Source organism: Lynx rufus, unplaced genomic scaffold (genome assembly GCF_022079265.1).
Source record: "Lynx rufus isolate CCGP_SWC_20201006 ecotype Redwood Valley unplaced genomic scaffold, mLynRuf1.p SCAF_1, whole genome shotgun sequence".
Lineage (NCBI taxonomy): Eukaryota > Metazoa > Chordata > Mammalia > Carnivora > Felidae > Lynx > Lynx rufus.
Window position 1 is genome coordinate 3,706,364 of NW_025814823.1, and position 288,358 is coordinate 3,994,721.

General features: G+C 43.3%; 2 protein-coding genes, 1 non-coding gene and 1 pseudogene across 3 annotated transcripts; 2 read left to right on the top strand and 2 right to left on the bottom strand.

The window, feature by feature from the left end:
* The first annotated feature begins 3,613 nt into the window (after positions 1 to 3,613).
* On the top strand, positions 3,614 to 11,362 carry LOC124506222 (host cell factor 1-like; annotated as a pseudogene).
* Positions 11,363 to 76,792: 65,430 nt separating this feature from the next.
* On the top strand, positions 76,793 to 203,930 carry SGCG (sarcoglycan gamma). Its single transcript, XM_047074162.1, has 8 exons — positions 76,793 to 76,965; positions 128,612 to 128,806; positions 158,106 to 158,207; positions 163,355 to 163,442; positions 173,883 to 174,002; positions 185,875 to 185,947; positions 200,953 to 201,076; positions 203,757 to 203,930. Exons 1-8 carry the CDS (start codon positions 76,912 to 76,914, stop codon positions 203,928 to 203,930), a joined length of 930 nt encoding a protein of 309 aa, XP_046930118.1. The 5' UTR covers positions 76,793 to 76,911.
* Positions 203,931 to 209,013: 5,083 nt separating this feature from the next.
* SACS (sacsin molecular chaperone) lies at positions 209,014 to 250,910 on the bottom strand. The gene is made up of 9 exons (XM_047077748.1): positions 250,882 to 250,910; positions 250,605 to 250,755; positions 245,936 to 246,023; positions 244,961 to 245,046; positions 241,078 to 241,189; positions 236,438 to 236,584; positions 232,322 to 233,804; positions 231,609 to 231,700; positions 209,014 to 221,916 (listed from the first exon to the last, which is right to left on the bottom strand). The coding sequence occupies exons 1-9, from the start codon at positions 250,890 to 250,892 to the stop codon at positions 210,359 to 210,361; spliced, it is 13,728 nt and encodes a 4,575-aa protein (XP_046933704.1). The 5' UTR covers positions 250,893 to 250,910; the 3' UTR covers positions 209,014 to 210,358.
* An 18,229-nt stretch (positions 250,911 to 269,139) lies between these two features.
* Positions 269,140 to 269,212, bottom strand: TRNAK-CUU (transfer RNA lysine (anticodon CUU)). Its single transcript has one exon. It is a non-coding gene; the product is annotated as a tRNA-Lys (tRNA).
* Between the last annotated feature and the right edge of the window lie 19,146 nt (positions 269,213 to 288,358).

Consider the following 288,358-nt stretch of genomic DNA (forward strand, 5'->3'; position numbering starts at 1 on the left):
AAAAATGCACTTCAACATGTAATACATCTCTGTGAGACACCAGTTAGTTCATAGAGAGTAAATAAGTAATACTAACATCGCCATCAAAACTTTATTCCTGGTGTTAATTATTGGGATGCCTTTGGGGTGCCTGGGTGACTCCGTCGGTTAAATGCTCAACTTCAGCTCAGATCATGATCTCACAATTCGTGAGTTCGGGCCCCACATCAGGCTCTGCGCTGACAGCTCGGAGCCTGGAGCCTGCTTCGGATTCTGTGTCTCCCTCTCTCTCTGCCCTTCACCCACTCACGCTCTGTCTCTCTGTCTTAAAAATAAATAAACATAAGAAATGTTTTTAACTGAAAAAAAATATTGGGAGGCCTTTGAGATGTATCAAGCAGAGAGGTCCTGGGACAAGCCACAGACTGCACACTAAAGTTCAGTGTCACTGAGTGTTGTAAGAAGTGCTGTATCACTAAACTGTATCCCTGAAACAAATACTACCCTCTATGTTAACTCACTGGAATTTAAATAACAACTAAAAAAAAAAAATCAGTGTCATACAGCTATCTCCCATCAGTGACATTTAAGACCACGGGAAGAATTATTTCAAGATCTTCTGGTGTGTTTGAAAGCATGAGGTTAAGAGGTTTCAGTCCATATCCCGACTCATCATAAATTCATTGCCCAACCTTGAGCAAGGCACTCAACCTGCACAAACAATTCACCTTCCTCAGTCTTACTGTAAAGAATGAATCAGACCTATAAATGACAGACAACAGACCCATGGCTGCCAGAGGGGAGGGGGTGGGGGGGATGGGCAAAACGGGCAAAGGGGAGCAGGAGGTACAGTTACGAAACGAGTACGTCGCCGGGCTGAAAGGCACCACACAGAGAACATGGTCAGCGGTGTTTTCACAGTGTGGTATGGTGACAAACGGTCACGATATTTGTGGTGAGCGTGGCCTGATACATACACTGTGGACTCACCATATTGTGCTGTGTGCCTGAAACTCTCTTTCGCTGGTGCTAAGAACTGTATAAAGGGTGGTGAAGGGGTTTATTAGATACTGCCAACAGATAGATAATAATAGCAAGGTAATAATAGATAATAACAGGCAGTAATAGACAATAATAGTACGTAGGTCATAGTTAACAACAAAGATATTGCCTATGAGTCTTTTATTTATTTATTTACTTTGACAAACACACCTTGATCACCATCCTTTCTAACCTTGGTACTAAGTTCCGGGAAAACAATTCACAACTGAGATGGGGAGCCTACTGCATTCATAAACACAATTACAATCGACAAGTAAATGACAAGTGGGGCATCTGTAATGACAAATACCAAACACGTCCCTGGGAGAAGCTACAAAAGGTAACAGTAGCCAAACGCACAAATAGTAACTAAGAAATGAGGCAAGTATCTTTTTGAAGTGTAAGATTTTTAAGAGCTAGGACTCTTGGGGCGCCTGGGTGGCTCTGTCGGTTAAATGCTCAACTTCAGCTCAGGTCATGATCTCCCGGTCCGTGAGTTCGGGCCCCGCATCGGGCTCTGTGTCGACAGCTCGGAGCCTGGAGCCTGCTTCGGATTCTGGGTCTCCCTCTCTCTGCTCCTCCCCCACTCACACTCTGCCTCTCTCTCTGTGTTTGAACCAGCCTTGACCTTCCCGCGTGGCTCCGGCTACTTCCTGCAGCACCTGCGAGCAGTAAACCTCTCCATCTCAATTTCTCCTGTGGTCTGTGTCGAACCACATCTCACCCTTTCCCCAAGGGCCAGGCGGAACTCTGCTGCACTGGTATTAATCTGATACATTCGTACCATGCATGCTGACTAATTAAAACTCTTTGCAACAGTCAACTTTGGAGATTAATTACAGACTTTTAGTAGAATATGTACAAGAAAAATACTTTGGTTTATACCGACTTCAGGAAAACAAGAAAGATGTGGCTTTATCACGGTTTCGTATATACGGTCACCTCCCTTGAAGGATCCAATTATCACTCAGGGATGGACATCGATTCACGGTCATCCTTTCAAAGGCACTCTGAGAGATTTGTGCCTTCCCTTCATTTTCCTCACCATCTCTGGAATTCTTCCCGTTAGCTCCAGACCCCGAAAACGTTTTCACAACCTGAATCCCTGGGTTTTTGCATTTTTTCTCAAGCCTGTTAAGCATGATGGAATTCAGCTCTTCTCGAGGCCGCCAGCCTACGGATTGCAAGAGAGAAACCCCAGGGTAGAACAGATTCTGAGCTGCAGTTACTTACGATGCAATTCCAGCTCCTCCCTTGGCCAAACCGTTTTCTGACTCTCCGTCCTCAAGGTGAAATGGAGACAATATTACCGTGTAACTTTCAGGGTTGCTGCCGTATTACCAACTCCACCGAGTTAATAAGAACACCCTTAGTCCCCTCCTTAATAGTTAATCAAATCATTATTAATTAATACTCTTAATTAAGCGCACCCTTGTGGTACCCGGGTATCCTGTAAATTCTCAACAAATGTGAGATACAGGACGAGATTTAAGATCGACTTCCTCTCTATTACTTCACTGATCATTTAATTCCAGTGTTCTTATCGATTACTAGTCCATTAGAAAATTCAGCCTATGTGTCAAAATACTATCCGACAGACTCAAAATATCATAGATATTTAAAATATTAACAGATGCTCACGTGTGTAAGGGTAGAAGACAAAACTACAGAATTTTTCAAACAGAATGAGACCATTTTTCTTGTCTTCCCATGATTCCACGCTGGCTCTAAGCTTTAACCTAGTCCAATTAAGCGTTTCTTGAGGATGCCCGCTGCGTATCCTTTAATTCACTGCCTTAATTATACTGGGAATCATCAGGGGTTGATGTTGGGGTTGCAAGTCGAGGGGGGGAAAGATCGTCTGGGGACCCCTGCATGCATGTCACCAAAGTCCTGGCCTGTGAAATAGCAGACTTACATGTGAACGAAAGGCAAGCAAAACTTTTCACGTGCTTTACTGCCCACGGCAACGTGAATGCGAGAAGTGGACATGGGGCAGACTCCATATTCGAGGTCGGTCTTGCTCCCCTGACACCTTTTTGCCACGAAACCCGAGACCGCACGCTTCGCAGCATCCTTCTCTCGGGTCTGTGTTTCAAGCCCACGGTCCTCGCTTGTCCACCGACGACCAAGCCCGTGGCTCCTGGGGAGTGCGGGTAGGGGCACGTGGCTGCCAGCCTGCCCTGCCATGGCCACAAACCCGAACGCTCCCCAGCGGTATTGACACCCAGCGACCAGTGTCCCAGCTCCTTCCTGACATGGGTATGGCTACGATCGCAGTGCGCGTGACTATGGCCAAGATAGCAGTAGCCACCAAAACCAAGCAAATACTTGTATTGATTCATTCAAAAATTACATCTACCATTCACTAAGCCCTTGGGATGCAGCAGTGAAAAACCAGATGGGTGTCTTTTTTGTCGTGCAGCTCACATTCCAGGAGGAGGAAATAAACAACCATGTACCGAGTCGGGGGGTGCCACAGAGTGTAAGGAAATCAACGCGGTCAGAGAGACACGGGTGCACCGTGTTGGGATAGGATTCTCAGGAAAGGTGACATTCCAGCAGCGGTTAGGACCGGGCGAGAGAGCCAGCCATGTGGCTCTCGGGCCGGAAGAGTACGAGCCGGGCAGAGGGCGAGCAAATGCAGAATCGTGTTGGTTGCAGTCTGCTCGGGTTGCTTAAGGCAAATCAGGGAGGCCAGCATAGCCGGGGCGGGCTGTGGAAGGAGCGGAGGGAGATGAGAACACGTTGTGTTGGGCACCATGGGACGAGGTCAAAATACCATCCTATAGCGTCAAAAGGTCAGAGGTATTTAAAATATTAACAGACGCTCAAGTGTGTGAGTGTAGATGACAAAATTACAGAATTTGTGAAACGGAATCAGACCATTGTTACTGCCTTCCCATGATTCCACGCTGGTTCTAAGCTTTAATTTAGTTCAGTTAAGCATTCCTTAGGGATGCACTAGCTTTCGCCTGGAGTGAGATAGGGAGTCCCTGAAACCAGATGTTGGACAGAGAGGTGATAAGATCAGACTTAAGTTTTAGAAGAATCTTTCTGGTCGTTATGTGAATGAAGAACAGGTTTGAGAGGCTGAGGGCAGGAGCAAGGACGCCTGGTTCATTATATTTACATCTCATGCAGCCTTCTATGTTGGGTGCTTACGAACGCATTCGTCTATCTACATGTGCCTCACCTGTCCCATTTATTGAGTGCCTGTGTGCCGGGCATCACGCTACTCGTAAAGGACCAGAAAGGTGGTTCGGCCCGGTTCCCGAGACTAAGGACTTCTAATTTAATTGATGACACTGTTAAAAAATAATGCACAGATTATGGGCGCTAGAATAGAGGGTTGTATGAAACATTAATGGAGGAATAATCATTTCTATTATTATCCCTTTCTAGTCAAATAATTCCCATTATTACTCCTTTGAGGTAAGAGAAGAAAACCGGGGCTGTGCACCAGGAGGTGCCAACAAGAAACAGAAGGAAAGAGAAGGTTCCGGCAAGCCGCCCAAGGGCCTATGGAATGTAGCCGTGCAGGCTTCGCCTGAACAGACCTGTCCACATTTGGAAGTTAATACCTAGCAAAACATAATATAGGCAGGGTGGAAAAAACAAAGAGAAAAAAAGGGAAAGAAAACACAACGTTGGTGGTCTTGAGGGATTGCAGATCTATGCTCCTGCTTTCTCCGCAGGAGCCTGAGAAAGGTTTTAGAAAAGGATTTATGTCCTAACAGGTTCTGGAAGACCTCTGGGAGATAAAGCCCCACTGAAAATCCAGGCTGAGAGGAGCAGTCAACAGGCAGGCTTTCCTAAAAATGAATATTTGACAAAACTGAAGAAAGGTCACATATTGAGCGTGAAGAGGACAAGTGTTTTATATTGATAAAAGGCACACTTCATCAAGACGTCAAAAAAACATGAAGGACTAAACATAGCATTGAAATATAGACAGCAAGTATTTTTAAACATACAAAGAGAGGCTGGCAAAGCCTTTCCAAAGAAGGAAAAATCCCTCTCAGAAAATGGCAAATAACCTGGGGGAAAAAATGACAGTGTTAAGAATTCGAATATCACGAATATTCAGCTTGCTGCGATAGATATGTAGAGAGAATCGTGCAACAAACAAATAGAAAACACATTCTTTTCAAACACCACAGGACACTTGCAATAATTAGCCAGATGTTAGGTTACTAAAAAATTCTAAAGGAAAAAGTGCTCAGGGCAGAAATTACACAGCCAAGTTCTGATTACAATGTTACAAAACCAGACAGCACACAACCAAAGGCTAGCCCCAAAGAGACTTTCCATGGAAAAAAAATGTCAAACCATTCTTCTAAATAACTCAAGATAGAGGAAAACTCAAAATTAAAATTAACAACTATTCAGCAGTGAGTGGACATAAAATACCATACATTGAAACACAGAATTTGGGCAAAGCATTAATCAAGGCAAATTTGACTGTGAAGGCATGTATTAGATACAGTATTTAGAAAAATGGGAAATAAGTGAGCGGAGGAGTCAATTCAATAGAGAAGAAAAAAAGCAACAGTCTAAGCCCAAGCAAGGCGCATGGCGCCTACATGAGGGGTGTAGGCTCTGATTCCGGGAAACCTGCCTCCACCACTCCCCAGCTCTGCCCTGCGTGGAGTTTTCTGGCCTCTCTGTGCCTCCGCCTCCTCATCAGCAAAACAGAGGCTCTTTTAGTTTTCTTAAGGGATTAAGTGAGATAGTAGAGGCAAAATTCTTAGAGGGCCTGACTTCAAGTAAGCATCCGATAAATTTACGCTTCTTTTAAGAGGAAGACAACAATGTAATTCAATTAGTCAAGGATCCGTTTTCTAGTGGCACAGGTGCATCAGGAGTGGGTTCCATATCCTGTAAATAAGGCCCCTTTATTGAAATCTTAGATCTTCCAAGTATGCCGGGGTAGAGTGCCCATCGATGTCAGAGCAGTCCAGAACGCTTCAGCAATGATGTACATTTAGGGAGACATTAGGGCCAGTTCTGTACAGATCCTTTCAGAGGATAGGCAGGGAGCATACACATTCTAGCTCGTTTTTTGAAAGCTGCAAAACCTTGGCTGCAAAAGTGGAACAGGACACTATAATATTAAAAACTCGGCTGATCTCCTATATGAACACACATGCCAAACTCTTAAAGTATCTGCAAACCGAACCCATTTACACATAAAGGGTAATATGAGTGACCAAGCTGAACTTACTTTAGAAACACAAAGTTGGCTTCTCCTTGGGGGGAAAAAAAATCAAACAATGCAATTTATAAAGAAGAAAATTAAATGGAATAAAATAGAATAAGATAAAGGATAAAATTCATAGGCTCTCAATCTAGGCAGAAAAACATTCGAAAAAAAATCAACATTGATTGTTAAAACCTCTTAGCAACTAGAGATAGAAGGAGGTTTCTTTCGTCTGAAACAACATAACTATGAAAACGTTATACGCAATGGTGGAATGCTTTATACTTCTATTTGAGGTTGGGAAACAAACTGGGATGCCCATTTTCTCCCCTTCCATTCACCATTGTATTGGAGATCTTAGCCAATGCAGTAAAGCAAGAAAAAGAAATCAGACACAGTGACTGGAAATGCAGGAGTGTGCCTGGGTGGCTCAGTCAGTTAAGCATCTGACTTTTGATTTCAGTTCAGGTCATGATCTTGCAGTTCATGGGATCCTGCCCCATGTCAGGCTCTACACTGATAGCTCAGAGCCTGCTTGGGATCCTCTCCCTCTCTCTCTGCACCATCCCCCTTTCTCTCTCAAAATAAATAAAAAGACTTAAAAAAAAAGAAATGCACGAATATAATCATCTTATGTAGGTAATATGATTATGCACACAAAAATCCAAAACTATCCATGAATAGTTATTAAAAGGAATATTTGAGTTCAGTAAGTTTATTTTATGTAAGACCAATGTTAAAAACTAATTTTTTTCTGAATATCCAAAACAAAAGAATTTTTTAAAACTTTTAAAAATAATTTGAAATAGGAGCGCCAAGGTGGCTCGGTGGGTTAAGCATCTGATTTTGCCTCAGGTCATTATCTCACAGTTCGTGGGTTCAAGCCCCACGTCAGGCTCTGTGCTGACGGCTCAGAGCCTGGAGCCTGCTTCCGATTCTGTGTCTCCCTCTCTCTGTGCCCCTTCCCTGCTCATGCTCTGTCTCTCTCTGTCTCTCAAAAATAAATAAATGTTAGAAAATATTTTAAATAATGTGAAATAAATCTAATTAAACGTGGAAAGTTTCTACACAGAAAATTATAAAACATCAAGAGAAAAAACTGATGTAGAAGAATAAAAGATATATCATGGTCATAAATTGGAAGAGACAATATTGTAAAGATGTGAATTCTCTCCATATTGATTTATAGATTCAATGAACTATCGTTCGAAATCCCTTTAGGTTCTTTTATGAAATTGGCAGCTGGTTCGAAAACTTATATGGGAATGTGAAGGACCGAGAGTAGCCAAAAGAGAAGAAAATGGGCGTGCCCTAACGGACATCAAGATTTATTTTTAAACTATGGTAAATGAGGAGTCTGGGACTGGGTGCAGAGATAGGCAGACCAATGAGACAGAAGTGAGAGACCCCAGATAAACCTACACACAGACACTTGATTTATGACAAAGATGGTTCTGTAAAGCACTGCATGTGGCCTTCTTGATAAACAGAACTGGGAAAGTGTATGTGTATCTATTGGGAGACAGGAAATAATCTCTAATCACATCTAATCACTCAATCTAACAATGTAGAAGTTGCTCATCCCTTTATTAAAAGCAGTTTTCACTTAGCATAACACTCTCCAGTTCCATCCACATTGCTACAAAAGGCCATATTTCATTCTTTCTCACTGCCCAATAGTATTCCACTGTATATATAAGCCATATCTTCTTTATCCATTTGTCAGTTGATGGACATTTAGGCTCTTTCCATAATTTGGCTATTGTTGAAAGTGCTGCTATAAACATTGGGGTACAAGTGCCCCTATGCATCAGCACTCCTGTATCCCCTGGGTCAATTCCTAGCAGTGCTATTGGTGGGTCATAGGGTAGTTGTATTTTCAACTTTTTGAAGAACCTCCACATTGTTTTCCAGAGCAGCTGCACCAGTTTGCATTCCCACCAACAGTGCATGAGGGTTCCCATTTCTCCACATCCTTGCCAACATCTATAGTCTCCTGAGTTGTTCATTTTAGCCACTCTGACCAGCGTGAGGTGGTATCTCAGTGTGGTTTTGATTTGTGTTTCCCGATGATGAGTGATGTTGAGCATCGTTTCATGTGCCTGTTGGCCATCTGGATGTCTTCTTTAGAGAAGTGTCTATTCATGTTTTCTGCCCATTTCTTCACTGGATTATTTGTCTTTTGGGTGTGGAGTTTGGTGAGTTCTTGATAGATTTTGGGTACTAGCCCTTTGCCCGATACGTCATTTGCAAATATCTTTTCCCATTCCGTCGGTTGCCTTTTAGTTTTGTTGATTGTTTCCTTTGCAGTGCAGAAGCTTTTTATCTTCATGAGTTCCCGATAGTTCATTTTTTCTTTTAATTACCTTGCCTTTGGAGATGTGTCCAGTAAGAAATTGCTGTGGCTGAGGTCAGAGAGGTTTTTTCCTGCTTTCTCCTCTAGGGTTTTGATGGTTTCCTGTCTCACATCCAGGTCCTTTATCCATTTTGAGTTTGTTTTTGTGAATGGTGTGAGAAAGTGGTCTAGTTTCAACCTTCTGCATGTTGCTGTCCAGTTCTCTCAGCACCATTTGTTAAAGAGACTGTCTTTTTTCTGTTGGGGATATTCTTTCCTGCTTTGTCAAAGATTAGTTGGCCATACTTTTGTGGGTCCAGTTCTGGAGTCTCTATTCTATTCCATTGGTCTATGTGTCTGTTTTTATGCCAATACCATGCTGTCTTGATGATTACAGCTTTGTAGTAGAAGCTAAAGTCTGGGATTGTGATGCTTCCTGCTTTGGTTTTCTTCTTCAATATTACTTTGGCTATTTGGGGTCTTTTGTGGTACCATTCAAATTTTAGGATTGCTTGTTCTAGCTTTAAGAAAAATGCTGGTGCAATTTTGATTGGGATTGCATTGAATGTGTAGACTGCTTTGGGTAGTATTGACATTTTAACAATATTTATTCTTCCAACCCATGAGCACGGAATGTTTTTCCATTTCTTTGTGACTTCTTCAGTTTCCTTCATAAGCTTTCTATAGTTTTCAGCATAGAGATCTTTTACATCTTTGGTTAGGTTTATTCCTAGGTATTATATGCTTCTGGTGCAATTGTGAATGGGATCAGTTTCTTTATTTGTCTTTCTGTTGCTTCATTATTAGCGTATAAGAATGCAACTGATTTCTGTACATTGATTTTGTATCCTGCGACTTTGCTGAATTCATGTATCAGTTCTAGCAGACTCTTGGTGGGGTCTATCGGGTTTTCCATGTATAATATCATGTCATCTGAAAAAAGTGAAAGCTTGACTTCATCTTTGCCAATTTTGATGCCTTTGATTTCCTTTTGTTGTCTGATTGCTGATACTAGAACTTCCAACACTATGTTAAACAACAGCAGTGAGAGTGGACATCCCTGTCGTGCTCCTGATCTCAGGGAGAAAGCTCTCACTTTTTCCCCATTGAGGATGATATTAGCTGTGGGCTTTTCATAAATGGCTTTTATGATGTTTAAGTATGTTCCTTCTATCCCGACTTTCTCAAGGGTTTTCATTAAGAAAGGATGCTGAAATACGTCATACAGAGAAAGACAGATACCATATGTTTTCAGTCTTATGCGCATCCTGAGAAACTTAACAGAAGACCAGGGGGGAGGGGAAGGAAAAAAAATTTAGAGAGGGAGAGAGCCAAACCATAAGAGACTCTTAAAAACAGAATAAACTGAGGGTTGATGGGGGGTGGGAGGGAGGGGAAAGTGGGTGATGGATATGGAGGAGGGCACCTGTTGGGATGAGCACTGGGTGTTGTATGGGAACCAATTTGACAATCAATTTCATATTTTAGAAAAAAAGGCAGTTTTCACTACAGAGTGTCCAGAGAACGGTGATCAGCAGCAGCCCCCAAATGAGAGAGATGGTGGCACTAATGGCCAGCGACCACAGCTGCCACCAGCAAGCCTTCCTTCCTTGGCACTCACAGTGCCAAGTGTCCCCACAAGCACCACCATCATCAAAACCATGGCTCTGACACCTGGCACCTGGCCCCGCCACTCTCTGGGCTACTGAAGTGGCCTCTTCACCAGTCGTGGTGAGCAACCCAGCCACTCAAACACCTGCAGCTGCCCAGGTGAGGATGTCCATCTCTTCTGCTGTCCACACGTCCACCCATCCTGTCATTTAGGTGCGCACATCAGGGACTATGATAAGGGCCCGGCAAAGCCAGGTAGCGACCACGCTGGTGGGTGGGGTCATCAAGGCCACCGCCCTGGTGAAAAGCCCCATCTCTATCCCGGGAGGCGGCGCTCTGACTTGCAATCTGGGCAAAGTGACGTTGGTAGCCCGGATCAAAGGGTCCCTGTCAGCTGGGACCGTCCTAAAGCTGGGGACCTCGGCAGATGGCAAGCCCACCACTGTCATCCGTGCCATGCAAGCCGGTGGGACTGGGACTAAGCCCATCATCCTGGCCATTCCGGCAGGCCACGCCCAACACGGCACCATCATCGAGACCATCCCCATACCAGCCACAGGCAGGACCAGCAGTCTTGACATCAAGTCCCTTTTCACCACCATCATCACCAAGGTGATGACTTCAGGAATGGGAGCACCCACCGAAATCACTGCTGCTGTTCAAAATGCCACTGGCCATGAGAAGCACGTAGTGACCCAGGTGGTGCTAAAGAGGGTCCCTGGACAGCCAGGCAGGCACTATCTTCTGCTCCGTGCCCATTGAGGGGTGTTCACCTGGTCACGACTGTCACCATCTCCACCATCAAGCCAGCCGTCACCGTGTTGATCATGAAAAGCATCCCAGATGTCACAACCCTCAGCAGAGGGACAGGCAGCATTCCCACCAGCCTTGCAGAGCTGCGGGCCACCGCACCGGAGCCTCCCTGGCCCATCACTACCTTGGGCACCATTGCCATCCCTTCAAGCCAGATGATCAGCCCCCACTGCTGTCACCTTGCTGGTTGCACAGACCACGGTGATGAGGCTTGGTGGGCGCACCATTGCCACCATCACCATGCAGCCTATCTCCCAGCCTACCCAGGTGCCTCCAATCACAGTGCCCAGGGAGGTCAAGTCCAGCCTGCGCATGACCTTCCTGTGTCCGCTCTAGCCTCGCCTACGACACAACAGCCCATGGCCGGTCACCACGGCTGACTTGGCGCAGGGTAACATGTAGCCCGGGACGGTGTCACGTAGCCTGGCACTGAGATGCCGGTGGGCTACAACCCACCCTGTGAGACCCATGAGACAGGCACCACCTACACCCCCCCCCCACCACTGGGGGTTGTGGGCAAGCCTGAGGGTAGGTAGCAGCTAGCTTCCTGCCCACCACCCCTGTGAGATGCACCAGACCACTTCCATCAGTACCACCATACCAGTCGGCCCTGGTGCCCTGCTCCCTGATACTCTCCTCTCCCACAGGACCCTCAAGTCCAGCTTGAAGGTGGCGGCACGACTTATTGTCACCCCCAGGCCAGTGCTTCACTGCCAGCTCCTTTCTGGACACAGAGGGTATGTCTCAACCATCCTGTGAGACACACAAGACAAGCAGCATGCCCATGGCCATGATTGTCACCTCCAACATAAGCTCAAAAAAAGATCCCCCACCATCTGTGACCAAGGACGGGTGGACAGCATCCAGGGCAACGGTGTGAACATCACCAGCTCCAGCGCCATCACATCAACTGTGTCCTTTACACGGACGTGGGCCATGACCCTCGTGATAATTTCCAGAAGGTACCCACTTCCGTTCATGTTCGATTAATACTAGCTGCCATAATGAACTCCCAAATCTGAGCGAGTTAGACCTATGACATGGCTTCTCGCTTAGGTAACGATACTGAGTCTTTCTGGTTGACGTGCACTGCAGGGAAATCCATACATGCAGACTCCTTTCAGGGAGGGGCTCTGGCATCTATGATTTGAGGGCTCACGAGGTCATGCTTAGGGTTGTCGCCACTTCCTTCCATTCCAGCAAGGAACGCAATTTATCCAATTAGAACAAGAGTTCCAACAGAACATTCTTTGCTCGAGGAGAAAAATTCTAAAATGCCACTGTAGAATTCTACAATTATATTTTTTGTCGCTTTTAAAGACGCTTCATTTGATTTATTCATTTTCCTCCTTTCTTTTTTTGTGTATAAAATGCAACGTGTGAGCTTTGGTTTTAGTAAGTACAACGGGCTTACACATGCACGGTGGTTCAGTATTATGAATAAATATTCGCAGTTGATTTTGAATAAAATGCAACTAGCGTCTTGACATCACACTTTCCCAGGTTGCTCTTAAGGCTTGCCCAGACAAGAAACAAACATTCTTCCCATAGGCGAATCTACTCCTCTTTGCACTCCGCCCAGGGGTCCCTTGACCATCCTTCCCACTCACGGCAGTGTGTGGAAAGCAGGGGTGTTACCAACCACAAAGAGATCACATTCCAGAAATGGAGTGATAATTGCCTAAAGTGTTCAAAAGGAGACATAGTTGGAAGATGTGTTGTTCCACGTGCAGACTCTAAAACTCCCAATAGTAAATTTAAGTGACAAGAAAATGCATTATCAATTACAGTTTCCTTCATACTCTGAGACAGGTTTGTGTTAGCACGCTGAAGCACAGAACACCTTTGAGAGGCTGGCTGGAGGTCAAAGTTCATGGAGGCAGCACCACGGATGGTGCAGATCATGATAAAGATGAGACCAGCATTAAATGAACGGAGTTAGGGAACTGTAGTATTGTCTCACCAGAGACAGGTTCCAAAGGGTTTGGAAGGGAAGTCTTTTTCAGTTAGAGCCTTTAAATGAGACTGCAGTCACAGCCGCCATCTTTTGTTTGTTTGTTTGTTTGTTTGTTTAACTGTTGAGAGAGTGCAAGCAGGGGAGAGACAGAGAGGGGAGACAGAGGATCCCAAGCGGGCTCTGTGCTGACAACTGTAAGCTCGACATGGGGCTCCAACTCAAGAACTGCAAGATCATGACCCGAACAGAAGTCTGACGCTCAACCGACGGAGCCACCCAGGTGCCCCCCAACTGCCAACTTGATCTCAGCCTTGGGAGACTCTGAGCAGAGGACCCAGCTAAGCTCTGACGACTCCTGATTCAGAAACCGTGAGATAATACATAGATGTTATTTCAAGTTGCCATTTATGTTAATTTCTCATGCAATCATAGGAAACTAGAAGACTGGGAGATATCCCGCACTGCTCTCTCTCTTTACCCCTAAACTCACCTATATTGCACTAACATCTAATATTTCAGATTTCATTAATCCACTTCTCTATCCCTGTTGTTATTACCTTGGCCCACACCATCACCACCTCTGAGCTGGATCGCTCTGAGGTTATTCTACTTGATCTCGCCACTTTTAATCTGTTCTCTAGAGATCCATTTCTATCCTGAAGAATGACTGATTTTGAAACTCTGATCATGTCATTCTTCACTTAAAAGCTTTCAATTTCTTCACATCAAAGCTACTCTTTAGTGAAACCGTACGTGCCAGGCCCTGGGATGAAAACCTTTCCGAATAGAATCCCAATTAATCCCGACAGTTTCAGGATATAGGCACTATTAGTACCTTAAATTTTCTTAAGGTGTCTTTTGTTTTTAAAAGTAGGCTCCATGCTCTTCGTGGGGCTCAAATTCACAAACTGAGCTCAGCGATCAGGAGTCACTTGCTTTAAGGACTGAGCCAGCCCGGCACTGCTATCATTATGCTAATTTGTACATGGAAGGCCCTGAGGCTTCCTGAAGCTAAATAATTTCCCCAGGGCTACACAGTTGCGGAGGATTAGCTGACCCTGACGTCTTTCAGTTTCTCGAACAAACGCGCCTTCTCTCGCACCTGCCAGGATATTCACCTTGCCCGGGAAACCTCAGCCATCTGCTCTCACCCCTGCTCCTCTCTTATCCTGCAGGACTCAGGTTACAGTTTATTTCTCCAAAATGCCTTCCCTGAACTTCTGGAGGATATTAGGTCCCCCTGCTGTGTACTTGTAATTTCCTTTCTAAACTATCTCTGTGTAGGCTTATGATCAAGTGATCTCAATGTCCCTGCAAACTCTAAAAATGACTATGATTTCCCCAAGTTTAGAGCAGTTTCTCATAAGAAGTTGGAAATAGATTGCTTTGTATCTTTAAAAACTTTTTTTTCCCATAAACTCTGATAATTCACTGGAGCTTATCATTTTATTTATTCTTGAGGATGCTGCCTATGTAATTGTATTCTAAAATAGTCCATCATTATGATGATATGATTAGACATCTGGAAATACAAATAAAAGCATCTTTTGGGTGTTCTGCTCAGAGAAGAATAATAAACTGCCTGTCTGGCAACAACAACATGTCACTTCCTCCAGCTGAAATGTTGTCTCATTTTTCCGGACCCAAATAGACTCGACTAATGTTCTCATAAGAAAGTGACACAGCCAAAGAGCCCTTGCCTCAGCACTATTAGGGCCACCATTATTCCACCATAATAGATGTGTTGTCTCACAAATTCTAGAACCATTTGGGAACCATCAAAGAGACAAAATGATAAAGATTAAAAGTTATTATGGTTACTTTCGGAGCCGTAGTTAGACTAATGCATCCTCAGTAAGGACAGCTTACCCATCAAGAGCAGTTTTAGAATGATCTGTTAACTTTTTCATAGAGAAAATTACTAAGGAGGAAAAGAAAGGATTGTAGGCACGATCCTTGTAAACATTGATACTTATCTGGCAAAAATACAGGTTGAGAGGAAGACAGAAGAACATGAAGGGTGTGAAATTATAGACACAACGCCATAGACTGTTCCTTTGCTGTGTATGTACAATCCTATCAAATAGCTATTTTAACAACACAACCCCAGGCAACCTCTTGATGGCATGTTATAGAATGGTTAGAATGGTTTAATGTTTACAGTGGATTAGAGTAGACACAAACAAACAAATAAAAGCATTAAATGTTTTATTTGACTGTACTTCTTTTAAGAGAAGAAAATAAACAATGTGGATGAAGACCACATAGCAATGCAATATAATAGTTAAAAACATGAGGTTCAAGTTGCTATTGGGGTATGGGATATTTTTTAAGTTCAATGAAAATTGCATTAGTTAAGCCTCTTTGGGATGCAAGTAAAAGCCCAGATTTAACTAATTTGACTATGAAACTTTTCTTGAACACCAGGAATAAAAATGCATATGGGGCACAGATAAATAGCTCAAGGGGCACCAAGCACCATTAAGACTGGGTTTGGAGGTACCTGGGTGACTCAGTCGGTTAAACACTGGACTTCAGCTCAGGTCACGATGTCACAGTTCATGAGTTCAAGCCCCACATCAGGCTCTCCGCTGTCAGTGCGGAGCCTACTTTGGATCCTCTGTCCCCTTCTCTCTCTGCACCCCCCTACTGGCACTCTCTCTCTCTCAAAAACAAACAAACAAACAAACAAACTAACTAACTGTGTTTGTGTCCCTCATGTCTGCTTCCCTCAGTGGGTTGACTTCATTGTTTTCTTCCTTGAGGATGGTTTTTTACACATGATGAAAACACAAACTCTAATAACTACAAAGTTTTGTCTTAGTGCCTCAGTCACCTGAGAGACATTTCCTTCACACCGTCTCTGGTCTCAAGTAGGAAAGTTGGCCAGAAAATTGGCTCAGTGATGCATTTTAGAGTGAGAGCCACATCTGGCTCAACCAATTGTGATCGTGTTAAAAAATGGAAGCTCCTGAGAACAAAAGATGGGTAGAGACAGGTCATATTCATAGAAGCCTGATTTGGGTCGGTTCGACTCACAGATAGCTACTCTACTAACACAGGTTAGAGGTATAACAGTTTATGACACTAATAGAAGAATTTCCTAGCAATGAAATAACTTAACAATAGACATTGGGGTCATCACGATGGAATAGGAAGTCCCAGCCCTAGTTTCCCCACAAAAACAATGATTTAACTAGATATGTGGACCCAACTGTTGGCATTTAGATAATTCCCAAATCCAGGTAAGCGGTTGCAGTAAACCAAGGGAGCCCAAAGCTGAGAAGAGCTGCACTGAAATGCATCGGAAGATCAATTTCCCTTTTCCTGTTTCAGCTCCTCTCCCAAGCTAGCGGAGGACAGCACTGGGAGAGGACAACCCTACTAGCTACTTCTCCTTCGGGGAGCAGGAGAAGAGTAGAGCATTCATGCACCCAACATTCTGGTTCTCCAGAGGGTTACCCGAGGGTCTAATTTGTCTTATTTCATTCGGAGCCCCGATGGAACTAGCTCAGTTTGTATGCCTACGAGGGGCCGCTGTAAACAAAGAAGGATGCGGAATGGCTGGCTGTAGCTGGCACAGCTTGGCGTGAGTGGGAAAAGAGGCACGACTCAAATCTTCTCCCCCAGGAAGGGGGACGAGAAGTGGGACGTGTGTTCAGTGTTCCAGTTTTTCTGATGGCTGCCTGAAGGACTGGCACCTGTTTGCCTGTCTTAGGGCACTGATGGGAAGTCAGCACACGTTCAATGCCTGGCAGCTGGTGAGAACAAGAGAGAATTAGGCTGTACCGCTGTAGAACCAGAAACTTCCAGGGTCACCCAGAGACACCAGGTAGAGCTAGAGATCATAGGCTCCTGAGGAAGAAGCTGGCTCTGCCTCTCTACTTGATAAGTTCCTCGTACAGGCCTAGAGAAGTCACATCTTCCCCCAAAAGTTTTTAGGCGCCCCTAAAATCTCTAGTGGGGCTGTTTAATGAGCATCTTCCCCTCTATGCAATCAATCCCTAAGGACTGGGAGAGCTGGATGGTTTTACAAATGGGCATATTCCAACACCGAGTTATAAAACAATAAAGAAACAAAGAAAGGAGCCCCCATAAAAAGAACAAAATAAAACTCCAGAAATTAATCCTAAAGAATGCGAGATATATAAATCACCTAAAGAACTCAAAAGAATTGTCCGAAAGGCACTCTGTGAGCTCAAGAAAATAACACATGAATAAAACAAAAAGATCAACAAAGAGATAGAAAATATAAAAAAAGAAACAAACAGAGATTCTGGAGCTGAGCAATACTACAATGTCCTTCAACATGAAGGATAATTAAAGGTTTTCCCAGATTGGGAAAAAGAAAGAAAGAAAGAAAGAAAGAAAGAAAGAAAGAAAGAAAGAAAGAAAGAAAGAAAGACTAAGAAAGCTCATCACCAGTAGACCTGCCTTACAAGAAATGACAAAAGGAGTTAAAGGTAAATACATAGACAAATATGGAGCACCAAAATACTGTAACAGTGGTGCATGCATCCTTTTTTTTTATTCTGGTATATAAGTTAAAAGATAAAAGTATAAAAAATAACTTTAACTATAAAAATATTCCAATGGATATGCAAAACAAAAAGATGTAATTTGTGACATCAGTTACAAAGTGTGGAGAGAAGGAGAAGCGACGTGTGGACTATTTGTACGTGGTTGAAGTTAAGTTGTCATCAGCTTCGACTAGATTGTTATACGTGCAAGATACCTAAGGCCCCAGGTAACCACAAAGAAAATATCTGTAGAAGATACAAATAAAGGAAATAATAAGTAATCAAAGCATGTCACTACGAAAAAAATCAAAGAATCACACGGGAAGACAGGGGGAGGGGAAAGGATGGACAAAAAAGCTATAAGATCGAAAAATAGCAATGAAGAAAATGGTAAGAGTAAGTCCTATCAGTTATTACTCTAAATGTAAATAGATTAAACTCCCAAATCAGAAGAGTAGATGAATGGATTAAAAAAATGATCCAACTATAAGCTAGCTGTAAAAGACAGATTTTAGATTCAAGGACACACCCAGCTTAACAGTGAAAGGATAGAAAATTATATTCCATGGGGCACCCGGTGGCTCAGTCGATTGAGCGTCTGACTTTGGCTCAGGTCATGATCTCACGGTCTGTGAGTTCAAGCCCTGCGTTGGGCTTGGACTCTGTACTCTGTGCTGACAGCTCGGGGCCTGGAGCCTGCTTCGGATTCTGTGTCTCCCTCTCTCTCTGCCCCTCCCCTGCTCACACTCTGCCTCTCTCTCGAAAATAAATAAAGATTAAAAAAAAATTTTTTTTAAAGAAAATTATATTCCATGCAAATGTTGATCAAAAGAAAATAGGGGTGTCCATACTTATCCCAGACAAAATAGAATTTAAGTTAAAAACTGTCACAGGACACAAAGAAGGAGAATATAAAATGGCCAAAAGGTCAGTACATTAAGAAGATAAAACAATTATATACTGACCTCACATCAGAGCACACATACATGAAGCAGACTTTGACAGAACTGAAGGAAGAGACAGCAACACCATAATAGTGGGAAATTTGAATACCCCATTTTCAATAATAGATACAAGATCCAGACAGAATATCAATAAGAAAACAGAAGACTAAACACTATAGACCAAAGGAATCTACACCTGGTAGAAATACCAGGACATTCTACCCAACTATACTAAAATGTACACTCCTCTCAAATGCACACAGTGCATTCTCCAAAATCAACCAAATAGGCCTCAAATCAAGCCTAACAAATTTAAGAAAGTTAAAATCATACTGAATATCCTTTCTGACTACAATGAAACTAGAAATCACTGGCTGAAAGAAAGCTGGAAAATTCACAGACATGTGGAAATTAAATAATGCCTTCTTGAACAATGAATCAGTCAAAGAATAAACCAAAAGAGAAATTAGAAAACATTTTGAGACACATGAAAATAAAAACAAAGTGCACTAAAACTACAGGATGCATCAAAAATTATAGGAAGTTTACAACAATAAAGTACACATTCAAAAAATAAGATCTCAACTGAATAGCCCAACTATATATCCCAAAGAAGTAAGAACAGCAACAAAAGAAGGCCAAAGTTGGCAAAAAAGGACATAACTTAGAGCAGAAATAAATGAAATAAAAAATAGAAAAACAATAGAAAAAAACAATAATAAATGAAGAGTTGGCTTTCTGCAAAGATCAACAAATTTGACAGACCTTAGAAAAAAAGAGGGTAGACTAAAAAAATCAGAAATTAAAGAGAAGACATTACAACTCATACCACAGATATAATAGACTAATAGACTACTTCAAGCAATTACATGCCAATGAACTGGATAACCTAGAAGAAATGGACAAGTTTCTGGAAAGCTACAATCTACCAAGACTGAATCATTAGAAATAAAAATGTAAATAGACCTGTAACTAATAAAGAAATTTAATTAATAATAAAAAAAATCTCTCAATGAGGGAAAGCTCAGGACCAGATCGCTTCATTGATGAATGCAGTCAAACATTTGAGGAAGAATTAACACTAGTCCTTGTCAAACTCTTCCAAAAAAATTGAAGGGAAGGGAATACTTCCAAATTCATTTTATGAGGCAAGCATTAATTTGATAGCAGAGATAGCAAAGGAAAACAAGAAAAGAAAACTACAGGCAAATATCCCTCAATGTAAATGCAAAAATTCCCGCAAAATATTGGCAAACCAAATTCAACAGCCCATTAAATGAATCATACACCATGACTGATGGGAATTATCTCTGGGATGCAAAGATGGTTCAAGTAAGTAAAAAAAAAAAAAAAAAATCTGTTTGCAGATGACATGATCTTATATGCAGAAAACCCTAAAGATTTCAGCAAGAAAATAAAAGGTTAGAACTAAAAACAAAAACAAAAAAAATTGTAAAGTTACAGAATACAAAATCAACCTGCAGAAATCAACTGTAATAGTATACACAAAATAACTAATAATCTAACAAGGAAATGAAGAGAGCAGTCCCATTGACAAAAGAAAATGAATAAAATGCTCAGGTCTGAGTTCAACAGTGGAGACAAAGGACTTGTGCACTGAAACTACAACATTACTGAAAGAAATTAAATACAATACAAATAAATGAAAGATATCCTATGTTCATGGATTGGAATACTTTATATTTTTTAAATGGCCCAGGGTTCCTGGGTGGCTCAGTCAGTTGAGCGTCCGACTTTGGCTCAGGTCATGATTTCACGGTCTGTGGGTTCGAGCCCCGCGTCGGGCTCTGTGCTGACAGCTCAGGGCCTGGAGCCTGCTTCGGATTCTGTGTCTCCCTCTCTCTCTGCCCCTCCCCTGTTCGTGCTCTGCTGTCTCTCTTCTCTCTCTCTCTCTCTCTCAAGAATAAAAATAAACATTACAAAAACTAATAAAATAAAAATAAAATAAAATGTCCATACCATCTAAAGTAATCTACAGAGTCAATGCAATTTTTATCAAATTCACAATAGAAATTTTTACAGAAATAAAAAAATAATTCTACAAATTATATAGAAGTACAGAGGACTCTGAATATACCAAAACCAATATTGAATAAGAAAAAGCTGGGGGCTTCATACTTCCTGGTTTTAAAATATATTACAAAGCTACAGTACTCAAAAAATTCTGATACTGACATAAAAACAGACATATAAAACAATGAAACAGGATAGAGAATGAAGAAAACTTACGCACGTATGGTCAAATGATCTTTGACAAGGATGCCAAGGCTACCCAATGACGAAAACAAATGATGTTGGGAAAACTGGATACCCACATGCAAAAGAATAAAATTAAACATCTTTCTTATACTGTACACAAAAATGAACTCAAAATGGATTAGAGACCTGAAAATATAAAACTCCCAGAAGAAATCGTAGGGGAAAATCTTCATAATATTGGTCTGGTAGTGATTTCTTGGCTGTGATACCAAAAGCAAGGGCAATAAAAGCAACAATAGACAAATGGGACGACATCAAACTAAAAAGCTTCCGCACGGCAAAGAAAACAATCAACAGTGTGAAATGGCAACCTATGAAATGAGGGGAAATATTCGTAAACCACATATCTGAAAAGGGAATTCATGTCCTAATATGTATTTTTAAAACTCCTACAATTTAATAGCAAATTTTTGATTTGCATGTCCCTGATGATTGGTGATGTTGAGCATCTTTTCATATACTTGTGAGCCATTCATATGTCTTCTTTGGACAAATGTTTAATCAACTCCTTTACCTATTTTATTTTATTTTTAAATTTTTATTTATTTTACAGAGAGAGAGGCAGAGAGAGAGGGAGACAGAGGTTCTCAAGCAAGCTCTGCACTGACAGCTTTCTGCCTGATGCAGGGCTCAGGTGGTTAAGTGCCAGCTCAGGTCATGATCTCACGGTTCGTGAGTTCGAGCCCACCCCATGAGGGACTCCAAATCACAAACCGTGAGATCATGACCTGAGCCAGAGCCAGAGCCAGATGCTTAACCGACTGAGCCACCCGGTCACCCATCACCTCAAACCTTTTAAGATGCCTATTATCAAAAAGACAAGAGATAACAAGTTTTAGTGTGGATATGAAGAAATCGGAACACTTACATGCTGTTAGCGGGAATATGAAATGGTATAGATAGTTTAGAAAACAGCATGGACGTTCCTCAAAAAAATTAAAACAGAACTACCATGTGATCCAGCTATTCCATTTCTGGGTATACACTCCAAAGAATTAAAAGTTTGATCTTGAAGAGCAATTTGCACTCTGGTGTTCACCTCTCTCCGCAGTCAAGAGGTGGAAAAAACCTAAATGTCCATTGATGGGTGAATGGATAAAGAAAATGCGATATATGCTTACGGTGGAATAGTATTGAGCCACAAAAGAAAAGATGAGGAAATCCTGTCATATGCCACAACATGGATGAACCTTGAGGACATTATGTTAAGTGAAATAAGGCAATCACCAAAAGAGAAATGCTGTATGATTTCACCCATGTTTGGCCTCTAAAGTGGTCAAACCCATAGACACAGAAAATAGAATGGCTGTTGCCAGGAGCTGGGAGGAGAGGGAGAAATAGGGAATTCGTGTTCAATGGGTAAAGAGTTTCCATTGCACAAGATGAAAAAATTCTAGAGATCTGTACAACACGGTGCTTACAGTTAACAATGCTGTACATTTGAATTTTTGCTACGAGGGTAGATCTTGTGTGTCTTTTACTACAATAAGAAAAACTTGAAAATATTAGGTGTACTTTACTGCTAAAAATATAAAATAATTAAACTATGTATATCGAATTGCCCTTATCAATACCCTGTGCTGAGAAAGTAAAAATACAGCTGCTACAATTCCTTTCATTTTTATATATTAGTTTTCTACCTTTTACTAAAGGACTTTCCATCTCGCTTAAAAAATACAAGAAACTCTATTGGACATTTAGAAAAGATTTCACTAAGTTATATTTTAATAATTTGGAAACTGAGACTTATATGAGTGACACAAATTTCCCAAGAATGTGCCACCCACTGGGGCGCCTGGGTGGCTCAGTCTGTTAAATGTCCGATTTTGGCTCAGGTCATGATCTCATGGCTTGTGAGTTCGAGCCCCGCATTGGGCTCTGCGCTGACAGCTCGGAGCCTGGAACCTGCTTCGGATTCTGTGTCTCCCTCTCTCTCTCTGCCCCTCCCCCACTCATTCTCTCTCTCTCTCTCTCTCTCTCTCTTTCTCTCTCTCTCTCTCTCTCAATAATAAATAAACGTTAAAAAAAATTAAAAAAAAAAAAAGAATGTGCAACCCATTATGGGCAGAGCACAGACTAAACCACAACCTTCTTGATTCCAAATCCTGAAAACTCATAATCAAAGCACAACATGTTGTGGGTCCAGATCTTTAAAGAAATACACTTGTAAAAGAAGCTACTATGTACGAATCATTCTTTAGCACGATAGAAGTTAGGGACAATTCTCCTCTTCAAGATGGTATCTTCCCTGATTTAGTTTGATTGATGTTCTCTCAGAACAAATTCCTCTCCCCCTTCCATTGTGCTGTGATACATTACTCCAAGCCACCTTTGCGTAAACACATCAAGAGCCATTTTGGCTGGTGTGGGAAATTGTTAGGGCTGATAGGAACAGAAACATTTGCTGCGGTTCTCTCTAATGGGCCCTAAATTAAGACTGTCGGAATCTTGCGTCAGGTGAAATCAGACAGGAGAAGATGTTCCAACGAATCCAATCGGGAAGACTGTCAACTGGTAATAGGTGAAAATTGTACCTTACATCTGGACGAGTCGGACATCTTAATGAAGGTACTTTCCCAAATCTGCCGCGACGGCATCATCGTGCCCCCTCAACATATGGTTGACATCCTATAGCTTCACAGGCCTGTGGTTAATGTAGTGAATAATGTAAATGTTTCTATCAAGAAAGGGTTCGATTTTATTCCAGATTTCGAGTATTGAAAGCTTCTCGAGTGAAATAAGTCAGTGATGCCGTTCTCCTGATTTTAAAAATAATATCAGCATTGCCAATTTAGTAAAGGAGATAACCAGATGGCAAATTATTTTCCTGAGCATTTTATTTCAAGAGGGTTAATACATCAGCGTAACTCTTCCGTGTGTTCCGCCCGTAGATTTGAATCCAAGAAACACACAAAAATTCTTTTTTAATGTATTAATCTAAATAATTGCCCGGTGATTTGATAGTTAGGGTGATCTTAAAAATATTTGTTAATAACCTAAAATTCAAGAAATATGGCTTTACAGGTGCTTAAAAGGTCACACTCTTAGAACCTTTTCGGGAAAGGTTCGTCAACATTCGGATGGACAGCGGACAAGGCGCAAGACCAACACCAAGTGGCTAAGACGGTATGAAAAGAGACAAGAATTAAATGACAGGAGAAATCCGAATCCACATAAGAACATGAAGGTAAATTTAAATTCAGGTAATCTCTTCTTCCCCTGGCACAGTAGTTTTACATAATAATTTTACATAATAATTTTGTTTTCAATGCATGCTATGCTTGGATCCATATATAATGCCTAAGGTATTATAAAATGCAATGAAATCAAATTATTATCTTGCTAAATGTTAGGGACAATTAAACAAAACCTGTTATTCTAAGATTTAAGAGGAAAATTTTCATTTTTGTTGGGACTGTCTGGCAAAATGGGAATGTGGTACTCATTTGCTTTATCTTCCACCTGAACAAACCACTAAACCACTTTTTGATTCAAAAAGGAGTCAAGGGGCACATGGGTGGCTCAGTCGGTTAAGCGTCTGACCTCAGCTCAGGTCATGATCTCATGGCTTGTGAGTTCGAGCCCCGTGTCAGGCTCTGTGCTGACGGCTCGGAGCCCGGAGCCTGCTTCAGATTCTGTGTCCTCCTCTCTCTCTGCCCCTCCCCTGCTCGCACTCTGTGGGTCTCTCTCTCTCTCTCTCTCTCAAAAATAATAAACATAAAAAAAATTACAAAGGAGTCAAAATGGGGAAGAAAACACCATCCATACTGAAAATAGGATACAATCGTAACTCCACGATGCAAAATCAGAGAACATTTGCCAAATTCTGCAGTTTGGATGAAAACAAAAGGGGAAATTTAGGGTCAACCTATATGCGAGCACAGAACAGTGGGCAGAAGACTGGAATGTTCTAAAACACTGTCAAATAGGGGTGCCTGGGTGGCTCTGTCGGTTGGGTGTCCGACTTCGGCTCAGGTCATGATCTCACAGTTCTTGAGTTTGAGCCCTGCATCGGGCTCTGTGCTGAACACTTGCCCAGAGCCTGGGGCCTGCTTCGGGTTCTGTGTCTCCTTCTCTCTCTGCCCCTTCTCTGCTAGTGCTCTGTCTCACTCTGTCTCTCAAAAATAAATAAATGTAAAAAAAAAAAAAATTAAAGCACTGTCAAGTAGAACTAATTGGAAAGGTAAAAGAGAGAGAGATTTGTGGGGTTTTTTTTCTTGTAGCCATTTAGATTTTCTTTTGTTTTAATAAACTTTATTAACTATGATACGTATATATATATACATATATATATAACTGACCCATTTCAAGTGAACAATTTGATGAGATTAGACAAATGTATGCATCTATGTAACCACGAACACACTCAAGATACAGAACATTTCCATCACCCCCAAAAAGCTTCTTCAGACAAATTAGCATTAGTTTCCTCCCCCCCTTATCCTTGGCCCCAGGAACCACTGATCTTTCTAGAATCTCATATGAATGAAATGCTGCGATATGCACCCTATCGTGCCCACTTTCGCTCAGTCTAATGTCGTTGTGATTCCTCCTTCACTCACTTTGCTCCTTTTATCACGGAGTTCTTTTTCTTTGCCCAGTTGAACCACATTTTTCAAAATCCATTTACTATCTGATAGACGGTTTGACTTGTTCCTAGATTTTGACTGTTATGAATAAAGTTTCTACGAATATTCATATGCCAGCCTTTGTATGCCATCCATTTTTATGTAGTAAATACCTAAGAGTGGAATTGTTGGGTCACATGGTAAGTGTATGTTTAACTTTATAAGAAACTTCTAATACATTTTCCAAATCAGTTATACCTTATACGTTTCTCAGCAATTTACAAGTATCCCAGTTGTCCCACGTGCAATTCAAAACGTGTTAGTGCCTGCATTTTAAATTGTACCCATCCTCGTCGATGTGTGGCGGCATTTTAGATATTTCATTGGTGACTAATGATGTTGAACATCTTTCATATGTCTCCTTCGTGTAAGGTCTGCTCAAATCTTTTGGCCATTTTTCAATTAGCTTGTTTTCTTATAAGTGAGCTGCGAAACTACTTTTTATATTCTGAATATAAGTATTTGTCAGATTAAATATAATATTTACAATTGCTGCTGTAACAAATTACCAAAAACCCAGAGGCAACACAAAGTCCCGAAAGTCACAATTCCGAAATTTCTTACAAGGCTGAAACCAAGGTGTCGGCAAGGCTACGTTCCTTTCCGGAGGCTCTAGGAGGGACGCCATCTCCTTGCCTTCTTCCATTATCTAGAGACCACCTGTACCTGCACTCCTGGCCATGGACCCTCCTTCCATCTTCACAGCCAGCAGCGTAGCATCTTTAAATCTCTCCTGGCATCTCATCACCTACCCTCACATAAGGACTTTCGCGTTCACATCAAGTTTACTCAGTCTGAGATAACTTCCCCATTTCAAGGTCTTTAACTCAGTTATGTCACAAAGCCCTCTTAACCACGGAAGGGAACACAGGTTCTGGGGATTAGGACACGGACATCCTTTGGGGCCAAGATTCAGCCTACCATATTATATAACAAATATTTTCTCCCAGCAATGGCTTCCCTTTTCCTTGTAATTTTTAAAAAATTTTTATAGCGCTTGCTTCGGCAGCACATATACTAAAAATTTTTATATCTACTTGTTTTTTGAGAAAGAGAGCATGAGCTCAAGTGGGGGAGGAGCAGAGAGAGAGAGAGAGAGAGAGAATCCCAAGCAGGCCCATCCTAGTCCCAGTGGTGTCAGTGCAGAGCCCAACATGGGGCTCGAACTCACGAACTAGGAGATCATGACATGAGCCGAACCAAGAGTTGGATGCTTAACCTACTGAGCTACCCAGGCGCCCCTTCCCTTTTTATTTTCTTAAGTGTACATTTAGAAGAAGAAACATTTGATTGCTTTTGATAATTTTGATAAAGTCTGATTTATTACTTTTCCTTTATGGTTTGTGCATTAGGGTCATATTGTAAAATATTCGCCTCCAAGTTTAAAGCTGTAAATTGCTTTCTAAGTAAAGCTTTACATGAATCACACAAATTGGAATTTATTGTTTTCCCCAATTATCTTTTCTCATTATCATTCAGTTCAAAATATTTTATCATTTCCCTTTTGAGATCTGCTTTGACCCACATGTTATTTTAAATTGTGCTGTTTAATTTTCAAACATTTGGACATTTTAGATATCCTGTACTTTTCTATTTTTAATATAATTCCATTGTGGTCAGAGATTATACTCTATAATTTCAATTTCTTTTAACTATTGAGACTCGCTTCATGGCCTATTGTCTGTAACCATGTGCATTTATAAAAAATGTATATTATGGTTCTCTTGAATACAGTGATCCATAAATGTCAATTTGATCAACTTGGTTGATAGCTTTGTTCAATTAATTTATGGTTTATTAATTATATGTGTTCTTATTTTATTAATTTCTGAGATAGAAGTATTTATTCCTCTCTATAGTTACATATGTTTGCTCTCCAAGTATTTTTTTACTTTCTATATTAGTTATATACACATTTTAAATAGTTATGTCTTCTTTTTGGATTGACCTTTTTGTCTTTTTCAAATGTTTTTCTTTATGCCTGGCAGTCTTCCTTGCTGTGAATTCTACTTTTTCAAATTTTAATATAGCCACTCCAGTTTTCTTATGATTTGTCTTTGCATGATATATATTAATCAGTGTCTTGGCTTTCACCCATCTGTTTCTTTAGAAAAACAAGGTTTTTAAAAACATAGATATGTTGGAATATTTAAATACACACACGCAAACACTTGGGTTTAAATCTACCTTATTTTTTGTTTTCCATTTGCCTTATCTTTTTTGTTGTTGTTCCTTTTTTCTTGACTTATTTTACTAATTTTTTTAAATGTTTGAGTGAAAGAGAGAGAGAGAGTTGGGGGAGGCGCAGAGAAAGGGGGAGACACAGAATCCGAAACAGGCTCTAGTCTCTGAGTTGTCAGGACAGAGCCCGACGCGGGGTCGAACCCATGACCGGAGAGATTAGACCTGAGCCGAAGTTGGACACTTCAACGACTGGGCCACCCAGGTGCCCCTTTTCTTGCCCTTTTTTTTTTTTTTGGATTGAATATTTTTATAATTTCACTTGATTTCTACTATTGGCTTAGTATACCTCTTATTTTTATTTTCCATTGGTTGCTGTCAAGATAACAGTATGGATCTCTAACTTATCGCCGTCTATCAATAGTATTGTATCACTGCGTAAGGTAAGAACCAGACCGCAGTATGCTTCTTCCCACATCCTGTCCTTTGTGCTGTTCTCACCCTTTTCATTTCCACACGTTATAAACTCCACTACATAGTGTTATCATTTTTATTAACAGTCAGCTACCTTGGGACTTGGGGGTGGCTCCGTCGGTTAAGTGTCAGACTCTCGGTTTCCGCTCAGGTCGTGATCTCACAGTTCGTGTGTTCGAGCCCCACATCAGGCTCTGGGGTGACAGTGCAGAGCCTGTGTAGGGTTCTCTCTCTCCCCCTCTCTCTTTGCTCCTGCTCATGCTCTCTCTCTCTCTCTCTCTCTCAAAACTAATAAATAAACTTAAAAAGAAATCAACTATGTTCTGAAGACATTTTTAATGAGAGAAAAATGTCTTTTACATTTCCCTACATACTTAGTCATTTCCGGTACTCTTCCATTTCTTTGTGTACATCCAGGTTACCGTACTGTATTATTTCCTTTAAAACAAAAGAAGTTTCTTTCACATTTCTTGCAATACAGATCTGCAGCTAATAATTCTGTTTTTGATTGTCTGAGAAAATCCTTATGTTGCCTTCATTTTTTTTGTGTTCAGTTTTTTTTTTTAATTCCAGTTAGTTAACATACAATGTAGTGTTAGTTTCAGGTGTACAATATAGCGATTCAACACTTCCATACATCACCGGGTGCTCAGCAGAGCGAGGGACTCCTTAATCCCCATCACCTGTGTAACCCATCCCCCCACCCACCTCCCCTCTGGAAACCATCAGTTTGTTCCCCATAGTTAATCTGTTTTGTGGTTTGCCTCTTTCTATTTTTACCCCTTGTTCATTTGTTGTGTTTCTTAAATTCCACATATGAGTGAGATCATATGGTATTTGTCTTTCTCTCACTGCCACGTTTTGTTTACCTTAACACCCTCTAGCTCTATCCACGTTGCTACAAGTGGCAAGATTTCCTTCTTTTGTATTGTTGCCTTCGTGCTTAGAAAAATATGTTCACGGGGTATAAAATCAGAATGGGGCTTTCTTCTTCCATTCAGCACGTTACAGACACTGTATTATCTCCTGCCGGGCATGGTGTCTGACTGGAGTTTCCCGTCACTCTTAGTTTCACGCCTCGGTGTGGGGTATGGTCTTTTTTTACTGTAACTCTGAAAATTTTTCCCTTCATGCCTATTTTACAACAACCTACTTGTGCTAATGGCGGTGTGGCCTTCTTTTTGCTTGGTGCGTATTAAGTTTCCTGGATCTACAGACTTCTGGTATTTTACAAATTTGGAAAATAGTTTGGCCATTATTTCTTCCATTTCTTTCTTTGGCCACTCCTCTCTTGAGGTCTCTAAGTAAATGCATGTTAGATTGCTTTGCGTCGTCCCACAGGTCACTGGTCACTGAGGCTCTAGATTTACCTGTTTATTTTGTTTCATTTTCCTGTCTCTTTTCATTGTTTCAGTTTGGACAGTTCCTATCATTTTTGAGTTTATGAATTTTTCTTCCATAGCAATCTAATCTGGCATTTATATCATCCAGTGAATTTTTTTTATTTCAGATTGTTTCTTAGTTCTAGAATTTCCATTTGGTTCTTTTTATATATTTTATTTCTCTGGGTATTATATTCGTATTTTCATTTAATCTAAAGCATATTTTAAGAACTAATTTAAAGACCTTGTAGCCAACATAGTTACGTGTTTTATTTCTGGATTTGTTTCTACTGACTATTTCTTTCCTGTTTATAGGTGACATGTTCCTGTTCTTGCAATGTCTAAATCTTTTTGGAAAGTAGACATTTTATCTATTGCTTAACAAATGCTACATTCTTTATTTCTTTACAGAATGTTGGACTTCATTGTGGCAAGCAATGATATTATTTACACCAGTTAATCGCTTGACATTGATCAAGCTTTTAAAGGCAGGTTTAGAAGGCTCTTGGGTGGCTCCGTTGGTTGAGCGTCTAACTCTTGACTTCAGCTCAGATCATGATCCCAGGGTAATGGAATCAAGCCCTGCATCAGATTCTGTGCTGAGCACAGAGCCTGCTTAAGATTCTGTCTCTCTCCACCCCTCTCCCCCACTCCTGCTTTCTCTCTTTATCTCTAAAATTAAAAAAATAGATGCGGGTGTAGAATATTACTCTAATATCTCCCCTGAGTATCCCAGGTGTTCACTCTGACCTTTTAGAAATTAAAGGTATTCCCACCTTATGTTAACTCTGGTAATTATTCAGCGTACAACTCCCCAGTCGTTCTTGGAACTTCGCCCTACATGTACATGGCTTAGTATTCAGTAACAGGATGCAATATACAGGCTACGTGGTTGAAGACTCCATTTTTGGTTTGTCAAGAAGAGAACTTATTTGTAGATATAAGTGGCCCATGGAGCTATCGAGATGACTGTAGAAAAAGACTCTAGGGTGAGTTTCCAGGAACAAGTCCTTAAAATACCCTTTGGCCGCCCTCCCCGTCAGAAGGACAAATCCTCAAGGCTGACGTGCTCAATCTGAACATGCATTTGTAATGGTGTAACATCATCTTCAAAGAGGCAAAAATTGGTTCTTGTAGGGATGAAGTAAAACAAACCTTCCTTAGACTTTATAATGTTTGTGGTTCTGCAAAGCTCAAACCTGCCCAACAAATCTTATCCCTTAGTATTTAATTTGTCTTAGCTGAATTTTTCTCCATAAAAAGTCATAGAAAGGACCTAGAAAAACTGACTTAGAGTGAATGCTGTAAGTGCCGTGGCGTTATGTAGTGTCTCATTAGATGATGAGTCAGGGGTGGCCACAAGAAGGTGCACAGGACAGGCACAGGGAAACAAAAGTGTCCTATACGTAAAGGTCCCAAGCAATATGATGTAATGTGTAGCTAAAGTAACAAACTGTTTGCAAAACAAGAAGTATGGTTAGAAACATGGTATTCAGCAGATATAAACGGACATGAGTGCAAACTCTAGGATTGGCTTTGGGAGTCACGGAATAATAAATTAAATAGAACGACGCATAAAAATAGGACAAAAGTCTGCCAAATACCTTAGACTTTAGACAGGTTTTCAAAATAATTTTTTTAAGTTTATTTATTTGTTTTGAGAGAGACAGAGACAACCCAGGTGGGGGAGGGGCAGAGAGGGGGGAAGCCAGAGAATCCCAAGCAGCCTCCACACTGTCAGTGAGGAGCCCGACGTGGGGCTCAAACTCACGAAACCAGTGAGACCGTGACCTGAGCCAAAACCAAGAGCGGGACATTTATCCGACTGAGCAATCCAGCGCCCCTGAATCGGTTTTGATAAGCTTTTTTGCTGTGTCTTTATTAGGAATATGCTGCAAAAATGTTTAAGTCCAGCAACGAGCACATTCCCCAAGAGATGTTCTGGCAAGGGGAAGAAGGTCTCAATAACAAGCTTGGGGAGATAAGCAGGGGCCAGATTAGAAAGGATATTGTAGGCCATGCTTAAAATGTTTATCTCTATCAGAAAAGCAACGGGAACATATTGAAGAGCTTTAAGCAGAGGAGTGGCGTATTATATTTGCATATTTTAAAAGTTCCTTCTGACTAATCTTGGAGAGTCGATCAGAGGGTGACAGGAATAAATGGCAGAGAATTCTTCCGAGGTTTTTTAAACAAAAAACGATAAAAACTTGGGTTAAGGTGGTTAACAGTGCAGGTGACAGAAATAAGCATTTAAATATTCAGCGAAAGGACTGTGTTTTGGAACGTAACCGTGAGCACCACTCGCATGTCAGAGGTCACTAAAGCCATAGGAATAGATGAAACCGTTAAGATTGTGTGACGTGTAGAATGGGTTGGAGCTCAGGGCAAGCCTCCACTATTCAGAATGGTAGAGGGGCATGGGAGGCATGGTGGGGACCCAGGCAGATAACCAGGTGAGTGCCGTGTCCTGTTTACTAAGGAAAAGTTGTTTCTAGAACGTTCACTAGTCCGAATGCTACTGATAAGACAGCAGGAGAAAACAAAAGCTAAATTCTTGCGTTTTTTCCTTTTTCCTTTTTCTTACTAAATAGTGAAAACCGTTTAAGCCATACATTTTCATTACGGTTTTTCATTTCTTCATTTTCAATTTTGCTCTATCCTATAAAATTTTATGTGCACTATTCTCCTTTGATCTTATAAATTACCAATGACTATAGTAACTTCCTCTCTACCCAATTGTTATTTTAGAGAATGTTATTTTCATTTTCAAGTGCTTATATTTTGTTGCAGTAGCAATGTAAAGAAGGAGGATTTGTGAAATTCATTTGAGGTCCCGTGATTACTTGGTTAGTTTTCCCTTCCAATAGCATTGTTAATTGGGTTGGCTTTTATTCCACGCTGACCCCACCCAGATCTTAAGTTGAAGAAACTTGATAAAATCCAACGTCCAGTTTCCCCCTCTCTCTAGTTTCCAGCACTACTGTGGGGGTTTCTTTACTCTCCAAACTTCTTTCAACACTTCAGTAGGAATCTGGAAATAATTAGGTGTGTGCCCACACTGTATAACCTGGCCCAGAAGCCAATCACAGACAATAGTTGAGTTGCTACAGCTCTCTTTCCTTCCACTGTAAACCATTGTATGATTTTTGTTCTCTCCAACACAATCAGTGTTTTCGGGACTAGAACAATGTCGATGTCGGGACGCTTTAAATTCCTTTTGAAGTCACTATCTGCTTAGAATTGAAGTTGAAAACCAACAGCAAATCTCCATTTGATTGAGCCATGATTTTTTTTTCTACACAATGTGATTACAGCACCCTCTGGCAACAATAACTCAACAGTAACTTGAGGATATATCTGTGTAATTGCTTTATACTCAAGAGTCGCATAGCCGATAATAACACTGCAAGAGATGTGAGAGATCTTGTAATTAGTATACCCCCTTGCTTTGTAAATGAGGAAAATGAGTCATGGCTAAGACTTCGCACACCATCATTTAGTGCAAAATATGCCTTCACATTTACACAAAGAGCAATGTCTTACCTAATAGAAAACTAACAACTTAGCATAGTTTATGGAAATAGAATTTTTAAAGGGGCTACACATCACCTCAGGTCCTTTCCAAACTAGGTAGACTAGAAATATCTTTTTGTCAGCCTTTAAAAACAGCTATTAATTTACTATTCTAAATGTCAGCAGGTAAGTTACTCAACAGAGGAGAGCATGAATTGCACCCAAAAGATATTAGAAGGTTTAAGGCTGAGATTTTGCCTTTTAAGCTAATTGGAATTTCTTGACTATGAAGACATGTGATATTTGTAAAACATCCACTTATCATTTAAAGGCAGATATATCCTGACTTAGTATGTCTATTAATGCAGCCTCCACATGAATAATTGTCATTTACTGTGGCCTCACCCAGTTTTGCTGTAATTTCTGGTCTCTTCTTTCTTTCTTCATCTTCAAAATGTACACATGGGGTGTCACTGGTGGGCTTAAAGGCAGCCCAGTGACAATTCTAATACAAATTCTCATGCTGTTTTCATCCTCATCCCAATTCTAGTTTTCTTATTTTATTTTATTTTTTAAAAATTTATTTATTTATGGGGCATCTGGGTGGCTCAGTTGGTTGGGCAGCCAACTTCCGCTCAGGTCATGATCTCGCGGTCCGTGGGTTTGAGCCTCGCGTCAGGCTCCGTGTTGACAGCTCAGAGCCTGGAGCCTGCCTCGGATTCTGTGACTACCCCCCCCCCCGCTGCCCCTCCCCCACTCGTGCTCTGTCTCACCTTGTCTCTCAACAATAAATGTTAAAAATTTTTTTTAAACATTCATTTATTTATTTTGAGAGAGAGAGAGAGAGGAGTAGAGAGAGAGGGAGAGAGAAACTCCCAAGCAGACTCCACACTGTCAACACAGACCCTGACGCAGGGCTCGAACTCACAAACCGGGCATTCTTGACCTGAGCTGAAATCGAGAGTCAGAAGCTTAACCGACAGAGCCACCCAGACTCCCCATCCAATTTTAATTCTAATACTAATATCAGCTAAAGCCTGTTGAGTGCTCACGAAATATCAAGCTCCTTCCTAAATGCTTTACATGGATTATCTCTTTTAACACAAATAATAACTATAACGATTTCCATTTTACAGATTAGGAAACCGAGGGACAGAGTGTTAAGTGACGTTTCCAAGGGGCAGGACTGTTCCATCCACCCGGGCAGTCTGGTTCCAGAGCCTGGAGTCTGGCTTTTAAACACTTAAACGCTACTGCTCCATCCAGGGGCTCATGTGGATATTCAGGTCACGTCCAGGTTAAAAGGGGAATCTGGAGACCCTTCCCCAGCTACAAATGGGCAGCGTCCATGGAACTTGTTCTTTCTTGCACAGACTATAGGTAACCTGCCCACACTTGACCATGCTTGGTGCAGCTGCCTGATGACAGTCACACACGTGAGCAGAAGGGAGAAATGGGGTAAGTAAATCATACCCTTGGGAGAAGGAGAAAAGACCCAGAAGGAAAAGCAGGCTGTTGAGATGTTGTGCAAACATTTAACCAGTGCTCATAACCCCAGAGATGACGGACAGGACCAAACCCACATGTGTTTTTTGTAGATGGCCATTTCTCGGAGGAAAATGATGGATCTTAATTGGAAGTACTTTCTTCTCGATCTCATAAGCTTCTCTTACCTTCAAGTCAGCAGTTTTTGACGGGGTTATTCCCATGGGTGTCAGAGAAAGACTGAGAAACTCATTGAATTTAACAGCTAGAAGAAGGTCATGAATGGGGATGGTTGCAGCGAATTAGCGAAGGTTGAAGCGGGTGTCAGTGGACTCGGAAAAAGAACACTCTTAGACTCCCGTTTATAGGAGAGGGAGAAAAATAGCTCTTAGCTACCTTTAAGAGCTAAGTGAGGAATTAGATTAGCAATAGATGTTTTTAAATTTTTGAATATAAGTAGCGTGAGAAAGGCTGTAAAGAGGGAGAAGATGAAATAATAAAGAGGGCCGAAGCTCAAGGAATCAAGGGCACATGGATGGCACAGGGAGAAGCCATTTCCCCCACTGACACTGACGAGAAGGGGTTGGCCAGGGATGACATGGGTAAGAGGCCGAGGTATTGTCCACCCACAGCTTTTATTTTCCCTGCGACGTCTGCAGGGCTCAGGCAGTATTCACTGATTTCAATGGTATTCGTTGGAGGCTGAAGTACTATTTTGAATTTCAAATGAGGTATCCTGAAATAAGTACGGGGGGGGGGGCGGAGACAAAGTTGTCCAAGACGTTGTCCAGGACAGGAAGGGACAGAAAAGACCAGTAAGATGGCGCCATTTAAGATCATTTATGTTCAATACTTTGTTAAGAGAAACACAATTTGAAAATCTCAACGTAAAATCACTAAGTTGCTTCACATTCTGCACATATCTGAATAGCCATGTCAGATCATTGCTACCATCTATAAATTATTTTTGCCATTTAAATTATTCTGCCAAATTCAGATGAAAAAAGAAATATTCCTTCAGTTCCTACGTCCTGCAGTCTGGTGATCTGAGTTGAAAGGCATGCACAGATAAAAGAATATAAACATTTACAAAGAAACAAAAACGAAGGAAATAAGGAAGGAAGGGAGGGAGGGAGGGAGGGAGGGAGAAACTGAAAAGCAGCGTTCCTTAAAAAAATAAACAGACGTTTATAGGATGTTTGTGATATTTGATATCAATATATCAATATCAATATATTTGACATTAATATTTTTGCCTCATTGTGGCATTCAAAACTTTTGACATCCATCTGACAGATGAAAATAACATTTTTAAAGGGCTGACTGTGTTTTTTTCAAACATCAGAAGCAACGGAATTTAATGGTGAAGCGTATACTGATTGAGGCTATAAGACAGTTTTCATTTTCAACTCTCACACTGAGCCTGTATCCAAATCCAGAACAGTTGCTTTGATGAGAGTAACTCCAAAAATCTTAGGTTTCAGGATCATCAAACACAGAAATCTTAATCATGCGAACAAATCAATTGTAACTGCAGCTCTGACACTTTCATTTCAAAATACTCACAACGAAGTCCTTCTAAGTGAGAGGCAATAAATAGATCTCTGTTTGACTTGAATGAAGTCTTGCTCATGACACACGCTCCTTTTCTGCTGAGTAACTTTCCAGATTATAAAAAGTTTTCAAAGATGCCGACTCCACCAAAGCCGACATACATTCATTGCTTAAAATAGATGTTAAATTTTTTACGTCTCTAAGTTAAAGTTTTAATGAATAATAAATACTGTCCCTTTTCAGTTGTTTTTTTGCAGTTTTTATGCACATGCTATTCCAAGAGTCCTTGAAATTATAGCGTCCTAATAACTATTGGCTTTATCAACCCTTTCACCATATATGTTTGAACAGATCCGATTTCTGCCAAACCTCCCCAGTTACTCGCTTCACTACGATCAACACCGATGCTCATGCCCCTTCCTCAGGCCTGGTTTATACTGTGATGTGAAGTTACAGAGCTTCCTCCTCAATGATGGTGAAGATGAGGCTGCCTGTTTATAAGAGACAAAAATTGTCAGCATTTGTTGCATGATTCTGTGCTAAGAACTGAGCTAACTTTTTTACACAGATTAGCAGTCCTGACGACAACCATTAGTAGAATCTCTATTTCACAGATTAGGAAATTGAGACTCGGGTCAGTTACCTGCTTCTTGAGAGACACTCCTACAGAGGCTGTATCCTCTCTCATACCTGATGACCCCACTGAAGAAATGAAATCAACGAACCAACCAAACCCTAAGGTCCGTTCTCATTCCACCCGATATCTGCACACATATGCTCAGTCCTTCTCTGGATACAAAGAGAGAAGTTTCTCTGATCCTTTTGAAACCCAGTCTTTCCACTTAAGCCCCGGATCCTTAGCCCTCTCGCTTTCTCAAGAAATATATGCAGCCATTAAATTCTCTTCTGCGTTATTTTATTTTATTATTTTATTTTATTTTAGAGAGAGAGAACATGCAATGCACATGAGCAGGGGAGAGGGGCAGAGGGAGACTGAGAGAGAGAATCTTAAGCAGGCTCCACACTCAGCACAGATCCCAATGCAGGGCTCGATCCCACGACCCTGGGATCATGACCTGCTCTGAAGGCAAGAGTCAGACACTCAACTGACTGAGCCACCCAGGTGCCCCATCTTTTCTGCACCCGTTTTTACTGGATCATTCCCATCAGCATACAGACCTGCTCTCTTACCTCCCAACTTTGCAGACATCTTTCTTGGCCTCTCATTCCCCTCTGGCGATACCATCCCAAACTTCTGTTCTTTCCTATATCAAATTCTCCAACGAGTTGTGTATATTGAACACCTCAGTTTCCCCTCTTTCATTCACTCTAGTCTGGCTTGTGGCCTTGCAGCTTCTCAGACTCGCTCATCTATAGTCTCCATGTAGCCCAAGTGCAGTGGGTCTCTCGTTACCTCAATCTACTTGGCCTCTGGACCTGCCTTAGAAGTTAGCCAACAGCAAGATTCTGGAGGATTCTATGTCCCCAGGAAAGGCCTCAGCATCACATGTAGTGGCTATGAACATAAACACGAAATCTTTCCATATAGAATATATTTTATAACTCTGTCTAGTCATAGATTCTGATTTCCTTTTATGCCTTTGTGAAGAGCTCAGTCTAAAATCTACTAACCCAAGAACCTATGCACCATAAGAGATTCTTGCTTTAAAACCTCTCTCAAAGACACTCAACATGTTGCATACATTCAATCTGAAAATCATGATCATGCTAAATTCTGCCAACCCTCTTCCCCCACAAAGGCCATTGTGTTTTTACATCTGGAGACAGAGGAGGGTATACATACATTCTGCAATCGAATTGCACTCGGGTAACTACCCAGTAGTAGAATTGTTGGGTCACATGGCATTTCTTCTTTCAATTTTTTCGAGGAACCTCCACACCGTTTTCCACAGTGGCTGCACCAACTTACAGTTCCTAACAACAGTACATGAGAGTTTTTTTTTCTCCTCATTCTCAGCAACAATGGTTATTTCTTGCCTTTTAAAGTTTAGACATTCTGACAGGTGCAAAGTGATATCTCACTGTGGTTTGGATTTGCATTTCTCTGAGGATTAGCGAGGTTGAACATCTTCTCATGTGTCCGTTGGCCATCTGGATGTCCTCTTTGGAAACATGTCTATTCAGGTCTTCTGCCCTGAATTTTAAAATCAGATCGTTTGTGTTTTGGTGTTGAGTGGTACAAGTTCTTTATATATTTTGGATACTAACCTCTTATCAGCATGAAGGAGTTCTGGGAATAAAAGTTACAGCATTAGGGAATATAGCCAATGATATTTTAATAATGTTGTATGGGAACAGATGGCAGCTAAACTTATGGTGAGCGTAACATAATGTGTAGAGAAGTTGAATCACTGTTACATACCTGAAACCAACGTCACACGTGCCAACTACGTTCACATTTAAAAACTGAAAAACAAAACCTCAGCTGGGACAAAAATTATACTACCCACCGGGAGCTTTGAAATACCCTATTTTACTTGTAAAAAGCAAGGCAAAAATATTTACCATTGGGGTCGACATCTCCACGCAATGAACTCTTTTGGATTGTCTTGTATTCTGGTTGTGCCTAGACTGGCTTTTGCTTTTTGGTGCATTCCTCCCTTGCCAGCCACTCCTATTTGTGTAGTTATATGGTAAGGTCTCCAAACAATTCAGCCCAGACACTGAGATTCTCTTGTGCTCACAAATTCTTAAAAGAATACTGTGTGTCCAGCTACTCTGTCCTTACACAATATGTCAATATGAGAATATATGTTGTCTTTAAACATGGCTAATTTTTCCTCCAGTTTCCCCTGTAATTGGCACATGGAACAGAATATTGCCACTAGAAAATAATCTTCATACTTTCTACCAGAAGAATTGGGGGAAACTGTCTTCCTCCTTCCTGGAGTTGTTAATTAGGATAATGTAGATCCTGCCCAGAATAGGAAGACGCCTGTGTTATCTCTTTCCTAACAGATAAAACCTATACAAGGAAACAAACCAAGCAGATGGAGAGACCAGTAAAAATGCTTTCCCTTATGGAACTTCTAGGGAAGCTTCTAGTGAAACATAAAATAAAGATAAGTAAATCTATAAGGGCATATATAGCAATAAGTGGTAAAGAAAAAACACGAGCAAGGAAGAGTTGGGTGAGAGCAGCGTGGATATTTGATAGAATTCCCTGGGAAACTGCATTTGAGAAAGACCTCAGTGAAGTGAGGGATGACTTGCGTGGCTATCCCTCACTTTTCAGGGAGAAGAATTGCAAGTGCAAAGGCCCTGGGAGGGAGGGAGCCTGGTATGATCAAGGAACAGCAAGCCGGCCAGTGTAGCCACGGCACTGTAAGCAAGGAAAGCAAGGCAGGCATGGGGTTGGAGAGGTCATATGACATAAGGTTGATGCAGGGCATCATAGCCCTATTGGAATGACCCGGCTTCACTCTGAACACGGTGGGAAGCCAATGTCCCGATTTAAATACAAAGATGACAGTGATGTGACTTACGATTTTAAAGGATCACCCAGGCTACTGTGTTACGAGCAGACCACAAGGAGACGAGAACAGAACTGACTGGTGAGGAAGCAATTTTAATAATCCTGGCAAAGGAGGGAAAGGAACTTTACAGCAGCAGGAGGGAAGAAGGGAAGGGATGGAATTCTGCGATATATGCTGAGGGTAGAACCAATTCGATTTGCACCTAATAACCATTGGGTTGGGTGTGAACCATGAGCTAAAAATGAAGGCTCGGGATGACTCCAGCATTTTGCTGGTGACACTGGCTTTTTGTCCGTTGACTTGCTTGTTTGTCCTGTTTGAATGGCTGGAGGGATGGCGTTATAATTCATTGAAAATGGCAAAGTATTCAGAAGGAAAAATACATTGCTAAATGTGTTGGTGTAGTCCTATTCCATTTCATCAACCAATAAAAATGTTACCAATTATCCTATGCTCTACAGGGAAAACCAAGAAATACATGCTGTCCTTCTCCTTGAGGAATTCATGATCTAATGGAAGACTGGACATGTAAGAGTGTGTTTCAAATCATTTATCCTCTATCAGCAGGAGGAAATCTGTTACCAAGAAGAGAAGTGAATTTATTACCCCACAGACTATGACTAAACAAAATCATCCCCCTGTCCCCACTTGCTAGGACGAAGTAATGTAACGAGGTTCTGTAATAGTAAGTGAAAAGTCTAAAATATCTTCATCCTGAGCAGGTCCTGAAGCCAAATTCTAAGTTTGGGTCAGTGTGGTCACATCACCTCCACCCCAAAGCGGGTAAGCAGATGAATGTTCGTGAAGAGAGCTGGGTTGGCAGAATAATTCTATCGTTATTTGTTCAAAATTCTCCTTTGTCTTGAAGCATCAACTCACTGCGAGAACCCAGGCAGGCAAAAGATGTAGCAGTAAATCAATTGAGGATAAATGGACACGTTCTCCTGAACACGGCGGTTCGGCAAACTGGAGGAAAAGCGTCGACCATAAAACGCAAATACCTTATCATCACTCTGGATGCGCTGTTGGTTTTGGAATCTTTCCCTAAAATGTTAAGAATTTAGATTCAAGGAGAACATGAGAAGTATGATCACATACTTAACTTCGAATCATCTCTGTGTGGCATCTTTTTAAAGTGGTACATATAATGTCATACAGTGTAGACATTCTAAGCTTTACCCACAGTTTTCAGAAATATAAAACTTTTCTTTCCAGTGTATATAGACTTCAGTTTACTCATCTTCAACCCGAGCTGAGTGGTTTTGTGTGGATTATGCAAATACTTTGCATCTTTAATTTCCTCCTGTTGCTAAATTTGGTCGGTTCTAAAATTTGTGATGTCTCTACATGTACACGAAAGAGAACAGGATCAAGTTCAACTTATAAATGTTCTCAGCAAAATGGCTTCGCAGGTGGAAAGCTGAAAGACTTGCGCAATTACAGATTTTTTAAACTACACGAGTTCCTGATGCGGTCCCCAGGCACACAAATCAAATTGGAATTTACCGAGTCCTGCCTACGTGTGGTAAAGGAAGAAAGCTTGATAGGGAAAAAATGTCGAGGACGCTAGTGAAGTTCCAAGGTGCAAAGGTACCATGCGCGTGGCAGGAAGGATAGACAGATTGCAACGTGATCTGAGTTGTAATCCATTTGCATTATCAGTTAGCAGTGTAAACTTAAGGAACTTCCGTAAACTTTCTGAGCCTTAACCTTACAGATAATGAAATGGATTGCTGTATTGAAGGTAATGGTTATAAAGACCCTAGAAATACAGATACAGCAATCAGTAGTTATGGTCAATATTTTGGTATAAACGTTGGCACAATCATGGCAGCCTCTGGTCAAGAAAACTGTTAAGTGAGGAATGTGGTTTTGGGGGGCTAAGTGATTCTAGAGGAATGAGAGAGATTTCATGTTTGTCAAGGACTCTGCCTTTCTCCTTTCTATTTTCCAGATGCAAGCACTGTTTAAATCCAGACGCTTAAGAGCAGAGTCAGTGGTTCACTAATTACTTCCGCCTACTACGTGATTTTTCTTTCACATACAAATGTGAGTAGAATAATAAATCTACGTTCTAAATGACAGGTGTCCCTGTCTGGAGGCTACCATATTCATACTCACTCCGTTGCCTCACCATAGATCCTGAAATCTCAGTCTCTATCCAGAAGGCACTGCTCTCAGCAGAAATCCAAGTTCACTCAATCCCTGCACTCCGTTTAGTTTTCATCCTAGCATTTGTTATTCTTTGAAATTACAGTCTCGCCCCATTCAGTTGTCTGTCTCCTACCCACTAGCATGTAACTCTAGGAGAACAGGGGCTTTACTGTCTAGAGAACCACCGGATTTCTAGAACCTGATGCGAGATGGGCATCATGCCGCTATCAGGGCCATCACCTGCAGTGTGACACTTACAGACACTCCTCCCTTAGTGGTGATGAGAAACCACAGCAAAGACAGAGACCGATTGACCTGCAGACGCTCGGGATGCACTATTGGTTCATGATGCACGTCAGAATCACAGGCATTGGGTGAGATGATGTCTCAAGTTCAGCTCACAGGATTAACGCAGCCGAACCCTATCTTATTGAAACATCACTCACGGTTCTCTCTCATTTTTCTCTCTCACATCACTATAGTAACCATATCCCATAACAATGGCGGGGGGGGGTTAAACTAGGAGGGAAGGAGAAACGGGCGTTCCTAGATGTCTTGGTGAGGGGTCTCCTCTCTTGATCTCTGGGTTTCTTGCGGTGTGGAGGTGTACAGGGTCAGAAAGTCAGCTCTGAAGGCCCAGATGGCGCATGGAGCACTAGACACATGGGCACAACTCATAGACCCTACACGGAGACATGGCACGGTGAAGAATCCCACGACGTCCCTTCCTTGATTGCTATTTATCTAAGTAGAGGCCAACTCATCCTGGCTTCAGCGCTCGTGCTGGATTTCAGATATTGTCTGACCCCTCGCCCTCCTCCAGAAGTATTTCTGGGAATTACTGGGGATGTTCCACCTTCTCTCAGAACTGGGCGGCCACCAAAACCATCTTCTGCTGTTCTGCCCGGCCGGGCGCCGCACCTGCCGGAGTTGCCGTGACCCGGCGCGGAGGGGGTGGTGGCCCCCGTGGCAGCAGCCTGCCCCCCACACCCACCTGCCTTGGACCCTGACATTCTTTGCCAGAGGCCACCGTGGCTCTGACTGGCTCTGTGGCCACCGTACGTATAGATGACCACTAGATGTACGGGAGTGGGCGCAGACACCTCTTGGCGACCCGCCCTCGAACTTGTCCTTGGGATCCTCCTCCCGCTACTGCTCCGGGTGCTCCCCCGCCTGCACCCTGCCTTGGCTGAAGCCGTGGGATGGCTAGTGTGCGACTGCCAGACCGCGGCTAGTGCCCTGTCCCCTTCTCACTCGCACACCCCAGAGCAGGCATCCTGTGCCTCCGAGCTCCTGAGGTCAGTACTTCAGTCCTTTCCGTTTTTTAACAGCCCTCACCGTCCCCCTAATCCCAGACCCGCATTCAGCTGGCCCGGGGACATGTTCAAGCAACCACCACCACTGTCAGACTTCTTACTCCTCCCACCAGTGAAGCTGGACGGCATCAGTCTCACAAGCCTGGGTCATTCTTGGCTGGCTTCTCTCCTGGAAGGTCCTACAGCCATACCCTCCCGGCCCACAAACAGATTCTTGGCAGGCAGACCCCCCCCCCCCCAAACTCAGTGACCCTCAGCAATGGACATGGCTTGAATTCTTTCTCAGGTGGCTCCGCGGGGCTTCCACAGAGTCTTCTCCCAGAGACGATTGTGCCGCCATTTTGGCAAAAATGTTCAGGAATTCCTGAACTCTAGTAGTGGGAGTCAAGAGGTTGCGTTCCAACCCGGGAAACTCACTAGGGAGACTGGAGGAAATCTGGCTGCACAGAGCGTGTGGGATCAGTGTCCCATACCACCGGACAGCCAGCCTCCCAATAACTCGGACATATTCGAGAGTATGCTTCTGAAAGTCACCCTCTGTCTCTAAACAGCTTGATGGAACATAACTTAGAAGTTGCAGGACATTAAAGGAAGAGAGACTCAGGAGACTAGGAGACAAGAGAGACTTGTATCCTAGTGCATAACACATAGACCTGTACCAAGTGTTTGCAGATGAATAAAGGAACTAACCAAGTCATTATTTTCAGTATGATCATTGAATAATCTATAGCGGAAAGGATTTTCAAACAAGTGAAAGAATGACCACCTGATGTATGAATGAAGCGAGAGAGATCGAAGGCATAGCAGTCTTGGGTAGAGGAAATTCTCAGAACTTCTGAGAAAGTGCTTTGGCCGATAATTCCTCTCATACATACATATCAGAGAATAATGTGGTGAAATCTAAACTTCTCTGACAGTGGAGTAAAATATTTTGAGATGCCGTTTAAGAGATATTCACAAAAGAACCTGTAATTATAAAATGGATAGAACTGTGTTACAGAAAATCAGAGTACCTCATGTCATATGGTGTTTTGAGAGTTGTAAAACCTTAAAATAGTGACTGAGTCCCAGTAGGTGTTTTGGATATGTTGAGTGATAGTAATAGTAAAGAGAATAGTATAAGCACTTAAATTCAGCAAACCTTGAGAACTACCCGTTTGAAACCGTAATGGGTTAAAGAAACATTTATCAATCACCTGCGACGTGCCCACTCTGTATAAAATACTGGAAATCGAGAGATGAATGAAACATGGTTTCTGCCTCCAAATGTAGTGGTGAGGTAATTATAAATAATTAAATGGCAACACGGGAGGAGGCAGAGTGGAGGTGCTTTCAAAGCATGATGGGGACAGAGGAGGATGAACTACTTTACTATTGACTTCTAGACTCTAACTCCCTCTAGAAGAGAACATAAGGTTTTCCTAGAGCTTTGAAGAGCAGGGGAGGAGTGGTTTTCCAAGCAGAGAAAACAGATGTTAAAAAAAAAAAACCCTGGAAGCAGTGTGTATACAGTGGACTCATTGTATAAATTCCAGTTTAGAACACACAGGGCGATGGCCTCAGGTAAGATGAGGAAGACAGCGATGTTAGACTGTGAACGGCCCCGTGAGTTAGAATTTTTCTTGTAGGTGATGTAGAACCTTCAAAATTTTGAAGTATGCCATAGCCTAAAATATAAGATACTTTATTTTATTTATTCGTATTTTTTTAAGTTTCTTTATTTTGAGGGGGGGCGGGCAGAGAGATGGAGAGAGAGAGAGAATTTCAGGCAGGCTCCGTGCCATTAGCGCGGAACCCGACGCAGGGCTCCAACTCACCAAGTGCGAGATCATGACCTGAGCCAAAAACAAGAGTCAGACGCTCAACCGACAGAGTCACCGAGGCACCCTTATCTTATTTTATTTTATTTCTAGAGAGAGGGAGTGCATGCTCACGTGCACGCAAGTGGGGGAAGGACAGAGGGAGAGAGAGAGAGAGAGAGAGAGAGAGAGAGAGAGAATCTTAAGCAGACTCCGCACTCAGCTTGGAGCCCCGTCCCACAACCCTGGGCTCATGACCTGAGCTGAAATCAAGAGTCGGACCAGGTGTCCCTGCAATATGATGTTTTAAAATAGCTTTTTATTAAACACTGTACTTTGGAAACCTTATGAGAACTGAACCGTTGAAAAAAATATAGAAGGTAGAGGTCTGAAATGTTTCAGCAGCCCTGCCTCTGTCACTCCCTGGGAGGCACTTGGAGAAGCTGTAATGTTATCAGTTGCACTCCGGTGAATTTTAAGAACTTAATTTAGTATCAGGGATTAATTAAGGCATTGGAAGGAATCTGGCTCACTGCCCCTGACCAAGGTCATCAAACAATGCTGTTTTTGCATGTGTTCTATACAAAGCTGAGATTAATCCCGATCTTCTTCTATTTTAATGTTTCATCTCATAATTGCACACGCAGAGGCAAGAGGAAAATGGAGCAAACTCCAAGGCAATTAACTAGAAATAGGAAAAATTCTCCTGATTTCTTTCTTTCAGTGCTCTCCGGAAGCTCTACTGACAAAATGTGTGATGGTGTTCATGTGTGAACCCTTTCTCTTTAGAAATGAAAGGATCTATTAAAAGTTTAAAAGTACGGACTATTACGAATATAAATGGGATTTCAAATACTATGGGCTTCAAAATGATTCTATCCTATGTGTCCTATCCTCCGAGTCCAAAAGTTATGTTTCAGAGGCAAGTATTTTATACTTTCTATATCCATTATTATATTTTATTATGGGAAGAAATCTTCTTGGAATAATGCAACTCTATGTCCTACATTTGGGAAAGAGCTGTATCTAGATATTAATAGGGAGTTGTTTCAATAGATCTTTATTATTACAGATTTTCACGACACCTACTCTTGAGTTCATTCCAGATTCTCTCTATGACGTTCAAATTCGGGGACTCGGATGGTCGTGGCATTAAATGTGTCTCCCCTTTTCCGCAAGAAGATTTGCACACGTTTCGATGGACCCTTAGTGTCCTGCTGAAAAATAAATGGTCTTTATTTTTCCTCTCCAGTGTCAACAGTTGGGGATGATTATATCCCTTCTGAAATAGCTGTTGTGCTGTGGTTGTTTTCAAGGTCCACTTAAGTACCTAAACCTACTCACATTTTTACCCCTGGTATTGCAGTTTGGAAACACATAGAACATTACACAGCAAGATGAAGGCCATCTTTAAAGGAAGATGGCAATATTTACCTCCATTTAAAGGACAGTTATGGAGCTTTTATGCAGCCCAGAAGCCTAGAGAAGTTAAATAATTTATCCGAGGTCACATAACTCGTGAGTGGCAGTTCTTCCAGACTCCACATCAGTCTCTGCTGATGTCCCAGGGTCTGTCTTCACGCAAGTGTGAAGCAACTGAGTTTCAACGTGTGTTTCCTGAGCACCGGCACTCAGGCAGATGAGGAATTAAATACTGTCCCTCTTTATGGTTATTCATTCAAAAACCTTTTTCAGGCACCTGGTGCCGGGCCTTCTGTTTGCAAAAATAACTGAAACACTGTTCTCGGACAGAGAAATGCTTAGCCTAATTAGGGAGGAAATCTCATGCGCTGAAGAAAGAACAGGAAAAAACACCAGGAAGTCTCGTGCGTTGAAGAAAGAAAGGAAAAAACAGCACTACTATGTTAATTGCTGTGAAAAAGGAAGTGGGAGCAGGGTACCTGGGTGGCTCTGGTTAAGTGACGACTCTTGATTTCAGTTTAGGTGATCTCAAGGTCATGAGGTTGAGCCCTGAGTAGGGGCTTAGGATGCTCTCTCTCTGTCTCTCCTTCTCTCTCTGCCCCTCCCCCATGCTCTCTCTCTCTCTCTCTCTCTCTCTCTCAAATTAAAAAAAAAAATGAATAAATAAGTAAAATAAAATTTTAAAAAAGGAAGGTGGAAAAGGAGAGTGGAAGGAAGGAAATCTGTGCCATGGTAACAAGGCGTAGGGCAGAGGAGGGGGTCTGGGACCAGGACGGGGAAAGAAGTGCGACAAATGGTCAAGCGTGCGACAAAATTGAAACTTTTCTTTTCACCTCAAATCCTGGAGAGAGCTCAGTCCCCTGATCTTCATTTGACTACTCACATCCAATAAGGTACCCAGTCCTACCCACATTTCTCCAATCGCACCTTCTGTTTCAATTCTCATTTTCACCTTCCTAGCAAAGCCACCAAGACCCTAATAACGCGTTGCAAGGGAAGAAACTTACCTGGTCTCCTGGCTTCCCGTCTTAAACCCTACTCCTAACTACTGGAGCTGTTTTTAGAATACCTACCTGGCCATGATATTCTCAAAACTTTTTGATGGCTTCTTGTGATTGAAATAATTGGTTTCCAAAATGGAACTTAGGTCACCCGACCGAAATCACTCCCCTTTATCGATTTCCCTTGCCATAGCAATCACTCCAGCCCAGAAATATTTTCTAAACATTTATTCATAAATAGCAAGGAATCCGGAGTCCCTGATCCCTGAAAGCTTTCAATCTGGTGGGAAAGAAAAGAAAAAAGCAAATTAGCTGAATAACAGAACATAGAATACTCATTGTATGGGAGTGACACGGAGCTAAGGAGCTACACACGAGCTACGGGGTCTCAAGAGGTGAGATTTTTGCAATCCACCCCATTCTTTTTCAAGTAAAATCTTAACCTTAGAACCCCAGGAACTAAGGCAGATTAAAATGTAATTTATTTGCATAAGAATTACTCCCAACCCCAGGGCGCCTCAGGGATCTGGGAAACCTAGCTTAAGAACACTTAAAAGATCAAGAAGCAGGCATCCTGACTACTGATTAGAAGTTGGAGTCTTGCCATAGACCACAGCTCGCGGGAGCACGGGAGAAATGCTGAATTCCAGACCTACCCTGGAGCCGGAAGCAGTACTCTTGGTAGTAATTCATATGCACATTAAAGTTTGCGAAGCACAGACTTAAAGCACCGTAGCCTTTGGCGGCTTTTGCCTGCTGACCCTTGCAGGATTTCCACCGTCCTCTCCTCATCTTACAGAGGTGAACATCTAACATCTTCATGCCTCCCGTCCCCAGGTGTATCGGACCCCTTGTCACACCACGTTGTGTGTGCCCTTCTCACTCTGTTCCGTCGCCATCTGGGTTTAGCCGCTGGGCCTGTTTCCCACCTTCAACCTCTAATGGTCGGGCCCAAGCCCACCCCCCTGACCCGCTGTGGCCTTTCCCACCCCTCAAACAGGATGTGGTCTACCCTCTTGAGAACCTGTAGCACTCAGTACCGTTTCTATACAGTGAATATTCCACGCTTTGTTTTTCGGCGAACCTGATTGTTGTCTTCTCTAATAGGCTGCAAGCTATCGGGGATGGGGAATTCTGGGTTCCTTCATATTCACGTATACATGCTAACAAAATATGTCTGGGGCGGACTGATTGGTATGGTAAGGGGCATAGATAGAGGGGAGGTGAGTTCAGTCAAATGACCTAAGTTCCATTTTCACCCTGCCGGCAACCAATGTACCCTAGTCCAGTCACTTAGGCTCTGCAATTCAGATTTCCCTTCTGCTATAAGACAACTCGGGTCCAACTCTCGGATTCTATTGTCTGCGGGCGGTTGTGGTGGTCGTGTGTGAAACGTCTGCAGGGACTATAAATTTCAAGTTATAGTCATTGGAATTACAAAACTGAAACCCATTATACACGTAGCCTTCTTTAATTCCTAGCACTCAACAAGTACATCCTATACTTGCAAAACAAACGCGGAAAATAAAAATACAGAAAGTCAGCACTCCCCACAAAATTCCATGGAGTTATTAGATTTCAGAGGACAAAAATTTTTTTAAAGAAAGAAAATTTAATCATGAAGTCGGGACTTCAATTACTTTATTTTATTTATTCTCTTAAAAATCTCATTGCAGATGGGTTATGAGGAGTTTACAATGAAAGGCTTAAAATACCACAAAATGATGAACTAAAGGAAAGAAAAATAAACGTAGGAATGGGAAATGCAACAGAATGAGGCCCAAAGGTGGGGTAAACTTTGAAGACATTTGCTTTGCCTCTTTCCTAATACACAAGCAGACAATGGAGATCCTAAAGTTATACTGGGCTAAGCTTTTAGCAGCCAACACAAAGAGGGACATTTTCCCCGTTAGAGACTCATATCTATCACATAAGATGGGCTGTATCATTTTTGCAATCAAGACTTGTTGACTATTAGAAATACAGTTAGAAAACATTCTTCCAAGGAGCGTCTGGGTGGCTCAGTCTATTGAGCGTCTGACTCTTGATTTCGGCTCAGGTCATGATGGGATCCAGCCCCGTGTCGGGCTCCCCGCCGAGTGTGGAGTCTGCTTGGGATTCTCTCTCTTCCTCTGCCCCTCTCCCCTGCTTGTGTGCTCTCTCCCTCTCTTTCTCTCTCTCTCTCTCTCTCTCAGAAATAAAATTTAAAATATTTTTTAAAAAGAAAACAGTCTTCCAATAAATATTTGGAAGGTGCCTACTTTGTAGTTTTTTTTTTTTCTTAAATTCAGCTTTGAGGTATAATTGACATAGAAAATTATACAATATTTAAAGTATACATAGTGGTGATTTTGATGTATAGCTACATTGTGAAAAGATTCCTTCAATCTATTTAATTAACACATCCATCACCTCACTTTTACGGGTGTGTGAGAGAGAACATTTGAGCTCTACTCTCTTAGCAAATTTCAATCACACAATACCATTTAGTGTTGACAGTTGAACGAAGACACGTATGTCTTAAGAGACAACAGAACTGTGGTTGGGTTGGCCACCTTTTGTGAAAGGCAAAGATTCTATTAGGACACAGTAACTTGCACAAAGATAAAGCCAAAATTGTATGAAGACAATTACTTTGCATCTTTTCTAAGGCACAGACTATAGAGTGAGAACCTCAAAGTTATTATTCCCTGTGTGAGTCCAATAATTTTAACCTTGACAAGTGCAAAGGGAAATAACATACACAAGCACTGAGCACGAAGGGAAAAAGAAATGTCTCAAGACATGTGGGGAATAAAAGGATATTACTGTACCTGGATTTCACTTTAATACATGCTTTTTAACAGTCTCCATAATGACATTGGTCATTTGATTAGATGGAATGCTGAATGGAAAATTTTAATAGAGATAATTTAATTTTTTTTAACATGTATTCACTTTTGAGAGACAGAGAGAGACAGAGTGTGAGTCAGGGAGGGGCAGAGAGAGAGGGAGACACAGAATCGGAAGCAGGCTCCAGGCTCCGAGCTGTCGGCACAGAGCCCGACGCGGGGCCCGAACTCATGAACCACGAGATCACGACCTGAGCTGAAGTCAGATGCTCAACCGACTGAGCCACCCCGGGGGGGCCCCATAAGTACATTAAAACGTTGGTGATGCTGAGGTTGTAGCTGATGTTAAGTTTTCCGTATACTGTGTTTTCCACAATTTTTATAATGTATGTGAATTAGAATGACAGTCGTAAATAATGATAGAAATACAAAGAACAAGGCATGCTCTTCCGAGGCAAGGTGAATGAGGACTGCTTTCAAAAGAGTTTCCAGATGTACAATTCTGCAGTCGGCAGGCAGTCTGAATCTCCCAGCCAAAATATTCTGGCTATTTTCGATGGAAAACATCACAAATTAATAAAGATAAATTGCCTAGAGATAGATTTTAATGAAACTGAACATACAACAGCAGCATATTTATTGCTTTGAATTTGTGATTTAACAGAGGCACATCTGGGATACATAGTGTTTAAACCATCTCAGCACATCTGGGCTTATCCTATTAAACAAGTAATGCAAATCCAGGTATAATCGAGGACCTCCTCCTATTCGTGCGAGTCATGATTTTAAAAAAGCTTTCCAAATAGCAAAACGTATGCAAGGAGACGCAAGAGCACCTACAGAAAAGCGCGTGTTAATACTCGAGTTAAATCAGGTATGGGTCAGACCACGGATACATCTTGAAAATGGCACGCACGATTCAAGGCATACTTTGCCTCAGGAAAACGACCGAACTTTAAAATGAAAGAGAGAAAAATAAATGTCTAAGTACACTCTAAAAAGCAAACTGTAAATTACGGGGCCCGCCGGATCGTACGTTGCATCCCATTCATTAGTTAAAATTCTGTACACACGTTAACGTGCCAGCTTCTGATGGGGCACTGGTGGGTGGTCCAGGCCTGACCCCGACAAGCACAGAGCTTTGCGTCAAATGGGTAGCAGACAGCACACATAAGCGTAAGAGAAGCCCCTAGAGGGAGAGAGAGAGAGAGAGAGAGAGAGAGAGAGCGAGATCGGGCTGTGAGTAATGTCTAATTTTAGACCTCACCTGCAACCTAGCCGCTAATAACCCGGAATGCAGCCCCCGTCAATAAAATCACTCCATTGTGCACTCTCCACTACATCAGCAATTAAGCAGAGGGGTGTTCGCGTAAGGTTTACTAAATGATTGAGTTGACATTGAGGCCTGAACCTTCTCCAGCCTGTTCGTCGCTCTATCTGGCCCACTTCAACATGCAATAAATAATTGCCAAGTGAAGGAATTAGCCGTTCAGTAACTTAATTCACTGTTTCTCTTTAAGAGAGGCACGACAAAATTTCCGTATGTTCGGGGAGCGACAAAAAATGTCTAAAATTTGTCTTGGAAATGACCATGAATTGTGCAGGCAGTTTGGAATCACACAAAAATCATTACAAGATGTCATTGAACAATCTAAGTCATTGAAATTACAACTCCTGTAAACATCACCGGGCGTGCTGACCCAGACCCCACGACTCCAGCCAGCACTCCGTTTTGCCATGTCATCTTTCGTTTGACTCTGTAACCTATTTCCAGAAGAAAAGGATACTCTAATTACTAGGAATGTTGTGCTCACGTTGGTCAGGACAGTTTTTCCTCTCTCAAGTGTAATTTTCTTTTGTAAAGCAACAAAAATTTCCCAGTAAAACACATCTCTAGTTTAATGTTTATCGTTTCTCTTTAAAAGATTGCTTCTGAAAAGTGCTGAAACAAATTATTCCTCAGAGCAAAGAATGATCTGTACAGTTTATTTTAGAGGTGTTTGTCTATTTCACGTAACCAAAATATCCAACCAAAGCTCTGACCATTTCTTGTCTCAATGTTTTTAAGAACAAAAAATAAGGGCATGGTTACTGCTCTCAGTGAATTCACAACATAGCCAGGTAAACACATCAACGTTTATTTATTTTTGGGACAGAGAGAGACAGAGCATGAACGGGGGAGGGGCAGAGAGAGAGGGAGACACAGAATCGGAAACAGGCTCCAGGCTCTGAGCCATCAGCCCAGAGCCCGACGCGGGGCTCGAACTCACGGACCGCGAGATCGTGAGCCAGGTAAACACATCAAAAGAAACAATACACCAAAAGTGACGAACCCTTAGTGAAATATACATTAAGGTATACAATAACAAAATCATATGATGCAAATAATTAATAAATAGCTCAGACAGAAGGCCCTCAGGAAGGGCTAGAGGAATCCAAAATGATGTCATAGAGGCGGTTAGATCTGAGAAGAGCTTGAAGGGGAGGGATTTTGTGTGGACAATCTTCAAAGTCATTGCAGCATGGTGGATGGAAATTTCCCAGGAAACTTTTTATTGCCCCTTCCAGCTCTGTCTAATCAGACTAAACATTGGGAGCTATTCTATGCAAAAATGGAGTTCTAGGGAGACCTATAGATAGATATACATATACATATGCATATATAATGTATATAAGGATATACAAAAATATTAGATGGCTATATATCATATCTGAGGAATATATATTGTAGCATATATAATATAGTGTATCATATCAAGGAGACCCAAGTCCTATCTATGAACAGAGACTGCTCTAAGACCTAAATTCCTGGGTCGCCTGGGTGGCTCAGTCAGTTAAGTGTCCTACTTCGGCACAGGTCATGACCTCACGGTCCGTGAGTTCGGGCCCCACAACAGGCCCTGTGCAGACAGCTCGGAGCCTGGAGCCTGCTTCGGATTCTGTGTCTCCCTCTCTGTCTGTCCCTCCCCCACTCGTGCTCTGTCTCTCTCTCTCAAAAATAAATAAACATTAAGAAAAAAAAAAAAACCCTGACCCTCAAAGTTTGCTTTTCTGCAAAAGCTCTTCAAAGAAACCGGCATCTATCTTTCAGATCCACAGATTTCAATCCCAGTAAATAAAGTCGTCCCACAACCAGCCGATCGGGAAACTCCAGGATACAGCTTCTTCCTTGATGGGTTAATCTGACCCTTTAGGGCTCAAGCCGCTGTCACCTCTCACCTGGACTATTTTCTTTTTTCACCTGGACTTCCTGCCACATTGCCCCTGTTCCTGCGATCTATTCAATGGGTGGAGTGGACAACAGAAATTTATTCTCACGGTTCTGGAGGCTGGAAGTCTAGGAACAAGGGGTCGGCAGGTTTGGTATCTCCTGAGGCCTCCCTTGTTAGCTTGCAGATGGCTGCCAGCTCCGTGGGTCCTCACATGGCTTTTCCTCTTTTCCTCACATGCCTCGTGGCTGTCATATGTCCTAATCTCTTCATTTTAGGAGGACACCCGCTAGATTGGATTGGGGCTCCACCCTTAAGACAATTGCCTCCTTAAAGGCCAAATCTCCAAATATAGTCACCTTGGAGGTTAGGGTTTCAACATGTGAGTGTGGTGGGGGGTGATGGGGGGGGACACAATTCAGTCCATCACAGTATCGCTCAATGGCTTTGTCATCGCACATAGAGAACAAGCCAATGTCTTCTTGGTGGCCAGCAAATGGTACCTGATGTAGCCACCTTCATTTCCACACCCTCCCTAGATTTGCTCAAGTAAATTGGCCTCTTGGATCTTTCTAGAACTAACAGGCACCCTCTTGTTCTTGCTCGTCTTTCTCTTCACAATAATCTTTCCTGCAGGTCTTTACTAAAAGGCCGCTTCTCCAAGAGACCTCCCTACCGAATTTATGGTCTCGACCCTAGGCGCCCATCTGCACATCATAACCCCCTTTCCTGCTTTACATATCAAGGCACTTATCACCGTCTCTCCCAGTATTGGCGTGACATATATTTTATATATTTATGTGTTTATTGTCTGTCACTATGCTTCATGGTGGCCGAGGTCTTTGTTTTATTCAATGCTGTCCTCCATCATCTTGAACAGGAACAAGTATTCCCCGATCAAGGTGACAGAAATTCATGACTGTTTTCAAGGGTATACTACTGATGGGGAGTTATAAACTATTTCTAGACCAGACTTGGTCTCAGCCAACAAATGACCTCCGCTTTCCCCTACTTATTAATAAACTTTTACTGGCTCTTGGACATCTTTCTGGCTGCTGACTTTGCACAGCTACTCAAAATCCATTATTATTTCTTGTGTCTCTGCTTGTATACTTAGAACGTGCTGAAATCAGCACATACAAATTCATAAATTCAGACCTCAAGGGCTTTCCTATGAAAGCCCACGGTTTTATTGAGGTGTTAACATAAACAATAATACTGCGAACAGAGATTTTAGATTAAAGAAGAGAACATTTATTTATTGAGCGCCTCCCCATCATGCACCAGACCCTTAATAAATACACACTTTCACTGAATCCCTGCAACAAGCCTATATATTTCCAGTATACTAGTATCAGGTCTAATGCTTTGATTGTCTCCTTTCCAACGCAATATCCTGTGCTATTCCTTTAACATGAGAACATCTCCATGTTTTCTTCCGAGCGTGCAAAATTTATTTACAAGCCTTGAAAATTTGATACGACAACTCTGTGTTTTCTCTTCTCAAGCAAGCTAACGTTCTCCTGCCTGGACACCCCTCTATTCTCACCCAGGGACACCCGAAGACACCGGGATCTAGAGGCTCACCACCAGCCGGAGCTCACGAAGGGAAGGACAGGCACGTGCCCTCATCCCCCCACCTCTGGGGGCAGATGTCTGCAGGTGGAGAATCCCTTGGGGGTCTTCAACAATTTTCAAAACGCAGCCTAAAGGAGTCGTTAAGAATATGGACTGCCAAGCTCAAATCTCCTCTCTCCCATTCACCAGCTGTACGTCTTGGGAAACGACTCCCCTCCTCTGGAAAACAGGAAGGATGGGGACGATGGGGACCATCGTACTCACGGTGGTGTTAGGACGCCTGAAATGAAACGGTTCGTGGAAACACTTAGCACCGAACCCACGACCTATGAGCGCCTTCCACAAATAAGGAGCTAGTATGCTGCAACTTGCTTTGCTCCTTCACGCAAACTCATCACAAATTTTTCTTTCTCCTGATGGCGAACATTTAGCTGATTTCCAATCTTTTGCTTTAATGAGCTTTTGCCAGGCTACACGTTCTCACACGTTCCCACCGACTTACGTGGAAACTAGGCTAGAGCGTACACGTAGGACAGAGTCAGCTGTCTGGGAGGTGTTCACATGCAACGCGTCCGGGTGCTCCAGCAAGGGGTCTCTAATGTGTCTGCACCAAGCTTTATTGACCCCAACGGTGACACCTGCACCGTCGTCTGCTCTTGTCAGGCTTTCTAAACGTGCCTCTCTGGTGTGTGTGAGATGACATTGCCTTTTCATATCTGTGATTATAATAAGCAAGGTTAAACATGTCTCATTGTCTCGGGCGTTCAGATTTCCTTTTCTCCCACTTGCTTATTCACCATGATTTCTGTTGCATCTTATTGGTCAAGGAAATTCATTGAACCAGGCTGGATTCAGGAAAAACCGAGAAGACATCTCTAAATGGGTAAAGAGCCACACACACACGCAGAGGGAAGGACGGGATGGACGGCAGCCACCCTTGAAAACCATCTGTCACAGTCCGTATGGGCCTTTGTCAGTTGTACTGTTTTGCCTCTTGTAAGTTTTTGAGCCCATTTTATAGGAGTCATCCCGTCTCTTCCAAATAACCATTCTCCGTCGGTTGTGCATCACAGATATCACTTCCCTCTGTGTGGCTGTTCCCGCCACACTTTCCAGCGTCTTTTTGACTCAGAAGTTTTCAGGGTCACTGCCAGCGCACCATCTCTTAACTATCTTTCTTAAAGAGAAAGCGAGCGCGTTCAAGTTCGGTCTCGAAACGCTTGTGCAATTCTCGCAGCGTCTTCTAGAGCAAAAGCTGAGTGACACCAAACCGTTTCAGGACCACGTCCCAGTGAACAACACGCATTTACCTCTAATCCGTGGTCTGCTCCAAACCTGACCCATCCAGTAACGAAACCTAATCATACTCGATATGCTTCTTACTCTACTTTTTCTCAGCGCGTAGAATCCCACCGATATTCTCTTAAAAACTCCTTATAGGAAACCTGACACCGCTTCTCATTTCCTCGTGCTCCAAAGCGAGCTGTTACATTCGGTTTAAGAAGTCCCTTGGGCAGAATGTCTTTCTCTTTGTCTTCTCCCGGCTGGCACATTTCCTGACATAAAGTCGGCACAACTTGACTGTTTGCTTACCTGTACTTAATTAAAGGGACAAAACCAAGGTGAAAATGGTACCGAAAGTTTATGAAAGACTTTTTTCATCACTAAAGTTGAAGCCAATGAAGTGAGAGTTAAGGCTATAAGACATCTATTTTATCCCGTCTAAAAACGTCCCAATTATTGTTACAGATTATTGCAAAGCGTTTCGAATTATTTGAAAAACCGGCAAAGAGCACAAGGGTAAAATTTTTAAATATAGATAAGGGGTTTGAGCCAATTCAGATTTTATTTCTTCACTAAAGTTAATGAACCTTTCAGACTGTAGTTTCAATAGGAACTTATGACACTATTCTTGAAATCTGTTCATGACTATTCATGGTGAAGAAGTTTTAGGTTCACTGAATTTACATGTTGCAGAAAGTCACAGCTTGAAACCCCAGAGCTAAGAAACCTTGTGACTTCTAATTCAAGTTAATTTATGTCATGAATTTCGAGATATGTAAATTTGTAATAGGAGTGACAACTGTTTGTTTTCTACCGTTTGGTGCCGTTTCTGGCTGAGAACATTTAATCACGTTTTTTATACATTCACAAGATAGTTTAGGGCCTCTTGTATGTTTGTCCCGGGGTACCAAGCCACGGCTTCTTAAATTTCTAGCACAGTCCAGAGTCTCCAAAGGCTTTAATATACTTTTTATAAGTGATTATTAGAATGATGTGTCTGAAACATAAGCTGACACCACAGATATGAAGTTACTGTAATCAAGGAAACTTTTTGAGAACCTTATAAAGGTTTAGACACTGTCCAAACGAATGCACACTTACACGAAATTTTCTTTACAAATTTAAGAATTTCAAAGAATACTGAGGTCTAATTCTTAGCATTCAGGTTAGGAACATTAACTTCGTCCAACCCCCTTATTGGGAACCAAAGCCCAGAGAGGGACAGGACCCGACACTTTAGTGGCGGAGCTGGACTGAAATTGAGCTTCGCTGCCCAAAGTCAATACTCTTTTTTCTGCACTGCGCTCAGACTTAAAGAAGGTGACCACAAGCGAGTCACAGGATTAGAATCTAAAGGTATCATTAGATATGAAATGAACTCTGAACAAGATAAGAAGTATAGGGGCACCTGAGAGTGTCTGACTCAATATCAGCTCAGGCCACGATCTCACAGTTTGTGAGATCGAGCCTTGTGGTAGGTAGGCTCTGTGCTGTCAGCAACCTGCTTGGGATTCTCTCTCTCTCTCTCTCTCTCTCTCTCTCTCTCTCACCTCCTCAAAATAAGTATATAAACTTAAAAAAAAAAACTATAGGTATAATAATTATAGCATATATTTAGAAGTGGAAGGTGACCAAAACAATCAAAAGTGATATCCTAACCATGAGTGGCCAAAACAAATCTCATCAACTGAGCAGGGGTCATCAGTATAGGGTGATGACTGATGGGAGGGAGGAAGGAAAAGGGTAGGTTAAGAAAGAGGAGGGAAGAGAAGAGAAAGAGAGGGGAGTGGGTGGGAAGGAAGAGGAGGGGAAAGGGAGGGAGGACAGAAATAGAGAAAAAGAGGAAGAGTACATGGGGTGCCAGGGAGGGGGCATAAGGACTAGGCTTCTGGTAGTTCTTTCTTCCTCAGAACCTCCAAATCCAGAGATGGTTCTAAAGCTCATAGAATGTTTAATGTGGCTGATTGATTTAGGGAAACCATTGAATGGACTAAATACCTTTTTTAGAATGATGTAGTCGTCAAAACAAAGCTGTTAGTTCTAAGGAAACCCTTTCTGACGACAGCACATCGTGTAGTCCCCCCTTATCCATGAGGATACGCTCCAAGACATCCAATGGATGCCTGAAACCATGGAGAGTACCCAACCCTACATATACTATGTTTATTCCAGTACATGCCTACGATGAAGTTTAATTTTTAAACTGAGGATTGTAAAAGATTAATAGCAATAATAATACAATAGAGCAATTATAACAATACACTGTAGTGAAAGTAACATGGACCTGGTCTCTCTCTCTCTCTCCTTCTCAAAATGTCTTGTTGTACCATACTCACTCTTCTTGTGACGATGTGAGATGATAAAATGCCCGTGCGATGAGATGAAGTGAGGTGAATAATGTAGGCATCGTGACACTACTATTGACCTTGTGATGATAAGTCAGAAGGAGGACTGTCTGCTCCCGGACCAAGTTTGACTGGGGGTAACTGAAACCATGGAAAGCAAAACCACAGAGAAAGGGAGACAACTGGATTTCCGAAGAAAGTTACAGAATCGTGTCTGGCAACGTTAAGATTAAATTAGCCATCCAAGAGATTGAAGCGATGTAGGAATACAACCGACCGAAGCCATCAAAATCTGCTAAATATGTTCTTCAATATCTTTTAACCTGTGGCTCATAGGATTTTATTTGTTTTTTCTTCAATAGCCTTCATGTTTTAAAACAATAAACACCATTAGAAACAAGACTTTCAGGTACCGAATTTAAATATATCTGTGAAATTCACTCATGCACAAGGATTTCATTAAGTTCAGTGAAGCAAATAAAATCTGTTGTTATGAAAGGGACCTTTGACAGCTCATAATTACATAAAAATAAATGCATCACTTGAAGAGTAGAACAAAATTAAGATGTCAGCATTGATGGATCTCATAACTAAAATTTTCAAAAAGCACATTCAATCTCGGTAATTTCTTCCTGTTTTGTGTAGTTCTATTAAAATGGTAACAATTTTGCAGCAACTTGACAGTATTTAATTCTTAACACATCATGAAAGTTAATTTTTAGAAATGATAGACTAAAATATATTATATTGAAATCTACTCAGTTAATTAAATCAGGAAAGACTAAGACGGCAATCGCCATAGGAAATCAAGTTAAATCAAAACCTGGGCTGAATATAAATAAATGACTGGCTGTAACACTTATAAGGAGAGATTACAACCTTAAAACTAAAAGCGTCATTATATAAGTTAAAATTTTGTAAAACAAAAAAGGGAAATTGGTACTTTCTAGGGAGCTGTTCAAGTGGGTCAGTCAAGTTTGGGCGGGAAACTTGACAAAGAACTTGAAGGCTTGGTGCAGTCATGTTAGTGCAATGTCTCAACAATTGTAATGCAACAGTTCAACTCCTACCACCAAAGAATATTGTTCCAGAATAGAGGCAGTGCTTGGGGTTGACTTAAAAAATCACTTGTTAGCCTTTTCTCCCGTCTCTCCCCTCCCTGTGCACCTTCCCCGCGCCCACAGCTTTCCTGTTCAGAAGGCCCTCTTCCATTCTTCGGTGTCTAACTTGTCTGCCCTTGTCAATCAGCTGTCAGGAGGATTAACCGGGAGATAAATTAATTTCTAATCTATAAATAACTCTACCAAAACCTAGCACATTCCCCCACAGCTGTATCTCAGAATGTCACAGACACCAAAACAGTCTGATGATGCTGGAACTTAATTGAAACCTCTGTGGAAATAATGATCTGAAAAACAATTCATTTTCACGGAATGAAACTTGCCGAAGTCACATTCTAAAAATGACTCTTCTAATATTTCTAGATTTTTATTCTCAGAAACCAATACTCGATACCTATAAGGTGATGCTAAGCAACTTCACCTTTCTGGTAAGGTTTTGTAAACATCGATTCTTTCCGTAGTTTGTTTAGCGTGATGCTGATTAGGTTAGATTGACTGCGTATAAATTTGGAATATATATTTTACTATTTAATCTTTACGCCATCGTTACTGATATCTTCATTGGAAACATTGATTAGTGGTCTTTGTTGTTTTTGTTACAAGTCTTCTTTCATAATGTGTCTTTTGGGTAGCTTGAAGTAGGATTTTCCCAGATCAAGAAGGTAGTGAAGGCCACTCTCAGTAGTGACCGTAGCAAGAGTCTTTTTGGTAAGTTATCAGTCGTCAGCAATAGTTAGGGCTGGTAAGTATTACAGACTTCATTTAAAACCTCAATCTCGGATCGAAATCTGTCACACATACATTCATTACAAAATAGACACGGAACAGTTCTATGGCCAGTTCTGTAAGTTACCTCAAGTCCACAGCACCTTCCACAAAGTTCCACCCAAAACAAATGTGACAATATTCCCTTTGTAGAACTGTGTTAATCATATAGCTCATGGATTATCTTCCAAATCAGTGACTGAACATGAGACCACTTAGCAGCCCTATCCAAAGCTCCACTTCTAGGCTACTTGACTCTCACCATTCTAGTGTCTTCATGTGCTTATGCAAGTGTGCTCAACATGTTCCTAGCCAATTTATAGATCTTAAACGTTGTGAATTTCACTGGTCAACGCGATTTCCGTAACCATTCTGCTTACCAACAAGCCACACTTTTCATCAAAGAAATCCATTTCTAACACCCATGATGCTCACTTACTGGCTGCATATGGAGACAGTGGAAGCCCTACGGTAGCTACTTCTCAAACGTGGTGCTTCAGGGAGGGAAGGAACACAGTGTAGGGGACCGGGGGAAAAAGCCAGACTTCTCTAATTACCCCTTGATTTATAGGCCTGACACTGAAATTGTGACACTGACTTACATATTCGGTAAAAAACACAAAAAAAGAACCTGCCAAGCAACCTTAACTTGTTCTCGGTAACCATGGTGCTGATAACACAATTGGTGCTAGCACCCTGAAACTGTCATTATCCTGTGTGAGCCAACGATGCCAGTCTTCAGTACACATCCAACAGGAACGTTTGCACAGTGTACCACAAGTCGTGTACCAGACTACTCACGGAGTCGAAAGGGGGAAACAAGACAAAAGTCCATCAGCTGTAAAACAAACTGTGTTCTAACTCTTCAATTGTGACCCAAAGCAACAAAAATGAACTGCTGCTAAATGCAACAACAGAAATGAGGTTCATAAACAATAATGTTCAGGGGAAGCCAAACACAAATCTATGCATCTCTGTATCTATATCTCTAAGCATCTATCTATCTATCCACCTATCTATCTATCATTTGTCCATCACAGGATTTCATTTAAAGTCCCCAAGACAGGCGAACCTAAACTTTTTTTCTTGTTAGAAATCAAGACAGGGGTTGGCACTGAGTAAGAAGGAGGGAGCCATACCGAGAGGGAGCACGAATGAGTTCACTTGAGTGCTGATAAATTTCTGTTTTTTTGGTCTGAATGTTGGGTATGTGGACATTCACAAAGTGACAACTCACTGAGTTTTTTACATTTATGCCCTGTGCTCTTTTCTGTATTTTGTTTTATTTAAAATTCCTTTTAAGGAAATGGCTGCATTCATTTACACTTGAAAATGTTCAAGTTTGATTTAAAATTTTATTTAAAAGAGACGTTTGATTTTAAAACCAAATCATTCGAGATTTTAAGACAGAATCCACAATATTATCAATCCGTGCCCCAGCTTCACAATGCACTGTGCTATACTTCTGGATGTCTACTTAGATAATATGATTATTTAATTTAATAACTTGATAATAACAGTAATGTGCAAAATTTGCCATAGCTTACAGCCAATACAGAATAGAAAAATGAAAGAGATAGTAAACAATAAAATAGGAAGAATGAACTTTTGGCTGAGTTTACTGTTGGAAAAGTAAGCTGTAGGAGTCTGGTTCACATAAAGGATGTTCTACCCTGGGCCTGTAACTCGTAGACATATCTTGGCAATTTTACCCTTTATTCCTAGGAAAATAAACGAATAAAATACTAAGAATGTTAAGAGAAAGGACTTTCCAAATGTCCATGAAACGGAGCAAAGACGCTGCTCAGAGACTCTGAGGCACCGGGTCTCCCATTTTTCCCTTGATGAAAATGCCACCTTTCTGACTTTAGGTTTGGTTCAAGAAGCGGGTAACTTCATTTACCCTAGAAGGTAAATGTCACGTAGGCAGCGGCCATCAGTTCTTCCTGAATAGTGCAGAAAACCCACGTTGAAAGGATCACGGCACAGCTCAGAATGAAGTTTCGCCATTCCGGCAACATCCCACCTCTCCCAGACGTCCGGTCCCTCGCATCTGTGCTGCCACCTCTATTCCAAACATGGCTCCTGGCACCTGGGCAGTGACCGTCAGGAGACGGTGTGCTGAGCCACAGTGCAGATGCCCCCAGTCAGCCATGACCACAACAAACCGAGCCTTGACCAAAACTCACACAGCGGAGAATGTGTATTGACAAGGCCTTATCATCTTGCTGTTGCTCTAAGGGACCCACGGAAACAAAACACGGTATTTGGCCAGTTGTTCATGACCTGGTTGACCACCAATTATTTCGTACACGGGTTCATGTGGTAGCTCTTCTTCCATCATAAATGAACACGGTTCCTACTCACAGTGACAATTAGCCAGGGAATCCCAAGTTGAGGGAGTAAGGTCAAGCTCATTGTCAGCTCAATGATGGACTACGAAACACACACCACCCCATATGCAGACAGTAGTGGGCACTTCAGCAATTGTTTTCTATTTGCATTGTTAAGAAATGCTACTGATGAAATTACCTATCATTATGATCTTGGTAGTTATGGAAATGTCAACGGAAATGAAGGGTGGAATTATTGCCTAAACCCTGCCAACGCATTTCTTTTTTTCCTGGCTGAATTCAAGGCTCTGGTGGAATTGCTTTCTGGGATGAATGGTGGCACAGGATACCAAGGTGAAGGGTACTCACACCTTGACATAATACAGTGTTAATCAGTGTGGGAAAAGGAAAGACATTTCTTTGTTTTAAATTATCTTGAATGGTTGGAAAATTGGTTTCATAATAATAGACATGCACACTAACATTAGTACTCTGGAGAAGTCTATGCGGATGAACTGACTAGAATGAAACTCTGAAAATGCTAACAGTGGTTGTATTAGGTTAGTGGATATTGAAATTTGTTTCTATGTCTGTATTTTCCAAATGCGTTATACGATTAACTTATTTTAATGATTTAAAAAGTAAATATGCTAGTAGGTATTATATATAAAAATATATTCTAAGAATAATGGAATCAAAATCACACGTATATCTATACACCCACATGTGTAAATATAAAAATATATAGTTAGATAATTAGTAGGTTATGATCTTCTCACCTGAATGGTAGAAAAGCAGGCAACCTTTTATACATGAACAAATAGAATTAGTATCTTAATTTTAATGATATCTTTCTGAGAGTCATTTTAGCTTTTGTTTCAATTATTATTCAATTTTGTTCAATTATTTATATGAATATAATTGCTTCACATACCCATCTTCGAGGGATGGATATCTTCTAACATTATATTGATGCTAATGTTATCTGCTAACATTATATTGGTGCTTCATGTTATGTCTGGTGAATTTCATTGAATTTAGTTGCATTTTTAAGTTTTACATTGTTTAAAAATATGTAGTAGAGTGATTCATTTCCCAATAATGTATAGATCGAATTCCAAAAATTCAAATTATATCTCACGCAATGGTTTAATAGTAGGAAGTTGTTAACTAGTAATTTGCTTTTTCAAAAGTACTGGAAACCTATCCCCTTATTTAACATTCAGGAAGCAAAGCAAAGACTAAAAAAGAGAAATGCTTGACTTCACACACCCAAGGTAATATTTAGTCGCATATTCTTCAAACTTCCAACCTTCGCACTCACTGAGAGAGGCATACCTGTTTTTTAGATAAAAGTTATTACTCTACAAGACTGCTTAATATTTGTCTTTTTTTTAAGTTTATTTATTTATTGAGAGAGAGAGGAAGAGAGAAAGAGAAAAGCAGGGGAGGGGCAGAGAGAGAGAGAATCCCAAGCAGATTCTGCACTGGCAGCACAGAGCCCAATGCAAGGCTCAAACTCACGAACCTTGGGATCAAGTCCTGAGCCAAAACCAAGAGTTGGATGCTTAACCAACTGAGCCACCCTGGTACCCCTTTGTCTTTTTTATCAACAGTACATCATGGACACATTTTTAAGTCAACATCAACTGACCTCATAGTTTTAATGACTGACTCATGTTCCACTGAACAGCTATATAATAATTCATTTAACCAATGCCTTATTGATTAGAAATTACAATCCTTTACTAATTTTCACTACAACTCACAACATTATGACAATCTCGAAGTTCATCTGTGCAACACTGTCTAAATGTTATTTTAAGAAAAATTTGTAGTAGCAGAATCATTGTTCCAAATGAGCCTATAGTGCTTAAAAGTTTTTGATGGATAGTTTAATTTGTCTTCCAAAAATCTTGTGCCAAAAGAAAACTCTCATTAGCAGTTTATGAGATTGTCATTTATCAAAAACCTTTATAACGTTGAATGCTATATGTTTTTTTAAATATTTGCCAATCTGAAGAATAGATATCTTGTTTTTATCATCACTTTGTTATTTATTAAATGATGGAATCTTTTCCTTACAGCTGTTGACCATTTATGTTTCTCTGTGTATGTATTGCCTATTTGTGTCCTTTACTGTTATATGAATAGCTTACAATTTAATTTAATTTAATTTAATTTAATTTCCATTATCAGCTTCATTCTTTAAAAATCCCAAGTTCATAGGACAGTATTTCTCAGTGAGGCACCACTGGCACTCAGAAAAAGACAAGCCTTCCTTCAGAAGAATCGTCTACATACTTCAGGATATTAATTGCACAAGGACCCTAAATGCCACCAGTGCTCCAGGCTGCCTAACAACCAAAACGTCCCCACTTATTTCCAGATACTCCCCCAAGAAAGCAACAGTACTGCCGCTTTGGTTGAAAATTATTTAACTGGATATCTCTGCTTTCCTTTTACTCCTAATTTCTAGTATCATCCCAGGTGTATTGACCATTGTCAACAGTATTCTTATCATTACCTTTTAGCTGCCTGTGAACATTTGGGTACATTATCAAATTTCACCTTATGGCTCAGTACAAAAATAAACTCAAATTACATTAAAGACCTAAATGTGAGACCTAAATCCATAAAACTCCTAGGAGACAGCACAGGCAGCAATTACTCTGACATTGGCCATAGTAACTGTTTCCAGATACGTCTCCTGAGGCAAGGGAAACAAAAGCAAAAACTCAACTATCGGAATTGCATCAACATAAGGAGCTTTTGCACAGCAAAGGAAACCATCAACAAGACAAAATAGCAACCTACTGAAGGGGAGAAGATATTGGCAAATGATCTATCCAGTAAGGGGTTAAGATCCAAAATATATAAAGAGCTTTAAAAACACAACACCAAAAAACAAAAAAGAAATCAATCTGCTTAAAAAATGGGCAGTGGAACTGAACATTCTTCCAAAGACCAACAGACACACGAAAAGATGCTCAACATCACTAATCATCAGGGAAACGCAAATCAAAACGGCAATGGGCTATCACTTTACACCTGTTAGGATGGCTGAAATGAACAAGCCAAGAAATAGTAAATGTTGGTGAGGCCTTGGAGAGAGAGAAATCCTGGCGCACTGTTGATGGGAATGTACACTGGTGCAACTACTGTGGAAAACAGTATAGAGTTTCCTCAAAAAATTAAAAATAGAAATGCCATATGATCCAAAGACAAGAAATACCATACGATCCGGTCATTCCAAATTTCCCCAAGAAAAGAAATCCCCCCCCCTTTTTAGGATCCACGAGCATTCAAAAGCATGTGAGTATCATGGAATACCATCACGCATCACTTCACCATTACTCAGATCCCCCGTCATGATCCACGACGACAGAACAAGCAGCCTGAGTCCGGATTCCTTCCTCAAGTGGCTGACTCGGCCCCACACCACGGATTCCATGGATGTCTGCACATATGTGATTAGAGCAACCTACTCACATTGAGACACCAGCTCCAGCTCAGTTTGCAGCTTCCCTGCGTCTCTATGAGAGAAGAGGATGGGAAAAAAATGTGAGTTTGCAAATCCAGGGTCCATCGTATTGTCATTATACTTTGTGTGGTTCTCTTAAATTTTCTATCTCTTCTACAATTCAAAACACGTCTAATGTTTTCTTTGTTCCTTTATTTCCTTCATTTTGTCCTTCAAACAGCCAAGACTAAATTACTTTGGGCAATTTAGGATTTTGAAGTTATACAGCTAACTTTATTCTATGACTCTGTCATTATAAACTATTTAAAACTTACATTCTTCTGTCAACATAAGGACCAAGCTAGTCTTTGTAGGCTCTCCCATAAGAAACAGAACCTTATCATATTTTTATTCCTTTCACTACTCGCTCTCAATGTATAATAGGTTTCTTAAATATTCAATACTATTTCTAGAGATAATACACGGTGGTATAGTTTGGGAGTCTTCACGCATTTGAAAATATCCCTTTTGCTGTTTGGCATAAATGTTGTATTAGCCGAAGTCAAATCCTACTAAGTCATAAACTGAAAATGTGTTCATCATCTTCCAATATTTAATATTAACACAAAAATTCTAAAGTAAAGCTGATTCCATCTCCTTACTAACCATTTATTTTTTCTTTCTAGATATTGTCAGTAATTTTTTTTTTTTTAATGGGGCTCTTGGGTGGCTCGGTCCATTAAGCATTTGAGTCTTGATTTCTGAACAGATCATTATCTCACAGTCATGAGACCGAACCCCGGCGGGTTTCATGCTGACAGCCGGGAGCCTGCTTAGGATTCTCTCTCTCTGCCCCCCGTTGGACTTGATCCCATAAACAGTGAGATCATGAGTCTGACGCCCAACCAACTGAGCCACCCAGGAACCCCAGTAAATTCTCTTTTTTATTGAAGTATAGTTGACATAGAGTATTATATTAGTTTCAGGTGCACAACACATTGATTTGTCATTTATATACATTATGAAATGCTCACCACAATAAACGTAGTTACCATCTGTTGCCATCCGGCATTATTACAATATTATCGACTATATTCTCTATCTTGTACTTTACACCCACGTGGCTTACTTAGTTTATAATCGGAAGCTTGTTTTTGCTATTCAAGTTTTTAAATTACGATCTCTTTCATTCTGCTTGAACATGGTGAAATTTTAAGTAAATATCCATATCTTTCTTCATCTTAAGAGAAATTTTCTCATTTTTTTCCCCCACTGCCGCGTCTCCTCCTGCATTAGGTCCATTTTTCTTCTCTCTCTTAACTCCCATTATGTACTAATTGTATCTTCACAATCTATCACCCAGGTAGTTTGTCTTTTCTCCCCTAATTACCATTTGTTTCTTTTACTTGCATGTTAGGAGAAGAATTTTTCTCTTACTCAGTCTTACATAGATTTTTTTTTCTTTTTTTACTTAAGTGCTGGTAATACTTGGACTCATCACCTTTCAAAGACTTTAGGCTCTCTTTTGGTCTGTTAAATCTTATTTTTATCAGAGAGGCATAATAGAGACCCGTTAATTTTCAAATAATCCCTCATGCTAGGTGACACAACAGAGATTTTAATGAATCGCTTTGTGGTATAATAGTGAATAATTAAGGAACAAGAAAAAAGAGAAGATAATTTTAGAAGTGAAAGCATCAAATAAAGAAAGTCTGAAATGAAATGAGACGAATAAGTGGAAAAGAAACAGACGGTGGACAGAAGAAGAAAAGTTGATGGAAAGAAAAAGGAAGTGAAGAAAATAATAAAGTAACACAAAACAGAAAAGAACAGGACAGGGGGAGAAAAGGAAAGTTGAAATAAAAATGTCTGTTAATCCAAAAAGGGGAAGAAGGAAAGGAGAGAGTTGAGAAGGAGTGGGCACGACATATAGTGTCTAACATTACTGTGCCTTTAGAAATTACTTTGTTACAGTTTGTAAATCATATTAAATTTGATTACATTAAGATTTAGTGAAATTAAACAGTGGTACAAGATGATGTCCATAATTTTAACTATTCTAAATTCGGGGTTTGGTTTTCTCCTGTAAAAATTCAATGAAAATATACAGTAAATAAAGGATAAGAAATGTAGAAAGCTAACAGGAAGAGGACTAAAGGTATATTATTCTATTGGATAAATTTTCAGGAATAACATATTTTGTCAGGCTGCAATGATTACTTTTAGACACTGAGGCACACTTAATATACTGAAAGAATAATACACAAATGATGTTGGGGCATAAAGAGTCCATTCTGTTTCCGAATACGTCTGACTGCTCTCAATATGTTTACACACTGGAAAAAATCTGGGTCATCAACTTTCATTATTAGGTAATCGAAATGATTTCAATAAAGTGAAAGAAAAGAGAAGAGATCTAAAGAAAGGTAAGTTCATTTTACTGAAACTTCAAAGTCTATCGCTATATAGCAAATCATTTAACAGACCATCTCTCATAGACATTATGAGATTAGAATGAAAAATTAGATGTGAGAACTCTAAAATGAAAATCTTCTACAAAACCAAATGTTACTATGGCTGAGGAATGAACTTCAAGGAGAAATTGGAAATGTTCACCATGCAAAATAACTGAATTGAACAAAAGAAAAAAATAAGTGACTGTGTGGTCGTTGCACGGAACACTTGTTTTTTTTTTTAACGTTTATTTATTTTTGAGACAGAGAGAGACAGAGCATGAACGGGGGAGGGGCAGAGAGAGAGGGAGACACAGAATCGGAAACAGGCTCCAGGCTCCGAGCCATCAGCCCAGAGCCTGACGCGGGGCTCGAACTCACGGACCGCGAGATCGTGACCTGGCTGAAGTCGGACGCTTAACCGACTGAGCCACCCAGGAGCACCAGAACACTTGTTGTTAACGATGGCCCTATTGGAACTCAGAAACAAAATTCCCCTGCGTTGTTCATTGATTTCCTTAATGATAATAAAAAGAAATATTCTGAAATAACTCAAGTTTATAAAAATTAAGAGTATGCAAAGATCGTCTGGAACAGCTATCATCTTTGATGGGTACAGGAATAGTTTTTAAAAGTACTCTTATTTATTGTTTAATACATTTTTGCACCAATAAAATACTGCGGAAATAGTATTGGACTTGAAAGAGACTTCTGCCCCTGTGAATCATGATTTATAATATGTAGATTGAACAAGAAAGTCCTGCAAAATACACACATAGAAAGCCATGAAATCAATTAGGGAGTTGTGTTCCTGAGTCAGTACCAAGTGACCCACAGACTTAGGGAAGTATGCCCCAGCCTAAAACCCCAGTGCCCTAGCAAAGGAAAGAAAGTGTAACGGTCATAAATGTAATCGAAGTGTCATTCCACGTGAAATTATTTAATGAAATCACAAACCATACGTCTTTTTAGTTTGAAATTATGTAAAACATGGCTGAGTTTTTAAGACAGAGAATGAAAACCCAAGAATAAAATCTGGCACCATTAAATTTTACTCCATCAATACGACATCTGTGTGGTAGATTGCATTACTGTTCCAAGCTACTTGTTTTCCCTTTCTTTTAGATTCTAAACAAGTTACAGGATTATACACATCTACCTGTGACCAAGTGGCCTCCAGTGTCTTGAGAGGGATACGCATTTGCGATGAGGCTCCGTTGGTATTCGGATCGGGCCGGTGACTTCCTTTGGAATACGAATGTCCTTGGGCTGACACGTGTCAGGTGGAAAGAGAAGCTTTCCGGTACATGGTGTGTTTCCATCAGCTCTCTGGATTTTTCCCTTAGGGACAGCTTGCCTCCGGTAAAGGCCCCTCCTTTAACCTGGATCCTGGGACGAGAAAACCTGTGACACAGAGCAGTAGTAGCATGAGTAGTAGCAATGACTGATACACAACACTAGAGAAAAGTACCTTGTAAGTCACTGCCTTACAAAAAAATAACCACGCCATTAAATCCCACCGCTAATATTTCCGGGTTCCCCTTATGCCACCAACCACCTTTTCAAACCACACCTATACCAAGTATCCGAAGAAATCGCGTGGAAACAAACAAGTCCACTCAAGGGGACCTTCACCTTCTTCTCTTGAGTCTTCGACAAATACACACAAATTTCAATCGGGAACATGAGTGGTGAACACTCGGATCAAAGACGCTACAGCCCAAATATGAATTCGTTACAACAGGCAACGGTGCTTAAGCCCCCTTTCCATCTGCCACGTATCAACAGTTATTTCTTGGACACCTGTAAAGAGAGGTCCCCCTTGGGCCCATAAAGCAGTCTGTCACCGGCAGGCACTGTGATGCGTCCACCCCGTTTTCCCCAGCTCGTAGTTACCCATGTCAAGGGACTTGTCGCTGAGTCTCCTTCAGCCTCTGGCCCTTGGGGCTGCAGAATATCGATGGGGACCCCTTCAAGAAGTGGAGGCTGACTCCCCAACTTTGAATCGCTTAGTTATAAGGCCCTGGAGTGATTCTCCTGGGGCACAAAGGCCCATAAAGTCCCTTTTGAATAGTTTCATTATCTTTTTTTGCCTTGAGAAAATTCTTGACACTGCGTGAATAAGTGAGGAAAAAAAAAACCAAGGGAAAACATTAATTTTTCTAATAAAGTCCAATATTAGGTTAAAGGAATATATTTTATTTTGGAATAATTCATTTAACACGGTTGGATATTAAAATAACCTTCTTAACGAAATATTAGACAGAAATAGAACCGAAAGTGTTTTACTGGTTCTTTTTGGCAAAAGAAAAAAAAATACAACCTCCTATGTATTATATTGTTTAATTGAAATTTATATTGTTTAAATTGAAATTTTTCCATCCAGACTCTGGCCTGACACGAGCAAAGTCCCGCGGCATTATACATGTCTAATCATTTTTTCTCACAAGCCTCTCTGGAATATTTGCAAAGATCCACTACTCTATTAAAAGTACACCACACCACATGTATATTTTAAGCGCCACATTATGTGAGTGTGAACGTGGTATTTAAATATTATGTATATACGAACATATATATGGGAAGCACTTTCTAACAAACGTCAGCTAGTTGGGACATTTAGAAGTATCTTCCTTTTATTAATTTCTTGTTGGAACAGCCAGTGAAAAGCGGCCCATATTAGCCTTGGCGGGGGGCGGGGGGGGGGGAGTCCAACTAAAAAATAACTTATTGGATCCTAGCAATTGGGCTCTGTTAATTTTACAAACCTTAACTCATTTATTTCTTACCACATGCCTGTGAGTTAAGTTCTAATTTTTACCCTATGCTGTAGACTAGGAAGTGGAGATATAAGACTTTAAGTCATTTAACCAAGTTCCTCTAGTGACCAGTAGAAAGAGATCAGAGCGCCTGGATTTCTGGACCCAGACAGGCTCTTGAGATCACGTGAGACTTCAGTTACACACTCCTAGGGTTACTGATGTTCCGAATCATCAGCTTTTAGAACTACCGTGATTTTAGGGAGTACACATTGCCTATGGGTAAGAAACACAGGCACATTCAAAACTCTAGCCTTTCTTGTGACACAGTCACTAATACAGAAAATTGAACATTTAAAATAAAATAGACAATGGCACTTTTAAAGATTAATTTTAAAAATAAATTTTAGGGGACGCCTGGGTGGCTCAGTCAGTTAAGTGGCTGTTGATTTCAGCTCCGGTCATTATCCCAGGGTCATGGGATTGAGCCCCGCATTGGATTCCTCGCTGAGCATGGAACCTGCTTAAGATTCTCCGCCCCCCCTCTAACCCCCTTCCCTCTGCCCCTCTTCCCTGCTCCTGTGCTCTTTCTCTCTCTCCTTCTCAAAATACAATACAATACATTGAAAAGCTTTGGGCCCATAGAGAGAGCTCTCGCCACAGAAAAGATTGCTGGATGTAGGAAATGAATTTAAATTAACTAGGGCCCCTAGCACAAAGTTCAGCGTTCTTTTACCACATCATGGTGTCCCTCTGAATTGTGAAATCACAACTGATAATTCTGACACAGACACTGTACCAATTTAACCTAAACAGTCACAGAAAGAACCCCTTGACTTATCGAGCCTCTTTTGAAAATACAGTCCAAAAAATTAAAAAAGAACCCAGGATGTCATCACAGAAGTAAATATGTCAGAGAAGGGATGGGTTTTATAGAAGCGACCCGAGACCTTATTCCCAGTTAGTTTTAATCACCGAAGAAGAAAACTTCAAAGCAGAAACAACGGCTACTTGGGCCTGTCTCTCTTCCAACTTTGCCCAGCTTCCCTGGAGTTGGGGGTTGGGGGCACGTGACTATTATTATTTATAAGCACTTTGGTTAGTACCTTTATTCAGATATAATTAGCAGACCGTAAACATTTATCCACTTATGGTATATAATTAAGAGATTTTGAGTCTATCCACAGAGGCGTGCGGTGATCACCCCCTCAGTGTCTCTTCCAGACATTTTCCGTAAGTCAAATAACATAATGTGGATGTTTTGTGACCAGTTTTGTGACACCCTGCATGTTTTCAAGGTTCATCCATATGGCAGTATGTAACAGTCCTTCATTACTGTTTACAGCTGAATCCCGTTGTATGGGTGTACATTTTTTTAATTCATCCATTAGTTGATGAACATTTCTGTTGTTTCTAGATTATTCTGAATAATGCTGCCATAAACATGTGCATACAAGTTTTTGTGTGAAAACACATTTTTATGTCTTTTGGCATACTAAAAGAAGTGTTGCCCCACATCCTTGTCAACAATTTGCTATTATTTGTCTTCTTATCTTTTTAGTGTTTATTCATTTTTGAGACAGGGACAGAGCATGAACAAGGGAGAGCAGAGAGAGAGGGAGGGGGGGCACGGGGCTCAAACTCACAAACTGGGAGATCATGACCTGAGCTGAAGTCGGACACTTAACTGAGCCACCCAGGCGCCCCTACCTTTTCCTTTCAGTATAGCCTTTCTAGAGGGTGTGGAGTGGTATCTCATTGTGATTCTGGTTCGTATTTCCTTAGTGGCTAATAGTTTTGAGTATCTTTTCATGCAATTACTGGTTATTTGTGCATTTTCTTTGGAGAAATAAGTATCCAGATCCTTTGCTTGTTTTTAACAGAGTGGTCTTCTTGTTGCGGAGTTGTTAAAGTTCTCTCTACATACTCTGGTTACAAGTCTCTTGTTAGATACGTGATTTGCAAATATTTTCTCCCACTCAGTGTGTTGTTTTTTCACTTTCTTGATGGCAAAACCTTGTTAATCTTGGTGAAGCCACGGTTTTTTCATTTGTTGCTTATGACTGCCCCACCCAAGGTTACAAGGAGGGACTCTGATACTTTCTTCTAGGAGTCTTTTCTTTAAGCTCCTGCACGAGGCCTGTGACCCATTTTAAGTTAACTTCTGTGCGTGGTTGAAGGAAGGGAACTCGTTTCCTTCTTTTGCATTTGTTTGCATATATCATGTAAATTACGTAATTTGTCAGTACAGGGTTGTTCCCAGTATTCCTTGAAAATCCTTTTCTCTAAGGTTGACATTGATGGTCCCTCTCTTTCGCTCCTGGCTTGAAGAATGTGAGTCTTTCCTCTTTTCTTCCTTGGTCAGTTTAGCCTCTGAGACTCCTGTCCCCAAAGTCCCTGTTGAGCTTCTGCATGGCTTGCCTCTGTGCGTATCACCCTCAGTTCTTAGCCTCCACGAATTGCTGGCTGATTTCCCTGTTATTTGCAACAACACCTAGGCATAAACTGTTCCTCAACTGGATCCGATTACAGCCCAGTCCCTTTGCAGGAGTAATCTTGGAGGCCAGTCTCTGAGGTTTCCTCCACCCTGGTGGTGGGGCCGTGGGGGGAGCTCTTTTCTTTCTCCCTGGGTTTCTCTGTTAAATTCCTAGCGGGGCCACCATTTAGCTTTTTGCTATCACGGAGCGTCCAACGTCCTGTTAATTGCTCGTTACCAAGATCTCCGCTATGTCCTTAGGTATGAGCTTCCCCACACCCTCTTCGAAATAAAATCCGGCTTCTCAGGGAGAGCTGTGGGGCCATGTTACAGCCTGTGTTTCCCACTGCCCAGAACCTCTGCCCCGCTGCCCCAGAGCTGGAGGCAGGCAGCAGCCTTTTCCTTCACAGTGACCCTTGTGCTCTATGGGCAGGGCACTGATTGGGGTCTGTAGCCCTTGCTATTTATTTTCAGTTTTCCTCTCCCAAGGAGGAACCTCCACCCTATGAGTAAGCTATGGTGGGGTCATTAGTAGAAGCCCAATATTCTTACCCCGCTATACCTGGCATAGAGCTTCCACACCTCCCACCACCCCCCCCACCCCCAGTGGTGGCTGGATAGGTGGAAAGCCCCACACCCCTCAGCCACGTCTGCACACAGCTTGGGGACTGGGGCTGAGAAGGGTGGAGGCCTGCCCCTCCCAGGGAGAAGCCGATATCCTAGACCAGGAAGTGGGGAGAGAGGCCATCTTCTCCGTCCACATTCCTCCAGAGCAGAGTTTCCATGGCATTGACCAGATGCCCAGATTCTTGCTCTTCTTACCAAGATTTGGTAGATTTTCATGAACAAATGTTCCTTCATTGCCTGTATGCCCTTGGGACAATTTCCAGACACTTTAAATGATTGTGTTTAAAACTTTGCACCACTATGGTTGTTCCATTGGGGAGCCCGTGTGCAGAGATCCTCCTTCATTCCGATACTTTTCTCCTGTGTACCTTTTATCTTTCCTTTTTAAGTTTCTATTTGTTTTCCAATGTAGTATGTTAACTTCAGGCATGTAACATACTGTATCTTCACAAATGCATATAATTTACAAATAAATATACATGTACCGGGTCGCTCAAAATATTTTTTACTGATACGGTGCTCAAACCGGAGGCGTCATGCCCTTGTACACACGACTGGGGTTTTTCCATACACTGCTTTGGCTGTATTTAGCTTTTCTGCCAGGACAATTATGGCAAGTGCTCTGAATCCTCTGTGTTCGCACCCTCCACAGCATCAAACTGTTGCCAGTTATTTCTTTCTAAGGCAACAGAAAAGAAGTCCTGACTCTGAGATCGTATTAGTTTGGGCAGTGAAAATGAATTAATAACTTTTGAATTCTTTGACACAAACGTACACCCTGCAACCTTTGCTGGATAGTAAGGACATTTTTAGAGCAACGGTTCGCAATTCTTTTCACTATGCTGCCTGCAAAACAGAAAATGATTCACATGTCCTTAATAATATAGCGCAACCTATATCAATCTTATCCGTGTGAGAGTGAAGTTTTTGAAAGAAATGGTTGTCACTATCACCTATGAGGTGATAGGAAACCTTTCGTTGGACTTCTCTTATTAGACACTGACTTACCCCCCCCCCCATTTCTACTTTTGAAAAAGTTTGCTTTCATGTAATCTGAGCATTAGAAACATTTCCGCCTTGGGACTATTCATTTTGTTACATGAAAGACATGTTTAAATTCTCCAGGATCTTTATGTTTCCATCTGGTTCCCAATACGGTAGCATAACTCCATTAAAAAAAAATCAGAAACTAGGGGCAACCGGGGTGGCTCAGTTGGTTAAACCTGACTCTCTATTTCGGCTCAGGTCCTGATCTCCCAGTCCTGAGATCCAGCCTGGCTAAGGGCTCCGCGTTGGGCAAGGAGCCTGCTCGGGCTTCTCTTTCCTTCTCCCTCCACCCCTCTCCTGCTCACGCTTTCTCTCTAAATAAATAAACAGTAATAAATCAGAAAACACATCAAAATGATCCTTGCAGGAAGGAGAGAATTTACCTCCCGAGCACATTCACCAAACGTCGTCTTCAGATACCCAAACCATTCTCCAGACACAAAAATGCTAAAACCGAGTTCACCCTCCTGTGTGGACAAAGGGGCGCAACTGTCTGTGTGGACGCAACCAGAAAATCCACGACTGAGGTACATCGGCACTCACAGGATACCTAGAGGCCATGGAAACACAGTGGGGCGCACCTCTCCAGGCCTGACAAAACCAGAGTAAAAGCGGCTTCGTAAAAGTCCTGATCAGCGCTCGCTGCGAAGGAGCCCTACGCAGGGAGCTGGTGGTGCGCGGCGGCATTTCTGCCGGCACCAGGCTTCCGCCCATCCCGCGGGGTGCCTCCTCGCGGCGGGGGCCGGCCCTTGCTCTGCAGGAGTGTCGACGGCGAGAGGGCGCCGCTTCCGGAGCCCCAGGGGTGGCCGGCAAGGCTCTCGAGCCTCCTGCAAGGGACCATGCCCCCGGCGGGGACGCCCTAAATTAGGAAATGCGCCGGCTGTTGCAGCGGGGGCCCCGGAGCCCAGGTGGGAAGAGGGGTGGTTGCGCGAGCCCCAGGCCCGGGATGCCCGAGGCGGGCGCCCGAGGGCCGGAGGGGAGCAGGAGGGCGCCCCCCGCGGGCAGCCTGGAGGAGCCGGCTGGGAGCGGGGGGTCTGCGAGCGCCCTGCTCAGCGACGCGCGCGCGTGCGCGACCGTGGGGGCCGAGCGGAGGGCGGGAGGGGGCGCCGGGGTGCTGTCGGGGCTCTCGGCGGTGGGACGGGCGGCACGCGGGGGGCGCGGTCGTGCGGGGCGCGCGGCGCTGGGGCCGGCAGGGGGCGCGGCGGAGGGGAGCCGGGGGCCGCGTCCCGCCGGCGGCGCCCCCTGCTGGGTCCGGCGCGCGCGCGAGAGCGAGGCCGCCCCGGGGCGGTGCGGGGGGTCGGGCCGAGTCTCCCCCCCCCACCCCCCCCCCCGAGAGGAACGGCCCCCGCCTCCCCTCGCGCCCGGCCGGTGGCGCCGGGAGCCCGGGCGGGGATGGGGGGCCCCCCGCGGCTCGGGGGGAGCGGTGCCCCCGCCCAGGAGCAGAGCTGTCGCTGCGGTCGCCGAGGAAGGAGGACGGAGCCCAGGCCCGCGCGGCCGGGGAGAAGCCGGGGGTCTCATCCCGTCGGGAATGAAGGGAAGTGCGGTGGCCGTTTGCTCGCCCGGACCGCCAGGAGGGCCGCAGGTAGAGAGAACGGTCACGGGCCACCACTCGGCTCCCCGTTGCCCGGATGTCCTTCCTTCCTTCTCTTGCAGCCCCTGAACGAACTCCTCCGAGGTTGGGGCCGCCTGGTTCCCCCGCAGCCCTTCCCCAAGACCCCGGAGCTACCTTCCCACCCCGCCCCCTCTCCCTCGGCACCCCCTGTGTCCCACGCAGCGTGGGACGTCCTCCGCCCGGCTGTGAGGGCTCTGGCACAGGTGGGAAACGTAGCCGGGACAGGTGGCCTTTCTTTGCGGGAGAAAACTTTGCTAACTGATGTGCGTGCGCTCTGCCAGCACTTAAATAACTTTGTCGGGGCCGGGGTGGGGGAGGGGGAGAGTAGGGGGGAGGGAGAGGGAGGCCGGCGTGGGCGGGGGGGGGGGTGCGGGGATGAGACGGAATGGAGATAAGAATGATTTGTTTCCTGCAGATTGATTTTGCCAAAAAACATTGCCCTGGATGGGCGACTAGCCCATCCACGGACACTGAGTAAGCAGAGTAAATGCACCGAGTACAAAGTTGCCCAGGGTTGGTTGGGGCGTTTTCGCGGAGACGCAGAGATGCTTAAAATCACAGGTGGCTCACCCGCTCTTCGGTGGGATTATAACTTGACGATCCAACCCCCTTCTACCCATTATCCCTCGTTAAGTTCCCAGGGTTGGCATTTATGTATTTGCATGTTCTCGTTTGGTTAAACCAGAGTTAGCGAGCTGATAATTTTTAAGTCGTTACTGGGTGGTCTGGTGTTTATACATACTGACACAATCACACGCAGTTTTTTTTTGTGAAACAACTCATCGAGTGCCGCCGAATGTTGTGCAGGTGGATTGTTAGCGACGGCGCTCTGTGTGTTAATGCCGCCGGGTAGGCTTTAACACAGGTAGATCTGTGTTTGTAAAGCAATGGAATCGTGTTTAGTTTTCTTTTAAAGCAAATATTTTCCTATGGCTCTCCTTGTGCTTTTCTTTCTTGAATGCGAGCAGGCTATTAAACCTCCCCTAAAAAATACAGTAGATATCACAATATTTTTCAAAACTTTCCAGGAGCTGACCTCCTGGTTTTGGTGATGGAATGTTTCACTAAAAGGTTCAGTGTCTCTGGTAGGAGAACTTCCTCTCTAGAAAAGAGGTGTCTCCAAAGTGACATCTGTTCCGCGTGTGTAAAAATATGCAGAGTAGACTTTTAAATTTATTGAGTTACCGTGTTTTCAAGTATTTCGTTTTGCTTAAGTCCTATGCTTTTCTGATGTTTAATGTATGTTATTACTGAACCAGACATTAAACACAATTTTTAGTAGATATTACACCTAAATCATTCATGTACAGTGTGGGCTTAAAAGTGTAGAAAACCTGGCCTGTAAAACAATTACATCTATAAGGTAAATATCGGAAAAAATACAGTGATGAAAATCCATTTAGCAAGTGAAAATCATTAGATATGCATAGCAGCCTATAAAAGAAATCAGGAAACTTTGATGTTTAACAAATAATGTATTTGCTTTTTTAAACTATTCTAATACCTCTTTCAGAGAGAATGAGGATCATATGACTCATTTCATTTTTAAAGAATCATTTTAATTGTGTCTAGAGGATATTTTAGATGGATTATATTAAATATATATGTACACTATTATATTTCAATCGGCATCATTGTATTATCTTGGGTATGACTTTTTAAAAGTTATTAGGCCCTCATTTAGATGTTTAGTTCTTTCGATTGTGTCCTAAAAGAGCTTCTAATGCCCTTTGGGCAAAATAGGCAACTATCTGTGGACGTACAGTTAAGCAAAAAGTTAATGTTAATTTTACTTCTTTCTCTAGAATTGCACTGTTAGAAAGTGATTTACAGGGACATGCTTATTGTAATATAATAACCCTTCTAATTTCCTAACGGCTTAGGTGATGTTGCTTTGTGATTTTTCAAAAAGTGCCCATTTCGTTGTATCTTTGGTAGTTAAATTTATGTGAAGTCAGCACAACTAGTTATATGGCGTGAGTGGTACAAATACAGGGTTATCTGTGTGAAGTATTCTTTGAAGTTATATTTGCCTGTAACTTTCCCATCCTGACCCCTTCTAAACTCGGAAACAAAATAGCTACCTATAACGGCCTGTTTAGTGGATCATTTTGTTACACATGAGGGAGATACTTGTGCAGGAAAAGGAGGCATCAGGAAAAGGAAGGATAGAGTCAGTAAATTAATGCTTCCTAACTATTTTAAGGTCATGGATTCCTTTGAAAGCCTGGCGATAGTTAGACATCTGCTCTTTGGACTGGGTTTCAAAAGGTTAACTGTTCTTGTAGCCAGTTCTGGATCCCTGGCTTGAGATCACTCAGATTAAGTTCTCAGCACGTAGGTGGGCTTGGTCGCGGCACCTGCCGACCCTTGAGTCAGTCCGTTATAATGAAGTGTAATTACATGAATACTGACGTTAATCATAAGACAATGAACACTTAATTGGATAAGTAACAGGAACCTGGTATTAATTTATAGAAATGTGCCTGGAATATTTTGTCTCAGTAGACTTTACTCTTTGTTGCTAAACTCCTTTTTCAAAAATAACGTACAGTAAATGACCTGAATGATAAAAGGGGAAGTTGAAAAACTAGGAAATCTTAACTACAGTCATATTGCATTGAAGACAGGGGCCTCAGTAGCAACCAGGTATAAAAAGACCAAGGCTGAGGCGCCTGGGTGGCTCAGGAGGTTCAGCCTCTGAGTCTGGATTTCGGCATCAACGTGAGATGATTGTCACTGTCTCAGGGTTGGTGAGATCGAGCCCTGTGTCGGGCTCTGAGCTGACAGCACAGGGCCTGCTTGGGAGTCTCTCTCTGCCCCTCGCCTGTTCACACTCTGTGTCTTGAAATAAACACACACTGAAAAAAAAGGCTAAGGCTGCATAAAAGTTGTTTTTATAAAAATGTCTTTAGGAGTCACCAGATTATTTACATGAAATTCTGTGGGTTGGATTATAACCGAGGTTGCTTTGCCTTTCAAAGGCTTGGTTCCCACATGCTCCAGACCCCAGCTGCTCTTGGAAGCCACGGTTACTCTTCCGTATCCTTGGTATCCTTCTCCCTTAAGATTCTTGACTCTGTTTGTTTATAATCGCCTATACTCTGAAATGATTTCAAGTAAATACCCAGTAAATCATTCCCCAAAGACTTTGCCTCTAACACGTAGAGCTTGCTGCTGTCCCTCTGACTTCTAGCACTTGCTCTAAAAAGCACTGGGACGCCCGGGTGGCTCGGTCGATTGAGTGTCTGACTTCGGCTCAGGTCACGATCTCGCGGTCCGTGAGTTCAAGCCCCGCGTCGGGCTCTGTGCCGGCAGCTCAGAGCCTGGAGCCTGCTTCCGATTCTGTGTCTCCCACTCTCTCTCTCTGCCCCTCCCTCACTCACGCTCTGTCTCAAAAATAAATAAACATGAAAAAAAATTTTTTTAATTAAAAAAAAAAAAAGAAAAGTGCTGTGTTCCTCACCTTGAGTGAGCTCCTCCTTTAGGCCTGGCCCGGTGGGCATTCATTACATTCATCCGTCTTCACAAGCACCCTGTGAGGAGGGCCCCACTTAACACAGACAGAAACCAGGCCCAGAGAGGCTGTGGTTTGCCAAGGTGATTGCTCAGCAGGGTTGAGGAATAACACAGACCTTACACCCTGCTCGCCCCACACTCCCTCCCCCACTCCCACTGCCCCGGCCCTAGCACAGAGACAAGAGGAAAGAAAACTTTCCTCTGGTCAGTCTGGCGTTCTTCTTGTGAATGCAAGCTAGCTCAAATGTCTGGTCGACAAAACTATTGCTAGTAACACTTTGAATCAAGGAAGAAGACTCATCTTTAAGGTGAACGTTCGCTAGCATAAAGAGTGAGCACCCGTAACCGCGGTGCCCTGACAGCCTTGGATTCTTCCTTAGAAACCCTTCAGAAGTCTTGGAGGGGACTTCAGTGCCTTCATTTTCTAATTAAATAGTTTTCTCTGATTTTTTCAATAAATTGGGAAATAACAGAAGGCCTGTACAGTACATAAAATAGTATCTCATTGACACGGCGTTCCGTTAGCAAGTCTTGAGACGTGTCGAGCACGGTGCGATGGTGTCCAGCCCACTGTACCTTTTTTATGAAAGCTTTTCATGTTAGTCATACTTATCTGAAGCAACAGTTGTGTCACCCTTCGCGTATCATCCTATTTTGCGGCCTGAGTTTTGCGTTCCGGCTTCTTTTCCCCTTTGCTTTCCATAATCCACACTTTGGTGAGAATGACCCAACTGGAATAACCAAAGAACGATATTCCAGTCCCTTCCTTTGACCCGTCTCATGCCCAGGCGGCTGTCCTGCAGTGTATGTTTCTTTGAGAAATACCACACGGTGCTTAGGGTTCCACGTGACTCTTCCAGCTGAGAACCTTTCCACGAGTCTGGAAAGGTGGGCATCACTATCTCTGAAAAATGCTTCTCTCTTGTATTTTTTTTTCCACCTCCTTCTTGAACCCTCACCAGGTGCATTTTGGCCCTTCTGTTTCCATCTTCCGTCTCTGCTCAGGCTGCTGATTCCCTCCTTCCACATCGTGATGGTTTAATTGCTCCAGTGATTTGTGATTATTTTGTGTGAGCTCATCTACACTGAGAGTTATTCTTAGATAGGAATCTCAACTGCAGCAGGTGTGAAAGTCTCCCTAGTGGTGTTTCTCCTCATGGATCTGCTGGGATGCAGAGGTTTTATGGGTCTCAGAGAAGCTCTTATGTCAATTCCATGGCTTAGGGTGATAGCAGCACGTATCTTTTGTAAATTTGAACACATTCACACCTATAAATGGTACCGGCTCGTAGTTGGTGCAAGCTTATGACTTTGCTTTCTACCCAGTGGTTCATCTTTCTATCGCAAGCCTTAGAGAGGGAGGGATCCCTTCTTGTACTTTCTTTGCATGGTGGGAGCTCTGGCCTTGTGCTGGACAGAGGCCAACTCTCCCGTCTTGGTTGAGCGTTAGGATTCAGGCTCAATATCTAGGCCCTAGATCCATAAGTGGATCTAATAACCTGCGTCTCTGCCTCTGATCTCCATTCTTTTTTCTAGCCTTGAGAATGTTCCATTCTTTCCTGTTTGACTATATATTTCTAAAGTATTACATTTTGTGAAGAATTTCCGTGTCCTGGTGGTACAAATGGTGCTCTCTCATGTCTTCTCAGTCCGTTATATTGGAAGAACTCTGTAGGTGTAATAAATTTCACTATTTGGGGGGAATACTTCCTATGCAACCATTTCTGAAGACAATTGTGATATTACGAAAAATAAGCTGTACTAGCTAGATTCTGAGCTAGATTCACAAAAGGACTCCATGACATTCATTATCTAAATTTTACTTTTGGGGTAGCTGGGTGGCTCAGTCGGCTGAGCATCCGACTTCGGCTCAGGTCGTGATCTCGCGGTTCGTGAGTTTGAGCCTCGCGTCGGGCTCTGTCCCGACAGCTCGGAGCCTGGAGCCTGCTTCGGATTCTGTGCCTCGCTCTCTCTCTGCCCCTCCCCTGCTCACGCTCTGTCTCTCTCTGTGTCAAAAATGAATAAAACATTAAAAAAAATTTAAATTTTATTTTTTTCAAAGTGTTTTTTTAAATGTATTTATTCTGAGAGAGAGAGAGAGAACCAGCAGAGGAATGGCAGAGAGAGAGAGGGAGAGAGAGAATCCCAAGCAGGCTCTGGTCTGGCAGCACGGAGCCCAATCTCATGAGTCGTGAGATTGTGATCTGAACCCAAATCAAAAGTCAGATGCTTAACTGATGGAGCCAGCCAGGCGCCCCTAATTAAATCTTAAATAAACCAAATTTCAACCGACCTCTGGGATTTTCAAATTAGCAATAAAGTTAAATGGTATATTAAATGATATTGAATGATTAGATGTATAATAAGAGTAATTCTCATTTATGTTCCTCTGTGGATTAAGTTGGTTATCTAACCTGTTGTTTATTTTTGAGCTGTCTACACCTTTACTGCGAAATTTTGTTTTTATTTATTAGTATTTCTTCCAAATATTCATTGGAAAGTGAGGACAGACATCAGGACAGTTTTGTTACCGATTAGGGTTTGAGCATTCGGTTGCTTGAAACCAGTAAATTGAGGTTTGGGTATTTTATTTACCTTGTGATGTAAAACTGAGACCTGAAGTATGAATTTGTAGTCAGGACAGGTACTCAAGTGAGTACTGGTTGATTTTAGATTTTTACTTTGCAGGGAGAGTGAAGGGGACATAAGAATGTAGTATAATCATCAGATTCACCTGTTGGATTAACCATGATAATGAGACAATAAATTTATCTTTAAAATAGTAAAACCCAACTAAAATATGACTTGCATATCTACAATGAGAAGTATCAGAAGTAGGTAGGCGAGCTTTTTCTGAAAGGGCCCGATAATAAATATTTTGGGCTCTGCGGGCCGTGAGGTTTCTGTCACAAGCACACAACTCTGCAGTCGTAGGGTTGGAAATACGTAAACAAGTCAGCATGGCTGTGTCCTTAGCAGAAACAGGTGGCCGGTCTTCTTTGACACACAGGCCATCGTTGACCAAACCCTGATCTGTACTGATGAAAACAGTCAATTCCAAAGGAATCAAAACTTCCGTCGTGAAACAGTTTTCAACATAGACTGATATTGCCAACCTTAAAAATTAAACAACAAAGGCTGTCGAGCAGCAAATGGGTTTCTTGGGGCACGGCAGAGAAGTCGCGGGTTAGGACGCACAAACTACGGGGAACCCCAGGCAAGTCCAGAGAACAAAAACATCCTTTTGTTCGTTTTTAAGTATAATTAATTGTCAAGTTGGCTAACATACAGTGGAGATACAGTGTGCTCTTGGTTTTGGGGGCAGATTCCCATGATTCGTCACTTACTTACAACACCCAGAGCTCGTCCCAACAGGCGCCCTCCTCCATGCCCATCACCCACTTTCCCCTCTCCCCCACCCCCCATCCACCCTCAGTTTGTTCTCGGTATTTAAGAGTCTCTTATGGTTGGCCTCCCTCCCTCTCTGTTTGTAACTATTTTTCCCCCTTCCCTCCCCCATGGTCTTCTGTTAAGCTTCTCAAGATCCACATATGAGTGAAAACATATGGTATCCGTCTTTCTCTGACTGACTTATTTCACTCGGCATAATACCTTCCAGTTCCATCCACGTTGCTGCAAATGGCAGGATTTCATTCTTTCTCATGGCCAAGCAGTATAAACCACACCTTCTTTACCCATTCGTCAGCTGATGGACATGCAGGCTCTTTCCAGAATTTAGCTATTGTTGAAAGATCTGGAAGAGCAGTCTTTCGTACGGGGAAGAAGGAAGTTGGGAGGGGTCGTTCTGAACAGATGTTCAATGGGGGAGAATAGGCTCCAAGTGGCGACTGCAGGTGGCTGAGGTGGTGACAGCTTGTCTTTGGCCGCAGGCAAGGGCAGCGTGCGGTCGCCAGACTGAAAGGAAATCTTGCCTCTTCCTGCTGGACTGGGTAGGCCGCGAAGAGTGTCTCCTCCGCCATGACTCCCAACTCCGTTTTCAGGGAGGTTTCCTTTATTCCTTTCCACACGAGATTCGTAAACGTGATTTTCTGAGGGGATCACTTCATACAAAATCCTAACACAGTCATACTCAAAAGGCTTGGGAAAGAAAGAATCGCGCCTGTTTATTTTTTCTTCACCTTCTTTTTTCACTTCTTGCTTCAGACAATGAAATAATTCACAAAATTAAAAAAAAAAAAACCATATTGCTTTTCTCTCAGGAGGAAAGTTAGGAGCTGAAACTTCAAACTGTTTGTAAGTTCATGGTTGTAAACTACCTCTAATTTATAAATGATACCTTAACATATGATACCTTATGATATGATATGATATATGATACCTTATGATACCTTAATAATGATACCAAAAAAATGATACCTTAATATATGCATCACTGTGAATTTGCTATACGTGTTACGTAACACTAAGGATCATCCTTGGGCGCCTGGGTGGCTCAGCTGGTTAAGCATCCGACTTCAGCTCAGGTCATGATCTCACAGTTCTTGGATTCGAGCCCCGTGTTGGGCTCTGTGCTGACAGCTCACAGCCTGGAATCCGCTTCGGATTCTGTGTCTCCCTCTCTCTCTGCCCCTCCCCCGCTAGCGTGCTCGCGCGCTCTCTCGCGCTCTCTCTCTCTCTCTCTCTCTGTCTAAAATGAACATTAAAAAACAAAAAAACAAACAAAAAGGATCATCCTTGAATTTCATCACTATATGAAACTGTTGCGACAGGCCAAAATAGAAAAAATTAGAGAAATGTATTTATGTAATCCATATTTAAAAGTGGATATTGTATTGTACCTTTCAGTAAGCCATGATCATCTGCATATTTGGTTTATGACTTTGTTTCTACATATGGTAATCAAATGGAGGCGAGCCAGAAGAGTCATTTTCCTTTAAGAGAGAAGAATTTATGTAAATTGGAAGCAAGGAGGAAAAAAACCCTAAAAATTATTTTATCATGTTTGCCTCTTTTGACATTTAAAAGATTTTACAGTTTCATTAAACTATTTAGTTTCATAAAGTCTTCTTTGGTTCATAGTGGGAAGGGCTCCAGATTTTTCTATGTTGCCCGATTTAAAACTATTAACTACTTACTGACAAGTGATGTTAATCCTTTATTTGCTACACATTAAACATTTGGAAGACGTTTTTCCAACTCGTAGATTTTGGTTATTTGTAGATTGTGTTTTCAAATAAAGTCAGCAAAAGGTGGTAATCATTTTGCAGTACATAAATGTATCAAATCAACACACTGTACACCTTATGCCTTTAAAATGTTGTATGTCAAATATACCTCAATATAGCTGGAAAGAAAATAAATGAATGGAACCCTACTCCCCCATTTCAAAAAAGAAAATACTGTTATATTATATAGTGATGGTTATATATCATTATATATGTGTCCAAACCTGTAGAGCATACACACCAAGACTGAACTCTAGGGTAAAATATGGACTTTCAGTGATTATGAGGTGTCAATATAATTCAGCTTTGGTAAAAAACGTACCATTCCGGTGAGTGGTATTGAAAACGGAGGAGTCTGTGCGTGTGTGGAGGCAGGAGGTATATGGCAAATCTCTGTACCTCCCTCTCAGTTCTGTTGTAAACCTGAAACTGCTCTGAAAAAGTCTCCAAAAATGGGCCGTGCATACATACACCATATTTTCTTTGTCCGTTCATGTGTTGATGGACATTTAGGTTGTTTCCATATCTGGGCTGTTGTGAATGAGGTCACAGTGGACTCAGAAGTGAAGCTACGTCTTCAATATCGTGACTTACTTCCTTTGGCTATATACCCACAAGTGGCATTGCTGGATCATGTGATAGTTCTATTTTTAACCTTTTGAGGAACCTCCACCCTGTTTTCCATAATGGCTGCGCCATTTTACGTTCTCATCAACAGTGTGTAAGAGTTCCGGTTCCTCCACGTCCTCGCCAACACTGGTTATCTCCTGTCGTTTTTGATAATAACCGTTATAACATCTCATACTATACCGTACAGTTGAATTTGGTTAAGGTGATAGCGTTTAAGTGTTCTGACCAGGGAAGAAAGGCAGGAAGGAAGGAGAGAAGGGGAGGGGGAGGGAGGGAGGGCAGGAACCGGTAAGTACTTGAGGTGATAGGTGTGTTAATTAGCTTGATGGCGGGGATCATTTCACATCACGTTGTACACCTACAATTTTGAGGCGCTTGGGTGGCTCAGTCAGTTACGCGTCCAACTTGGCCTGAGGTCCTGATCTCCGGTCCAGTCCATGAGTTCAAGTCCCCTATCAGGCTCTGTGCTCACAGCTCAGAGCCTGGATCCTGCTTCGGATTCTATGTGTGTCTGCCTCTCCCCTGCTCACGTGCTCGCTCACTCTCTCTCTCTCTCTCTCTCTCTCAAAAAAATAGCCATTAAAAAAATTTTTTTAATATATGCAGTTTGTATTTGCCAATTATATCTCAGTCTGGGGGTGGAAATTTTCCACAGGATATGCTTTCGACGTGATTTCTTTATTACATCCAAAGTGTGGCTGACTGTGTCAACTCCTGCCCCAGTCAAACAAACAGATATCTAAAAGTTAATCTGCTGCACTCAGAAAAGGGAGGGGGGAGATTGAAAGGCCAGACTTCCCTTAGCAATGGCTTGTGTTGTAGCGCCTCAGAGCTCCTCTGGCTTGCCTGCCCGAATCTCAGACCGCAGACTGTGTGTCTCCGTCCAGCAATCCGCTCGTCCCGCATCTTTGTCCAAAATGGGATGCCTCATTATTCACTTGAAACCATTCCTGCTCTGCTGGTTAACCTTGCTTTTCGTTCCGCTTACACTCCCACACGGCCAGGTTAAAACCTTTCGCGTGCCCGTCCAGCTGGGTGCTAAGTTCCATTAAAGCCTCGCTCTGCACGGCCTCCCAGTTTCCTGCATTCGGGCCCAGGGGCCTCTGCTTCCATGACGCTTGGCAGCTTGGTACGAGCTACCATCTTGGATTGCTCAGCAAATTGTTGTGGAGTTAGGCTTAATGTTTTCCAGCCTCTCAAGCTGGAGCACGGAAACCTGCCCCGAACGTCCTTTGCACGTAGGAACTGTCATGAAGAGGCCGAGGCCCTGCCCCTGTCACTTTCTTGGACTGCTGTCCCCCGGCCTCCTCGTCCTCCCCCTCGTTGCCATGTCCCTTCCCGCGTAGCCGGGCCCATGTTGGTTCCAGAGCTGCCTTGGCCTGGCCAGCACCGTCCGCTTCCACCTGTCCGCGTGTATCTGCTCCATCCCCTGAGAAAAGTCCTGCCGTAGGTTAGTCCTGTGCGGCGATTTTCCTGTTCTTCTCCCCCAAATGTCTTTAAAATCCCATAAACGTTCAGTGGCCAGTGCTGACCATTCACAGCCTGCAGCCGCAGCTGGCAGGACCCTTTAGCATCACGCTGCTGTCCTTCGCTTGTGCTCGACTTGTTCCCTCTCCATCCCGTCGGGAGTCGTCCCAGACCTCCTCCGTGGTCCTCACCACCCTTCGCTGCTGACCTCCCTCCTCTCAGCTGGGACGATGCCCTGCCTCAACTTCCTGTTCTCCCCAACCGTAACCCTAACCATGCCCGCATCTGTCCTTTCCTCTTCAGAGCTGCTTCCCCGGGTCCTCCCCTCTTGCTTTTCCTTCACCTTCTTTAGGCCATTACACTTCTGTGACCCTCCCCTCCATGGTGCTTTCCCCTATTTACGAATTAGTGCAAGATTAGACATGTATTTGAGGTTTACATAAAAGACTTCAGAGAGAGAGTGGTTGCACATATGACTGGTTTATTAAAGACAGAAAATAAATTATTATCAGCCTAGCTTTGAGCTGTGTAAAGCAATCTTGTCGTGTGCCTATCTTGATCTAGTTTGTATTTGAAAATTTTAATCAACTTACTCCATTAAAAAAATTGGGGCAAAAAAAATGATTTAAGACAGTTTTTGAACAATGAAAGGGATACATCGCATCATCCTCAAATCAGTAATTATGTGACATACTCAGTTCCACAAGTAAATGACCGGTATTTCTTGAACAAAATTTTGACGTACAATTGTTGTATTTAAAAAAGGAGCAAAACAATATTGGGATGAAAGGTAAAAAATTTTAAAGACTTTGGGGAGAGAGGATAGTTGTAAGTCCACAGCAAAATTTAGAAGAAGGTACAACGATTTCCCATATTCCTCCTGCCCCCCCATTCTCCCCAATATCAACATCTCATCCTACATTTGTTACAGTTGATGAGCCTACCGGTGGCAACTATTATCACCCAAAGCTCAGAGTTTGCAATTAGAGTTCACTCTTGGTGTTGTATATTCCACAGGTTTGGACAAGTGTATAATGACATGCATCCACCATTATAGCACCATAGAGAATAGTTTCACTGCCCTAGAAGTTCCCTGTGTTCTGTGTATTTAGCCCTTTCTCCCCACAGTTTTCTGGTGACCAGTGATCTTTTTTTTTTAACTTTAGTGTGTGTGTGTGTGTGTGTGTGTGTGTGTGTGTGTGTGAAAGAGAGAGAGACGGAGGGAGAAGGACAGAGAGAGTGGAGCAGCAGAGTGAGAAGGAGAGAAAGAATCCCAAGCTGACAGTGCAGAGCCCGGCAGGGGGCTCGAACTCGCTAACTGTGAGATCACTACCTGAGCCAAGACCAAGAGGCGGACGCTTAACCAACTGAACCACCCAGGTGCCCCACCACTCATCTTCTTACTGTCTTCGTAGTTTTGCCTTTTGCAGGACGTCATATGCTAGGAACCATACAGTAGGTAGCCTCGTCAGACTAGCTCTTTGTACCTAGTAGCATGCATTTAAGTTCCCGTACATCTTCTCAGGGCGTGAGAGCTCATTTCCTATCATGGCTGAATAATATTTCATCGCCTGTTTGCACCACAGTTTGCTTATCCATTCACCTACTGAAGGACATCAGGTTTGTGTGAAATCTTTTTAAATGCAAAGCTTATTTGACTTTTCTTTCCTGAAAACATTCCTAAAACTATTTCTTTCAATGTGAGTCCATTTAAAAAAAAACAATTGTTTATACTGTGGGAAGAAAAAGGCCTGGGATGATCTTCCTCATAAGGTACACTACCATTTGTGTCCAGATAATTGGCTGCGTTCTAGACGTTTGTTGGTAAATCTAAATATTGTGCTCGCTTCGGCAGCACATATACTAAAATTGGTAAATCTAAATATATTTTCTCAGGGGCACCTGGGTGGCTCAGTCAGTTAGGAGACTTCGGCTCAGGTCTTGATCTTCCAGTTCGGGAGTTCGAGCCCCGAGTCCGGTTGTGTGCTGACAGCTCGGAGCCTGGAGCCTGCTTCGGATTCTGTGTCTCCCTCTCTCTCTGCCCCTTCCCTGCTCATGCCCCCCCCTCAAAAATAAATAAACATTACAAAGAATTTAATATATATACTTTTTTTTCTCAGAAATGTATTGTGTATCTGTTATGTTGGAAGGACATTTTTGCAAATGCTTCTTCAAGTGTTAATGTTGTTAAATAATAATGTTTCCGTTGCACAAAGCCTAAGTATTATTCAGAGTATCACCTCTGTGTTTCAGTTATTAAAACCAAGAATATATCAGAATAGGTGATGCTCACCATTGGCCTAAAGAATAAGGATTCAAATGGGATAAGTTTACAGTGACAGTTTGGTAGAAAGGGACTGAGTGTGGCCCAGGGAGAGAAGGAGGATTCTGCACACACGGTGGGGACACGCTCACAGCTGCTTGGCCATATACAGCCGTGTGAACCTGAGCAGAGGGTTTTACCAGCCATATCGATAAACCGGTAGTGGACTTAATGTCCACATAGTGTAGCCTAGAGGTGAAAAAAAGCTTAACTGCTTCTTTCAAATATACGGAAGGAAGGAAGGAAGGAAGGAAGGAAGGAAGGAAGGAAAGAAGGAAAGAAGGAAAAAGAAAAGAAACAAAGGGAAAGAAAAAAGAAGAAAGAGAAAGAAAGAACAAAAGAAAGAAAAGAAAAAAGGAAAAGAAAAAAAAAATCTCACTTTGGGAGCTAAAGCAATTACTTCATGCTATTGAGTTGAAATGAACTGTCAAAAATGACTGAGCTTTCAGTTATACTCCAAGGCATAAAGGTGAACTGAACAGAATCACGTTCCAAAAGAGAGCACTCACGTTGCCAGGGATTGAAAGTGGGATACGATCTACAGAGGAATCGGGAATCCTGAAAGTCTGGCTGGAACCAAGGCCACAAGCTGTCCTCAATTCTGGGCTCCGTTTAAGCTTTTACTGAACCTGAAGTATGCTATTTTCCTTTTGTCTGGTTATCTAGGGTTTTGTGAGAGACCAGCATTCTTTCAGGAGTCAGATCCGCGGAAGGGAACACCATGGTGGCCGCCAACAGTTGTCACGCGTAGCTAAGGACCCTCGTAGCCCAGTGATAAACACGTCGGTGACCGATTTCCATCTTGAAGATGACCGTGTGAGGTTAATAGTTACACAGTGCCCTCCCGAAAGCATTCAGGAGCAACAAGGAGAGAGAAACCCATGCACACTCTAGTTGAGGCAAAAGTAGGAGACAGCTAACACCCAAACACAAAATTAGTGGAAAGTTGCCCCAAAGAGTGGGAGTCGAACAGGGGTATGTCTGAAAGAATAGCGAGAGAGGCCACTGGAGCTGCAGACTCAGAAACCCGGGTGTGTCCTGCGTGGGGCAAAGTGTGCACGTCTCGCAGGGAGGACGGGAAGTGCACACGCGGACGGCAGGTGGGCAGACAGAGTCGCACAGGTCAGTCACACGTCCAGGAGGCAACCTGAGCATAGCTGAGTATAAAGCTGAGCATAGACGGACCTTGTATTAGGGAAGGGGAGGGGAGGGAGGGAGGAGGAGGGAAGGGGGAGAAGGGGGGAGGGGAGTAAGGAAGGGAGGGAGGGAGGGAGGGAGGCGGGAAGGGAGGGAGGGCTGACTGGGAAGCGAACATCGGACAAGCACAAAAACTCCGGGTCGTGAAGAAAATTGCGGTCGGCCCAGAACATCTCCCATCCCGGCACAGACCTCCTGAAAGCAGCCACTCAGAAGAAGGGAGAGAGGAGAGGGACGGCTGTATGGAGCGGGCTTGTTGGCGGAAGCGAGCAGCATTGCGCTGACCGTGTCCGTCCCCCTCGTGTGTTTCTGAGTCTGGCATCTGGAATAGCGTCTCCTCTCACACTGGGCTGTGGCTACGTTGTTGTGCAGCTGTGGCTCCGTCCTTGGTGACCCGCGAGACTGGCCTAGGCAACCGGACTGATAGTGGGGCCCCTGTTGTGCCGGACACGTCGGAAGTTCTGCAGAGGACCCTGGAGAATGGTAGGTGTTATGTCATACATCCCCTGCTTGGTTCTGCTGTGTTGCCACGGCTGGGGACCACTGTTCTTCATGCCTCAGTCTCTCTGGCTTTGTCTGTGCTTTTCCACGCACCATGTTCCCACCCCGGGGCCTTGCTTGTACCTCTTCAACATAGAAGACCGTTCCCGCCCCAGGGCCATTGCATGTGCCACCCCTTGCCCGTATCACACTTTGCCCTAGTATTTTCACGATTAGTTCTTTCTCATTATTCAGATCATCCCACAAAGGCCTGCCCTAGGTATTTAAAATATTCTCCCCATCACCCTATTTCTTTTCTTTTTTTTTTAATGAAAAAAAATTTAAGTGTTTATTTTTGAGTGAGAGGCAGAGTGCGAGCAGGGAAGGGGCAGAGAGAGATAGAGACAGAATCTGAGCTGTCAGCACAGAGCCCGACGCAGGGCTCGAACTCATGAACCGTGAGATCATGAGTCTCAACCGACTGAGCCACCCAGGTGCCCCTTTATTTATTTTCTTTTTTTTTTTTTTAAGTTTATTTATTATGGAGAGATAGAGGTAGACAGAGCATGAGCAGGGGAGGGGTAGAGAGAGGGGGAGACACAGAATCCGAAGCAGGCTCCAGGCTCTGAACTGTCAGCACAGAGCCCGACATGGGGCTCAAACCCACGAACCGTGAGATCACGACCTGAGCCAAAGTCAGATGCTCAACGGACTGAGCCACCCAGGGGCCCCCTTATTTATTTTCTTAGTAAACTTGCCACTGTAAGAAACCTTCTTGTTCGTTGTTTTCACATTTATTGACTGTTTCAACTAGAATATAAGCTCTAAGAAGGCAAGGCCTCCTTTGTCCTGTGCACTCTGGTGTCCTTAGCATCTAGAACAGTGTTTGGGACCAACGTGGTGCTCATTGGATCAAAAACAGCAGACGTGGCCTCAGAAGGATCCTGGTGGCCTTTAAGTATAACTGGTTTGTATAAGACAAACCAAGTCAGCATCCCAGAAAAATGGTTTTAGAGACTCAGTCATGAATTCCATTTAACAACCACCATATACAATGGGAAGCATTTCCATACAGCTACCTAAAAAGTCTTTACTTTTCTTAGATAATTACTGAGATGAGAACTGAATTTCTCCTTTATTCTAGCAGACAGACATAAAAACAAATCAACAAAAGCAACTCTTGTATGACAGAGACAACCCTTGATGAATATTATTTAAATAAATCCCCAAATGACAGACAACTGCTGTTATCATTCACTCTGTTGTGCTGTTATCATATTTTACCAAATCTAAAATGTCCATTTCTTACATTTTGATAGCTCTTACTTGCGATGCATATTATAATTAGTGTTATAGTTTAATTTGCAGAGGTACTTCCTTAGTGCTGAAAAACATCCGTGGTCTTAAAATCATCAGTCTTTGCTTTGATGAAATAATAGTATGTGGGAAAGTTCAGAGCTTTTGCATGAGGGTTTCTTGAATCGTTACTATGCCTATGGTTTTCTTTTTTTAAATTTAGAACTACCACCTTGGATTTTCCCATTCTTCTTTTGCCAAATCACGTGATGTCTTTTGGTCCTCATCCTTGACCTCCCCAGGGCACGTGGTAGCACAGAATAGTCCCATCGTTTGTGTATGCCACCACAGAGGATATGGAGTTCTGCACCCCCCAAGTTCTGTTTCATGGCTGATGGCAGGGAGTTGTTCACATTTGTGTTCATCACCTCTCTTCATTTTTTTGAAGTTTTACTCTTGCCACCGTCGTCCCCTCCTTCTCCCACACCAGCTTCTTTATTGCACTGATTTCACTAAAACTTAGGTTAGATTTCTACGTTGCAAATTATCAAATGCCAACTCTATAGTTTTCGATGAAAAAAGGCAACGTGCCGACCGACGCAGCCGAAAAAGTACGAGACTGCAGCTGATTTAGGCGTGCCGTGATTCGTGGACTTGAAGTTGCCATGCATTTTTCTCGTCGCCCAGCTCCAGCCCTCGTGCTGTCAGGTGGTCATGGCCGCTCACAAGCCAGGCTCGAATCGCTGTCAGCTTCCAGTCCCGCAGAAACCAGAGTGTGTCTTGTCGGTCACTGAAGCGAAAGTCGTGGGGCTGCTCCGACTGAGGCTGCTTGGCTTCGATGGACTCATCCTGGAAGCATCTCTGTGGCCAAGAGAGCGCCTTGCTCCGCTCAGCCCGGGCTGAGTCACGTGACCTGCCACTCAACCTGGGAATGGCGTTGATGTGACTTGAGCCAACGAATAGGCTAAAAGCAAGGTAGGGGTGGCTGCTCAAAAAGAAAACCCAGCGGTCGTTACCAGTGGTAGAGTTAATGGATGTTGGGAAACGAACAAAAAGCGTGTGTTTCTACGTTTTCTTGGAATGAACGTGTTCATGTTTGCCATTTTCAAGTTTTCAGTTTCTCATTTCTAAATGAGAAAAGTGTTTGTCTCCTTTTTGCATATTAGTGACCGAATGGGATTTTTGTGCCTTGCTGGAGAAACCGGCTTTTGTGCTACTGTGGAGATGCCAGGTTTTCTTGTTGCTGAACTTGTATACAGTCTGAGGTGCCTGGGTGTCTCAGTCAGTTAAGTATCAGACTATTGACTTTGGCTCAGGTCGTGATCTCATGGTTCGCGAGTTCAAGCCCTGTGCTGACAGCGCGGAGCCTGCTTGGGATTCTGTCTCCCTCTTCCTGTCTCTCTGCCCCTCCCCTGCTGCTGCTCTCTCTCTCTCAAAAGAAATCTTAAAAAACAAATAAACTTAAAAAAATTATACTGAATCTGATGCTGGATATCAAACAGCTTTTTTTCTTTCATGGTAAACAACCAGACTGGGTCACGCATGGGATGTGCTTAGGCCAACACAACATCCTTCATTTTTTCCCCTTTCATTGCAGTTTTCCTTCTCCAGTTAAGAATTAGCAAAAGAGCATTTGCTAATTGAGGAACAAATACACACAGTAGTTGAAATAATTTACATTAAGCTATGGATGACTTCCACCGTGACCAACTGGCCAATGGCAATGCCATTAAGCTAAGGAGGAGAACAGAAGAGAATGGTTGCAGAGAAGTGGGAGGGACGATTAAAATACGCTGAGTTTGCAACATGATGACTGAAATGTCCATGCCTATAATAAGTCTTCAAACACAAAGGATCCAGGGCTCCTGGGTGGCTCAGTTGGTTAAGCGCCCAACTTCAGCTCAGGTCATGATCTCATGGTTCGTGGGTTCGAGCCCCGTATCGGGCTCTGTGCCGACCACTCAGAGCCTGGAGCCTGCTTCGGATTCTGTGTCTCCCTCTCTCTCTGCCCCTCCCCTGCTCGCACTCTGTCTCTCTCTCTCTCTCTCTCTCTCTCTCAAGAATAAGTAAACATTAAACACAAGGGATCCGATAGTCAACTTCACCTCTCCATCTCATCTCTCGGTGTCATTCTCTTCACCACTGTCTTTTCTCCCGGGCCCCAGCACCATAATCGTGCTGGCACTCCCATGACCTCACAACACAGCATTTCTGTTGTCAAGATCCCTCTAGTGTCCAGCTACGCATTTTCAGTGGAAAAAGGGTTTTTGAAATAATAGGACCTTGAAGACTTTTCAGTAGATAGGATGAAGGTAGGAGGTCAGGAGCACAGGGCCCCGCAGCATGACCTGAGCAGGACAACGGTCAGGAGCAAGTCAAGTGCAGCTGCGTGGGATTACCAGCATCTTTAGTTTTCAGACTATAAAGTATCCCCGTGTGTCTGCCAAGACTGTTCGACTATACGTATCGTATCAAGGCAAGTTGTTGACAAATGCTGTGGATTTGGATATCAGAAAGCTAAACTGTAAGGAAAAATAATAATTTGGTTTGGTAAACTGTAAGAAAAAATAATAATTTGGTTTGCTGTTGTGTGGACTGCCTGTGAAGGTTCGTTACTAGCTGAGCTAATGAGTAGGCACAACATCAAGTCAAATTAAGTCTAAATGCTTTTTATCATGTTAGGTATACTATTAAGTAAACCAAAATACCTTTGCTATAAAGGCTGAATTTGTCATAATCTGCGATTCACATATTTTATTTCGTTTTGAAAAATTCACTCACGGCATTGAGAAAGAGTTGTAATAATAGCTACCATAGCTACCAATCATATGTGTTTTACTATGTGCCAAGAGCCTTTTGTGCATTGCCTCATTTAATTATTTTAAGTAATTAAGGAGCTAATATTATCCCCAACATTAATGGCAGAAAACAAACCATTAAAGAAGGTAACTGAGTTACCTAACACAAGCTATTACTTGTGAAAAAGCTGAATTTAAAACTCACTTGATCCGAAAGCCTGGAATTTGGGGCCATTGGCTTACATTATTTCTAGGGAAAGAATAAGTAAGGAAGATTTTTACATTAACGCTGTGTAGTGTGAATCATAATCAGACTACAGAATATAGGAGATCAGCCCAGCTGTCAAGCCATAGAGGCTATCAGGTATCTGAACCTGATTTTGGAGGGCTTAGGGGGTTCAACGAAAGTCATCAATACTGTAACAGTAACTTTTTGAAGGCTTTGGTTAGTGCTCTCCAAACCCACTCGTGAATCAATAGAAAACTTAGGTCAGCGACAGGCACATATGTCCATATGTGTTGACTCTCATATTTTTATAAATTATGTTCACATGCTATTATGTCAACTTATCGAATGCGTTTGAAACATGCACAAGCATTAGAAATTTCAGCCGGCCGAGGTAATGATGATTTCTGCTATTGGAGAACGTACTGCCACTAGGTCTCTTCCAGAAAGAATTAACTTTTCCTTTATATGTCTCCGTAGCCTGCGCTACCTACCTAAACTGTTAGGCGAACCACATTATTGAGTGTTTAGCGGTCTGCCCTCTAAGCTGGAAAGAAAGCTATATAAGCGTAGGAATTGTGGTTCACTTACTAGAGGCATTCATTTAGCAGATATTTACTGAGTACGTAGAGGCTCAGGAAATACAGGGGTCAAGACTCAGTCCCTGCCATCAAACTTAGGATCAGATAAAGGAATGACAGGATATAGGGAGGCAAATGAGCAGTGACACATTGGTCTGCCCTGAATTCTGTGAGGACCACAGAGGTATCCAAGAGGGCACCAGCCAGGCAAAAAGAAGTTGAAAGAGAAGAGTTAGATTAGGTGCTAATACAGAATAGCCCCTGCTATAAAAGTAGATCCTTAGCAGAGATGTGTGGTTGTTAGATGCTGATTGTTTGTTGGGTTTTAGTTTGAGAAGATTGAGAAAAATCCCTTCTGTGTTTACTGCCCGACTTCTGAACCAATCGAGATGAGGCAAATGAAGGTCTAAATGTCATTTTTGTTGCAAAGAGAGCTGTCGGAGAACATATTCTAGATGGGCAGCGACCGTGGGCTTGCTAACGTTGCATTCCCAGCAAGGACTCACCCATCTCTCAGCTCTACATGATCACAGGTCCCCCCCACCCCTTGGCCCCGCCCCCGGGAAGGTTACGGTTGAAACTTACAGCCTGAAACTGTACTCCCTGCAGGCATGAAGGTCCCTGACGAGGGAGGGATTGCACCATACAGACCCCCTTTCTTATTGTAACTCATCAGGGAGAAGAATTAAACCACTTACCCTGGGAAGAAATGAGTGCAATTATAGAGAGAATCCAGAAGAACTATTACACTAGGAGAAACGTCCTCACGGAAGGAATAAGTGTTCTTTTTTGTAAGTGGCTATCCTCACAAATTTCAGGGTCTGACATGCTTTCCATGGCCCTGGGAACAGATCTTAACTTTGCCTCCAAATGCAGATTTCCAATATTTTTTCAATTGTTTTTCTTTCCCTCCAGTTTATTTTATATCACGTATCTTCCTTTTCATAAATCCTACCATCATTTACTCTCTAGTTCTTGGTCAGAAATTTCTGATCAGAGCAGATTTTAAGAATATTCATGAAATATAACTTGAGTATCTTACTCAATCGTTACTTTTCAGTAAGAACAAATACACTTATATTTTATAAATGGACGCTACCTTCTCTTGGATGTATTCAGATATGTGAAATACCAGAGGACCATAACAGGAAATAAACTAGGGAGAATATTAATTTTACCAACAAAAGATGTACACAGCTACCTTTAAATAGTAACGTACCTTACTCAAAATAAACTAGAAATGCCAATGACTAGAATTACATTTCTCTGCGGGAACTCTTAAGGACAGATGTCAATGGAGCCAGGACTTCAAAGTTTAGTCTGATGGGGCGCCTGGGTGGCGCAGTCGGTTAAGCGTCCGACTTCAGCCAGGTCACGATCTCGCGGTCCGGGAGTTCGAGACCCGCGTCAGGCTCTGGGCTGACAGCTCAGAGCCTGGAGCCTGCTTCGGATTCTGTGTCTCCCTCTCTCTCTGCCCCTCCCCCGTTCATGCTCTGTCTCTCTCTGTCCCCAAAATAAATAAATGTTGAAAAAAAAAAAAAAGTTTAGTCTGAAATTATTTTAGTCCAGAATTTTATGCTGAATGAAAGTATTAACCAGTTTGGGAGCAGAATTGATACATTTCCCGACATAAAAGGGCTCAGATAATCTACTTCCCCCAAACCCTTTCCGAATGCTCATTTGAGGGGACATCCCACCAAAGCAAGGGGGTAAATGAGGAGAGGACCTGAGAGCTGATTCAGGGAACTGTTCACGCAGCTTAGGAGCATGGTGAGGAACACGACCACTGTGCGGGAGGCCAGCTCAGCCCCTTGGACTGGCACAGGACAAGGGAGAGTCTGGCATACAAGGATGCTGAAGAAAAACGCGATCGTATACAATGGGTTTTATTATCAGAAATTCGCCAGAAGTCTGACGATGGGGCAGAAGTAGAGAATAAAAGAAACACAAAGACCATCAGAAAGGGAGGAGGTGGAGGTGAGTCTTGCAAGAAAACCATGGTACAAGCTACTTAAACTAGAAAGGAACATTTTTTTTCCTTCAAGAAGAAAAATGACATTGATTCCAAATAATAGGTTAAAGGAATAAAAAGTGAGAGACAAGTAGGAGATAGGCTGAGGACGGCAAATTTAGCAAAACTTCTTGTACAACAACAATAAAGATGGAAAGATGGCATTCAGAAGCCCCCAACCACAGAAGCTCTCTGGGAAAGACACATTGTCCGTACAAGGCAATTAAAATATTTGGAGAAATATTTCTAAAGTGGATCATTCAAACTGATAATAGAAGCATTGAGGGGCACAGGTGCTTATCCCTGAAAGGAGCATGGTTGGATAGTCGGGTAGCTAGTTGTAAAATGTGAACACGGTGTATTGCATTAATTTTTTTTTTCCAACGTTTTTATTTATTTTTGGGACAGAGAGAGACAGAGCATGAATGGGGGAGGGGCAGAGAGAGAGGGAGACACAGAATCGGAAACAGGCTCCAGGCTCCGAGCCATCAGCCCAGAGCCTGACGCGGGGCTCGAACTCACGGACCGCGAGATCGTGACCTGGCTGAAGTCGGACGCTTAACCGACTGCGCCACCCAGGCGCCCCTATTGCATTAATTTTTAAATCAACTTGATCAAATCACAGGAGGTGCAGAAGATTAGTTTCTTTTTAAAAATTTTTTTTTCAACGTTTATTTATTTTTGAGAGAGTGAGAGAGACAGAGTGCAAGCAGGGGAAGGGGCAGAGAGAGAGAGGGAGGGAGGGAGGGAGGGAGACACAGAATCCGAAGCAGGCCCCAGGCTCTGAGCTGTCAGCACAGACCCCCACGCGGGACTTGAGCTCAAACCGTGAGATCATGACCTGAGCCGAAGTCAGACGCTCAACCGACTGAACCACCCGGGCGCCCCAGAAGATTAGTTTCAGTGTAGAAGGTGAATATGACCATTGTGAGCATGCACAAAAATAAAGGGAAGGACAGAAGTTTGGAGACAAGAGTGGAGGCACTGTGGGCAAGGGGCTGGGACATTCAGAATGCTAATGCCCTCCATCAGGCAGCAGGACCAATGGATACACGGTCATTATGGAACAGGAAGTGAATGTTTAAGTCGATTGTTTGAAATTGCAGAGGTGACCGCAGAAGAAACGAACTGATGATAAAAGCACACAGGAAAAAGGAGACAAGGGCTCCCGGGTGATAATGTACATGAAGTAATAGACTAGGTCAAAAGTTCATAAACCCAGCTAGAGCCTTGTAAAGGTACTTGAAGGTCAGAGGTAGGTAGGAGAAGGAAGATCTAAGCGGTGACCTCTGACCGATGGAAGTGTGGATGGGGCAGGGGAAGCGGGAGACACTGAGGTTTCCATTACAAGCCCTTCTGATAGATTTCCCCTTCGCGTGTGCAAGTTCGGCTTTGGTCATTACTCCTCGTGCATTTCCTGTGATTCTGCTATGTGCACGCCACATTTCCGTTTGCTGCCCGACCTGAGAGTCACCGCTCGAGTCTGCACCTAACGGAGTTGTGGAACCTGTTCCCTGTCAATTTAGGCAAAGTCCTGTGTCCATGGAATAAGACTTTAAACATACGATGACCCAGTGATTACCAGCGGGTAACTTTTGAAATCTCAGATAGGCCATGTTTCTCTTCTGAAGTGTGAGTTTCCTTTTTTTGTCTTTCTCACCTCTTATTTTTCCAGGATCCCACATTTTTATTTCCCATCATCCCTGACAACACTGAATTAGCTCTTTATACTAAAGAGTGACTCCCCAACTCTCCCAAAGTACCGTAAGAAGCCACAAAACGCCTACATGCGGTAGTCTAGCGATCAATTTAATTTTTTATCGATACAGCAACTCCAAAAGAGCATACGAATTATCTTTTTCAAATGTGCACACGTGGATGATCCCTATTTAAAAATAACCAGAGAATTTGGGTGAGAGGCATCCGGGTGATGATGTTAATTACATTCCAGATTTAGATTCATCGAGAGTTTTCATTTGTGTGCAGAATCATCTCACTCCATTTTGCTAGTGCAAAAAGTCTGTGGCCATCTCTCCTGAGGAAGTGTGGCTTCGATTGGAGGGGCAGAGAACTGATGTGGTATTTTTTAATGCTTGAAAGTTTATCTCTTACAAAATAATTTAATTTGGTTTCACTGTCATTTGCCCTGAAAGCTAATATCTTTATTACTGTTATACTGACCTCTTCTGGAAAAGTCTTAGAATGTCATGCTGATCATATGTTAGCTCTTTTTTTTTTTTTTTAAATTGTGCACTGTGGAATTGGTATCGTAAAAAACACTGAAGTTTGGTGTCACTGTTCAGAGGCCAGTTGACTGAGGGCTCGCTTTATGAAGTGCTGAGCAAGGAGTTCATGGTCTAGTAGGGAGAACACGTATATAAACCAATGATGGCAACGTGAATACAAAGAACTCTAAGTTTATAAACACATCTAGAAAGCTGATAGTGACGTGAACAGACTTTTAAAGGTTAGACAGTCATTCGTTTTCCTGCAGAAAAGGACGGGAGGTGACTCTAGTCAGAGGCTTGGCCAGGTACCCGAGGGCAGGGCGGGAGAGACAGACGCGCGGCCCAATGGTGAAGGTGTGTGTGCCCCGTGGAGTACAGGGTACCGCACCCTCGAGGCTCCCTGAAGGGCGTTAGGCTGGGGAGTGCTGTGGAGAGAATTACCTGTTCGTGGCGTCTCTCAGGCAGTTCCAGGAGAGTAAAGTGGAACGTGGCAGGACCTGGAAGTGGGCAGCAGCACCCGGCGAGTCCTGATGTGACCCCCGCCCCCCATCAGACGGGGATCTGGAGACGAGGGAGCAGGCAGAGTGGGCGATCCTGGGGCTCAGTGACCGGCGGGCTGGTTGGTGAGGGATGTTCCTTTATGGGTCGTCCATGACTTTGGGGAGGGTGGAGTCATACACTGAGAAAGGACGGATGGACGAAAGAACGGGTTTGGGGAGATGAGTTGCGTTGCGGAGGCAAGCGTGAGGTGGTTTGGGGGGATTTAGTCATGGGCGCTCATGTCTACAGCCAGTGTCCATAGTCACAGGAACTGTCAAAAATGGGACCAGTGGGTAGTGATCGAGTCCGGCTGGGCCCTGAACACGATCTAGTATATTTCACGAGTGAATTGACTTCCCTGCTCCTCACGACTGCCCTATTCTTTTCACACTTTGAATGATCCCATACCCCCGCACCCTGTGTCTTGTCCCTCCTCGGGCCAACCTACAGCTCACTTCATATCAAAACCAAAAATGAGTAGTCCAAAATGAACCATATCTCCACCAGAAACTCCTACTTTTCGCTAGATCTAAAAGTGGTCTCCCCAGCCCAGTATCTTAAGCTACACGGCCAGCAGCAGGACTGTCTGCCCCCAGGCAGAAGCAAGGTAGGAGGGCAGGATTGCTAACTGACAACAGGAGGGAGGATGCTGGTGAATCCCAGAGAGATCCTAGACTTATGGAAGACCCTCTTAAGAATCCCAGAGAGATCCTAGACTTATGGAAGACCCTCTTAAGAATCCCAGAGAGATCCTAGACTTATGGAAGACCCTCTTAAGAATCCCAGAGAGATCCTAGACTTATGGAAGACCCTCTTAAGAATCCCAGAGAGATCCTAGACTTATGGAAGACCCTCTTAAGAATCCCAGAGAGATCCTAGACTTATGGAAGACCCTCTTAAGAATCCCAGAGAGGGGCGCCTGGGTGGCTCAGTCGGTTGAGCGTCTGGCTTCCGCTCAGGTCATGATCTCATGGTCCGTGAGTTCGAGCCCCGTGTCGGGCTCTGTGCCTGAAGCCTGCTTCTTGTTCTGTGTCTCCCTCTCTCTGCCCCTCCCGTGCTCATGCTTTGCCTCTCTCTCTCTCTCTCAAAAATAAATAAACATTAAAAAAAAATTAAAAAAAAAAAAAAAGAATCCCAGAGAGATCCTAGAGTTATGTAAGACCCTCTTAACACGAGAGCCTAAGGACTTTCTTTTTTTTTTTTTTTTTTTTAATTGAAGTGTAGTGGACACACAATGCTACGCTACTTTTCGGTGTGTAGTGATTCAACAATTCTGGACATTACACGCTGCCCGCCAAGATGAGCGTAGTCACCGTCTGGCACCAAATGACATCATTGCAATATTACTGACTACATTCCCTATGCTGAACTTTCCATCTCCATGATTTATGTAGGACTGGCACTTTGTACTTCTTAATCCCCTGCACCCACCCCCGACCCTCTCCCCTCTGGCGACCACCGGTTTGTTCTCTCTGTAGGTAAGATTCCATCTCTGTGCCGGGCTATGGCCAAGCCAGCTCCGTAAGCCTGAGCTCCGTAACCTAACATCCAGTGGAATGTTAGACCTGGTTTCCTTTAAGGTCTCTTACAGCTTTAAAGTGTTAGGATTCCACTGAAAACATAGGAGATGTGTATTTGTGAGTTACAGAGTGAAGCCAGACCTGCATTAAAGACTTCGAAGGTGTTTTAATAATTTCAACTATTCTATAAAATGAAAGGTTTTTTTCCTCTAAGCCTTCCTACTGAAGGACTGAAAAGAGAAGTTGGTAGTACTAAATGAATTTTTAAATTTTTTTTTTCAACGTTTATTTATTTTTGGGACAGAGAGAGACAGAGCATGAACGGGGCGGGGCAGAGAGAGAGGGAGACACAGAATCGGAAACAGGTTCCAGGCTCTGAGCCATCAGCCTGACGCGGGGCTCGAACTCCCGGACCGCGAGATCGTGACCTGGCTGAAGTCGGACGCTTAACCGACTGCGCCACCCAGGCGCCCCACTAAATGAATTTTTAGATGTGAATGCAGATCGAGTCCACAGCTTGGCTAACATTTGTACAAAGCAGTCCCCAAAACATTGAAAAGTTCATCGTTATGAAACCAATTTACTGATTGACGAAAAGGCCCTTCGATGCGTAACCTTTCGACGTGTGACATTTCAACCAGAATACTGAGTTAGGAGTTGCCAATTTTGACTTTTTAGACACATACTGGTACAAAAATACATCTTATGTCATCATTGTTAAGTGTTCTATGTTTTTATTAGGAATTGATAGTTGTGCTATAATCTTATGTCCAACTAAATTGCCGTGATAGGGAAAACAGTAATGGGCAGAGAGTTCATGAAAGATTTTTTTAAAGTCTTATAAATAAGTGTGTGATTAGTTGAAGCTGTATCAGCTCTTAATTTAAGGCCTGCAGCTGTTAGTATAAGAAGCATCAAATGTCAAAAGACGTTAGGGTTAGGAATAAATAGAATAAGAGAAGAGGTCTCCTGAGAAGAAAAGAAAATAAATATTAAGCATATGGATTATAATTACACCACTTGTCCTTTTCAAGTTTTAGTGCTAAAATCCAAATTTCAAACATACAATTTCGTCCATGTTAATTCAGGCAGCTCACCAGGCTGTACAAAAATAGGGCAAAATAAAAGATTATTAAAAAGCTCGATATTTATTTCCTTTACCTCTTATAAAAGTTTAATGATCTAACGTTTTCTTTTTCAATAAAGATAAAACGTCAAGACTGCACTGTCACATTCGCATATTTGTTAAACATAAGTTTAGTTTATTAGTAAAGAACGGTCAGAATTTTAACATATGGAATGTATTTGCCTTCTCTTTATTAGGATGGTAATTCCTCAAGGTTTTCTTCTCAAACATTAAAATTTTTCACTTAAAAAGAGACTTAAAGAAACTGATCTTTAAGGAGTGACTATTCTAAGATGCATTTCATTTGAATGAGAATAGTTTACACTTAATACTAATAAAGTCCTAAGTTCTAAATGCTGCCTGTTAATTTGAAATGATTTCTATGAGATTTTGTCAACATTAGCTTCTCCTGGAAACCAGTCTGCTTTTCTGCTATTCATTTAAGGTAAAGTTTATTTTAGAAAGTTATCATTACATAAGGCCATCGTGATTCAAGATTTAAATGTTGGTTTTATAAGAATTTTCTTTTCTTTTTTTTGGCCCACTTAGAGCTGTGTCCCAGAATTGGTGCCCAAACAATTTTAAGTGTGGTATGAGCTGTTTATGTCACTGAGTAAAATTAGACACGCCTGTTGCTAATACGAGGGAATGAAACATGACACAAGGCCAAAACACGTGAGAGCCTTCCCGGCACAGTGGGTGAAACCTCAACTCTTCACTCATTCTGCAGGGAAGGGGAAAGTTCGAAACATTGAGTCCCCGCCTAACTCTGGAGCTGGTACTGCCCCCGCCCCGTGCTTTCTGCGACGTCTAAGGTAAGGCCCAAGTTTTACCTTGGATTTTGTATCCTTCAGCTTGGAGTTTTTTAAAACATTGCTACAATGTACAACTTAAGAACCGAGTAGGTACAAGATTTCTCCACTGTTTTTCTTCATAGGTGACATAATAGTTAATAAGTTCCTTTTAAAGTGTTGAATAGCTTTCTCTGGAAATGATTATATGTAAGTATCAATAACATTTAGTATCGTTTCTCATTTCAACTCTTAAGTTACTCTGACTGCTAACACGCTACGTATTTTTCACACGATTTGTGTTTCTAATGTTCTTAATCTGTAGAACTCCATGGTAGCATTTCTGTATTTATCGGACATTAAATTGTATACCGTAGTTAATCTAGATAAAATATAATTTTTAAGATTGCCTGATTCTAATTCTGCCCTTCAGCTTTTGTGGTAGAACTACGTTTGCTTTACCTTTTGTCCATAGCGCTGTTACAGATGTTAAAAAATAGAGTAAAGTTAATGAGAGCAAAATTTCAAGTCGTGAGATAAATCTGGGGAATAAGCAAAACAAGAGAAGAATACCAACTTCGGCTTCCCAAATATTCTTGGAGCAAAAACAGGAAAGAATAGTTCTCTCCTAAAACCTGGAAAACAACGCGTTGTTCAAAACACTTGTCAAAAAGTAAATAGAAATAAAGTAAAAGGTAACCATGTGCCAACACTCGGGCCTCCTAAACTCGTCAGCTCTTTCTCTGTTTCCTGAGTTGATACAGGACAGACTGGAAAGCAAGTTGAAAGGAAGGCGCAGAGAAAGAGGAGGGAAAATAGGACTCTGCTGGCAGGAAGGCTGGCCAGCAGGATGGAGTAACTCACTAGCACGAAACGTTCTGTGTTTACTTTTTACTTATTTTCTCGGAAACATGTTGCTGAAATAGGTGCAAAGAGGCACACTCCCAGAGTTTCAAGACAAATGGTTCAAGTTGGTGTTAGTTTTATAGGTTCTAGAACTTAGACCTGAGATTTTCTTTCAAAGCCAAATGAAAAGTAAAGTACTTCTGCATATGGAAATGTCCCATTCCTGAGACTGAAAAATCCAGGTTTCCAAAAGAGGCTGTAAGCTCGCGCTGGCAGGTGCCAAGGGCAGGCCACCCCAAAATGTAAAGGCCGGTTAAGAGACAGCCAGCAGAACACCCTGAGCCCCACCTCCCGCACCTGTCTCCAGCCTCCCCTGTGAAAGGCGCCCTCCCTGTAGCAGGAGATAAAGAGACATCCTCATCACCTGAGGTGGAGAAGTTAGAGCCAAGAAGCCTATACAAGCAACTCTTGTTACTTTTTACTGATTTACGCCCCCAGCCAAAACTCTGCTTAGAATTCCTCACGAACGGGGGGTGCCTGGGTGGCTCAGTCCGTTAAGGCGTCCAACTTTGGCTCAGGTCATGGTCCCGTGGCCCGTGAGTTCGAGCCCCGCACGGGGCTCTGTGCTGACAGCCTGGAGCCCGCTTGGGTTCCTGTGTCTCCCCCTTTCTCGTGCTCTCCTCCACTCGTGCTCTCTCCCTCCCTCTGTCTCAAAAATAAATAAATGTAAAAAAAAAAAATTCTTTACAAATGGGAGCTCCCAAAGCCAAGTTTTCTTTGTCAATTCCTCACCGACCTATGGCCACTTTCTTCAAAAGGTATAAAAGCCACCCACCCCCATCTTGTCCTCAAGCCTCAACTTTGTTACTGGGCCTCCACATGCATGTGGTGAGCCTTTGGCTTGGTTTTGTTTGATTTGTTTTTTTCCCCCTTTATTCTTACACCACCTGGAAGACCTTCAAGGGTGGAAGGAAAAATATTTCCTCCCCTGCACAATTAAAATGCTGAAAATAAAATGGTTCCATGTTGTCCTTCAAAATACTCACCTTCTAGTCGTATGGCAGTCGGTTAAGCGTCCGACTTCAGCCAGGTCACGATCTCGCGGTCCGTGAGTTCGAGCCCCGCGTCGGGCTCTGGGCTGATGGCTCGGAGCCTGGAGCCTGTTTCCGATTCTGTGTCTCCCTCTCTCTCTGCCCCTCCCCCGTTCATGCTCTGTCTCTCTCTGTCACAAAAATAAATAAAAACGTTGAAAAAAAAAAAAACAAAAAAACCAAAATACTCACCTTCTAGTCGTATGGCTATCGAGTATGAAAATCCAGTGATAACTGTAAATGATGAGCGGCCCTACTGTTGAACCTGGTGTATTTTGTAGGACCTCTGGTTCCCCCTTTGCTCCCCCTTTTACTTGGCTTCTCGTAGACCCTTGTTTCTTCTCAAATGAGCCCAGCCTGCCTGCTAAGCAACCCCCCCACCCAGGGGTTCCTAGTGGGAGGGGGAAAAACTCCAGTCAGAGCAGGATTCTGCTACTTTCCTACTCCTCAGAACCTGCCTCTACCCCTCCAGCCTTCCCTCCTCCTCTTCTTTTCAGCCTCAACAGCATCTGCCTAGCTCTGTGTGCTTCCGGACCCACTACGAGGCCAGATATTTCCATGACGGCCCCATGAGTGTTGTCGAATTCCTCGCCCACGGGACTTGCCATTTTCAGGGCACAACTTCACTCAATTTTATATGTGATTTTGCCCTAGAGAAACGTATGAAAAACTGGCAACAGGAGTATTCTTAGCAATTTGTAGATCTGCAGAAGTCTCAAGACTTCTCTCAGAACCCCTCGAAATATTGAAGAGTGCTGGGCGTGGGTCTGACTGGTGCGCAGCCTTCCGCCGATGAAAACCGAGCTGGGGTTGCAGGAGGGTTCGCTGGCCCCCAAAGGGGTCCATGCTTCCTCCGGAAGCAGTGGGGCGCCATTTAAGCATTTGCCACAGAAAAGCCACAGAGACCGGATTATTCTTTGGGAAGCTCCCTCTGGTTGCCGTGCAGGATGGGTTGGGGGCAAGGGGGAGGGAGAGGAGAGGAGTTCTAGAAAGTCCAAGGCTGAGGACTGGGGAACGAAGGGAGAGCCAGCAGGAAGAGGTCATTGCTGTTGAGATGGATGCCGTGAAAGCTTGCCTCACCTTCGTGACTATTTCAGTTCTCTTCTGAACGTTCTCAGTTAGTCTTATGTGTAGAACACCCCTGAAAAGCACACTATGCATGAAGAGGCAATCATTACAAGTTCAGGCTGTGAAGTCAGAGGGCCACTCTCCCGCCGTGGGGCCTTGTTTGTGCGGCTTGCTTAATTACCCTCAGCCTCAGTTTCCTCATTTGTAAAAATAGGAATACGATCGCAGTATCTACCTCCTGAGGTTATAATGAGTGCCAAATGCAGTTGATACAAAACATTTAAACAGTGTCTGACTTCCTCGTGAACAGTAGTCGTACTCCTCCCCCCTCCTGACCCCACCCCTCCTTGTCTCCACAGTCACTGTCAATAATGAGGAAACACAGAACCTCTTAGTCTCAGTGACCAGGAGGTCAGGGAGGAGCCTCAGAACGGTGAGTGATCAGGATTTCTAACCTGCTTCTCCTGGATCCCCTAGGAAGGCACCGTGAGCCCCATATAGAAGGTGCTAGACTAAGGAATGCTCTCCACACGCAGTCTGGGCTGCGGAGGAGGAAATGCACATTCCAGAACACAAACAGAAAACCCTCTCTGGTATTCTCACTAACTTACTGGAAATCCCTATTGCCTTCAGGAAAAACAAAAACAAAAACAAAAAACCAAACTTAACTGACTGGGTTTCCTATGAACATTTTCCCTTCATAAAACATTTTAGATCTTAATGAAAATTTTATATGAAACATTCTAGAATGTTAATCTTGGTGAAACATAGAGGTATGCTGTCCCCCTACCGGAATGCATTTGAATGTGTATTCTTTGCAACAGTTGAAAATCGCTTTAAATCCTCACATTTCAATCCTGAAGAAAAGGTGTCTATAAAGATAGAAGTGAATCGTGACCTTGAAGTTCCTGAAACTTGTTAATGAACTGTCAAAGCAATCAGAAAATTGCATATACACTACATTTGATAAGAACCTTAATTATGCCTACCTCAAGAATTTCTTTTTGCCCTAAATCTTTCACATGGAGACTTGTAACCAAAAAGAAGCTCGGCTTGGTTGATACATTTAAATAACTTTTCTTTTCTTAAAATTGGTCCTTAACTTTGGGTATTTCTCAGAGTTAGCATTTAGTTCAGTGCTATTTTTAGGGACTAGGCAAATTGAGGTTTTGAGGGGCAGGGGTTATACAGTTGCTTTGCCTGAAAATTTCAGTTCGGTTAGGAAACTCCAAGGACTTAATGACATAGATGACAGGCTTCTTTATTCCCTGGTTAAATGCAGTCTCCCTGTGTCACTCGAGGAACATTCTGAAGTCTGTATTCCTTTGTAAATAATGTCAAACGTCAGGGTCATGTCTATACGGGATGAGTGGTGCTAGGGCGGGCTCAGGTCCCCCTCACCGGGCAGGTACACGAACTGGCCACTGAACCGCCAGTGACGGTTAGCACAGTTCTCTAGGTACCCAGGTGTCACTAGACACATCTTTGTGTCTGGCTTCTCCTGCCCCGACCAGCTGTTCTCATCGCCTGACATTCATGCCTCTTAGAGAACATTCCCTTCATGAATCATTTGTTCGAGCGTCCTCACCTCAGGTTCCGGAGAATCCGACCTCAGATAGACAAGGTGGAGCCGTGTGCTACTGAGGAATCCATCGATGTGTCTGACTGATCGATCGCTTGTTAAAATCCCGATGTTTCCAACAGCCGTCGTTCAGACCAGTGTCCCCAGGAACCACCCTGAGCTGGAGATTTGCCTGCCGGTTTATTGGAGGGAAAACACCTGCACGCGACCGAAGGCAGCCCAGTTGGGCAGGAGGGTTGAATAGCGATGTAGACGCATCGGAGCCGGGATGGCCCTCCGAGTTGTCCTCAGATTGAGGGAGGGGCCTGGGCTTTTGCCCCCCTGCTGTGATCAAACAGTGGACGTGGGACATACGGTAGGTGGGGCGGCTCAGTGCCATCGAAGCCATTCTCATCCTCAGGTGTCACTCGTGGCAACTGGAAGAGTGAGGTCTGGGTTCTGAAGACTGGCCAGGGTAATACGCCACTGCTGTTCATCCCTCGCGTCGTGCGGATTACTCCACGTACCTAATTTGGAGATCGCCCCCTGCCCCCCACAGGGCTCTAGTCAGTCTGTTTCCCCGAGGAAGCCACTGAAGGAACATCAGCGGGATGAACTACAGGCTCCGTGGCTGCCGTCAGTCTCCAGAAGGCAACCGACACTCATCGTGTCTCCCTCCCACCCACCACCCCCAGCCACCCGTTCATTCCCACCTAATACCTGTGCTGGTCTAGGTAGCCAACCCGGGTGATGACCCTGACGTTCACCTCTGAGGGGTCTGAGCCGTTGGTCACCGTGCCCTTATGGATCAGCCTTTGCGTGAACACGTGTCCGTTTGCCATCCGCACGGTCAGAGGACACCGAGAAATGCCCTTCCAGGCCTTCTGGGTGACAGACATTCTTCCCAGCCGGGAATGGCACATCCTTTCCTTCTAACTGCTGTCTTGGTGCGAGGGGCTCAAGCGAATGGATGGTAGCATGCACATTAATGGCACTCACGCCGCACTCCCTGGTGGAAGCATTTCCCACCGGGGAACAGACTTCTAGATCCACAGAGCCCATAGTCGTGGGGATGGGAGGCCCGGATTTCCCATCCAGGTCATTGAAAGTGATGGTAAGAATGACCACTCCTACTCTCACCCTTGGTTCCCAGGCCGTGCGTTCTACCCATTGAGGGCGGGATACGGTGCCACGTGGTGGTTCAAATGGCCGGTACGGACTGCATCCTGAGGCATCACCCACCCTCACAAGGAATCTCCACACTGGGGCCTCAACAGCAACCTCAAAAGGCTGTCCCATCCCGTTCTCAAGCCGGCAGCTCTGGGACATGCCATGGGTGTTGAGAACAGTAGTAGGCCCATAGTCAAGTGCCACGGTGCCCTTTGTTATGAAGTGGATCATTCGATTCACTGCGGTGTCACAGGGCGTCCCACACCAGTGGATCCAACATCTGTAGGTCCTCAGAGAGTCATGGTGGCCAAGGCCATGCAGGCGAAAGAGAAAAGCCCATACCCGTCCCGTGTGTCCCAGTCAGAGTGATACAATTGTCTTGGCATCGAGTGGCTGCTTGGACGTGTTGGGCTGTGTCCAGCCTCAGCGTGGGTGTCTGTTGTTGGCAGTTTAGACATTCAGTAGTGGCAGTAGCTAGATCAGCCTTGACGAGAGGGCACCCTCGTTGGGCCCACACGTGGCCTCCATCACAGCTACTGTGGCCACTGTGTTAATGAACCCGCTGTGGGAGCACGGGGTGGGTGACGATGAGCTGGCTGCTGTCAACTGGCTGAGTCATTCTGGCCGTTTGGTGCCTCCTCCACAGCGGACACTCGGGAGGATGTTAGTGTGTGAAGCGAAGGTCTTTGCCCTTGTGCCCCCACAGGTCCACCCTCAGGCTCTTTCCCTCATCTCGTTGTCGTCCCCCTTCCAGGTCCTGATGAAACAGCCAAGCCACTCACCCCTGTCAGTGAGACTGTCTGTATTCCAACCTCAGCTTGTCTCTGCTTCTGCCAAAGGTGGATGTGCAGATGAACTGCCTGAAGCTTTGTGCTTTGGGAAGATTTCCTCTCAGCACCTTGACGGGGCCATGGTCCACAGCAAGACGTTTGTGGCTTGCACCAACATACTGAGCCAACCCACCCTGAAGCCAGGTTTGGCCATTTTCTTCCTCTACAGGCTGGTCGTAAGGGGCACCCCTCTGTGGCCAGACGACTGAGATGAGGCAGAGGTGGTGGGTGACGGAACCATGAGTCACCTGTGCACGCAGCCTCTTGTGCCCTCTGCCTGTCCCGGTGCCTGGTATGCCACTTCTAACGTCCAGGAGATTACTGCTGGCCTCTGACCTCATGCCTCGGTGGAGGGCTAACGAAACTCAAGTTGTGATGGGAGATTCTGGCCACGTGGCCAGATAGATGTCTCACGGTCGGGTGCCCTGTGTCCACAAAAGCCCGGGAGCGCTTAGGGAAATGTTTTACAAATGGCATGGAATTCCCTACCGCAGACGGCACCACCTTACTCCAGAATGCTAGAGGACTATACTGTGATTCTTCCACAGGGCTGCCCTTTCCTCATGGTACCACAGCCCAGTCACGCGGCCTCTGGTTCTGCTGGAGCAGGGCTGGATGAGTCCTCGCACTGTGTGCTTGCTCCAGTGTCACAGGTGTTTCCTTCTGGGGACCTGGCCTCTCTTCAGTCGAGGGTTTCCGCGTCTGGAAACCGAGCAAAGAGTTGTGATCTTTGTGGGGGCCAGGGGCCCTCAGCCCCATGACCATCCATCCTTGATGCGTCTTCTTGCACAAATGGAGAGAACTCCCTTGCTGGCTGCCCGTCTGTGTCTGTCCTCATCGACAATAGCATGGAAGTTCCGGCCCTTGCCTTTCACTAGGTGTCATCCATTGCTTTCTCCAGGCCACCCGTTTCCCCAGGAAACAAACAAACGACAGGAGACTGAGATTTGCATGGAGGACGTTCATTAGGAAGGGTTGCTAGGAGGAACAGCTCTGTGGGAGTGGAGGAAGCAGGAATGGGCGGAGGAAGAAGCTGGAGACAGAGGGCTCCGTGATCCCACCGGACTGGCTGGGCAGAGAGGAGAGGTGGGGGGTGCTCTCTGGAGCCAGACTGACCCTTCAGAGAAGACATGAATGAAGACAACAAGGGCCAGGCCCTTGTGCCACCAGAGCGACCTGTCATTAGCTGCCCTGGGAGGAGCGTCGCTTTGGATGGGGTGGGGGTGGGGGTGGGGGTGGGGGAGTGGGTAGCCCTCTTTGGCCAACGACAGTTCCAGGACCTCAGGTGCACACTGTGAGCAGGGAGTATTCCTGGCGGCCGAGAGAATGAGCTCCTCGGTGACTCGGTGACGAGGGAAGAAGGTCTACCCGACACCACAGTATCTATGCAGTAGTTCTCAGGTTTGCTGCCTTTATGATTATTTGACCTTTGTGTGGATTTTAGAAAATGATTTCTTTCGTGACTGTTTTACTTCTGTAAGTAGGACTCTTTGGTCATATAATCCAGTAGAACAGCAGTTTATAAAGAGCATTTAATGGAGAATTGATCTCTGCATTATTTTCATCCGTTTGTTCATCAAATATTGGCAGTGTTCTAGGGAGCGAGACTGGCCAAGAGCGTAACAGAAGAAAAAAAATCCTGCCCTTGTGGGTATGGGGCAAACGATATGGGAACGTGGATGCAATATTTTTTGGATGTTGCGTAAGATAGGAAACTGGAGGCAGGAGAGAGAAATTAACGTTGCTTGGGTTCATAAGCAGGGGAATAAGTTAAAGCTATCAACAGAAAGGCCAGCATAACTCCACCTTAAGTAGTGGCTAACTTCAACTAACTAATTATCCCTTTGCTCTCAGTATAGACAAATAGAGGTCATTATTATTTTGGTGATTACTTTGATTAAATCATATTCTGTTATCAAAGCGTTTTATTTTTTAAACTGTTTAAAGTTTATCTTAAGAGAGAGCACGTGCACATGCACACACGACTGAGGAAGGGGCAGAAAAAGAGAGAGAGAGAGAGAGAGAGAGAGAGAGAGAGAGAGAGAATCCCAAGCAGGCTCTGTGGTGTCAGCACAGAGCCTGACACAGGGCCCGAAGCCATGAACCGTGAGATCACGGTCTGAGCTGAAATCAGGAGTCAGATGCTCAATGGACTGAGCCACTCAGGTGCCCCTGTTATCAAAACATTTTAAAGGGACAAAAACAAAAATAAATATTTAATTTTTTGATATGCTGAGAGGAATTGATCATGAACATTTTTAACGCAATCAGTCCATTTAAAATATGGAAAATATGTAAATATGTGAATCATTTATATAATTTAGTATATTGGCATTTGGGTTTTGATTGATTATATCAATGATATTGTAGAGCTTTTCTGATCTGGTGTGAGTTGTATCTGTAATAATAGTTTCCAGAACTTTGTCAAGATGTAGCACCATCATATTCTATAAATACGTATTCTTTGAAATTCTAGTATGATCTAGCTTCAAAGTCAAAAGACCACGAACGTTGTACTTAGTATGCAATAATAGCAAGTCTAACACTCTGTGCTAAACATTGTTTTAGGAACAGTGCCCTTTCCCTTTGGAGCTAGGGTGGCAAATTTCGGGGAAATACTGGCCTCCAAATATGTAAGACTTACGAATATACTTGGGCATATATCAGAGCATATGTTATAAGGTTAACTGGGTTGGTCGTGAATGTTTGGTGCCCGATGGTAATAAAAGGGCTTTGTTTGGAGTAATGAGGGTGATCAGAAGCATAATAACCTTTATGAAACTTACAATTCTCATGATGTGAAATACATGTAAGGCACCCATGAGTCTTCTATTCCACCTGGTGGGAGAAAGACACCAGCAGGTCAGGAGTTAGATGCACCCTCAGAACTCTGGGAATCCCAACTGTAAGCATTTGGGCACTTCGAAGAAAACAATTACATTACTCCTGATAGTAGGAAAGCATTTATAAGTTATAATGCCAGTAAACAGCCCAGTGAAGGCTTCGTGTGTTAAAAGAAATTCTTGAAAGACTGCATAATTAAACTCTATGTTTGGTGATCCTTTTTTTGTTGATAAAGCATTCAGGAAACACTATGCAATGAAATATTCCACATATTTGCAGATAGTTTCTGAGTAATTTGACAAAGCACAAAACCAACAACAAACACATGGGGGAAAATGGTAACCATATACAGTTTCCTAAAAGACTACATATTAAATCAGGAAATAAATAGCCTTGGTCATTTTGGACCATCGAAATCAGAGAAATGGATATTTTAAAGACAAGGCGATAAGCCAAGACCGAATAACATCATATGCCTTCCGCCTCCACTTTCGGCTTCACTGTAAGAAACTGTGAGTCTCCAAGTAAAGCTTGCGGACCATTTGCCCAGAGCTTGAGTAGGATCACAGGTTGGAGTAGAATTTGAGAAAGGAATGACAGTCTGAAGAAGGAAAAGAAGATAAAACAGCAAGGGGGACCACATTCTCAAGGAAGCAGGTGCAGGGATCAGAAAGAAATGTGGCTCCGTGGGCCTTGTCTCATGGACAGGGCCAGGTGGCAAAGCCACAAAGCCCTGCCGAAAAGCTCTTCAAACATATTCCACCAAAATTCAGGACGTGTCTTCGGACGAAGCAGTCTGTGGGGCCTTTTGACTTGATCGGTTGACAGAATCCATCACGGCATCACGAAGTTTTCATCATAGAGCTAAGTAAGTAAGGGTGTCTTTAGAAATCAGGCTGGTTTTATGTGAAAGCAACAGGGAAATACCTAAGATAAGACGGTTGGAAAGCGAAAGTAGGAACAGTGCTTTTCTGCTGCTAATCTTCCTCCAAAATCCGACTCCTTTATCTTATCAGGGTAGAACTTTATATGATCTTGACCCTTAAAATGTGCTGTTCGGACACAAAGAGAGCTTACGATTCCCATTCATGCTAGAAAATGGAGTTGTGCGCAGGATCGCCGAGATGTGGAATGAGGGAAGTGTCAGCCTATGAATTATGACATACGCATCAATCATATCATTATGCCAATAAAAGGGTCTGGCAAACAATAAACAATGATGTGTAAATCAATCATTTTCCCCTTTTGTTTGGTGTGTTCCCATTCTTTTCCGAGCTATTCATGGAGTTTCTATTGAAGTTGGTAGGCTCTCAGTTAAAGAATGGGTAGGAGAGCTAATATGATCCTTGGGTAGAGATGGAATGACTTGCATTTTCACTCGTAATGCCGTTTCGTAGACATGGAAATCTGTTCCACAAGTACATTTAATTTTTTCACGTTTGTTTTTGAGAGAGAGCCCACACGTGCGAGCAAGCAGGAGAGGGCCGAGGGAGAGGGAGACCCAGAATCCGAAGCAGGCTCCCCGCTCTGAGCGGTCAGCACAGAGCCCGACACGGGGCTCGAACCCACAAACTGTGAGATCATGACCTGACGCGAAGTCGGACGCTTAACCGACTGAGCCACCCAGGCGCCCTGTCCACAAGCACATTTGGATACGAATGTGTCTTCTTTGGCCTGCCTGCCTGTAACCAGTACATATAATTGAGCCCCTACTCTGTTGGCAGGTCCTACTCTCGGTACTGTGTATGTGACAGTGAACAAGACATTCTTCCTGCCCTCGTGGAGATAAGAGTCTAAAGAGGAACAGGCCAGAAAAAGTAAACAAATGAAGGCAGCATTATCCGTCCTGGAAAATGAGGGAAATAAGCAGGCCTCGGTTGTAAATGACGACGGGGCGGAAGGTACACGGAAGGGGTGCTGGTGGAAGTCCATCTAAGTCCCGGCCGAGGTGGCAGCCACGTGGCACAGACCACGTGATTCGGGCAGAAGGACCAACACGTGAAGGCTACAAGATAGGAAAAGCTGGTTCTGTTTGAGGGATCGGAAGAAGTCAGCGCTGAGAAGGGCACAGTGGGATGGGATGGGACTGGATGGGGCTGGAGAGGCGGGACACAGCCCCAGAGTGGAGCTTCGTCCCAGGGGCAAGGGAGGCCACTGACCGACCTTCCCCAGGGCGACGCGGAGTTGCCTTAGGGCTTCTCGCAGCGCCTCAGCATACATTTTGTTAACTAACTTGGCTCTCACCGCAGCCAACCACTACTGGCCCTCTGCATTCGCTGTGCGCGCACAAAGTCACAGGTTAACGGTAGGTATGAGCCCCGTGAAGAAGCGGACCCTAGTTGGTACCAAGTAACACCTGGTTCTGGTTAAGAAGCTAGTTCTCCAGGGGCGCCCGGGGGGCTCAGTCGGTCGAGCGTCTGACTTCGGCTCAGGGAATGATCTTAACATCCGTGAGTTTGAGCCCCGCGTCGGGCTCTGTGCTGACAGCTCGGAGCCTGGAGCCTGCTTCCGATTCTGTGTCTCTGCCGCTCCCTTGCTCACACTCTGCCTCTCTCTCCCTCTCTAAAAAATAAATAAGAATTTTTAAAAAATTAAACAAAAAAAAGCGAGGCGTCCAAATGTGGCAGCCTTTGTTATGACACTTTCACGGGCGCACTTGTAACTGACGCGAGTGCTGTTCTTAATTACTCTGCCAGCTTCAGTTTCTGGATGTTACTGTTACTCCTTAGATACTGTATAATGACACCTAAAAGCCTCAGATTTCGGAGTTCATTTAATCAAAACAAGGACAAAATGCTAAGAAAAGTACATTTGAATTGCCCACCTTTATAAACCTAACGCTTTGAAAATAAGCCTCTATCTGAACCATGAAACAAAACATGACATTTAAAGCCACAGTTTCTTGGGGTGCCTCGGTGGCTCAGTGGGTTAAGCATCCAATTTTGGCTCAGGTCATGATGTTGTGGTGAGTTTGAGACCCGTGTGGGGCTCCGTGCTGATGGCTCGGCGCCTGGAGACCACTTGGGATTCTGTGTCTCTTCGCCCTCTCTGCCCCTCCCCTGCTCATGCCCTGTCTCCCTCCCTCCCTCCCTCCCTCTCTCTCTGTCTCTCTCACAAACATAAATAAACATTTAAAAAAACAGGGTTTTTTAGCTAACATTTGTATGACAGTGGGTTTGATGTTTTCTCTTTCCTTGTAGTCACTCGTTCACTTAAATAAAGGTTTCTTCCCATTTAGCTTTCTTAGCTACTTACAGGGCACTTAATCCTCTTGGTTTGGTGTATTTTGTAAAGAGCTTTTTTTAAATGGCAACGTTTGCCATTTTATTTTAAGAGTCAATCGTGGTGTAAGGACGAGAGGATAATTTGATGACCTTTTAATCTGTCTGAGTGTGGACTTGTGTATGTATTTAGAATATTGGGCATGTGATTGTAACTTTGGGTGAAATTGATAATTACGATCCGTGTACTTTGCTCTATTTAGGTTTACGATGCTGAGCAATTTGATGAAAAGGTAAAGCAGATCTATTCTTGAAATTGGTCATCCTAACTAGTGATAAAGTTGGGATGAGTATGGTAAATTAATTACTAACTTCAGTATTATCAAAGGAATATATATGTATACACACACACACATATCTCAAAAGATAGATTTGTATAAATTCTATAAATCTGACAACATTTGGGGGAGGCATTTAAAAATTTTATTTACATGTTTATTTTTGAGAGCGACAGATACAGAGCTCTAGCAGGGGAGCAGCAGAGAGGGAGGGGGACACAGAATCCCAAGCAGGCTCCAAGCTGTCAGCACAGAGCCCGATGTGGGACTCAAACTCACCAACTGTGAGACCATGACCTGAGCCAAAGTGGATTGCTTAACCAACTGAGCCATCCAGGTGCCCCTAGGGAATGCAATTTTAAATGAAAAAAAAGAGTCTGAGGAAATCATCTTAACAATTTTTCAATTTCATCATCTTTTTTTTCTGTGGGTATACATTTTAATATGTATTTCAAAATTCTATCTTTTTCACTTAACACACGGTCATTAGCATTTTCCTGGGATTTTTTTTTTTTTCATTTCAAGTCGTTAATTCTGTCATAGTGTGAGAATCCAGTGACTTCGTTAGTCTTCATTATTTATTTAGTGCCCAGTTTTTCACCATCCTAGATAACGCTACCATAGATATCCTGAAACACAAATCTTCATTTTCATCCCTAATTGTTCCTTTGGACTAAGTTCCTAGAACTGAAATGCCTGTGCGTGTTTGAGGCTCTTGGTACTTAGTGCCAAGTATCTTTCTAGAAGGATTATGTTCCCCCTCCCGCTCACCAGCAGAGGAGTACCGTGGTTATTTTTCAGACACTTTGCCGATGCTGGCTATCGTCAGTTTGTCAATCTCTCTCAGTCTTTGCAGACGGCTCCAGTGCTCGTGGTTATTTGAACTCCTTGGAGTCACAGTGAAGCTGAACTTTTTTACCGCGTGTATTGCTGGTCAGTTAAGTTTCTCTGATGTGCGTGCGTGGCCTTGCGCAAGTGTTGCTGGGTTACTTGTGGTTTTTAAGGGCATCAGCCTTGCCTTTAAGGCACATGTTCCCCCAGTTTACTACCAGCTCGTGAGTGTGCCTTGTTCTGACGTGCTTTCTGTCCCACATCGGTGAGGGTGGGCTCGTCCCCGTGCTCCTTGTTCTCCTAAACCGTGGCTCCCGTTCCGAGTGATGAGTTATAATGCAAGCAGGGAGGCAGGAAGTTAGCTAATTACTGCGGGAAGGAGCTGTCTTTGAGAAGTCTGAAAGCAAATGGAGGTGCAGCTGGGCCTGCGGTTCTCAGTGCTGTCACGACCTAGTCCGCTTCAACCGATAAGCACACTATCTTCCTCCTTCCCCGGAAGAGTGGCCCACGCGTCCTGGATGCCTCTTGTTTCTCGCCTTCCATTTACTTATCGCTTCCATTTACTTATCACTAAAGCGGGCTTGCTTTAGACGCTTCTAATCGTCTTTCCTCTCTCTGTCTGCCCTTTGTCATGATCTCATGTTTCATACTGAAGCACAAAACTATGCTTTGCCGCCTGTAAGTCCTACTGTCTATGCATTCATTTGTCCACCGCATACTCACCGATTGCCTGTCACGGGCGCATCACTCCTACTGGCCTCGGTGACACAGTCGCACAGTTGACCCCTCCCCCTGGCCACGGTTACATAATCGTGCGACTGACCACTCACCTCAGTCCATGCCTTATCGTTTTAATAGATGATGTAACATGATAGCACTACATGTGTAGTAAGAAATTACAAGGTGAGGGTGGCTCAGTCGGTTAGGTGTTCGACTCTTGGTTTCGGCTCAGGTCGCGATCTCACCACTCATGGGTTCGAGCCCCATGTCAGGCTCCAAGCTGATGGTGCGGAGTCTGCTTGGGATTCTCTCTCTCTCCCCCTCTCCCTCCGCCCCCTCCTCTCCTTGCTGTCTCACTCTGTCAGACAAATAAATTTAAAAAGTTACGCCACCTGGATGTTAGAGCTGTGTTACGTGGTATGAAAGGCAGTTTTTGAGAGTGTCAAAAATGATCTTCCTACAGTTTTTGGGTTGACGTGACGGGTGCTATTAGACGTGTGGTCCGCCCCCAGTCAGCCTGCCCTGTGGCCTGGCAGGACCTTACTCAAAGCAGTCAGAATTCCAACCCTAACACGTGGGTGACTCTCCCTTGGAGAAATGAGGTGGCTGAGGAGCTGGTGCCCACTGGACATCCTCCCCCCGCCTTGCCTTGTGGTTATGGCAGGAAAACACAGTGTGAATCATGTGTGTGTGTCTGAGTAAGCATGATCTCAAGCCTCAACCCCGTCCTCTTATCATATTTCAAAGACTTTGGTTTCTGTTTTATCCGTTAGTGTGCAATGCGGTTCTGATTGTACTGTATTATCACCAGAGCAAAGAATTTGTCTGAAGCCGATCCATTGGCCCTTCTTCATACTTTCTTGTTGAACTAGCATGTTACCGGATTTTGCAAATGTTACCCGTATGCTTGAGAAAAATAAGCATTTCCCAGTTTCGGGGATAGGGCTCTATACATGTCCATTTGAACACATTTCAGTTGTATCGTTTAGGTTTCATGTAGCGCCACTCATTTTAGAGGGCTTGATCTATCCGTAGAGGTATGCTAAAATCACTGTGATGATGGCTTCCTTCACTGTTTCCTGAAGTTCTCCCATTTTTATTACATGTATACAGATGAATAGATGTTTGTTAGATGCATACAAGTCTAGCATTTCTACAGCTGCCCGATATGTATTTTATATCTATAGTATTACAGCAATACCCCACCCTGATGTACCCTGTCATTATGGGCGTTCATATATAACATAAATGAGAGATGGCTCCTGTCCTCTGCTCCGGCCCCGGTGTCAAAGGAGGGGGGCTGAAGTTTTCCTCTCCTTTTGGGGGCAAAGGATGTGTGGTGATGTGTGTCGGCTGGAAATAAGCAGCACCAGTAAAGGGCGCCCCATTCACCAATAATCTAGATTACTCGTCCCAGAACAGGTTAGCTGGGGGATTCTTGGAGTCACTGCTGCTTCCTCCTTCCCTTCCTTCTGGGGATTGCTGTGCAGGCCCAGAGTCTCAGCCTCGCTCCCGGCAGTTGCCCTACCGAGAAGTGCTAGCTGGAAGGGTGGATTTGAATTCTCTGCCACACTCTGGACTCTTAGCCCACAGCCTATAGACAGGCCCTCGCTGGGGTGAGTTCATTAATTCTGCAGCAAGGCTACGTTTACAAAGTCGAACGCTGTCGTGTTTTCTGAGATTTATCTTCTATAGCGATTTTCTTTTCGGCTGGATGTGATCTGTTAGATACAGAGAAGACATATATTTTGTATGTCTTATAGCTTTAAGCTATATAACTCCTTTTTGAATTTTAAAATATAACTGAGTTTCTCGTTTCTAAAGGGTCTGTTTAGTTCTTTTCAAACCCATCTTTTTAAAAATCACATCATAGTAGCTTCTTTTCAACATCTTCCAGGGGTTTATGATCTCTGTGTCTCAAACTCCTGGCAACAGCCTGTCCAAATTAGGCGTGTCAATAAATGATGTTTGAAATTAAGAATGCCACTTAACAACATTTATTTAGTAGACCCAATGCTCAGTTCACTACGTTATGTCCCATGACAAGAATCAAAGAATACAGAAGACAGAATTCCCTGTCCATGATGTGGTTTTATTTTCAATAATAAATAGGGAACCATTAATTCAAAGCAGATAAAAACTGATACTTGTGCAAAAATGTATTCTAATGCTTCATATTTGATTCCCTATCTATTAAAATGTTGATAACTGGGGCGCCTGGGTGGCTCAGTAGGTTAAGCATCTGACTTCAGCCCAGGTCATGATCTTGCAGTTCCTGAGTTCGAGCCCCGTGTGGCGCTCTGTGCTGACACCTCAGAGCCTGCCTACTTCAGATTCTGTCTCCCTCTCTCTCTGCCCCTCCCCCACTTTCTCTCCTTTAAAAATAAATAAACATTAAAAAAAATTTTAATAAAAAACTAAAATGTTGATAACCACATTTGAGAGAAGCACTTAAAACCCATCAAAATTAAGTATACCACCATCAACATACTTTGAGGATTAGGTTAACAGGAACAGAGGTGTAATTAAAAAAAAGTTTTTTTAATGTTTATTTACTTTTTTGAGAGAGAGACAGAGACAGAGTGCGAATGGGGGAGGGGCAGAGAGAGAGAGGGAGACACAGAATCCACAGCAGTCCCTGGGCTCTGAGCTTTCAGCACAGAGCCAGATGCGGGGCTCGAACCCACGGACCGCGAGATCGTGACCTGAGCTGGAGTCAGACGCTTAACAGACTGAGCCACCCAGGCACCCCCGGGAATTCATTTTTGGATGATAACATAAGTTATTTAAAAAAGTGGTCTATGAAGGTAATTTTTATTCAAGATGTAGTAAAACTCAAAATTCCTTATCTTGCTTGGATTATAAATTTTAAGTTCTAAGATAAAGTATCATTTCATTAATGTTTTTGTACAAGGCTTATAAATAAATCACAACGTGCTCTGCCTCGTTGCGGTGCACTTTCCTGCCAGCATGAATGCTACCTTGCTGTTGTCTGACTTCAGAGTCCTGAAGAATTGGTATCCTTCCCAATGCTGATTATAATAATATCTGAAGGAAGCTAGCCCAAGCAGATAGTCTCTGAGAGTCTCTTCTGGCAAAAATTTAATACACGGTGTCAAATAAAAAATTAAAACCACTATGAGCCATGAGGACTGTAAGCTAATAATTTATTAAATAACAAAATCGACTCTTTAGAAGAAAATTTAAGTTGAGTGTTCCGCCTGGCCACTTACATCATGCCTGTCTAGAATAAAGTCCTCGTTTTCTGCGTAATAGTCAGCACTGAGAAATAGCGATACCCGCTTGGCCAAAATACGTAAAGTGGGCGACGGTAAAACGCGATAGAGTAAGAACTACAACCGGGAAAACAAACAGATACGAAAGGAGAAGTCGTGGCTTTGGTAAATACAGCTCGAGTCTGGAAGGACCAGAAAGCAGGTCACTGGCTTCTGAGAGTCAGCCTGGAGTCGGTATGGTCTGCTGAGGAAACGGGGTCCGGCCTCTTCCTTGGGCCGTCAGCAAAGCAGGGGTGCACACATGTGGGGTGACTCCTAGCCTAAACAGAGCACTTTCCCCGGTTTCCTCTCTCCTGGGAGACGCTCCAGAGATTGTAGGGTAGAGCCTGCCTTCTCTCGCAGCAAACAGCTGGTCACACTAACCTAGTCCGTTGTGAGTGGGTTTTCACTTACTAAATATAAACAGTTGAGGGAACTCTGAAGTAACTCTCAACGTATTGTTGTTGTTGTATATTTAAATTTTCTGGGTACCTGTGCATTCAACGTTTATACTCAATTTGTTGAGCAAATGTTTATCGAGGGCGTACTACGTGCCAGGCACTGCTCTAGGCACCCGGGGATACAAGAAAATAACCCAACAATTGAGAGCCCTACCCTCTGGGGACTTCTATGCGCTGAGGCGAGCCTTTACGGTAAAGTAAGTCAGCAAGGTATATAGTATGTCATGTAGAGTCAAGTGCTATGGTAAAAAAAATAAAAATAAAGCAAGAAGGAGCGGAGAGAAATATGCAGTGGTCAGAGCGGAGGGTTATTCAAATCAGATGACCAGGGAAGGCTGGGTGATAAATGCTCTTTGAGCAGGGAGTTGAGCGATGCGACGGAGACGCCAGCCATTATCTGGGAGAAGACCTTCCCGGCTTCCAGGTAGAGGGCATCGCAACTCCAGAGTTCACGCTTGGAAGGTAGGCGGGTGAGTAAGACCGGTGTGAGTGAGCCAGGAGTAAGGAGGAGAGCGATAGAGGACGAGGTCAGGATGGGCTGTGCCAGTCAGGCTGAGGATGTCGGGGTTTACTCTGAGTGGAATGGAAAGCCGCGGGAGGATCTTATGGAGAGGTGCTCGGTGACCCAGTCGATGCTTTCACGGGACCTCTCTAGCCCCCGTGTTGGAAATGGCCTGTGGGAGGTTTGGGATAGAAGCAGAGAACTGTGAGGTGGCAGCTGCAGTCGGCCAGGTGACCGATGGTGAGACGCAGTCAGATCCGGATTATTGGTAGCACTTTGATTCACTGAGTTGTTGATGGGTTGCATGCGGTACGGAGAAAGAAAGGGATTAAGAACAACTTAAAGATTTTTGACTTGAGCATCTTTTTTCTTAATTTGTTAAAGTTTATTTCTTTGTTTTGAGAGAGCGAGAAAGAGCACAAGCAGGGGAGGGGCGGGAGAGAGGATCCCAAGGAGGCTCTGCACCGTCAGTGTAGAGCCCCATGTGAGGCTAGATCCCACGGCTGGGAGATCATGACCTGAGTCAAAATCAAGAGTCAGATGCTTAACCGACTGAGCCACCCAGGTGCCCCTTGACTTGAGCACCTTGAAGAATGAGCGAAGTTGCCACTCAGCGATTTGGGGACAGTTTTACAAGGAGCAGGTTGGGGAGATGAGGTCAGCTTTGGTCAGGACATGTGCAACTCGAGATTCCCAGTTGGGGAATCTTGAGTTCAAGGTGAGCCATAGCTAGGAACTAGGAGTCCTCGGCTTAAAGACGCATCCACAACTGGGAGTAAATTCAAATGAAGAGGGGAAGTAATCTCGGGGCTGAGCCTGTGGCTCAGAGATGATGAGGACACGGCAAATGGGAATGAGCGGCCATCGCCATTGCAAGTGGGGCTTCCGGAACCCTAGCGGAAGAGGAGGCAATGACTATTTGGCATGTGCTAACCCTGGGTCGTGTGAGCCCGCTTTGCTTAGCAACACGGAGACCCTTGATGAGCTTACCAGAGCAAGTTCAACGGGTGGCCGGTGTGAAAGCCTGTCTGGAAGCGAGTTCTGGGGAGAAGGCAGGCACAGAATTAGAAAAACAGTGGGTATGGTCAACCCACTCAAGGAGTTTTGCTGGAGGGAGGAGTGGAGAAATGGAGCTGGGGCTGTGGATATCTGTGAAGCACCTGCTGTTGGCCAGAGCGTACGGTGGTAAGACATAATCACTGTCCTCAGGAGCCCCAGGCTGGTGGCTCGCCCCTTCTGACAAGACCGTTTTTCCAGTCTTTATGTAGTTTATCCTTGTTAGTATTCTTTCAGTAATAAGATCCTAGAGACCTCATATTAGAAGTCCTCTTTCCAACAGGTCTTTTCTGAAAATGCTGTAGCAGAGACCGCATGTTTTATTTTTACCTACTTAGCCTGGGTCCCCTTTGGAATTAGCTCCTCATCTACAATCGTTATTTTAGAAGCGTGTTAGACCGCAAGTGCCAACTCTTTTCTTAATGGATTCAGTGCGTTCATAAATCATAGAATGCTTTGTTTAGGATGTAATTCGGAGAAAACACGCCATCCATCTAGCCCCATTTACCAGCCTCGTCTCTGGCAGCCCAATTAGTAGCCCAATTAGTAGCCCAATTAGTGTTTGTGAGATTCAGTAGTTCTATTTTTTTTTAAATGTTTTAACGTTTATGTATTTTTGAGAGAGAGACAGACAGAGCGTGAGCAGGGAGGGACAGAGAGAGAGGGAGACTCAGAATCCAAAGCAGGCTCCAGGCTCTGAGCTGTCAGCACAGAAAGCCCGACTGAGGGCTCGAACCCACAAACCGTGATATCGTGACCTGAGCCGAAGTCGGACGTTTAACCGACGGAGCCACCCGGGCGCCGTCTTTCTTTCTATTTTTTCATCCATTCACTCGTTCCCTTAAGGCTTCTATTGTGTCACTATTATTTGTCAGTTACCCTGTTTTAGGGGCACAGCAACGAAAAGGCTCACATAGAGTTTACGTTCTGAGGAGGGGGGAGTCAGTAAACAAGTGAATAATCAAATAAAACAGATTCCCAGGACGAGTAAGAGGGATTTGAGGGCTACCCTCATCACAGAATTGCTATTGTCTGTCCTGTAAGCCACAGCAAAATTGTCTTAAATGGATATTAAAGTCTTCCCCATCTTATGTAAGTGGGAACAAAAGCTTCCTATGAGAGGCAGAATAATGACCCTCACATATGGCCATGTCCTAATCCCTGGAACCTTGCATGATAAAAGGAATGGTTCAGTTGTGATTATGTTGAGGCCTTTGAGATGGGGAGATTATCTTGGATTACCGAGGTGGGCCCGCTGTAATCCCAAAGGTCCTTATGACGGAGAAGCAGGAGGGTCAGAGTCAGAAAGGAGCCGCGGCAACATAAATAGAGGTTGTAGCCAAGGAGTGTGGGCAGCCCTGGAAGCTGGAAAGAGGAGGGAGCAGATTTTGCCTGGCTCCTCCGGAAGGATTACAGACCTCCCCACACTTGGATTTTTAGCCCCCACAGACCCACTTTCAGACTTCTGACCTCCCAAACTGTAAGATACTGAAGTTGTGTTGGGTTAAGCCTCTAGGTTTGTGATAATGTGTTGCAGCAGCAATAGGAGACTATATATAGGAATAGAAATGTGTAGCAGTTGGAAACTCTGTGTGTGTACACACGTTCTTGGAAAGCTGCTATTTTCACGGATCCGGAGTGATGGCGTGAAGTGGCGCACTGGCTATAAATTCAGACTCTCTGGCCACCCTTCCCGATCCACTTGCGGTCTGTTAGCCCACGCTTCACAGAAATTGTGGGGTTGCCACCATTATTCCGGATGATGGCAAACACTCCGAAAGAAGCGTAAGAGGGTAAGGCAATGGCAGGTGACTGCGTGCCCGGAGAAGGCTTCTTTGAGCAAATGACATGCGATCAAATGACTGAAGGCTGAGAAGGAGCCCGCACGCAGAGTGTTTCAGGTGGACGCGACGCCCGGGACGGAGGTCCTGGGGTGAGATGACCTGGTCTGTTAAGGAGTAGCCGGGGAGGAAAAGGTAAAGTGGTGGTAGGTGATGTCGAAGAAGTACGCAGAGACCCTTGACGCAGGGTCTGCCCGGTGATCGAGGAGTTCAGATGTTCTCAGTGCGGGGGGGAAGCCACCTGAAAGCCTGGCACGACACAGCTTGCTGACATCTTGCACATTTGGCTTCTGGGTGGAGAACGGCTTCTGGAGGGAAACGACGGTACAGACGAGAGAGTCTGTGCTGGCCCGACTAGGGGGGTAGCCAGAGGGGTGGACGGATTCGGGATGGGGGTTAAGGCGGAGCTGAGGCGATGTGAGGTTTGGAGGGAAGAGAGAAGAAGCAAGCGTCGCTCCTGGGGCTGGGGAGCAACGGCGGGGGTGGGGCGCGGTGGGCCCTGAGTCGGGAAGGCCCAGGAGCTCAAGCCAAGGAGCAGGTAAGTTACACCAGCGTGGAACCAGTAAGCCCTGAGGTTTCCAACAACGTAGACGGTCCGTCCTGCGGGTCTGCAAATCCCGTGTGCTGAATAGCATAGTTTTATATAATCACAACACGGGAAAATGCCAGTCGTTGAGCGAGAAGGAGATTTAAAGAGTTATTTCAGACTGTGACTTACTTGAATAAGGACACCTCCAAACCGTCCCTAAAAATAAACGTAAGACCGTCGCATGAAGAAAAAACAGAATCCCGGAGGAGAAGATTTTCTGTTCTGATTCGTCGTTTTACCGCATGTACAGTCAGGAAGGTCTTCATTATCTGTCCTCTTCCCTTCATAAATTAAAACCAAAAGTGGACAGTGTGGAAAGCGGAATAATGGCTATTTTCTTAAATCTCCCCATGGAGTTGAAATGGTTATGGAAACTCTTGCGCGAACTTACGTAAAACAGTGGGTACTTGTAACCATTTGCATGCACGGGTACATTCTGATCGTTCTTGGAAGTAGGTGAATACCAAGGAAACTTATTATAGGCAAAAAATTACGGTGGTGGGTATCTCGACAAGAGCCTTTTTAATTCTGAGTAATTTAGCGACTGTAGAAAGACGTGGCTTAATAATTTGACTTAACAACTAAGTAATTGGATTTTAAAAAGACATACAGGTATCAGCTTGATTTTCCACTGAGTCCTTTAAAAACTTGATTACTTGATTATTTTAGGTTAATGCTTCCATTCTAAGTTTAACTGTGCAGAATTTTGAAAGTCATATATATGTGTATATATATATATATATATATATATATATATATATATTGAATTTATTGATTAAAATCTGAAAATGTGGCCACTGGATTTCAGATGGATTTGCCATATCTCAACTATTTTGCATGCTTAAACAGTGACATGTTTCAAAGTAATGTTCAGTTCTTTTTAAAAATCATTTTCATTCTAGAAATTTATTATTGGGGTAGAAGGTGTTATTTTGTTGGACTTTTAGTAAATCAGTATTGACAAACAAGTTCTCTGTTTCTGTCTGTCTCTCTCCCTCTCTCCCCCTCCTTCGTCTCCTCCCTCTCTCACTCCTTCTCTCCCTTTCTCTCTCTCCTTCTCTGTCTCTCTCCCTCTCTCCCCCTCCTTTGTCTCCTCCCTCTCTCCCTCCTTCTCTCCCTTTCTCTCTCTCCTTCTCTCTCTCTCCCTCTCCTTCGTCTCCTTCCTCTCTCTCCCTCTCTCCCCCTCCTTCCTCTCCTTCCTCTCTCTCCCTCTCTCCCCCTCCTTCCTCTCCTTTCTCTCTCTCCTTCTCTGTCTCTTTCCCTCTCTCCCCCTCCTTTGTCTCCTCCCTCTCACTCCTTCTCTCCCTTTCTCTCCTCTCTCTCCCTCTCTCCCCCTCCTTCGTCTCCTCCCTCTCTCACTCCTTCTCTCCCTTTCTCTCTCTCCTTCTCTGTCTCTCTCCCTCTCCCCCCCCCCCGCCGTCCCGTCTCCCACCTTCCCCCTACGGCATGGCAGATGGTCCGTGAACAGTACACTACAGCCACAGAAGGCACCCACGTGCAGAGGCCAGAGAACCCGTGTGTCTACAAAATTGGCATTTATGGCTGGAGAAAACGCTGCCTCTACTTATTTGTTCTCCTTTTACTCATCATCCTCCTTGTGAATTTTGCTCTCACGATTTGGATTCTTAAAGTGATGTGGTTTTCCCCAGTAAGTATCGTCTTCCTTTCCTGGCAAGCATGTTCTTCTTCTGTTTGTTGGATCACTTTATCCATATTGAATTGGTAGAAGCCTCCTTTAGTGTCATTGACGTTTGTTTCTGTCTGGATCAGGATGGTCTCGCGGCAAAATACTCGTACTTTTTCTGTCTTTAATGTTTATGTTTGAGAGAGCACAAGCGGGGGAGGGACAGAGAAAGGGGGACAGAGGATTCGAAGTGGGCTCAGCGCTGACAGCAGCCAGCCCCGTTTGGGGCACCGGCTCCCGAACCATGAGATCGTGACCTGAGCCGAAGTGGGATGCTGAACCCACTGAGCCTCCCAGGCGCCCCCATACTCTACTTTTTCTTAATTTCACTATGAACTATAGTGTGTTGGGTTTTTTGTTTTTCTGTTGCAATTTTTTTTTTATTAGTCATTATGTCTACACGTGAGAAAATGGTGCCAATCTTGGGTTTGAGTCAAAATTGCGTAATGATTATTCAATAATTTGTAAAATTTTATGAATCCTGTTTTCCTAATCTCATTAATCCATAAATAATAACCATCCAGATGCTACCGTCTCATTTGCTCAAAAAACTTTACTTTAGGGGCGCCTGGGTGGCTCGGTCGGTTAAGCGGCCGACTTCGGCTCGGGTCACGATCTCGCGGTCCGTGGGTTCGAGCCCCGCGTCGGGCTCTGGGCTGACGGCTCAGAGCCTGGAGCCTGCTTCGGATTCTGTGTCTCCCTCTCTCTCTGCCCCTCCCCTGTTCATGCTCTGTCTCTGTCTCAAAAATAAATAAACGTTAAAAACAATTAAAAAAAAAACTTTACTGTAAAATACGATAAATTAATAAATTCATGCACAGCTTCATGCTTCAACACTTAGCAACACATTTACTGGATGAAATACCAGTAGTCCTAAGGAATTCATATTCTATTTTACACATCCTCATGTTTTCTAGATTGTTGGGTAATGTTGTATGCTCTGATGATATTTTTGTGTACTTTTTGAAAGAATATTCATCTAATATAGAATATCTAGTTTTTGCTAGATGGCCACGGTGGCAAAAAACACCGCAATGAACATCACCTGTAGGTTTATCTGTTCCTCGCATGCATCTTGAAGGTGTGAGATAGGCAAGGACTCTCTCCAAGAACAGTAGTTGTAGCTTTCAGTGTGAAATGCCTTCCACTGATGACTCTCTTTCTCTTTCTAGGCAAGTATTTCCTTCCTGCCATTGCTCTGTGGCCAGTAGGCACATTATTTATTTCGTTGACCTAAATAAATATTTACATTTTCATGTATTCAAGAAGTAACATACCAACCCAATCAAAATATGCCTTAGGGGGCGCCTGGGTGGCTCGTTCGGTTAAGTGGCCGACTTCGGCTCAGGTCACGATCTCACGGTCCCTGAGTTCGAGCCCCGCGTCGGGCTCTGTGCTGACAGCTCAGAGCCTGGAGCCTGTTTTGGATTCTGTGTCTCCCTCTCTCTGACCCTCCCCTGTTCATGTCTCTCTCTGTCTCAAAAATAAATAAACGTTAAAAAAAATTTTTTTAAGTGCCTTAAAATATGTTATTTAATATAAACATTATACATTGTTATTATAAATTATATTTAACTATTAAAAATACCTAAATATATTTAACTTAGCCAAACAGAAGTAGTCATTTCTTCTTTAAAATTTACAAAAACAATATTTTTACGCTATCATAATAGTATTTTGTTCCATTGGACACCTTTATTAATGTGTCGTACATCATCTTCATTTTATCCATAAATTAAATTTTTTAATGTTTGTTTTTGAGAGAGAAAGAGAGCACGAGTGGGGGAGGGGCAGAGAGAGAGGGAGGCACAGAATCCGAAGCAGGCTCCAGGCTCCGAGCTGTCAGCACAGAGCCGGACGCGGGGCTCGAACCCACGAACCGCGAGACCATGACCCGAGCCGAAGTCAGATGCTTAACCGACTGAGCCAGCCAGGACCCCCTCTAAATTTAAATTTTTTATTTTAATATTTTGGGGACAGTTAACTGAGGTTGGAGTCCTCAGATGATAAACTGTGGGGTCTCTCGGATGCCTCCTGACTAGAGGGCCCTCCACTCACATGCAGTGCGCCCTTCAGTTATGCGGAATGTGGACAGAAAATTTACTAGGGAGGCCAGATTTTAATAGTCCCTTGGCATCAGGGACCGTGAGTTCTGTCAATCATCTTGGCACATGCTTAGCACTCAGTAAATATATCCTGAATGAATAAAGGTGTGCATTATATTAGAAATGTGTGTGAATTAATTTTATAGACTGTATGTGAATGTAAAGTGACAGTGTATCTACCTTGTGCTCTTGCCTTATATTGTAGCACTGAAAACAAGTTTTGGGCGTTATAGATTTTGACTACATTAACCCAAATTGTGCCAGCAGCTGAGTCCACTTCAAGTTAGGATGGCTAACCCCAGAGACCAGCAAATGTTTCCTTGCCATTGCTGCCCCTGTTCCTAGCCCGCACTTTCTCGCGAGATACGGTCAGCACGCATGGCATTTTCTTCGACATTCAGGAACCTGTTGCTAATTCAGGGTGCTTCCGTGCTGCCTTTCAACAAAATAAGGTGAATAAACACACGTTCATGGATCAAAAGGCAAGATGCACAAAAAGATTATTCTGCAGAAAGTGCCAGGGTTTGACCGAAAGACGATGGGTAGACTTGAGGTCATTCTCCTCAAAGTGAGATGCTATAAATGATACAGTTCTCATCTGTGGGTGAGCTTAATCCCTTGCTTTGGAAATACTCCCTACATACTATAAGTTAATTTATCCTTTCATTGTTTTCCTAGTTTGAAAGATTTCTCTGTATAGAAGATTGCAGTTTTGTTTTTATTTTTTTCATCTGTAAACTAATATCCTTCCTTGAAGACATACATGCCAAGGAGGTAACAGGGCTATAAAAGAACCCTTTCATGAGCTTTGGCACCAAAATGATAGAATCAGCTAGAGCTCTCAACATTTGCAGAAAGCTATAGAATTTTTAACATGCAGCAGCTAGTTTCTAATTCTCTACCTGAATGCAGTCACCTACACAGTCATTAGTCTCGATAGACTGAAAACCCTAACTTCCCAAATTAGCAAAGTTTAGAAGACTTTCTCTGCTTAGATCCCCAGTGGGTAGCAATGGAAGGTTTATTTTCTTACACATGCGATCATTCCAGTCCCCTTGTCCACTCTTCCTACTTTAATATTTCTCTATAGAAAACAGTAAAATCAACTATGGGTAATATATTTAAAAATGCCAAGATCAAATTATGGGGGAAGACAAGTAAAACATTACCAAAGGAAAACACAAGGATGTCAAAGAATATCGAGACATCAAACAGAAGTTAAGTGTTGACAAGGGAACTAATCTGAACTCCGTGAAACCAAGCCTTTAATAGCCTTTATGTGCCCGACACGCATCACAAAGACCCCAGATCGTGAGTATCTCACCAATGAGTTCCACTCTTAGCACTGTAACTTCGTGTAGGAGAATTTTACATAATTGCCACGTATGACATCTGTTGAATATAAAGTAATATTAGGACATTGTAGCAACTGATGCTAACCATAAAGGTTCTAGAATATTTTGTGTTGGCCACGATCATAACTAAATCAGTTAGGAATGTGGACATTAAAAGAAATCAGTGCAATAAAGTGGCTAATTCCGTTTTTCCTTTTTATACTTTCTTTCCATAAAACTAATATATAAAACTAATAATATTGTATATTAGTTTTAGTTCTAGTGTGCATGGTTATAAAATGACATCCATGAGTCTTATCAGTAAGTATGTCAAAACAAGGCCTCTTTAATTTTTAATGACCCGCATGGATTTTTTTAAACCTTTATGGTTATTTATTTATTTGTATATAAAATATTTTAGTGCATTCAATGAATGTAATTTTAACAAGATAACATGAAAGAATCCAAGCTTAAAAAGAAAAAAAAACCACACTAACCCTGAAAGTTAAATTTCTTTAGGTACTTTTTATTTGGGGGTAAAAAAGGATATAAACAATCAGAGCAGAATTGTAGTATTGAATATCAGAATTAAGCTTATAGTTCTATATTGGTTCTTGACCCTCTCAGGAGCTACCCGGGTGAATCTGAAATTGGCCCCCAAACACGAAGGCAGGGAGAGACCAAAGAAAGAGGCAGGCTTCTCCAGGTTGGTAGGTGACAGTTTTTTGTGTTTTTTAAAAATTATTATTTAATTATTATTTTTTTAATTCCAGTATAAGTAACATACTGTGCTATATTAGTTTCAGTAACCTGTAAGTAACCTGTAAGGCACTTTTCAGACTCAACAGTTATGCACATCACGCAGTGCTCATCACATGGAGTGTATTCTGGGTCCCCTTTCTCCATTACACCCATCCCCCTGCCCACCTCCCCTCCGGTCACCATCTGTTTGTTCTGTATAGTTAAGAGCCTAGTTTGCGGTTAGTTTCTGTTTTTCTTTGTTCGTTTGTTTTGTTGCTTAAGTTGCACGTATGAGTGATACTGTATGGTATTTGTCTTTCTCTGACTGACTTATTTCACTCAGCGTGATACCCTCTAGATTCATCCATGTTGTTGCAAATGACAAGGTCCCGTTCTTTTTTATGCTGAATAATATTCCCTTGTATGTACCACATCTTCTTTGCTCTTTCATCCATCAGTGGACCCTCGGGCTGCTTCCATATCTTGACTATTATAAATAATGCCGCAATGGATGTAGGGGCACATATACCTTTTCAAATTGGCGTTTTCCTTTTCTTTGGGTGAACACCCAGTACTGGAATTGCTAGATCGTATGGTGGTTCTCTTTGCAATTTTTTGAGGAAACTCCATACTGTTTTCCACAGGGGCTGCACAATTTTGCATTCCCCCCAGCAGTGCATGAGGGTTCCTTTTTCTCTACACCCTTGCCAACACTGTTGTTTCCTGTGTTGTCGATTTTAGCCACTCTGACCGGCGTGAGGTGGTATCTCAGTGTGGTTTTGATTCGTGTTTCCCTGCTGATGAGTGACGTTGAGCATCTTTTCATGTGTCTGTTGGCCATCTGGATGGCTTCTTTAGAAAAACGTCTGCTCGTCTCTTCTGCCCATTTTGTGATCGGATTGTTTGTTTTTCAGTGTTGAGTTGCATAAGTTATTTCCATACCTTGGATATTAACCCCTTATTTTGATGAAGTCCCAATAGGTTTGCTTTTGTTTCCCTTGCTTTGGGAGTCATGTCTAAAAGAACTTTTTCTTTAAAAAAAAATTTTAAGGTTGATTTTTGAGAGAGAGACAGAGACAGAGAGTGAGCAGGGGAGGGACAGAGAGAGAGAGGGAGACACAGAATCCGAAGCAGGCTCCAGGCTCCGAGCTGTCAGCACAGAGCCCGACGCAGGGCTCGAACCACCAACTGCGAGATCATGACCTGAGCCGAAGTCGGATGCTTAACTGAGCCACTCAGGCATCCCTGTAGTGATATTTTCTAACGCCTCCATTTGTTAACTATGGCATTTTATAAACTCTGAAAACCTGAAGAAAATTTATCGGCACTCACTGCATATGAAAACTTGAATACGTTGTTCTCTCAATGACTTGTTTTCTTCATCTCTAAAATACTTGATGAATACTGGACGATACCTAAGTCCTTCCTGATGTAAACTTTGATGATGCTTTCTCAGGTGCTTTCCTCGTGGATTTTCAATAAGTACTGTTGTCTCATTTTGGCGGATCAAGACTCGTGATCTTGCTTTCCTTGCTTCGGATGGGTAGCGAATGTTGAATATGGCACACCAGCCCCATGGCAATCTAGACTGTGTTCGATTATGTATGAAAAGCTAATGAAGACAATCCCTACAATGGCTTTGTATGGTTAAATATCTTTTTTTTTTTTCAAACTACCTGGTTTATGCTTGTGGTCGGCAGAATTGTAAGAAGGCTCCCATGACCTCCAGCCCTGGTGTCGTGTTCTGTATAATCCCCTCCCCTTGACTGTGGGCAGGACCTGTGATTTGCTTCTAGGACCTGTGATTTCAATCGAATATGGCAGAAGTGGTGGAATTAAGTCACATTATGTAGCAAAGGCAAAGGCACTTTGCAGATACGATTAATGGCCCAAATCAGTGATTTTGAGTTAGTGAGGAGAGACATTATCCTGGGGAGGCCTGACTCAATCAGGTAAATGGCCTTAAAAGAAAGCCCTCTCGTGGGAGATTCTCCCGCTGGCCTCGAAGGCCTGAGCTGGCATGTTGAGAGGGTCTGTGAGGGGCCCCGTGGCGAGGACGAGGGGCAGCCACTAGGGGCTGAGAGTGGCCCCTGGCAGCATGGAGACCTTGTTCCCTCTCCTGCAAGGAACTGAATGCTACCAACAGCCCCACAGCTTGAAGGGGAACCCCAAGTCCAGAAAGGAACCCCACCTAGCTGATCCCTCAGCCGCAATTGTGTGAGACCCTGAGCAGCGCCCAGAATCCTGACCCAGGGAAACTGAGACAGAAGAAACACACAGTGTTTTAAGCTGCTACGTTCCCGATAGTTTGTTACATAGCAGTAGACAGTGAATACAGTGTTATCCACGATTCAGAGTGTTTCATTTCTCTTTTGCTAGATATTGACAACCAGAAAGAAAACCCAGAAAAAAACTCTAAAAGTACCTAAATGAATTTTCCTGATGATTTATGTTCGTAACCACTTATTATTGAAGACATATTTAATTTTTGACTCTTTGTGTTGCTGGACATTGATATATCTTAAGTAACTGAGGACATAAGGAAAAGATAAGAATATTTGAGCCTAATCTAATACTGTGCCTTTGAGAAGGCATTTACTACCTGAGAAATTCTTTATTCAGCAAGTAAATTTATTTCTTTTTGAAAATATTTTATTATGTATCCTCAGTTTTTCACTTTAATAACAAAAATGTTCTTATATGCATTATTAGGATAGATTGATTATTTCATTATAATCAAGGAAATCACCGAATATATGTATTGGTATATTATTATCGTGAAAAGAGCTTATATTTAAGAGTCTCTTTTTTATTTTAATAACTCCTAACTGATGCACACAGATTGCACAGTCCGTTTATTCCCATTAACTGAGTTCATCCTCACAATTACCCTATGAATATGGCTTTGACTGACTACACCATTATATATTTTATTTTGGTGATTTCAGCGATCGGCGTACTTAACAAATACCAGTTTCCATGAAAATCAGGAACACCTAAGCCAGGTCATCAGAGGTCTTCTGCACCCAGTTAGAAGGTAGTAAGTACTGTGAAGTACTCGGATTTGGGGTCCTCACACCGTGTCCCAAGGAGCCCTAGTGGGATCTTAGGGGACCCAGGAAATACCACTTTTTCCCCAGCCAAGTTCAGAACCAGTGAAAAGGAGAAAAAGGAGTCAGGTAGGGACAGCTCAAAATAACATCTGTATTACTGATAAAAGCCAAGTGGAGAGCACAGTTTGGACCTGCCCAAACATCTTGTCCCTCAGAATTAGAGGAGTTACCCAGCAAGTCACAGATAGCATGGGAAACTTCAGACACCCCTCCAAGGGCAGGGACCTGACCACTGTGCCACACTTCCGATCCGCCTTACTGTACGGACAGCAAACTGGAAATCTCAGGGCAGGTAGATCCTCAGGGACGGAGGAGCTGAGCCAGTGGACTGCTTCTTCTCCCAACTCACCAGCCCTGCAGGGCACTCCTCCTGGCCTGGGGTGCAGAGAGGGGCCAAAGTGTTTCTCTGATGGCAGGGCCCTCCTGTGTACCCCACTTCAGTGGCCCAATGTTGACTTTTCAGACTGCCAGAGAGGGGAAATCAGTCGGGATGTAAGTTAGAAACTGGGGGACCAGAAATGTGCAGGAAAGGGGAGCCCATCCAGCCACCTTGGAGACCTGGTGATCCCTGACCCTCGTTACCCCAGCCTGCCTCTTCAGCTGTTTTAAAAGCTCTGTCTGGAGCAGTCTGAGATGAGGAGATGACTCCACTGTGTACATCCAATCCTGTTATGGAAAATCAATGAGCGGATTCCCTTCCCGTTGAGCCCAAAACCACATTAGCTCTTAAAATTCTGCGGATAGTTCTTTTTCGACTCAGTGCTTCTGCACACATTATTCCCTCTACCTAGAACAGCGACACACACACACACACACACACACACACACAGTCTCAGCTCAAAGGGATGTTGACTGGGACTCAGCTCGAAGGGATGTTTCTTGACCATCCCCATCCACTGGCTAAGACAGGGTCTTCCTATCCTTCTATTTTCTAGGACTCCGATTTGTTTCCCCCGTCAGAGCACACATCATAATTTGAATTTGTATACCTTTCTGTGGTTGTTTAATGTCTGCTCACCCACTAGGATCGTGTCCGTTAAGCCCAGTAGACTCAACATCTAGCGTCTAGCATAAAATCAACACTCCCTAAATATTTCTTGAATACATAACTGATCGAATGACTGAATGAGAGTATTTTCCTTATTTCCTTCAATTAAATTGTCGTTCTGTATTTTTAGCAAGGGAATAGAGAAGGAGCCAAGGCAACCCAGAATAGGCAAAGGCGATCAAAGATCAGGATAATCTAGTTGCTAAAGTGCAGATTAGGGAGGAGGCTGGAGGGTAACATCACACGGGAATGAGGGCTGTCCCGCTCAGTGTGCGTGACAGTTCCTGGAAAGGTTACTAGAAATAGATCTTGTGAAGCCACTTCCCAAAAGATGCTGGTTAATGGTGTCTAGAGTGGGGCTCAGGGTTCTCCCAGGGACCCGAGTCCAGGTTGTAGACCAGGTTTGGGAACACATTGCCTTAGGGTCATCTAGAGTTCAGACTACTTTCGGGTAATACAGTGTTACTTACGTGGTGTCACTTGTCCAGATTTCGCGTTGTTTCCTAAAGCCTATCATTCTTAACGGTTGATGCCGAGATGTGTCGTAATGTAGAAGCATTCTGTTCCTTAACTGATGGAATGAAAACAGAAGGAGGAATACGCCTGAATGAGATCATGCGGAGCAAGACACCGCACTTTGTCCAAAGAGCAGTCGACTCATCACCCGTATCTCAGCCCTGGTCTTCCTGGCAAATACGTCGAATAGCATTTATCAAATAGAATTCACTCAAAAAGAAAAGATGATGCGTAAGCTGTTGAAATGGAAAGAATCCTTATCCGTGTCGGGCCTTCCTCGTTTATTGAAGAGATCAAGTTCAGTCAAAACAAAAGTTGCTTGTCCGAAAATACTTTCTGCTAGAGTATTCCAATATTTGACAAAGGTTTCACTAGATTGGGCAGAGATTTTATTTAAAAATATCTCACTGGGCACCTGGGTGGCTCAGTCATTTCAGCATCTGACCCTTGGTTTTGGCTCAGGTCACGATCCCAAGGTTATACGATCAAGCCCCATGTCGGGCTCCGTGCAGGCGGCATTAGGATTCTCTCTCCTTCTCTCTCTCTCTCTCTGCCCCTGCCCTGTGCATGCTTGCTTTCTCTCTCTTTCTCTCTAAACACAAATAAGTGTTTAAAATATATATCTTACTTACTGCAGTAGCTGAGTGGAAAAAAGAATTTCTATCATATATTCAGTTACTGATACGACAGTATATATATTTGTTAATTAATTTATTTTTATTTATTTATTTTTTTTAATATGTGAAATGTATTGTCACGACAGTATATTTTAAGGTGCCTCTGTTCAGTGACAAGACTTTGCCCACGGAAATCACTGGGGGGGGGGGCAGGCACCCACAGGTGCCCCGGGGCCTACCAGGTCTGCAGGTGACGTTGTGCTCAGCCTGGCCCTTTGTTTGCCAAAAGCAGTGTGGTCTCTGCCCACAGGAAAACAGCAGGTGTAAGGGTGAAGGCAGTGACATTTCATCTGGCCCGTAGATCGTGGAAGAGATTTCCACTTCTTCGCTGTACCTGTCTACCATGGTGACATCTCCCTCCACCTCACAGAGTTTTACCCTCTGACTCCCACCTGCCTTTACAGAGACCCGTGCTCATGGGGCAAGAGCAGGTGGCCTCCTGTTCTCCGTCCCTGCCTTCCAGAGCCTGGCCTCCTGGTCGTTCCATTGTCAGGGAGCCCATATTTGCTCCTTACACCCCCTCCCTCTTTCCCACTCATTTTTCACACCAACGGAAATTCGGATTAAAAGAAAACCATGATGCGGTGGCATTTTCAAGCAGCACCTTGACATTTTCTCAAATTATTTACAGCTCTCTAAAAAGAATTACACGACATCGGTGCTTACCAGTCTAAAAGGCAAATTGAAATGTTTGATTTGTGTCTTAGTCATAATCCAGTGGGATTGATCCAGAGGTCACAGACAGTAAGAACGCGTACTAACTTAATGGCATTTTCTTTCTAAGAAGACAAGCTATTAGTGAGCTGGGGTGGAGGGGAGGAAGATACACCTAGAGCTGGTCCAACTACACAGGAATTTCACTGATACCACAGTGACACAAGTCCCATTGTCACCGGTGTCTAGAGATGTGCATAGCACTGTAGTTTTCATTTTTATCTCAAGGACATTCCTTCAGTTTTCCTTTTTATTCTAACTTTTCCATGAGTGACTTAAGCATATTTTAACGATTGGGAAATAAAGAAAGCAAGAGCACCCAGTCTCACAAGCCTTAGGTTCTTGCCACGCCTGGTGGCGGTCAGTCGTCCACTTACCCCGGGCACCAGATCCACGTTCCCGTCATGGGGGGTATTCCAGCACAGTAAATGTGCTCTAGATGCAAATGTATCCACACGCTTCCCTTTCCCACTAATGATGTAAGACTGATAATGCCTTTGGGCAAATAGTTTGTTTTTTTCTCATGAATGCTAATGAAGAGAATATCTTGTAATTAATAAACCCACCTAGTCTCACTCACTTCTTGAAGTGTTACTTGTTTAAAAAAGAACAAAAGCCCAATTTTTACCAGTACTGGAAGATGGAAAGAACATTAGCTTAGGAGCCAGACTGGATAAGAATCTTGGTTTTAATTAGGATTATGTTCATCTGTGATTTTCTGATGGTGCACACACACACAGTACTGTTTGCAAGTATTTGTGTTTGTGTGTGTGTGTGTGTGTGTGTGTGTGTTTCAATATAATTTATTGTCAAGTCACCTGACATACAATGTATACAGTGTGCTCTTGGCTTTGGGAGTAGATTCCCATGATTCATCGCTTACAAACAGCGCCCAGTGCTCATCCCAACAAGTGCCCTCCTCACCCACTTTCCCCTCTCCCCCACCCCCCATCAAACCTCAGTTTGTTTTTTGTATTTAAGGGTCTCCTGTGGTTTGCCTCCCTCTCCATTTGAAACTATTTTTCCCCTTCCCCTCCCCCATGGTCTTCATTAAGTTTCTCAAATTCCGCATATGAGTGAAAACATATGATCTCTGTCTTTTTTGCCTGCCTTATTTCACTTAGCATAATACCCTCCGGTTCTATCCATGTTGTTACAAATGGCGAGATTTCATGCTTTCTCATTGCCAGGTAGTATTCCATTGTATATGTAAACCTCTTTTTTAAATTTTAATATTTATTATTTTTGAGAGAGAGACAGCAAGCAGGGGAGGGGCAGAGAGAGAATAGACACAGAATCCGAAGCAGGCTCCAGGCTCCGAGCCGTCAGCACAGAGCCCGACGCGGGGCTCGAGCTCACGAACCATGAGATCATGACCTGAGCCAAAGTTGGACGCTCAACCGACTGAGCCACCCAGGGACCCCTAAACCACATCTTCTTTATCCATTCATCAGTTGGTGGACATTTGGGCTCTTTCTATAATTTGGCTATTGTTGAGAGTGCTGCTGTGAACACTGCGGTGCATGTGCCCGTATGCATCAGCACTGCTGTGTCCTTTGGGTAAGTTCCTAGTAGTGCAATTGCTGGGTCGTAGGGTAGTTCTATTTTCAGTTGTTTGCTGTTATTTATGATACTTAAATGCATGGTTTAAATGTGGCACAAAATTACGAAATCCTTGGGCCAAAGTGTTTTTTACTTTATTCTGTGTTGAGCACAAAATGAATGTCATCCCGTTGAACTTCTCGCTGTAAAAATATGGGGAAAGTCACACTCAGACAATATTATCATTCCATGGGTCAAATATGGGCCTGAGCATGGACGATGTGGTTGATATTAGTACAAAGAGCAGGGGGTTAAAACCATCACTGAAACAAAGGTCTGTGTGGTCAGTAGTCACCTTTGCGATAGAGCCATAATGCTTGAACTGTATGTGACTGTCAGATGTGAAAGTCCGACCAATTTCAGACATTCTGTCTACAGAGTTTGAGATAACAGAATTTCAAGGATGACCATACTCAGAAAAAAATGAGACACAGAGAGGGGGACCATTTATCTACTGTGTCTTAATTAATAGGAGACTTTTCAGCGTCCTCCTCCATAGCAATCTTTCTATGACAAAGTTCATTATTGCCATTCCATTAAGAACCCTTTAAAAGTGAACTTGAGTCTTTCTTATCTTTCTGTCTTGGCCCAGATTGAGTCCCACACGCTCCGAGAAATAGTCTCCAGTTTCTCTATTAATCATGCCTCGTTCTGAACTCTCAAAGTTGTCTGTACTACTGGTATATTTTTTTTACGTCAGAGAAACTTTTTGAGGGGCCAGTAGAGGTTTTTGTTCTGTTTTATTTTAATTCCCAGTATCACAGTGCCTTGTACGGAATTTAGGTACCCAGTAAATACTTGACGCTCCTAAAAAACGAGAAGAAATGAAAGATAATTTTCGCACATGTGTATGAAATTAGCAACGACCAAGAAAAAAACGGCACAAATTCAGTACTAGGTTGATTACACAAAATTACTATAGGATTTGCAGATGGGTGGATGGATGCAAAACTACGAATCAAAAATTTGCTCCTCTATTATGTATTTTGTTCATAATACTGAGTGGACCATGACATTCGCTCACAAATTCTCAATTTCTTTGCAAACGCACTTGGATAAATAATGTGTGTCCTTAAAGTTGTTTCCCCAAATTCTCTGAGATGTCAGTGTGGTGGTATAACATTGACTTCTCTTCGTATCCAAATGTCCAGGTGAGTGGTAGCAAAAGCATCTGATCTCTAGGACACTTTCCAGCTGTGAGTTGTATAAAACAATATGGACTGATTGATTTAATGTAGACTCCTCCTGTTGGCCAGCCGGGTACTCTGACTTTAATCCCCAAATCTATACTGCTTGAATCACCTGGTCTGAGTATTCCCACACTACTGGTAATATATGGAGAAGCACATTCAGATATTCTGGAAATTTGGTTTTAATGCCAGGATAGTAGAAAACGATGATGGTTATGATGATAAATAACTTTGTGTAGTGCTTTAGAATGTATAAAGCACTTTCAAGTGTATACAGCATTATAAACATATCCATATATAACGTCTCGGTATAATGCCACCTTTTCCAAATAGCAAATTAAGGAACTACCATTCAGAGTATTCCTGATATGAGCAGTTTTAACTAGATTTCTCTCCCCAAACACCCGGTTTTATGAACACCATTTATAGAATGATCTGTTTTTTGCTTTTGACAACTTTTATTACTTTTAATGTTTGTGAATTTTGTATGCAGTTTTGAAAGAAAGAAGACTTGAGAAAGAAACAAGAAATTACTCCTAACAGAACTATCTAAAAAAAATTTTTAACATTTATTTATTTTTGAGAGACAGAGAGAGACAAAGCATGAGTGGAGCAAGGGCAGAGAGAGAGGGAGACACAGAATCCGAACCAGGCTCCAGGCCCTGAGCTGTCAGCACAGAGCCCGACGCGGGGCTCGAGCTCACGAACCGTGAGATCATGACCTGAGCCGATGTCGGCTGCTCAACCAACTGAGCCACCTAGGTGCCCCCGATTTTTAAAAAACCTTTTAACATTTATTTATTTTTGAGATAGACAAAGCATGAGGGGAGAGAAGCAGAGAGAGAGGGGGACCCTAACGGAACTATCTAGATATAGCTTGGTATATTTTCATAATGCTTCCTTTATCATATAATAGGCAGCTATGAAGAGAATCTGCTTTAGAGCTATATGCTTCCTCTACCTGTTTATTGCTTCTTTTGACAATGTGTTAGGACCCAATTTTCATTATGATAAGCTTATTATTGTTTTCACAGATAGATAAGAGGGCAAAGTCATTCCTCCTTCCTTTTAACTTTCCAGGTGTCCTTAGCACTATGACCTGATTATTTTTGTCTTTGCAGTATATGGTGAATAATTTCAAACATAGAGCCTGCAAATACAAAATTCTCCATGAAGTTGTGTGTCATCTTTACAAAGTACCACGCTGATCTTTTCTCATGTTTACAGTAGTGTTATCTATGCTACTCAGTGAACACACCATCCAGTCATTCTTGGCTCTTTGATGTTCCTTCATTTTCTTCTTGTCTCTCAAACTGCTCTGCTCTTACGGTGGCTTCTCTCCTGTTTCCTTCCCTGGGTCGTTTTATTAACTCTACGAGGTAGAAAAGAAGCCAGTCTATGTGTTTTTTCCTAATACCTTATCTACTGCCACCACATACGAGGCACCGCTCCATAAACATAGGTGTTCCTTAACTTGAAGTGTCAGAAATTTAAAAATTGTCTGAGATCACCGGGTGAGAAAATAAGAATTAGAATTTGCATCCATTTCATTTCATTTGAAATCCGCCCTTTTTTCACTGCACCACACACAGGGGCTATCGTAGATGGCGGTAATAAACAGAAATAGTTGACCAGCATCCTTCCCCTAACATGATAGCGAATATTTACCCGAACCAGCAGCCAGAAACATACTTGATACTGAAGCCCTAGAGGCATTTCTGTTGAAGCCAAAAACAAGAGAAGTGTATTACTGTATGCTACCCTTTTATTTTTTGAAATATTGTCAGTACAGCAAGGCAGTCTGTTAAATAAGGCATTGAAATAGTTAAACAGCAGATGATTTGAGGGAAAAGAATTACTTGCAAATAATTACCATGTTGTCTTATAAAATCCAGAAGAATTAAATGCAAAACCCCTGAAACAAATACGAAAGTTTGATATGTTGGGTAATAAAAAGAGGTACAAAATGTAGTGTCTAACACCCACTCATATTTTAGTCCAAACTAGTTAGAAAATGAACTGGAAGAATCACACTTCATATTGCAATAATTACGCAAATCCGCAAGACTCTCAATTTGCGGGAATATACTTTCCCGACAGTCCCGAAAGGAACCCTGAGTAAAAGGGTCTGCACAGCTGGATGAAAAGACTTCATATTAGCTTTATTCATGACAAAGAATAACAAGGGAAAGCTTGCTCTGGCAAATACCAAAACATTCCATGAAACTAGAATGATCTGGCGCCTGGGTGGCTCCGTCGGTTAAGCGTCTGACTTCCGCTCAGGTGATGGTCTCGCAGCTCTGTGAGTTCGAGCCCCACGTCAGGCTCTCTGCTGTCAGCACAGAACCCGCTTCAGATCCTCTCTCTGTCCTTCGCCTGCTCGCGCTCTCGTTCTATCTCAAAAGTCAATAAACATTAAAAAAAAACCCATCCAAATCATGTGGCTCATAAACACCAAAAAGACCCATAGAACATAAAGAGATTTTAGAGACAGAATATAAATTAGTAAATTCAGTACAATTATAATCTCACTTTTCTAAAACTTATACTTAATTAAAATGTTTTTGAAATACAAGTAAGCTCCATAATTTTAATGTAATAATGTAAATAATGTAATAAATTAAAACATTAAAAATTATGTAACTTCTTTGTGATGTTAATAATTATAAATTGATAAACTGATAAGCTGATAAATAGAAAAACTGATAACTGATAAATATAAACTGATAAATATATAAACTGATAAAAAATTAAAACTTGTTTGATGGCAAGGGGTGGTAAATGCAAATACATCCTACTAACTTCAAAATCATTGTCAGGCAGTAACCAATATTTTGTCATACACTGGGATAACTTTGCTGCTTAAAGGTAGAGCATATCATACCTATTTGTCTTTATTTCCTTGTGAAAGATTCTGTGCTGCCTCTATTGTACAAATATGCCAATACATTTGAATAATGTAAGTTGATGGGGGGAAGGTGCATTGTTTCGTGAGTCTATGGAAAACTTAGGGAAACTACCCTGCATTTAAGTTTTGCAGTGATATAGTGGGAAAATATGAGCCAAAAGAATATGTATGTTGTACTGCCAGAGTATTTGTATATTGTATATTTCCCTTTATAGGTTTTTATTAGGTGGTATTTTGTAGTTTGGATCATTCCTTGGATTGCTTTTAATGTCAAAATGAAATTATCCATTTTTCATCAGAAGACAACTTTACTAGCAAATAAGTTTTTTTCCAGAGGGTTTTCGCTTTTGTATAACTGTAATAATATTAAAGGGATTTTTCTTCTAGGAGAGGATATATTTTTAACTTGTTTTGGAAGTCAATAGGAGATATAATTCAGTTGAAATTAAATTTGCTTCTATAGCAAGTTGCTGGGAAACATCAATTTCATTAAATGAAGTATACCCAGAACTGGTTTCTATATATATTTCTAGAGACTCTCCAAGTTTTACTGTTGACGAGTCAGCTGATCAACTTGACCAAACTTTATCCTCTCTTATGCTGAGCCAAAATGAAAATTCATTATCCAGTCTTCTGCATGGTTTAGAAGAAATAAACATCAAAACTTCCTAAGATATAAAGCATTGAGAAATGAGTCTCTTTATGGGTATTTGAAAATAGACAAGACAATCACTGATTATTCTGAGACTATTCCCCAAGGCCATCTTTACACAAAATATGCTCACTTTAATTTCTCATTAAATTCTAGGAACCCCTTGCCCACAATATGAAAAATCAGGATCACGATAAAATTGAGAGAAAATTGTATACAAATCATACCACTGAAGAATAAATTTATGTCTGTCCTTGATCTGTTGCAGTGCTTTAGAATATAGTCAGATAAAAAAAACTGTAAACATTCATTCATGAAATAATTCTTCCTGTTTCTAGGGGAAAAAAATCCTTATGAACTAGAAAAACTTACATTTATTTGATGCCTAAAGTTTTTACTAGCAGCCTAGCAAGGAAGAAAAGTTGCGTAGAGAACTCCCAGAAGTGATTGAAAAAACCCAAAAACCTGAGGTAAACAAATAATAGTTATGAGAATAATTAAAGGAGCCTCAGTTTGATTTCATATCACCTCTCAACTGTCGGCATGAAGTTTATGAAAGCACGACAAGGCTAAAAACTTTAAAATCACTACAACATCCCCCCAAATGCCAAATTCCTTACTACACACCATGGGTCATCCTAAACGTGCGAATTCTGAAGTAATACCAATTATCAACCTGTTCGTTTTTTAAATGTATGCTGAGCAGCTAACGTAAGGTATCATGGATCTCGCGGTTGCAAAGGCCAATCAGTGAACCCACTGTTGGGTCCTGCTGTGTGTAGGGTGCTAGCCCCCACAATACAGGCCGGGTTTACAAAACTCTCAGTACAGTAGAGGTCTAGATACATGTAACATAATGGGATAAGGTTTCTATGAGAGATGTGATCAAACTTTTGTAGAAATCCAGAAGGAGTTATGATGGCCTGAGGAGATCAGAAAAGCTTCAACAGGACTCCGATCATTTGGGGATGCAATACAAGGATGAAGAAAGATTGTTGAGTGAGAAGTGTATTGTCACGAAGATGTAAGGTTCGAAGGAGAAGGGCAGGAGATAAACCTGTAGAAATAGGGACCACGTATAAGAGCCTTGTATGCCCGTAGGTCACTTGTGTGGTATTGTGTACCCCAGTTTTTGAAGAGGGAGAGTAAACGTTAGGTTAGTGTTTTAAGAAATTATCTGGAGAACACTAAGGAGGGGTACTCATGTGTAAGAGGATGTGTGTGAGGGTTTAACATATATTCAGTATTTACATGATGCCAAGCATGCAACTCCAAGAAACGCGGGCATTTCACAAAAAAGCCTAGGAGGACGTTGTTGAGAAAAAGTGCCAAAGGAACAGTCGAAGCCAAAAGATAAACCAAACTGCCCAAAGCCTCAAGGGAAGGTGGAGTGCGAAGAATTGTGGATTGGCCAACAGTCCCAAATGCTACAAGAATTTTCCAGTAGAATGAGAATTGAGAAGGGGCGTTGGATTTTTTAATAACAAGGTTATTAGGGAGAGCAATTTCAGTAGAACGGTGATGGTGGAAGCCACATTGTCATGGGCCAAAGACCGAGTGGGACTTGAGGCAGTGTGAATTGAATGTGGACTCTGACAGAATGTGACTCATGCGTTGTGGGTACATTCAGCTTTAATGGAAGCTGCCAGTGTTGAGGACGGATTGCGCCAACTCCCACCAGGACGTGAGAGTTCCAGAGCCTCCACACCCACTGCTTGCCACTGCCTCTTGACATTTTCTATAATTTTTTCAGCTTTATTGAAGTAGAGTTGACAAAATTGAAAGAGATTTGAAGCGTACCACATGATGATATGATAGACACACACATTGCGAAAGGACTTCCCTCAGGGAGTTCACACATCCATCACCTCCCATATTTACCTTTTGTGTGTGAGGGAGAATAAGTTCTACTCTAGTAGCAAATTTAAACTACCCAAAACAGTGGTATCAGCTATAGTCACCATGTTGTTACACAATAGACCCTGAGACTCCATTCAGGCCTTTTAACTGAATGTTTGTACCTTTTTACCAACCTTTTCCTACTTCTCCCCACCCTACCCCACCCCACCCCCAGCCCCTGGCAACCACTTTGCTATCTGTTTCCATGAATTTGATTTCCCCCCTCTTTAGATTTCACATAAAGTTATACTATGCAGTATTTGCCTTTCTCTGTATGACCATTTCACCTAGCATAAGACCCTCCGTGTTTATCCATGTTGTCACAAAAGACAGGATTTCCCTCTTTTTTTAAGGCTAAATAATATTCCATTGTCATTGTATACCACATGAGAATAATGTATAATCTGCTGCTGTTGGGCTGAATGTTTATCTGGTCTAACGTACAGTTTAACCACCCTGTTTCCTTAGTGATTTTCTGTCTGAGTGATGTATCCATTGTTGAAAGTGGAATATTGAAGTTTCCTGCTATTACTGTATTACTCTCTATTTCTCCCTTCAGTTCTTATACTCAAATGTTGGGTGCATATTTTCTGGTGTTACATTCTCTTGATGAATTGACCCTCTTAGCATTCTATAATGACCTTCTTCATCTCTTGCTATAGGCCTTGGTTTATAGTCTGTTTTTTCTGATATAAGGATAGCTACCCTTGATTCCTGTTGGTTTCCATTTTCATGGAATATCTTTTTCCATCACTTTCGGTCTATATGTGTCTGTAGAGATGAAATCAGTCTCTTATAGGCAGCATGTAGTTGACTCTTGTTTGGTTTTATTGTGTTATCTAGCCACCCTGTGTCTTTTGAGTGGAAAATTTAGTCCATTTACATTTCAAGTAATTTTTGGTAGGTATGAACTTATGACTGTCATTTTGTTGATTGTTTTCTGGTTGTTTTGTAATTCCTTGGTTCCCTTCTTCAAGTCTTGTTTCCTTCCTTTGTGATTTGATGATTTTTACATAGTGTTCTGCTTATGTTCTTTTCCCTTTATCTTTTGCGAATCTACTATAGGTTTTGGCTTTGGTTACCATAAGGCTTACATAAAACGCTCATAGTTATAACAGTCTATTATTTTTGTAAGAAATAAAAGAGTTTTATTACAGCCCAAGTTAAAGACAGCTGCCTGGGATACACAATCTTTACAAAGAAGAGAGTGCTCTAGGGAAGGAACATTAGGTGCAGAGTTACATATGTTTTTTACATCAAGAGTTACAAATCAACTTGATAAAGGACATCCAGAAAGTTACAGGTTTTATCTTATTTTTTAAAATTTTAATTCCAATACAGTTAACACACAGTGTTGTATTAGTTTCAGGTGTACAATATGGTGATTCAAAAATTCCATACATCCCCCAGCGTTTATCACAGAAGTGTACTCCTTAATCCCTATCATCTATTTCACCCATCTCCGAACCCACCTTCCCTCTAGTAACCATCAGTTTGTTCTCCATAGTCAAGAGAATGTTTCTTGGTTTGTGTGTGTGTGTCTCTCTCTGTTTTTACACTGGCTCATTGTTTTAGTTTTGAAATTCCTCATATGAATGAAATCATATGGTATTTGTCTTTATCTGACTTATTTCACTTAGCATCATACTCTCTCACTCCATTTGTATTATTGCAAGTGGCAAGATTTCTCTGTTTTTGTGGCTGAATAATATTCCATTGTATATACATACCACATCTCTTTTATCCATTCATCTATCGATGGACACTTGGGCTGCTTCCATAATTTGGCTATTGTAAATAATGCTGCTGTAAACATAGGGGTTCATGAATCACTTTGAATTAGTGCTTTTGCATTTTGGGGGTAAATACCCAGTAGTATGATTACTAGATCCTAGGGTAGTTCTATTTTTAATGTTTTAAGGAATCTCCATACCATTTTCCACAGTGGCTGCCCCAGTTTGCATTCAGCAAACTATCAGCAGTGAAAGTAAGTTCCTTTTTATCCACATCCTTACCAACACTTGTTGTTTCTTGTGTTTTTTATTTTAGCCACTCTGACAAGTGTAAGGTGGTATCTCATTATAGTTTTGATTTGTATTTCCTTCAAGGTGAGTGCTGTTGAGCATCCTTTCATGTGTCTGTTGACCATCTGGACGTCTTCTTTGGAGAAATGTCTGTCCATATCTTCTGCCCTTTTTTAAGTTGGGTTATTTGTTTTTTGGGTGTTGAGTTGTATCAGTTCTTTATATATTTTGGATACTAACTCTTTATTGGATATGTCATTTGAAAATATCTTCTCCCATTCAGCAGGTTGCCTTTTAGTCTTGTTGATTGTTTCCCTCTCCATGCAGGAGCGTTTTGTTTTTTTTTTTTTATTTAGGTGCAGTCCCAGTAGTTTATTTTTTACTTTATTTTCCTTGCCTTAGGAGACATATCTAGAAATGTTGCCATGGCCAATGTCAGAGACATTACTGCTTGTGCTCCCTTCTAGGATTTTTGTGGTTTCAGATCTCACATTTAGGTTGTTAATCCATTTTAAATTTATTTTTGTGTATGGTCGGAGAAGGTAGTCCAGTTTCATTGGAGTTTTCAGCCTTACACCCCATTCTCCAAAGAAAGGAGAGAGGCTGGAAATGATTGATCATGCCTACATAAGGAAGCCCTCCATAAATCCCAGTCGTAAGGGATAAGGGGAGCTTCTAGATTAGCAAACATATCCACACCAGGAGAGTGATATACCCCAACTCCATGGAGACAAATCCAAAGGTCCCTGCACGTGGGGTTTTCCCAGACCATGCCCTATATAGCTCTTCGTCTGGCTGTATATCTGTGTCCTATACCATATTTTTTAATATACTGGTAATTATAAGTTTTTCCTTGAGTTTTGTGACCTGTTTTAGCAATTTAATCAAACCCAAGGAGGGGACCATTGGAACCTCCAATAAAGAGCTGGTTGGTCAGAAGCACAGGTGATAACCTTGGCTTATGACTGGCATCTAAAAGCGGTTGGGTGGGACTGAGCCCTTAGTCTGTGGAATTTGGTGATGTCTCTGGGAAGATACGTCTGAATTGAATTGAATTCTTGGACACTCTGCTGGGATCTGAGGATTTATAGTTGCGGGGAAAACTTCCACACATTTATTTGGTGACCAGAAATGTCAGAAATGAAGTGTCTATGTGAGGAACAGGATCCTCAACAGGAAGAAAAGACATAGTAGGGGAGAACTGAGTTTTTCCTACAGAGGAAGGAAAAAAAAAAAACCCAAGTGTTTCCTTACCATACCCAGCTGGCCTTTAGAAAATGTTGAATGGGGCAGTGCTGATTGGAGAAGGAAAGCAGAGGGTAATCTATTTCCTACAAGAAGGGAAAGTTATCAAAGGTAGTTATGTGAAACCAAATTAATGTAGTAAATTCAAAAGGATATGTAGGTTAATTAAACTTTAAGAGATGAAAGGAAATCAGAAAAGCCTGCAGAACTATCAAATATTTTGCAGTTTTTGACCTCCAGAATGAAGAAAGCCAACAACAATAGGAAATTGACCAGATGAATTTAGGGTTCCAGGGAAAGTTAACTAGATCGTGTTCTATTTGAGTTCGAGCTGTGAATGCTAAGCTTGCAACTAAGAAAATGATGATTAAGGGCCAGAGCAGCACCCCATCTGTGAGCTCCAGCTTTGGGAAGATGAAAAGTGGGGAAGGGTTTGTGCCACAGGTAAAGGTTAAAGTCATGGATGGGAAGAACTTGAGTCATGACACTGTTCTTGTTACATGGAAGGGGTTTGCACTGAGAGTTCATTCACCCTTCTGGCGTTCTGTGTAAATTGCCTAAGGATTCAACCAAGGCAAGTCCCTTCATCCTGCAGGGACTGCTCTCCCTGCCCCCTGCTATTGCCCAGAAGTGTTGAGCCCACTCTGAACGAGTGGTGGGAGCAGAACAGAGTCAAAATCTGGCACTTGGTTGATTTTTGCCAAAACAATGAATGAGTCACTGTACAGTCACATTATGATTGACAGCAGCTGATGCACCAAAGGAAGGAAAGCCAGAGATGAGATGTCCCATACACATGAAACTGACAGTGTGGTGCAATGTAGGATCTAAGTGACATCGAGCTTTATCAGCTTAACTGATGTTTTTCTGGACACGGATCGTTTAACAGCTCAACAGCCACGTGCTGAGCACTTTTGTGCATCAGATATTAAACGAAGAGTTGAGAATAGATGTGGTTCATCCCTGCTCACCAGAAGTATCCTGGCTAATCTGTTGCTACAAAACATGTTAGTCTAAAAACAAATGGCTTAAAACAAAAGCTATTTTATCATAACTTTTGATTTTGTAAGTCAAAAAATGGGGCAGGGCTCAGCTAGGCAATTCTGCCCACCACCACCCCTCATGTCAATTGAGGTCACTCAGATATAATTAGCTGGTATTAGGGCTGGTTTGGAGGGTTTGGGATGACTTCATTCACGTATCTGGTGCCAGTGCAGGGATGGCTGGAAAGCTGGGCTCAGCTGAAACTGACAACTGGAGAGTCTGCCCTTGGTCTCCCCAGCATGTGATCTCAAGGTCCCTGGACTTCTTACATGGTAAGACTAGTCAGGACTTCTAAAGTATTCCAGTAGGCCTGAGCAGAAGCCTCAAGACTTCTTTTGAGGTCATACCTGCTGGTAGGCCAGATTCACGGGCAGAAGATTATACTCTACCTCTCGGAGGAATAACCAATATTTTGTGCAGAAACAAACAGGCTCTTCTATTAGTAATGATAGAAGTGCTACTACAGAGCTATGCACAGGGTGTTGTGGACAGGGAGAACTGAAACGAAGGATTAGTAAGAATTAGCTGTATAAATTAAAATAAGAAAGTTAATCGTCAACTCCATGAGCAAACACACGGATGCCGAAAGAGCGTGCTGCCACTCCTGATACATGGGAGTAGAAGTGAGGGAACCACAACGCCATCAGCAAGAGTCAGGAGAGACTGAGGGAGCCAGAGCAAGTCTGTTCCACCTCAAGGGTCAAGAACGGACCTGGTGCCCAGAGCCTATGGCCACACGGCTCCAGACCCTCTCCTCATAAACAGGAGTCAGTGGGGAGCAGCAGGCACTCACCTCTTAATGCCCCTCCCCTTCCCGGATTTCCCTCCGCCATCGGCCTCCAGTGCGCTGCGGATGAGGCCCAACTCCCTTCATCCCCATCGATGTTGGTCACCGTAGGAAACCCTCGCCTCCCCACTGCTCATCTCTTGCACTCAAGGGGTCTGAGGTTCTACTCACGCACTGTCCTCTCCTACCCTCATCCTTCCCCAACTCTGGGAACCCTCTGTTCGACCCTCTGGAATTCAGGACTTCCATCAGCACGACGAATGTTTTACTTGGCCCATCACTTTAAGCACTCGTTAAAGGGCCAGGCTTCTTCCCTGTAAAATTACTGTTTTCCCATTTGCAGGTATAACTATTTGGTAAGGAGATAGGTTTAAACTATGTAAAGACACTGTTTTCGTCAACCCTTCCATTCATTTGTTTATTTTTGCATGTCTGTATGGACTCATGATTTCTAATTCTATTCAGTGGGCTCTCATAATCCATTGCTGCCATTTCTTTCAGTGCTTATATTCAGTCTGATTTGGCCTCTGGGAGCCCCTTTTAGCCGGCTTTTCTGCCTTTTGGTCTATCCTCAGTATTCTCTGTGCCCTTTCTTGTCTACCCGTACAGGATCTTCCAGGCTCATCATGCTCTTTGCTTACTCTGGCCCTGAAATTAGCTGTCTCTCCAAGGAGCTGTAATCCCTCTTAGTGTGGAATGGTATTTAGAACCTGAGATTCAAGTGTCAGACGCGCTCATTGCTGTCAGTGTGCTGCTAGCCCAGACCCACTCAGAGGACATGTAACTAACACCTGCGTGCACGCATGCAGATGCACACACACACACACACACACACACCTTTATATGAACATTTCTCTACCTATCCATCTACATGTGGAACACCATGGGTTCATACAAATGTTTAACTTCAGTGCAACAATATGGGGATTAACCTGATTTTCGCTCTTTTTGTATTTGTACCTCCCTTCTGTGACAACGAGGAACTTAGCTCCCTTGCTCTTTCATCTACTTATAAACTCAATCCCTTGCATGTTTCCACCCTCGTACCTCTGCCACCACCCTCTCCCCATTGCACTTGAGCTGGACACCCTTCCCCGGGGGAGCTTCGCCACTGAGGGGTTCTATTCACCCTTCTGGGACCTGACACCCAATGCTCGGTCACGCCTCTTCATAGAAGCCCTCTTCACCCAGCTGGGGCATTTTATTTAACAAGAACACTTGGCCTTAATGGAATCGTACACCTTTTGTGTTCTTAAAACCACAGTGTTCTTACAGGGCTTTGCTATGGGTGTCAGAGCTCAAGGGGCCCGATGATTGTCAGGTCATGGGAGATAGTACTCAATAACCAGAGTGACTTTTCTTAGAGAAAAATAAGATAGTATAAATCCATCAGAATATTTCATTAATTTAAATGACTATGAACATTAAACTCTACTATTAATAAAGATTTTCAAGTTATGTTTTTTATAAGATCATCTATAATGTCCTTACAAGAGACATAAAAGAAAAAAATGAGAGAGTTTGAAAATAAAAGAAGGAAAAAGGATAAGCCAGAACAGTATTGACTAAGTAGAAGCTGGTGTGAGATAAAAATAATATCATTTATAATGGCACCAAGACACATGAAGTATTTATGTAAAAATCAAGCAAAATATGAATAAGATTTATATGCTGAGAACTACAAAACAATGATGAAATAAATTTTTATGATTCAATGGGGAAATAGTGTTCGAACATTGGAAGACTCAATATTTTTAAGATGCTAGTTCTTCCCAAATTCATACTTATATTCAATACATTTCTAGTCAAAAACCCAGCAGAAATTTTTGTAGAATAGATAAGCTGATTCTAAAACTTATATTTAAAGCCAAAATGCTAGGATAAAGTTAGAAAGACAAAAAATGTATATGATTCCACTTACTTTAGGCACATAGAATAATCAGATTTATAGAATCAAGAAGTAGAATAGGAGTTACCAGGGGCTGGGGGGTGGGGAATAGGGAGCTGGGTTTAATGGGTACAGAGTTTCAGTTGGAAAAGATGAAAAAATTATGGAGAAGGATGGTGGTGATTGCGCAACGATATGAAGGTACTTAATACCACTGTACTATGCAATTAAAGATGGCTAAAATGGTGAATGTTATTAAGTATACTTTATCATAATAAAGATTTTTTTTAATTATTCAAATTGCCAAAATAATTTTGAACTCCCACTGGGTGATTTCAAACCTGACGGTAGGGTTAGAGTAATCAATACAGTATAGTAAGTACAGACCTATAGGTCAACAGAACAGAATAGACAATCCAGAAATACAACCACATGTGGTTAATTTTTGACAAAAGTACAAAAGTAATTCAGTAGAGAAGGGATACAATTATCACCATATGGTGCTGGAATAATTGAATATCCACCCATATGCAAAATAATCTTCATGTACACCCCACACCATACACAAAAGTTAACTAAAAACTGGTCAGAGACCTAAATGTGTAATCTAAAACTATAAAAATTCTAGAAGAAAACATAGGAGAAAATATGTCCTTGGTTTAGGGAAAGTTGTCATATAAAATATCAAAAGCATAATCATAAGAGAAAAGTGATAAATTAAACTTCTTGAAAATTGAAAACTTTTGCTCTGCAAAAGACACCAGTCAAGGAATAAAAAACCACAGACTTGGTAAGAATATTTGCAAATACATATCGACAAAGATGTGGATAGTAAAAAGCCCACTGAAAAACACTTACTATCATTAGTCATTAGGAAAATACAAATTAAAACCACAATATGATACCATCACACTCCTATTAGAATGAAAAATAGTACTGACAAGAATAAGTGCTGACAAGAATACAGTGCAACCAGAATACTCATATATTGCTTATGGGAATGCAAAATGGTACAACTGTCTTGGAAAACAACAGTTTGGCGGTTTCTTGTTTCTTATAAACCTACCATACAATGCAGCAAATCCCCAGGCATTTGCTCGTCAGAAATGACCACTATGTGCGCACAGAAGCCCTTTATTCCTAATCATCAGAGCAAGCTAAATGTCTTTCAACTGACACATGTATAAACAAGCCGTGGAATATTCTCCAGTGGAATAGTCTGCCTCTCTAAAAAGAAACAAACTCCTGATACGCACAAAAGCATGGATGACTGCCAGACGCTTTATCCTAGGGAAAGAAGGCAGTCTGAAAAGGCTACATACTGTATGATTCCATTTAGATGACATTCTGGAAAGGGCAAGACTATTGGAACAGAAAGCAGTGGTTGCCAAGGAGTGGGGGTTGGCTGTGACTGCGGGGGGGCATTGTTTATCGTCTCCAGAACTGTTGTGTACCTTCACGGTGTTGGTGTGTTGTACTTTGATTGTGAAACCTGGCAAAAATATTCACTAAAAAAGGTGAATTTTATTATTTGTGAGTTGTAGCTCAACATACCTGAGTTAAAAAAAAAAAAACGAAAATAGGCATATTGTTTTGTTTTCAGACATTGAGTAGTGATGGATTGTTTGTAGAGGTTTGTAATTCATTTTGTTAAAACCATAGAATATGGGCTGAGGTCATCTCATGTCAATTTCCTCATTTTTCAATGAATGAAAAAAGCCAGAGGAGGAAATGACACATGACAAAGAACAATCACCTTTTGTGATGTGATTATATAAATAAGCTGCTTCAGAGGCTGGGATCCGCATTACTTTTTTGTTGTTTTCTGCCGATGTAGCGAAACAGAGTCCAGAAAAACTCCTGGCATCTGTTCGGTTGAACCCAGAAATCCACAGCAGATTTTCAGATTTGAATGTACAGTGTTGGAACCTCACTTTGGCTAATTCTAGGACCAAAAGTTCCTGATGCAGTTGTCTGCTACAAATTGGTTTATGATACACACATGATGGATCTTACAACATTGCTCATGTTGGCTTCATTTCATAAACTGTGTCTTCATTTCATAAACTGCACGATTACATTTTGTGAGAAGTTGTACCATAGTGGCTGTCAACTTTTTAGATTTTGAGCCCCGCCTCCAAAGCTACACACTCAGTCACAAATGTAAGAGTGACTCGGGAAAGCTTCTCTGCCTGTGGTGTCGGTTGACCCAAGCCCAGCAGCACTGAGGGACTTCCATTGATCACAGTGCAAAATCCACTGCTCCCACACCCACGTTTGGGAAGAGGGCCATAATGGTGGCTCACAGACAGCTAGCCAGGCTGAATGATTCCAGACTGAATCTGGTTCTTGTTAACAGGGCTTATCAGTCAGTGGAGTTCTTGAGAAGAGAAGTCTGTGGCATCAGTTCACAGTAACAGATCTCTGTCCCAGAAGTCACCTCTCACTGTATAAAATTGTGCTTAATGTCATTGTTCCATTTTATCTGACCATTCTACTCTCCCTTTTTAAAATCTAACTCTAGACTCAGAAGAGAGGGGAGATCAGAATTCAGTTTGTTGTATTTAGGTGTTACCAAACTTTCAAAAGGGAAGGAGAGATGGAGAATTGTATATATGGGTCTGGAGCTCAGGAGGGAAAATGTAAACTGCAGATAAAAACAGGTGAGAATTTCCACACTGAGATGGTACTGGGAGCTGAGGGTGTGGTCAGAGAAGGCTCACAGGAAGGGGCCGGACTGCTGAGGAAGCCAGCAGTCCAGGGCTGGGCAGAGGAGGATGAATGTATTTGGAGGCCAAGGAGAGAAGCTAAGAGAGCCTGGTGTCCTGGAAATCGAGTGAGGATAGGGTACCAATGAGAAAGAGGTCCAGTGTTAAATGCTGCTGAGAAAGCAAAGGTAATGAAGTTTAAAAATGTCCATGAGATTTAATAGCATGATGGTCACTGGTGATCTCCACAATTAAGTCTTCTATCCTTTGTGGTCATTCTTCATGATGAAAAATTCTTTGAGAACAGACCCTTTGAATAGAGCTTCACGTCCTCCTATATGGTTTTGTGCTTAAGAAATGGCCACCGAACAGTTGCTATATTGTAAACTTACCTGATAGACATGAAACCTCAAGAAGGTGTCATGGTGGCGGGGGTGGGGGGGTGGGGGGGGCACCTGGGTGGCTCAGTCGGTTGAGCGTCCGACTTCAGCTCGGGTCATGATCTCACAGCTGATGAGTTCAAGCCCTGTGTCAGGCTCTGTGCTGACGGCTCAGAGCCTGGACCCTGCTTTGGATTCTCTCTCTCTCTCTCTCTGTCTCTGAAAAATTAAAAAATAATAAAAACATTAAAAAAATTTTTTTTCAATGGTACCATGGGGGTGGGGGTGATGGAACTGTTGTGTACCCTGATTGTATCAGTGGCTACACGTGTTAAAACTCATAGAATGGTACACCTCAAAACAGCCCATTTTATTACATTTTAATTTAAAAAAACAGTTTTAAATAGTAATGGTAAGAGTCTTTTTCTTACATGGTGGCGACTCTCGGGTGTTTATTGTGAAGTGACTCTTTCAATCTCATACGTATTTCCTAAATAGTCCTTTGTATTACGCAAGGGTTAATGAAATATTGACAATTTAATAAAAACAACTAAGGTTTTAAGCAAAGAGAAATCCAGAAAAGTGCCAATAGAAGATTTATGAAAATGCATCTATAATTTTAGCTGATACTAAAAGAAGTGAAAAGGAAAGCAAAAACAAAATCTCTGTTGTCTCGTCTTTTTAACAGACAGGAATGGGTCACTTGCGTGTTACAAAGGATGGTCTTCGCCTGGAAGGGGAGTCAGAATTTTTATTCCCATTGTACGCCAAGGAAATACACTCCAGAGTGGTAAGAAAGTGATGAAACATGCAAATATGTTGTGTTTTATGAAAAATTAATGATCGTTAAGCATAGAAATTCAGCTATTTCGGAAGAGAGTTCTTAGAACGTATATATGTACACGCGTTCATGTTACACGCTTTATAAAAGGTTGGTAGAAGGTTGTAAAACTTATTTCCGATATTATATTATAAAAAGATGCCATTTTCATGTGCTTCAGCTCTGAACTCGGTGGCCTCAGAAATTTAAACCATAATTAAAAACGTCTGGTAATTAAAACCTTTATCAAAGGCAATCTAAACCTCTTTCCATTAGTGCAGGTAATTTAAAGACACTTTTCTCAAGGCATTTAAAATTATCTGAGAAGCTTAGAAAGAAATTAGTTTCATTGTAGCACGTTCTGTACTAATTACGCTAATTATAGATTATGGTCCTGTGGGATTCTCCACAAGTAGATTAAACATATCTGTTAAATAATTGTGTGACTTTAAAAATAAATCTGCCTCCGTATTATCTTCATTTACCTCCGTGAAATTTGTAACAAATAGAGCCAAGCGTGAAACACAGTCAAATAGCTTTTGTAATATGTTCCATTTTTCTTCATGTGATGCTATGGACTTCGTAGAAAAGGTAAACCTTTTGCTAAATTATTGGTTGGGTGTCATCTCAATGAAATGTTGAGACTTCACCCAACTGTAACCTACCGGTTGGATGAAGAGTGTACTCTTCGTTTTCCTCCCGTGTTTACACATGTGAAAGGAGGTGTCAGTACCTCCTACATACTGAGGCTCTTCGAGTGACTCTAGGGCAGTTGGAAAGGATACAAAAGGCCAACTGCTGAGAAGCATGTGGTCTTATAGGAGGGGTAAAGTACACCCCCACACAGCCATCAGAACGGTCACCAAGCCCTACTACCAACCATAATGGGATGCCGTGTAAGACTTGCACATAAATACACTGCCAAGGAGTCTCGAGAGTGCAAGGCACATTAGTAGCTCTTAGGCACTGTTGTATTACTTCTGATAGTGTCTCAGTTGACAGGAGGAACCCACAAATGACCTGGAATAGGACAGGCTGATACATGCGTGAGCCACATGCCGTGAGCTTAGCTGAAGAGCTAAGACACTTAACGTGAATCGTGATGGCATTTCAGTGTATTAAATAGCCGTGTCATATGGAAACGTGAGGAATAAACCCAAACTTATGTAAAGGGGGAAGTCAGATGTGAGCAAAGAATTTAAATATTAGAACCATTTCCCCCCCCCCCAGAGTTATGCTGGCTGATTCCCTACCTATAGTTTTGAGGAGAGAAGACTGGTAAAATAGCCTGATGGCTGAAATCAGGTGATTAGTTCTAGCAAATTTAATATTCTGGAATTAATAGTACTTTTAGTTATATCTTATCAGATTTTTTATATCTCCATATACTTAAAAAAAATCAGGGAGCAAAATTATGTCAATTATTTTAGATAATCATATATTAAACTCTTACAATGATGCATTGATGCAGTATGTCGATCGATACATAAAATTATAGAAACATTTGGAATGATATTATGTGATCACAGAGCTATAAAGTATCTGGTAACAATATGGCTTTCCAATAATTGGATTAACTGAACAAAATTAGGTCTTATATATTCTGTGTGCACTGATGTATTAGTTATGTTTCCTTTTCAAAGATGAGTCTAGGAGGTAATTTTCCGTAAAATTACAGAAATGGATTTACAAAATCTGGCACATATTAATTTATGTATATTGCTGAGGTGAGAGAATTTCCTTATTCTAAATATAATTCAACATGGTACTCTGGCTTCTAACATGTGATTACTTGGTAACTCTTCAAAGCTAATACATGAGGTCCTGTGAAGATTGTGCCTGGAACTCATGATTTATAACCACCTATCCTGCCCATTATTAACCTAAGCACATAGCAATTATAACTGATAAAACAAAAAAGTTGTAGTTAGCAACATACAGACATCGTCAAAGATGAAATGAAACCAAAACACGCAATGGTAAAGCTTTACTTGGAATGATTGTCTTTGAAGTTCGCAGTCCTGGAAAGAGGCAGAGACAGCTTACGGTCAAAGCCCACAGAGACACAGGGACCAGAATGTTGCCCGATGGGACTGCTTGGGGCTCTAGCCAGACCCACTGCATGAGACAGCAGTGAAAGGCAGAAAATAGTCGCACCTACTGCCCAGACTTGAATAAAGATGCCAGACCAAGACCCGAATGTCATCCGAGGACACGAGCCCTGAGCCACCATGACAAGGCTGAGAAACCCAGGGGTCTCAATGAAAACAATGGGAAAGCCCTTAGACAGGCTCGGTAAATCCAGAAATCAAAATGCATCCACAGAGGGAAGCTTGAGACTGAGACTGGAAACCACATAAGGAAGCCTTCATCTAAAAAAAGGATTCCAACTAAACTCCCCAAAAAGAGAATTAACTTCCAACTAAGTAGAAATAATCATTCTGAAAATGACTGGAAAAGCACACTTACGCATCTCACAGAGATAAAGCTATTTTTGAGGAGCTTCTATGAAAAAGACAAGAAATGTAAAAATCAAAACAGGTAATACGAGACAAATACCAGGGAACGGACTTACCTGCTTTTATTAAACAACTAAAAAACTTGAAAATGTACCAGAAACCATGGTTTTTGCTGTGGCCTGGAAGTTCACATGTTGAAACCCTAACCCCCAGGGTGATGGTATTAGGAGGCGGGATTTTGGCGACTTCCTCATGAGGGAATCAGTGCCCTGATCAGGTAGGCCCCGGAGAGCCCCCTCACCCCTTCCACCAGGTGAGCTGGAGGCTGGGAGGCCCCTTCTGTGAACCTGAAAGTGAGTCTCACTGGACACAGCAAATCTGCCAGCACCATGACCTTGGACTTCCCCGTCTCCAGAACTGCGAGAAAGAAACCTTTGTTGTTTATAAGCCACCGAGTCTCTGGTATTCTGTTAGAGCACCAAAATGGAGTCGGACAGTTTGCAGACGTTGGACAGTGGCAGTCAAGACAGTTCTCTCTGAGAGCCGGACACAAGAGGTGAGCCCCAGGACCGCCCCAGTTTGCTACTTGCAGAGAGTTTCGAAGGCCACGGTGAGGGAGCGGGGCCAACGAAGAGGCACGGGTCCTCCCCGAGTTGAGAAGATATGGTTGGGAGTCCAAGGAAGAGCAGCCAACCTAAAGCTCACAGGCTAAAGCTCACCATTGAGGAGGCCACCACACAGGGAGAGCCCCGAGACGGCGGGAGGTGAGCCCCTCCTCACACCCCTGCACGCCAAGGCTCTATGTAAGAAACCGGTAAACCGTTAACTCTTACCGTGCTACGTATTTTTGAACAATGTGAAGACAAGTATCAAGGTCACATCAGTGGATGAAACACGAGATGCCGATAGGTCATCTGCTTCCACAAAGCGATGGGGAGAATTTCGGACCTGCCAGAGTTCCAGAGCGTTCCTGAAACTTCTTTCCTTCTGAAAAATCACGGTACTCGCTACAACTTTGGAAGACATTCGGTTCCCTCTGAATGGATCATAAACCCGCCTGAATCCAACAGCCAAATTGTTGCGTTCTTTTTTGAAGAAAATTGCTTATATAAAAGCGAACAATCTTCTGTAGTGCAAAACCAGCCATTCGGAACTGTGACACCACAGGAGGCGCTTATGACATAAAGCCACCTTATCTCCCAACAAAAGTTTAAAAAATGTAGATATCTGACAAATTTTAAAAAGCTCTTGTGAAGTTGTGAAAAGGCTTTACATTTTGAAAATAAGTAATGTGGTGTTTCTTACAGAAGAACTAACCATGCTCTGATTTATCCTCTAAAAATATGTCATGTCCTGGACATAGATAGTAAAAAAATTTTAATATTTTAATATTTTATTAAGAAATTTTAATTCCTTGGAACAGGAAAAAACACTGATTAAAACTCGATTATTTTAGATCTTCACCCAGAGAGCTAACGTGGTACACTATAGCCATTGCATACGAGCAGTGCGAACCCATAAAAATATTATAATTTATGAAAAAAGGAGTTAGGACACCCTGTAGCAGCAGGGAAATGGATTTTGCCACCAACCACATGAGCTTAGAAGAAGCTCTTTTTTTTTTTTAATTTTTTTTTTTTCAACGTTTATTTATTTTTGGGACAGAGAGAGACAGAGCATGAACGGGGGAGGGGCAGAGAGAGAGGGAGACACAGAATCGGAAGCAGGCTCCAGGCTCTGAGCCACCAGCCCAGAGCCTGACGCGGGGCTCGAACTCACGGACCGCGAGATCGTGACCTGGCTGAAGTTGGACGCTTAACCGACTGCGCCACCCAGGCGCCCCTAGAAGAAGCTCTTGAGTCTGGAATGAATCCTCAGCCCTTCAGTCCCCTTGAGACCCTGAACAGGGGACCAAGGTAGCCTGTGCCTAGACTCCTGACCCACAAAAGCAATAATATAATAAATACGTATTGTTTGAAACTGTTGGAGTAAAAAATTTTCCTGTACTCTTTTAACATAGTATAATCCAAGATTTTAAAATACTGTGTAGGGCCACAGGATCTCTGACTATGGAAAAAGTATCTTATAGAAATCCTAAATTTATATATGAATATAAATATACAGTCATTTTATTTTTTATTTAAAATTTTTAATGTTTGTTTATTTTGGAGAGAGAGAGAGACAGAGCGTGAGTGGGGAGGGGCAGAGAGAGGGAGACACAGAGTCCCAAGCAGGCTCCAGACTCTGAGCTGTCAGCACACAGCCCGACGTGGGGCTCGATCCCACGAACCGCGAGATCGTGACCTGAGCTAAAATCGGACGCTTAACCGACCGAGCCACCCGGGTGCCCCACAGTCATTTTGAATACTATCTGTTCATTGGGATGCCCGGGTGGCTCAGTCACTTGAGTGTTTGACTCTTGACTTTGGCTCAGGTCATGATCCCAGGATCGTGAGATCAAGCCCCGCGTTGGGCTCTACACCGACGCACTGAGTGTGGAGCCTGCCTAAGATTCTCCCTCTCCATCCCTTTGGTTGTTCCTGCCCACGGAACGCACATGTACACACTAAAAATAAGTCTAAAATATGTCTCTCTAAAAATAAGTGAGTAAATGAGTGAATAGTATGTATTTGTCACATTTTGTAAATGCCCTTCCAGGATTCATCTCTGCTTCTGCAGTCAACTCAGAATGTGACCGTCAACGCACGCAACTCTGAAGGGGAGGTCACAGGCAGGTTAAAAGTGGGTGAGTCTAACCTCTTCACAGTGCTTTGCGTGTGAGTGGTCCGTGGATAGCTGTGCTGAATGGATACACGTCTCTCTTCTGAAGAATTCACAGTTACTCATGAACAATTACAGTACGAGTTTTCTAAATATCATGCTGTGTTGACTGCCGAGAATAGTTGGCATCACGGGGGGGACAGTCTGAGATATTTTAAAGTTATTGCGATTGCAAGAAATAGAGGACCATTCAAGGTAGTAAAAGACACATGATTAGTACAGAACGCAAAGGAATCTCAGAGACCAAAGGAAAGGAGCCAAAGTGTCTGGCCTCAAAAGAACAGAGAGGCCAGGGGCTAAGAGCCAAAAGATTCTCTCTTGCTCTTCCTCTCCCCACCCCTCCTTCACCTTCCCTTTCTCCTCGCCCATGTACCCCTCCTTTCTACAGCATCTCTGCCCATTATTTTCACTTGGCCACATCGGCTCTAACTCCGTAGGACGTGCAGGACCTCTCTGGTTCTTCATCTGATAGGCTGTGCTTCTCAACACCAGCCAGCGTGGTCTTTAGTTTCATGAATTCTAAATTCACAATAAAGTACTCTGATTGGCCCAAGTAATGTGTGTAACCAACTGCCCGGGGGCAGCTACGTATCCTATCCAACCAGCTAAGACCAGAGAGTAAGCTCACCCAGCAGGGAGATCACGCGAACTCTTATACAGTGAGAAAAAAAGGATTACCGAGAAAGATCATAGGTGGAAGAAATGAAAGGAAGAAATTCCTTTCACCTGGTGAAAGGAATGTGTATCCATTCTCTATACTATCAGCAGTCTATACATGTGCCAAATCTAAGAAACTGAGTGGCCTTCTGGGTTATGGGAAAACAGATGAAAAGTGTCCCGCCAGCACAAACTGGTAACTTTCAATGTCTCTTTTTTTTTTTTTTTTTGTTACAGTTTTTATTTTTTTATTTATTTTTTAAATTTTTAAATTTTTTATTTTTTTTAACACTTTAATTATTTTTGAGACAGGGAGAGACAGAGCATGAACAGGGGAGGGTCAGAGAGAGGGAGACACAGAATCTGAAACAGGCTCCAGGCTCCGAGCTGTCAGCACAGAGCCCGACGCGGGGCTCGAACTCACGGACCGCGAGATCATGACCTGAGCCGAAGTCGGCTGCTTAACCGACTGAGCCACCCAGGCGCCCCTAAGTATACAGTTTTTAAAATTCAGTGAGCACAACCATCCAATTCTTCATTGCCATCTGTCAGTAGCATCTTTTTTCTTTCTCAAAAACAGTAGGTCAGGTTTACATTTGTATGATCTGGTTGATCAAAAAAAATTTACCTCTTAATTACAAGCTAAAGTCCAACTCATTTTGAAAGCACTGACTTTTTTTTAATGCTGTTGAAAATTTGGAATTCTTAGAATGTTTTTGGGAGAACATGAGGAATTTAAAGGATAAATGTATATGAAATTATTAATTTTCAGGCAAACTACTTAATTTTTAAGTAAAACTTTGTCCAAAGTTTTGCATTTATTTTTTTTTATATGAAGTTTATTGACAAATTGGTTTCCATACAACACCCAGTGCTCATCCCAAAAGGTGCCCTCCTCAATACCCATCACCCACCCGCCCCTCCCTCCCACCCCCATCAACCCTCAGTTTGTTCTCAGTTTTTAAGAGTCTCTTATGCTTTGGCTCCCTCCCACTCTAACCTCTTTTTTTTTTTTCCTTCCCCTCCCCCATGGGTTTCTGTGAAGTTTCTCAGGATCCACATAAGAGTGAAACCATATGGTATCTGTCTTTCTCTGTATGGCTTATTTCACTTAGCATCACACTCTCCAGTTCCATCCACGTTGCTACAAAAGGCCATATTTCATTTTTTCTCATTGCCACGTAGTATTCCATTGTGTATATAAACCACAATTTCTTTATCCATTCATCAGTTGATGGACATTTAGGCTCTTTCCATAATTTGGCTATTGTTGAGAGTGCTGCTATGAACATTGGGGTACAAGTGCCCCTATGCATCAGTACTCCTGTATCCCTTGGGTAGATTCCTAGCAGTGCTATTGCTGGGTCATAGGGTAGGTCTATTTTTAATTTTCTGAGGAACCTCCACACTGCTTTCCAGAGCGGCTGCACCAATTTGCATTCCCACCAACAGTGCAAGAGGGTTCCCGTTTCTCCACATCCTCTCCAGCATCTATAGTCTCCTGATTTGTTCATTTTGGCCACTCTGACTGGCGTGAGGTGATACCTGAGTGTGGTTTTGATTTGTATTTCCCTGATAAGGAGCGACGCTGAACATCTTTTCATGTGCCTGTTGGCCATCTGGATGTCTTCTTTAGAGAAGTGTCTATTCATGTTTTCTGCCCATTTCTTCACTGGGTTATTTGTTTTTCGGGTGTGGAGTTTGGTGAGCTCTTTATAGATTTAGATACTAGCCCTTTGTCCGATATGTCATTTGCAAATATCTTTTCCCATTCCGTTGGTTGCCTTTTAGTTTTGTTGGTTGTTTCCTTTGCTGTGCAGAAGCTTTTTATCTTCATAAGGTCCCAGTAATTCACTTTTGCTTTTAATTCCCTTGCCTTTGGGGATGTGTCGAGTAAGAGATTGCTACGGCTGAGGTCAGAGAGGTCTTTTCCTGCTTTCTCCTCTAAGGTTCTGATGGTTTCCTGTCTCACATTTAGGTCCTTTATCCATTTTGAGTTTATTTTTGTAAATGGTGTGAGAAAGTGGTCTAGTTTCAACCTTCTGCATGTTGCTGTCCAGTTCTCCCAGCACCATTTGTTAAAGAGGCTGTCTTTTTTCCATTGGATGTTCTTTCCTGCTTTGTCAAAGATGAGTTGGCCATATGTTTGTGGGTCTAGTTCTGGGGTTTCTATTCTATTCCATTGGTCTGTGTGTCTGTTTTTGTGCCAATACCATGCTGTCTTGATGATGACAGCTTTGTAGTAGAGGCTAAAGTCTGGGATTGTGATGCCTCCTGCTTTGGTCTTCTTCTTCAAAATTCCTTTGGCTATTCGGGGCCTTTTGTGGTTCCATATGAATTTTAGGATTGCTTGTTCTAGTTTCGAGTTTCAATGTCTCTTTTTTACGAAACAGAATAATGTTACATTGGAAACTGCAGCCGTATATTAGCCTGATGATTCCTTTTTATCACGCTGATACACAAGTTCCATATTATATGTTCTGCTTTAATCTTCATAACTTACTTCTCTTTTGCTTAGAAGTTTGTTCGATCACTAAGTCCAGTGAGATTCTCAGTGGTTCCAGACATGAACCTGAGTTTATTCAGCGTACATGTTCTTGAAACGTGTCTAAGATCAAATCATATTTTCTTGAAAGATTATGTAGGATTATGATTTATCTTTACCATTATTTCACAGACTTCTTTGGCTCTAGCTTTTATATGTTTGAGGGATTTTTGCTCATCTTTTGTCATTCATTTGCCATTTGTTGGATGCCTACATGCAACTTTCTATATGCTGTCACATGTAAATAATATGTACGTACCCCTTAGGAGCTCCACAAGTAAAAGACTCCCTTTATATTCTTATAAAAATGACTTACTACAAATACTTATTTCCTCATTTAATTTTTTGTTGAACGTAGATTTTCATATATCGTACAAGAGAGTTAGGGGCACCTGGGTGGCTCAATCCGTTAAGTTTCCGACTTCGGTCATGATCTCACAGTTCGTGGGTTCAAACCCTGCATCAGGCTCTGTGCTGACAGCTCAGAGCCTGGAGCCTTTTTCCAATTCTGTGTCTCCCTCTCTCTCTGCCCCTCCCCCACTGATGCTCTCCCCCCCCCCCAAAAATAAACACTTTTTAAAATTTTTTAAAAATTAAAAAAAAAGAGTTAGATGTGATATACATCTGCCTCCAATTCCATGAATGAAAAAAAACTGAAGCAGTGAAAAGCGAATTTGCTCAAGAACACAGCTATTTAGCAGAACAAGCCAAACCAGGAGTTAGCAGGAATTAGTAGTTTAGCAGGAAAAGCAAACCCCAGGACTTCTCTCCCTCAGCCCGGAATGTAGCACTCCCTCTCTCCAATCAGATTTCCTTAAATTATGGCACACCAGTTTCCTTAAATTATGGCCCTATTTCCTGCAAATATGGTTACCATTTTTGTCACCAAGGAACTTACTTAAAAAAATTTTTTTTAAAAATTTTCCCATTAGAATTACGTTGGTTTAAATTGTTCACCTTAAATCTTGAGTTTTAACCTGGGTGTTTCATGCTTGATATAATGTTAAAGCTGGTGATTTTTCTTAAACCCTTGGTTGAAAAGCCTCTGCTACGTGGCGGACCCTGAAGCAGGGAATACTGCCCAGCTCACCGAGGGTATTTTCAAGTAAACGACTTCCGCAATCACAGCCGTTCCGGCCTCACGTTTCCGGGAAGAAGTTAAATGTAGCCAACCTGGACACTAAAATGTAATTTATGTGAACTAGCCAAATACATCCCATGTAATGAAATGAATACTTGCTCATTACTAAACCACTGAAAACAATGGCAACCAGTACGGTCAAAACCAAAAGTCTTAAATCCCCAAAGAAGTCAAACACTGACATGAACAATAGCTAACACTCTAAATCCTTGAGCTGAAAGATACCAACTCATAGCAAAATAACGGGAAAACTTACTAACTGTGAGTTCAGCTCTGGTTGCCTACCAGTCATTTTCTCTTGATTTCAAATAACAGAGACGAATTCTGGTTAGCTTAAAAAAGTTTACACGGGAGGGCTGGTCGGATTCGGCAGTACGGGTTTTCTGAGGACCGAGCCGGGCTGCAGCCAGTGGTTCCTGGGGAACCACCAGCTTTCTGGCAACTGGCAGTCGGTATAGAGTTTGATCAAGCAGGGCCACTGGCCTCTCTGCCCTGCGATTTCTCTAGAGTTATGGTCACTACCAATCCAACTGGGGATTTTCAGCTAACAACCAAATAAACCCACTGGGGAGGCTGGTAATGTTTACGGCTCAATTTGGTCACCATCACGCAGACACCCAAATCATTTTCCTGGGTGCTGAAAGATGTCCTCTGTCACAATCACACTGTCTTAGAGCCAGGTGTTCGAATAGCAAAGCTGAGAAGTAAGAATCTCATTAACCCATTAAGTTGGTTCGGGTTCTTGGAACTTATGCATAGCCATGGTAAGCTTCTGCAAAAGCCTTTGTATACCCAGAGCGTGACTAATGTCAAGAATAGAAACGTAAAACACAAGGATAAAGTGAATGTAGTACTGCAGAGTTTCATGGACCCTCTGTTAAGGAACAGCAGTGCACCTGCAGCCAAGATATCTTTGGGTGTAATGATTGGCCTCAGCAGAAGAAGCATCAGAAGTGAGGTCAAAAATACCAGTGTGATCCCAGCTGCATCTTCACATCTCTGAGGTTACCTAGATATTGCTGCTTTGCAATCCTTCCCCAGGGAAAAGGAGACAGAGGACAGTGACTGCAAACCTGAAGACAGGGGACCTTCCGGTGCAGCACGCCCCAGGGAAGAGACGCTCCAAACACAGCACAGGGTCACAACAGGCTGTGGATATAAGAATATACTCGAGAGACCAAAGCAGGACAGTGACAGACATGTTTCACATTTCAGCCACTTGATTGGTGACCCCCCCCCCAGGTTAGCAAATAAATTACTAAAGCACACAGCAAGTTCTGACAAGAGATTTGAAGTAAGGGTGATGCTCAGGGACCTTTTCTCCAGACTGGTGGGAATTCATGCACTTTTTCTCTTTAGCTTCGATCCTTTGGGCAGGGGTTTCTGCAGCCCCGTCGAAGAGAAATAACCAAGAGCCTTCTGTTTGCTGCCCAAGTGTGCCATCATTGCTCAAAGCTGAGGCCAACAAGTTTGTAATTGACCAAAGGTCTAGGGAACTCATGACAGTAGTAATCAACACTATTCCAAGACAGCAACTTGTCCTCTGGCTATGACTGAGACCCCTCCAAGATCTGGCCTTGTGTAAAACACACAAAAAGAAAACCGTGATGACATCGTCTGGAACTGTGGTTCAGCTCTCCTGAGCACCATATCCGCAGATGTTGCAGAAGAAATCCTGGAGTGAGCCTACGGAGGCCTCGATAGAAGCACGAGTGCAAGAATACGGAGAAGTTGATGCTAGATTACATCTCAGAAGCGGACATTCTAGAATTCGAAAGAAGAGGAAGAGAATGACGGATGGGTGGGGAAGTGCCGGTCTCAGGGAGGGGAGGATGTCGATGGTGAATGGGTTGACACGGACCACTCTTCCCTGTAGAACAGCAAGCATTTGCCAAGAATCTGACCGGCACGCTCTCAGAGGGGAAATCCAAAACTTGTGCCTTCAGCACTAGGCAGATTCTAACCCAGAAAGACTTCCAGAAACTCCACCTGGATTTTTCTCCAACTGAGGAACAAATAGGACTTCCCCCAGGAAACCCCAAAATTAAGTGTATTGAAATACCACCAGTGGGCCCAGAGACAAGTGATGCCCACTTAAGGATATCGAACGTTTTCATAAGAACCCAAGTCTAAAGAGGAGACAAAACCGGCAACTACAGTGGCTGGAAAGACAAACCAGAAACAGTAGGTTCGGAAGAAAACCTAAATGAACCCACTTTCTGGTCCCACAAGAAAAGACAAAGGGGCAGGGGCGCCTGGGTGGCTCACCCTGACTTCGGCTCAGGTCACGATCTCCTGGCTCATGGGTTTGAGCCCCGCACTGGGCTCTGTGCTGACAGCCCAGAGCCCGCTTCGGATCCTCTGTCTTCCTCTCTCTCTGCCCCGCCCCCAATAGCATGCGCGCGCTCGCCCTCTCTCCCAAAAATAAACATTTTGAAAGAAACTTCAAAAACGACTTAAATATCCAGATGTACGGGTGAACTGTTGAATAACCACAGTGCATCCGCGTGAATACCATGCGTCTGTTAAAAAGAATAGGGAAGACGCCTGTGAATTGATTCGGAGTAACTCCCAGGGCATATTTGTAAGCGATAAAAGTAAAGTGCAGAAGCTTACCTACTGTAGGCTACCCTTCATGGAAGTAGGAAAGGGCTAGAAGGAAAGATACATGTGTTTGCTCATTTGTGGGCAAAAGAAATAGAGGAAGCATAAGGCCGAAATAGAGAGACTGGCTCCCTGGCCGGCTGCCCGGGAAGAGGCTGGGGGGCCCGGACTGAGGCAGAGGGGTGAGGAGGGAATCACACATGCAATGAAAGCTGTCAGGGATTCTGTGTGTCAGGAAAAACTTGGTTGTATCTTCACCGGAGAAAACCCTTCGGCCGATTTCACAAACTTCATTAGTCAGGTCCTAACACCGTCCTTTATTTATTTCTTTCATTTTTTATTTCCTTCTTTGTACCAAAGCCGCTCGTTAAAAATTTTCCTTTACCAGATAGCTCTTGTTTTTTTTTACCACCAAGGTAGAGTTTGAATTTCATCTCTTAGCTCCACTGCAGAAGAAGACTGTTTGCTTGGCTGTAATCAGTGTCCAGCGAGGTTCATAAAAACAAGTCGAATGTTAATAAAATCTAAAAGATTAATTAGAAACTCAGTTATTTTAAGAGATGATTATCCCTGTGGTTACGGGCTAGGGAATGATGTTTTCTGAAGTGGAAACGTGTTTAAAGTTAACATTCGATATCTCCTTGTTTTCAATAAAATGAAGACGGAATTCTATTCACTTCTGAGCCTTTCCTCTAGGATTTCCCTCTACCTGGCATGCCTCATTCTCCCTTCATCAGGGAAATGGAAAGTGTTTCTTCAAGGTCAGCTCAGACATCATTTCCCCAGGGTGCCATTCCTGACCCACAAGGACAGACCATGGATTCCGGGTTCTCATTAAACACGGCCCATGCTTGTATCATAGCGCTTACCAAATTGTCCTGAAACTAGGTTTATATGTTTTGCTTTTCAGTGCACTAAGTTGTGAGCTATATCCCACTTGTTTATATATCCAAGGTTCTTAGCACAAAACCTTGAACATAAAAAAACATGCCATAAATATGTGCTGAGTGGTACACTCAGTTTTTTACATTTTTTAAAGTTTATTATTATTATTATTTTTTATTAATCTCTACACCCAACGTGGGGCTCCAACTCATGACCCTATGATCAAGAGTCATATTTTTGCATTTTCTTTTTCTTAAGTTTGTGTCTTTATTTTTGAGAGAGAGAGAGAGAGAGAGAGAGAGAGAGAGAGAGAGAACTCCAAATAGGCTCCACACTGTCAGTGCAGAGTCTGATGAGGGGCTTAAACTCAGAAAACATGGGATCATGACCTGAGCCGAAGTCAGACGCTTAACTGACTGAGCCACCCAGGCGCCCCTGCATTTACTTTGACTCGAGTAAGGGTTTATATGGTTTCCCTACTCATGAAAATTATGCAACTAAACTCGTTGAACATTTTGTCACCATATATGAAACAATGGTTACAGAAAAAAAAAAATCATGTCGTTTAACCCTTTTTACTTAATCAAGCCCCCTAGAACTGTTATATGAGTCTCCAATAAGCTAAACGGTGAAGTCTTACTGGAGAAATTATTCCAGGTTTTTTTTCCCCCCTTTCAATTTTAAATTCAGATAACTTAATATTCATCATTTAATGCAAATCAGTACTTACATGATAAATGTCTAAGGTATATCCGTGATCCAGAAGAGATAAATGGTGCCACTGAATCCCTGAGTGACTGAGTCTGGGTGAAAGTGCAGATGAGCAAAAATACAGGCCACTATCCAAAAAATAAAGTCAGGTTTCCTTAAGAGAAAGAAGATTAAGACATAGAGGAAAAATAGAGAAATGTGGTCCACTTTATAACTGTCCTACACATACACACAGACATAGGTAAATGAAGGCTTTTGCAGTATTGATTAATGAAATAACGTAAGAATATGTTGGTGACCATATCCAAAACTGTTTAATGTATTCACTGAAGAGCTTCTATTTAATTTCTAGTTAGGTATCCCTCAACTTTAATGAGTAGTGGGAGTGATACAGGAACACACACTCAAAGACTGTAAGATACCCATTTTCTCAGTACATTTACTCTCCCAGATAAGAATATAAAGCAAACCTACAAAAGAATTAGGGAACGCGTGTAGTTCCTTGAGCGAATGCTCGGAGCTGTGTTCTGGAGAGATTAATCCGTTATGCTCCAGGGTTAGAAAGATTGGAAACACAAAGAATTAAGAGACATAAAATGGTGAATGCCTGAGTGTGGGCAAGGGAAATGGAACAAGGTCGCATATGCTCTCGAGGGCACAGCATCCCCAGTCCCCGGGCACGTGGGAACACTCACCAAACCTTGTGAGTCTAAAGGGAGTCTAAAGCAGTCAGTCCACAGCTCACATAAGATGACACTGGGACAGGAAAGTGTTGCTGTTGTCACTGAAATACAAAGAAGGAGGGAGTGAAGAAGATGACAAAAACGCCATAAGAGAATGTGAGTAGGATTCATCTTCTGGGCTGGCTTTGGCCATTAAAGTCAGCCATTCTTTTTTTTTTTTTTCTGTTTTAGATTTCAAATTTATTTTATTTTATTTTATTTTATTTTATTTTATTTTATTTTATTTTATTTTATTTTATTTTAAATATGAAATTTATTGTCAAATTGGTTTCCATACAACACCCAGTGCTCATCCCAAAAGGTGCCCTCCTCAATACCCTTCACCCACCCTCCCCTCCCTCCCACCCCCCATCAGCCCTCAGTTTGTTCTCTGTTTTTAAGAGTCTCTTATGCTTTGAAAGTGAGCCACTCTTAAAATGGTCATTCATGGGGCGCCTGGGTGGCTCAGTCGGTTGAGCGTCCAACTTTGGCTCAGGTCATGATCTTGTGGTTCCTGAGTTTGAGCCCCGCGTTGGGCTGGCTGCTGTCAGTGCAGAGCCCGCTTTGGATCCTCTGTCCCCCTCTCTCTGCCCTTCCCCCGCTCACGCTCTCAAAAGTAAACATTAGATAAAAATGGTCTTTCGCAAACCTCACGTTTCAGAATACAAAATCCTTAGTTGGCTAATACTCAAAAGATTACAAATTTACATAAGCTGAGTAGACAAATTATGTTATTTTTGGCTAGTTTTAACTTGAAAAACTTCACTTTTAAATGATTTATTCTTTTATGTGACATAGATTAACGCTTTCTTGTTCTTTTTAATTTTTTTTTTTTAATTTGAGTATAGTTGACAAACAGGGCTACCTTTGGGTCAGGTGTACAACCTAGTGAGTGACTCAGCACCTCCATAATTTGTGCTTTGTAGATTAGCATGTATTCGACATAAATTAATTTTAATAATATCATAGATTTAGGCTCAGAACGTAAAAAGTTTAATCGCAAAATTTTTAAAAAATACTGTTGGTAGCAGATTTTATATATTTAGTAATTTGGTATTGCTGGGTGATGTGGCCTGTGTAAAAAGAGATTTTGACACTACGTAAACACTTCATAATAAACTGTTTTAATGAATCGTGCAGGTCCCAAAATGGTAGAGGTCCAGAGTCAACACTTCCAGATCAACTCCAAGGATGGCAAGCCACTCTTTACTGTCGATGAAAAGGAAGTTGTGGTTGGTACAGATAAACTTCGAGTAACAGGTGTGTGATAACTTTTTCCTTAACTGAGATATAATTCATAGATAACATTAGTTTCAGGTGAACAACATAATGATTTGATATCTGTATATATTGTGAAATGGTCCCCCGGTGAGTCTAGTTAATGTCGATCACCACACGGAAGTTTTTTTCTAGTGACAAGAACTTTTACTTTTTTATTTTAATTGCAGTGTAGTTAACATACAATGTTTCTGTGTGTGTGTGTGTGTGTGTGTGTGTGAATATAGGTTCTTTAATGTAGTGCTCTTTATCTGTTTATTTTTTAAAAACTTTTAGTCAGTCACCATGTAGTACAATATTGGTAGTAGAATTCAGTGATTCGTGTTATGTTAGGTTCAAGATCTATTCTCTTAGCAACTTTCAAATATCCAATACGGCATTGTTAACTCTAGTCACCATGCTGTACATCATATCCCTAGGACTTAGGGATATTTTGTAACTAGGAGTTTGTCCCTTTTGACGCCCTTCACCCATTTTGCCCAACCCCATCTCCTGCCTCTGACAACCATCAGTATATTCTCTGTATCTATGAGTTTGGTTTCTTTTTTAGATTCTACATGTACGTAAGATCACACAGTATTTGTCTTTCTCTGACTGACTTCACTTAGCATAATTCCCTCATGGTCCATCCATATTGTTGCAAATGGCAAGATTTCCTTCTTTTTTATGGCTGAGTTATAGTCCATTGCATATATAAATATCACATTTTCTTTATCCATTTATACGTAGGAACTCTTGAGAAAAACAAAATCCCGTAGAATACACTTCCACAAAAGCATATTTTACTTTTGGCAAGTTTACTCTGGAAATTGTCAGGCAGGTAAGAAAAAGTAGTTGAATTTGTTGACTCTTCTTCGTAATGTTTGTTTTTTTAATTCTTGATACTCTCCTGGAAGAATGAAATCCTCCTCATAAATCTTTGCTTACTCTTTTCTTCCACCATATTGTTACCCTTTATCTCTTTCCAATTAGGGTAACCCGAAGACTTATAAATTCCTCTGTCATCTGTATGATATTCAAGTATCTCTTTTCCATATGGTTTTGCAAAAGAACCTTCTCCAGAGTTTCTTTTATTCTCATTGTATCAAGCACATGGAGTCCTTCTATTGCTACAAAAAATTGTCTCTCTTGGAAATAAAGATTGGGTGGGATTCTTATAAGAATCACTTTTAGGACTGACAAAAAAGCAATTTTGTGAAAAAAAGTGTCCAGAACGTGTGTGAAATTTACCTACTGAGCTTCTATAAAAATGTAATGAGAAAGGCAGTAGTTAAATTCATCCCAGCACTTTTCTGTACTATCCTGGAAAACAATGGCAACCTTATTCTCTCACACGTTATTACCAAGACTCATAAATGAAAACTGTCTTAAGAAGAGACTCAGGAGGCCGCCAAGATGGCAGAACAGCATGGAAGCTTTTCGTGTGTCTCGCGTCCATGAAACGCAGCCAGACCGACACTAAGCCATCCCGCACACCTAGAAAACTGATCTGAAGACTCAGCCCTAGTATAAAGTCTTACGTAGTGTGTAACTCCTCACAAAACAAACTACAAGAACCATACCTATGTTGCAGCATATACTAAGGCAATAGGGTCTGTGGTTTTCTTACTAAAATAAAGGACATTAGGAAATCTATTTAAAGGACATTGATTGTTTCCTAATAAAGAAATGGCTAGAAAGTCCAAGTGCCTCAGTCATCAGAAATCTATCTCAGGGGTGCTGGGTGGCTCAATCAGTTAAGTGTCTGACTCTTGATTTTGACTCAGGTCGCGATCTCCTAGTTCATGAGTTCAAGCCCTGTGTCAGGCTCCAGGCTGACAGTGGGAAGCCTGCTTGAGATTCCCGCCCCTCCTCTGCCCTACCCTCAAAATACCCTCCCCTACCCTCAAAAATAAATAAATAAACTTCAAAAAAAAAAAAAGAAAAAGAACTCTACTGTTGCTAGTACAAAGCGTATTGGCTTTTTAGATCTAGATTCTGTTCCTGTCTCAACGATTACTAGCCACATAACCTCAGGCGAGTTGATCTCTTTTGGCTGTTTCCTCATTTTTAAAAGTGGATTGATGATCCCTACCACACTAACATTGCTAAATTAAGTGGATCAGTATACACAGAGGACAGCAGAGGTCTTGATAAAGTATTATGGCACTGCAGGGCAATGAAATCTGTAGGGAAAACAGCCTAAAAAACAGGAGAGATTGCTTCAAACCCAAGCCATCCTACACAGGGCATCCCTTAAGTGAAATTTTTCTTAGCGTAGGACTCCTTCCAGGCCTTGATGTTAGTTTTAGTGGCAGAGGTGAAAAAAATTGATAAGCACCTATATTATTTATTACCTGCGTATATGTATCAATCACCTGGAGGGCTTATTAAAATATATATTGTTGGGCTTCATTCCCCAAGTTTCTGATTCAGCAGGTGTGGAATGGGACATGAAAATCTGCATTTCCTATGAGTTGTCAGGTAATGCTGCTGTTCCAGGGACCACAGGCTGAGAACCACTCCCTACACTAATCTGACCGGAGTCAGTGGGAAAAACCTGTTGGTACCAGATAGATGCTGTCTCTGGCACACACATTTAAGTTAGCCTTTTCATTTATTTTTTAATTTCTTTTTATTATTTGGGAGCGGGGGGGAGTTCGCACACACAGGAGGGGCAGAGAGAGAGAATCCCAAGCAGGCTCCACGCTGCCCGCACAGACCCTGATGTGGGATTCGATCTCACAGACTGTGAGATCATGACCTGAGCTGAAACCAGGAGTCAGACGCTTAACCCACTGACCCACTCAGGCGCCTTTAAGTTAGCCTTTTTAAAGATAAGTTATGTTCTTCTTCTTTTTCATAATTCTTTTTGTCTCATATAGTTTTCTTCTAAGCCCCTCTGCTCCCCAGTGAAACTAATTGGGGCAAATATACTGTACCTGTCATTTCTGAATACTTTCCTTGTCATTATGCCTTTAAAACAATACGGAGTTCTCCTCACCAGGGCAGCCAGGAGTGGTGACTGCATGAACAGTGACATTTCGACCCAGACCTTGACTCTTCTCAGCTTTTCAGTATGTTCTTAGCTTCCCTAAATTTGCAGTTAAAGCAATGCAAGGAGTCGTACAATTCTGACTTCTCTCCTTGTTTTTTCCTAAGGTCTGATTCCCTCTCTGTGTCATATAACTTAAACTTTCTCAGCCTCAACACTACTGACGTTTTGGGCGGGATAGTATCTTTGGTACATGTGGGGGTATCTGTGCAATGCAGCGTATCCAGCAGCATTCTTTCCCTGGGAGTTATGATAACCAAAATGTCTCCAAACATCGCCAAAACTTCTCGGAAGGATGACGGCGTTGCCAAATCACCTCCGGTTGAGAACCACCTGTCTAACTTAACCCTACGCCGTTTCTCTGGACTTACGTTCACATTGCCTTCCTGTGTATTGGCAGCTAGAAATGAAGCTAAATGCCTATAGTACAAAATAATTAAGACACACTTCCTTTCACATGACGTTTATATTTTAACTGGAGAGCTGTTACCACAAATTAATTGGTTGGACACAGTCTGCTAAGGATTGTAATAGATGTTTGGGTCAAGGGCTAAAGGGGCAGCCTGGACAAGGACGTCAGTTGTGCCAGAGCGTGATGGGAAGAGACAAAGAGTAGGTCGGACAGGGTTTCTCAAGGAAAGAGGGATTTGAGGTGGTCCTAGAGAAATGTCTAGAGGTTTGTCAGGAAGAAAAAGTAGGATTCATCGTTCTGAACAGAGTGTAGAGCGTGAAGGGCTATTAATAGACGATTGTTAAAAATAAGAGTGGATGACACTCTGAGAGCCAGACCGAGTTCCAGTCCCGGCTGCTCACGGAACAGCTATGTGACCTGGCTCATGTCTCACCTGTCCGCACTTCGCGACACATACAGCCGCACATCTACCCCGGGTCTTCCACTGACTGGAGGACAGCGGACAGAGCGCAACGAGGCAGAGACAGATTGGTCGTGAAATTCGGTTGTGACTCTTGCAAAAGATGCAGGGCTCCAGAAGTCAAAAGTGGTACAGAAATACTGGAGCCACTGACAAAACCAGTAACAAAAGAAGACCTGGGAAGTCAGACTTGCCGGCCGCTGAAGAAGTGAAAGTGGACCGAGAAGGTGACCTGGCGGGTACTCCAAAGATCAATAATGTTACTGATGGTCAAAAGATGACATTATTCACCTTTGGGAAGCGTGGCAGTGCCATCGGTTTGACCGTCACGATGGTTTTACTGCCTCTGTAAACCTTGTGAACAATGTCATGTTGTGTCGCTGTGGTAGGCAAAATTCTAAGAATGAGACCCCCAGCGACCTTGCCCTTGTAAAATTCCCTCACCTCTGAGCGTGGAAGGAAGCTGTGAATATGATAAGATATCGCTCCCGTGATTATGTTATTTCTGTGGCAAAAGGGAGTCCGTCTATCTGAGGATCGATTCTCGATGGCCTACTCTAATCACACGGGTTCTTTATAAGCAGAGAGTTTTCCATGACTGGTGGTATACAGGGAAACCAGAGAATTTGAAGTGCTAAAAGGGTTCTCTGTTGCTCTATGAAGACGGAGAGGGCCATGTGACAGGAAATGTGGCACCTTCTAGAATCTTAGGTGCTAGGCTGACAGTGGGAAAATAGGGCCTCACCCCTAAAACCACGTGGAACTCTCTTCTGCCAACAGCCTGACTGGGCTTGGAACAAGATTCTTACCCGGAGACTCCAGAAAAGAGCCCTGCGTGGCTGACTCCTTGACTTTGCCCTCGTGATGCCTTGAGCATAAAATCCAACCAAGCCCACTGGGTAGGACTTCTGACCAAAGGACTGTAAGCTAACAAGTGGTTACTGTTCTAAGCAGTGAAGTTTGTCACAATTTGTGACACAGAAATAGAAAATTAATACAGCCATCATATAATTCCAACTGTGTTGGAAAAAGTGCACCGCAGGACAAAACTTGAGTTATTCTTTGTTTATTTTCTGTGAATTCATAGTTGTTACAGTTAGAACTAAGTTTTGTTAAATATAAAATACAATAAGCATATTTTTATAAACATTAATTTTTAAAGATCAATTTCCATGAAAGCTTCCTTCCACTACTTACTATAAAAGTTTGGTCTTGTTTTAAATGGATCCACTCCAGGTAGCCTTTGGAGTTTCCTGGAGCAGAAGCAGCAGCGGCCGAGAGCCAAGGAAAGAGGACTGATAGGAGAGACAGAGCCAATTTCACTCTGGGGACTGGGAAAGAAAATTAAATGCTTTGCTTCACTTTTCTCTCTCCTGGTCTCTTGCATGACTGCCCAAAGCATGGGATTAAAGAGGAGAGATCAAGTGGTTCTTTATTTAACGTAGTACACTCCAAATATCTGACTGGTGCTAAATCCTGATCTTGACTCTTGCATAAAGAAATGGTTTCTTTGCATTGCCTTTGTCTTCAGTACTCCAAGAATAAAATGAAACCTCTTTAATTCTTAAGCAGATTCCATTTGCAGAAGATATGACTTTTTATGTAGAAAATCTTCTAAGGATTCAACCAAAAAAGCTGCTGGAACTAAGCAGCAATTTCAGTAAAGTTTTAAGATGTAAAATCAACATACAGAAATCAGTTGCATCTCTATACACTGACGATGAAACATCTGAAAAAGACGTAGAGAAAACCATCCCATTCACAATAGCATCAAAAACAATAAAATATTTTGTTATGAATAAATTTAGCCAAGGAAGTAAATGATCTGTACAATGCAAGTTACAAGACTTTGTTGAAGACTGAAGAAGACACAAACCAATGGAAAGACATCCCATATTCATGAATCAAAAGAATCAATAATGTGGAGAAGTCTATACTATCCAAATCCATCTGTAGATTCAACAGCATGCCCACCAATATGCCAATGGCACTCTTCACAGAAATACAAAAAAACAGTCCTAAAACTTGGAACCACAAAAGACCCCTAATAGCCAAAGCAATCCTGAGGTGGGGGGGGGGGGCAGAGGGACTAGAGGTATCACATTTCCTGATTAAAAACTGTACTACAAAGCTATAGTAATAAAAACAGTATGGTACTGGCATAAAAATAGACCTATAGACCAATGGAATAGATTGAGAGCCCAGAATTAACCCCCCACATATGCCCTCAATTAATATTCAGCAAGGGAGCCAAGAACACCCAATGGGGAAAGGATAGTCCCCTCAACAAATGGTGTTGGGAAAACTGGATAAACATGTACAAAACAATTTGATCTCTGTCTTACACCGCTCACAAAATCTAACTCAAAATGGATCCAAGACTTGAACATCAGACGTGGTGCCCTAAACCTCCTTGGAGAAAACTTCGAGAAGATGCTCCTCGACATTGGTCTTGGCAAAGATTGTTTGGATGTGACACCAAAAGCACAAACAGACAAAAGAAAAACTCAACAGGAGGGACCGTACAAAGCTGAAAGCTTCTGCACAGCAAAATAAAATATTACCAAAATGAAAAGCCAACATACAGAATGGGAGAAATTTTTGCAAACCGTATATCGGAGGAGGGGTTCATATCTGAAATATATAAGAACTCAACGATAAAATGTTCAAGTGCATAACTCCTACAAAGCAATAAGAGCAAGAACAACAAAAAACTCACAACTCAAAAACAAACAAACAAAAAAAGATTTTAAAATGGGCAAAGAAACTCAATAGACATTTTTCCAAGAAGGCATTCAAATGTCCAACAGGTACGTGAAAAAATGTTCAACGTAAATACTCATCCGGGAAATGCAAATCAAAACCATAATGCAATATCACGTCATACCTGTTAGAATGGCTCTCATCAAGAAAATAAGAGATAACACGTATCGGTGAGGATGTGGAGAAAACGGAGTACCCCTGTGGGTGGGAATGGAAATTGTCTCAACCACTGTCGAAAACAGTATGGAGGGTCCTCAAAAAACTCAACATGTATCTATATGATGCAGCAACCCTCCTGGGTATACACCCTAAGGAAATGAAAGGAGGATATTGAAGACATGAAGGCACTCCCATATTTACTGCAGCAGTATTCACAGTAGCCAAGATACGGAAACAACTTAAGTGCCCGTCAACAGATGAATGGATAAAGAGGATGCGGCGTATACATACAATAGGGTATTATTCAGTCATGAGAAAGGACATCCTACCGTTTGCAACAACACAGACCTTGAACACATTATGGTAAGTGAGATAAGACAGAGGAAAACAACTGTCTGATGTCCTATGTGGAGTCTAAAAAAAAGCAAAACTCGTAACAACCAAGAATAAAACCATAGTTGCCAGGGGATGGGGGAGAGGACAGATGTTGTGTAAGTGTACCAACTTGCAACAAGTAGTAAATAAACCCCAGAGTCTGATACAGACTGGAATGAGCATAGAAAACATTATTGTGTTTAATCATCGAAACTGCTAAGAGACTAGAACTTGGTTATCACAGTCACTAAAAAGAAAGGACGACTAGGTAACATGATAGAGATGCTAATTATCACTACAATGCCAGTCATCTTACAGTATATAAATGTATCAAATTAAGATGTTTTACCATTACATTTACACAATGTTCTGTGTTAAGCAATTTCCATTTAGGCTATAGTCAGCTGGGGAACTGAAGAATTGTTTTTAAGTCAGATTTATGGAGGAGATTAAATAATCTCATGAACTCAGTTTGAAATTGATCACGGCCTTTAAACAGTCTTATTTTTTCCCCCTAAAAATAGAATTGGTCACCAAGTGACCAAAGTCAGCATGCCCTTTTGTTAACCCAGTTATAGAACATATTACTGGAGCAGCATCGAAAGTTCATCTCAAAAAAAACGCTTTATTAGGCTGTTGCCAGAACTCACTTCTGGCAAAAAATCTACTTTGATTCCTTGGCCGTGATCTGCTTGGCTGGGCCCATTCCCCAACATTTAGTAAGAAAAACAGGGTCCTGTAATGGTATCCAGTTTCCCTTGAGGACAGCAAGAGTCAGTGATAAGCCAGTTCAGTTTCTTTGCACCTGTTGTGGCTAAGCAGGATTCCATGAAGTCAGAAGTGATGGTGGAGAAACACTGCAGTCACTCACAAAGCCATTGAGGATCGGGAGAATAAGATTTCAACAACCGAAAAAGTGGACATAAACAAAGGTGATAAGTCCAGGTCCCTTGAAAAGACATGAAGACAGATTATCTACAAGATGCTAATAGATCACCATATCCTTTAAGAACATAACCAAAGATCTCCAAACACTTGGTAATGAAGCTCTGTGGACATCGGATAACCTGGCCCATCAGTTGACGATCTTTCAGCTGAAAAGAACAAAAGACCCAATTAAATCTGGGTTAAGTGATAAGGACATGTATTATCTTACATGAGAAGTCTGCAGGTTGATTAATTCAGTGGTCCAATAATTTCTGCTCCCGCTTTGCTTCTCTTAGATGTGTTGATATTCCCCTTTTAATCACAGAATGATTCCATCAGTGCTAAACACCACTTCCCTGTGCAATGACTTCTCTAAACTGTAGGAAGTTGATGACCTCTTTAAATTACCCTTCCAACCTAAATCCTCCTATTAAATGACTTACGTTTCTCTTGAAAGTGGCATTTAGCTGAAATTTATTTTTTTAACCCATTCGAATAGACCTTGTGTTTTTTTGGGGGGGGGAGGGGTTATTTGTTTTTATTTTTGCTTTAGAGAGAGAGAGCGAGCACCTAAGCAGGGGAGGGGGCAGAGGGACAGAGAAAGAGAACCCCAAGCAGGCTTCATGCTCAGTGCAGAGCCCGACTCAGGGTTCAGTCGTGACCCTGGGATCAAAAACTCAGCCAAAATCAAGAGTTGGACACTCAACCAACTGAGCCACCCAGAAGACCCTAGACTTTGGTTTTTAATGAGGAGTATTAAACATTTACATTTTGCGGCACCTGCGTGGCTCAGTCAGTTGGGCGTCCGACTTCGGCTCAGGTCATGATCTCGCGGTTTGTGAGTTCGAGCCCCGCGTCAGGCTCTGTGCTGACAGCTCGGAGCCTGGAGCCTGCTTCGGATTCTGTGTCTCCCTTTCTCTCTGCCCCTCCTCGCTCACACTCTCTTAATAATAAATAACGTTAAAAATTAAAATAAATAAAACATTTACATTTGTTTTGATAACTGTTCTATTTGGGCTTATCTGTGTGATATTATTTCATGATTTTTATATTTTAATCAACATTTGTTTGGATAACTGTTCTATTTGGGTGTATCTGTGTGATATTTCATGATTTTTATATTTTAATCAACATTTGTTTGGATAACTGTTCTATTTGGGCTTATCTGTGTGATATTATTTCATGATTTTTATATTTTAATCATATGGAATTTCAGTCTGAAACAAGCCTGGTGTAAGGCGAGATACAGAGAAACCAGTTCATGCAAGTACTTGTTGGCCATTATAAGGACTTCGGATTTGTTTTTAATGCAGTGGAAAGACATTGAGTTGTTTCAAACGGTGCTTTTTGATCTATACATTTTAAGATCAATATAACCTATTACAAGGGAAAATAGATTATTTGGAGGAAAGAGAGGAAACAGTAAGACCATTTAGGAGGATGTCAACTGTACAGGCAGTAGATGCTGGTGACCTGGCTAGGTGGCAGCATTGGCCACTGAAGGACAGTAATGACTCCAAATTAAGAACTGACATACAAAGATGTGCCAATAGATCAAATGGGTGGCAGGTATTAAGAGAGGGAATCAAAGATCAAAAGATTATATTTGTTTCTGGATGATGGCATTATTCTCTAGATACTGGAGAAGGCTGAGGAGGAAAATACATTTTCAAAACAAAGACTAGACAATTAATGTTTTAGATGCATAAATGTATGGTATGTCTGAAACAGCCAAATGGATATGCCAAGTCAGCTCTTGGATATGTGAGCTATTTAGTGCTCAGAGTTCCAGTCTTGACCAGAGATAGAAATGAGGGCATCATCGGCCAAGTGAGTTCTGAGAGATACCAACATTGGGGCCTGCCAGATAAAGGAAGGGTAGTCAGCAAAGAACAGTGTGAAAAGGCAGAGTGTGGTGGGAGAAACGTCACAGGAGCCATTTTCTCGATGCCAAGAGAGACTGTGTTCCCAGAATTTGGGTCGAGGAAAAATGAGGATGGAAACTGTCATTGAATATGTCATCATGGAGGTCATTATTATCTTACCAGGCATTTTCTTTGGAGTATTAAGGCAAAAGGCCGTTGGCACTGGTGGCAGGATAGAATGGACCGGAGGCAGTAGAGACACCATGTGGGAGTCTGGCTACGAAGCCAGTGGAAATCTTTCTTGTTTTTGCACCACTTGTAAAGCTCATTTCAGTCCATAAATACTCAGTGCACATGTGGAATCAATCTTAATAAATAGTTATCAGGGTAGACATAAAAACCTAACTGGTGTCTAGGCATATATCATCCACTGTTCGGGCAGTAGTATTCTTACTGAAATACGTCTGTATTTCTGAACCGAAGGAACCTACAGTAGCCACGGGTAGGGAAGGATGGGGCAGCCTAGAACAATTTCCCCATCAGTGTTGGGTTATGTCCATGAACTCCAGAGTGTGGGTCCTGTGAACTCTTCACCACCATTCCAACTCCTCTTATACCACAGTCTTACTACAGATCTTCATATGAATATCCATTCATCATAAATTATTCTGTGTTCCAGGAGAGAAAAATGGAGTCATCCAAACTGTTGACATTTTCTAGTGGAAATGACCAGACCATTTATTACATCTAATCTTAGTGATACATTCTTTTTAAAAAAAAAAAAAAAAAAAAAAGTTAGCATTGTAAGACTAGGCTTTTTTTTATAAAATTTTTTTTTAACGTTTATTCATTTTGAGACAGAGAGAGACAGAGCATGAATGGGGGAAGGTCAGAGAGCGAGGGAGACACAGAATCTGAAACAGGCTCCAGGCTCTGAGCTGTCAGCACAGAGCCCGATGCGGGGCTCGAACTCACGGACCGCGAGATCATGACCTGAGCCGAAGTCGGACTCCCAACCGACTGAGCCACCCAGGCGCCCGAAGACTAGGCTTTTTAAATTACTATGCTTCCCTTACACAAATGGTTATACAGGATCATACTCTACAGAGTTATTTAAATGCATTGTTTATATAATGATATTTTATAGTGGAGCTTTTTTTCCCAGTTTAAATTAGATTATATGACCCTAAATAATATGTCCTATTTTCCACAAGAAACAGATGTTACACCAATGATACATTTTTATATCATCTTGGTTGGGAATACTTCATATGAATGCATACCTAAGGGAAACATAGTTACACTGAAAATTAACAGAGATTTACTGAGAGTTACTTTACGAAACCATTTACAAAACATCTGTGTAATGTTACGAAACCATTTACAAAACATAGTGTAATGTATGCAAGTAGGTCCTGAGGAATATTACTTTGAGGCCAAATAGTAATAACAGAAGTAAGGTCATATAATTTGTGCATCGACAATTTCAGTGATGCAGAAATTAAAGATAATACATATCAGTTGATAGGCTTTATGCCTGCCTTGTACTTATGTCCATTACAATAACCACACATCATTGTAATATGACTAAGTGGTTATATTAGAAAGTAATTGTTATACCCTTAAAGTTGTAGTTCCTTGTAAAAGAGTGCCCTCTGAGAATAATTTCAGCTCACTGGAAAAGTTAACAGTCTGTACATTAGTTCCTGTATATTAGTTGCAGTTTCTTGCTTCCATCTGCACAGATTCAGCAATAAGGTCAAAGTCTACTTGTGCTTTAGTATATAAACTAAATGTTTCATTTCCTTGATGCTGTTTATCTGACTTCTGTACAAAGTTGCATCTCTGGTTTTGTTTAGGGCCTGAAGGCGCCCTTTTTGAACATTCAGTGGAGACCCCACTCGTCAGAGCCGACCCATTTCAGGACCTGAGGTAAGAATTCTGTTCACATTTAAACTCTTTTATGGAAGGTACCTGGATATGTGCTGGAATAATATTTTAGCCGTTATTACCAGCATCTGCCTTATTCCGTTCACCGTCTTTATTCTCATCATGTTCCACTTACCAGCTAGTGGCAACTTACTAAAATCCAAGGACACTAAAAAGTGCTACAGATTCCCTATGCTTAATCCGCCCCCAACAGAAAACTTACCACCTTAACCACTTTTAAGTGTGCGGTTCGAAAGTATTAAGTACATTCGCACTCTTGTACCAACATCACCACCACCCATCTCCAGAATTCTTTTCATTTCGCAAAACTGATACTCTGTGGCGGGTAAACTCCTCCCTATTCTCACCCGCCACCAACCCTGGAAACCACCATCCCACTTTCTGTCTCCGTGAATTTTATGCCTCTAGGCACCTCATGCAAGCGGAATCATATAGTATTTGTACATTGTGCCTGGCCCTTTCACTTAGGATAACGTCCTCAACAATGTGTATCTTTACCTAATGTCAGAAGATATACAGTCACCCAGTTCCAGATGCAAAGGGATTCTTCTTTTTTTTAAATTTTTTTTTTTCAACGTTTATTTATTTTTGGGACAGAGAGAGACAGAGCATGAACGGGGGAGGGGCAGAGAGAGAGGGAGACACAGAATCGGAAACAGGCTCCAGGCTCCGAGCCATCAGCCCAGAGCCTGACGCGGGGCTCGAACTCACGGACCGCGAGATCGTGACCTGGCTGAAGTCGGACGCTTAACCGACAGCGCCACCCAGGCGCCCCACAAAGGGATTCTTCATACAGGGTCTCCGTGTGCCTATGTGTATTTCACTTTATCACTGCACTACGGATGACATTTATTCCAATATTATATTTGTATTTTATAAAAAATCAAAGCACTTTTTTTATTGAGTTATTTTTAAAGTTTATTTATTTTGAGAGAGAGAGAGAGAGAGTGTGCGCACACGAGCAGGGGAGGGGCAGAGAGAGGGAAAGACAAAATCCCAAGCAGGCTCCATGATGCCAGCGTAGAGCCCGATGCGGGGCTTGAACTCATGAACAGGAGATCATGACCTGAGCCGAGGTCAAGATTCAGATGTTTAACCTACTGAGCGCCCAGTTTAACCCAGGCACCCCCAAATACTATTTTTTAAAACAAATGTCTAAAGTCTAAGGCATCGCTCGAAATTATATTCAAATATATCTCTGAAATACACACGTGTAAATATCACAAATTTAAATTTTGATATTTGCTCAAATGATAGTCATAGAAGGGTGACAATTACTATTTAAGTAAAAAGGTAATTAATTTGTATTTAAACTAGATTTGCATTTCTTATAGCAAAATCATTTGAACTTGAAATAAAGGCAGAACAATTAACATCCTAATATATTATGTATCATAGAAGAAATAAAGTACAGTCCCGGCTTTACACCGAGAAGCCTTGTGACCTTGGCCAAACTAACCTTTGGAAACTATTTTTTCTCATTTATAAAATGCTGGTAGTAATACATATCTCAAAGGATTCTGGGAAAGATTTAATAAGCTGTTAGGTTAAGAGTATTTTGTAAACTGGAAGTTGAAGACACATAATCACTTTTATTATCAGTATTATACCAAGTGAATAATCACACTAAATGGAATAAAAGGAAATTAAGCATTTCTCTTATCTTTAATGTCTAATTAAATATTAGTCAAAAGCAAGTGAGAGTTTAATTTATCTTACCCACTTAGAGAACATTTGCAGCATGAAAATAAATTGTGACTCTAATTACGTTAGAGAACAATTTCATTAATTTTGATAAAGGGTCATAAGATCAATATTACAGAATTATTATAGTTAGGAAAGAAGAAATTTTACTTTTCTAGGATACAAAAGTGATGCAATATCTTTAAAACATAATCCCATTAAAACCATTTTGAAATTATAAAATCATACAAATTGTAGAGATACCAAACTCCTTTTTGAACTAAATGTCACTGTTTTAAAAGATACAGCGCTTGAAATTAAACGATTCATCCTATGTTGTCCATCAGGATATAAATCTGCCTGTCCTACAGCAGACCCTTGCTAAAAAAGAAATGGCAGACAAGTATCCTCTTGCTTTCTGAAACGTGACATACTGCGGGACGTCACATAACCCAGGCATTATAACCAAATTGACTGAGGAAATAACGAACTTGTAAGAATTCCTGGAGGAATGGGGTGAAGCTAGAAGGTATCAGCTAACATGTCCTGAATGTCACGCATCTGTGCTCCATGCTGTCTCAAAGTTTATCTCATTTAATCATCAACTCGACCCTAAAAATTATCAGCTTCATCCCCATTTTATAAAACAGAAAGACTGAGATCAAGACAGTAGCGTGTTCTAAGCAAAGATTAAAGAGCGTCCAAAAGATCATCCAAATTCAGCTCTGACCCCAAAGCCCACGTGCATTGACTATATTGTCTCCACCAGCTAAGTGGACCCCTGAGTGGTTTATCCTTTGATTTACAGCCAGACTCCACTAATCGATTATATGATAGTCGTATTTTCTTCTGTAAATCCTTACTATAAACCTTCTCCCACTTTTTCTTTCTGAGTCCAGTACCATTACTATTCTTGGCCCAAGTACAGTGAAAATGATTCTAGAATATCCTGAGAGGAAAGAATGTGGATTTTGTAGGGTTGCGATCATAATGCATTTGCAAATATATCTCTGAAATATACATGTGTAAATATCACAAATTTAAATTTTGCTATTTGCTCAAATGATAGTCAGAGAAGGGTGACAATTACTATTTAAGAAAAAAGATAATTAATTTGTATTTAAACTAGATTTGCATTTCTTATAGCAAAATCAGTCACAAGGACAGTATGAACTCTGACACGCTGCCTTCATTTTGACTTGCTGTTCATTCATATGTGATGTAATTCATTGTTTTTTTTTTAATTTTTTTTAATGTTTATTTATTTTTGAGACAGAGAGAGACAGAGCATGAACAGGGGAGGGGCAGAGAGAGAGAGGGAGACACAGAATCGGAAACAGGCTCCAGGCTCTGAGCTGTCAGCACAGAGCCCGACGCGGGGCTCGAACTCACGGGCCGTGAGATCGTGACCTGAGCTGAAGTCGGCCGCTTAACCGACTGAGCCAACCAGGCGCCCCCAAATATATGCTCTTTATTCTTCTCTCCATCTTTTTCTTTTTATATGCCATCAACTGTTCAATGTCATGCAACTTTTTATTTTCCTTTATATTCAGAAGCATAATTTTTTCAATAGTTTTTGGGTTTTACAGAGGCTTCTAATTGCCTTTCTTTTTTTCTTTCTCCCTTTTTTTATTTATTTATTTATTTTTAATTTTTTTTTTTCAACGTTTATTTATTTTTGGGACAGAGAGAGACAGAGCATGAACGGGGGAGGGGCAGAGAGAGAGGGAGACACAGAATCGGAAACAGGCTCCAGGCTCCGAGCCATCAGCCCAGAGCCCGACGCGGGGCTCGAACTCACGGACCGCGAGATCGTGACCTGGCTGAAGTCGGACGCTCAACCGACTGCGCCACCCAGGCGCCCCCTTTCTCCCTTTTTTTAAAAAATATTTTTAATGTTTATTTATTTTTGAGACAGAGAGAGACAGAGCATGAACGGGGGAGGGGTAGACAGAGAGGGAGACACAGAATCCGAAGCAGGCTCCAGGCTCTGAGCGGTCAGCCCAGAGCCCGACGCGGGGCTCAAACTCACAGACCACGAGATCGTGACCTGAGCCGAAGTCGGACGCTTAACCGACCGAGCCACCCAGGCGCCCCAGAATTCATTGTTTTTTCAAAAAATTGAGCAAAAATGTACCAGACGTGTTTTTGTGCCAGGGTAGATGCTGGTTCTGCACTAATAAAAGGCATGGATCCTGCTCTTCATGATTTTAAAGTCTGTTGGGAAGTGAAATGGGTTAGAACAATATAGTTCCTTGCTCCGATGAAAGTCCAAAATATAGTGAGGGCATAGGAGAAAAAGCTCAAAATCCTCCCGGGGTTATCTGAGATGACGTCACAGGGAAGGAAGCATTTGAACTGAAACTTAAGGAATCGGGAAACATTAACATCACAGGGTAAACTCTGCAACCCAACAGAGATGCGACGGCAATTGACTAAGTGACTGTTTGTAAGTTGCTGGAAACAATGCCTAGCACCTGGTCAGTAATACAGGTGTGTCTTCATTAGGTAAAGTAAAAGGAGAGGACGCGGAAACATTTGCTCCTGTTTCAAACACTTGTAAATACGAGTTTACTTCTAAATAAATAAATAAGTAGGAAGGAAGGCAAGGAAGGCAAGGAAGGGGAGAGGGAGGGAGGAAGGAAATAAATACTTACAAATCTATATTGTAGACTTACAAACATTGTTCAGCTAGAAAGCGAGACAAGCTCATCCTTAGGTCTCAGTAACAAAGAGGAAATTCATTGTCAGAGCTGAGCTAATGTACTGCTAGAGAATCAGGATCCCGTAGAGATGGGGGGCCGGGACCTTAATGTATTATGGGACGGGATGCCAAGCCACAGCCTAGTGTGTGTGAAATGCTCAGGCTGAGACGCCCTGTACACCCTGGTCTCCCAGAGAAGTTATTGTAGAAAATTTGCCTGGTCGTCTAAAGATGCTGCGACTTGGGCCCTGGGTTGGGTGACCCAAAAGAAATCAGAAACTACAGGCCTTTGCTTGGCCAAGACAGGAGGGCTATATCCACACTGCCTCATAAGATCTCAGAGCTGGAAAATTAATGTTAAAAACTGCACTGAAGTCCAACTACTTTGAAGAAAGTATCCCATTACCCATGACATAAAAACACCTATGGAAGACAGTCATTGCTGAAGATGCGTTTACTACAATAATAATAATAATGCAAAGACAGAGAATTAGCAGCCACTACAAGTTACCTCCTGAAACTCTAAGTAAGAGAGCAAAGTGAGAGATTTTTAAAAGATATGAATAAAAGGCTCAAAGAGAAAAAAATGTATTCTTTTAAAAAAATTTTTTTAATGTTTATTTTTAGTTTTGAGAGAACAGACGGGGGAGGTCAGAGAGAGAGGGAGACAGGATCTGAAGGGGGCTCTGTGCTGAGAGCGGAGAGCCCATCAGGGGAATTCACAAACCACAAGATCATGACCTGAGCCGGAGTCGGATGCCACACCGACTGAGCCACCCAGGTGCCCTCAAAGAGAACAAAATTTTGAATACAAGGTTAGGCAATGTCACAGTCGTATAAAAATGGCAGATTTGAAAAATAACAGAATAGAAATTCGAGAAGTGAGCGATCAGGTAATTAAATTCCGTGTCACTCAGCAGTTGGTTCCTCATCTCATTCTGCAATAAAAGAAATCAGGGTTCTTTGAAGAAATGGCTCATTCTAGGACAGGGTCAGCGAATGTCAGATGAATTTGCAGCATTTTGCAGTGCCAGTGAATAAGCTGTGCTCAAAAATCAAAACAGCGAGGGTACGTCAAGAAGACCCAGAAGCCAAACGAACGAGCTCCCAGTCGAAGGACTCCCAGTCACAGCTGGACGATTTAAGGAAAAAAAAAATCTTAGCATATTGAATTGTAACCCAAAGGAGGTCGATATCGAATCTCCGTGATTTTTACTTTCCATCAAATACACTGTAAAGTGATGAGTGTTATTTCAAAATGACGGTGTGTATAATATGCAGAAATGATATCTTTTGCAAATACTTAAACTTACGAAAAACACAACGTTAACTTAAAACCGTGTAACGGGTGCGTAGTTTTTCAGATATCTTTTAGGACGGAGAGCCCTGCTCTGAGTTGTCTATTCTACCAAGTTTTACAAAGCGTGGGTTTGGGATGTGAACATACGGAACTTTGCCAAACCTGGCCAGTGTGCCTCTCAAAGTGCCTGATCCGATTTCTTGCTCCGCGAGCAGTGTAAGGGTCTGTCTTTCCTCACCTTTTTACCTGTATTTTGCACTGTCAGACTTGATGATCTGTTTCATGTTATCTTGTGTTATTTTACTTTTCATTTCCCTAGGGACTAGTGTGGTTCGGCATCTTTCACATTTTTATTTTGTTATTTAAATACTCAGCCTTCTCTTCAGATCTTATAAATCGTTCCCTTTTTATTTAAGGCTGCTTCTCCTGGAACTGCCTTCCATCTCCTTTGCTTCTTTAATGACTCTTTAAAATGGATTTGTAGAGGGGCGCCTGGGTGTCTCAGTCGGTTAAGCGTCCAGCTTCGGCTCAGGTCATGATCTCATAGTTCATGGGTCTGAGCCCCGCGTCGGGCTTTGTGCTGACAGCTCAGAGCTGGAGCCTGCTTGGGATTCTGTGTCTCCCTCTCTCTCTCTCTCTCTCTCTGCCCCTCCCCTGCTCATGCTCCGTCTCTCTCTCTCTCTCTCTCTCTCTCTGTCACACACATGCACACATACCCTTGTAGCTTTCAATATTTCTCTGCCAGTTCTCGCTTATTTTTCCAAACTTGAGCATTAACTTATCTAGTTCAAGAAAAGCATATTCTTTTGTTAGGATTATCTTAAATTCATAAATTAACTCGGGGAAAACTGACATCTTTATGTCATTATTTACCCGAAAAACATGGGATGTCTTTCCATTTGTTGAAATCCATTTTTGCCCTTTCAGGAATACTTAGAAGTTTTCCTTATGTATGTTTTTCACATTTCTTGGAAGTTTACCGCTAAGCTCGGCACCCGGGTGGCTCAGTTGAGTGTCCAACTTCGGCTCGGGTCATGACCTCAGTTCGTGAGTTCAAGCCCCACATCTGGCTCTCTGCTGTCAGCTCAAAGCCAGCTTCAGACCCTCTGTCTCCCTCTCTCTGCCCCTCCCCTGCTCGCTCACTCTCTCTCTCCCTCTCTGTCTCTCAGAAATAAAGATTTTCTTTTAATAAGTTTACCCCAAAGCTCACCTTTGTCGCGATTATATCCCCTAACAAGTTACCACTGTGGATATGAAAGCTACTGATTGCCGTGTGATAATTTTGTATAAACAACCTTACCAAACTTTTTATTCTTTGAGTCAGTTTTATGTTGGCTCGTTAGGGTTTTCGGGTACGCTGTCCTATCATCTGCAGATAAATATACTATTGCGCCTTCTTTTCCAACTCTGTTTCTCTGATTGGTTTCTGATATCTCATCCCATGTCCCAGCACTGTTAGCGCCACGTGAGAAAGAAGTGGGCGTAGCATAACCCTTGCCTTTTCCCAGTCTGAATGCAGATGCCCCCGGTGTTCCCCCATGAAGACGATGTGAATACGTGTTTTATAAAGCAAATAAGTACCATTTTCTATTTTGTGTTGAATGGCCGTTAGACTTTGTCAAAGACTGTTTGGCCCTTGTGGAGATGGTCATGTTTATGTGTTCTTTAGATGTACTAATACAGTGCATCATGTTCATGGCTTTTTCATACCACACCAATCTTGCATTCATGGAATCAATTCTACTTGGTCACGGCACATTCTTTTCTTAAATTGGTGTTCAATTCCACCTGCCAATATTCTATCTAGAACCTTCACGTTCATATACCTTTGGTGATGTCAGTCTGTAACTTTCTTGTGTGCTATTTTCGTAAGGTTTGGGTAACTATGTTATCCATGCTTTTCAAGAATGGGGAAGATTTCCCTTATTTTCAGTGTTCTGGAATGATTTGTTGACAATTGGGATGCTCTGATCTCTGAAGGTTTTTGGTGGAATTCTCCCTGGAACCATATGGGCCTGATTAATTTTTTAAATATAATTCCTTAAGAGTGCAATTCTCCTTGAGGCGCCTGGGTGGCTCAGTCAGGTAAGCGTCTGACTTCAGCTCAGGTCATGTCACCGGTTGTGAGTTCGAGTCCCGTGTCGAGCTCTGTGCTGACAGCTCGGAGCCTGCAGCCTGCTTCGGATTCTGTGTCTCCCTCTCTCTCTGCCCCTTCCTCGCTCCTGCTCTGTCTGTCTGTCTGTCTCTCTCTCTCAAAAATAAATGAATATTAAAAACTAAAAAAAAAAAAAAAAGCTTCCAGCTTCAGCTCAGGTCATGATCTCACAGTTTGTGAGTTTGGGTTCGAACCCCACAGTTTGGGTTCGAGACCTGCGTCGGGCTCTGTGCTGACAGCTCAGATCCTGGAACCTGCTTTCGATTCTTTGTCTCCGTCTCTGTGCTCCTCCCTCACTCCTTCTCTGTCTCTCTCTGTCAGAGTAAATAAACATTAAAAAAATAGCGCAATCCTTCTTTTACTGATTTTTTTTTTAAATTTTTAACACGTATTTATTTTTTGAGAGACAGAGAGGGAGTGCGAGCGGGGTAGGGGCAGAGAGAGAGGGAGACACAGAATCTAAAGCAGGTTCCAGGCTCTGAGCTGTCAACACAGAGCCTGATGTGGAGTTCAAACTCATGAACCATGAGATAGTCACCTGAGCCAAAGTCGAATGCTTAACCGACTGAGCCACCCGGGCACCCCCAATTCTTCTTCTTGGAGAAACTTGTCTGTTTAAACCTTTACCTTTATAAGGGTCAATTTTGATCAACTGTTTTTGCCTAGATAATTATTAATGTATTCTTGGTTTTCACATATATTTGCATATGGTCTGAAAGTGTTATCTTGGGAATATTTTAATTCCTTCTCTTTCAGTGTTTTTTGAAACAACTCACTGATAAAAAATCAGTGTCTACAAATGCATGATTAACAAATGAAGCATTGAATTGATCTCACACAGCTTGCATAATCACATTCCTCATCCCAAGTATTTATTTTTCATTTATCACAGGTTACTATTCCAAGTCTACTTAAATAGTGAAAGTAATTTGTGCCTCATGGTGATTGGCAGTTTATGGTGTGGCTCGTTTTCCTTAATTCTAGAAATTCCAAGAAAAAAGAAAAAGTCATAAAATAGCAAAACAAAACATAGTACATTTCGTCAACTCAACAAGTGGAAACAGTTTAAAGAATTGAAAGTTTCATCCAATAACAGGAAAAAAAAAGAAAAAAAGGAGGGGGTCTGCCTGGCTGGCTCAGTCAGTGAAGCCTATGACTCTGCACCTTGGAGGTGGGGGTTCCAGCTCTACATTGGGTGTAGAGATTACTTAAAAATTAAAATCTTAAAAAAGAAAAAGAAGTTTCATCCAGGAACAGAATAGTGAAAATAAACCCTTAGGAACTTGAGTGTATTGGAAAACACTGTTTGGGCATTAGGAAGGGAACGAATTCTTTCACAACCACATTTGCTTTTCAGATTTAGGTCTTTGATCCAACCAGATTTGTTTTTCGTGTGGGGTATATCTTATGTTTCGGTTTCTCAAATTTCTGGATTTGAGATTTAACCCCCTACCTACAGTAAAGTTCCTAACTTTTAATAGGGGAATGAACCATTTATATTGATTGTTACCACTGACATACTTGACATATTTCTGTGGTATTATGTTTTATTTACTGTGCTTGTTCATTTCACTTTTTCTTCTTACTGACCTTTGGTTAGATCAAGAAGCTTTTCCTTATTTTCCCTCTGGTATTTTCCTCTACTGGTTCCGTTTTTATTCCTGTAATGATTACCCTTTATATTTTACATGCATGGAGATAAATTAATACTTTCTGATGAAGTTTAAGTGATTATCATTCTCTTCCCAAATTATAAAAAAAAAATTTAGGGGCGCCTGGGTGGCGCAGTCGGTTAAGCGTCCGACATCAGCCAGGTCACGATCTCGAGGGCCGTGAGTTCGAGCCCCGCGTCGGGCTCTGGGCTGATGGCTCGGAGCCTGGAGCCTGTTTCCGATTCTGTGTCTCCCTCTCTCTCTGCCCCTCCCCCGTTCATGCTCTGTCTCTCTCTGTCCCAAAAATAAATAAAAAACGTTGAAAAAAAATTAAAAAAAAAAATTTAAGTTATTCCCATCTTGTTTCCACTTTGCTTTTACTCATATCTCCGTTTTCTGTTTTCCAAGCAATACGTATTCAGCTTTACCCACACAGTGTGTTGATTATTCTAATGTCCACCATTAGATGGTGCTTGCAAAATACTCTTTTTGCAAAATGCTGCTTCTTGCAAAATACTCTTTTCCTCTGGTTTTAGTTCCTAGAAGCACTGTATAGATAGTAAACTTTTCCCTCTGGGCCTGAAATGTCTAGTCCCTTCATAGTGGAATGATAGTTAAGCTGGGATAGATTTTTAGGCTGATGGTAAATTTTCATCAGCATTCTCGAGATATTATTCATTACTTTTGGGTCTTTGGTGAGCAATTTCATTCTGAATATTTCTCATTAATCTCAAAGTTTTGCAGTTCTACCGCCAAGTGTCTGGGTGCCGGGTATGTCTTAATTCATACTTGGGTATTAGGTTGCCACTTCAATGTTAGGAACTCTTGTTATTTGTGAATTCTGGAAAGTGATTAACCGTGACCTCGTCATTTCTGTGTCTTCTCATTCTCCAGAGTACAGGCGTTCTTAACTTGTGGTCTGTGGATCCCCTCGGTATCCAAGAATAGAATTTAGCGGGCTAATGACTTTGAATGTGAAAAAGAAATCCTTCATTTTCACTGACCTCCAATTCACATTTTGCATTCCTTCAGCTATAAATGAGAGGCAACAAACCACAGTAGTATCAGCAGTTTCTCTGACTTTTTCGTCTGTAGAAGCCAGAGGTACCTCAGTATCACGTAAAGGTTATAGCTAGTATCACAGAAGACGTTACACGCTCTTCCCTGCTTTGAAATTACACTAGTTGTAAGACCTCCGACCAGATCTTATTTAATACATCACCAATCAAGCTCATAAATTGCTGTAGCACCCATTGAAAGATATTTTTACATTTGTATTTAAAAGTCATTAGTTCCCTTTGAAATTCTATGTGCTTTATTTTATGCATTGAAAAACATTAAACTTCTATTTCAGATTTTACATTTCTCGTTTTTCCACTGAATTACCAAAGCCACTTTACAACGTCCTGTTCTCTTGTCATACGGGGCACGCCTCCCATTCAGCCTGCCAGAAAACTTCAATTTTTTTATTTCATGAATTTCTACTTCCTTGGTTTTCATTTTTTTTTAAGTTTCACTTATTAATTTTTGTGTGTGTGAGCGAGAGAGAGGCAGAGGAAGTGACAGAGAATCCTAAGCAGGCTCCGTGCTGGGAGCGTGGAGCCTGACTGGGGGCTCGATCTCACACACCGTGAGATCATACACAAAACCAAAATCAAGAGCCGTTCGCCCAGCCAGCTAAGCCGCCCAGGCGCACCTGCTCACCTGGTTGGTTTGTTTTTTTTTTTTTCAACGTTTATTTATTTTTTGGGGGACAGAGAGAGACAGAGCATGAACGGGGGAGGGGCAGAGAGAGAGGGAGACACAGAATCGGAAACAGGCTCCAGGCTCCGAGCCATCAGCCCAGAGCCCGACAAGGGGCTTGAACTCACGGCCCTCGAGATCGGGACCTGGCTGAAGTCGGCCGCTTAACCGACTGCGCCACCCAGGCGCCCCTGCCTACCTGGTTTTTAAGTCTTTCTTTTTCTACTCTGGTCTTGTTCTGTGAGCATTGATTTATCTCTTTGGATGCCCTGAACTTAGTTACGTGTTAGTCCCTTTCTGACTGATCTGTTATCTCTAGTTCCTCACGTTGGGAGATTCGCCCATGTGGTTTGGCAATTCTGGGCGTTCATGCCCTTTGGCTCTTCATCTGGGAGAAGGGGTCGGGGAGACCCTTCCATTTGCCTTTCATGTCTGTTTCACTTTCACTTCCGCCCGGGCCCTGCAGGGGGCACTGTTCTGAAGCCAGGGTTTATAAGTATTTCTCAGGTTGGGCTCCTGCAAGGCCTGAATAGTGTGTGCGTTTGGGTTCTACACTAATGCATGATTGAAGACTCTCTGCTCACATCCCCGAACAAGCAGCCTGATTTAGGGTTGTTACCATGCTGCGTTTCACCTCCCATCTGTGTGCCCAGAGCCCGTTGCCAAACACCTCTGTCCCGCCCCCCCCACCCCCTTCCCGTAGTTGGCCACCACTCCTTCCTTGTAGAGATTTAAAATACCAGTCCACATGGCATTAGTCTGCCCAGTACCTCCAGGGCTCCAGCGTTTCAACTCCCACTCATCACTCTAGGAGTTTCTTGTGTTTCTGGCACAATGAAAATGCCCTTTGCTTGTTGTTTTTTATGCCCAGTATGTGTTTTAATGTATTTTGTTTTCCCGTTGTATTTTAGCCAGCATTTATGTGTAAGTGGGCACTGAGAGGAGAGCTCTGAGCTGCTTATCCGTCTTGAGCAGACTTAATAGATTTGTCTGTAAAACATAGCTGGAATCGGGTCGTTCCTCTGCTTACAGCCTTTCATCTGCTTGAATGTTAGACTCCTAAAGGCAGGAAGCTTGTCTGCCTTGTTTGCTACTGTTTTTCTACAAACCTAGAACAGCACATAATAGCGACTTCATAAATAAGGGTGAAATGAATTCAATGCATTTCCCCCACCACGTTTAGATTAAAGACGAACACAGTGAACAGGGCCTGGTGGTCGGCATGGTCTGCCAGGGGACACAATCTAGCCCTTGCATGACTTGGCCAGTGCTGCCTCAAGGCCAGCTTTTCTTGTCAGTTTGCGTTTATGCTCCCTGCTCCCTCATCCTCTGTGCAAAATTTGGGCTTAATGGGAGCCTGAAAGGGCTTGAAATCAAAACATTATCCATACATTTCAATAACTTTTCCCCTTTGTTTGAACGGTACTGACATGACATGAGCAAGAAATATTATAATCAGATGTGATTGACCAGTTACATGCCCTAAACTCAAAAATGAATACGGGCCAAAGTTTGGGAAGTTACTGAATTCTGTGTGTCTTTACTTAAAAAGGAACACAGCTTAAAACTCACCTGCTTTAACAATCACATTATCTTAATTAAATGTATTTTTATAACCCGAATTGTGTGTGAGCATGTTTGTGTATTTACACACACAGCTTATTTATTTAGTGTATTTCTGGAGCAGTGTTCAAAACTTTTTGTTCCTCGTGTAAGTCACGACTAAATATGTTTTTTGAATATTTATTTGAGAGAGTGGGGGAGGGGCAGAGAGAGAGGGAGAGAGAGAATCCCAAGCAGGCTCTGTGCTGTCAGTGCAAAGCCCAGCACGGGGCTCGATCCCACAAACTATGAGATTATGACCTGAGCTGAAATCAAGAGCCGGACACTCAACCGACAGCCACCCAGGCACCCCCGGCCATGAGTAAATATTTGTATGTTCATATTTGAAGAAAGGGCTCGATATCTAACGAAAGATATATAACAAAAGAGAAAAAAGTAAGTTCTTTTATATCTGACTGTTGGTCAGCGTGTTCATGGAAATGTGTACTTCAGAGCTGTCTAATCACAGCCTCTTTTGGTAAAATGTGTCTTAACTTGTGCTGAACTGATACGTTTCATCTTCAAGGTCAGAAGTGATGCAAAGGGGAAGAAACTTGCTATTCCAGAAACACCGTATTATAACCTGGCTAAGAACTAGTGATTGGTCCTGACTAATGGACCTGACTAGTGGAGTCATTTTGTGGTTTGATGACTGATCTTGAAGCACACTTGCCTTCACTAGGGTCTTCAAGATCACCAGTGGTTTGCCTGAAAGGGACCAGACCTCTGCAAGTTGCTTCCATGCTTTTCTCCCTTCCTTTCCTTCCCCACCCCCCCCCTTTCTTTCTATCAATCCAGGCAGGAAAAATGTAGATAATTAGCAGATGGCAAAGTGGCAAAATGGGCAGGCAATCCACAGACCAAATCATCTGGATGTATCTAAGTGTTACCCCATAACCTAAGCTTAACATAATTTGACCAATACATCCCATACATATCTCTTAAGTGTTTTCTTGTACTCAATGTAAATATAAATTTCAAAATGCGTAACATCAAATTTTTCCCATTGAGATGTACATAAAAAAAAACGAAACTTTGTTTTCTGTAACAAAGAGTGGTAGACAAAAAACTTGCCAATTGAAGGTAACAGTTCCTCCGAGTCAAAGGTCTATGGGGTAAATATTCAATCAGTTCAAATGCTAATTAACGATCTAGATACTTCTGTCCTCTGGAGCCACTCCCTTTGTCTCCCCTGCCCAAGCCTACCCTAATCTTACCCTGCCGCGGGTGGATCACAGACCTGTACCCTGTATCCTGTTCCACTTCTTACTGATCTTTAAACATTTCAGTCAAAGCAGCCTTCCAGACTTTGGGGTTGGGTTGCCTTAGGTTGGGTCAGGCGTTGCCTTGGGTTGAACCTTTCAAGCGATCATGGTGTGCCATCTGGTGGAAATTTAGTGTTTTTTCAGGCAGAGGCAAATGGTATTTCTCTGATCCATATATTCCCGGCTCTGTATCTATGTTTGACTTAGTCCCAAGGAGATTCTGATAGATATTACAAAAACAAAGCCAGCTGAGGCCAGTCTCCATCCTGCCAGTATATCAACTCTACCAGTTCATTTCTTTCCCAAAAGAAATCTTTGCATTTGTAACCCTCCTAAGCTTTAAAAAAAAAAAAAAAAAAAAAAAGCAAACAAAACCTCAAGGCTAAACATGCATTCTATTTTATGAACAGGTGGCAAATGAACATGTTATCCTTCCTTAAATCTGTCTTTTTCCCCCAAACAAGTTTGAGTTTTCACTAAAAAGAAAGCTTTACAGAGTTTTCACAAGTAGCATTTTCTTTTGGTGTGTAATATGCAGGGTGCTTAACCCTGCCATCTGAAACTACTACGTAGGGGTAGGGCTGTCTAATGTTTTATCCGTTTTTAGATTTCGTAGATTCTCACTGATGGGATCTCTCTGATTTCGTAGACTCTCACTGATGGGAAGTTAATTTCCTTACTGAAACTAACACATTATTTCTGGATTGGTCAATAAGGCATATACACTCTAGAGGGATTCAAGCACGACACAATGGTGCTTTATACTTTATTAGTTATATTTTCATGCGACGCCATTCAGTCAGTGAGGGATTCCTGGGGAATTATTTTTAATACTGTTTTTTTTTGTGTGTGTGTGTTTGTTTGTTTCTTTACCTCATTTCAGATTAGAGTCTCCCACACGGAGTCTAAGCATGGATGCCCCAAAGGGTGTTCATATTAAAGCTCATGCTGGGAAAATCGAGGCCCTATCTCAAATGGATATCGTTTTCCAAAGTAGTGATGGAATGGTGAGTTCAGTGCGCCAGCTCCTGTTGTGTATTTCCTGGTGATCCTCACATCCATTAAGGTATCGTTAAATTTATGGCCATCTGTAAACCGACTGAAAAGAAGGCAAGAGACGATCGTGCATTTCAAGAAGAGCCAAGAAAGGTTAGAGTTATTCTGTACTGGATCCAGACAGTATTCTTTGCCTGGTATCTGTGCTGTCCAGTCTCTTGTTATTTTCATCTGGGAAAGAACGCTGCAGATTTTCCGAGCCACTTCCTGTGGATGCGGCTTCTCTCAATATGGCGGTCACTGGGAGCTCCCCATAAATGACAGCCACCAGCGCGTATTGCCTAGAGCGCTACGCTTTCTCGCACCAAATTAAGTTTGCGTGCAAGTTAAATGTGAAAAATAAGAGCTTTAAAAGCCACAAGAAGGATGACATCTGGAACTTCAAGTCCAGGGATAAAACGTCACCGACACAAGCCAAAGTTCATAACAAAGCAGTAGAGCGCTTGGTACTACTCAATATTGATTGTCCTAGCACCAGGTCAGTTCACAGGTTACCTGTTTGAGTTTGGGGAAGTTAACAGGCCTCTCCGGACCTGGACCTGTCTTCTCATTTGTCAAGTAGGGAAAATAATACTTGCTTAACTAAGTCACAGACGATACCAATGTGATAATATGGGTGACAACATTTTTAAATTATGTTAATTTAATATTAACAGGAAGGGACAGTAGTAGCAAACGTAGACCATGAGAGGTGGCCCACGTGTGTGGACAGGACCTGTCCAACAACGGCAGCCTGCCAGGAGAATAGAACAGTCATCTGGTGAAGCCCCTTCACGTTGTAACTTAAAACGTTATGATGTCAGGAGCAGATAGATGCAAACATGAGAAGAATTCTGGCATCTCATTACCACATCATAATGTGACTACATACTTCAACTGTATGACCTTGACAAAATACATACCAATTTTAATTTTGAAATAATGTCACTTGTTTCCATCAATGAGGTCATGTTTATAATTGCATACAGCCTGACTCATAATTGAAGTTGTTGTCCCTTCTTACTGGGAGCTAGCTCCAAGTGAGGAGATGTCTGGCCTCCCACAAGATATATTCCCGTAAAGAGCAACGAAGATGAGCAAGGAACTGGTATGCAGACTACTAAGTGACTAGAGTTTGCTAGAAGAGCAGGAAAACAATAACTAGAAAAGAAACATCACCAAGTAACCATAAGAAAGGAGAGCAGACAGAACCCAAAGCACTGGACAAGAGCATGAGTAGGTTCCACATTTAAAAACAATACAGTACACATTTCCCTTCTTTTCCTCTGACCGTGTCCCAGACCACAAGGCAAAGCTTTGCTTCTAATACTGTTCCACCCACTACTTCACACAGGAGTGGCCAACTTCCCGAGGGTACAGACTGCACGCATCAGTTTATATATATATGATCGGAGTCCATGAGGGCACCCGGATGGCTCAGTCGGTTGAGCGTCCGACTCTTGGTTTCAGCTCAGGTCATGATCTCACGGTTATGAGTTCGAGCCCAGCACTGGGCCCTGCACTGCCAGTGCAGAGCCTGCTTGCGATTCTCTGTCTCCCTCCCTTTATGCCCCTCCCGCCCTCCCTCTCTCTCTCTCTCTCTCTCAAATTAAATAAACTTAAAATTTTTTAAAAGTTAAAAAAATAAGATTGGAGTTTGTAGATAAGAGTATGTAAATAAAGAAGAGTCCAGCCTTGTTTGCAGGGAAGAACATTCGGCCTGCCTGCGACACACCTTAATTCCTGCTAACAAGCGAGCACCCTGGCGTGGGTGAGATTTGGCTACTCGGTGAGAGGGTTCTTCTTTCTTCGTTCCCAGAATTTCAAACCTCAACTAATGACCATTTGTTTACATTTCAGTTTCAACTAGAATAGGAGCAAAAACCCCAATAGCTTTTACTCACTTTCAGTTGGCGTTAATCTGTGTGTCTGCTGTTCCTCCACACCTACGAGAAGGCAGCAGAGTTTCAAATATTTGAGAAACTAGGGAAATGGTTGGTGGCTAATCGGATGAATGTAATTGCCTCTTCTAGGAAAACAATCAACAGAAATCCCAACATTCACAGGTAAAAATTGTGAAGGGACGCCTGGTTGGCTCAGCGGGTTAAGCGTCCGACTTCGGCTCAGGTCATGATCTCACGGCTTGTGAGTTCGAGCCCCGCATCTGGCTCTGTGCTGAAAGCTCAGAGCCTGGAGCCTGCTTCAGATTCTCTCTCTCTCTCTCTCTCTCTCTCTCTGTCTCTCTCTCAAAAAAAAAATAAATAAATATTAGGGGCGCCTGGGTGGCTCAATTGGTTCAGCGTCTGACTTTGGTTCAGGTCATGATCTCCCAGTTTGTGGGTTCGAGCCCCACGTCAGGCTCCATGCTGACCGCTCAGAGCCTTGGAGCCTGCTTCGGATTCTGTGTCTCCCTCTCTTTCCGCCCCTCCCCTGCTCGTGCTTTGTCTCTCTCTCTCAAAAATAAACATTAAAAATTTTTTTAAAGAAAGAAACTCTGATCATATAATGATCATCTAAGACTTAAGTCCCGTGCCTCATTTCATTTTCTATGCGGAGAAAAAACTAATCTGTTTGGAGCATTTGGAGATACGAGTTTCATGCTGTCCCGCTCATCCCACTGGACCACTTCATCTCTTGTTTTCTCCCAAACAGCTCGTGCTTGACGCTGAAACCGTGTGTTTACCCAAGTTGGTTCAGGGGACTCAGGGCTCTGCCGGCAGCTCACAAGAACTCTATGAAATCTGTGTGTGTCCAGATGGGAAGCTTTACCTGTCTGTGGCTGGCGCGGGTACGACGTGCCACGAAAGCAGTCACGTCTGCCTCTAAACCACCTGCATCTTCCACCGAACGCCTGCCTCATGTCCGTGAGCTTTACGGTACCGACCTCAGGCCTTCACACTGAGCAACTTAACATCCTATAAAACCGAGATGGTGGATGGGAAGTCGGAGGACGGAAAAACGTGCCAACGGAAGTAGGATGCAACTACGCGCTCTCAGAATGGTGTCTACTTATGAGACACAGACGTCTAGCAACAGCAAACAAGGAAATGTTTGTTCCACTACATTTATTTTCATCAGAACCGCTGTGACTTTTCCTCTTCTTTCTTGTAGATAATCTACAGTGAAAGATTGAATTGCTTTGTGGAATTAACTTAGGCTGTTCAGTTGTGAATGTCTAATTCCCCACGGAAACAGCATTGGTCTAAATGCCCCCAAAGTTCAATGTGGTCCCATTATATCACTCAAACCCACACACATTTTAACGCACAGCGTGTCAGGTCTCACGAGAAAATCTTCAGGTTTTAAGGGGACTTAGGTGGATCTGATTTTCAACATGTAGTCAAGGGAATAAATTCTACAAAGTCAATCATGTTTTCTTTATACATAGTCAACAAGCAATAAAAATCAACCTACATTTTCACAAACTTCAGTTTGTCTTTTATGTCCTCTAATCCTCACTCCGGCATTCTGAGGTAGGTATCATTTTCCCCCAAGTTCCTGGTGATTAAAAAAAGGTTCAGCTAGGACAAGTCAGAAGGTCATCTAATAGCCGGTGAAACGAAACCGAAACGTGAGCCTACATGTCAACGGCTGTTCTCGCTTCAAAAAACTCTGGCATATTGTCTCATTCCATCCAAACACCAACTACATGGTAACTGTAAATGGGATGATATTCATTTGACAAGTGAAGTAACCCAAGTCCAAAGGGGTTTTGTCGCCCACCAGGATCAGAGAGCCAGGAGGGGGTGGGACTCATAACTGCCCAGCCTGTGTATTTACTTCTGACACAACAGTAACGGACTAGCTGCTCCTTAGACTCTCTTCATTTTTGAAAATATGTTTAATACCAATTGGTTGCACATGCCACTGTAGAAATCAAACAGGATATACTGAGCCTGTGAAAACGGGCTAGCTTTGTGTGAATGAATCGCTCGCTCATTTTGTTAAATGCCGGTCGTCACAGAGTGGTGGCTTTTTGGTTTTTTAATGTTTTGTATTGTTTTGTTTCGTTTTTGTGTTTTACCAGTTGCTGTAATTAGAATCTCCAAGTAGCACAAGACGTGGTAGGACCAACAGCTTTGTAACTTCCTATTTATAGGATTTGTAACTATAAACACCGGTTCAGATTCATTTTCTGCAGTCTCAGAACGGAGAGCAGAAAAGGGAACCCTGTTTCTAATATGTTAACAAGGTGTTCATCTAACAGTGTAGCCCACTTACAACAAATCCTGGATTTTCAAATTGCTATGTGCGTAAAAACTGGAAAGTACAGGGGCGCCTGGGTGGCTCAGTCGGTTAAGCGGCCGACTTCGGCTCAGGTCACGATCTCGCGGTCCGTGAGTTCGAGCCCCGCGTCGGGCTCTGGGCTGACGGCTCGGAGCCTGGAGCCTGCTTCCGATTCTGTGTCTCCCTCTCTCTGACCCTCCCCCGTTCATGCTCTGTCTCTCTCTGTCTCAAAAATAAATAAACATTAAAAAAAAATGGAAAGTACAGAGTGAAAATTACATGTGTCCTGGTTAAGAGCAAACTTGACTAGGGCCGCCTGGGTAGCTCAGTCGGTTGAGCATCCAACTGTTGATTTTGGCTTAGGTCATGATCCCAGAGTCATGGGATCCAGCCCGGAGTCAGGCTCCACGCTGAACTGGATTCTCCTTCTCTTTCTGCCCCTTTCCCCCATTTGCTCGCCGTCTCTAAAAAACAAAAGAAAACAAAACAAAAACAAAAAACACAATCTCCAGTTTCATAGGGGATGGGTGTTTTTAGATTTTAAATTGGCATTTCACCTTTTTCCATTTAGTTAAGCCCTGATTTTTTTTAAGTTAATGTCTGCTTTCTTGTGACAACATTCCTGCTGTCACGGTAAATAGTGTTGCCTTTGTTTTGTTTTGTCACATGCTCTCCTGCTCCCTGTTTGTGCAAAACAAATGTCTTCAAGCTCGGTTGACGCAAGGTCAAGAAAAAGAATCAAGGAGAAAGTATGGGGGATGGAACCCTTTGAATAAAAGACACAAATTAGGTGTTTTTCCGCTCTTTTGCTATCTGGAATCATCATGAAAGAAATTGGTATGGGTGGCTGCATTCTCCAGAGTGGTAAGGAATTTATCCTTGCTTAGCATCAAAGCTTTTAGATAGGCAGTATTCTCAGATGTGTTACACACACCTGTCTTTTTGAACACGTCAATGCAGCGTCATTTAAATTTTCATTAAAGGTGTAAGATCGTGACGATGACCATCCCTAACGGACATACCTGATGCGTTACGTGCACTGACACTCCTGTATACCAAGTGGTTGTATGTAGGCCATCGAGTGTTGATATGTGACCTCAAAAACAGCCCCTCTTTTTCCGTTTCCAAGCCAGCTGAGTGGACACGAGTCAGGTGAAGAGCAAAATGTTAGCTTTCATAGTAGAAACAATTTGATCTGCAGCAAGATGGACTGGCCTCCCTAAGCCTTGACAGCTGCGTATCACAGGAAGCTCTCCCAAGCCGGGCAGGACTGTGGGCCCCTGCCTTCGGTAGCCGGCCATGCCCAGGGCAGACGGAGGCACCTGTTCCGAAGGCGGCCACGTTCCAGGTAAGAGGAAGGGGTGAGCTGCACGTGCACGAGACCTTCCGGCCCATCCACCCACCAGGTTCATCTCGGCTTTGGGGGTCAGCGAGGGAGCAGAAGTTGCTCCTTTCAAGGCAGAGCCAGCCCCTCACACTAAGGCCGTTAGGCGGTGTGAGCTTTAGTCTTTTGCCCCTTCCTTCCCCAGAACGCTTCCTACTCAGTGGTAGCAGTTTGCCCTACGTTAGGTTCCACTTCAGACTTGCTGTGGTTTCAAAACCAAACGCTTGTTATCAGGTAGAACAGGTGGCTCAAAGGGCGGCGCTAATTAAAATCCATTTTTTACCGTGGAGACAGTGCAACTTCGATTTTGTCCTCTTAGATCCCAGCTTTGTGGTCAGAGTATATGAGGGTATTTCCCGAGCCGCTTACCAACCATGAGAGAAAGAATATGCATTTTAAACACGTAATTCTTAGTTTTAAATAAAATCTCATGCTGGCTTTAGCATACGAGTAGACTGGGCTCCCAGTGCAAACAGACAATTCTCACTGGTCTGTGCAAACCGACAGCCAGGGTGGAACGCGGGCCTTCACGCCTCCAACACCTGCCCTGACGCCTGCGCACAATGCTGAGGGGCTGTCGAATGAGTGAATGAATGGCACTTTCAGCCATATCTGCTCAATGGAAAAAGCTTTGGAAGCCAAAGGGTGAGGACGGTCCACGGGCAGACTGTCTCGGCTTGAGCCCCGCCTGGGGGAGTTGGCCGCCTGTGGTGTCCCCCTGCCCTCTGGATTGCACGCTCGCCAGCCCCCACAATCACGGTCACTTCCCGGAAATAGAGGTCTTCACGTATGTGTATCCGTGCACCTTCTGGTCCTGGGTTCTCAGGTAGAACACTGCTTAATGCAGGACTAATCAAAACCTGTAATCGGTCGTTTCTCCCAGCACTACAAATTTTAACCTTGAGATCTGCAGCACGTCTTTAGTAGGGAAGATGTCCACGGGCACTGACGGGAGAGAATCCCACACACCTGCCTATCAGACCCGTGAACCCCTCTTTATTAAAACGATTTGTACATTTTGCCAGCATCATCCTTGGGCTCTCAGCGTCCCTCCCCCCCCCCCCCCACTCTCCCCGCTGCCTTTGAAACTGGTCCGCAGGGGGTCTCCCCGAGTTCCCCGTGGACGCTGTGAACAGCTCAGCCTGCAGGGGGCGCTTCCCTCCCCACCTCCCCACCCTCCTACCCCCCCTTTGGCAGTGAAGAACCAGCCCGCTCCTTCCTGGACTGCAGCTGCAGCACACGCAGGCCCAGTTTCCATTTTCCAAAAGGAGGAAAAGCAAAATAGGGGGAAAGCATAAAATAAGAAAATACAAAAATTAGTTCACGTCAAAAATTCCCTAACCCTGAATTTCAAAGTCCAAAAAGCTCCAAAAATCTGAACACTTTGCAAATGCGTCTGCTGCAAACTACTGGTGGCAAGATCTGCCCTAACTTAAGGTGAGGTTATTTATCACGTCTGCGCGTTCAGCTTAGTGTGAGTGTCCATTGGTTTCCCGGCAGGAATTTAATGTGTTTAAGAGCGCTACCCAACCCTGATGGGAATGCTCGTATTAACTTTCTAAAATCTGATTTCTGAAATAGATTTGGATCCAAGGGTTTTATATAAGGGATTATGAACTTGGTTTTTTTTTAAAAATAAGTATAGAAAAAGAGCCCCAACTAACCTCAACTAGCATAATGGCCAGACAAGGTTTTCTGTGTAAATTTCAGTATCAAAAAACAGTAAAATATGTTCCAAGTGCTAAGTGTGAGTTTCAAAGGAGCAAGCTCTTCTCAAGACAGTTCCAGACAGCTAGCGATCCAGAATTTGCTAAACCCCAGAACAGTAAACTCTTAGCTCTGGTCTACCTAGCCTTGAAGACCTGTGCCTCAGGTGTTAATGATGAACATTTTCTGTTAGGGCTCAAGTGTAAATTAGCCCCAGACATGCGGCCCTCTGCTGGGGCAAGGTCAATATCAATTCGGCCTCCACCTATGGAAGAACCGTATTTACTGGGTCTTACTTCCAAAGATACATATGTATATATGTATATACACCCATACTGTATATGTCAGCTAATCATATTCCCTAAAAAGGAAAAATGAAGTCTTAACAAAACCAATGAGCACCTAATAAACTCAGTATATATCAAGTACTTTATATTCAATCATAAAAAAGAGCCTACTAAAATGCTAATATAAAATGTAATAAAAAATTCTACCCTAAATATTTCCAATAAACATACATATATGCACATATCAAAAACTTTATATAGGAAGGTACTAAGTTTGCTTTTCAGGAAATACCAGTTACAATAATTTCATATGTACATTTGCTTTATTAAAAGTATGGCACTTAATATAGTAGCAGAAGTAATTACATAGCTTCACATCCAGAAGCAATACAATAGTGGAGGCACAAACATTCCTTATTACCAATAAAAGTAAAAAAGTTTTAATATGTTCCATAAGCCCTTAATCGCATAAAATATCATATTTAGCATCATTTACAGCCAGCACACTTATATAAACTAATAATTATCATTACCTCTCTTTTACATTCTGCCGAAGAAATATGCCGAAGTGAATACAATATAGGAGGACACTCAAGCATGAGAAAAATCAAATGTCAGTTCTTAATCATTCATGGGGAAAATGCAATAAACTGTCACAAGCTACTGGACATTGTCACAAGGATTTCACACTGATTTTTTTAACGTCTTCAAAAGTAAAATCCAAGAAACTCCACTAAGTGCCATGTGGAAAGAAAAGCTTTGTTTTAACTGCAGCACCTTTAGACAACAAAAGATTGCATCCTGTTCAGTCACGCTATATAAATTATGATTATTTGTGGAAAATATGTACAAACAGAAAGCGAATGTTCTAACAGCTGACAAATGTCGTTTTGGTACGCAGTTCTTGGACGCGATATTAACATCTGGTGATGAGAACTGCGGCCGTTTTGAGTTTTCCAAACATCATCTTCATGAGATAAGGAGCCTGTAAACATAAGGTGTAAAAAACCACTTGAAAGAAAGATGTAAAGTGCACTCAGTGCACCCTAAGGAGTACTATGTGCATACTCTTAATCAAGTAATATTCAGGATTAAAATACTGTACCATTTTTTAAATGTACTATTTACGATGTAAAATTGCAACAAATTCATAATCAGATCCAGCTGATAATGATGCATCCAAAAGAGGATCTAATTAAAGAAACGATCAGCTCCAAAGACTTGATTCCCCTTATTTGTTGAAACCAGTGATATGTCCAGTGTTTCATAAGCTCCTTCAAAAATACCGCGTTAAAAACGTAAAAGATACCTCCATCCTGATCACGGACACACACGGACTCGCATCGAACAAACCGCTAAGCTTTGGTTACATAAAGTGCAGTTCAATAATGTGCCATCCTAGCCATTCAAATACATCTAGCAATTCTGCAGCTTACCATCTTCAAAATAATTTTCTTTTAAAGTCGGCTAAGGTCCTCTGTTGGTATGCATGTTAACAACAACTCCAAAGTTCTTCCCAAACAACCTGCAATGTGCTTTACCATTCTTAAATAACTGGCAATGAAGCCTAAGGACGTACAGCATTCATATTTGTGCTACAACACAGTCAAGGTCTGGCTCTGCTTTTTTTTTTTTTTCCTTTAAATACCTCACACCTTCTGTTGTATAAAATTTTCAAGTTTTATGATGATACAGGCGGTACATTCCATCACCCTCATAGCAACCTCAGAAGTGAACCTGTCGTTTGGGATCTGCGGGAAAGGAAGCAGATCAGGGTATCTTGTTTTTAAACTGTCTACGCCATAGGCCTCCAGCGTGTGGACATCGTTCGTCAGTCCTTCAAGCTGCTGACTGTACTCCTCTATTTTCTGTGCGAGTGCGGTGGGCTTCACATCTTTATCGGACTTCCCTCTCACAGCGTAGTCAGCGGCGATCAAAGCTAACTTGGTAGAGAGGTGACATTTGAAGCACACCCATTCATTGGCGTTTTTATGAAGGTCATTCCTGGCAGCTGAAAAATTGGCTCTGGCCTGTCTTAACCATCTACGCGCTTCAACCGGATTGCCAACTGACTTGAAAGTGGGAGGGACAAAGAACCTCTGAGAGTAAGTCTGTCCAGCTGAAGGTGTGCTTTTTTCCTTATTTTGTTGTTGCCTTTCAGATTTATGGCTCGTTGCTTCTTGATTCCATGAAGTATAAAATCTTTGAAACGAGTACTTGTCTGACTGAAATCGGGATGCTGAGGTTGAAAATGTTCGCCTTGAGGCTCTGTCTGCATTTTGATCTAGAAAAGCCTGCTTCTCTAGCCTGTTGATTTCGTTCTGCAAATGTTTAAAAACTTCATTAGCAATGTCATGATTCTCTGGATTTTTGTCAGGGTGCCATTTCAAATACAACCGCCTAATAATCTTTTTCCTTTCCGATTCTGGAAGCTTCCAAGCTTGCTCCACCACTGATGTCACTTCTTTTAAAATTTCTGGTAAAGAATTCACCTTGAGCTTTTTGGGGGACGGATGCTTCGAGGATGAGGTCTTTTGGCTCTCTCTGCCGGAGAAAAGAGGAGGAATGGTTCGTAGACCAGGGGCTAGGAACTCGGTAGGGCTGGTCGGTGTAGAAGGGGCACTGTCTCTGCTTTGAGAGCTTTCCTCGGGCCTTGAAAACTTATAGAGATCGAGAGAGCTAACTATTTTATATTCACTGTAACCAATATCAATCTGATAGATCTTTCCCAGAAAACTAGAATTATCAGCATCTTCTCTTTCAACTTCTTGTACGATAATTGCATACGTATACGTTGGCTGGTACGATCCATAGATATCACCACCTTCAGCATCAACAAGGTACCCAACGTATTCTCCCGGGTAAAAAACATTCATTGGATCCATAAGCAGAGTATAATGGATTTCAGCAGGTATTGGAGTGCCGGGCATCGGAAGTTCAAGTTTCGATGGTTCAGAAGAGTCGTATTTTACTCCTAAACTGTCAAGTTTCTCACTGATCCTGTAAATATCATTGCAACCTAGCATAGCAATTAAATACGAAGTGTCAGAGATCAGATTGTCCGTCGCAGACTTCAGCGTCATTGCCAATGCTAACAGGAAATTAATGTCCTTGCTGTCTGAATGCTGTATGTATAGCAGAATGACCGCGTTGCCAAATCTCTTCAAAAAAGCGAAAGTTTCACTTCTGCTGTGGGGAATAGGGTTAAAACCTTTAACTCTCAGTGTGGTTTGAAGCTTTTCAAAACAGGACACTTTCAATCCTTCTCTTAGGGCTTTGCAAAGTCTTATGGCTTTTTCTTCATTGGCCAGGAAAGCATTATCATTTTCATGCTTCATAATTCTAATCAGTCCTGTGATGAACTGTTCCGAAGACAAGAGTAGCTGCAATCTTCCCTGAAGAGAACACAATGCTCCAAACTGACAAACTTTGGGAGTCTCCTCGTCTAGCTGTTCTTCAAGTATACTGCTCAGTAAACGAGGTCTAAGTTTTTGAGGAAAGAGCATTATCAATTTAGTGTGAAAGCCGTGGTCCTTCCCTAGGTAGCACTGGCTAAGGTCAACCAACATCTGCACGCCGATATTCCCCTGGATTCTACTTTTGTAATGTGGCGCGTCATCAAACACTAAGATGCTCGACTTCACCAGTCTGCCATCCTGGCTTGGAAGGTACAGCGCGAGGTCTCGGACGTTCTCGAGATCACTCCTCACCTTGACCGAATCATTTTGCAGACTCTTGAACAAGCCGGAAACTACTCTCTTAACCGTGCGCATTTCATTAGGATCTAACTGTTTTCCTTCAGAATTTTTGAATATGCGGCTCAACACTTCAACATATTGCTTGGTTGAAATAATATCTTCAGTACCTAGGTGTTTGAACAACTGGTGAAACGTGCCAAGTTCTAAAGGCAGCTTGTACAAGTAAGGTTTAAAGTCGGATTCGTATTCTAGATTTATCACTACCTCCTCAGGCTTCAGGAGTTTCCAACCATCTTCCACCATTACAAAAGCAACACCCCGCAGCTGAAACCGAAACTCCCTTTTTTCTGCACTGAGAAATTCATATATGCTCCTTAAGACCTTTGCTCTAGTTTTTACCATCTCTTCATCCAATGTTGTTATGTTGCATATGTTTCTGCAGTTATTAATGACCTTATCAAGAGGAGGATCCAGGTTAACATTAAGCATACTTAAAACTTGTTCGAGCTGTTCCTGCGGACCAAGGTCACTACCTTCTTGTTCTCTGATGCTCAAGGGTGTGGCCTTCTCTGGAAGAATAGGGCAGGATGTCCATAAGAGCTGGAGCACATCACACTGCTTGAATTTGGGGTTTACTTGTGCCCCATTGAACTTTATGAGAGGAAGCGTTCCATTGACCTCTTGATATTGAGGATGAAACCTAATGAACTCTGCAGGGGCCCGCTCAGGACACAAGAACGGTATTAGAGAAAGTTCTTTCAGAAAATTGCCAGATAACAAATCCATTCGTTCTTGGAATATGTGATGGAGAAGGATATCAACTGTATTTTGCAGTGTTTCCTTAGACCAGTTTTCTGTATTAGCTCTCACGCTGATTTCTTTAGCAAACTGCAGCAACTGTTGCTGAGATAGGATGTACTTTAGTCCAATGTTTCTCAAGAATTCCACCCAGGAGGTCATAAACGTGGCTTGATTTTTGGGCTTTATAAGCTGTTCCAATTTTTTAAAGAAGTCCTTAGGAATAAACAATTTTTCGGGAAGCATAACTTCAAAAACTCGCACCGTTCTATCATAAAAATGTTTCGCTTGCTTTAGTCGACTGTTCGCATCGTGGATTATCAGTAAACTTTCCAGTTTTTCAAAAAGTTGTTCCTTGATCTCTGACAGTTCCTCAATACTTGACAGCCTATTCTTAAGATAGATCAGGTGCTCCAATTTTGCATCGTAAGAGAGATTTTCAATTTTGGGTAAGAGGTGCTTCAAATATACCTCAAGATCATCTACAGGTACACAGCCAAGCAACTCATAGAGTTCTTTTAGGTGTATTTTTTCTTCAAGAAATGCAGATGATGACGACTGTGTCCATTTTTCCACTTCAGCTGAAGGAATACTTTTTGTGAGTACATAGCATGTTCCGAATTTTGCGATGCTCATGTAGCGACCACTGATGGATTTGTAGCATGGAAGTGACTTTAAAATTTTTATGTCGTCTTGGGACATCAAGTGACTGAGATTGCAGTTGAAATACATCAGAAGTGCTTCAAAGTCATTTTCTACTAATTTTTCGGTTCTAAAGGTTAATGTTTGAACCATATAATGTACGGCCTTTAAAATGCTTGTGGGGCTCTCTATGTTTGCAGTGTGACGGGACAACAGAGGAACAAATGCACTGTCTTTGGAGCAGATTTTGTTCAAAGCAAGCTGGATACAGCCAGCTTTCATGAGCGCATGAAAGACTTTATCGCTCTGGGCATTTGGAAAAACTGCAATGTGCATGAGACTCAGAGGAAGCAGAACATCACCTTCAGGGACTACAAGCTGGTTGGCTGAAACGGTGAACTTTGTTCCTGGAAGCAACGCCCAGTCTTTTAGGGTATCGACAACAATGTCAAATGTTGGTTGTGTTTCTTCTTGATCTTCTTTCACGTTTACAGCCTCGCTAATAAAATGCCACGCGTTCTTAAGCCAAGACTCACTTGCAAAATTGTCCTTCCACTTGGTACAATTTTTGGTCTTATACTCACGAGGCAACACAGAGGATAACAAATCAGCGAAGCTGGAGATGTCAAACACTTTTGCAACCTTACAGTTCAATAAAATATTACTGTATTTCAAATATAACGTATTCATGAACAAGTCTTTGCGGGATGGAATCAACTCATGGTACGTTGTTAGAAACTTGGGTCGTTTTGCGTCAAAAGTCTGCAAAACACTGTCCAGTGTAATGAGAAGGGGCAGTCCCTCCACTTCAATCTCATTTTCTTCTGCGTCCTTGAAACAATAATCCACTAAAAGTTTCAAACTATGAAAAAGCTTTAGGTTAGTCTGCTGGAGACGACAAGGCAGCTTCCCAATGTGGCAATTAGTGTCAGGAGAAGAAAAGGTCATTAAAAAAGATCTAACATCAGCAGGGGTGACGTAACTAACAGGGATATCCGCATCTATAAGGCAGTGGTACAGATTGGCAGTTTCATCACAGTTATAAACCAAGTTGAAACCGATTTCTAAAAGGAGGTGTTTCAGTCTATAGACATTCTCTGCCACCGTCTTGCGGGTCGTGATGTTATAATCTGCATTCTTCAGGTGTTGCAATTCATCCTGCAGTAAGTTGTCAAAAAACGGTCTGGTTTTATTTGAAGTAGACATATTAATCCAAGTAATTATAACCGCAGAGTGTAAATCCGAGCCATCGATATTTGGAGCCCGTACAACAGGTAAAAGGCGTTTCATGTCTTCGTGAATGCAGCTGTAAAGTGCTTTCACTAGACAATATAAATCTGGTTGTAGGTCAAGCCTGTTAACTGGGAAAAACGATAAAAACTTCTTTAAAGTATCCTTCACCACATGAATCGGTGTGTTCTGCAAAACCGACAGTGTTGGGTCAGAACCGGGGAAATAGCGCTTTTTTAGCTGGATTAGCAATTCAACATATGCAGGAGCTATTAATGCTGTCATTAAACTGTTATTCCAGTCACTGCGAACACCAACTCCATTATCGTCCCGCCACAGATTTCTTCTGGCGGAATCTAGAGCAAAATGGCCGTTCACGTGGAACGGCAATCCCGTCTCTAAAGAGAGGGGCAAGAAACAGAAGGCCCTGTGGGGTTTTTTGTAGTTGTGAGTAATGCAGGCAGCTACTCCGCCACGTGGAAAGAGAGTAATATCTTGGTTCTTGTGAGCCGATATAACGCTCTTAGACACTTTTTCCATACTTGAAAAACCCGACCTATTACAAATTAGCCACGTAGTAAGATTTCCTTCGGAGTCTTCAGTATCCATAGTATAGGTTATCTGTTGGACTGGTATGTCTTTGAGCTGTCTCTTTTTCGTAACACTATCGATTACAGATGCGTGAAACTGTTTCCTTTTCAGTCTGTCCCCGTCGGTGATTTTGCCCTTTACAGAATACAGCACATTCAGGGCTCCAGTACCTTTGTCTATTTCACAAATAGAAATCTTTTCCATGTGATTAAGAAACATTAAAAGTTCTGCCCCATCTGACCGCAATTTGTCCAAAAGGTTCTGGACCATTCTGTCTGATGACGGAACTGAAGAAATTTCCGAAACTTTTGCCATTTCTGCGTTACGAAGAGGAAATCTAAACATTGTGCAATTATCCAATTTAAAGTGGGTTCCCAAGTAAAGATCCAGGACATCTGAGAACTGTGTCCTAAAATCTGCATCCAAATCTCTAAACATGCGTCCAGGACTGACGGATGTGGCTCCTGGTGCGTATCTGGCATGAGGATCAAAGATACACAGGATGTCATTGCCAGAAATGAAAGAAGGGCAGTCGGTAATATGATACACAGAATTGAATCCTATTCCGTACTGCCCAGTTTTACAGGGATTTCCTTCTTTGGTGCCTTTTCCAAGGTTCTGAATTCCCCTGACGTCATCCTCCGTGAAAGGTTGGTTGTTGTACACACAGAGCGCTGGCCCTTGCAGGGGGGCCCACTTATCATCAAATATTCTGTCAACTGGATGCTGTCTAGGATCAAACACAAAACAGATTTCTGTGGCCTTTGCATCATCGGCATTCTGAAGAAGTTCTTTCAACATTTCCTTTTCTGAAGGATAGGCGTTAAGGATACTCTTGATTCTGCTGGTCAGCTTCTCTTTCTGCCCAAATTCCGTGCCAAGTGTCGTGAAACAGATGTTGGAGGCGTACCTCTCCAAGGCTTTGTGTCGCTTTGGGACGGCTCCTAGTTTCACGGCTACTTCCCTGGGTATATCAGCATGACAGTATTTCACGGTGGTGTCCTTAACTTTTATCCAGGGACAATCGTTGTAGCATAGAGATTTAGCAGGGAGAAGCTTAAGATTAGTATCTGGCAGTAATATTTTGCCATAGTTTTTCTCACAAAATTCTTGTTTCTTTTCTCTAATGAGACTCCATATTCCTTCACTAATTATTCGCCGGCAAAGCTGAAAATTCTCTTCTGTTATTTGCTTTGTTCCTTTCTCCTGATCAATAGATTCCAAAACAAGGGCAAAGTCCTCAACAGTAAATGACTGCCGCACGCCCACACTTTCAAAAAGCTCACGGAAATTGTTTTTGTATTTATTAGGCAGCTGATAAAGGTAGGGTGCTGCCTCGAAATTCAGGTGAAAAGACACTTTTTCTGAGTCAACATATGCATTCTCCACTAGAATGAAGCTGAAGGGCTTTAACTTTTCAACAATTGACATCTTAGTGACCTCATTTTGCATCATTGCATCATGAAGGTATTTGTAGCAAGCGTTGGTGATGTTCTCCTGGTACAATGTTATCCCATCGTCAACTGACTTTGCAACTTCTTTCAGCTGGTTCACAACCAGATCAACTGTCGGCTTCCTCAGTAATCCCAAAAACTCCTTAACAGCCAGTGACACCGAACCACACCCCCTGAAGGAATGGGAGTTTTCATTTAGAATTGGTTGCAGGAGACAAACTATATCTTGGTGCTCAGCCGTGTAAAGATCAGTTGCTGCAAACATGGTTTCGGGCTTAAAACTGTTACCTTTCCAGTCCAAAGAAAATCCTGCCGGCTTCGTCAGAAATGGAAGGAAGGGGATTGTTTGATATTTTGCAGCAAAGTCCTTTGCCCTAGGATCCCTGATTTTCAGCTTTTCATCAATGAGACTTAACAGGATGCTACTTCTCAGACAAGCAGCAGCGTGGTCGCTTTGGTTAACTTCAGCCACTGACTGTGCGCGTTCTAGCATGTCGTCCCACAGAATGTCATCTTTGGCCATACCTAACTGAACCAGCTTAATCAGAATAATAGGATTAAGGTAATCCTGAGTGGAGCCATAAGGAAAGCGTCCATCTTTAGTATCGAACAACTTGGCGACGCGTCCTTCAGGGTGGATTAGCCTTGACGGCAAAACCAGAGGATGCCCCCGCAAAGAGCAAGGGATACATGGGGTAACACGGAGAATTCCTGAGAACTCATCAATTTTCTCATTTAGAACAAAGTTCATTAAAGGATCTCTGAGCTCTGCTTCGATTTCTGGGATATTTGGGAAAAACACTTCAGAAAAAAACTGCTTCTCTGAAAAGGTATTTTCAAGCAGTATCTGTTTGCAGCCAGCTTCTTCAAATCCTGCTTTTACTGAAGAAGGAAGTTCAACAGCACAGAGGTTCTTTGACCCGGTCTTCTTGAGGTACTTCAAAAATATCTTGAAGGCTGCTGGGCCAACATCTTTTCTTTTAAGTATAGAGTCATCCAGAAATCTCACGTTCTTCATGGAAACCCACGTAGATCCGTCAGAGAAGACTTTGGTCAGTTCTTTCCCTTTTCCATGAGCTATGTCTTCATAAAATCCTTGGCAAATGACAGAAAAATCATCATGGACTAATTCAGGATCGGGCCACACCGAGTAGTAAGTATAATCCACTAGCTCCCCATTAGTAGCCAGGTCGCGTAGGACGCCGAGGGCCTCCAAGTAAGCCCGCACAATAACGTGCCTCATGAAGGTGGCATTCCATCGTCCTTTCGTGTCTGTCTTCCAGATTTCTTTTCTGTTTGAAGTAACAGCAAAACACCCATTGATGTGAACCGGCAATCCTGTTTTTATTCGTAAGGGTAAATAGCAAAACACTTCTCCCACGTGTGGCTTCACAGCCCACTTCTGGTCCTGGATTTCGGACAGCAGAACCCCCACGGCCCCACAGGGAACCAGCCCTAGTCTTCGCCCGCTTTCATTCAGGGAGAACTTTAGAGCCTCTCCTGTGTCCATGCAGGTGCATATCAGCCATGTGGTACACTCTACTGTTTTTTGAGGCAACTCATCTGACGGCTTTTTCGACTGGCCAGACTTAGCCATCTCGAAGAGAGCCGTTAGGTCATCCTCTGGACCTCTGAAAAGCGGTGACTGCAAATCAGCAATCCTCCTGAACACATGGTGAAATTCTTCAACTGTGACCTGAAGAATGCAAGACGACTTGGGGGCATCGGCAGGAAGCTTTTTATTACTGCTGCTGCAACTCTTCATGAGCCTAGAAGCTTCTTTTAAAACACTTAAGACAGGGGCACTCACTGCTTTGGAAGAGCAGGGGCTTTTCTTAATGATCACCGTATCTTGCGCCAAGCTGGGATTGCTCTCCTCGATTTTCAAGTACTTCAAATACATGGAGTTCACACTCTGAGTGAAAATGATAAGCCTGTGACCACAGAGACTAAATTCATCCACAAGAGAGTAAATATCTGCCGTATTGTAGCAGGTACTACTAACTTCACTCACTTTGGCTTCCTGTTGCGTTCTAAAGGACAGTCGGAAAAGAGTTCCATCGTAGCTGTAAGGGGCTTCTACGGTCAGAGGTAACCGACAGCCAAATACGTCTATAAACGGTTTGAACTGATTGGGAAATTTCCGAAGTCTTTTCTGCTGTTTACTCCAATTAATCTTGATCCCAGGATTAGATTTGTCTTTAATGTGCTTACTGATGTGGTTTATGTTTGGATCGAACATTATCATGAATTCTCGACTCATAATGATGGGAATGTCGGTGATATGGTACACGGAATTAAATCCCAGACCAAATTTTCCAACTTTGTCAACCTCTTCCCTCTTTAAAGATTCTCCTAACCTAGTTATGTTCACAAAATCTGAATCGGAGAATTGAGAATTATTGAATGACCACAGAGCAGGTCCGTGGCAAGCCGCCATCCCCGGGTCTAGAAGATTCTCTCGAATGTCCATATTTCTTCGCATATCAATCATGAAACTGCATTCTGTTGCATTTGCGTCATCGGCATTTTGGAGCAGTTCTTTAAAAATATCTGACACTGATGGGTATTCTTCCAGAATATTTTTAATTCTTACAGTAAGCGGTTCTCTCTGACCTGACTGCTCAAATCCCATGTTCTCAGGATTGATCAGTCTTGTGCTGAGGCATGGAACTTTCAACCATTCTGCAGTCTTCATGGGTATGTCCTCGTGTACCAGAATGATTGGCTCCACCGAATCTTCCAGTAGATCATTGAGGTCATCAACTTTGATGTCACAGTAACAGCATTCATGAATTGGCTTCATGACAAGTTTAGAAGGGTTTTTGCTGTGATGTATAGGAACTGGTGTGTTGGGACTGGCTGGAATCTGATTGCTATACAGCCACCTGATGATATTCAACATAAGATGGAGATTTTGCTTGCTTTCCTGATCGCTGAGATCTTGGTCACTTTTGAGATATACCTTCTGAATGACTACGGAAATATGATCCGACGTCAACTCCTCTATCGAACCACAGACCTTAAACAGTTGGTGGAATTTTGCCATGGTTTTAGGCACACCGTGCAAATAGGGCTGAAGATCAAGATCATGGAATGGTTTTATCACAGCCTGGGCGAGGGGACAAAATTTCTTGCCAGTCCAAACCCACGGAAATCTTAAGGCCCTGAAAGCATCCTTCCCTTCATTTAAATGATCATGCATGAAGCCGTAAATTTCCAGCAAAATATGTTGAAACTGATAGTAGTCCTCATCACTAAAGGTTTTCGAAGTATACCAATCAACAACAATTTTAAAGTGTTTTAAGACCGCACTGATGCTAGGTTCTGTGAAGATGCCCAAAGCTTTTTCCAAGTTCACATGGACGCTCTCAACAAGAGGAAGTGACGAGCCAACCAGGATTGCATGGGCTACATCACACATATCTGGTGGGGCACAAAGGTCGCAGACATCTCCCTTCCAGACTAACGAGCCTGGATAGTTTGGTGGCCTTTCCTTGCAAGCCGGGACCCATTTTATTTTCTTCAGGGTCATCTTTCCTTCAGATGACTGCAACAGCATATGATTCTTGTTTAAAACAAGTAAGAGTGTTTTGGCTTTCTTTACAAGAACCTCCTGATTCGGACAAGAACTGACCTGTAAGGCTTCGATTTTTTTTGCCACTTGCACAACATCAGCTTCTTCGAGGCTGGCTTCGTTTTTTAAACCAATCTGTCTTAAAGAGTGCAGGATATCTGGTGAGGTAAAAGCTGCGGGTGGGAAACAGGTTTCTTCTTCACTATAAAAGAGATCCTTTAGTACTTCTAGATCAGGATCAAAGAGTTCGCCGGCTGACACCATCCGATCCTGCGAAATCTGAATGAATTTTAATGGCCTTAACCAATCAAGCACATTCGGATTCTCGTTTTTAAGGGAAGACAGATTCTCAAGGGTCCATAACATAAGGCGTGTCAACTCATCATGTGAATAAAATTCATTTTCAATATCTTTTAAGATGAGCTTGAAGCAACTGGTGGTCTTTAACTTCTCTATCTTCAACATGTTTGCCAAGCGAATGGTAGCTTCGTCACTACTGTCTATGACTGAGAGAGAGAGTCGCAGATCTGGTGGAAGCTTGGCGGTATGGTGCAAGACCTTACAGCCTTTTAGTTTTGTATACGAGGAAATGCCCTGACCAGATAAGTGGTTAATCCGCTTGAATATTGGCAACTCCTGAATTATTCTTTTCTCTTTTTCGCTGCTATCAGTTAAGGTAGCTAAAAACTTCCTCAGGGCATCTTTGTGCGTGGGAAGTAGCGAAGCTATCTGATTACACAATTTCTGCAGCGGCATCTTCTCCATTATCTGCAGCACGGCACTTGGTAATGGCGAGTGGATGTATTTTTTAACAAGTGGATGCTGTATGGAGGCATCTAATTTCTTAAGGACAATCCCTCCAAGTTTCTGTACGATATCTGCTAAAAATTCAGGAAGCTGCGCTTCGGATTCATCATCTAAAATGACTAACGATGGAGTCCTGAGTCTAATGAGCTCCACGCACGCCTGACCATCTTCTAGTGTAGTTCTGGGGATAAGTGGCATCTCATCAAATAGAGTCAAATCCTCTGAAAAATGTATATAGAGATTCTTCCACACCATTTTAAGCCAAGAAACAGATGGGTGATTTTTGTCTTCATCAGACGGATACCACTGAACAATCAACTCTCGGCCAGGCCAGAATGTATTCATTACTTCTTTGATAAGACGTGCAAATCGTTCTGGATTTAGAAGCTGCAGCTGGGTACACGGTCTTCCTGTAAATCATACACAGAGATGTTATAAATACATACAACCCTACTCTAACTTGTCTAGCCTTCTAGTCTTACAGATTACATAGTACTACGAAGCCATTTTTAGAAGGTTTAAGGACACTGTAAAAATGCGAACATTCAGCATAACTGGGCTAAAATAAGTTTTAAGTAACGACAGAGAATCTGCATATGCACTTGTATTTATGGGACAAGTGATTCTCTTTGGAGAGTGCTTATTTTAAATCAATCCATAAAATGCATTTACATGCATTTTTAAAATGATCCTGTAAGTTTCTACAAATAGAATCAACACAGAAAATAACTTTCAGTGGTTATCTGTCCACCAAAAAAAGCATCAAAGAAAATGTGGGAAAAGCTTAAACAGGTACCATTCTACTTAAGGCTAAGTAATTTATAAGGAAACGCAATACAAATTTTCCTTTCTCCGTGTCTCCAGGAGCTGCGCAGGATGAAGGGAGGGGCATGATAATGGGGTCCCAGATGCAAGTGACCAGCACTCTCTGAAGCTGAGGCCGTGAGGAGTCTTCCACAGTTTCCTTCCACGTACTAACTGGATGCCTAAGGTAGGTGTCACTCAATCTTGTGGGGCCCTGAATCCTCTCATCCGGAGAGAGGACGTGGATGAGGTTCTAGGTCCCAAGACTGCTCCGTTCACATGCCCGAGTATAGACCACATTCACAACTTTTCCCGGCAGCTTTTACCTCTCTACTTCTTACTGACTACGGTGGGCTCTTTGGAGCCCTGGGATTTTGTGGAAATGCTTCGGGGAGAAACAAGTGGGGCAACCAGGTGCTGCTGGGCAGGTGGGACTGTCCCCAGCCAAGTGGCTCTACTTCCAGGTGGTTTATAAATAAGACTCTAAGATTTTCGTCTCGGGGAAAAGACTGTTGCTGATTTTTTAACCACCGGTCCAGAAAATAACATTCGGGCTTGCCACGGCTTGTGTACTTAGTGCACAAGCATTTGCACGAGTGCATTTAGTGCCTCAGAGTAGTTATAACACCAATGGGAAAAAAATGTTTACATAATACTGTGTACCTATAGGTATGTGTCAGCAAATAAATAAATAAATGGCATTTCAAATTCAATCTTCTGGAAACCTAACAATTTTCTTCCAACGTACATACAATTTCTAGACTCTAAAAGGGTAATTTTGGGGGAAAAAATGATACAAAAAAAAAAAAGGGCACACCTCAAGCCCCTTGAAACTCTGGTTTATCACTATTTTTTAACCGAGAAAGGACACCCTTACCTCACAGTCTTACACCTCAGGAAGATGACTTTACCTTCTACCAAGAAAAGGATCCCTCGTGTTACAAGGAGACATTTTAAAACGACTGCCACAGAAATTGAAGCCAGGGCACAGTTTTGCAACCTTTGGGAGATGTCAATACCCAAACGCTGAACACTCTCAGTTTCTACATTGTGTCATTTAGGGTAAGTCACGTAGCTACACTTAAGAAATCCTAAGAGCTCGTCAGCAATTGGACCAGTATAGCCTCCTTGACCTATGTGCCCCATTAAAATAGACTTTGTATAATTAAGTTTTAACAACAATGTTCTTAAAAAAAAATGTTTACTGAATTGAGTTAATAGACTACCCAAGGCAAGGATATGATTTTGCGAGGGTACAAAAAAGAGTTAGAAATTAAAATTCGGAACACTTCGAAACGAAACATTAAATATGCACCACACTGTTCTATGTTAATAGGGGCCACATGACGTGCATTTTGTAGATACTCCCATCTAGTATCCTTGCGCGCAACCGGCAACTTATAAACATATACCCACCTTCAGGAAAACAATCTAATATTAACATATAAGTAAAATGCCAATAAAGCACCCACACCACATATAACATGCAACTAACACACCAGTCATGCTCAACTGAAAAAACGTACGAGAAAATAAAGGAGAGAGAAAATGAAGTTAAGACACAATTCTAAGTGCTTCAGATAGATTCAATCTGAAGTCCCGATTTCTATTTAGTTTGTATTTAAGCTTTTCACCCTGAAGTATGAATGTTAACGCAGAAAAACATCTTCACGCCCCGGGTCAGAAAGCCGCGGAAAGGCTGCAGCGCCTCCAGCGGTATCAGCCAAGTAAGTCTTGTGCCATTTTGATAAACCACTTGGCTTTTCTCGCCTCGGCCTTTCAGATCATCAGCACTGTCAAAAGAGGTCAACTGTTCAGGACTCGAGGAGTCCCTGCAGACAGAAACGTTTCACCTAACCTGTCATCAGACAGGACTGTCTAACTCCGAAGTGACTCTTTTAAAGAGCGGTTTTTGCTTTACTGTCCATCTTTCCAAACTAGTAACATCAACCCGCTGAATCACTCTTCAAAGACTGCGCTGCTTTGTGTTTATATTTGTTCGCTTGTTCCCGTTCACTACTAACTTCGGGACACGTTTGTGACACGGACAAAAGGATACTATAGAGACTACTTCCACGTTTACTTTCCAAGAGACCCCAGTCCTGAACGCTCTCCTTAACTGGGGGCTCACTACACTTGCGCCGACTGGTCGGAGGCGCAGCTGGCTGGCCACTCTGTGCATCGCGGCCGCGGGCACGGCGACAGCTTTCCGTGCTTCGCTTGTACAGAAGGCGGCAGCGGCAGCTCTGACGGCTGATGGGTTCTAGCCACGCTCCACTGCGAAGGGACACCCAAATCTCCCTGCAAATACACGTGCGAGTGAAAGTCCAATGCGACGGTAAGCTAGAGGGGGGTCACTCCTTCCGAGAAACAAAAAGGAAGGAGGGGAAGGAAGGACCAAGTCAAGAAGGGAAAGGGAAGCGCCACATCTGCCCGCCATCACTCCATCTGGCACCGGGCACATCTAAGTGGCAGCACCGCGGGTGCCACGGGGGTCCGGGGGGTCGCTACTCTAACACGGGCCACGCCAAGGTGGCTCAAAACTCGCACTGGTGACCAAATTTCTTCCCGGGAAGTCCACGCTGACACTCTGCGGCTGCCTTCCTGGAGTTCGTCTAGAAGAGGAGAGTGACCGACTGGAGAGGTCACTCGCCGGCATCACCCAGAGCGCCCCCACGGCAGGCGGAAGCCACGCCGCCTACTCCTACCGCCGTCGCGCTTTCCGCTTTCCTCTTTGATTACACCTCAAAACTACAGGCCCCGTGAAGGCTTCAAAATATCTAGTAATAGTAGCTGTGGATGACACGTCACTTACGAGCCAGAAACCAAATCTCGTATTTATGGGAATCGTCAATATAACCAACGACTTGGTTTCCCAATCAGTTTGAGCACGGGTATACGTTACTTCAAAGAACTGAGCCACTCCAAAAATAGTATTTACCATAAAAGCAATTTCCATAAAGCAAATCTTGCAACCTCTAATTTTGCAGGTGAAACGTGAACTGGGGGAAAATAATACCAGTTGGGTCAAAATATTTTTATTTAAAAAAAAAAAAAAAAGACGGTCCGTAAAATGACACACTAGGCTCCATAAGAACAATCGGCCGACTGCTCCTAAGGAGCGCGGTGTCAGCCACTTTGCTTTCCTGGGGGGGGGGGGGGGGGGGCCCGAGGAGGGGGTGCTCTCTGCCATTGCCGGCTGCGGCACAGCGAGCCAGGCTCCACCAGGGGCGCCGTAGGGCTCCTCCCCACGGTCTCTGGTCCCAGGACTGGCTCCCCTCTAGCCTTTTTAATCGCAGACATTTATGTGTATCATGTAAGAAAGGGGTGTTCACTCTCCTACTCCCCCAGTAGAAACCACAGCTTAAAATACAAATTTCAGCAGAATTCTTTCATTTGAAACTAAGTGTTCTGTGAAATGGATGTTTTCAAGTCATTTAGGTATGGTTTTACTGTCGTATGTCCAACCCCCATCTATACACCTATATTGGTACAGTTTCCTCTCTCCTTTAATATTTATTGGCATCAGAAAAAAAAAAGTTAACATAATTTCTAGCTACTTAGGTAAATGAAAAAACAAGATTCAAAGAATCAAATGAACAAAAACATCAGGCTACAAATAAACACAACATTCAGTTATCATACCTGAATATCCCCAGAGTAGTTGTTGTGCTAGAATACAATTAAATCCGATCTTAGAAAATGCCAGAATTGTCACAATTTCACATGATGGCTACAGAAATTATTCTATATCTTAAGATAACACTGTCTATGGAATCTTACACAACATATGTAAAATAAAAGCCATACACAGAAGTCCAAATATAGCAGAATATACATTTAAGATTTAAAAACGTATTTCAATGCAAACTAAATCCAAACTACATAAAGGTGGGGAATCTTAGTTTAGAAAGAGAGCAAAGACAAGAACGGTAGGAACTCTGTATGTATAAATTACATTTCAACCACATAAGTAAAGTCATTTGATAAGCTCCCAATGTGCTTTTGTACAGATGGCCATCATGTGACATTCAGATATACTAGGTAAGAATTAAGAAAGGGAAGACGTGTGATTTGTGGAGCAAATCACTCCATAAATTGGGGTGTCTCTACAAAGTAGGTGCACGAGTTTTGGAGTATCTCTATGAAGTAAATAGAATTCTGACTCCATGATAAAGTAAGGGAGGCTTTATCATACATTTTCACCGCTTGCCTATGGTAACCATAAATAATTTCAAACTTCAAAGAGCTGCTCCATGGCCATCTAAGCCATGATCAAGTACGACTCCACAGCTCTGTAGATGTGTGCATATTTGGGTACCTTAGGCTACACTTGGCAGCTAACACAGAGACCACGCTCTTACCAACGGAAGTTAAGCTCTCCTAACCTGAATACCCTTCCAATTACATGAGACGCAATACTGACTGTTAGAGATAGAGAAAAAAACAAGACCTCGCGCCACGTCTCACAGTCTAATGGGGAAGGCGGGCCTTAGACATGATTATAAACGATTAAGCAGGTACGCGGGTATGGGTACGAGTGATACGAGGAGCTCCGTGCTCCATGGGGACACGCGGGCCATGAGACAGACGAACACGAGGGAGCCAGATGGGGGGGCAGAGGAAACCAGGTGCGCACCTAAGGGAGGACAAGGACAGGCTGTCTCCCAAATATGAGAAACATCAAGGGAGACAATCAAGGAGACTATTAAAAATAATCACAGTGCCAGCCAACACTGATATACCCTTTCCATGTACCAGGAATCTTTAGAACACCCAGAAAATGGAACCACATAATGCAGGGCCTCATCAGAAACGTTAAGAATTTTGGCCTTTGTTCAAAGGAAAAAGGCAGAAGCCTTTGAAAGATTTTCAGATAAGAAGTGGGAAAAACTTCAGAAAGATCATCATAGCCGTACTGTTGCTGTATTAACTAGAGAGGCAAGGACGGACGTGGGGAGACTTTGAGGTTATGCCGTATTCCAGGTGAAACGTAACGGTGGCCAGAAGGAGGGTGACGGTGGGGTTGGGAGGCGTCCTAAGACAGGGCCCTTCTGTCCAAAAGGCAGCTGTGAAAGTAGGAACCTAGAACATCCTCACGGCACAAATCCTGCACCAAAATCTTTGGAATACTGCTGATCTATGTATCTGAGGTTGGCACCTGAAATTGCTTCTTCTGAAAAGTTCTGCATACATATATACGTGTATACATATGTATATATTTGTGTGTGTATATGTATGCACATATATGTATATGCACATACACACATACATACAGGACTGTCTCCACAATGAACTGTAAATCATTGCAAAGTAGTGTCAACGTGGACCAGGGGAATACACAGCCCCTCCAGACACAACGTCTGCAGTCTGTCCCCTGAACGTCTGAGATGGAACACGGGGCCAGCTCCTCCATGAGGTCCCCCACCCACCCTGACCTGCCACGCCCTCCTTGCACGGACTCTGCTCTCAGTGTTTGACACATGACCCATCACACTAACTGGCAGGGTTATTTGCACTGCTGTCCCCACTGGGTTGTGAGCTCCTTCACTTCTACTCTTCTTTCTGTTGCTTCCGTTCAGCATGATGCCTGGTACCCAGGGGGAAATTCAGACAAATGGTTACTGGGAGTCTTTAGTCATGGAACGGAGCAAGGCAGGAGGCCATATGTAATAAGCAAGTATGAAAGTATTTTAAATAATAAGTAGGATCCTGCTGCTAGCCTAACAGGCTTTCCTACCATTTGTCTGATTTAACTGCTTTTTCCCTCCTGATGTCCTCCAAAATCCATCTATCCGCTCTTCTAACTACTCTCTAAATTCTGACAGTCAAGCGTTTACTCAAGCAACGTAACACACAAACGACTCCAATGAACACGACAATATCCGGAGAGCAAGTGAGAGGACAGAAGATGCTCGTTTGAGGAGGAAGTACTAAACCACGGGCACGACCCCAGGGATTCCTCTGCCGCTTCATCTTCGCGCTCCTGCCTGCTGCAACACCATCCCCAGCCCCGCATACGGAAGCGTGAACGTGTCCAAGCGCGCTTGTCAAACGGGCACTGCGAGTAAGAAACAAAATAAGGGATCGTCCCCGCTCTCAGGGATTTTCTAGCCCAGCACGGCAAAGTTAGGACCGTGAGAAGGCCAGGGGGACTAAAGGGACCGCGTCCTGAGCTCCCCGAGCAGAGGAGGGGCATCTACCCCCGCCGAGCAGGGCAGGGCACGCGAGGGGCGGCCCACGCGAGGGGCGGCCTGTTGGAGACACGTGTGGGCTGAAGGGTAGGCGACGAACACAAGCCAACGGGGCAGGTACAGGACGGGGAGGGTGTTCCAGGCAAAGGGAACGTGGTGCACAAAACCACAGACACGACAAAACTTTCACTGGGGTAAAAGCAATTACCGAGCGGCCGCCGTGACGCGGCTCTACGTGCTACGCGGCGGTGGCAAGCGTCACAGGGCACAGGGCCCTGCCCTCACCGAGCCTCTCAACCTACAAGTGCTTGTGATGGCGAGAACAGAAGGGGGACACTGCGGGAACCAAGGCAGGACATGGCGAGGTCCCCACCACAGAAAGCCCTGTCGCCCGCACGAACCACACCAGGTCTGCCCGGGAGGAAGCGGCGTCCGCTGGGGATCCCGAGCAGGGGAGGGGCGCGTTCGGTGAAGAGCGAGCCCGGGAGCGAGGGGCTCTGTGAAAAGCCGCCTCGGCTACCACGGTGGCAGCACAGGAGGAGGAAGCCCGACGGACAGAACCGGGAAGCAGGGGCAACGGATCTGGGGGAGGAGGACTCGAGTCGTGAAAATGTTGATTTCGAGACACTTGCAGACCTCCGAGTCCAACGCGGCAACGGCGGCCGTTCCGTCGGTACTCATGACGTGCCCGGGACAGTGCTGAACCGTGTGCACCGCGGACACGTCACGCCGCGGTCACAGTCATGACTCCTGCGAGTGAACAGCACGGCAGAGCTCTTCTCAAATGAGCCCTGCCGCGGCACCGCAAACGGAATAAAGTCCAGGTAGTACGTTGTGACTGCCCGCCTTCCCTGACCCACCCCGTGTTCGCCTGCCATTAACCTCGAAATAAAGCGATCTTGCATCGGGTATCGCTGAATCTTGAGGGCCTCAGATACACCCTCGTGGAAGGATGTTACTGTATTACCAGGTTACTGATCGGGAAACACAGGCTAAGTTGTTCAAAGTCACACAACGGAGGAGGCAGGAGTGAGCCCAGATCTGCGTGACTCCCAAGTCCTGACACATAACCGCTACGCCACACGGTCCCTCCTGGGACTGGGATGGTAACTGGAGATCAGCGGCTCTTACACACACCTGGCAGTGGGCCCGGGGCCGCCTCACTCAAGGACAGCGAGGAGCAAAACAGAAGAGCGCAGAGGCGCCTGGGTGGCTCAGCTGGTTAAACTGTCTGACTCTCGATCTCGACTCAGGTCATGATCTTTCAGTTCGTGAGCTCGAGCCCCGCCTCTGGCTCTGCGCTGATAGCTCAGAGTCCGCTTGCGCTCGCTCTCTCTCTCCCTCTCAAAATAAGTAAACTTGAACAAAAAAAGTCAGCGCTGAGAAGAGCTCCTGAGCTAGCCCATATGCGGCGGATAAACTCAGGTACAGAATTCACAAAGAATTCTGGGAAGCAGGCATAAGAACAAGGACACAGAAAGAGAATGGTGTCATAAAAGCCAAGGAGTTCAAAGAGGGTGTGAGCAACAGCATCGAAGCTTCAGGGAGATGAGGGAAAAGTGACAAAAAAGTCCACCGGATTTAACAAAAAAAAGTCATTAATGGGTGACCTCGGCCCGGCAATTTTATCAGAATGCTAGCAGAAGCAAATGTTCATCTGCAGTGATAATGGATGATAAGGAGGTACAGACTTGATAAGCACGCCCCACTCACTCTAGAAACTGGACCGGGACAGACTGCAAGAAAGGAAATCAAAGTCAGGCTTTGTTCTGTTTTCCCCAAGAAGGAAGAGACTGGAACACGTCCACAGCTAACAGTAAAGGGGCAGTCGCAGCAAAGAGTGAAAACACAAGCAGTAACTTAACGTTTAGCTCCGGATTCTAGACGTGATACAAGTAAAACTATCAACTAATGAGACAGATCTTACTTGAGCTATGAAATCAGAGAAGTACCCACGGCAGAGAAAAAACCCTCATGTTTTAATTCTATGCCCAGAACTTTCAAAAACGGGCAACGGATGGTTACTGAGAGTCCAGTTCCTGGTTCACAGCTTTAGATCCTGATGGTAACAGCACTGCACACTCATGGAACTTGACTCCTGGAACTTGGACTCATCTTTAGTCTGCCACCCCCATCCCAATTCCCTTCCCTTGTATTTAAATAAATACGTGTATGATCGGTAGCAACTTGTCCTTTACTCATTATCCTCAAAAACACCATATACTGTAAAAGACATCACAAAGAATATGCTTTATACCCTTAACCAATGGGACGAATCCAGAATTTTTCAGGCCAATATCCAACTTCAAAAAAGTTCAGGCAACAGTTCCCTAATGGAAAAGATGCTGGCAGAAGTTGAAAGGTGACATTAAACTGAGAACCATGGTGATTTTGCCCCCCAAGCCCTTCTGTCTTTTCCTAAAAAGAATTCGCAATATAAAGGACACCCATCCTTTGCCAAGACCTCAGGAGCCCCCTTCCTGACCCTTCCATCTGTCTGCAGTCCCCGGAGCTGACAACGCACAGCTGCACACAACTCGGGAGGGCAGGGCGGTATGGGTGACATAAGGCTGGCGGGTGCGAGACCTTAGCTCTGGGCACACGGGAGCTCCTGACCTTGAACCGAACCTCTCTCTCCTTCCTCTGTGCAATCCAACCGACCACAGCTGTGCCCACTACTACACAGGCTATGAGATAGGAGACTGGGGGGGGGAGGGGGGGAGGATGGGGGGGCAGGGGAGGGGTCACGTGACAAAAGAACTGGGAAAGCATTAAAAAGTTGTGTAAGAAATTACCATAAACGTACACCACCCGACCGTGACAGGAGAGGTTCTGAAATACGATACCTGCCACCTTTCGATTCTTTTAGATGTCAGAGTGTAGCACTGAAACACCTTAAAATATAACAATTACAACAGGCTGAACCATCTGAAATCATGACTTACAGATCTAAAGTGGGGAACTCCGGGCAATTTCATATTGGTTCAACTTCATAGAGAACTTTTAAAAACTTTGTATTTTTAAAAATAGGTTTATGTAAAAAAAAAACTTTATATTTTTAAAAACAGGCTTATATATAAAAAAAGAAACTAAACAATTAATACCTCGGGTTTGGGCAGCTTCCTTTAAAGCAGCTATAAGATGAGGCTTCAGGCTATCCAAAATGAACCTTCCTTCAAGACCTGGGAAAAGGGACCTAAAACGTGAAAGGAACACAGCAGTGATAACCTTCTAACAACTACAACATATTCATTTATTATGTCATTTCAAGGCAGTTAAACATGCTGGCTTGCATAAATCACACTGCCCGCGGTGTGATCACACGGCAATACCTTTTGAGCAAATCTTAGCCAGGCTTCACTAACTTAAAATGTCGGCAGGCACCAAACCCAAGTCCAGAGGGGTCTAAACATCTCAGAATTCATTTTGTTTTCTGAAATGTCACGCACACGCTCAGGGACGTTGACTTCATGTACTGTTCCCATTCAATCGAATTGCCTCAAAACAATTCATCGCTAACTCCCCTTACTTCGTTATTCCTAGCACTTTAGGACCATGGCTTTCAGTGGCCCGCGCCTGCCACTCCGGAGAGCAGCAGCAGCTCGGGACACCCTCGGGCGGGCCCAGCCCCCAACGCTTTTGCACTTCAGCGGGTGCAAAGGACCCTCCCGCGGGTGCAAAGGGACCCTCCGGCACGTTAACAAATGCTTCCGCCAGAGGGCCCCTGACCGCCGCCTCCCCGCCCCCCCACGCGGCCGACAGGTGGATTCCCACTAAAGGGGTCTGGGAGTCGAGGCGGGCAGGGGCGGGGCCGTACCTGGGATAGTCCTCTGAGGTAATGTAAATAACATCTTGATCTGATACAGATGACGAGAAGGGCACAAAGTTCCCGTTCTGCACGGGCAGCAGCTCCAGCCCCAGCAGCTCGCTGTAGGCCTGGTCGGAGAGCACGAACTCCAGGAGGTGGAGCTTCTCCTGGGCCCCGCCCGCGGGCGCGCTCTTCCGCAGCACCTGCCGCACCCACGCGGGCGTCACCTTGCGCACCGGCTTCGCGGGGGAGGCGGCCAGCTGCACGGCGGCCGCCAGGTTGGCCGGGACCTTGACGATGTGCTTCCCTGAGCTCTGGAGGTAGTTGAGCACGGCGGCGGTGCACTCCGCACTCTCGTCCAGCTCTGAGAAGTACGCCTGCTCTAGCCGGACCCACTGGTTGCTCGCGGAGTACAGGACCGCGTTCTGGAACAGCTCGTTGAACAGAGGCTCTAACACGGGCTGCCAGTGCACCTTGACCTTGCCGGCGTCGGGCCAAAGCCTGTAGATGAGGTCCGCCGACAGGGGGAAATCGGCGCTCCTCTCCGTCTCCAAACGCTTGATGGAATCTAGGATGAGAGTCGCGTAGGCTTTGGGGACGACGTTCACGACCAGAAACTCGTTCCACAAGGCCGCCGGGTCTCTCCACTGGTCCAGCTCCCGCCACTTGATGCTTCGGCGATTGTCGGTCAGGCCAAAGAACCCGCTGATGTGAACGGGGAGGCCCGTTTTGCTCTCCTCACCCGGCGGTAAAGGAAGAAAACAGAAGGCTTTTCCTGAGAGATCAGCTGTGGCTCCTTCTTCGTCACCGTCTCTCGATAAAGACATGGCTATTCCAATGATGGGGACAAACTTCAATTCGTCGGCTAAAGAATCAAGCTTCCCGCTGATCCCTCGCCCGCCCACACCGTTACACACCAGCCATGACATTTTCTGGGCGTCCTTCCTATCCTCATCTTCTACAACTATATTTATATGATACGTGACACAGGTGATGCTGTTGCTTGGGACCTTCTTACAATAGTTGCTTATGGCAGTCTCCAGGATCTTCACAGAATTCGGCCGCTCGTGTCTCAGGGCCTGATTCTCGCTCGCAGTCACTCTGAACACCAGTTTCTCGGTTCCGTCGGCCTCTCGGACGTGTAAGGAGACGTCCTGCACGCTTTTCAGGAAGAGCAGCACCGTGTCTGCGTCTGCCCTGAAAGAATCGAACAGCTCGAGAACCTTCTGCTTATTGTATAGGTTACTGCTAAGCTGTGAAGGCTGGAGGCGAAGGGGGAAACGGAAAAATGTTCCCGGAAAATTGGCATTTACAAACGTTTCCTTGGTGCTTCCAAAAATGCCGATAAATGGCGCAAACTGGTCTGAAAGTTCACTCATTTCTTTGCTGTCGTCTTTGAGATTCCAACACTGGCCTGATTCGTGAGGACCAAAAAGCGTTTGATGAGGATCTAACATCCCAATCTGGTCACCACTAAAGATACAGGGAACATCTGTAAAGAAAAATTCGACACTCATGAACAACTCTGAAATTTGATAGACAATTATAATTACAATGCAGACTGACTATCAAAGCATTACGTGTGGAAGAGCACAAACCATAAAGAGACTCTAATGCGGATTTATCTAAAAACAAACTAAATTTAGCTTCAGAAATTTAATTTCTCTGAGCATGAAACATAATGGTTTCTCTTTTGATTCCGTAAGTATCAGGCAGGGAAACTTCTAATGATTACTGAGAAAATGTAAAATGTATCTTCAGACACCCGTTAAACGAGATATGCAACGACTACTTGGGTATTTATGCTCAATCTCCGCAGCCGCATGAACCCAATTATGCAAAACGCAACTTCATCCCAGGCTCACAATAAAAATTTCAGCCGCAGATTCTCTGAAAAGCAGGGGAGAGAAAGCACAGCACAGCGACTGCCCGCCATGCTCCTCAGTGAGCAAAGGCCCCCGAGTGAGTCTGCAGTGAGCCCCGGGTTCGCCTCCACCCCCGGCCGCTCACACTGAGCACATCTCAGAACCACGCAGAACCCAAGTGTGGTGCTGCGGGAGGCACACTGCGGGCACAGCGTGGCTCATAAAACTGGTACCAGCTGCTTCGCCTGTTTCTCAACCAAAGACGGAATGACACTTAGACACTGGCAAAACAACTAGAATGTCAGATGCTCCGTACCTACAGAAATTCTTCACCACGGTGCCCCTGTAAGGACTCCGTAAGAGTGATTTCGACACGTTTTTCCCCACATGCTGACGTTAGCACCTAACCTTCAGGCCAGACACACCTTCAGTATCAACGGTCACCAACAGCAGACTGAGCCGTCACAAACACTGACTCCTAAGCTCTCAGGTATTTTAAGTGTGAAATGTGACGTCCCCCAACCCAGCCACTAAATCGATCGACAACGTGGTCGGATGGCACTCTTGTCTGTGCTCCCTTTACACCGTGTCCACACCCCCGTTACTTAAATTATGTCAGGGAGACTCCTGACAGTTATAAAGCATGATGCCGGACCTTTGCAAATCCTGTGATTAGAGAATAACACTCCAGTTAATACTGTCCCACATAAACGTGCTCATTCTCAAACAGGGAACAAATCCACAGCATTTGCTGGCTGTCAGCTAGACTCTCTGACTAAACAATTCATTCCTGTACAACAGTCTCCACACTCATGCAATTCACGTCGGTGCCCCCATAAAATTTTAAAACTTCCGTATGTCAGGGACCTACGGGGTACCATGCAAATGGCTGAACACGTGAATCTTCGCATTCGTGTATAATGGTTATATAATGCTGTGATATATGATTTAGTGTATTATTTACTTACAATACTATATAATAATATAAATGCAATTTAAAAAACAGGCTTAGTAAAATTGGGCTATATAGTGAGCGTGACCCTATGTCCCCCCACCTGCCAAGGGTAGTCCCAATTCAGGCCAGCTGGCCAGCTGTTTGGGAACAATACCACCCTCTTGTACTCTGACCAGTGTCCCAATGTGAACAATGAATTATATGGTCACCCTAGCGATAGCTATAGCCCTGCCCGCTCAATCCTTCCTTCTCTTTCAAGTTCAAAACGCAAACAGAGTTTTGAAACTAAGGTGCCAATTACATTAAAAACAAAAACCTTTTACCACAAACTACAGTAAATACCGAGAGCTTTGACTCTGGAAACATAGTCATCCATTCTTAGACATGTCTACACCACAAGTTCCAAGTATTTCCTGCTCTAACTATGAACCAGAACCCTCATATTCTTTCTAGATTCAACACATGATTTCAAAGTAATCTTTAAAATACTTTGAAGCTGGGGGGCGCCTGAGTGGCTCAGTCGGTTAAGCGTCCGACTTCGGCTCGGGTTACGATCTTGCGGGTTCTTGGGTTCGAGCTGGTTCGAACCGAGTTCTTGCGGTTCATCGGGCTCTGTGCTGACGGCTCGGAGCCAGGCTGCATCAGATTCTGGGTCTCCCTCTCTCCCCGTCCCTCCCCCACTCACACTCCATCTCTCTCAAAAATAAATATTTAAACAAGTGCTTTAAAAAAATAAATAGAACAAAGTAAAATACTCAGAAGTTTGAGAAGAGCAAAAGTTTTACGAGGAAAATGTAGAGAAGCCAGAATCAAAGATCTTCACTTTGGCCGTCATTCAATACTGCTGGGCATTACACTTTCGTCTTTAGTCGCTTGGTATTTAAAAACGTGTACAAGAAAATCTATGAAAATCAGTTGGTCTGACTCAAAAGAGGTTCATTGTGAAAATTCTGAGAGTAACAATTTGTGTAGGCATTTCAAGGGCTACATTTCAAACCTCACGTAAAGTGACTTAATAGATACTATCACACCGGTCCCACTGGACCGTGAGGACATTAACTTTTGGCATCACATGGTGACACTTCGGTGTGGCTACCGTGGCAACTTCAGAAAACCCAAGACACGCTGATAGTTCACTGGCATATTTCTCGCCGCTGCCAGAGAATTCGGGACATGCCTCTGAAACCGCTTTCATCTGGAAACGATGCCTTTAAAACAGTATCATCTCCAAAGTGAACCAAATAAATTACAAAACACAGGTGAAAATACTTGGCACTGGTGTGACAGAAAAGGCGAATACTCTACCTGTTATATGGTAGACAGAATTAAACCCGATCCCGAATCTTCCCACCTTCAGAGGGTCGTCCTTCTTCCTGCTCCTTGCGATCTCCTGAATGCCATGCCAGTCCTCGGGGGTGAAGACTGCATTGTTGTACACGTAGAGAGCCGGCCCTGCGGGGGGGAATGCACGTTCAGGCGTTCAGAGAGAAGTAAGCCAGAGCGTTCGGCCCTCTCCCAGGAGCTTCCTCTACGTAAAACCGCTTACGTGATGGCAAAAATGGAAAAAAGTGAAGGGAATGACTGAATTCTGCACCGTAATTCCAACGTTCACGGTAAAAACAAAAACGTAAGCTAACAGCAAAAATTATTAGCAGAACAAAACATTATGGCTGGTCAAAAACTTAAAAAGGAAAAATTAAGGATGTTATGATACTTAGACATCCAAACCACAGGGCACACAAGGAAATTAATCAGAGTACACTATTACTGTTCAACATTCCTTCCTAAATAGCATGTTTAAATTTTTGTTTTGTAAATGCGATAACCGTAAATGTACGGGAGGCCTTGCTATCTACGACAACCTTGTTAATATATTATTTCGTAAGGAGGAAAATAATCCTTCAGTCATGTTAATAATCACCTTGTTTGTTTTTGTTTCCATCAGCCTTTGGATTTTTCTATTCAAGGCTTTACTTTTCTAACTACTGTAATCATTAATGTGACAAATTTTAAAATCAGCACCTCAGAATAATGCTACCCTGTCTCTAAAGTAGTTCCTTTAAAAAGTTCTCAAAATATTTGAATTTATAATGTGGATTTATAATTCAACATATTTTGGGGGCATCACTTTTTGAAACTTCTCTTCAGAATCTCTAACATTGAGTATGTTCAACTATAGTAATTCATCATATTTAAAAATAATTAACATTTTTCTTTTAAAAAGCTACGGAAGTAAACACACACACAGTAAAGTACAAAGACCTTACATGTGTGGCCTGGATGAACTCTGACAAAGTGAATAAGCCTGTGAAGCCTCCAACTAAATACAGAGAACATTCCAGCACCCCCCAGAAGCCTCTTCACGCGCACCTATAAATTCCAGCTCCGATACGGGGATGTTGGCCATTGTTCGCTTTACAAAAACGGCCTGACGGCTGTGTGCAAACCAGTCCAAGAAGGGAGATGAGAGTTCCCAAGCTTGTCTGAGGAGGAGAAGCCCACAGCGGGTGAAGGGGACTCTGGGGCCAGGGCAGCTGGATGTCAGACCCGGATCCACCACGGCCAACTGAATCACTTCAGGCAAACTAAAGCCACTCAGGCTCAGTTTCCTCGTCAGTAAAATAAGGATGAGAACAGCACCGCACTCGCAGATGAGATCATACAAATGAAGGCCCCGGCCCAACGCCCACCACAGAGGAATCACCTACACAGTCAGATGTTGTTACTGGTACGTACAAGTACTGGCGACTAACCAAATAACTGTTATAGGGATCTATAAAATAAGTATCGTACCACCCAAGAGCTCACGACAGCTGGTTTAGAATGGCATCCAGTGGGCAATGTCTGGTTCTGCCTCCTCCAAATCTCCATTAAACATACCTCTGGAGACACAGAAACGGGGACAACAAACACTGACCACACAGAACACGAGGACTGGGAGCGAGGCTCCTGCCAGGATCTAGAAAGAACCTGCGTAACTAGCAGGTCTACGGAGGGGAATTAGGAACCCAGCGGGAACACATCAGGTCACAGCGCCAGGAAGGAGGCACAGCGGGCCAGCCTGAAGGAAGAGCCGCCTTCCTCCGCGCCAGCAGCCAGAAAATCCCTTGCTGCCCAGCTGCTTTTACAAAACATTTGTCAAGTTACCAAATAACAGATGCACGTTCTTACGAATTCAAGCGGAGTGCTTCACGGGAAAAGGAATTTCCTCCTCACATTCTCGATCTTCAGGGTTTACTGACACATCAGAACTGTTCCGATGCTATACATCCACAGGTGACAGACCCCCTGCACGTGGAACCGCCCTTACTCACTGGCTTCTGGAACATTCCTTCCACGAGGGCCAGTTGGTGTCTGAACGGGGTGGTGCACAGAGGAGCCCCCCCACCCCACCCCGCACAGGCAGCAGAGAACTGGGTGAGTCAGCTAGACGCATCGGTCCTCACGGGCCTCCACACCCAGCACGTATCACCCAGTTCTTTTTTCATGGTTTCGATCGAGGTGTTATCTGATCATACGCCTCCGGGACTCAGGAGGAAACTGTATGTATTCCACCTCTGTGTTCATCTTGAATCTCACCGAATCTCCGCCTCCATCGTGCAGATCAATTTTAAAATACCCCAATCTACCCTGATCAAAAGAACATCTCCTGGTTCTGAGAGTGAGATAACAAAACAATAAACCTCTTGAGAGAGAGAATTTTCTCTAACAAAAGTTGCAGTTATCTGGGAAGGAAAGGTTAGCAGCAGGCCTGCAATCTACTTTCTCCTTTTAAAAGGGAAAATGGAGGTTGGGGGCAGAGAGAGACAGAGAGAGAGAGAGAGAAAGAGAGAGAACCCAGCCCAATCTCCTTGCAAACACGCTGACGACAGACCTCTGGGCAAACACACTCATGCTGTTTGCTAGCCGAGGAGTCTAGTGGAGGCTTCAGAACTTGAATATAAATAAACCTAGAACTTACAGATTTATGAAACACAACGTCCTGAAAAACTCACAAGCTACTGAACTACCGGAGAAAAACATGTACGTGTTTTAGGACCGTGTGGGTGCTGGCCTTCGTGCATCATTCCCAGGCCACCTCCGCTAACTCTAGGCCCAGGTGTGCCCTAACACAGCACGAACAGACCCAGCAGGAAGAGCGGGGAGTCCGACCCTTCTCCAGCCTTCCTTCACCGTGTCTCTTAATTAACCACATCCTTGAAATCCTTACTGGTGGGACACTGGGTGAGATCTCCTCATTCTTATGCACCTGATTTGACAGACTGAGTCTTTTGTCATCTGGTTATATAAAAATATAAGAACAAGAATAAGGTGAACTGAAAAGTTCTCATTTGCAAAACTAAGTATCAATAAAGGGGAACAAAACTAAGATCCAAGATGACACCAGCTAAGACAATATTCACATCTGAACATAAAAGACAAGCTCAAATATGCAAGAACATGTAGGGCCCTCAACAAATATTTGTTAAATACAAAGATCAGAGATCACTTCTACCTACTTTTATGTGGCCAAGTTTATTTTAAATCGGCTAATCTGATAATGCTTTCAAGAGCCCATCTACGTATACAGCTGACCCTTGAACAACACGGGTTCGAACTACACAGATTATACATGGATTTTTTTATAAGTTCTAAAAATGTATTTTACTTTTCTTATCATTTTCCTTACGTTTTCTTTCCTCTAGTTTACTGTAAGAATACAGTATAGAGTATATATAGCATACAAAATATGTGCTAACCGACTGTTTATGTTACAGATAAGATGCTCTGGTCAACACTAGGCTATCAGTGGTTAAGTTTGGGGGGAGTCAGAAGTCATACAGGGATTTTTGACCACACGGGGTCAACAGCCCTAACCCCCATGTCCCCCCAGAGTCCACTGTACTTGATTTGGTTAAATAATTTTTATTTCAAATACTTTTTCAAATGAGGTAAAGTCAAGGCTGGAAGCAAAAATCCTAGATGCTGGGTCGGAGTTTGAAGCAAAATACTTCTAGGATCTCCTCACACTGTCCCCTTCGTGCCTCTAAGGTACACACATAATGACTAATATCAGTGTGACACCAGCCGTAAAACGTTATCACACAGAGGAGCTCTCTTCACCCACAAAATCACTGGGAGGCAGGTTTTGTTCTTATTACCATTTACAGGAGAGCAGACTGAAGCGAAGCGGGGCCAGGCCGTCCGCTCGGTCACCGTGAGTGAGTAGGTGGGTCAGAGCGGCCGCCGGGCGAACCGGTGCCCAGGGGAGATGTGCCAGGGGGTGGGCCCGTGCGGGACCAGGACCTGAACCAAAGACCCTCCCTCCGATCCACGCCCGGTATCTTCCAACCACGGCTACAGGAATCAGGAATGCCAGAACCAGGACGCCTGACCCGGCAGGTGTCATCACGAAACCGGACGACGGCAGAGGGGCCGCCTGCCCCCATCACCGAGGCAGGAGCAGCCCGGTCCACACGGGCAGCCGCCAGGCACGGCAGGTGTCCTCGCGCCTCGTCACACGACACACACGTGCAACCTGCCTGTCCCAGGCCTGACCAGAGAACGATATGTATCAGCTCTAATAAGTGTTAAGTATATAGCGTTTACGTAGTTAACAACAGTTTTGATCACCCTCCTAAATCCTAAAACATGTTTTCAAAAATAGAGGACCTGCACGTCTTTAAAATATATTCAGGGATGTCAGAATCAATCCTTGTTATTTTCAATAACTTTCTACCATATATAGTCATATACGGTCACATATATCCTCCATCTGACTTGTAAGTTGCACTCAAGTTATGAACGTTCTCTTGAACACAGCACGTCCCAGAGTAGGACCGAGGTATCTGGGGTCTATTGGTCACGGTTATCTTACTGTCTTACCTTTCGTTGTCTTTATTCCCTTGTCTCCTTCAAGCCCTCTTCCCATCCACATCCATCAATAACCGATTATCGATTCTTACCCTGATATTGTGCCATATCTTTTGACCAAAGAGTCTCCGTTCCATACTGAGTTTCATCGTATAAAAATTTAACTTCTGTGGCCCCTGCATCTTCTGCGTTCTGAATTAATTCCTAATCAAGAAAATACACCAAAAAATAATATTTAATAACACACAATCTATTGCCCATCTTTGAACTTCCTATACTATTTAAAAAGTAATTACATTTCAGTCACAGAAACCAACGACCGCATCATTACCTTTAAATCCGGTGGGGACATGACTGCAAGTAACTGTCACACGCATATGAGAGCACGGTTGAGAGCTCGTGAGTCCCTCTCCAATGACACACTTAACATGCAACCTTTAACTTGTCATCTCCTGTCCCCCAGTACAAATCCTGACACTGTTTACAACGCTGACTTACAATCTATACAAGCCTTCATTCAAAAGAAATGACTCCAGGGGCGCCTGGGTGGCGTAGTCGGTTAAGCGTCCGACTTCAGCCAGGTCACGATCTCGCGGTCCGGGAGTTCGAGCCCCGCGTCGGGCTCTGGGCTGATGGCTCAGAGCCTGGAGCCTGTTTCCGATTCTGTGTCTCCCTCTCTCTCTGCCCCTCCCCCGTTCATGCTCTGTCTCTCTCTGTCCCAAAAATAAATAAACATTGAAAAAAAAAAATTAAAAAAAAAAAAAAAAGAAATGACTCCACCTCTGAAAGGTGCACAGGTGGTTCTGGTTCTGGGACGGGCAGCTTGTTCTCAAGCAGCTACCAAAGACAGACCTTTATTTACCAGTCCCTTACCAAACTCACCTTTTCTGAGAAAAAATGTATCGGTTTATATGTACCGCTTAGTAGTCTGCATGCTTGAGAAGTTGCAATCTGACCCTGTCTTTCTCCTGCACTAAAGCTAAAAGCTTCTTCACAGTCAGGACTGACTCATTCCTTTCCCATAAAGAAGGCAGCAATGTTATTTGTTTGGCGGATTTGTTTGGTGATCACACCTCTGCAATGTAGAAAGGAAAGAGCAAGCTACAAGGCTTACACACCCATCGGTAGTCCCCCCAAAATCCTTTTCCTCAACAGCCCCAATCACTCTGGCGTGCCCACCAAAAACATCTTGGGCTCTGGTCCATCTGAAGGGAGCTCTGCCAGACTCTGAAATAGGAGTCCAACTCTTAAAGCCAACACCGGCATCATGCATCTAAAGTAAGGAAAAGGCAACAGATGACAACTCCTGGATGAGCTCTGACACAGACTAAACCAAATCAACTGGTTTCATTTTTGATGGATGGGTCTTTAAAACACAGTAATTCCATCTGTAATATTCACCCTGAAGGAGAGGAGGGAGCAGTCAAGGATGGACGAGAAGTGAAGAGAGCTTATAATGATCCCATGGCATGCCAACAGCAAAGCCTTTATCACGTAGGGAACAGATACGGTGCCCATGGGACACGACACCACCATGGCCGAATGAGGGGACACAGCAGAAGTGGAGAGCTAATTCTGAGACCAGGGATGGCGTCAGGGTTCACCCAATGCACACCGAAAGGTGGGGGGGATCTTAATCCCACCTGCTGTTCAACCCCAAACACGAACATTTGAACCATGCCCTTAGCTACCTCCTTATCATCTACAAATTCCTCCTATTTACGCAACTGTCTATTTCTAAAAAGATTTTTAAGACCTATCCCTACCCTATTCACTCTAAAAGAATCCCTAAAACATAGCAATCTTATTTACATTAGGAAATTATAATATAAAAGACAGAAATAAGAATTATCGGTAGCAAAATACAACGTTCACCTACAAAACGAATAGCACTTTAGAAGCTGGATCTTGTTTCCATGTGGATATCTGTGAGTGATTTCTGTGTATTTTAGGGAGCAGAGAGGAGGAACACTGGAGATAAAACCTGTTAAGTCCCAGGCCCCAACTAACAGTCTCAAGTTGAACAAAAAATAGGATGGGATGCTTTTTGTCAGGGGATCTCTTCCAAACTAATTCTGAGAAGAGGCAATAAATATGCCAATTTGCACACGATCTTGGGCAAGTCACTAAACTACGTCCAGACTTGTTCCAGCAAACATCACAGAGGACAGTGACCTGAGTGTAGGTAATTTCTATGATTCCTATTAATTAAATCTCTAAGTGCCGAATTCGACCACAATATCCAAAGAACAGAGATGATATGGAGCCGGCTCGCACACAAATGCACGCAGTAAGGAGAGCGAAGGACCGCGGGCTGCTTGCCAACTTTAAGGTGTACAAAGACCTCGCCCAAACCCCTGCCCTGTGTCCCCTCAGTCCCCAGTCACTTGCTTCTGAACTGACGAGCCCCTACTCCCATTACCACCAACTAAATCTTCACTTAAAGTCACTTAGCTTTGGGGCGCGTGGGTGGCCCAGCGGGTTACATGTCCGACTCTTGGTTTCGGCTCAGGTCATGATCTCACAGTTCGTGAGTTTGAGCCCCACATCGGGCTCTGTGCTGACAGCGCGGGGCCTGCCTGTGGTTCTCTCTCTCCCTCTCTCTCTCTGCCCCTCCCCTGCTCACTCACTCTCTCTCTCTCTAAAAATAAATAAACTTGAAAAAAATTTTAAATGGATTCTATTCACCTCTGTCTACCCCCTGACAATCCACACTTTCCCCATACTGTCCTAGCATCTTGAAATAAAATAGTTTCCAAGCTCACTTTCTGTGAACCACTGAAGGTTCTGTGAACCTTCTGTGAACCTATGCTGAAAGATGACCTTAATTTGCTCCAACATACCGTCATTAAAATCACTAACGATGGGAGCAATCTGCAACCAGCACCTTTCCAAGAACAGCTACTTAAGTTCAATTAAATACACCTAATCCTTACTTTCTAGAAACTTACCATCCAAACTAAAACATAATGAAGACCAGGATATGAAAGGCAATAAACATTAAAATAAATTAGGGGGAAGAAAAATGCATAATAGTTGATCTACTTTTACAGTTAATTGAGGAGGTTTCTTATGAAGCTTAAACACCAAATAATTTTTGCAGGTTCTTCTATTAGTGCTTTCATTTAAGGTTGTTTGGTTTTTTGGTTTTTGGTTTTCAGTGAGTGTATTCAAACTAAAAGAATACACTGTAAATAGAAATAAACAACTAAAACCATTTTGTAGCAACGTGGATGGAACTGGAGAGTGTGATGCTAAGTGAAATAAGCCATACAGAGAAAGACAGATACCATATGGTTTCACTCTTATGTGGATCCTGAGAAACTTAACAGGAACCCATGGGGGAGGGGAAGGAAAAAAGAAAAAAAAAAGGTTAGAGAGGGAGGGAGCCAAAACATAAGAGACTCTTAAAAACCAAGAACAAACTGAGGGTTGATGGGGGGTGGGAGGGAGGGGAGGGTGGGTGATGGGCACTGAAAAGGGCATCTTTTGGGATGAGCACTGGGTGTTATACGGAAACCAATCTGACAGTCAATTTCATATTTAAAAAAAAGAAGAAGAAGTAAACCTCTTTCTAAACCCAGGGGTCAAATGTGCTCATGGCCCCTGAATGTGGGTTTGCATTATTTTGTCCATTCGGTCAACCGGTTGGTTTGCAGCAGCCCCACACGATGTTCCACAAAAGTTGTAAAATTACATTATGTATTTACATAAGATTATTGAAAAAAGCGTTCCTAGAGCCACACTGTGCTTGACTACAGCACCCAGCAACCGAGCGGGCTCCTTTGCCTCTGAACCCTCGCGTCCTTACGACGGCCGCACTCACAGCCCGGCCGAGCCAGCAGGCGCGGAGGGAAGGAAGTGCAGCTGTTCAAATCTAGACGACGTGTTTCAAAAGTCAAACGCCACCGGGACTCCCAACTCTTTTTTTTTTGCCAAAGTAAGTTCACACACGTATACAACACACGCCCTTACCTTAAGGATCTGTCCTCCTTCCGGATATCTTCTTAAAATGTCCTTGAGAAAATCAACAAGCGGTGGGGTTGTTTGACCAAACCGACCTAAAGCACAGAACGCACTTAAAAACTGATTTTAGAAGAAAAATCCCCCGGCTGTTGCCCACGTGCTGTTTGGTTCCAAGACCTAAGGAAACTTGGACAAATTATGACTTCACATGAGCTGTCGCAGCTCTCGGCTCTGAACGTCTACCTGGCCAGACACAGTACGGAGCAGAGCGGACTCATTTATCAAGTCTCCACCTTTTTAATCAAAGTACAAAATTCGGTTTTTAAGAAAGGCTCACAAACAGACCATATATCACAAAAGATCATTCATTCAAAGACGGAGAGCATGGGGCGGGCTGTCGCCAGGCTCCAAAGCAAGCGAAGTCGATGGCAGTCTTTTGTGGGTGCTCTTGCCGCTAAGAAATAAGCCAGAGATAGTGGCGGCTACTAGGCCATGGTTGATATTCTCAAACCCAACTGACGTTCTGATTACGCTGAAATCGGCCCAGTCACTGTCCCAATAGCTGTCCAGTTCAAATACCCTTAAGCATTTCCTCACCGAGAGATGCTTAGAATTGACTGACCCGGTGACCTTCGGAGAGCTGACAGGGAAGTATAGAGAGGACGGGGAAAGGGAAGTAACTTCTCAGACGCACAGAAAAACACACAAACAAAACTGGGCGTAAACTAGCGAAATCATCACTACAAATTTATCTGCATCGTCGGGGTGCAGCACCCAGCGGGCCCAAGCCCCAGCAGGACTCTGCTTCGCAGGGTACTATGCCCCGCACGTTCTCACAGAAAATTCGCTAGCTCCGCCCACCCTGGTTTTCCAGCCTGATACAGCCTCATCACATCCCGTGGAATACACCTTCGTTGCACTTTTAAAACATAACCGTTATGCAACTAAAAATGGCACAGGCTCCTGGTAAAATCAGTTCAATACCTCCCCCTTTTAAGCCTTTTGATTGAAGGTTTACAAAAAGATGACAGTTTCTGAAAGTCAGATCTCCAATCTTGATCCAGTCAGATAACTGAAAGAAAAGAAAAGAAAAGAAAACAGTGTGTGTGAAGAGCAACGTTGTTCACTCAAAACTACTTCCATCCTTTTACTCACTTAAGAAATAATGCTTGTTGACCTTTCTTATTAGGAAATCAGTTACTGTGGAGAAGTGAACATTTCAAAGAACAGAAATTTAGTCAAAAAGTTTCCTTAAAACCTGAAAGGACTTTTCCTTAACTAATTACAAAACAGATAAAGATACATATCTGCTTTGAAACAACGTAAACTTTTAACGATAAATCGGGATCGTCAACATAAACAAAATCTTCCTTTTTACAGTTCCAAAATGTACCGCTCAGAAGCCAAGGCCAGATCAACCTTCTCCCCAGCATTCCTCAAGTGCTAAGATGGGGTGACCTCTCACAGGTCAACAGCCTGCAAAAAGTCACCCAAAAGCTCACCTGCAAGAATCTTCCTAACTTAACACTCCCCGACAGGGTGCGAATGACCTCATTCACCGTATTAAAAAGTCAGTGTTTCCAACCGTCTACCATCATCCCACACGGAGATCCTCCAAGGTTCCTAAAGCTCAACCCGTCAAAAGTGACCTCACTGGGTTTCCTTCCAAACCCTCCTCTGCTATCTTTTATTGTATATCTCTATTAATAGGGGCACCTTCTACCTCTGCACCTCGGAGGGAACGCGGGAGAAGCCCTCTCCCTCTCTCTCTCTCTCTCTCTCTCTCTCTCTGCAAACCACATGGCCAATTAACCTTCCAGGTGCTACCAGGTCCATCCCCAATTTCCCTCAGACCTAACTTGCTCTTCTCCGTTTCCAAGTGCTCATGCTCAGACTCTCAGTATTTCTTGGATTTTTATGACAATCTCTCATCTGGCCTCCTTACTTTCTGTGTATCATCATTCTAGTCCCCATTTCTAAAACACAAATACATATCATTTACATGTATTACATATTATATAGTGTATATATAGTATTATATACTATTATAGTAGAGTATATATAGTATTATACACATATAATATACACAATATATATAATACTATATGTATGGTATTATATATAATAATTATATATAATTTATATTATATATAGTATTATATATATATATATACACACACACACACACACACACACTCACACACACACACTCCCACTGAATCTTAAAGCAAGCCTGTAAAAACTAAAAACTCCCTGCACAGGAAATATGAATAAGAATAATCCTAGCAGTACTGTTGCTAACCACAATTATTTTAGACACAACCCCAATTCTGTAACATATTGACAGAGCGGAACATCATCCAACAATGAAAAAATGGGTTAACTAAGCTGCACATAACTCTGGGTGAATATTCATAACATAATACTGACTTTAAAAAGATAATTCCAAGTTACCACATATAGAATAATAAGCTTATAAAGTTCACAAAGAACTAAAAGTAAACAGTGTATCACTCAGGTTATAGACCTAGGTTACAGACCCACACATACACATATATGGATATATATGTTCCTAGGTATACATATGTACACACATAAATATACACACTTATGATAAAACGACTGAAACAACTACAAAAAAGGCAACAGAATAATAAATGCAAAGCGGTAAGGGAAAAGAGGCACACGGGCTGGGGCGGAGAGGAGCACACAGGTAAATACAAACTACCAACAGTGCTCTTCTCCAGTTGGATGATGTCATCAAAGTTGTTCATTCCATAGTTAGTTAATTAACTACTTAATTACTGAGAGCCATGCATAAACCAAGGATTACTAGTCCAATTTAGCACAGCTGAGGTTTATCTGAAGGAAGAAAGGCAGGAAGGGAGGAAGGGAGGCAATTTTTAATGCAGGAAGAAGTTTGCAGGTCTTAAAGAGGCCTTGAAAAGGAAGAAGACAGGGTAGAATCGCGTTCGTAAACACGGATGTAACTGGCTATGTGAGTCTGACAGCGAACGCTTTTGGTGCAGTGTCATCAGTGACCTGTCTACAGGGAAGTGATTCTCCCAAAGAGAAATCGAGCAGCACAGATAACTGACCTCAGCAGGGCTCTCAGCTTTCCCCTCCGGAGTCTGCCAAGATTAAGGAATTTGGCTGGGGCCTCTCTCCTTCCTAGACCCTACACCGCTCCAACCAAGCAAAGTAACATTGGTCCTACTCCTCTCCAGAGGCAATGAAATCTTAAAAGTTGCCCAGTTAAGTCTTTAGTATACAGACTTAGTATATAGACTAGTATACAGACTCCCTCAAAAACTTCAGAGATGATCATTTTCATGGACTATGAAACAACTCTTTCCAAATTACTAGGCAAACAATACGATATTAATTACAACCTGGATCTCCCGACCCTTCTTCCTTTGTTCAGTTGTCAAGGACACAAGGAGTTGTGAGACTCAAGACTCAAGAGTTGACAGAAAGGACATTTTTGATCAATTAAAAGACAGGAAAGTCAAATCACGCTTCACACCTCCTGGTTTGAGGCTCGACCACATTCGGTGCAGAGGAAACAGCTACAATGAGACAGTCTCTTCATCAGACCGGAGGCAAAGTGAAGAACTTAGAAATTCCACTTCCAGGCCAGGGAAGGCAAAAGAGGGACAAGGACAATGAAGGTGGCGGATGGCCCGGAAAGACTGAGGACTGAGAAAGTGCCTGATGCCAACTATGTCCCAAACAGACCCTAACCCGTGAGTGACAAGGAGTCCTCAACAGCTTTTGCTTCCTGCTTACCCTGACATATTTAGGATTCCATTATCTCTGGGTCTGACTCAAGGCTTGTGAACATCCCTGGCGAGACCTTCTGCCTCTCTACATCTACCCCTCTACCCTGCGCACATGCACACACGCACATCCATTTGTACCAACTGCCGTAATCATATCTTTCCAAAGCCTCCTGTATATCCTTTCCTTCTAGCTTCACTGTGACAGTCGGTCACAATCTAGAACCTCACTAGCTCAGGACAGCACAAGCTTCCTAACCAGAACCCCCTCACCCAGCCACTGAATCTGAAACTCTCTATGCACCACGGCCACATTCACTATCCCATACCAATGCTTTGCACAGACACCTCCAAAAACACTTCTAGAGGCAAGACTGAGCCACGACTGAGCCTTAGGGTTTGACCACATGTAGGGGACAAGATGGCAAAGCACACCCAGAGGAATAACCAAAGAAGTGGGTACAGAACCAGGAGACTATAGACAGGAAAGCTAAGAGACAGAGATGGGCCCAGAGAAAGAGGTAAGAATGACAAATATTTATAGAAGAATAAGCTTCTTAAAAAGTTCATAATTTGCTCCTCAATTCTGTCCAAAGTCCTCTAATGAGTCACATGTCTACGTGCTACCAAATACGTAAGAAGGGCTGAGCTGTGGAGGAACATAAGAACAGTTTAACTGTGAACCTGTGTCTAAGTGGTCAAGAGACCATGGTGTGGACCCAGGTACACAGACGGTCAAGATTACATTGAGGGATTGAAAAATACCAATGTTTGTACCGGATATAAATCCGATACTTGTAAGGTCATTCTGTGTGGCTCAGTATTCCTTGTATATCTGTTTAACATTTTTTTTGCCTCTTCTAAATCCTGGAAAGGCTCTTTTATCTTCTAAAAAGTGAAGGTATTTATGAGGATAAAAGAATGGGTTAATTTTCAGTAAAATGTTTCCATTTAACTCCTTTAAGGAAATTAAGTTTTTTCACAACTTAAAGAATATATAGATCACAATATGAAACATTCCCATCTTTCAAAGTTTTGATTGAAGCCATTCATTTGCACCCCAGAAATTTTAATGTGAAAGAATAGTTTCTATAATATAGTCTGAAGATCCTTTGCCTAAATTTCTGTGATTCAAAACTGGGGGGGGGGGGGGGTAGGCGGGTGTGTGAAGGTGAGGATTATTCCAGTTAAGTATACAACACAATTAGAAAAATCTGGGGGCACCTGGATGGCTCAGTCGGTTAAGCCGCGGACTTCAGTTCAAGTCATGATCTCACTGTTCATGATGAGTTCGAGCCCCTCGGGGGGCTCTGTGCTGACAGCTCAGAGCCTGGAGCCTTCTTTGGATTCTGTGTCTCCCTCTCTCTCTGCCCCTCCCCCTCTCGTTCTCTCTCTCTCTCTCTCTCTCTCTCTCTCTCTCCCTCCCTCCCTCCCAAAAATAAAAGATTAAAAAAAGTTTTAACATAAAAAAAAAAAAGAAAAATCTGAGTAATGGTTAAGTCACTTCAAAACAAGTAAACCAGCACAAAAACCCTCTGGCTACAATGCCCATCGAAAAAGTACCTTAATTTCAGGAAGTGAAGATTCAGACGAAACGGCGGGCAGGGGGCAGGGTGACACAAACGCTGAACCGGCAAATCAATTAAAATTGCCACTCACGAGGGGAAACCCCGTGCGCTTTTTGATCGTGTTACTCACAAAGCATCACGTCCCGGGTGATCGCTAAATCCACCTCTGCCCTCCACGACGCGAGAATGAAACCCGCCCAGTTTCTCTCTCAGCGAGCCCACTGACTTAGCAAGTGGATGCGCTACAACCCCGAGCACAGAGGCGGGCCCACCGTCCTGCAGGGAGAGGGGACCGGCGCGCCGTACCTCCCTGTCGCCGAGCCACAGCCGCTGCTCCGACACCGGGAAGCCCGTCTCGGCCAAGATGCGCTCCTTGATGTCGCGCACGGTCCAGGACGCCCGGACGGCCACGGTCCTGCAGCCCACGCAGCCGGGGAGGACGGTCACCCGGAGCCACCTGTGCAAAAGGCAAAGGGACCTTCAGTGGGGGCCACGTGGGGGCCCTCCCGCGCGGGGTCTCGGAGGGCGGGGAGCCTCGCGGCCCTGGGCTCGGCCCGGCCCGGCCCGGCCCGGGCGGGGTTACCTGTCCCCCATCGCGAGCGTCCCGGCCGAGCGCGGGCCCGCGTCCGCCCCAGCGCGCCGCGCCCGCTCACGGCCGCCTCCGCCGCCCCGAGAGGCCCGGGGCGGGCACCGAGCGCGGGATCCTCATGGCGCAGGCGGGCGCCGCCCCGGCCCGGCTCAGCCGCAGCCCCGGGAGCGGCGGCACGAGCCGAGCTGGAAACGCGAGAGGAAGCGGCGGCCGCGGAGGCGGGGCGGGGCGGGGCCGGCGGCGGCGGCGGCGGCGGCGCGCTCCCGGCCGGCGGGGCCCCAGGAGGCGCCGCCCGCGGGCACGCGCCCGCCCGCCTGGACCGTTAGCCGCGTGGGCGCCCCGCCCCGCCCGCAGGCCCCGCCCCGCCGCGCGCAGGCCCCGCCCCGCCGCCCGCGTCCGCCGAGGCGCCAAGGCCCGAGGACTCGAAACACTTAACGGTCCGCGCGGAGCCCTCGCGGAGAAGGCGCGTGTGTTTTCCCCGGCGGGGTTCAACAGGCCCGGGAGCGGCGGAACTAGACATTCCTGGGGCCTACGCCGCCGTCGCCTTTAATGACTTTCCATCTCTGGCAGCGTCTCCAAATAAGACTTCTGGTGGCCTCGCAGGCACAAGCTACCGCCGTGGTGGCTGCAGAAAGAAGAGCCTTTCGCGGTTTCGTGATTGTTTTTAAGGCACAAAAGTAGGATCAGTGATTCAGTCTGCTGGAGGAAGGAGCAGTAAGAAAGGAATAGAAAGTAATCGATGACGATATACGTGAACATATCCTATGCCGTGTTGAAATATACGTAACTTATTTTGGCCATATTTTATGGTTGGTAGCCTGTTTTCCCATGACGCCTGCAAGCTCCTTGATATCAGAAACAGGCCTCAAGAGTCGATGGAGGGGCGCCTGGGTGGCTCAGTCGGCTAAGCGTCCAACGTCGGCTCAGGTCATGATCTCACAGCCTGTGGGTTCGAGCCCCGCAACGGGCTCTGTGTTGACAGCTCGGAGCCTGGAGCCTGCTTCCGATTCTGTGTCTCCCTCTCTCTCTTCCCTTCCCCCACCCACGCTCTGTCTCTCTCTGTGTCAAAAATAAACATTAAAAATTTTTTTTTTTTTTTTAAAAGAGTTGATGGAATCACCCAAGAGTAACTAATGTTGCCTTGTAATTTGAAAGCGTGCTAGCTTGACGAAGCTTCAGAACATACCATTATTTTCCTCTGGCTTATTTCTCAGAGGTAAGGATGAGACACATCAGGGGCCGGAGGGGGTGGGGGGGGCAACATCTATTACGACAATTCAAAGGCTATGTCCTGAGGAAGTAAACTTGTGTGCTCCTTGTTTAATACCAGGAATAGAATTAAATTTTAGTGTTGGCGCAAAAAAAAAAAATAAATATTAATGACTGTTTTTCAGTTATCACTTTTCTCCCTCTTGCACAAAAAAATATTACTCAGAATTAGTTATCAGCAATAATAGAGTACCCATACAGAATATTCCATCCCTTCCTTCTAGCCACATTTAAAAAGGAAAGGCTGGGGTGTCTGGTAGCTCAGCCCGTTAAGGCTGGGACTCTTGATATTGGCTCTGGTCATGACCTCACCATTGGTGGGGCAGAGCCCCGCATCAGGCTCTCTGTTGAGAGTGCACAGCCTGCTTGGGATTCTCTCTCTGCCTCTCATGCTCGCTCTCTCTCTCTCTCTCTCTCTCTCAAAATAAATAAACATTTTAAAAAGGAAAGTCTGTAAATCATGCAGCTCTTCCCCTACTTGGAACAAGTACGCACAGTCAATCAGAGAAGAGGCCAGAAAACCCTAATGGACAAATATTCGCTTTCTCAATCAGGCAACACTGTACATGCAAATGCATTAGAATATCACCAAGGAGAAAATCTCACTGAGCTGCTGAGCACGATCCCCCAGGATAAATCCTCCACGCAGAAGTCCTTTGATAACCCCCGGGTCTACCTGCTTTCCTTATGCTCTCTCCTAGGGAGACAGGCAAACGTGATGTGGTACAGAATTAAAGCCTTGAGGAAGAGAAAGGCCCCTAATGGAGGGGATTTCACAAGAAGTGAAGCAGATCTGGCTGGGAAAGGGGGCTGACCGTAAGTATCTTCGAACATCTGGGGTTCGAAGTATATTCAGGATACACTCTAAAGCGTTAGTCTGCATGGGAAATATAAATCTGGAACTCAAACAAGATGTCAAAGCTAAGGATATAGATTTAAATTTTTTTTTCAACGTTTATTTATTTTTGGGACAGAGAGAGACAGAGCATGAACGGGGGAGGGGCAGAGAGAGAGGGAGACACAGAATCGGAAACAGGCTCCAGGCTCTGAGCCATCAGCACAGAGCCTGACGCGGGGCTCGAACTCACGGACCGCGAGATCGTGACCTGGCTGAAGTCGGACACTTAACCGACTGCGCCACCCAGGCGCCCCAAGGATATAGATTTAGAAATCATTTGTTTAATCATTCAGATAATATTTGTTAAACCCCTCCTCTGTGCTAGATGGACACATTTCTAAGTGATGGGAATAAACAATGAACAAAACAAAGTCAACATCTCATGCTTGCATTCTAGGGAAGGAAGCCGATTAATAAATAGACAAAGGATATATGAATTCCTCCTATGGTGGCAGCCAAGTAGGGATAAGTACTATTTAAAGGTGGGGGGAGGGAGTTGGGGCAGGACAAGATAAGAGAGAAAAAGAGCTAAGATGGTCGTAGAACTTTCTAAATGACATGTGAGAAGAGGCCTGAATGAAACACAGGAGAAGGAAGTTATCCAGAAGGAGGTTATATGAGAAGGAAGGGGGGGGGCAGAGCAACACTTGTAGCCCATGCATCCATCGTCTCTGACCTGGATTTGGGGTCATCCCTTCCTACTTGTTGCCTCCCCTCTATTTCTCTCCTCTCCAACCCATGCCCCAACTGGCCACAAAACCAAAGTTGGAACTGACATCTGTTCTGTTTGCTGATAGCTTCCCAGAGCCTAAAAGAGGTCCTCACACAGAATAGGTGTGCAGTAAATATGAAGAAAGGAAGGAAGTGTTGAGGGAGGGAGGGAGGGAGGGAGGGAAGGAAGGAAGGAGGGAAGGAAGGAAGGAAGGAAGGAAGGAAGGAAGGAAGGAAGGAAAAACAGAAGAAGGAAGAAAGGACAGAAGGAAGGAAGGAAGGAAGGAAGGAAGGAAGGAAGGAAGGAAAGAAGGAAGGAAAAACAGAAGAAGGAAGAAAGGACAGAAGGAAGGAAGGAAGGAAGGAAGGAAGGAAGGAAGGAAGGAAGGAAAAACAGAAGAAGGAAGAAAGGACAGAAGGAAGGAAGGAAGGAAGGAAGGAAGGAAGGAAGGAAGGAAAAACAGAAGAAGGAAGGAAGGGAGAAAGGAAGGAAGGGAAGAAGGAATTACATAAAGGAAATGAGGGGAGAAAGAAAGGGAGGAAAAGGAAGAAATAAATATCTGGAAAATACAGAAAAGTAGATAAAAGCTCAAACATTATACATAATACTAACACCCCAATACAAACAACATTTTTATGGCCATTAATTTAAGGGCTTTTTATATGATTACAGTAATACTATGGGTACACAGTGTTTTTCCAATTTTTATCACTGTAATAATTGTATTGCTAATAATTGCCGAATTTTCCATTGAGAAGAAATATCTTAGGCTACTCAACCCTACTGATAAATACAAGGGCATTTTAATTTTTCAGAAGTGCACAGACCAATAAATATCTCTGTTCATGAACTTTCACCACTATTTAAGATGAGAAAGAAATTTGTAAAAATGATGCATTCCAGTAAATGTCTAGCTGAGCCCTAACTCATTCTGTAGGAGTATATTATAAAATTCAGAACAGCAAAAGCCAAAACCATAGTCTCTTCTTTTAGAATGAGTCCAGACACAATAAAAAAAAAAGGGGGGGGGGAGTCCTGGGACCATCCTTTCAGCCTATTTCAGTTGTAGAGACGAACAAATAAAATTATTTTATTGCACAAGCCAGATTCAGCAGGACAGAAGCAGAAAACAATGTTGTTCTCTCTCACGAGCCCTGTTTTAATTTGTCCTGGTACTTATTTCTTTCCCTTTCCCTGGATGACAGAGGACGGCAGGGCTTGGACCCTAGATTCCCCAACACTCCTGGATGATAAAAATTCTCCAGTTCCTTCCAGTCCCTAAGATGACTCATCTTAGTAATTGAAAACCCTCTCCAGGGTAACAACCAAACCACCAGTCCAATCCAATGTAAAAAATTCTGAAATAGTAACCGGGCTTTATTCTGTCTCACCAAGTCAACTGCAGTGTGGAAACGTAGCTCAAGGCTGAGCTAATTTCCCCTGAAACAACATTTTGTGGTTTTATGAAATGGAATGTGCCTGATAGCATGTCTTTGATCAGAGGGAAACAAGAAATTAGTCCCTTCTGGAGAATGTGCACCAGTTATGTAAAGACCGAAGAGTGACAAATCATTGTTCCTTTGTTTAATGAGTCAGCGTAAGGCTGGTTGGCTTGAAAATAAAAAGATGAGAATATTGTGGATATGTGAAGTCCTAGAAAAATGAGTAAAACCTTAAGCCAAACAGAAAAAGGAAAAAATCTCTCAGGGAGAAGAAATAGGACCTCTAAAATCATGGAGTCAAAAAAACAGCAATAAAGTGAGGCATCCCAAGTAGCTTCCTATGATGGAATCCGAGGGGAGGATTCACGCAAAGGCACAGAAATGTGATCCGAGAGCACCTGCAGGGATATCATGAAATCCTTACACTACATCTGCAGTTACGTGAGGGGAATGGGAGCCACTTTCGGATTTGAATCAGGTTAGGTGATCTAATTTGCATTCTAGAAAGACTGAGGATGACTTGGACGGAGGCAAACTTAAAATAGGAACAAAACCAAGAAAAAAAATGCTATCTGTGAGATGAAAACCTTCAAGAACAGTATCAATCACGTGGATAAAGTGGATAAAGTGCCCGTAGGATTTGACAACGAGGAGGCCATTGTTGGTTGACCTCTATGCTCCAGAACCTGCAAGAATTTCCCGATGACTGTAGGATCAAGTTCAGGTTATCCTGCATGGATAAGGCCCATCACAATGGAGCCCCGGTCAACCTTCTCAAATTCCTCTGAGGCCATCCCACTGTCTGTCTCCATGACCAGATGATAGTAACACGTAAACGTTATGGAATATTTACTATGTGCCAAACACCTACTAAAATCCTTATGTGACTTAGCTCATTGGATCTTCCCCCCAAACCCTACAAAGTACGTAAACCCTTAATTTCCAGGCAAGGAAAATGGAACCACACGCCTTACTTGTAGCTGCACAGCTGTTAGTGGGCGAGCCAACTCCATGAGCCCGAGCCCTATTACTATTAAACTATAATATTCACAGAATACAATCACTTCACGTGGCCTCGCTGCCCCCTGCCTGCACTGTCCTCACCTACTTGCAGTCCCTTTCCCATCACTTTCCATCTGATAAATCTCTAAGTCGTCCTCCAAGATTGACTACTGGTCCCAGCTTCCCCCGTCTCTTCCGGGCTCCTTCTTTCTGCATAATGTGTACGCTGCGTATTCACTGTTGGTATTATAGCACATATCATGTTTTTTAGTAACTATGACTCATTTTTATTCATTGCAGTGGGAGCCCCATTGCACTCCTCTTGGTACCCCAAGGGCCTAGTACAGAATACTAGTCCGTGACTGTTGCTAAGATGTTTGAGACGAATGAACGGGCTGCATATAGGGAAATAGCAACTTCATTCCTAACACCAATCAGGCTTTGTTTTGTTTTGTTTTGGGGTCTGTTCAAAATGCTTTGGGCTGCAAGTAACTGATTCCCCGACTAGCAGTAGCTAAACTGATAATGGTTTGCTTTTCTCACGGGTCAGGAAGTCTAGAGGAATGCTATTGTTCACCAGTCTCAAGACTAGCATTCCAGTGATGTTTTGGGACTTTCCTTCCTCGTCATAGAATGGCTCATCCAGTTCTAATACTTCCATATTCAATGTAGGTGGACGGGAGAAAGGGAGAAAGGGAAGAAAACAGTTTTACCTCTTTTATCAGAAAAACAAGAATGTTCCCACAGACTTCTGCTTCTCATTGGCCACCCCTAGCTGCAAGGAAGGCGGGCAAAACCAAGCCTCTACAATAGAAGGTTCTAGAAGGAGAATAGGGATTTGCAAGTGACTGTTGGGTCAGCCTACAACACTATCTACAACATTGCTCTAATATGCATGGCAAATGTATTTTTTCTAATGTTTATTTATCTTGAGAGAGACAGAGACAGAGAGCAAGCAAGGGAGGGGCAGAGAGAGAGGGAGACACAGAATCCGAAGCAGGTTCCAGGCTCTGAGCTGTCAGCACAGAGCCCCATGTGGGACTCGAGATCACAGACTGTGCAAGATCATGACCTGAGCTGAAATCGGACGCCCAACTGAGTCACCCAGATGCCCCGGCAAATGTATTCCCAAAGTGTCTACAGAAATATTGGAAAACAATGTAACGGGTAAGTTTTTCATAGCCTGATTAGTGACATACCAAGGCACATCTTTTGAAAGGATAGTAGGAGAAGTGTTTCATGCAACTAATCTCTCACTGCCTTGGGATGGGGATTTGGGTAAATCGTATGATTTTTCTGTTCACTTTTCTATAATGACAGTCCCTAAAGTCATTTTAAGTTACCAAACAGAATTTCAATTCTCTCATTGGGATAAGTTCCAGGCAAAATCATTAGATAAGATTTCAACCTTCCGTCTTCATTCAAAGGTCACCTTCCTCTTTCTGTTGCCATCACCACCCCACGCTAAGTAAGACCCATTGTCAGATGCCGCCCACCTTCCAGGAGGTGACAGCTGTGGAGCCAGGAGAAGGCAGGAGGACGGGCTGTTCGTTGGCTGTGTGGATCTGAGCCCTATGGGTCTGGCAGGTGATTAAGCTCACCGTTTCTCCCGTGGGACTCTTGGCGAAGTCCTGTCACTGGGGACCCCAGCGGGAGTGGGGGGCGGGCAATGCCTCTCTCCACTGAGCGATCGCTCACGACTGCTTCCACAACCTTCTGAGTCCACACCACCTCCCACCCCTTACTGTTCTGGCCCTACCTCAAGCAAACCGCATCGAAGAGGCCCCGACCTGATGCTGTCCCACATAGTTCAGGTGTGTTCTATGGAAAATTCTCTCCTATCCCTTGCCCAGCAAGCTTGGGCCGTGCAGGCCAGAGACCACGATGGCCGCCTGCTGCCTCGGAGTGCTTGGTCCCCAGGCCTGAACTGGCCTTGAACCCAGTCCCAAGTTCTTCCTGTGGTTCACCAGGCTTGATGTAAAGGAGATAAACCCCTCTAATCCTGTCCACTTGGCAACATCTTTCTCCAAAGAAATCGGTAGCGAACTTCTCTTCCCTCCCTATACTCTCACTAAAGGGGATCGCACAACAGGTCCTGAGGCTCTTTGTAATTGTATATGAGGGCACGTCTGTCCCCCAAACACTTTCCAAACTGAAGTAGGAAGCACTTACTTTTAGCACTTTTTTACCTTCAATACGCATCAGCCATCGGAATAATTCAAATTGCGTTCACAGAGACCAACAGAAAAAAATACATGAATAGCACGTAAATCAAAAGAATATATACGCGAGACATGCATCATTATATATTCATCAATTCAAAATTCAAACACCACAGTATACCAGAACCATGGCAGTTAAACAAAACACCAGCTCCTATGAGGCTCCCATTCATAATGGGGAGGCAGAAAATAAATAAATACACAGATATATAATATGCAAAGCAGAAATAAGGCCTATGATGAAACATGGTGGGCAAGGGACGGAACATGGCACGGGCTGGGATGCTGCCATCTGAGAACGGAACCGAATATGCAAAGTGAAAAAGCATAGAGAAGGAAGCCTCGGGATGAAGCTGGTGATTGAGAAAACAACCCTTACCCAAAGGCAAAGTGTATGATCTCTTCCCCATAAAAAACAAAATTTGCTATTCTAGTTCACTCTGTTTAACTCACCTCACCTTATTCCCATAACTCTGCTTCAAATATTTTAAATTAAGAAAGTACTCATCAGAATCCTAAGTATTTCACCCACTACAAATTTCGAAATGGAGTATCTCTTCTAAAGGCAATTAAACTATTAAAATGAGGTATTCATCCAAATGATGAATATTTTGTTTCATATTGGTTTTCTCAAGCTTATTTATTAATTTTGAGAGACAGAAAGACAGCATGCGTGCGAGTAGGGGACAGGGAGAGAGATTGGGAATCCCAAGCTAACAGCACGGAGCCTGACACGGGGCTTGGCTGCATGAACCATGAAATCATGACCTGAGCCCACATCAAGAGCTCAACCAACTGAGCCACCCAGGCGCCCTTATTTAATATTGGGGTTTTTTTTCATGTTTATTTATCTTTGAGAGAGAGACAGAGAGACAGAGACAGAGACAGAGACAGAGACAGAGCGTGAATAGGGGAGGGGCAGAGAGAGAGGGAGACAGAGAATCCGAAGCAGGCTCCAGGCTCTGCGCTGTCAGCCCAGGGCCCAACGCGGGGCTTGAACTCACAAACCACGAGATCATGACCTGAGCTGAAGTCTGAAGCTTAACCAACTGGGCCACCCAGGTGCCCCTGATATTGGTTTTATTTTTATTTTATTTTTTTAAATCTTTTTTTTAATGTTTATTTTTGAGAGAGGGAGAGAGAGAGACAGAGTGCAAGTGTGGGAGGGTCAGAGCGGGGCGGGGCGGGGAGACACAGAATCTGAAGCAGGCTCCAGGTTCTGAGCCATCAGCACAGAGCCCGACGGGGAGCTCGAACTCACGAACCCCAAGATCGTGACCTGAGCTAAAGTGGGACGCTCAACCGACTGAGCCACCCAGGCGCCCCTTAACATTGGTTTTAAATTCACTCAGTGAGACTTCAAGGCGAAGCACTTCGTCTTTGTCAGTATTCGTACAAGCGGCCGGTGGGTGCACCACGTTGTGTGTGCAGTGGTGAGTGTGTATGTTTGGGCGTGTGGAAGACAGCCGCTCCTGCTGTTTAACACGCCGTGAGTCTCTGTGCAACTGAATCCTAATGCACGGTCATCACCGATGGAAGCAGGACTCCCCGCTGTCTGTGCCCAGAGACACTGTGAGCAAGTGAAGGGAGGAAACTTACCTCCCCGCTCATCTCCTGCACGACCTAAGACGCCCAGTGCGGTTATGGCAGGATGTCCCAGCAATCAGGGGAAAGGTGGCGGGTGGCACCCAGACCCATGACATCCGGGCTAGACAGTGCGTTCATAAGGCTGTTACCTCCGCTGGCAGAAAGCCGCACGTCTGCGGGCTCCTGTCTAGACCCTTCTTCCCTCTGGAGCCTTCCTTCCTTCTTCTCTTCCTTACCCCTGTTGTTACCGACCTGGCTCGGTATGATAAGCCCCTTCCAGCGCAGCCTTCTGTCCGATTTTGTCAGGCTGGCCCTTCAAGGTCATGGTAAGACCTTGGCCCAAGTCAGGCTCGTGGGCGTTCCCCCCGCTCTGCCTTTCTGCTTTCTTAGGGCGCCCCCACCCTTCCCCCGCTACCGCCTCCGGCCCTCCCGCCACCCAGCTGCTCTGGTAGTATCATCAGCCTCCTCCTCTTCCCGCTCCTACACCTTTCTAGAAACATCCACTCACGTACAAATTCTGTTTTGACAATTTGTGCTCAGCACGTGACTGCGAGGGAAATGACGACCCAAAGTCCGAATACAAACGTGACAGAGGACCGCAGGTGGCGGTCAGGGTCTTGGGGAAGGTGTAGCTACCGAACACAGGGGCAAAGTCCAGATAAAATGGTGGGCTGAAGATGGAAATTCCTGTACCGATGGCTTCCCACGTCACTTAAAGGTAAAGTGAGGGTCCTCGGCGAGCAAGGCCTTAGTGGTCAAGCCCCCTGTCCCCGGGCTCGTCTCCTCCTCGCTCATTGTCCCCCTAGCCCCTGCCTCCTCTCCCTCTTGCTCGTTCCACCGCAGCCCTCGGCACCCTTCAGTCCTGAACACGGAGCCACACTCCCTGCCCCAGGGTCTTTGCACTTGCTGTCCCCCCGGTTCGGCATGATCTTCGTGCAGATGTCATTTCTTACTCCCTCACCCCCTTTCTGTCTGCACTCAAACGTCCTCTTTCTCAGGATGCCTTCCCAAACACCCTGTACAAAATAGCAACACGCCCCATGCCCCCCCCCCCGCCTTGAGTTGCCTGATCCCTTTCTACAGCACCCATGACCATCTGCTACATACCCAGTTGTTTATCCGTTTGGCATCTATCTCAGCCCAATGTGTTGTCCACTCCGTGAGAGCAAAGCCATCGTCGGTTGAATTCACTGCTCTCTTCCCAGCATGAGAGGGGTTCAGCCACGCCACAGGCACTCGGGAAATATTGTTGCACATACGAATGGACGAACGCTCACTCTACGGGCACCCTGGACCCCGGGCCGATGCCCGGGGTATCTCTTCCCCCACACCCCACACCCTCGTTCCGAGCTTGGCTTCCAGCCCCTGCCCCCAGGGCTCCGGCACTGCCAGGCTCACTGCAGCCACAGCTGGGGCGTGGCTCTGACCGTGTCCTGCCTCACGCGGTGGCTGTCCCCCGGCCGCACCCCTCTGGCCAGCAGCTCTCCACTGTGCCCCAGGGAGCCCGTGACCTGCTGTCCCACACTCACTCTGCAGGTGCCAGCTGACCCCAACTCACAGGTCACTTAGCGGGACAGGTTCTGTCACTTTGGCTTCCTTCCCAGGACGCGTAACCACCAGCGGATGGGGAGGACAAGGTCACCTTCACGTTTTACTCCCTTGATGGAGATTCTCGCGTCTGCGTGAGAACCCACAGAGGAAGCATTCAGGAAACCTGTGCCTGGGGTTTAAGGTGGAGAACCTACATCCCGATGACTCTCGCTGAGAGACGTTCCTAAGAGACGCATCTCTGTAGGAGAGACCGGTTTTGTCGCACCAGACACTGCCGGCTCTTGCATTGTGCTCTCCCTAGACCCTCCTAGGGGGCCCCAGAGTCCCTTCCCGTCTGCAGACACGTCCTGCGCCTGCCCCCGTGCCAGTGCCACCGGAAGGGAGGGAGTCCCAAAGCCCCGGGGCACGTTAACAACCCCCTGCAGTGGGTGTATCACTAAACGACACTCTTCGCTCCCCAATACCGCAACGTGTACTGTCGCAGCCTCAGGTAGGGCGAGCCCTCCACCACCAGTTTGCACCCCCACACACACAGCTCCCATCTTGTGCTGAAAAATCTGTCCACGCCCGGAACACAGCATCCTCAGCGAAATGAGCCGAGCACTCAGGACCGCACGTTACAGGCTTCCGTTTGTATGAAACGTCCAGGGGCAGCAAACCCACAGACACAGCAGGTTGTCAGGAGCCGGGGAGGGGGACGGTCAGGAGTCACGGCTAACGGGCTTCTCTGGGGGATGTTGAAAATGGTCTGGAATAGTGACACATCCTGGTGAGCATCCTAGAAGCCACTGAATTGGACGCTTTCAAGTGGTGAACCGTCCGGTAGGTGAATTTCAGCTTCCGAAGAAAACGAATACGAGCATTGCAGTTGATGGTCTACATCGCTGTACCACCACGTGTAGAATCCCTCTGGGCACAAAAATTCTTTAATGCGGCTACCTTGACCTTCCCGGTGGTTTATCGAACTGTCTTCTCGAGATGGTCTCCGTCGCTTTCCAGAACGGTCAGAACGGACGGCTCTGTCCCAAAGACACACACAAACAAGACACGACGCAAACTCCCCATCGGCTCATCCGAGTTCTCCTTCTCGCCCTCATCTCTCACCGGCTCCGGGTGACTTTCCCCACCTCCCACCTACCTTGCCTCGCCACGCTCCAGCCTCCTCAAATGAACCCTCTGGGCCCTTCGTGTAGCCTCCTTCCCTCCTCAATGTCCACTCCACCTTCAGACCCAACCTTCTTCAGGGAGCCCGATGCTTCACAAGGCAGCACAGCCACGAGCCTGTCTTCTACCTTCTCCATCACTCACGTCATTTGCGTCTCCTCCCCGAGCTCTCGGGGTCAGGGCACCGGGGTCCTGAGCTCCACTTCCAAAGCCTTATGCAGAGTAACCTCTCTAAGGGAAAAGGAGGTCTTCAGCCGGCACTGCAGGTGGCTCAGGCAGAATTTATCCAGCCCCACGTAAGACCCAACAAGCCAGACAAATGACAAAACTTCCCTTCTCTTTGTGCTACTGTAGACACAATCGCTTGACTTCTATTTTTAGTTACATTGGACGTGCTCTGGGAAATGAGCTCATGCTTCTGAATTAACATTCCTGCCTGTTCTGCTTCCAACGAGGGTACTACGAATTCCCCAAAGCGCCGTCAGAACGATGAGAAAATCGGCTTGTCCAGACTTTCTTTCCCTGACGCTTTTGCATCCATATCACTAATGGGAATAAGGGCTAGTTGCTGGGTTGCCAAAAATCCTAGGTGATTCACAACCAGCTTTGCCAAAGCAAAATTAACCAGTAGGGGCCTTATGTGCAGTCACGCGTACATATACCCCTTGACTGATCCAAACGGACGTCGCATTAGAAAGGAAAAATAAAATAAAAGGACTCGGCCCCCTGGATGTCAGAGATGACACATCTTGAGCTACATTCGCCATTTTGAGGACGACCAAAACCACATGTGAATTCCTCTCAATTCTGAATTGCTCTTCCTTTCATGGTGACCTCTGGTTAAACATCCTCTCCTGGAACATTTTGTAGAAAGCACGGAGGCAGCGTGAGCCGACGAGAGCAGTATGCACGTTAATATAAATGTGCTGCTTGTTAATAATTAGAAAGTTTGAATGGAGTCTCAGCCCCAGACACGATAGCAGGAAATTCATGATACAAACCTATCCCCTTATAAAACTAAACAAGTTGAACACAGAAAAGGAAATGGTAAGGGCAACAAATACCACAGTTCATTTCTTCCTTTTTTCTGCCTCTCCCGCCTACGGTTCTTCTTCCGGTCAGTTGGCTTTCCTTCTTCTACTTGTCCTTTGTTTTCCCGCGTTGTTGTCCTTCACTTTCTGCCCTTCTCCATCCTCTGCCCCCTGTGTGGTAGTGAATTGAGGGTGAGCCTCCCCCACCCCCCTACCTCACACCTGCCAGCCGGGGGGATTGACACGCGTCTGAGCTCACTTTCCCACCTGCCCGCTGGACTGATTGTCAGGTTACTGTCAGGTGAAATGGGGCACCTGGGAGGTGCTCATTTGTTCGTCTAAAAAGAAGCGTAGCATCCACGGTGCCCCGGGCACCGGTATCAGGCTAAAAGAGCACGTTCCTGCCTAGGGGGCTTGTCACCTCCCGGGAACAGCAATCAGGCAGAAATTGCAAGATGGCGGCCTCCACCCCCTTTTCTTTTTCTCACCCCCAGTCTTTCCCTTCACGCTTCTCTCTTGCTTGGACATCTGAATGGCCAAAATCAACATTGACGGGGCTTTCCTGGACCAGCACCATGGTTCGTGAGCCAGTCAGGAAAGAGACTGCCCTCCTGGTGGATTTTATATCTGGAATGAAATCTGTTGCATTTTGTTCTTTCTTCCCCCATTAGCTTCGTGCCCACGCACACCACAGAGTTCAGCTTCCAGGCAGATCTATCTAAGACACCGGTGGCGGCTTACGGCCCAGTTAGGGCACACTTCAGGTCCTCTACATCTTTCCTGCGCATGAACAAAGTCCCAGTCGAAGGGGGTCCTGGCATTCCCTTCCCCCACATCCTCATTTGTCTGTGCATGTTTGTAGAAATGATTTGTCCTTCCACCTCTTCAGACCTTCCTGAGGAAGGACAGCACAGACAGAATAACTGTCACCAGCGCACTCCCACCACTCTCAGGGAGCTGTCCTTTGATCACCACTTGCTTCTTCACACAGGAGGGCAATGACAGGCTATTCCCATAGCTAACACCTCCCTCCCAAGTATATTTGTATTTTAACAGGGGATTCTTCATTTCTGCTGCTGGGTGGGAACTGGGTTCATATTTGGGGAAGTTTAGTCACCCGATTCCCCCTGAAGTCATATCTCGAGGATAGTTGTTCATTTTCAGTAGCAATGACGACGGTGAGAAACTCAAAACAAGGTCTAATAATAATCCCTGCCATTAATTAAGTACTTACCAGCCACCAAGTGCTTATTTAAATCTTCACTAAAACTCTATGAGGCATTTTTATTACTATTTTATTCCAAAGGATGATGAAAGATTCAAAAAGGTCATAACTGCCCAAGACCACACACGGGACCAACATCTAACCCCACTCGAAGTGAACCCCAAACCTGGGTTTTTAATCACTGTCCACATCCCCATACGGGGTTGTTACCGACAGAACTAGAGATGTTTATCCTGGAGAAAAAAAAAAAAAAATGACTCCCAGGGACGTCTTATGCTATCTAAATAGAGGAACGTTTTTCATGTATAAATATTTCTGTGGCTCCAGAGACAGACAAATTTGGGGTTTGCTCTGATGAAACATATCCCAACAACTAGAACAATTCTCATTTTTATTCACTTACCACCAACTACCTGTCAAATCCACATCCACCGTTATATTCACTCCCCCCATGTGCCTACAAAGAAGACATCATCCACACTTAGAAGTCAGAGAAGATAAATAATCTGCCTCAGGTTTCCTTGCAAATGCAAGTGTCAACATTGGAATTCAGGTCTCTGCTCAATTTCCCTTATTCTGTGCTGCTCTCCGGAATTGAGTGAGGAGAAAAGGCTTTGCTTGAGATTTTAAAAACCGTGCATGATCAGCATGCCCTGGAGACAGCAAGGTCCTAGGTTCTCTTCTTTTAAAAAAAAAAAAAAGTTTATTTATTTTTGAGAGAGAGAGAAAGCACGGGGGAGGGGCAAAAAGAGAGGGAGATAGAGGATCCAAAGTGGAATCCATGCTGACAGCAGAGAGCCCAATGCCAGGCTCGAACTCACAGGCTGAGCTGTGAGATCATGACCTGAGCTGAAGTTGGACGTTCGACCAACTGAGCCACCCGGGGGCCCCTAGGTTCTCCTCTAAGAGCTGATCACGGTCTTGTATTTCAAACAGATGGTAATTTTACAGGCTGGCCAGATGTAGGCACGTGTTAGCTCTCACACATACACACGGGGGAACAATTCTAAACATAAATTTACAAGCATGAATTACACAATGAAGATATAGACATTCGGCCAAAAAGGGGAGATTTTACAAATTAACTGCGCCCTTTCAGTTAGTCATTTAAAACACACTCCGCTTTATCGAATGGTATCTCAAATAGAATCCCGAACATAATTCGATTAAACTAACATCCTGTAGTCATAAGTACGTGAGAAACAGTTTATTTATGAAACATACATGGAAATCTTATTGATTTTTGGCCTATTTTGACTACTTCCTGTTTATATTCACTAAAGATTTTGAAAAAAAAAAAAAAAAACCACGTTCTTATGAATCCCATTCCTAAACATCTGGGCTCAGAGTGGTATGGCCAATGAGGAGTTCAAAGGGTGAATTATTTTATCTCTGTGCAAAGCCAATGCCATAACTTGGAAACCACACATCTGTGAATTTGTGAGAAGGAAGACTATTTTTTTTCCTTTGCTTTATAGTAAAAGAGGAGAGCCTGGACAGTCTTCCTCACCCAGAGGGTTTATAAATGGCCGCACACACATGCTGTCTTAGGGAACAATTATAGCGGCTGGCAGGAAGCCTCTACTGGAGGGGACACAAAGAAAATGCTAGTTAGAAATAGGTCAAGGGAGTTGTTTAAGGACAGTGACAGTGAATCCATTAAAAAACAAAACAACTGAATTTTACACGAGCGCTACAATCCAATAGAAGCTTCATCTATTAAAATTCTACATTTTGCTCATTTCCCAAACCATTTCAAATTTTCTCTTGATAGGATCTCATTGGGTGAATTAAATTGTTAGACGCTGGAAAAATGAAGATGTCTGCTTACTCACTGCTTATAAAAGTGACTATTTCTTAAGTACCAAGGACAAAATTTTTAAATAAGGAAAGCATAAATCAAATGTACATTTTTTTCAGAAGCCACCCAAATCGGAACTTAAGTTCATCCAAAACAAACCAAATGATTGCTCACTATTTATATCCTCTTTATAAATATAATGGCTAAGTAACTGACATATAAAACTCATCAGTTAGAAAACTATTTAGGGCAATTGAATATGGTTCAGAAAACGTTTTTTTTTTAATTTTTTTAATGTTTATTTTTGAGAGAAAGGGTAGACAGAGCGTGAGTGAGGGAGAAGCAGAGGGAGAGGGAGACACAGAATCTGAAGCAGGCTCCAGGCTCTGAGTTGTCAGCACAGAGCCCGACGCGGGGCTCGAACCCACAAACTGTGAGATCATTACCTGAGCCGAAGTCGGACGCTTAACCGACAGAGCCACCCAGGCGCCCCAGGAAACGTATTTTTAATTGCATTGGTAATTAAAATTTTATGTGTGTTTAAGTCTTTGGTCACCTTCTTGTTTTCTAAATATTTTCATTTTTTGAGTACATAATCTACAGATATCGTAAATATAAGACAAATATTCCAAAAAGGAAATATTGCTTATTCTCTGCAAACCCTGCACCTACGCATCCAATCAGCTGCCACGTCTGAGTGCCCCATCACACTAGCTATCTTTGAATCCGTTCCTTCCTGGTGTTCATATTAGTTTGGGCTTTCCTCTCTCTTGCTCAGACCATGAGGTCAGGGCCCCAACTTTCCTCACTGCCCCAAATCCTTTCCCTTCAGTCAGTCCTTCGCAGTGCCATTGAGTTATTCTAGAATGGAGTATGACAAAGCCTCTCCCCTTCATAATGATGTTCAGTACTTCAAGTTACCCTCATGATCAAGGTCAAATGCTTCAAAGACAGGCTCACTTTCTAGCCTTGTCCCCTCCCCTCCTTCCTGAACATCCCCCCCCCAACCCCGCCACCAAGAACGCTGCAGGCACGTTCACGTCTTTGTACTTGTTTTTGCACATTTCTCGCACATTCTGTTTCCTCCCACAGCATCTACCTCCTCCCTACCTCTTAAACTCAGTACCCATCCTTGGTGGCCCAGCTCAAATACCCCTCCAGTTTTCCCTCTCAACCCAACACTGCCTGAGGAAAAACGGGAATGGGGCCATGACAAATAAGGCTGTCGGGCCCTTTCTTATGCTCTTATAATACTTATAATACCGTGTACTTACATGGCTGCATCCCACTCTGGAGACAGGGAACCTTTTAAGAACAGAAAGCTGGTGTCGGTATCCCGCACCCACCCCCCCAGAGACTGGCACACGATCCAGCCAGCGCTTATGGAGCGAGTGAGGACCGACGAAGGTAAGCTGGGCAATTGCAAGACCTTTCTCTGAACGGCTGATGAAAAGCCAGAACCTTAGACTCGGACCGTGCATCGGGGGAGCACTGATCTTATATTGAAGCTGTTAAGTGCGTGAACGGGGGACGTTGGAAACGCTCCTTCGCATTTTAGGAGACAGCTATAAAACACTTGAGAGATGGGAAGAACCTGATAATCACGACTACCCAGACCCTATCCGTCCATCGATGCCCAGCCAGCAGAACAGAAGGCTTCCTCTAGCGGAGCCGATGAGAAGAAACCTCTGTCTTCTTGAACATCGTTAGCACTTAACTTTCACGTATGGGTGACTGAAGAAGGAATGGATTGTCTTTATTCATAAACTATGGAAACGCCTCTCGCTCACAACCTCTCCCGTGTCGTTCCATGTCCCACAACATTCACGGCTGAAAACCGGGAGCCTGAGTTTTCATATACTTGGTTGCTCATGACCATTCCCTAGAGGCACTTCCCCACCTCCATACAAAGTAAGAACTAGAAGAAAAGTGGGTTGTTCTTATCTTTTTTTTTCTTTTCTGTAATACTCCTCTTAACGGACAGATATTAATACGTGGCACCAGAAAAAACTGGGAGCTGGTCTAACCTTTCATCGCAAACTCCAAAACAGTTTCTCACAGCTTGGGGAGAGGTACACTCCTTCACGACACAGAAGCTGGGGGAAAGCAATGATTCAAAAAGAGAAAAGAAAAGCAACAGGGCCAAAGGGAAGTTGGGACTCAGCCTACGGAAGATCAGACGGTAAGGAGTTATTGGCATTTGTGCGGAGTCTAAAAAATGTTTGTGGTCAATGCTGTGAGCATTTACTGGTCACTTCCTGTACTAAGGGCTTCCCTCAGGAGCTAGAAGTCTTGTTACACATCAACTGATTGCTCTGCTTGCCCCATACACTTTGAAGTACACTCTATGCCCAATGTGGGCCTTGAACTCACGACCCCAAGATCAAGAGTCTCGTGCTCTACCAACTGAGCCAGCCAGGCACCACTAAACATTTCGTTTTTGTCTTAATATACAGGTGATACCAATCCGTTTACACGTGAAAGTACCATCTGCTCAAGTAGGATGATGATCTGAGATCTGGTGATGAAGCCACTGGGGAGAATCTCTGGAGCAGAAGACCCTCGGTGGGCCATGAAGTTCAAGTATGTAATTCCTTACTAAGTCCTTGCAACTGAATTTGTTCCTAAAACCCAAACTTCCTCAAGCTTAAAAAGTCTTTTCAAGTGTGAGAATAATGAATTTTAAAACTTCCATTTTGTAATAGATGACTACCCACGAGAAAGATATTAAATTAAACAATGTTAGTTATTCCGCTTTAATGACCTTACGGTAGAAATCTGCCACCAACGCTGGGCGTGGCTTCAACAGTCGACTGACTGGATGCAGCAGGTTCAGAAGACAACTTAATTCATGGAGAATCCACTTTACCCATGACGGGCATGAACTAAAGAACCTTAACCCTTGGAGCAGACGTCGCTAAGTAAGTTTAGGCAAACTGATAACATAACTCGGAAAGCGCTCACTTCCAAAAAGCAAACTAACAATTGCCTGTTTCAGAATTGGAAATAAGGGTTTGTAACAAGCTCTTACTGGGACATGATCTATGGATACACAGAGTATGACGATAGGCACCGCTATGCAGCAAAACGTAGATATGTTTGCCTTTTACGGTGACTGGTCAGCGGGCAGAGAAAAACAATCATTTGCCTCTGCACTTAGTACGATGTCTGCAAAGCACGTGTTGTCCTTGAAAACCTGTCCTCTCCTATAACTCAACCGGAGTTTTAAGCTAAGCCTTCCCTCATTAGGAAAAAAAAACAAAAAAAGGAAAAGATCCTTTTTGGATGTTTGGAATGCATCCTTCTCTTTGAAGAACACGTTTGCTTTGTTCTTCTGCATGCAGGTGGAAAGAAGGGATAAATTACAGTGTCTGAACTCTGTTCCTTGGATTCTGCATTTAGTCACCATTTCCTTGCAACATGGCAAGGGGCAGTCCCTTTCATTCTTTTGGGGAGAAGGGAGCAATTTACTTCTATGTCAGAAAGTCACGGGGCGCCTGGGGGGCTCAGTCGGTTAAGGGTCTGACTCTTGATTTCAGCTCAGGTCATGATCTCACCGTTCATGAGTTCGAGCCTCACATCGTGCTCTGTGCCGACGGGGCAGAGCTTGCTTGGGAGTCTCTCTCTCTCTCGCCTCTACCGTACTTGCTCTCTCACCATAAATAAATGAACTTTAAACAAATTTTTTTAAATGTTGAGTTGTTTGGCCATGCCTACCTATGCCGGAGGTCCCAATAATACAGAACCACTTTTATACAGCCTTTCTGTTTTTCATATTTTAGAAGATCTTTCAAGGGATTTTTTTCCTATTCATTCTATGAGAGATTTTATATAGAACCTGTTACTTGGTCTAGAAGCCGCTGTAGGCTTCCGATTGTGTCTGGCTCTGAAAAGAATTAATGTTTCTGTCTGCACTATTTTTCTTATGGCTGTGGCTTTCAATCATAATAAATTAGAAAAACCAGAATAATTTATGTCAAGAATTCATATATAGAGCATTTTTCCTACTGTTTAATTAAAATTTAAGATATATTAAATAAATAAATAAATAAATAAATAATAAAATAAAATTTAAGATATATATACATATATCTTCAATTTGACTCTAAGTTGTCATTTCCAAATGACATTTTTGTCCCCTTAAGAGAGTCAGTAAATGAGATTATTTAAAACCCTAGTGGGGCGCCTGGGTGGCGCAGTCGGTTAAGCGTCCGACTTCAGCCAGGTCACGATCTCGCGGTCCGTGAGTTCGAGCCCCACGTTGGGCTCTGGGCTGATGGCTCAGAGCCTGGAGCCTGTTTCCGGTTCTGTGTCTCCCTCTCTCTCTGCCCCTCCCCCGTTCATGCTCTGTCTCTCTCTGTCCCAAAAATAAATAAACGTTGAAAAAAAAAAAAATTTAAAACCCTAGTGTCTTGGGGCACCTGGCTGGCTCAGTTGGTTAAGCGTCTGACGTCAGCTCAGGCCACGATCTCACAGTTCGTGGGTTCGAGCCCCACGGCTGGCTCTGTGCTGACAGCTCAGAGGCTGGAGCCTGCTTCGGATTCTGTGTCTCCTTCTCCCTCTGCCCCTCCCCCACTTGTCTCTCGCTCTCTCAAAAATAAATAAACATTAAAAAAAATCTTTTAAAAATAAAAAAATAAATAAAACCCTAGTGTCTTATGCTGGGTAATAAATTAACTCTATATTCTTCTCAAGAAAGATCTACCAGTTGATTGTTCAGCGAAGAGTACCTTCTTAAGCAGTGTTTAAAGGGTGATGATTCCGGGGCACCTGGGTGGCTCAGTCGGTTGAGCATCTGACTTCGGCTCAGGTCATGATCTCGCAGTCCGTGGGTTCGAGCCCCGCGTCGGGCTCTGTGCCGACAGCTCAGAGCCTGGAGCCTGCTTCGGGTTCTGTGTCTCCCCCTCTCTCTGCCCTTCCCCCACTTGTGCTCTTGTGCTCTCTCTCTGCCTCTCAAAAATAAAATAAATGTAAAAAAAAATTAAAAAAAAATAAAAGGTGACGATTCCAATGCCTACAAACATTAAATAACGAACGTATTTACATCTCTGTTAATGCCCCCCCTCTCCTTCCCGATCCCTCTGGGGGATCGCAGGGAACTTCCTCTGGCACCACCCACAGAACTCCCCCCTTCCAAACACACCTGCCTGGAGTGGAGAAGCCTCGAGGGCTCTTTCGGGGTGACCCCTGCAGTTTGAGAAGGGCCACCACACAGCCGCACCCGCCGGGGCCTTGCCGTGGGGACCGGCACAAAACAGAGGGCAGGACTGGCTCTAACGTGCCGAAGTAAAGAGAAAGAGGGGAAGGAACAAATTCAGCAGAACCTCAGTAAGTATTCAATCCGCCTAATGAGCGTGTGGGTGTTCGTCGCAATGGTGTCTTCTACCTCTACGGATGCCTAAGAGCTTTCGGGATAATATATTTTGAAAGGGGGTACGGGGGTCCGAGGGCCAGGCACACGACTTCTGACAATCACGGGTAAAGAGGGTGAAGGCCCAGGCTCCATTCCACCTACACCGAATGGCCTCTGCCTCTCACGTCCACTCTCCACTTGGCTCACCTGGTCGGGACCACATCCGCAGAGCCTCGGGGCACTTTCGCCGCAGGCTGAGTCCACCAACAGGAGGGTCAACGCGAGAGTGACGTCAGAGAACCCATTCCCCCAACACCCATCCCACATCCTCACCCCACGGCCTGACGGTGTCTTTCAACCAAAGGTCACCTCTCAAGGGACGTTGTTCCTTGTCCTTCAAGGTTCAGGCAACCGTTTCCACCCTGGTCCCCCTGGCCTCGGGAGGTAACGGTGCCTCAGCTGTCATGTTCCTCGGCAATTGCCCGTCCCTTTTCACCATTGCATGTAAACCCTTGGCCTATCCTAAGCTGACTGCGGGGACCCCGTCTGATAGAGCGCTCACCAGAGCGTGATTGCCTATTCCGTCCACGAAGGAGAAGGTGAATCCGACTTACTATTCTGAGAAGCAGCAGCGTGCCTGGCTGGCAGGGAGCCCCTGCAGACCATTCCTGAGTATGTCTGTCCCTCCTTCCCTCCCCAGATTCCTCCCCTTGCTCACTGGCGATGGATTTCTTTTTTTTTTTTTATTTTTTTTTTTAACGTTTATTTATTTTTGAGACAGAGAGAGACAGAGCATGAACAGGGGAGGGGCAGAGAGAGAGGGAGACACAGAATCGGAAGCAGGCTCCAGGCTCCGAGCCATCAGCCCAGAGCCCGACGCGGGGCTCGAACTCACAGACCGCGAGATCGCGACCTGGCTGAAGTCGGACGCTTAACCGACTGCGCCACCCAGGCGCCCCTGGCGATGGATTTCTAACTGCTCTGAAGCTGACAGCTCCGGATCAGCCGCAGATCAGACACTAGGCTGCAAGTACCCCACGGAAGGGCTTAGAGCCGCACTTGCAGGCTGAGGTCGCCCTCCCCCGGGAGCCAGAAAAATGGAAACCGCAGGGAAACCACGCTGGCCGTTTCGTCACCACTCGGTGACGGCCACCACCTGTCTCGTCCTCCATGGCCTCCTGATGATGATGCTTTCCCTAAAGATACCGTGTGGTCTCCACCAGGATTCTGCCCCCCGCCCCCGCCTCTTTGCGTCTTGTGTTTTGCATTGGATGGCCAAAGACACTGGAGAAGCCCCTCCCCAGGCAGACCCTGGGGACACACGCGGACACACCGAGGGGATGGTAGTGGCAAGAAGGAAAATCCCTGCAACCGACCTAGAGGGGTAGGACAGACCGGCTTCCGACGGCTCCTTGGGTCAGGAGGGCGGGAGGCAGCACAACTCCTGTGACAGCTGTGTGATGGCAGAAGCCGTCGCGGAGGGCCAGATGTCATGCGACTTTCTGGATAACGGAGAGTTACAAAGAGAACCCCGGGCCCAAACGGGGTCACTTATGTTAAGAGCGTCACATCAGCAAACCAAGACTTAATACCTAACCCAACTGCAGTCTCACCCGCCTCCGAAATGTAACCTTTAACCAGTCAACAGGGAATTTCCACTCAGCGCTAGCAAATATGCTGATAGACCCCTTCCACTCTCCTTAGGAGGGTGACCTTGCCTACACCAATGCATTCTTCGCTAATAACTTCCCTTTTTCCACTCCGTCTCTGCCTTCAAAAACCTTTTCTTTTCTAGACCTCCTTTCTATTTGCTACGTGGGATGCCGCCTGATTCGTGAATTTGATCTTTTAAATTACTCCGTTGAATTTCTGTTGCTTAACAGAAGTAATCGTAACAAGTGTTACCTTTTCTTGGGCATTCTGGGTCCCATGCTACGCTAAGTGTCTTACGCTCGTGACTTCTAACATTGTAGGCACTATGATCACCATACTAAGAAAAAGTAACGTACTCAAGGCCATGTAACTGCAAATATCAAAGCTGAGACTCAAACAAAATATGTCTGGCTCAAGAGTTAATACTCTTTCCATTACACAATTTGTTTTCTCTGAAAGGAGGTGGAAGGATATCTGTTCCGAGTTTGTTTTGTTTGGGTGCAGAGGTATCTAAGGAGAAGAGAAGAGAGAGAGAGAGAAAGAGAGAGAGAGAGGATACAGAAGAGGCAGGACAGGCCCCATCCTCCTCTCTCTGCTCATACATAAGGGACTGGTTTTGAGCCTATGAGGACAGAAACTCAGGCACAGTGCTGATGAGAAGTTGTACTGGATTAAGTCCACACAGCACTGCTTCCCCTTAGAGAACAAAATCAGCCCAGGCTTGAGGAGAAGCCACTCCTCTCCCCTCACTGCCCTGTTCCCATGTTTCAGAGTTGTTTGGGGCTCAAGGTGTCCACAGGGCATAATGTCTTACAGAAGCACCTGCTGCAGAGACCTTGACAAGTCCCCTTGACCGAGAGGCTCAAGAGGAAAGAAAGGGAGCAAATTCATTCCTGAGCCCGTATGAGACGTCACCACCCTGAGGAGGCCCCGACACGGCCAGGGAAGAATTTACGCAGAACAAGAGGAGCATGGGGGGGGGGGGGGGTTCAGGTCTGATCAGACAGGTGAAGGCTTGGAGCCGTGGAGATATGGATGTAAATATTAACTGACCTTATTTATACTCGTGAACTACTGGAACCGAGGAGGTGTGGAATAGTGACTAAGCCACATGTTCTTTCTTTGGACTCCTAAAACCCTGGCTCTTTGTTGGGGTCACTGCCATTAGACCCATGGCTTCAAGCCTGCGTCTGCTCCTGCCCCCTCGTGAGAACGCCAAGGTCTGGCTTCTTTTCCTGGCCCTCCGCCGCCCACCTGCTCTTCCCTTTCTCTACTTCGTTTCATACACTAGGTCTCAGCTTCCTTGTCTGTTCTCCTGAAGACTGGACTCCACTCTCCCATCTGAATTTTTCTTACTCCTAGTGTGTTCCAGGGGGAAAAAACAAAACATGCATTTGGTTTTTGTCTCCTTGGGTCTGGGACAGAGCTTGGAAATTTCCTGAGCCACAGGGCTCGTTTGTGTATGCTAATGAGATCACTTGTGGCGGAACTGTTACGTAGGTTCAGGACCAGCGGCTGGACACAGAGGGACCAATCGTGTGATTCACGGTTTAGAACTGTCAGCTGCACCCCCCCCCGACCTCCAGGGAGGGGAGAGGGGCTGCAAATTGACTTCGGCCGTGGATGACTTGACCAATTTTGCCTACCAAGTCAAACTTCAGTAAAACCCCCGAAACAACGAGGCTCAGGGAGCTTCCAGGTGGGTGAACACACTAAGGTGACGGGAGGGCCCAGAAACTCTGCACACCCCTTCCCCCCAAGTCTTGTCCACTGCTTCTCTTCCACTTGGCTGTGTCTGAGTCACTTGCGAGTGAAGTGCCGAGTTCTGAGTCGTTCTACCGAGACGCTGAACCTGACGGAGGGCATCATGGGAATCCCTGAATTTGTAGTTGGGCAGCCTGGAGATCCCACTTGTGTCTGGCCCCTGAAGTGGGGGGCCAGACCTGTAGGGTCTGTGCTGACTCTTGGTAGTGTCGGTTGGAGAATTAGGAGACTGATTGCTTTGGGAAAAAATGGCAGAACATCCACCCTAAGTAGGTTGCTGTCGATATTCGTCTTGATTGTATTTAACGTGGTAAGGATATTCTCGCAGCCTTGGCGAGGACACAAACACGTGCACGAACCACCACGGAGCCATCAGGCAAGAGCCTCCAACACCCTTCTGTCCCGCCGAGAGCCGTCATCATCTCTCGCCTGGATTGTTCCAGCAACCCATAAGGGGTCTCCCCACTTCTATACCTGGCCCTCTACGCAGCAGCTAGAGGGATCCTCTAAACACGTAAATCAGAGCACATCACTCCTTAAAACGCTGCAGTGGACTCCCGGTTCCTTCACAGTGACCTGGTGCCCAGCTACCCGTTCAACCACATCATCAACTGGCCATCATTCACCTCACTCCATTATTCTTGGAACATTCCAGGCAGCTCCCACCTAGAGGCTTCGCATGGGTTCCCCTATCTGGAAACTTCTTCCCCTAAATAGCTTGTGATTATTGCCTCCCCTCCTTCAAGTGTTTGCTCAGATTTCACCCTTCTCCACGAGGTCTTTCCCGACCTTCCTATTTAAAACTGTGACGCATCTTCTCATACAACCCCTTCAGACTCCCACCTCCTTGTCCCGGCCTAGCGTTCCTTTTGTTCCGTCATAGAAGATAGCATATAATTTAATCATGCATTGCACTTGTTGTTTCTTTTCCCTCTTTCCTTGCTAGAATGTAAGAGTCGCAAAGTCCACATTTCCTTGCTAGAATGTAAGAGTCACAATTCTTTCCCTGATGTATTCCCAGTGCCCGGCCCATGATAAATGCGCGATACACGTTAGGCGAGTGGATGCTTTTAAGAACAGAGGTTTGTTTGAAGGACCCTGATGGACAGTGCCACCCTGTAATCCCCAGGTTACATGTGGAAGTGGCTGCATTTGGTAGACCCTGGGAGATGCTGGGAGAGGCAGGTCTAGTCACACTGGTCCGGAGCTTGCTTGAACCTGGGCTCTCTCCTTGACCAACCTTTAAAACAGCTCCTCTGAGCCCTCTGTTCAATGAGGACTTGCCTTTGGGCTGTGACCTTGACTTGTCTAGCCCGGTTTTACCAAGAATCCACTAAGTCGGTTTAGCAAAACTCTCCCTCCCCTTAAGATGTGATTTCCCTCAATATTTAACCAAATTCCTTAACCCCTACCCCTGATACCCGGTCACCCTGGCCTGCCTTCAGCAAGAATTCTGTCAAGTTGGTTTAGCAAGAATCCCCCTACACTGGATATCTTCCCTTATTAATTTTCCATACCCTGGTCCCCTCACTCTGCTCATTGGCTATAAGCCCCCAGTTGCCGTTGCCATATTTGGATTTGAGCCCAATCTCTCTCCCCTGTTGCAATGGTCCTGACATCTCTTTCAATAGTCCTGAATAAAGTCTTCCTTACCATTTTAACAAGTGTCAGAATAAATTTTTCTTTAACCAACCCTATGAGTTTGAGCAAGTCACATAATTTCTGTGTCTCATCTGTCAGACCCATAAGAGAGGATCCCAGACATCGCCACTAGCCTGAATCAATACCAAAGATGCCAAGCTCATTAGCACATTGTAACTAGAATTGTTTCCTAGGCGTCACTGGGGCAATTTCCCCAAATGTGGCCCACCCTTCCGTATCCTGGAATCTGCTTCTACACTGTCACACACTGAAGCTCCAGAAGCTTCCTGACGGCAATAGAGAGAGAACCAATCCCAAAGTAGCCTTCAACAAGTGAGATCAAGTCTCAACTTTTAGTTCAAATATTCATATGGCACATTCAACGATACATCTGCCTTAATTTTAGCATGACACTTGATATTGCTTATTAGATAGACAATGTAACTAACTTCTTTTCCCAAAACATTTACATAAATCTAGTACCTTAGGAAGGGCCTGACTTGTTGACACTGTGACCACATGACCCCCCACCACACACACACACACACACACCCCTGGGGATTCGTGACACAACCCCCCCCCCCGAGCTCAAGAAGCCCAGAGTAGATCTTTTTCAGCTTTAAAAATTATCTTGCCCCAGGAACAAGGAGACCAGACAATCAAGTTTTACAGATTTATGGTCTTAATAAGACAGATTTTAAATGCCTTAATAAAAGTGTGTACTTATAAAGATGACCTTAAGATAGATACGTTGACCCTCAACTCATGTACTCCACTCTATGTATTCATACATGTTGCTATATCCAGTCACTGACATTTTGGCTTTAAAAAAAATTTTTTTAACGTTTATTTTTGAGAGAGAGAGACAGAGTGTGAGTAGGGAAGAGCAGAGAGAGAGAGAGACGGAGAGGGACACAGAATCCGAAGGAGGCTCCAGGCTCTGAGCTGTCAGCACAGAGCCCGACGTGGGGCTCGAACCCACGAACCACGAGATCATGACCTGAGCTGAAGTCGGATGCTCAACTGACTGAGCCACCCAGGCACCCCCAACATTTTGGCTTTAAGTAAATAAGTAAATAAGCTTCAAGTAAATAAATACATCAGTTGTGAGGAAATTCTAAAGCACCCAAAGCCTACATAATCTGCAAAGATATACCCAAAGTTAATATACTTTTTGCTAGCTATAAATAGAATTTATCAGCCAATGACTACAAAGATAATCGAACATGTTGTTTTCTCAACATCTGTCAGATGCTTTCAAATCAATCCTGACTGTTGAAAAGTTGGACTTCAGTATAACTGTACAGCATTAATGCTTTATTTTAAAATAAATTTATAAGGGAGCGTGGGGGGCTCAGACAGTTAAGCGTCCAACTTCAGCTCAGGTCACGATCTCCTGGTTTGTGAGTTCGAGCCCCACATCGGGCTCTGTGCTGACAGCTCAGAGCCTGGAGCCCGCCTTGGATTCTGCGTCTCCCTCTCTCTCTGCCCCTCTCCCATGCAAACTCTGTCTCTCTCTCTCTTTCAAAAATAAATACACATTAAAAAAATAAAATAAATTTACAAATGAAATTATTTTTAACCGATCAGTCAACTGGTAAGTTGAATGAATTCACCTTTAGTTTGAAAGGCAATGACTTTCATAACTAAGAAGACATTATACAGAAGCACTTTAAAAGGTAAAAAAAAAAGGGGCACTTGGGTGGTTCAGTCAGTTGAGCACCCACTCTTGATTCCCACTCAGGTCATGATCACAGGGTGATAAGATCGAGCCCTGCATCAGGCTCTGCACTGAGCATGGAGACTGCTTAAGATTCTCTCTCTGGCCCTCCCCCACTGGCATACGTGTGCAGGCAAGTGTGTGAGTGCACCTGCACACACGCGCGCTCTCTCTCTCTACTAAAAGAAAGGTAAAAAAAAAAAAAAGATAAAAGTCAGAACTACTGTGAGAAAACACGTACAGTGATACATAAGTATATTTCTCTCACGTCTAAGCAATTTAGTATCAGTAAGGGTACGAAAATCCATCTTAGATGGCTTCTTATTATACTAAAAAATACAGAAAATAGTCAGATATTCCAATTGGGCAATAAAAATCAAAACCATGATGTAGTCTCAATTCGTGTGTACATTCACATATTTAGGTAACAAGCAGTCGCAAAATTAATCCTGATTTGCTAGAAGGCAAGTACTATTGAAAAAGTTACACTTACCTCCATGGCCTAATGAATAAAACACTTAAGAATTTTTATTTTGGAAAAATTTGAAAAAGAAAAACAAATACTGGGCTTTTTCAACGGTAAGCCAAGTTTGAAAGCCAACTTGGAAAAGCCTTCCATCCACAGATATCATTAGGTTATAAGATGTGAAGCCTTACGTGGTCCCTGTGGCACGAAAATTTTATTTATTGAACATAACTGTTTGAATACAGCATTCAAAATCAATGAAAGAATGTTTTGCTATATGCTTAAGAAAAAAAAGAATACATGGAAATTTAAGGGGTAATTATAAATATTATATTTTTGTATAAATCCTCAAGCCTGCAAAAGAAGCATATGTTCTCATAAAATAGCAATTAAATTTCAGGAAAGGAGTGAACTTTGTTGTTATCATAGTTCCCAAAGTCAATGCAGACTGTGTTCCCTCTCTCTCTCTCTCTCTCTCTCCCCCACCCTTTCCTGGGTTATCTGATACAATTTCAGGTACTTCACAGTTCTTTATTTAACATTTTCTGAATAATCATATGGCCAGTAAGAGGCACTAACATATACACTTGAATAAGGAGAGAACGGGGTAGATCCAATCAACTGTCCCTTACAGCAGCCACACCAGAAGACAGAAAATCAAAAACCATCTGGACGAAGGTAAGGAATGATTTTCAACCCTTGGCTTGAACTTTTACACAGGTAATTCCAGTTAGAACTAAAGTACCTATAGTTGATTCACTTTCATCTCTAGAAAGCTTTCACCTGTTTTTGCCTACCTATGTTTCACTTGGGAAAACCCAATAAACCTTGAAATATCAGTGCAAATTGTCGTAATTGAAAACATGAGCTCATTTACCTATTATCCTTGGCCTCCATTATCACTTCCGGAATATGTGTCGGTGAAAATCATGAAACTCTTTTTCTGTCTTCTAAGTCTTTCGTTTGTGTTTCCTTTGAATGTGTACTCCAAGCTCAGCTCTGCCTGGCCGGTAAAAAGCCCGTGTTCCCCTCAGTGTCCATTCATCATCTGACGCCCGGAAGCATGGCTGTGTTTTGTGGTGTTCCGTCACGTGTAGCTCTCCAGACTGAAAGCTGAAAGTGGTTGCTTCGTTGGGTTATGCGCCTGATCGAGCAACCCACAGAAGTTCTTCAGGTAAAATAGTACTGGTTGGGCAATGGTTTTTGGCTATTTCCCACAGCACAGATGAGCTACTTTCATCTGAGAATCTTCTGTATTTTCTTCACGAAGGTGGTGAGGAAAAATGTCACAGAAGCTTTGGGGCTCGGTGTTCCTCCCCCTCATCTCAGCAGATGTGAAATGCTCACGGGCGAGAGCCTTTCTTCTTGCTCTGGTGATGATACCTGCTTTTCCACGTCACTTTTGGACCCTGAGAGAAAAATCAAGGAAGGTTAAAGGAAGGAGTAAGGAAAAGTACGCGGAGTAAATGCACTGAAAATGTAATTCCTCATGGAAGACAGCCACGGTTCTTATTTCCAGCGACTTTCTAATTATAAACTGCTGGTTGCTCTGTGGCCCTGCCAAACAGCATGGCATTTATCCCTCCCTCACAACCAACAGACGCACATGGCGGCCTCGGTAAATCAAAAAAAAAAACCTACTTAATTTAGTTTCCTGTTCTCACTCCCTAGGCATTTCTTCTCATTTCTCTATTTCTCTGGCTTCTTTCAAGTGAAATATGTGCTTCACATGATGTACCTTTTGCCGGGCACAGTACCATTAAATCCAAAGCTGCGACATTACATATAACACAACTCACGTTTGAAAGTAAAACATCTACATCAGAAAGAGAAAAGAAAATGTGTCTTTCAGAAAGCCTTTCTTTCTAGTATAGTCTCAATAACCACTAGTACCTGCCAGCAGTCTAACATCTTAAGAAACAAACTAGCAAAAAAAAAATGACTAACTTTGACAACGGTGATAAGCCAGAGGGACACATGAGACTGAATTTTCTACCCGTTCATACAACTCTCTTGAGTATAAATGCTTGATAATTTTAGACAGTACCACACTTCAACAGTTCTTTGGAGCAGACAGAAGAGAGGTAGAATTGCTAAGATGTTTAATATGTTAACGAAACTTGAATGCAGAAAGGTAAGTAACTGTGTTCAAGCTCACTCAACCAGGAACTGATAAACCAGAAACTGGAAAACCAGCTCCTGGACTCCTATTCTACTTTTTGTTAGCCGACAATATTTCATTGTGGACAAAAGTCATTTAGAGAGAGTAATCTAAGCTATGCTTATAATACTATAGATTCTTGACTTCATGAAAACCAAAGAACTCAAAACTCACTGTAAACTATTTCCCGAAAACACTTCCCCAATAACTTGTTATAATAAAAATATTACCAGGCATCATGAGTGAGATTAATTGAAACAAACCAAACCAAATCTTAATTACGCTTTCATATAAAAACGTGTATAATGAAATTTGAATGCCGTGTGTCAAGTATTAGAGAAACTTTGTATTTAAATTTTTAATTAAAGAATTAAAATTAAATTAAGAATTTATAGGGCGCCTGGGTGACTCAGTCGGTTGAGTGTCCGACTCTTAATTTCGGCTCAGGTCGTGATCTCAGGGTCGTGAGACTGAGCCCTGCATCGGACTCCACACTGAGCATGGAACCTGCTTGGGATTCTCTCCCCTTCTCTCTCTGCCCCTCACCCCTGTGCATTCTCTCTCTCTCTCTTCCTCTTTCTCTCTCTCTCCGAAAAAGAAAAAAAAAGGAAATTACATAACAAGAAGATGAAACCCTTTTGTATGACAATGGATTTCAGTAATTACACTCTTCAATTTGAAATGTTCAGTTTAAGAGAAGTTATGTGTAATAAAGTGGAAGATTAGAATCAGTTTCTTTACCTGTAAAACAAGGAGCTGGAGTAAGTGTTGTAACTTATTAACACCTGTGAAATTCTACAATTCGTTCTATGATTTAACTTATAACAATTCTGAGCATAGGAATTAATCCAGATATGTCTTCTGACTAAAAAAGATTTTGTCAATTAAAATGTCATGTTAAATATAAACATAAAATATAAATGTATTGTAGAACAGACACAGGTTTTATATAAATGTTTATGATAAAATATGAAATTCCAAGGAAAATCTGGAATCACTTATACTCAAATAGAGGCCTTCAGCCACACGTTTTATGTGCTCATCGTGTTCTGCCTCTGTGGGAGCGTTAGAGAAAAACAGAAGTATTGACTTAAGTGTAACACTGCAAGTTCATGCTTATTAGCCTCACTGAAGGAGTTTCCAGCTCTAATTCCAGTTTGTCAATATCTTTTGAAAAACATATTCTGAGATCTGCAATTTTAATTAGCTTTATATCACCTGGCATGTTTTGCAAAATTGCAATACAACATAGGAGAACCCTGTGGCAAATTATTAGAACGTTCCTCCAGAGGGACAATGATACGTTGATGACAAAAAAAAAAAAAAGAAAAAAATGATCTCTGAATAGTTTTTACTACACAACTCTGAGCCCTAATGAAAGTCCCATCATCGAGCACATCAAGCTATCAATATTATCAAGATACAACAGCTCTGCCCAGTGTATCACCAAGGCCAAGGTACAGTCTTTCTGCTGACCCCTCCATGGTGCTGCCAGTCTAAAAATGTTGTCAAAGGGGACATCGATATGACGTGTTCTTGATGAACCCATGCTAGGTCCCAGGGATAACCGTGCCCTTGTCTAACAGCCCCTTAATTCTCTTTCAATGCAATCAATTTTAATATGACTTCTATAATTAACATCTAGCCTACAAGTTAGAATTCTAACAACTATTGTTCCTTTTTGGACACTGGAACATTGGTACGTGTGCATCTCCCCAGGACTTGTCTCTTTTCTCCAATTGTTCAGAACTTACCCCCTGTGAAAAGGCACAGCATAGGCAATACGGTCAATGATACTGTAATAGTATTGTATGATGATGGGGGGGAGCTACTTTTTGGTGGACAGAGCAGAATGTATAAACTTGTTGAATCGCTATGCTCTACACCCAAAACTAATGTAACATCGTATGTCAACTACACTCAAATTTTAAATTTTTTTTAAAAAGTTTAAAAAGAAATTACCCCCCAATGATATAACAATTGTATACGCATATTGATGAGAGAAGACAGCGTGTTACCTGGAAACACCGGTTGCCCAAACTGTAGTCACTGATGAGTCACTCTTATGGTTTTTTTCATATTTGAGGATCTGTGGCCTAATTGGGTACCATCCATTTGTCACTTACTTAATAATTTTTAAAGTTACTCTGTGCTTACATAAATGTATTATGAAAGGAAACTCTCTATTCACAACATACATGGAAACCCAGTCCTACGTGCCACAAATAGAGGGCAACTCTAAAGATAAATAAGATGAATACAAAACAAAAGGAATCTTTCTAAATTCTGGTTGGTCTCTCTTCATTAAAAAGGGGGTTAGTAAATGGATGGGGACATTTAGAGCCTTTAATGATTTCATTTAGAAAGAAGAAAGACTGAAAATTAAGTATCCACTTCAAAACCTAGAAAAAGGTAATGGGACAAACCCAAAGAAAACAGGAAATAATGATGAGAGCAGAACTAATGAAGTGGAAAACAAAGACACAGAAGAAAATATCAGTAAAGACAAAAGTGAGTTTTTTTAAAAGACACACTGGCAAACTTGGGGCAAATCTGATCAAGATAAAAGCAAAGTCATTCACACAAAGGTAGTGCTGGGAATGAAACATGAGATGCATCAGAGATTAAAAAGATAAGAGATGATACAACCTTTCGGGTAATGAATTTTTAAATTTTGAAAATGGACAAATTCCTGGAAGAATATAAAGTACCAAAACGAATTCAAGAACTAAGTCAATCCAGGAAATAGACTCAATCACTGATATTTAAAATCTTTTCACAGAGAACACATGAGGCTGGACAGTTTCACTGGTGAGCTGTACCAAATGTTCGATAAACAGATTAACTCTAATATCTTATAGATTCTACCAGAGAACATGAAAACAGACAATATGTCCAAGTAATTTCATGAGGCTGATAATATCCCCAAATTAAATGATCTACACCAAACCGGGACAATTATGAAAAAGAAAAAGTAATGGCCAATCTCACTCATGCAAAAATTTGAAATACCTATTAGCAAGTTGAGTCCAGCAGTGTGTAATAAGCATAATACCTTATGATTAAGCTGATCAGAGAATAAAATTCAGTATCCATTAATAACCAAAAAAAAAAATTAAAAGGAAAGAAAACAAAAAACTTTAGGTCAATGAGAAGTAGGTGAGCACTTCATTAAAGGGCAAACATACCCTCCTGTCTTAATTTCTATTCCCCATTTTACGGGAGGTGCCAGCCAGTGAAAGACAGAAAAGGGGGGAGAAGAATGAGAAACGAGGGGAGCAAGAGAGGAAGCAAAGCTGTCACTATTCACAGATGGAATATTAAAAAAAAGAAATTTAGGCAAATTACCAAAATTAATAGTAGAGTGAATCAAGATTATTGATAAGTTCAACTGCCTTCTACATACCAACAAGAGTTTGTGGATTTTTTTAAGGTGTTCTTTTAAACGATAGCCATTTATAATAGCCCGGGGGGCGGGGGGAAGGAGTTACCTCGGAATAGTTATAACGAAAGAACTTGTATAAAACTTCTAGGAAGAAAATCTGTCAACTTGAACAAAAAAACATTAAAGAGCCCCTTTTAAAAATGGAGATAATGCATGTAATGCCATGTCAGCTCTCCTCAAATTGATCTTTTCATTCAGAGGAATTCCCACTAAAATCCCAGTAAGTTTTTAAAATAAAACTTGACAAGCTGATTCTCAGAGTTTTAGGGAAGAACAAAGGGACAAGAATTTTTTTAAAAAGACTCCTTCAGAAAGCTTTTCTAGATGTTGCATCTTAATGTAAAACTATTATAACTAAGTTGGTATGGCATTCACACAGGAACAATCAGAATAAAAAGCTTAGCAACAGGGCCCTGCATTCATGGAAACTTGATACATGACAGAGGTGTTTGTAGAACTCGGTGAAGAAAGCGGACCATTCGGAAAACGTTACTGGGACAAGCGGTTATCTACGTGGAAACAAAATGTATCTGTACCTCCCACTGTGCACAAATACCAACACAAACTCTCATGAGCGAGAAGATCAAACCTTAAGCTTTTTAGAAAGAAATAGAACACAATATCTTAATGACTTCAGAGTAAAGAAGAATTCTCCAAAGAACTAATAGAAGCCACGGATCGTAAGACAAAAGATTGTTACAGTCAAACCATATTAAAACTAAGAACTTCTGTTCACCTAAGGTAAGCTACAAAAATCAGGAGAACGCATTTGCCACACAGATAATTGACAGTTTTGTGTCCAGAATAAAGAACTCTTGAAAATAAAAAAGAAACAGCCCCCCGAAAAGTATGCAAAATTCTCTAATTTATATATACTCTTTCACATGCATAGTATTTTCATTTAAAAAATAATAAAAATTATGGGGCACCTGGGGTGGCTCAGTCGGTTGGGCGTACGACTTCGGCTCATGTCATGATCTCGTGGTTCGTGGGTTCGAGCCCCGCATCAGGCTCTGTGATGACAGCTTGGACCCTGGAGCCTGCTTCGGATTCTGTGTCTCCTTCTCTCTATCTCTGCCCCTCCCCTGCTCGCTCTCTCTTTCTCAAAAGTAAACATTAATTTAAAATAAATAAATAAATAAATAAATTAATTAATTAAATTAAACGTGTACTATAAATTGTGTCTTGTGCAGGGGATAATATTAACAGTAGGTTTATAACATGACGGAGGGCATATAATGACATCTTTGCTTAAGACAGTCTTTAATATCTTCCATTTATTGCTAGAACAGCTGTTAATTAAGAATGAGGTTCTGATGGAAAAATAGAGTCTACGTAATAAGGTTTTTACAGGAAGAAGGAAGGAGAGGAAGAAAAGAAGAGGGAGGGGAGGCAAGGAGAGAAGGAACTTGCAAAAGGGGTCATATCCTCACTGAATAATCTCATTTTTTTTGATGCCTATTTGAGTCACATCACATCTCCTCATTTCCCCAACACCGACCATTCCCTCCGTGATCAGGGCATGTGGGCTCCACGTTGTGAAACGCTCTGTGAGAACCTGCTCCCCAAGCATTCCAAAGTTTTCCTCAGAGTTGTGAAGATGCACGTGGTGCCCATGAGCCCTTCTGAATTAATATGAAATTCTGCATGTGGCGTTTAAACGACAGCACCTTACCCGTGTAGTCCCATACAATCGCATCCGTGGTTTCACGCAATCCTCAAGCCTACTTGAGGAAAGAGGGAGACCAGCTGGTTTCCGCATTTCACAGGTTAAGGGACCAAAGCTCAAAACACGTTAAGGCATGTGCCCACGCCACAAAGGGATATAGAAGGGAACGAGGTGACACACGTCCCCAGGGCCAGTCTATAGCAGATGTTGTCCATGTGAGTTTATAAATATGAAAACGTTCGTTTGCGAAGGCGTTAATCTTCGCGAAATGTAGCTCTGCAGGGGCAGGGTTAGAAGGGGAGACACTGCGCCTGCCATCACAGGGTCCCGTGGGCCACGAGGGCACTACAAAGGTCACGCCGAGGAGGTGACAGAGCCCCAACACCAGCTCTAGCCCCTTCGTTCAAGAGCTTCTCCGATAAACCCAACTGCTTCCCATATAATGATATCGAAATGTCTGCAGCTCACCAACATTCACAAAGCACTTATTGTGTATTCTTCTCTTTATTCTCATGATTATTTTGTACTAATCCAAGATCAAAATATATAGGCAAAGGAAACGTTAAAATGTCTTTTTTATTCCCAACTCATGATGGCACACACACACACACACACACACACACACACACACATTTACTCAAGTCAACAAACATCTATTTCTTAGTGTGTGATAATTTCACATTGTAAAAAAAATTTTTTAATGTGTATTTATTTGTGAGAGAGAGAGACAGAGCGTGAGCAGGGGAGGGGCAGAGAGAGAGGGAGACACAGAATCCGAAGCAGGCTCCGGGCTCTGAGCTGTCAGCACGGAGCCCGATGTGGGGCTCAAACTCACGAACCTCGAGATCATGACCTGAGCCGAAGTCAGAGGCTCAACCGACTGAGCCACCCAGGCGCCCCGATAATTTCACGTTTTAAATAAGCCTATATAGGAACACATCTCTGCTTGTGATTATGTATTTAGTTCTATTTCATGTTCATTATTTTAAACTCAGAAATGCTTTTTGTGCCTTACTGATGGTAACATTACGTGGGATTTTTATACTTCCATGTTTAACGCTTCTCTTGCCTATAAATCTTCACCTGATAATGCATCCATTTTTGAGTGCTCCATTTACTTCTACAAATCCTTAACAATGACATCACACAGAAGACAGAAGCCTTTTTTATGGCATCAGCCATGAATGAACAGCAGTCCAATGCAATTTAAGACAGCTTTTCAGGACGACCAAATTAACCATGAAGTGTTAACTCTGGTGTTTTTACTGCTTTCATAATGTTGTGTTAATGTAGCTCATTAGCATAGCCAAGAAAATCAGGATATCCTACATTTTGTGTGCTGTTGAAATGTTATCGATAGTAAAATTATAATGCAGTATAGGAGTGTCTTGCAAAGATAAAGTATCTTTTTTTAATTTTTTTTATGTTTATTTACTTTTCAGAGAGAGACAGAGACAGAGTGTGAGCAGGGGAGGGGCAGAGAGAGAGGGAGACACAGAATCCGAAGCAGGCTCCAGGCTCCGAGCCGTCAGCACAGAGCCCGACGCGGGGCTCGAACCCACGGACCGCGAGATCATGACCTGAGCCGAAGTCAGGGGCTTAACTGACTGAGCCACCCAGACGCCCCAAGATAAAGTATCTTTAATTCATTGAAGTGACTCCATAGATATTATCTTTTTGCAGTTTCATAACAGC

Coding starts and splice junctions, on each gene's coding strand:
- SGCG (XM_047074162.1), top strand. CDS start 76,912: ATGAAGGGAAGTGCGGTGGCCGTTTGCTCGCCCGGACCGCCAGGAGGG. Junction 174,003..185,874: donor AGATAAACTTCGAGTAACAG/GTGTGTGATAAC, acceptor GGTTTTGTTTAG/GGCCTGAAGGCGCCCTTTTT. Junction 185,948..200,952: donor GACCCATTTCAGGACCTGAG/GTAAGAATTCTG, acceptor ACCTCATTTCAG/ATTAGAGTCTCCCACACGGA.
- SACS (XM_047077748.1), bottom strand. Junction 245,047..245,935: donor AAAAGGCTTAAAAGGGGGAG/GTATTGAACTGA, acceptor TCTGTGCTTTAG/GTCGGTTTGGTCAAACAACC. Junction 241,190..244,960: donor AAGGAGGACAGATCCTTAAG/GTAAGGGCGTGT, acceptor TTTCTTGATTAG/GAATTAATTCAGAACGCAGA.